At 48.0% G+C, this 236767-nt stretch overlaps 2 protein-coding genes, 1 non-coding gene and 1 pseudogene across 8 annotated transcripts; 3 read left to right on the forward strand and 1 right to left on the reverse strand.

The window, feature by feature from the left end:
* The first annotated feature begins 21769 nt into the window (after nt 1-21769).
* On the forward strand, nt 21770-26699 carry LOC100441501 (protein ILRUN-like; annotated as a pseudogene).
* A 44445-nt stretch (nt 26700-71144) lies between these two features.
* On the forward strand, nt 71145-153339 carry ZNF710 (zinc finger protein 710). 6 transcript variants are annotated; one of them, XM_054531867.1, is made up of 7 exons: nt 73615-73885; nt 74622-74703; nt 131006-131320; nt 138227-139715; nt 144207-144398; nt 145244-145418; nt 150813-153339. In XM_054531867.1, the coding sequence occupies exons 4-7, from the start codon at nt 138255-138257 to the stop codon at nt 150980-150982; spliced, it is 1998 nt and encodes a 665-aa protein (XP_054387842.1). In that variant the 5' UTR covers nt 73615-73885; nt 74622-74703; nt 131006-131320; nt 138227-138254; the 3' UTR covers nt 150983-153339. The 6 variants fall into 6 exon arrangements, with proteins under 6 accessions (XP_024088696.2, XP_054387842.1, XP_054387840.1 ...); XM_054531865.1 differs by lacking the exon at nt 131006-131320; XM_063716305.1 differs by lacking the exons at nt 73615-73885; nt 74622-74703 and adding an exon at nt 145751-145811 and having other exon boundaries at nt 127291-131320; nt 150813-150868.
* On the forward strand, nt 147557-147619 carry LOC112129159 (U7 small nuclear RNA). Its single transcript, XR_002911578.1, has one exon. It is a non-coding gene; the product is annotated as a U7 small nuclear RNA (small nuclear RNA).
* A 1764-nt stretch (nt 153340-155103) lies between the features above and the next one.
* On the reverse strand, nt 155104-173530 carry IDH2 (isocitrate dehydrogenase (NADP(+)) 2). The gene is made up of 11 exons (XM_002825817.6): nt 173273-173530; nt 162598-162689; nt 161533-161698; nt 159647-159807; nt 159418-159561; nt 158553-158689; nt 158226-158377; nt 156401-156513; nt 156127-156224; nt 155942-156034; nt 155104-155479 (listed from the first exon to the last, which is right to left on the reverse strand). The coding sequence occupies exons 1-11, from the start codon at nt 173385-173387 to the stop codon at nt 155392-155394; spliced, it is 1359 nt and encodes a 452-aa protein (XP_002825863.1). The 5' UTR covers nt 173388-173530; the 3' UTR covers nt 155104-155391.
* Nucleotides 173531-236767: the final 63237 nt, after the last annotated feature.

Consider the following 236767-nt stretch of genomic DNA (forward strand, 5'->3'; position numbering starts at 1 on the left):
TGCGGGCCCGGTCAGTCACCCCGATGGCCAAGAAGTTAAGGAACTGCTGCCCTTCGCATGTGAGGTGTGCAATAAGAGGTTTAAGTATCGTGGCAAGCTAGCCATCCACAAGAGATCACACACAGGAAAGAGGCTCTTTCAGTGTAATCTCTGTGGAAAGTGCTTCATGCAGGGGTATAGGCCTGTAATTTCACCAGCAAACCCACACTGGCGAGAGGCCCTACACCTGTGATGTCTGCCAGAAGCAGTTCACCCAGAAGTCCTACTTGAAGTGCCACAAGAGAAGCCACACAGGGGAGAAGCCCTTCGAATGTAAAGACTGCAAGAAAGTTTTCACCTACAAGGCGAATGTGAAGGAGAACCAGCGCATCCACTCCGGAGAGAAATCCTACAAATGTTCCAAGTGTCCAAGAGCCTTCGGTCGGCCGGTGACCTTAAGACGCCACCAGAAAACACATCCAGAAACCACTTCGCAGTGACTTCGTCATCAGGTCTGTGTCTTCTGCACCAAGAAAGTGTGAATGAAGATTTTTCACCGATGTTATCAGATGACGTTTGACACATAAAGGGCGCCTGGCACACAAAGGAGTGCCCTAGATAGGGATTCCCAGGATGTTTGTTTAAATCTTTTTCCTCCCCAGTGAATTTTGGTTTTTGTTTCATTATGTCTATTGTTATAGGTTTATTTTGGCTTGTGTTGCTGTTCTTTCAATAAACATCTTATTAGTTTTCAATATTTTGTGACAACAACAAAAAAAAGGAGTAGCAGGGTGAGCACTTGAGCTCAAAAAGTAGGGCAGTGCTCTGGAAGACCACCAACACGATAAAAACATAAGCTACTTGCTCAACCCACCCAGCAGAGTATCCTATTCCCCTATCAAAATAATTGGATTCAGGATGTAGCAAACAGTCACAGTGTCACACACTGGTCACATTAGTTAGTAATGTTTAGCAAATAATAAGAACTCTGACTAATAATGACTCAAGCAAAAAAGACATTTAATTAAATCACATCACGAGATGTCTAGAGATAGGTGGTTTCAGGTTTAGTGTCTCTGACTCAAGGAAGCTATACGGAAAACAGATTTTCTACCTTTCCACTTCATCATCCTCAGTATACAGCTGCCTTATGGTCACATGATGGCTGCTGCACTTCAGATATAACATTGAGAGGTGAGACCAGCCGGACTTCCTGGGTCGAGTGGGGACTTGGAGAACTTTTCTGCTTTACAAGAGGATTGTAAAATGCACCAATCAGCACTCTGTAGCTAGGACTGTAAAATGCACCAATCAGCACTCTGTAGCTAGGATTGTAAAATACACCAATCAGCACTCTGTAGCTAGCTAGAGGTTTGTAAAATGCACCAATCAGTGCTCTGTAAAAATGCACCAATCGGCGCTCTGTAGCGAGCTAAAGGTTTGTAAAATGGACCAATCAGCACTCTGTAAAATGGACCAATCAGCAGGACATGGGCAGGGACAAATAAAGGAATAAAAGCTCCCCCCTCACTCCCCCCTCCAGCAGGCAGTGGCAACCTGCTCAGGTCCCCTTCCACAGTGTGGAAGCTTTGTTCTTTTGCTCTTCACAATAAATCTTGGCTGCTGCTCACTCTTTGGGTCTGTGCCACCTTTAAGAGCTGTAACACTTACTGCAAACGTCTGCTGCTGCATTCTTCAAGTCAGCCAGACTAGAACCCACCAGAAGGAACCAACTCCGGACACAACATCATGTCAAAGGAAGAAGGGAAAGATGTAGTGTCACTGAGTTTTCACTCATAAAAGTGTCCCTTTTATGATAAAGTAAAAATTTTCCCAGAAATTCCTAAGTAGGCTTCCACTTATATCTCATTGGCCAGAACTTTGTCACACATCAGCCCTGCTGCAAGAGAGGCTGGAAAAAAACAGAATTGGAATTACAACAATTGATTTAGAACAATCATGATTTGTTACCTGAGCTGGCTGAACATGCAATTGCCCAAACTCAATTAACTTTCTGCTCGTTAGGAAGCAAGAAGTGAGAAATACCTATTACTAGCCCATTGTCAAGGTCTTCTGTGAAAGCTAATAAGGATGCTCAAATATAAGAAGACAGTCGCACATCCAGGAATCAAAAAATATTTGAGGAAAAACACAACCTTAAAACAGAGATACCAAACTCAGGAAACAGAGAAATCAAGGAGACTTTAAATTAATTATATATACTACAATACAGTATATATAGATAGATGGCTAGGCTCCGTGGCTCACACGTGTAATCCCAGCCGAGTAGGAGGATTGCTTGAGCTCAGGAGTTCAAGACCACCCTGAGCAACATAATGAGACCTTGTCGCTACTAAAAAAAAAAAAAAAAAAAAAAAATTGCCAGGTGTGATGTCACATGCTTGTGGACCCAGCTACTCAGGAGGCTGAGGTGAGAAGATTGCTTGAGCACAGGATACCACGGCTGCAGTGAGCTATGATCACGCCACTGTACTCTAGCCTGCGTGACAGAGTAAGACCCTGTCTGCCCCACAAAAAAAACCTATGGAGGTTCCTCAAAAATTTAAAAATAGAGCTACCATATGATTTATATATCCCAAAGAAATGAAATCAGTATGTTAAATAGATACCAGCACTCCAATGTTTCCTGTAGCACTATTCATAATAGCCAAGATAGGTCATCAACTTAACTGTCAATAGATGAATGGTTAAAGAAAATGGTGGTATACGCAGGGCGTGGTGGCTCACGCCTATAATCCCAGCACTTTGGGAGGCCAAGGTGGGCGGATCACCTGAGGTTGGGAGATCAAGACCATCCTGGCTAACATGGTGAAACCCCATGTCTACTAAAAATACAAAAAATTGGCTGGGTATGGTGGCATGTGCCTGTAGTCCCAGCTTCTCAGGAGGTTGAGGCAGGAGAATCGCTTGAACCCAGGAGGTGGAGGTTGTAGTGAGCCGAGATCGTGCCACTGCACTCCAACCTGGGTGACAGAACAAGGCTCTGTCTCAAAAAAAAAGAAAAAGAAAAAAAAAAAGAAAATGGTGGTATACATACACAGTGGAATACTATTCAGCCTTTCTTCTTTCTCTCTCTTTCGTTTCTTTTCCTTCCTTCCTTCCTTCCCTTCCTTCGTTCTTTCCTTCTTTCTTTCTTTCTTTCTTATTTTTTATTCTTTTTTGAGATAGGGTCTCACTCTGTCACCCTGGCCTGAGTGCAGTGGCACAAATACAGCTCACTGCAGCCTTGACCTCTCAGGCTCAAGTAGTCCTCCCACCTTAGCCTCCCAGGGAGCTGGGACTACAGGCATGTGCTACCATGCCCAGCTGATTTTTGTATTTTTTTGTAGACACAGGGTTTCACCATGTTGCCCAGGCTGGCCTCAAACTCTTGAGCTCAAGCAATTCGCCCTCCTCGGCCTCCCAAAGTGCTGGGATTACAGGCAGGCACCACTGCACCCGTCAGCCTTTAAAGAGAAGGAAATCCTGTCATTTGCAACAACTAATTAAGAAACGATGTTTTTGTAGAGGTGAAGTCTTTCTATATTGCTATGGATGAACTTGGAGGACATTATGTGAAGTGAAATAAGCCAGACACAGAAAGACAAATACTGAATGATCTCACTTGTACGTGAACTGTAAAAAAGTCAAGCTCATAGAAGCAGAGAATAGAATAGTGTTTGCCAGGGACTAGGGAGATATTGGTCAGAGGATACAAAATTTCAGTTAGACAGAAAATATAAGTTCAAGAGACCTATTGTACAACCTGCCGACTATAGTTGAAAGCAACATACTATATACTCGAAAATTGCTAAGAGAATAGATTTTAAGTGTTCTCAGTACAAATAAGTATGTGAGGTAATGCGTACATTAATTAGCTTGATATAGCTATTCCACAGTGTTTACATATCTGAAAACATCATGTTGCTCACCATATATGTATAATTTTATTTGTCAATTAAAAAAAGAAGAAAAAAAAACAACAAATGAACTGTACCCAGTGACAGTGTGGTGACATCTCACAATATCAGAGATAAAAGATAAGTCTTGGAGTGGGTTGTGGCGGCATGCGCCTGTAATCCAAGCTATTTGGGAGGCTGAGACAGGAAGACCACTTGAGGTCAGGAGTTCAAGACCAGCCTGGGCAACATAGTGAAACACCCATCTCTAAAAATATTTTTTTAAAAGAAATCCTTCCTTAAGAGAGGAAAAACAGATCAACTAAAAAGGGACAAAAAATTGGATTGGCATCAGCTCTTCTTTTGGTAACACTGGATGCAAGAAGATAATGACAAAGTCTGAAGGGGAAAAATGTTTATTTTTATTTTTATTATTATCTTTTTTGAGATGGAGTTTCACTCTTGTTTCCCAGGCTGGAGTGCAATGGTGCAATCACGGCTCACTGCAACCTACACCTCCCGGGTTCAAGCAATTCTTCTGCCTCAGCCTCCTGAGTAGCTGGAATTACAGGCGTCTGCCACCATGCCCAGCTAATTTTTGTATTTTTAGTAGAGACGGGATTTCACCACATTGGCCAGGCTGGTCTTAAACTCCTGACCTCGGGTGATCTGCCCACCTCGGCCTTCCAAGGGGGAAAAGCATTATGAGCCCAGAAATCTATCCCTACATATCATATACTATCCACCAAGTGGGAGAACAAAACAGGTCCATTTCAGACCTTTGAGATCTAAAACTTTTTTTTTTCTTTTTTTTTTGAGGCAGAGTCTCGCTCTTGTTGCCCAGGCTAGAGTGCAGTGGCGTGATCTTGGCTCACTGCAACCTCCACCTCCTGGGTTCAAGTGATTCTCCTACCTCAGCCTCGCAAGTAGCTGGGACTTCAGGCGCACACCACCACACCCGGCTAATTTTGTATTTTTAGTAGAGATGGGTTTCTCCATGTTGGTCAGGCTGGTCTCGAACTCCCAACCTCAGGTGATCCGCCCCCCTCGGCCTCCCAAAGTGCTGGGATTACAGGCATGAGCCACCACCCCCAGCCAAATATTGATAATTTTTAATGCAGCAATAGATAATACAGAATCCAAGAGGGAGAGGGAAATGTGAGATATAAGAAGGAGTGGTGGGTAAAGAAGCCAGTAAAACTTTTTGATGTCCAAGAAGGTGTGGATTAAAAATAAACAAAACAAAACTCTGCGATGGGAATCTCTGATTATTTCAACATGGGAGGTGGGAAGAGGAGAATAAATGAAAGAGGGAAGAAAGAGAGTAAAACATTTCTTGTTTTATTTGAAGGTATGATATAGATTCTTATTAGAATCTAGAGGTTGATATATAAATATAATTCTAAATATTTATTTATTTATTTATTTATTTATTTATTGAGACAGAATCTTGCTCTGTCGCCCAGGCTGGAGTGCAATGGTGCAATCTTGGCTCACTGCAACCTCTGCCTCCCAGGTTCAAGCGATTTTCCTGCCTCAGCCTCCCGAATTGCTGGGATTACAGGCATATGCCACCACGCCCAGCTAATTTTTGTGTATTTGGTAGAGATGGAGTTTCACTGTTTTGGCCAGGCTGGTCTCAAATTTGTGACCTCAAGTGATCCGCCTGCCTCAGCCTCCCAAAGTGCTGAGATTACAGGCATGAGCCACCACACCCAGCCAATTGTAAATATTTATATAAAAATTTCAGGGTAGAGAACTTCCTGAAAAAACAATTAAATTATGGTAAAGTATCATTTAAGAGACATATACCCATAAAGAAGTGGAGAATGGTGGAGAGGACGATAGTAAGACAGTAAATAGATGGACGACTGGTAAATGATGCAGCACACCCAGGAAGACTGAGCCCTAGAGCAGGAGTTGGAGGCAGATATACTGCAAAGAAAGGATTCCATAGAAAAGGAACATTCAGAAATTTTTCAAAAATGAGTTTTTGGAAATTGAAAACATGACAGTAGAAATGAAGAGTTGGAATTGAAGTGGAGGAAATCTCCCAGAAAATAGAGCAAAGAGACAGAGACAAAGAGATGGAAAATAGAAGAGAAAATAGAAAATAAAATAAAGCCTGGCATGGTAGCTCACACCTGTAATCCCAGCACTTTAGGAGGCCAAGGTGGGCAAATCACCTGAGGTCAGGAGTTCGAGACCAGCATGGCCAACATGGTGAAACTCCGTCTCTACTAAAAATACAAAAACTAGCCGGGTGTGGTGGCACATGCCTGTAATCCCAGTTACTCAAGAGGCTGAGGCAGGAGAATCACTTGAACCTGGGAGGTAGAGGTTGCAGTGGGCTGAGATCACCGCTGAGGTCACGCCACTGCACTCCAGCCTGGGCGACAGAGTGAGACTCTATCTCAAAAAAAAAAAAAAAAAAAAAAAAATTAGCCGGCATAATGGCACACGCCTGTAGTCCCAGCTACTTGGAAGGCTGAGGCAGGAGAATCATTTGAACCTGGGAGGCAGAGGCTGCAGTGGGCCGAGATCGTGTCATTGCACTCCAGCCTGGGCGACAGAGCAAGACGTCACCAAAAAAAAAAAAAATCAATACAGGAGGTCCACTGGTCAAATAATAAGCAGTTAAGAAAGAAGAAACAGAAAGTGGAGGTGGGGAAGTTTATTTTCAAAGCAACTTAATTTGATAGAAATTTCCAGAATTTTTATATGATGCACAGCACTGCTGTGAAGTCTGTGTAGTTAAGAACACATTATCATTGTTTAGCTCATGCTTTATCTCTTTCGTTTTGTTTACTTTGATTTGCTTATGTATGCATTTATTCATGTATTTATTTATATAATGAACCCTCATTTGAATCCACAACCCAACTAGCCAATAATATCCATGGACTTCTTGCCTTTCCCATCTCCCAGCCTCCCCCAACTAAAGATAACCACCATCCTAAATTTAGTGTTTCTTCTTCTTCTTTTTTTTTTTTTTAAGTATTTCATTTTATGAGTCAGGGTCTCACTCTGTCACACAGACTGGAATGCAGTGGTGTGATCACAGCTCACTGCAGCCTCCACCTCCTGGGCTTAAGCAATCCTCCCACCTCAGCCTCCAGAGTAGCTGGGACTACAGGTGTGCACCACCACACACAGCTAATTAAAAAAAATTTTTTTTTGGTAGGAAGGAATCTTGCTATATTGCCCAAACTGGTCTTGAACTCATGGCCTTAAGTGAGACACAGCATCAGGCCCTTTTGATTTTTAAAAATAGCTTCATCACACATATGGGGGCCTGAACAATGAATCGTTTCCTTTCACGTGGTTTAGAATGTTACAAAAAGGGTATCACTCTGTGTGGTCACCTGAGACATTCTTTTTCCACTCATTATGATACCATCCAGATTCATACTTGCTGTTCCCTGGTTCTTTAATTCATACACTTTCAAAGCTGTATAATATTCCATTGTGCAAATGTACCAAAATTTATTCATTCATTCTCCTACCAGTTTGGGAGAATTGGGGAGGTGCATGTGTGTGTGTGTATGTGTGTGAATGTGCACCGATAGTGAAAGAGTTCAATCTTCATCCTCTATGGTGGAAAATCAACAGATGATAACTAAAATTAAAAATGATCAAGAAGTAGCAATATATGTGTAATATTTAGAGATAAAGGAGTAAATATGAGAAGAATCATCAGAAGGAATAAGAGGCCTATGCCGGGCGCAGTGGCTCACGCCTGTAATCCCAGCACTTTGGGAGGCCGAGGCAAGTGGATTCCCTGAGCTCAGGAGTTTTAGACCAGCCTGGGCAACATGGTGAAACCCCGTCTCTACTAAAATAGAAAAGATTAGCCAGGCGTAGCAGCGCATGCCTGTAATCCCAGCTACTTGGCAGGCTGAGGCAGGAGAATTGCTGGAACCCGGAGGTGGAGGTTGCATTGAGCCGAGATGGCGCCACTGCACTCCAGCATGGGCGGCAAGAGCAAGACTCTGTCTCAAAAACCAAAAAGAGGCCGCGCACGGTGGCTTACGCCTATAATCTTAGCACTTTGGGAGGCCAAAACGGATGGATCACTGAAGGTCAGGAGGTCGAGACCAGCCTGGCCAACATGGCGAAACCCCATCTCTACTAAAAATACAGAAATTAGCCGGGCGTGGTGGCGGGTGCCTGTAATCCCAACTACTCAAGAGGCTGAGGCAGGAGAATTGCTTGAACCTGGGAGGCAGACGTTGCAGTGCACTGAGATCGTGCCACTGCGCTCCAAGCTGGGTGACAGAGTGAGACTCCATCTCAAAATAAAAAAAAAAGAAAAAAACGAATAAGAGTGATTTCCTCAGGGGAGAAGGAGATGGTAGAGGGAGGATGGAGGAGACTTCTGTTTCTCATAACAAGACTAATTCGATGATTTGGCTGTTCCAGTAAGCACATGCATAACATTGAAAAATTAAGGATAACTAGCAGAATAACATAAGTAGCATATATAACTTGCAAACCACAACTGCAAAAAAAATGGGACAAAGAAAATGTGATAAATTCAGCAGATGATAGGAAAAGAAACAAGAAAAATAATCTTTAAAACAATTATTTTTGGTGGGGCACGGCTGCACATGCTTGTAATCCCAGCACTTTGGGAGGCTGAGGGGGGAGGATCACTTGAGGTCAGGACTTTGAGACCAGCCTGGCCAACATGGTGAAACCCTGTCTCTACTAAAAAACAAAAATTAGCGGGGCGTGGTGGCACGCGCCTATAGTCCCAGCTACTCAGGAGGCTGAGGCGGGAGAATTGCTCAACACTGGGAGGCGGAGGTTGCAGTGAGCTGAGATCGCGTCACTGCACTCCAGCCTGGCGACAGAGCGAGACTCCATCTCAAAAAATAAAATAATAATAAATTAGCTGGGTGTGGTGGCCCATGCCTGTAATCTTAGCTACTCTGGAGGATGAGGCAGGAGGTTTACCTGATCCTTGGGAGGTTGAGGGCCTAGGCAACAGAGACCCTGTCTCAAAAAAAAGCAAAAACAAAAACAAACAACAATAACAAAACTGATTGCATTTAAAAAAATAAGAAAAACCCCACCAAGTATATACATGAAAAACAGAAATTTGAGAACTAGCAGATAAAACAGTCATTACAGTGGGAGAACCTTAGAAATCATCAGATCAAGAAGACAAAAAATGAACATTCTGTGGAAGTTTTTCTCAAGTTCAAGACAACTGTTTCTCCTAACAAACTTCCTGTTTTGGGGGAGGCGTCTTTCTACTTTAACAATTTCCCACTGCCTGTGGCCAAAGGTTGTCACTCAGCAATGCAACAAGTCTTGCAGGGCTACGTAAACTGCTGAATTCAATATTCAAATCCAAACTTTGGGATGTTATAGTTCTAAGGGAAGAAAAGTGTTTTGTTCTTTACCCTCCTAGATTCTCTGGCTGGGACGCTGCAAAACTAGACTGACAGAAGACAGATTCACAAGAGAAAAACAAACAAGTTTATTAACTTGTGCACATCATGTGAAAGAAACCTCGGTGATGAGTAACTCAAATCGGTGGTTACGACTTGGGCTTACACAGCATCTTAGCAAAAAAACAATAAATTTCTAGAGAAGTCACATGACAAAGGAGACAGGTTTTAGGCTTCCCTGGGCAGCAAACTGTGGGAAGGTAAATATATGGGGGAAACTAATGGAATAAGGTTTGTTTGTGCAAGTCCATCTCAGTGCCAATTTCCCCTCTTTCTCGTGGCCATGAAACTTCCCTGGGAGAGGGAATTTATGGCAGTCTTCTTTTCTCAGAAGTTTCTGCTTTTAGTCAGATAAGGAAAGCTCCAGGAAGGCTTCTTTCTGCATCTGTTGATTCTCATTTACCTCCAGCTCAAAATAATCTTTATGCCAAAGTGGCACATTTTGTGCTAGCATATTTTGATTTCCTACACAGTGCAAGTGTCTCCTACTTACGCACAGCACTTCCTGCTCTCTATCCAAACCTGTTCTCTAACCTAAGGCTCCTGAGCACTAGCAATGTTGGTACAATAAAAACCGCCCTTTATCTTCCCCTTTCCAGTAACTTGTGAATAATGCATGAAGCTTGTGGGCAGAGACACATAGACAGCTGATTTATGCTCTTAGATATATAAACCTGAAAGGTGAATGCCAGCTGTCAGGAAAAACTTATTCAGAACTTCCAACCCAAAATAAATGAGGATTTGAATAGTACAATAAGAATGAGCTAAATCTATTTTTTGTTGTTGTTGTTCATTCAGTAAGTATTCACTGAGCACCTACTGTATGCCATGCATTGTTCTAGGTGCTGGGGATACAGCAGTGAAAAAAAGCAACCATTGTACTGGATATTCTAGCTAATTCATTAATATTTTTTAAGTATAAATACTAGAAAAGATGAGATAAAGCTGTCATTATTTGTATCACTCCAAGAAAAACAACTTTAAAATTCTGTAGGTTGGGCATGGTGGCTCACCCCTATAATCCCAGCACTTTGGGAGGCCGGAGCAGGTGGATCACTAGAGCCCAGGAGTTCAAGACCAGCCTGGGCGACATGGCGAAACGCTGTCTCTACAAAAACTACAAAAATTATCCAGGCGTGGTGGCACACACCTGTGGTCTCAGCTACTTGCAAGGCTGAGGTGGCAGGATCACTTGAGTCCGAGAGGTAGAGGCTGCAGTGAGCCATGATCCCGACACTACACTCCAGCCTGGGTGACAAAGTGAGATTTTGTCTCAAACAAAAGAAAAGAAAACAAAACCCTGTAATAAGTAAAACTAGTAATGCAGCTAGATACAGGACAGTATGTAGGTTAAGTATCCCTCATTTGAAATGCCTGGGTTCCACAAGTGTTTTGGATTTTGGTGGGGTTTTTTTGGATTCTGGAATATCGGCATCGGGGATGGGACCCAAGGCCAAACATGAATGTCATTTATGTTTCATATACACTTTATACACATGGCTTAAAGATCATTTCATAGAATATTTTTATTAATTTTGTGCATGAAACAAAGTTTATATATTGAACCATAAAAAGCAAAGGTGTCACTCTCTCAGCCACCCATGTGGATACTGTGGTTGTTTGGCATCACTGCCATTCCTGACGGAATTTTTATGTTACCGATAAGCAGTCTTTTCTTATTCACACAAAAGTACTTAACAGTAAAAAAATATATATATGACACACTATTAATACAATGAAAAAAAATAACATGTTCCCGGTAACTAGGCAGCATCGTAGCATCACCAGAATCTGTATCAGCTGTGAAACAACAGCAACTAACGGTAACATTCAGTCTCCACCTACGATGCTGTGTTTTGATTAAAAGGTTATTGTATGTCGCATTTTATTGTTTTAGATGAGAAGAAACATCAGAAGCAGTTAAGGGACCAGGAAGTGGGTCCTCTAGGGATAAGGAGGCACTCTGTTGGACGGCTTTTTTAAAATGTTTCCTCCGGAGTCATCTGCCTCATTAACAACAGTTCTTTGTCTTAGAAATCTCTCTTTGATTTTACAAACTCACACGATTTTTTGTTCGGTTATGAATGTATGCTGCTCTAGTCGTCCAATAAGCCCATCACATATTTTCACCATGTTGTCTATAGTCATTTTTTTTTTTTTTTTTTGAGATGGAGTTTTGCTCTTGTTGCCCAGGCTGGAATGGAATGGCATGATTTCACCTCACTGCAACCTCCACCTCCCAGCTTCAAGTGATTTTCCTGCCTCAGCCTACCCAATAGCTGGAATTACAGGCACCCGCCACCATGCCTGGCTAATTTTTTGTGTTTTTAGAAGAGACAGGAGTTCACCATGTTGGCCAGGCTGGTCTTGAACTCCTGACCTCAGGTGATCCACCCATCCTGGCCTCCCAAAGTGCTGGGATTACAGGCGTGAGCCACCATGCCTAGCCAATATCATCTTTCTCATCACTACTATCACAATCACCTTGATTCAGAACCACTTCAGCTATTTCACCATCGGTCAATGAATGAACAACGGGAGGTTCATTAGCAGTGTTAAAAATTTCCTTGATATCCACTTTTGTAGGTTACTGACAGACTCTGAAGATATATTTTTGGCATATGTAAGAAGGTCAAACATTATTTTTGTTCTCACCTGACATAAAAAAACATCCTTCAAAGTCACCACTTTGTTCACCATGATCACTGAACATAGTCACAGGCCAGAGATTTTGCCAGGCGTGCACAGCTGTGTCTTTAGTCACTGTTTCAAGTGCTGGCAATAGCATATATGGCATCCTTCCTGCTAAACTCCTTTTGAAAACTTTCCTTCTCCATGCCTCTGTTCACTGCTGCTAGCATACTTTTCAAGAAAGTGTTTTCATAATTACTCTTCATTGATCTAAGGATATCCTGGTCACATGGCTGAATTGATGAAATCACATTTGGGGGAAAGTACATGGCATAAACACTATTTGTGTGTGTGTGTGTGAGTGTGTATTTTTAGTAGAGATGGGTTTCACCATGTTGGCCAGGCTGGTCTCGGACTCCTGACCTCAGGTGATCCACCCACTTCGGCCTCCCAAGGTGCTGGGATTACAAAAAAAATACAAAAAATATTTTTTTCGTATGAGCCACCACGCCCGGCTGATAAACACTATTTTTGGTAAGAGCTTCAGCTGAAGGATGAGCAGAACAGCTGTCAAGGAATAACAAAATATTGCAATCATCATCTAGCACAGCTTCCCTGCAATAAGCACTAGCCATTGGCACAAAATGTTTGTGAAACCAATCACAAAATATGTCTTTGGTGAGCCATGCCTCTTGTCGTTACTGTTTTTTAAGAGAAAGGGTCTCAGTATGTTGCCTACGCTGGATTCGAACTAGGCTCAAGCGATTTTCCCACATCAGCCTCTCAAGTAGCTGAGACTATATGCATGTGCAGCTATGCCTAGCTTTCCATGCCTTTTTGTTAGCATAATAAAGGACTGGTAAGAAATTCACTCCTTTGGCTGGGCGAGGTGGCTCATGCCTGCGATCCCAGCACTCTGGGAGGCCAAACAGGGTGGATCACTTGAGGTCAGGAATTCGAGACCAGCCTGGCCAACATGGTGAAACCCCATCTCTACCAAAAATACACACACACAAAAATTAACCAGGACTGGTGGCGTGTGCCTATAGTCCCAGCTACTAGGGAGGCTGAGATGGGATAATCGCTTGAACTCAAGAGACAGAGGTTGCAGTGAGCTGAGATTGTGCCACTGCACTCCAGCTTGGGTGACAGAGCAAGACCCTGCCTCAAAAAATAAAAAAATAAAATAAAATAAAATTCACTCCTTTAAAACAATGAGGATGCAAGCTTTTGCTTCTCACAGCAAGTTTTCACTTATGCATGCCTGCTGCGTTAGCACATCCCAACACAGCTATTCTGTCCTTGACATCCTTAATTTCTGCAAAGGCTGTCTCATCTGCTGTAGTCATTGTCTTTCTGGTATAATATGCCAAAACAATGATGTTTCATCAGCATTATACATTTGTTGTGGCGTTAGGTTTTCTTTTTTTCTATTTATTTATTTTTTGCAGTCTTGCTCTGTTGCCTAGGCTGGAGAGCAGTGGCACCATCTCAGCTCACTGCTGCAGCCTCAACCTCCCAGGCTCAAGCGATCCACCCACCTCAGCCCCCCCAAGTAGTTGGGACTACAGGCGTGCACCACCATGTCCGGTTAATTTTTTTGTATTTTTTTTAGAGGCAGGGTTTCACCATGTTTGCCAGGCTGGTCTCAAACTCCCGAGCTCAGGCTATCCGCACCCCCCCCACCCCCAGTTTCCCAAAGTGCTGGAATTATAGGCATAAGTCACCGTGCCAGGCACAGATTTTCATCAGTGATTTCCTTGGTGAACTCATCAATAAATTTATCCACTGCTTTGTGATCAGCAAATGCTTTATCATCACAATAAATATATGATGTCGTGTCTTTCCTTAAATTTCTGGAACCAGCCTGTTGAATATGCATAGTTCCCTTCAATTTTCAGTTGATAGTGATAAATCTTTTTTTTTTTTTTTTTTTGAGATGGAGTCTTACTCTGTCACCCAGGCTGGAGTGCAGTGGCAGATCTCAGGTCACTGCAACCTCTGCCTCCTGGGTTCAAGCCATTCTCCTGCCTCAGCCTCCCAAGTAGCTAGGACTACAGGAGTGCACCTGTAGTACCAGCTACATTTTTATATTTTTAGTAGAGATGAGGTTTTTTCGTAGTTTTAGTAGAGATGGGTTTTTTTTGTTTTTTTTTTTAATTTTTGGTAGAGACAGGGTTTCACCATGTTGGCCATGCTAGTCTCAAACTCCTGACCTCAAGTGATCCACCTACCTTGGCCTCCCAAAGTGCTGGGATTACAGGTATGAGCCACCACGCCCAGCCAATCATGATAGATTTTTGCTTATTTATGATCAGCATGTCATGAAATGGCCTGTGTTCACTGTGACAGTGACAGATCCATTCTTTCGATACATGATTCAGATCTTCATTTTTAGCTTTATGCAGTGTTTTTAAAATTTTTCATTAACCTGTGTTCATCACTTTCAGCATAAAACTTCAACAGTTTATCCTTCTGTTTCTTCAGGTCCTATATGGTGGTCATTCCAAGACCACACTCTTCTGGAAGATATTTCACACACACTGCTGTACAGTTCCTCCAACAGCTTGACTTTTTGTGCTATAGATAAACATAAATACATCCTCTTTTTCGTTTCTTTTCTTTTCTTTTTTTTTTTTTTCTTTCTGAGACAGAGTTTCGCTCTTGTTGTCCAGGCTAGAGTGCAATGGCGCAATCTCGGCTCACTGCAACCTCCGCCTCCCGGGTTCAAGTGATTCTCCTGCCTCAGCCTCCCAAGTATCTGGGATTACAGGCACCCGCCAGCACACCCAGCTAATTTTTTATTTTTAGTAGAGACGGGGTTTCACTGTGTTGGCCAGGATGGTCTCAAACTCCTGACCTCAGGTGATCCATCCGCCTCGGCCTCCCAAAGTGCTGGGATTACAGGTGTGAGCCACTGCGCCTGGCCTATCCTCTTTTTCTTCTTACTGTTACCCACAGGGAGATCTGCAAGTCTTTTTGATATTTCTTTTTTTTTTTTTTTTTTTTTTTTGAGATGGAGTCTCACTCTGTCGCCCAGGCTGGAGTGCAGTGGCACGATTTCGGCTCACTGCAACCTCCATCCCCTGGGTTCAAGCAATTCTCCCTAGTAGCTGGGATTACAGGCACCTGCCACCACGCCCAACTAATTTTTGTTTTTTGTTTTTGTTTTTGTTTTGAGACAGAGTCTCGCTCTGTCGCCCAGGCTGGAGTCCAGTGGCCCAATCTCGGCTCACTGCAAGCTCCGCCTCCCAGGTTCTTGCCATTCTCCTCCCTCAGCCTCCCGACTAGCTGGGACTACAGGCGCCTGCCACTACGCCCGGCTAATTTTTTTGTATTTTTAGTAGAGACGGGGTTTCACCGTGTTAGCCAGGATGGTCTCGATCTCCTGACCTTGTGATCCGCCCATCTCGGCCTCCCAAAGTGCTGGGATTACAGGCTTGACCCACCGCGCCCGGCCTAATTTTTGTATTTTTAATAGGGACAGGGTTTCACCATCTTGGCCAGGCTGGTCTTGAACTCCTGACCTTGTGATCTGCCCTCCTCAGTCTCCCAAAGTGCTGGGATTACAGGCGTGAGCCACCGTGCCCAGCCGGTTTGTTCCTCTTTTACTTTGTCTAGTGTATTCTTATCCTTCAAGGCCCATGCCAACTGTTGTTCCATTAATTCATTTTAACATATTTATGAGCATTTAACTGTCCCTTCTCCTAGGTGCTGGAAATACAGCAAGGAATTAGACCAGTTCCCTGCCCTCTGGTATGGGGGGACCATACTGCTACCACACCCAGCTAATTTTTCTATTTTTAGTAGAGATGGGTTTCACTGTATTTGTCAGGCTGGTCTCGAACTCATGACCTCAGGTGATCCACCTGCCTTGGCCTCCCAAAGTGCTGGGATTACAGGCATAAGCCACCGTGCCTGTCCCACTATTCATTTTTAACATGAGTCGAGCATCCCTGATCTGAAAATAAGAAATCTAAAATGCTCCAAAATTTGAAACTTTTTAAGGACCGACATGACACTACAAGTGGAAAATTCCACCCCTGCCCTTCTGTGTGTCACAATCAAAAACGCAGGCACACAACATATTGTTTATTCAGTGTCCCCATGGAAAAAAAAGTCCTCCCAGCCCCCTTCAGCTGTGATATATCTTTTCTCTACATGTCCAGATTCCCCTACCCAAGCAAGGCCACAAAGGACATAAATGGCAAGTGCACAGGCCAGATGCATTAACAGCAGTTTCCCTGCAATGCCTGACATGGGGCCAGGACCTATGCGCATTGCTCATTGTGCTTTCTTGCTTCTTCTCTGCTCTGTGGTATAAATATTTTGTTGAAATATCAAAAAGAGGCCGGACATGGTGGCTCACGCCTGTGATTCCAGCACTTTGGGAGGCCAAGGCCAGAGAATTGCCTGAGCCCAGCAAGACCAGCCTGGGCAACATGGCAAGACCCCTGTCTCTATTAAAAGAAAAAACGAATAGTTTTCTATATACCACCAGCAGCCACCAATAAAATGTAGTAGAAAGAAAAGATACCACTGGGTGAGGTGGCTCACGCCTGTAATCCCAGCACTTTGGGAGGCCGAGGCGGGACGATCACTTGAGATCAGGAGTTTGAGATCAGGAGTTTGAGACCAGCCTGGCCAACATGGTGAAATCCCATCTCTACTAAAAATACCAACATTAGGCCAGGCGCAGTGGCTCACGCCTGTAATCCCAACACTTTGGGAGCCCGAGGCAGGCGGATCACCTGACGTCAAGAGTTCAAGACCAGCCTGACCAATATGGTGAAATCCCGTCTCTGCTAAAAATACAAAAATTAGCCAGCCTGTGGTGGCGCATGCCTATAATACCAGCTACTCAGGAGGCTGAGGCAGGAGAATCACTTGAACACAGGAGTTAGAGGTTGCAGTGAGCCGAGATCATGCCATTGCACTCCAGCCCGGGCCACAGAGGAAGACCCTGTCTCAAATAAATAAATAAATAAATAAATAAAACAAAAATTAGCCAGGCATGGTGGCACACGCCTGTCATCCCAACTACTTGGGTGGCTGAGGCAGGAAAATTGCTTGAATCCAGGAAGTGGAGGTTGCAGTGAGCCAAGATCATGCCACTGCACTCTAGCCTGGGAGACAGAGTGAGACTGCATCTCAAAAAAAAAAAAAAAGAAAAAAAGAAAAGATATCAAAACTAATAATGTGAGTTTGTCAATACCATTGGATACAAGATCAAGATACAAAAATTACTTACTAATTGGAAATAATGAATTTAAAACTATAGTGGAAGAAACTTAACACCCAATCATATCAAACATTGTTTAACAGCCTTCCCCTTTCAGAAAAATTCAGTGCTGACACTTGGACCGGCAGAGCAGGGAGCTCGTGGAGGGGCAGCTTGGCTTGGGGAATCAGAGCCCAAGTGGGCCGAGAGTCCAAAAGAGTGAGGCAGTGTATATGGAAAGTGAGAGCATGAGCAGGGTGAGTAGTTGTACCCACTGGGGACAGCTTGGTGGGGGGCATTGGAGTCTAAACAGGGTGAAGGGACTGCCAAGTACAACCTGGCATGAGGTGAGGGGAGAGGAGAGTTTCATGTGGGGAAGGTGATCCTTCTGCTGGGAGGACAGAGGAAGGCATCCACATGGGGGCGGGGAGGGAGGCGGCAGCAGTCAGAGGCTGGTTACATATAAGGCAATTGATCAAATCATGTAATATGTCAAAGACAACAGAGCCGAGTTTCTCATTGTCAGAGAAGGCAGTTACAAATATGGAAAGGGGAAAGCTACAGTGTACATTGTGGGGTTGGATTGGAACTGGAGGTGTTATGTGAATCATGGTTTTCAATACAGACATAAAAATGAATATAGATATGCACATATAGATATACACTTTATTCCCTAGCTTTACCCACTGAGAGGCCCTGAGAGAAGCAGGCCCTTAAAGCTACGTACATGTGTCGTTTTCAGATATGGAAGGCAGGCAGAGAACCACTATCAGAGAGCTATAAGCCTAACTATCCCGAGGTTCATGAGAGCTCAGGGATGTTTGAGTTCTAGCCATCCAGAGTAGACAGACCTCTTTAAACATCCTGGCATTCTTTGAAAAGTCATTAAAAAACACACATTACCAAAGGGATTGAGAAGAAATAGGCAATCTGAATATTGGTGTACCTGTTAAAGAAATTGAATTTGTGATTTAAAAACAAAAAACAGGCCGGATGCAGTGGCTCACACCTGTAATCCCAGCACTTTGGGAGGGTGAGGTGGGAGGATCGCTTGAGCTCGAGAGTTCAAGACCAGCCTGGGCAACATGGTGAAACCCAATCTCTACAAAAATTAGCCGGTCGTCGTGGTGTGCCCCTGTAGTCCCAGCTACTCAGGAGGTTGAGGTGAAAGGATGCCTTGAGCCCAGGAGGCAGAGGTTATAGTGAGCAGAGTTTGTACCACTGCACTCCTGCCTAGGAAATAGAGCCAGACCTGGTCTCAAAAAAAAAAAAAAAAAAAGAAAAACCCAAAACCAAAAACAACTTATCAAACACACACACACACATACACATGCCCAAGCAAGCATGCACACACACACACGGAGACTAACTATTCTTAGAGGGAAATTCATAGATGTGCAAATATCAGCATTAGAAAAGATGAAATTTTTAAAATTAACTTTCCACCTTAAGTAACTAGAAAAAGAAGGGCAAATTCAACTCAAAGAAAGTAGAGGGGAGGAAATAAGATAAGAGAGGAAATCAATAAAGTAAGAAACAAACAAACATTAGAGAAAAATCAATGATGCCAAAAGCTGGTTCTCTGAAAAGATCAATAAAATTGATAAACCTCTAGATATACTGATCAAGAAAAAAGAAAGACACAAATTACTGATACGTGTTGATTTCAGTTTGTTTTACTCTTATGTTAAACATTCACATAATTCTAGAGTTAAATGTACAAAACAAGGTATACTCCAGGAAGTATAGCTTCTACCCCATTCCGTCCTGTCTCCTTCCTCTCCTATAGGTAATCATTTTATTTATTATTTGTGGTTTCCAAATTCTTCCATTTTTTAGCATAAGAAAAAAATGTATAGTGAATATATTTGCAGTTTTGTTTTAAGGAACATTGTGTCTCAGGGTTCTCAGGGACTGGTTTAAGATTCTTGTGAATATAGTGATTATATTCAAATATAATCAATATATTCAAACAAAACGTTTTAGTGTGCTCAAAACCACATGCAAGAGTATGCTCAATACATCAATTAAACTGGTTATATTTAATAAATATCTGCAGAGAATATCTAAGGGGTTCTGACCCTGCCGAAGGAGGATTCCATCTTTTTGTTGACTGAGCTAAAAAGCATCTGACCATCCAAATTAGGCTCCTGTGAAAGATGTGTTCTGTTTATTTATCGAAATCCTACTTTGTATTCCAAAGGTCCTGCTGATGCAGATCCCCTTTATAATGTGGCCAGTGAAGTTTGTGGCCCTGATACCATCAAAGGACAAATGCATCCCGACTGGGGGATGGAAATCTTTCAAAAGTCTTTTGCTGACAGCATCTAATTGTGTTATCCTTTTGCTTTCATAAAGTCCTTTTATAAAGCCTTAACTGAAACTGTTGATTAAAACTATAGTTACTTGTTTGTTTTATCCTGGAATAAAACATAATATCATCCCTGATAATACAACCGGTGAGTTCATAATGAAATGTAATATTATAGCTGTCCTGGGTAGCCTTCTAATGCATATCTCTACTTGGTGCTAGGTATTTGTAATAATTCCTGATTCTACTGTGGAAACACTTGTGTAGCTTGATCCAAGTGCTTGAGTTTATTTTCAGTTTGAAGGTAATAGAGTTCCAATAACCTACAATTTATACTTGGAAGAGGTTTTTGGCTACTAGTCCTTACTTGGCAGACAAGTTTAGTTGCAAACGTGAAAAAAAAATCTCCTTTACCTATCTCCTTTATGACACGGTGGAAAACATGGGCTATACTGTACAAGAATCATGGATGAGTTTGGATCAGCCTGTCTCTGGTTCAATGCTGGTTAAATGTGCAAGATTCAAACATAAGAATTCTTGTTAGGCTGTGTATTAGTCCGTTCTCACACTGCTGATAAGGACATACCTGGGATTGGGCAATTTATAAAAGAAAGATGTTTAACGGACTTACAGTTCCATGTGGCTGGGGAAGTCTCACAATTATGGCGGAAGGCAAGGAAGTGCAAGTCACGTCTTACGTGGATGGCAGCAGGCAAAGAGAGAGTTTGTGCAGGGAAACTCCCATTTTTAAAACCATCAGATCTCATGAGACCTGTTCACTCTCACAAGAACAACACGGGAAAGACCTGCCCCCATGATTCAATTACCTCCCACCAGATTACTCCCACAATACATAGGAATTGTGGGAGTTACAATTCAAGATGTGATGTGGGTGGGGACACAGCCAAACCATATCAGGCTGGGTGCAGTGGCTCATGCCTGTAATCCCAGCTACTCGGGAGGCAGAGGCAGCAGAATCGCTTGAACCCGGGAGGCGGAGGTTGTAGTGAGCTGAGATTGTGCCACTGCACTCCAGCCTGGGTGACAGAGTGAGACTCCGTCTCAGTTAAAAACAGAATAAACTTTACATTCATCTTTCCCCCACTTCTGAACTATCAGAGCTTTCCTGTTCATTGTTTGTTTGTTGTTTCTTTTTAGTCCTGCTCCACCTATTCCTGTACACCTCTTCTATGTATACACAATCACACATATGTAACATGGGATGTGAAACTTTGTAAATGAATGTGGTTTATGACATAAATTTAAAAATAAAGGGTTCCAAAAATTAGAGTTAGTTCTTTCTAGAGATATAAGACAAACACACATATACACACATATGTATAAGAGAGATTGTTATAGCAAAATATATTAAATTATTATCTTATTTAGATCTTTGAAAACCTTAATTTTAAAACACAATCACACTTTCACATGGCAAAATTATAAGATCCAAACCAATAACACATTAATTATTTTACTAGTAACTAATAACATTTTGAGCTCAAGAAAGAATCAGTGTATTTTACAATTAGACAAAAATAGAGTTAGAGTTCATGTAGGGATTGTGCAGTAGCCATAAATTCTTTTTCCTTTTCTTTTAGGCTCAAATATCTTGGAACTGATTTACAGTGTCTAGGTCTAGATCCTTTTCATTGTTAGCATCATTTAACACAATACTAGTTATTTTAAAAAGAAAAAATAAAAGTCTTAATATACCCTTAGGGAAACATAGGAGAAAATGCCTATTTGTAGATAGAGTTTTATATGAGTAAAACAGGTTGGAGTATATAAAAATATACACTTTTGAGATATGGACAAAATTTTCCCTTTGCTTTTTAGGTTTTATACCTACATATGGATGCATTTTTTAAAAAGTTTAACGTATACATTTAGTTTATCTATGAAACTATTTATTTTTTATCACAGATAATATTCTGTTGAACCTCAATTATTCACAAGTCTTTGGATAAACAGATAAATTTTTAAATTCAGTATTGTTTTTGTTCAAAATCCTCAAAGCATGTGATTGTAAAAAAATAAAATTAAGTAAATATTAAAATATAATACATTAATATTATGATCAATAGTCATTAGAGAAATGTTATTCTTTAAAATCTTACCCAGAAAGTTTAAGTAGAAAATTGTATAGACCTATAATTTTTAATATAAATTTATAATACAATATGAGTTTTACAGAGAGTGTAGAGCTTAAAAAAGCAGTCTTTTAAGGTAAAAGATGACAAGGGCTGGGATAAAACCACAGGAGAAAATGGTTAAAGTGGAAGTGGAGGAAGAAATCCTTGAAAGTAAAAAAGGCAAAGAACTAAGAAGCCAGCATGTTGAATGTTTTATCTACATGGGAAGTGAAATCACCAAGATTAACACTGGAGAAGTGGGAGGGAGAAGGAGAGAGATGGTACAACAGGAGGTGCTAAACATTTCAATGAATAAGGGTACTTTGAGGATGGTAGATGGTAATAAGGAGAGGAAATGAGAAGTTAGCCTGATCTATTCATTTATTTATTTATTTATTTATTTATTTATTTATTTTGAGACGGAATTTCGCTCTGTCACCCAGGCTGGTGTGCAGTGGCACGATCTCAGCTTACTGCAATCTCCGCCTCCTGGGTTCAAGCAATTCTGCTGCCTCAGCCTCCCGAGTAGCTGGGATTACAGGCGCGTGCCACCACGCCTGACTAATTTTGTATTTTTAGTAGAGATGGGGTTTCTCCACATTGGTCAGGCTGGTCTCAAACTCCCGACCTCAGGTGATCCACTCACCTTGGCCTCCCAAAGTGCTGGGATTACAGGTGTGAGCCACCACATCCGGCCTTTTTTTTTTTTTTTTTTTTTTTTTGAGACAGAGTTTCCCTCTTGTCACTCAGGCTGGAGTGCAGTGGCACAATCTCTGCTCACTGCAACCTATGCCTCCTGGGTTCAAGGGATTCTCCTGCCTCAGCCTCCCGAGTAGCTGGGATTACAGGCGTCCACCACCACACCTGGCTAATTTTTGTATTTTTAGTAGAGACAGGGTTTCACCATGTTGGCCAGGCTGGTCTCAAACTCCTGACCTCAGGTGATCAGCCCACCTTGGCCTCCCAAAGTGCTGGGATTACAGGCATGAGCCACTGAGCCCGGCCTTGATCTTATGTGTTTCAGATGAGCAGGGTGTGTGTGTGTGTGTGTGTGTGTGTGTGTGTGTGTGTGTGTGTGTGTGTGCTGGGTGGTGGGGGAGTGGAAGGAACCCTGTGTGGAGGGAAGTAGGGTGTCTAACCCAGTCCTCAGACCAGAGGTACAGGTAGGGACACAGGCAGGGATGTGCCCTTCACAGGGGGCCCCAGAGAGAGGGCCAGAAATCCAGTCCATGTTCCCCTCACTGCCCCTGTGCTTGGGAGTCAGCCAACCAGAAGAGACGCCTTTTCCTAATTTACCTCGAGGTGCTGTAGAGTGCAGTCAGTAGTCCTGGGTTCAAGGGCATGACAGAAAAGGCAGCAGCCATTTGACAGGACTGCCCCAGGAGCAGCGCTCACAGGGAGACTTGGGATTCTTTTAGAGCAAGAAGGTAAAGGTGAAGGGATTATCCAAAGCAAGGGTTAGAGATGCAGGGGAGGGTGCTAATGACAGACCCTGGGGTCCAGAGAATATGAAGAAAGGTTCTGGGGTCAAAATTACTGGGAGAAAATGTAGTCACTTACTATTACAACCTTGGGGGCAGGCAGGATCTCTTAAACAAGATTTTTTAAAAATGCTTAAGGGCATTTTTAAAAAAATCAATAGATTTAAGCATTGAAAACACTCTAGTTCAATAGAGTGCCCCGTAGACAAGGCAAGCAGACTAGTGACAGTCTGGGAGAAACTTGTGCAAAGCCAAGAAGAGAGTCATAGCTGGAACATTCAAGGACTGCTGCAAATAAGCAAGAGAAGAAAAGGAAACCCAACTTTTTTTTTTTTTTCGAGACAGAGTCTCGCTCTGTTGCCCAGGCTGAAGTGCAGTGGCGCAGTCTCAGCTCACTGCAACCTCCATCTCCTGGGTTCAGCAATTCTCCTGCCTCAACCTCTCAAGTAGCTAGGATTACAGGCGCCTGCCACCACGCCCAGCTAATTTTTTGTATTTTTAGTAGAGACAGGGTATCATCATGTTGGCCAGGCTGGTCTCAAACTCCTGACCTCAGATGATCCACCTGCCTCAGCCTCCCAAAGTGCTGGGATTACAGGTATGAGCCACTGCTCCTGGCCAGAAAACCCAATTTTTAAATGGGCAAAGGATTTCATAGACAACTCACTGAAGGGGAAACATACCTGGCTAGTGAGCATTTGAAGGGAGGTTTGATCTCACCAGTAATGAGAACAATGCAAATCAAAACAACAGATACCACTTCACTAAAATCAGAAGTCAGATGGTATCAAGTTCTGGCAAATATGGTGGAGAGCCCTCAGGTCCTGCTGGTGTAAGTGCAAAGTGGCACAGCCGTCTGGAGAGAAGGCTGACAGTACTTAGTGAAATGAAGAGCACATACTCCCCACAACATAACGATCCCTGTGATTGCTATGGATACACCTTCCCTCCCCACCTCCCAAAAAACTGTCTTTCCAAGGCTCATAAGGTTTACAGTAACAGTGTGTGTCCTAATGAGGAGCTGGAAAGAGGCCAGAGCTGTGGCTCATGCTTATAAGCCTAGCACTTTGGGAGGCCAAGACAGGAGGATCACTTGAGGCCAGGAGTTTGAGACCAGCCTGGGCAACATTGAGAGACCCCGACTCTGCGAAAATATATTTAAAAAAAATTAACTGAGTATGGTGGTGCACACCTGTAGTCCCAGCTTCTTGGGAGGCTGGGGTGAGAGGATCACTTGAGCCCAGGAGACTGCAGTGAGCCATGATCATGCCACTGCACTCCAGCCTGGTGACAGAGGGAGACCTTGTCTATAAAATAATATAAAATAAAATAGGCAAATCTGTAGAGCCAGAAAGTAGATTCATGTTTGCCTAGGCCTGGAAGTAATGGGTGGGTCGGGGGTGGGTGATGATTAAGGAGTGTGGGGTTTGTTTTGGGGGTGATGAATACATTCTAAAATTGATCATGGTGATGATCACATAACAGTGAATATACTGGAAGCCACTGAGTTGTATACTTCAACGAGTGAATTGTATGGCATGTGAATGACATCTTAATAAAGCTGTTTTAAAAATGAGTAAGAAAGCAAACCACAGAATAGGAGAAAATATTTGCAACACCTATAATCAAAACATAACTCATATTCAGAAAACATAAAGAACTTCAAGCCTGGGCCACATGGCAAGACCCCGTCTTTACAAAAAATACAAAAATTAGCCAGGCGTGGTGGTGTACATGTGGTACTTTGGAGGCTGAGGTGAGAGAATTGCTTGAACCCAAGAGGTCAAGGCTGGAGTGAGCCATGATCGCACCACTGCACTCCAGACTGGCTGGCAGAGAGAGACCCTATCTCAAAAAACAGTAATAAAAAATAAAAATAAAGAACTTTGTTTATTTATTTATTGAGACGGAGTCTCGCTCTGTCACCCGGGCTGGAGTGCAGTGGCACAGTCTTGGCTCACTGCAACCTCCGCCTCCCAGGTTCAAGCAATCCTCCTGCCTCAGCCTCCAGAGCAGCTGGGATTATAGGCGCCCACACCACACCTGGCTAATTTTCGTATTTTTAGTAGAGATGGGGTTTCACCATATTGGTCAGGCTGGTCTCGAACTCTCAGGTGATCCACCCGCCTCGGCCTCCCAAAGTAATGGGATTACAGGTGTGAGCCACTGTGCCGGGCCAAAAAATAAAGAACTTTAATGTTAGTAAGAAAAAATTAAGACAACCTCATAGAAAAAGAAAAAAAAAAATGGAAGTCTTGAATAAGTGCAATCATCCCTTGGTATCTGCCAGGGATTGGTTCCAGGACCCGTGGATACTAAAATCCATGGATGCTCAAGTCCCTTATATAAAATGATGTAGTATTTGCATATAACTTACACACATCCTCCCACATACATTAAGTTATCTCTAGATTACTTATAATACCTAGTACAATGTAAATGCTGTGTAAATAGTTGTTATACTGTATTGTTTTTTATTTGTATTATTTTTTATTGTTGTATTGTCATTTTTATTGGATTTTTTTTTCTGAATATTTTCGATCTGCAGTTGGTCGGATCTGTGGATTCAGAGCACCGACTGTATTGCAAAAAGAGAATCTCTAAATGGTCAATAAGCATGTGAAAAGTACTCAACATTGACAGTGGTGATGGAAATGTGTACTAAGCCGCATGTGTACTAAAAACCACAATGAGAAGCCAGAGGCTTCGTGGTGGTGCTGGGGAAGCAGAGAGTACGAGCGCGAGTGAGTGGCTGAGTGGGCCTGGACCCAGGGCTGGTGCAGAATTTTGGCTGCCTGGGCACCACCGACAAGGACGTGCTCATCTCTGAGTTCCTGTGGCTGCTTGGCTTCCAGCTCAACCCTGATGACGGCACCTTCTTCCTGGACACGACCAACTGGAACCTAACAGCAATTGGTGCCTATTGTGACTCTGATAGCCCAAACATCAGTGTGCCCTCTATGTCCTTTGTTGAAGATGTCACCAAAGGAGAAGCAGAGTCAATACCTCCTGATACTTAGTTTGTAAAATCATGGTAGATCCAGAATTCTGGGACAGAGGCCTGGCTTCCAGGGGTTCGTCTTAAGTATGTCGGGGGAGACCAATTTGGACGTGTGAATGTGGTGATAGTGAGAGCACTAGAAGCCCCTCAAAATTGCAGATGTCAGCGTCCAGATGTGCAGCTCCAGCAGAGCAGGAATGTATCAGGGACAGTGGTGAATGTGCACCGCTACAGGGCTCTGCTATGGAGCTGTTACCAGGAAGATTCTCAGTGTAAAGGTGGGTGGACTTTTAGGAGTAATGCAGCTGCCGTCATCTTTTGAAACGCAGCTCAATGCACCACTGCATCCCAAGGTAGAAGGAAACTTCAGTCAGTTTGCCTCTTCCCAAAAGAACCAATAATCAGATGAAAACAACTTAAAAGACCCTGGGGCATCCGGGTTCCACCCAATCAGCGAAAACACAAGGGCTCCTGCTCCTGACCCAACAGAACAAGATCAGAATAGACTCACAGAACTCTGTAAATCTGTCCCCCAGTGGTCACGCAAACAGCTTATCAGTAGTAAGCCTCCACAGGCCTTAGTCCTTCAGGCAGCCTTAAACAGGGGCCAAGCCAGGCAAGGTGGCTCATGTTTCTAATCCCAGCACTTTGGGAGGCCAAGGCGGGAGGATCACTTGAGTCCAGGGGTTCGAGACCAGCCTGGGCAACATCAGGAGACCCCATCTGTACGAAAAAAAAAAAAAATTAAACAGGTGTCAGCAACAAGAAAAATTAACAAAAGACAGAAGACCTGGCTCTGGGGTCAGAGGGTAGGAAAGGGGTTCCTCTGGATTGCAGACCACATGGCCCAGGACCCCAGTTCTGAGCCCCCATCCCAAAAGAGGAAGAAGCAGAACAGACTTTTTTTTTTAGACAGAGTCTTAGTCTGTTGCCAGACTGGAGTGCAGTGACGTGATTCTCAGCTCACTGCAACCTCTGCCTCCCAGGTTCAAGTGATTCTCCTGCCTCAGCCTCCCAAGTAGCTGGGGACTACAGGCGTGTGCCACCACTTCCGGTTAATTTTGTTATTTTTAGTACAGACAGGGTTTCACCATGTTGGCCAGGATAGTCTCGATCTCTTGACCTTGTGATCCACCTGCCTTGGCCTCCCAAAGTGCTGGGATTACAGGTGTGAGCCACCATGCCCAGGCCAGACAGACTATTTTTCAATAAACTCATTACACATGTGTGAATGCTGGGTTGCAAGAACGGTATTGAGGCTACCAAGCAGAAATCCACGCAGCCACCTTGGATTTTGTTTATTAGGCATCAGGCTAACAAGTCATTAAGTCATTTGGGAAGGGGAAAAAAAAGTTTAAAATCCGGGGGGGGGGGCATCTTTTTAAACAAAAAGTATTTTGCCTATGCATAAAAAATAAGATAAAACCACAATGAGACATTATCAGAATGACTAAAATTAAAATTCTTGACAATATCAAGAATTAACAACCAGAATTCTCTTACACAGCTGGTAGAAGGATATGATCATTTTAGAAAACTATTTTTGATATCTATGAAAACTGAACATAGGCAAACCTTATAACCTGGCTATTCCACTCTCGGGTACACAACCAATAGAAAGATTTACATATATACACCAAGAGATACAGACAAAGCCGGGTGTGGTGGCTCACACCTGTAATCCTAGCACTTTGGGAGGACAAGGTGGGACAATTGCTTAAGTCCAGGAGTTCAAGATCAGCCTGGGCAACATGGTGAGACCCCCATCTCTACAAAAAATATATATAAATTAGCCAGGTGTGGTGGCGCACACCTGTAGTCCCAGCTACTTGAGAGGCTGAGGTGGGAGGATCACTTGAGCCTGGGAGGTGGAGGCTGCAGTGAGCCACAAGCATGCCACTGCACTCCAGCCTCGATGACAGAGTGAGACCCTGTCTCAAAAAAAAAAAAAAAAAGAAAAAAAAAGAGAGAGAGAGAGCACAGAGCACAGAGGATGGGCTTCCAGGGTGCTGACAATGTTGTACTTCTCGACTTGAGTAGTGGTTACATGGGTGTTCGCTTTGTGATAAATCATTGAGCTAAATGTGTTTATTTTGTGTACTTTATTGTATGCATATCTTACAATTAAGAAGTTTTAAAAAGAAGACTATTTACTGGCAAGGAAGCATATTCCTGAAGTATCATGAAATGAAAAAAGTTTACAAAACCATTTATATGGTGTGATCTCAATTTTACTCTATGAATGTATATATTTATATACATTTATATAAATTAAATGATCTGGGTGATAAACATCCAGGTAAAATGGTAGTAATCCCTGGGTGCAAGCACAAGTGTTTTTGTTTGTCTGTTTTTTAGTGTCTATATATTTCTGATCTTTCTGTAATAAGCCTTTATTGCTTTTCTAATAAGAAATAAAGTCATTTTGTAGTATCGACCCAGGAATAAGCCAACAGATCGATAGAACGGAATAGAAAACTGAGAAAGAGATTCAATAGATATAAGAATTTGATGTGTGATAAAGGGGGGATTTTGAATCAATGGAGAAAAGATAGGTAGTTCGATGTTCGATACATTTTGTTGGTTCAATTGGCTAACAATTTGGAAGAGAAAGTTGAGCTCCATCTCATACCAGATGCTAAGAAAAGCCCCTACATTCCTTAAAAGCAAACAAAAAACTTGTATGTATTTTAAGTAAAAACATGAAAGTTTTAAAAGAAAATATAAGCAAATAGTTCCATAATCTTGGAGTGGAGAAGGCCTTTCTAAGCCTAGTAACAAAGTTGGCAGGCATAAAGTAACAGATTTGACAATATAAAAATATAAATATATGTGCATGCAAAAAGTTTACAATAATAACTGTTGTAAAATACCTAGGATAAATTTAACAAAAACTGTGGCCTGCCTATATGACAAAAACGATACAACTTTACTGAAGGACATAAAAGAAGACCTAGAAATAAGGAGAGCTTTGTCGAGGGTAGGAGGGCTGACTCCCAGCAGCTTCGCTAATATTTTTTAAAGGGCAGGGAAGGGAACTTAAATGTTCATGAGTACGTTAACCCTTCCGACTGAGCGACGTGCAGTAATTTGAAAGAACGCATTACTGGTGCACACTCTTCTACCTGTCAGGAGGGCCTCTCTGCCCCTTCCTTCCACACGCTCTAAGCCTGGAGGAGAAGGAGTTGCTAAGCGTTAATTGGGTCCTATTTGGCAGCAGGTGGGGTCACTGTGTTGGACACACCCCGTGCCCGATGCTCCCTAGGCTGCCTCGCCCTGTTCGCCCTGTTCGCCCTGTTGGCCCTGTTGTTCCAGCAGCTCCCAGGCTGCCTTAGGGCAAGCCTGGCCTTGCCTCACCTGCCTTCACACGGGGAACTGCTGATCAGCTGCAAGTTCCCTTACCATGGGGCTGGCCAGATTTCCAGGCTTAGCCCAGGCTCGGTGCTCCAGTCCAGCTTCTATCCCGATGCCTGGAGGGGAGGCCGTGTTAGACAAGGCCAGGCCTGCAAGCTCAGACTGCCCAGGGTCTCCTGACCCAGAAGAAAAATGAAAATGCATATACTCATGGTCGCAGTGTGACTGCAACAGGCAATGCCCAGTCATCACTTTATGGTAAAAGACACTACAAGCCTGGTGCGGTGGGTGGATCACACCTGTAAACTCAGCACTATGGGAGACCAAGGTGGGGGGACAGCTTGAGGCCAGGAGTTCAAGACCAGCCTGGGCAACATAGCAAGATCCCATTTCTACAAAAAATGCAATAATTAACCAGCCATGGTGGCACATTTCTGTAGTCCCAGCTGCTTGGGAGGTTGAGGTGGGACGATCGCTTGAGCTCCTGTGGTCGAGGCTGTAGTGAGCTGTGATTGTACCTTTGCCCTTCAGCTTAGGTGACAGAGCAAGACCCTGTCTCAAACAACCACAATAACAACAAAAACACAAAGAACAGATTTTAAACTGCCTAGGTTCAAGTCCAGGTTCCACGTTTGCTACTTAGCTGTGTGATCTTTTATCTTTTCAACTTTTTTTAATTTTTAATTTTTGAGACAGGACCTCTTTTATGTTGTCCAGGAAGGAGCACAGTAGCTATGCATAGATGCAATCATAGCACACTACAACCTCAAACTCCTGGCCTCAAGTGATCCTCCCAGCTTAGCCTCTTGAGTAGCTGGGACTACAGAACATGGCTCTGACAAGTTACTTAACCACTCTGTGTTTCCATTTTCTCCTCTGTTAGATACTATTATACTAAAACACTATTATGAAAGTATCTGCCTTCCAGAGCTCTTATGAGTATATCCTAAAGCATACTTAGAACTGTGCCTGGCACATAACTATGTAAGTTAGTTGTTATCAAAGAGTCTCAGAAAACCCCTTCCCAGGCAGAGTTCCACCCCATGGACTGGCGGGCTGCCCTAGCACTTCTATGGAGAACCAGGAAACTGGAGAAACTGCCTTTTTTTTTTTTTTTTTTTTTTTTTTTTGAGACAAGGTCTTGCTCTGTGGCCCAGGCTGCAGGCTGGCGCGCAGTAGTGTGGTACAATCTAGGCTCACTGCAACCTCCTCTGTGCCCCAGACTCAGGTGAGCCTCCTGCCTCAGCCTCCTGAGTAGCTGGGACAATAGGCCCTCCACCACCACACCTGGCAAATTTTTCTATTTTTAGTAGAGAAGGGATTTCTCCATGTCGCCCAGACTGGTCTCAAACTCCATCTGCTTGCCTCGGCCTCCCAAAGTGCTGGGATTACAGGCGTGAGCCACCGCATCCAGCCTAAAGAAACCACTTTCTAACACGCCAGCCTCCTGGCCTCCTGTGTACTAACTGCAGTCAAATGGAACCAAAATGAGATGGAAGTGTCAGGAGGGGGCACATTTTGTGCTGGTTCTCAAATCCAGGCCTCTCTGGTATGAAGCATTTGCTCAGCTAATAATGAAATGAGTTGTGCTTTGATCCTCATCTGGCTGCTGATCCACGTACATGGGCTCCTGTGGGAACCTTTCTGGAGATTGGCAAGGGCAGCCTTCCAAGGTTGCCTGGCTCAGGGCCAAAGCCTCATCCTAGCTGTGGTCCCTTTGAAACCCCACCTCCACCCCACAGAGGGCCAACATGAAAAGATGCTCATCATATAATAAGAAAAAGAAAAAAACAAGAACAACAACAAAAAACCAGAAAGATGCTCATCACCTGTTGTTAAGTGAAAAAGCAAACGCTAGAACAATGTGTCTAATATAATTAGTGTTTAAAACATACATGAAAATGCATTTTTGGTCTAGAAGGATGTATGCTACATACAGTCAGCCGTCCCTCAGAATCCTCGGGGAATTGGTTCAGGACCTCCATGGATACCAAAATCCTCATCCTCAGATACTTAAGTCCCTTATTTGCATATAACCTATGTACAACCTACAGTATACTTTGAATCATCTCTAGATTACTTATATCTAATACAATGTAAATGCTATGTAAATAGTTGTTATACTGTATTTTTACATTTTAAAAATACAGTATTTAAAATTTACATTTTAAATTACATTTTAAAATTACATTTTAAAAATACAGTATTTAAAAATTTTACATTTAAAAATTATATTGTTATTTTTCTTTTTTCTGAAGTACATATATATTTATATATAGTTATATATACTATATAATATATAGTATATATAACTATATAATATATATTATATATACTATATAATATATATCATATATAACTATATAATATATAATATATACTATATAATATATATTATATATACTATATAATATATATTATATATACTATATAATATATACACTATATATAATATATAATATACAATTATATATAACTATATATAACATATATTATATATAACTATATATAACTATATATAACATATATTATATATAACTATATATAACTATATATAACATATATTATATATAACTATATATAATATATGTTATATATAACTATATAGAATATATGTTATATATAACTATATATATAGTTATAGTTATATATATATATAAATATATATATATAACTACATATAACATATAGAATATATAGTTATATATAACTACATATAACATATAGAATATATAGTTATATATAACTATATATAACATAGAATATATAGTTATATATAACTATATATAACATATAGAATATATAGTTATATATAACTATATATAACATAGAATATATAGTTATATATAACATATATAATATATAGTTATATATAACTATATATAACTATATATATATTTATATAGTTTTTTTTTTGAGACAGGATCTCATTCTATCACCCAGGCTGGAGTGCAGTGGCACAATCACAGTTCACCGCAGCCTCAACCTCCCAGAATCAAGCAATCCTCCCACCTCAGCCTCCCAAGTAGATGGGACTACAGGCATGCACCACCATGCCCGGCTAATTTTTTGTATTTTTTTGTGAAGATGGGTTCCCATTTTGTTGCCCAGGTTGGTCTCAAACTCCTGGTCTCGAGCGATCTGCCGCTTTAGCCTCGAAAAGTGCTCTTATCTGAATATTTTTGATCCACCGTTGGCTGGAACCATGGATACAGAATCTGTGGATTTGGAGGACAGACTCCAGTTCATAGCGCTTAGTTACTTTGGGGCTGGTTTTCCCAGGAATGAGGTGTGAGTGTGAAGGAGGAAATACTTTTCCTGTTTGCTGTACACCCACCAGTATTGTTTGAAGTTTCCACAGAAAGCACATGCAACTTTATTTTTAAAAATGAAGTTTTTGGCCAGGTGCGGTGGCTCACGCCTGTAATCCTAGCACCTTGGGAGGCCGAGGGGGATCACGAGGTCAGAAGTTCAAGACCAGCCTGGGCAACATGGTGAAACATGGTATTTTCAGTCTCTACTAAAAATACAAAAAATTAGCTGGGTGTGGTGGTGTGCCCCTGTAATCCCAGCTACTTGGGAGGCTGAGGCAGGAGAATCACATGAGCCCGGGAGGCAGAGGTTGCAGTGAGCTGAGATGGTGCCATTGCAGTCCAGCCCTGGAGACAGTGTGAGATTCTGTCTCAAAATAAATAAATAAGCAAACAAATAAATAAATAAAGTTTTTTTTCTGGCCAGGTGCAGTGGCTCACGCCCGTAATCCCAGCACTTTGGGAGGCTGAGGTGGGCAGATCACTTGAGGTCAGGAGTTCGAGACCAGCCTGGCCAACATGGCGAAACCCTGTCTCTACTACAAATACAAAAGTTAGCCAGGTGTGGTGGCACACACCTGTAGTCCCAGCTACATGGGTGGTTGAGGCACAAGATTCACTTGAACCTGGGAGGCAGAGGTTGAAGTGAGCAGAGATTGTACCATTGCACTCCAGCCTGGGTGACAGAGCAAGACCCTATCTCAAAAACAAACAAACAAACAAACAAACAGTTTTTTTCTACATACATCAAATCACAGAAAACTATTTACAACATATATTGCAGATAAGGTGTTAAAGTGATGTCTGTGTTTATAAGTAGAAAAAAATAGTCAGCTGGGCACAGTGGCTCACGCCTGGAATCCTTGGGAGGCCGAGGCAGGCGGATCACGAGGTCAGGAGGTCGAGACCATCCTGGCTAACACAGTGAAACCCCATCTCTACTAAAAATACAAAAAATTTGCCAGGCGTGGTGGCAGGCACCTGTAGTCCCAGCAACTGGGGAGGGTGAGGCAGGAGAATGTCATGAACCCGGGAGGCGGAGCTTGCAGTGAGCTGAGATCGTGCCACTACATTCCAGCCTGGGTGACAGAGCGAGACTCCAACTCAAAAAAAAAAAAAAAAGAAAAAGAAAAAGAAAAAAATAGTCGAAGAGAATGGAATAAAACAACAGTGGTCGTTTTCCCTATATTTTAATTTTGTTTTTTACCCTTTCCTATATTTTTCAAACATTAGAAATAAAAATAGATTACACTTTTCTAGTCAGAAAAAAATGACTTTTTTTTTTTTGAGACAGGATCTCACTCTGTCATCTAGGCTAGGGTGCAGTGGCAAGATCATGGTTCACTGCAGCCTCACCCTCCTGGGCTCAAGTGACCCTCCTGGGCTCAAGTGACCCTCCTGCCTCAGCCTCCTGAGTAACTGAGACTACAGGCGCATGCCACCATGTCCAACTAATTGATATTTTGTAGAGATGGAATCTAGCTATGTTGCCCAGGCTGGTTTCCAATTCCTGGGCTTGAGTAATCCTTCCACCTCAGCCTCCCAAAGATTATAGGTGTGAGCCACTGCGCCTGGCCAATTTTTTTAATTAAGGGAAAATATAACAATAAAAACAGATAATTAAGGATACGTGAAGGGAAACCAGAAAGCTTGAAAGGTTTGAAAGGATAAATGAGAAAATGAAACGATTTAGCAAGGAAAAATAACTGGGAACAATACAAATCAGAATGATAAGATATACTAAAATAGGCCGGGTGTGGTGGCTCACACCTATAATCCCAGCACTTTGGGAGGCTGAGGCAGGCAGGTCACCCGAGGTCGGGAGTTTGAGACCAGCCTGACCAACATGGAGAAACCCTGTCTCTACTAAAAATACAAAATTAGCCAGGCGTGGTGGCACATGCCTGTAATCCCAGCTACTCAGAAGGATGAGGCAGGAGAATCGCTTGCACCCGGGAGGCAGAGGTTGCAGTGAGCCGAGATTGTGCCATTGCACTCCAGCCTGGGCAACAAGAGCGAAATTCCATCTCAAAAAAAAAAAACAAAAACAAAATAAAAAGAGATACTAAAATAATCTAAAAGAATCAGCTAAGATATTAATAGTCAGGCATGGTGGCTCATGCCTGTAATCCCAGCATGTTTGGGAGGCCAAGGCGGGAGGATTGCTTGAGCCCAGGAGAGTTTGAGACCAGCTTGGGCAATATGGAAAAACCCTGTCTCTACAAAAAATACAAGAATTAGCCGGGCATGGTGGCGTGTGCCTGTAGTCCCAGCTACTCAGGAGGCTGAGGTGGAAGGATCACTTGAGCCCAGGAGGTCAAGGCTGCAATGAGCTATGATCCCGTGCCACTGCACTCCAGCCTGGGCAACAGAGTGAGACCCTGTCTCAATAATAATGAAAAAAAAAGAAACCACTAGAAAGCATACAAGTGGGGAGGTTTACCCAGGCCTTGCAGACAGGAGGCCCTGGCTAAGGCCCAGGAGCATTTTCTTCATCACGGGGCCCTTCACGGGGTTCCTGAGAGGGAGATCACAGCTCTTTGGCAACTTTGTGGGCACCCAGCAGTCAAGGCTTCACCTTCTGAGTTCTTCCACCCTATTTCAGTCACATGGGCATTTGCCTAGCACTCTGAGGACTGCAAACTCTTCAAGGGCCAGTGCTGGGCTGCCACATGCTCAAGTTCCTGCTTTATCTATAACTTCCCCATTGCTTGCCTCTGACCACCTTGAGCCCTTCCAGGCTCCACATCTGGGCATCTTCAAATCAGGCCTGCAGGCCAGGCCCCTGTGCAGCCTGAGCAAGTCACCTCACCCATGTGAGCCTCAGTTGCCATCCCACTTTAGGGAGGTTAGTTACGCAGATCAATCAGATGATGTTTGCCAAGTGCTGGGCACACAGTAGGGCAGTTAACAGATGTCTAGGGAGGAAGTGACTATAACTGGCATTCCATCCTGCAAGTATGGCATGTAAAATGTAGCACAGAAATTCAGGATTCCACCCTGCCGAGGTCCCATGTGCCTACTGCTCTGCCCTCCCACAATGACAGACCTCTCATAGCAGCAACTGCCCTTGGCCTACAGATCAAAGAATGCCATGGACTGGCCCATGCTAACCCCAGGACAGCCAAGGAGACTTCTTGTGCAGGAGAGAATGGGATTCTGCAAACACAGAGGGTACCCTGAGACTGGCAGCGAGCCCTCAGCAGGCCCCCTCCCTACGCACACCCTAGACCCCAGAATATAGGTCCCTGGCTGAGCCTTTAGCGGGCTCTGTTGCGGCCCTGAGTTGTCCATGGGACACGCACTGGTGGTTATCAGTTAATATTAGGGCAATGCTCCTCCCTAAATTACAAATGAGCCCTCAAACTTATAGCTGCGTTCAACCCGGGAACGGCATTGCTGGTAAGATCAACAAAGTTTGTCTGGGAAGGAGAGTACTGTTTCTCAAACTGTAGTATGCACATGATTATGGAGGATCTTGTAAAAATGCAGATTCTAATTTAGTAGGTCTGAGTGAAGCCTGAGATTCACATTTATAACAAGCTCCTGACTGATCCTGCTGCTGCTGCTGCCCCAGGAATCACACCTTGACTGGCAAGCTGCTAGACAATGCCCCCATACCTATGAAATCGCTAGACTGGAAGGGGCTCCAGAGAGCACATTTCCCGCTTCGCATTGAGGACGGTAATTCTCCTGCAGCATTTCTGATGGTGGGACAGGGCCTTGCATGCACCAGGTGCTAAGTAGATGTTAGCTGGCCTGAAATAAAATTATTTCCAGGAACAGGAAGCTCTTCTGGTACAGGCAGCTCTCTCATGGTTAGAAAGCTCCTTCTGTTGAGCCAACACAGGCTCTCTTAAAGTGCCACCCACTGGCCTTGGCACACCCCACACTGCTCCATCCACCAGGCACTGTGGCAAAGTGCCAAGGTCTAACAAAATGTTTGCAACCTAAAAAACAACCAACAAGAAGACAGAAAAGATTGACTCTGAAAAATAAAAATGGCACAATCACAATAAATGTTAACTGTCTGCAAAATGTAACATTTGCCAAATAGGCAATGGCAATGTGACTGTTATGTTGTTAGATATAAATTCTATTTAATTGTGGGTACAGATGCATTTTAATATGCTTCATGTGACCTGGGGTGGGGCTTCCAAAAGTAAATGTGTCTGTGGACCTCAAAGATCTTAAATGACGCTGTACCATCTTCCTCAGACTCTTAGAAGTCAGCAATTGTGAACCCCCCCCAGTCATGCCTCTCCTAAGATAAACCAATTCCACAGGTCTCCAGGCTTGACCCACAGTAAAACACACCTCATAAAGAATTCAGAATGCTTCCAGTTTCTTTTCCCATCAAAAATAACAAGGGAGGGCTGGGCACAGTGGCTCACACCTGAAATCCCAACAGTTTGGGAGGCCAAGGCAGGTGGATCAGTTGAGCCCAGGAATTCACGACCACCACGGACAATATAGGGAGACTCTGTCTCTAAAAAAAAACAAATGACAGAGGACGCTGGCAGCAGTGGTTCATACCTGTAATACCAGCAATTTGGGAGGCTGAGGCAGGAGGATTGCTTGAGTCCAGGAGTTCAAGACCAGCCTGCGCAACATAGCAAGACCCCATCTCTATTTTCTATACATACACACACACACACAGTTTTCCAAACCCATCCCAGACCTAACTGTATCAAAAACTCTAGGAAGGACACCAGATATATGTATTTTGTTTAAAGGGCTCAAGAATAGACCTAAGAAACAGGTTAACACCAGACACCTCTAAGAAGGAGAAATGGTGGCTGGGAGACAGAAATGGAAAGACCTTTTGTATTTTTAAAAGTCTGAGTCAGCCGGATGCAGTGGCTCACACCCGTAATCCCAGCACTTTGGGAGGCCGAGGTGGGTGAATCAAGAAGTCAGGAGTTCGAGACCAGCCTGGCCAACATGGTGAAACCCCATCTCTACTAAAAATACAAAAAATTAGCTGGGCATAGTGGCAGGTGCTACTTGGAAGGCTGAGGCAGGAGAATCGCTTGAACCTCGGAGGCAGAGGTTGCAGTGAGCCAAGATGGCACCACTGCACTCCAGCCCGGGCGACAGAGTGAGACTCCATCTCAAAAAAAAAAAAAAAAGTCTGAGTTATGTCAATGAATTATCTTTGTTTTGTTTTGTTTGATCGTTTGTGTGTTTTGAGACAGTCTCGCTCTGTTGCTCAGGCTGGAGTGCCATGGTGTGATCTTGGCCCACTGCAACCTCTGCCTCCCAGGTTCAAGCGATTCTTGTACCTCAGCCTCCTGAGTAGCTAGGATTACAGGCATGCACCACCACACCTGGCTTTTTTTTTTTTTTTTTTTTTTTTTTTGAGACAGAGTTTTGCTCTGTTGCCCAGGCTGGAGTGCAATGGTGTGATCTTGGCTCACGGCAACCTCTGCCTTCCAGGTTCAAGCAATTCTCCTGCCTCAGCCTCCCGAATAGCTGGGATTTACAGGCATGTGCCACCACACCTGGCTAATTTTGTATTTTTTAGTAGAGACAGGGTTTCTTCATGTTGGCCAGGCTGGTCCCGAACTCCCAACCTCAGGAGATCCGCCCGCCTCAGCCTCCCAAAGTGCTGGGATTACAGGCATGAGCCACAGCGCCTGGCCTTAATTTTTGTATTTTTAGTAGAGATGGGATTTCACCGTGTTGGCCAGGCTGGTCTCAAACTCCTGACCTCAAGTGATCTGAGGATGACTTGGCCCCTCAAAGTGCTGGGATTACAGCCATGAGCCACCGCACCCGGCTGATGTCAGTGTATTATCTTTTAATTTATAGCATAACTTTTTAAAGGAAAAAATAGAACAACCAGATGGAAGATCAATAAGGAAATAATTGATCAAAACTGTAGAGCAATTCAACTTAACTGATTTGTAGAAAACTTCACCCAACAACAGCAGAATATACATTCTTCCCAGGTGCACATGAAACATTCTCCAGGATATGCCGCATGTTAGGCCACAAAACAAGTCTTAATAAATTTTAAAAGATTGAAATCATAGAAAGCATCTGTTCTAATAACAATGCAATGAGGCCGGGAGCAGTGGCTCATGCCTGTAATCCCACACTTTGGGAGGTCGAGGCAGGCAGATCACAAGGTCAGGAATTTGAGACAAGTCTGGCCAATATGGTGAAACCCCGTCTCTACTAAAAATACAAAAAAAAATTAGCCAGGTTTGGTGGTGCATGCCTGTAATCCCAGCTACTCTGGAGGCTGAGGCAGGAGAATTGCTTGAACTCGGGATGGGGAGGTTGCAGTGAGCCGAGATCAAGCCGCTGCACTCCAGCCTGGGCGACAGAGCGAGACTCCGTCTCAAAACAATGGAATGAAACTAGAAATCAAAGGCAGAAGAAAAATTTGAAAAATCCATAAATTGGTGGGAATAAAACAACACACTTTTAAATAACCAAAGGGTCAAATAAGAAATCACAAGGGAAATTAGAAAATATCTTGAGACAAATGAAAACAAAACACAACATACCAAAACTTATCTGATAAGGGAAATTTATTGCTGTAAATGCTTACATTAAAAAAGAAGAGGCTGGGCAAGGTGACTCATGCCTGTAATTCCAGCACTTTGGGAGGCCAAGAGGGATGGATCACCTGAAGTCAGGAGTTTGAGACCAGGCTGGCCAACATGGCGAAACCCCGTCGCTACTAAAAATACAAAAATTAGCTGGACATGGTGACAGGAGCCTATAATCCCAGCTACTCAGGAGGCTGAGGCAGGGAGAATTGCTTGAACCCAGGAGAAGGAGGCAGAGGTTGCAGTGAGCCAAGATCTCACCATTGCACTCCAGCCTGGGCAACAGAGCAAGACTCCGTCTCAAAAAAAAAAGAAAAGGAAAGAAAAAAAGAAAAAGAAGAAGAAGAAGAAAGCGGCCGGCGTGGTGGCTCATGCCTGTAATCCCAGCACTTTGGGAAGCCAAGGTGGGTGGATCACTTGAAGCCAGGAGTTCAAGACCAGCCTGGCCAACATGGTGAAACTCCATTTCTACTAAAAATACAAGAATTAGTACGGTGGTGCACATCTACAATCCCAGTTACTTGGGAGGCTGAGGCACAAAAATCGCCTGAACCCAGGAGGGAGAGGTTGCAATGAGCTGAGAGATTGTGCCATTGCACTCCAGCCTGGGCAATGGAGAGAGACTGTCGCAACAGAAAAAAAGAAGAAGAAGAAGATGATGATGATGATGATGAAGAAAGAAGAGGGAGAGGAAGAGAGAAGAAGGAGGAGGAGGAGGGAGGAGGGGGAGGGGGAGAAGGAGAAGGGAAAGGGGAAGGAGGGGGAGGGGGAGGAGAAGGAGGAGAGGAAGAGGAAGAAAGAAGAAGAGGGAAGAAGAAGAAGAGGAGGAGGAGGAGAAGGGGGAGGAGGAGAAGGGGGAGGAGGAGAAGGGGGGAGGAGGAGAAGGGGGGAGGAGGAGGAGGGGGAGGAGGAGGAGGAGGAGAAGGAGAAGGAGGAGGAGAGGTCGGGTGAGGTGGCTCACACCTGTAATCCCAGCACTTTGGTAGGCTGAGGTGGGAGGATTGCTTGAGGCCAGGAGTTCAAGACCAGCCTGGGCAACATAGTGAGACCTCATCTCCACAAAAAAAAAAAAAAAAAAAAAAAAATGGGCATAGTAAAGCAGGCCTGCAGTTCCAGCTACTTGGGAGGCTGAGGCAGGAGAATCGCTTGGGCCTGGGAAGCTGAGGTTGCAGTGAGCCATGATTGCACCACTGCACTCAGCCTGGGTGACAGAGTGAGACCCTGTCTTAAAATAAATAAATAAATAAATAATAATAGAAGAAGAAAGAGCCAGGCATGGTGGTTTATGCCTTTAATTCCAGCACTTTGAGAGGACGAGGCAGAAGAATTACCTGAGCCCAGGAGTTTGAGACCAGAGCCTGGACAACATGGCAAAACCTTGTCTCTGTTTAAAAAAAAGAAAATGAAAGACATGTGTATAAAAAATGTGTATATATTTTTTAAAAGAAGAAGAAGGATCACAAACCAACAACCTAACTCTACACCTCAAGGAACTAGAAAAAGAAGAACAAAGTAAACACAAAGCTAGCAAAAGGAATGAAATAAAGATCAGAACACAGATCAATGGAATAGAGAATAGAAAAACAATAGAAAAAAAATCAGTTAAACTTAAGAGTTGATTTGTTGAAAAGATCAACAAAATTGACAAACACTTAGCTAGATTAACGAAGAAAAAAGAGAGAAGATTCAAGCAACTAAAATCAGAAATGGCTTAGGTGCAATCTCAGCACTTTGGGAGGCTGAGGTAGGAGGATTGCTTGAGCCCAGGAGTTTGAGACCAGTCTGAGCAACATGGCGAGACCCTGTCTCTATCTAATCTAATAGATAGAGTCTCATCTAATCAGGAGGCTGAGGCAGGAGGATCCCTTGAGCCCAGGAGGTTGAGGCTGCAGTGCGCCATGATATCGCCACTGCACTCCAGCCTGAGCAACAGAGTGAGACCCTATCTCAAAAAATAAAACAAAATAAATAAAATAAAATGAGAAATGAAGACAATAAATGGTGCTGGGAAAACTATTTTCACGTGCAGAAGAACAAAATTGGACCCTTATCATATACCATACATAACAATCAAATCGAAATGGACGAAAGACCTAAATGTAAAACTTGAAACCATAAATCTCCTAGATAAGAACACAGGGGAAAAGCTCCTTGACATTGGTCTTGGCAATTATTTTTTAATATAACACCAAGAGGTCAAGCTATAAAAGCAAAAATAAATAATGGAACTAGATTAAAGAAAAAACCTTTTGCACAGCAAAGAAGACAAAATGGGAAGCAGTCTATGGACTGAGAAAAATATTTGCAAACCACATATCTGATAATGGAATTAGTACCCAAAATATATAAACAACTGTTACAGCTCGGCCTGGCACAGTGGCTCACTCCTGTAATCCCAGCACTTCAGGAGTTTGAGACGAGCCTGGCCAACAGGGTAAAACCAGGTCTCTACAAAAAATACAAAAATTAGCCAGGCGTGGTGGCGGGCACCTATAATCCCAGCTACTCAGAAAGCTGAGGCAGGAGAATCCTTTGAACCCAGCAGGCAGAGGTTGCAGTGAGCCAAGATCGCACCACTGTACTCCAGCCTGGGCGAGAGAGCAAAAACTCCATCTCAAAAAAAAAAAAGGCTGGGCACGGTGGCTCATGCCTGTAATCCCAGCACTTTGGGAGGTCGAGACGAGTGGATCACCTGAGGTCAGGAGTTCGAGACCAGTCTGGCCAACCTTTGTGAAACCCCATCTCTACTAAAAATAGAAAAATTAGCTGGGTGTGGTGGCGGGTGCTTATAATCCCAGCTACTCGGAGGGCTGAGGCAGGAGAATCATTTGAACCCAGGAGGCGGAGGTTGCAGTGAGCCAAGATTGCGCCACTGCACTCCAGGCTGGGTGACAGAGCGAGACTCTGTCTCAAAACAAAACAAAACAACAACAACAACAAACTCTTACAACTCAGTGACAGAAAAACAAGTAACTCGATTTGCCAAAGCACTTGAACAGACATTTCCTCAAGAAAGACATAAAAATGGCCAACAGGTATATAAAAAGGTGCTTACATCACTAATCATCCAGCAAGTGAAAATCAAAACCTCTATGACAGGCCGGGCACGGTGGCTCACACCTGTAATCCCAGCATCCCAGCACTTTGGGAGGCCAAGGCAGATGTATCACCTGAGGTCAGGAGTTCGAGACCAGCCTGGCCAACATGGTGAAACCCCATCTCTACTAAAAATACAAAAATTAGTCAGGCATGATGGTGGGTGCCTGTAATCCCAGCTACTCAGGAGGCTGAGGCAGGAGAATCGCTTGAACCCGGGAGGTAGAGGTTGCAGTGAGCCGACACCATGCCATTGCATTCCAGCCTGGGTGACAAGAGCGAAACTCCGTCCGCAAAAAAAAAAAAAAAAAAAAAAAAAAAAAAAAAAAATTGTTAAGATGGTAAATTTTACATTAAAAATGATTACGATGGTAAAAAAAAATAATTAAAAAATTGTTACCACTAAAAAAATGTTTAACCAAGCAAAAAAAAAAAAAGGAAAGACATTAAAAAAAAAAACCCCAGGTGATTCTGAAGTGCCCCAGGTTTGGAAACACAGTTACATGATGATCCTGGATGACTTCCAAGAGGAAGAGGAGCTTTGAGCTGAGCTGTAAAGGGAAGAAATGTTTTGGTTGGGGGAACGGAAGGGGGAAGTTACAAACGAAGGAATGAGTTCAGTAGCAGCAGCGACATCACAAACATTTAACATACTATAAGTGCCTACTATATGCCAGGCGTGTGGTTCACATGTGTTCTCCTGTTTAAGCCACACGACGGTAACTCTAGGAGGTAGGCACTACTGGTGCCATTTTATGGAATAGAAACTGGGTGGCAGTTTGGGGCAGCCAGAGAGGGAGACCAGCCTGTCTATGTAGAGACGATGCAGATTGGGACAGAGCAGGCAAATTACCAAAGGCCTTGACACCAGTCAGAAAAGTCCATCTGATACCGTGGACATGGGGTCATTACAGGTTCTTGAGCAAAAGAGTGGTGTGATTTGAGAGGTGTTTTCAGCAAGTGAATCTAGCAGCAGTGTGCAGGAAAGTTCTGGTTGAACCCATGTGCCCTATACCAGAGTGGAAGCCCAATCCTTGCAAAATGGGCAACAAACAGATGTGCAAGTTGGCAATCAAAGGAAATCCACTCCTGAAGCAGGTGCCCCATTCTCCCTCTCCCCTACCCAACCCCAACACGCCCAGGTCTGTCCTCTGAGTGGCTCACACCCTGAAGAAGCAGGTCTTCTGGTGCCTGCCCTGCTCTGGCTGAGCAAAACCAGATGGGGCAGGGCTGTGTTCTGCAATTTGGAGGCTGGGACTGTAGGGGCATGGTTGACATGTCCTGTCCCTGTGAGCGCTCTCTGCTGGAGGATCCCGGCCTGGCATGAGTCTGCAGGCTTTGGGCACTGGGCCCAGACAGCTTTCATTTTTTATTAGTGATGGGGTGTCTTTCAGACTCCTGGTGATATTAATTACAGCCTGTTGTATAACAAGCTATGGTTTCACAGAGGACAGAGCTCACTGTCTCAAAGGCCTCTGGCCCCTGAGTTATTGGACTTCAATATGAATTTCTAAAAAAATTTGACTTCCCCTTTTTTTTGAGACAGGGTCTCCGTCTGTTGCCCAGGCTGGATTGCAGTGGCATGATCTGAGCTCACTGCACCCTCTGCCTCCCGGGTTCAAGAAATTCTCATGCCTCAGCCTCCTGAGAGTACCTGGGATTACAGGCATGTGCCACCACACCCGGCTAAGTTGTGTATTTTTAGTAGAGACGGGGTTTCACCATGTTGGCTAGGCTGGTCTTGAACTCCTGGCCTTGAGTGATCCACCCACCTTGGCCTAAAAATGGATTCTCAAGGATGCTGGGCTCCTTCCTTCTTCTGAGGCTCAGCAGGAGCCATCAGTCCCCCAGCTTCCTCAGGAGGGCCCGTGGAGCAGAACCCTGCAGTTCCCGTGGGTTATGCTGGAAGCTGTTCCTTAAGAATGAAGAATTCAGCCAAGTGTGGTGGCTCATGCCTGTAATCCCAACACTTTGGGAGGCTGTGGCAGGAGGAGTACTTGAGCCCAGGAGTTTGAGATCAGCCTGGACAACATAGGAAGACCCCATTTCTACAAAAAAAAAAAAAGTTAAAATAAAAAAGAATGGAGAATTCTAGAAATCAGATCTAGAAGCTGGACACAGATGGCCATAACAGGGCAGTAGATTCCTGTTCCAATAAAGAAAGGTAGTGATGTCTAATGTTTCAGAATTGTTCAAAGAAGGGCCTCAGTCTCATACCAGGAACATCAGAATGGGTTTATGCATTGAACTGTGGGGTTTACAAACTTCTTTCAGGGGCAGATCCCTGGAACTCTGCCCACTGGGCCTTCCTGGCACTGAGGCAGCTCTGCTGAGTCCAGGATTCCTGGGGCCACACTGCAAGCCCTGCCTAATGTCCTTTCCAACCTAGAGAACCCATACTCTGCCATTCTAAGCCAATTAAATATTATTAAATGAAGATAAGTAATTTGAAAATCAGACACTCCCTTAGTGGATCAAATGTTCATTTCTGAATGAACCCAGACTGTATTCAGGTATTCCTGAGTTTCTAATTTGTTTCTCCTATTTAATAATTAAATAAAACTCATGGAGATTGAAAACATGTCCGGGACCATGCTAAGTGCTTTAAACATGTTTCTTTTTAATCCTCACAATAACATTCTCATCCTCAAGGATTAAGGGAGGCTGGAGAGTTTATAAGTGACCTGCCCAAGGTCTCCCAGCTGGAGGCCAGGATTCAGGTTCAGGTCATCTAGGCTGCCTTTCTGCCACCTCACTTCTGCCCATTTAACAGCCCTACCCCAACCACCTCCTCCATCAGGGAGGCCAGCCCATGCCAAATTCTGTGTTGCTACCCTCCCTGCTCTGTTCCTACCGTGTTCATCCTTCAGGGCAGGAAATAGACACAGGAAAAGTACATCGAAAATGTGTCATGTGGCCAGGTGCAGTGGCTCATGCCTGTAATCCTAGCACTTTGGGAGGCTGAGGCTGGAGAATCATTTGAGTCCAGGAGTTTGAGACCAGCCTGGGCAATGCAGTGAGACCCAGTCTTAAATTAAAAATTATTTTAATTATTTTAAATTTTATTTTTAAAAAGGTACAAAACATTTTAAAATTTTAAAAAAGGAAATATGTCATGTATATTGTAAAGTTGCAGGACCCAAACCACAGATCCTTAAGGCTATCTAGGGCCAGAAGAGGATTCTAGACAGTTTTTTGGTTTTTTTGTTTGTTTGTTTTTGTTTGTTTGTTTTTGAGACTGAGTCTTGCTCTTGTTGCCCAGGCTGGAGTACAATGGCACGATCTCGGCTCACTGCAGCTTCTGCCTCCCAGGTTCAAGTGATTCTTCTGCCTCGGTCTCCCGAGTAGCTGGGATTACAGGCATACGCCACCACGCCTGGCTAATTTTTTTTTTGTTTTTGTATTTTTAGTAGAGACAGGGTTTCACCAAGTTGGCCAGGCTGGTCTCAAACTCCTGACCTCAGGTGATCTGTCCACCTTGGCCTCCCAAAGTGCTGGGATTACAGGCATGAGCCACTGCGCCTGGAGATTCTAGACAGTTTTTAAAGTGTTTCCACATTCCATGTTTTATTTAACCTCCACATCCATCCTGGGAAAGATGTAAGTGTTAATAGTTCCACTTTACAAATAGGACACAAGGCTCAGAGAAGCTGTCACAGGTCTGAGGTCACACAGGTAAGGAAAGCAGCTCAGCCAGAACTAAAGGGGCGTGAGTTTCTGGGTGGCCCAGAGTTACTGATGAGAACCCAGCTCTTCTTTTTACTTTTATTTGTGTTTATTTATATATATTTTTGAGACAGAGTTTCATTCTTGTTGCCAAGTCTGGAGTGCAATGGCGCAATCTCGGCTCACTGCAACCTCTGCCTCCCAGGTTCAAATGATTCTCCCAGCCTCCCAGGTAGCTGGGATTACAGGAGCCTGCCACCACGCCCGGCTAATTTTTTGTATTTTTAGTAGAGACAGTTTAGGAGGTCTCGAACTCCTAACCCTAGGTGATCCACTTGCCTTGGCTTCCCAAAGTGCTGTGATTACGGGCACGAGCCACCGCACCTGGCCTATTTTTATTTTTATTTTTATTGGAGACAGGGTCTCGCTTTGTCACCCAGGCTGAAGTGCAGTGGCACGATCTTGGCTCACTGCAACCTCCGCCTCCCAGGGAGAACCCAGCTCTTCTGACACCACTGCCAATGCCCTGCCCTCATATTGCAAGGCTCCCAGAGTGGCAAACCATCTGTGCATAAAGATCTCAAGACAATGTCACTCCACATAGCTCTTCCTCGGTAGCACTGTTGTTTGCTCATTATTCTTCCTCTTTTTTCTTCCTCTTCCTCTTCTCTCACCATAAATTATATCCCTTGCCTAAGGAATACATTAATTCTGCTTAAATAAAGATAACAGCAACCTCACCCCCACACTCAGCTAATTGAGGGCCATCACTTGCACAGCCAGCCATGGACACGCCCAGGGCATACCCACCATTTACTGAGCTTTTTTTTTTTTTTTTTTTGAGACGGAGTCTCACTCTGTCACCCAGGCTGGAGTGCAGTGGCACAATCTTGGCTCACCACAACCTCCGCCTCCCAGGTTCAAGTGATTCTCTTGCCTCAGCCTCCTGAGTAGCTGGGATTACAGGCACCCGTCATCACACCTGGCTAATTTTTCAGTAGAGAAAATACTTTCATTAGAGACGGGGTTTCACCATGTTGGCCAGGCTGATCTTGAACTCCTGACCTCAGGTGATCTGCACGCCTCAGCTTCCCAAAGTGTTGGGATCACAGGCGTGAGCCACCGCAGCCCGCCCACTTACTGAACTTTTAACAACCTGACATTCTCACCACAAGTCTCTGAAGTCAGTTTTCATTTGCCTACTTTACAGATGGAACAGTAGCGGCTCAGAAGGTCTCTCGTGGCTTGTTCAAGGTCACACAACTTATAAGTGACAGCCAGACTTGAACCTAAGTCTACCTGAAGCTAAAGCCCATGTTCTTCATGCCATGGTTCCGACTGAGGGGTACCCAAGCTATAGCTAGCTTTTGCTCTCTCCATTTTAGGATGCTTCCAGTTAACAAGAAGCTTTAGCATGCTTGTAAGTTAGGCCAGGCTTGGAGCTATGGAATGACAATAATATTATTATTTTTTCCCATATTTTGAGCACTTACTGCAGGCATTGTCGCCTCATTATGTCAGTCAGCCCTTGCAAATGCTTTGTGAAGTGGATGCTGCTATCCCCATTTTACAGATGCGATAACTGAGGCCCAGGAGGCTCAGTAACTTGCCACCAGTACCCAGCTTGTGAGTGACGAGTTGAGGATTTAGACCCAGGTCTGGCTGATGCCTATGCCCTTGTCTTTAACCACTTCTCTCCCCACCTTGCCTGCCAGGTTTACAGTTCTTTCAAACATGACATGAATTCTCTGTGCCTCTGGAGATCGGCCAGGAGAGGCAGGTTTGGTCAATTTGGCCATCGGGAGACTCGGAACACCCTGAATTCGCTGTCACTTTGGTTCTACCTGGGGTTGGCTGCATTTCCCCGCAGGAGAACTGCTCTGAGTTTCAGGATGGTGCCAGATGACAGCTAGAGTGTCTGCTAGAACTCTGGGAACATATGTGACTTCCCTATTTGGAGGTACAGAAAAGACTGGAGCTCAGACTGTTTAAAAACAGTTCCTTTTCTTTCAGCAGGACATGTGTGCAGTGCTCATTTTCCAAAGTGGAGGAGAAGAGCAGGGTATTTAGGTCAACAGCAGGGGATCCATGAGTCTGCCATGGGACTCACTAATGCAGGAGTAGAGAGAGAACCAGTGAGAGCTCTTTCGGTTGCAAGTGACGGAAAATCCAACCCAAACTTTTTTGGTTAAAGCAAAAAGTGGACTTATTCGCTCATAAAGCAGACAAGCCTAAGTGTAAAGTCAATCTTCAGGGGCAGCTTCATCAAAGAATCAAGTCTCTGCTTCCCCTCTCTGCTCTACTCCACGCTGGTTTCACTTTCCTGTCATTGTAAGATGGTGGCCATAGCTCCAAACCTTACACTCTCTCAGGAAAAGGGAAAAGGTAAGTACAATAAGTCCAACAACTAATTGAGTTCTACTGTCCCTAGCTGGCCTGACTTGGCTCAAAAGTGACATAAAGAAATGTGATTCATTGATGGGCTGGACCTGGGCCCATGCCACACTTGCGACTGGATCAACACCACCCAACTGCATGGACTGTGAGTAGGCAAGGGATAGTGCCCTCAAACCAAAATTGGGATGCATTATAAGAAGCAAGATGAGGCTGGGCACGATGGCTCATGCCTGTAATTCCAGCACTTTGGGAGGCTGATCACCTGAGGTCAGGAGTTTGAAACCAGCCTGACCAACATGGTGAAACCCCGTCTTTACTAAAAATACAAAAAAATTAGCCAGGCATGGTGGCGCATGCCTGAAAATCCCAGCTACTCAGGAGGCTAAGGCAGGAGAATCACTTGAACCCAGGAGGCAGAGGTTGCGGTGAGCTGAGATCGCACTCCAGCCTGGTCAACAAGAGTGAAACTCTGTCTCAAAAATTAAAAAAAAAAAAAAATGAAGCAAGATGAGCAGATGCTGCATGTGGAAGGAAAGAAGGAAGGAAGGAAGGAAGAAAGGAAGGAAGGGAGGGAGGAAGAGAGGGAGGGAGAGAGGGAGGGAGGGAGGAAGGGAGGGAGGAAGGATAGAAGCAAAGAAAAAGAAAGAGAGGAAAAAACCCCACTTGGGGTAAGCAAATTCACATACAAATACGTGGTTACACACAGATACGCCAAATAGCTTACAGACAGGTTATGGTCCAAAAATTCATTTGTAAATCAGTTTAGAACTTAGCACATTTTTTACCCATGTGGAGAAAAGGGTGGTGGAATTTTCAGTTGTCAAATTCCCAGGCTAAGAGATTTTTATTTAATGTGTAATGTAGTAGAAATGCTGAATTTTTGAAATGAAAAAACAGAAAGCAAGACTTACAACCATGGATGATAAATAAGAAAGATTTGGGATCCAAAAGCCTGTCATCATTTGTTATGAGTGCTGATGCTAGAGAAAAGCACGTTTAATTAATGAGAATGAGCTGGCAGATGGAGGCTCCAGAGGGGATCTGAAGGGGGCTTCTGAGCATGTCCAGGGGCTCAGGGGGTTGACGCGGGTCTCTTTGTAATGCTTAATTTTCCTTCATGTGACACGGTTTTCCTTTTTTTTTTAATAATATAGGTGTATCTAGGAGAATACACCTCTCCTATTTTCTTTTTACAGGTGTACAAAGAAAATGTGAATCTTTGCAACCCCACCATGATTCCAGCCATTTTTTTTTTTTTTACTCACAAATGGACTCCACAGGAGGGAGGGGAGAGCAGGAGGTTGTCTCACAGCATCTGGGCAAGAGGTGGCAAAAGGAAGGCAGGTGAGGGGCTGAGAAGAAGGAGACAAGCATGAAGTGAACTTGAGGGGCTGGGTCTGCAGAGGAATGACCTGCACCTGCTGCAAGGTGTCCCCGCCTTCTTTATCACTGTGATGAGATGTATTCAAACTCACGTTTCCCAGCCAGGTGCAGTAACTTATGCCTGTAATGCCAGCACTTTGGGAGGCGAGGCGGGGGGGGGGGGGGGGGGTCACCTGAAGTCAGGAATTCAAGACCAGCCTGGCCAACATGGTGAAACCCAATCTCTACTAAAAATACAAAACAAAACAAAACAAAACAAAACAAAAACAAGGCCAGCACAGTGGCTCACGCCTGTAATCCCAGCACTTTGGGAGGCTGAGGCGAGTGGATCACCTGAGGTCAGCAGTTCGCCAGCCTGGCTAACATGGTGAAATCCCGTCTTTACTAAACATACAAAAAATTAGCCGGGCGTGGTAGTGGTCGCCTGTAATCCCAGCTACTCGGGAGGCTGAGGCAGGAGAATCGCTTGAACCTGGGAGGCAGAGGTTGCAGTGAGCTGAGATCGTGCCATTGCACTCCAGCTGGGCGACAAAAGCAAAACTTTGTCTCAAAATAAATAAATAAATAAATTTGTTGGGCATGGTGGCCCATGCCTGTAATCCTAGCTACTCTGGAGGCTGAGGCAGGAGAATCGCTTGAACCCAGGAGGCAGAGGTTGCTGTGGGCCAAGATCAAGCCACTGCACTCCAGACTGGGCAACAGAGCAAGACTCTGTCTCAAACAAAAACAACAACAACAAAAAACTCATGCTTCCCAATACTCAGCATTTCCTCTCTCAGACTATCTAGAAGTATGGGGCAGCCACCAAGTTATTCCTAGGAGTAGCTGCCCCCTCTGCCACATTGGTCGCTAAGGACAATTCTCTGACATACCTGTATGCAGTTTCCACTCCCATGAAGCAAGTAGATTTTTTTTTTTTTTGAGACGGAGTCTCGCTCTGTGGTCCAGGCTGGAGTGGCAATCTCGGCTCATTGAAACCTCCCCCTCCTAGGTTCAAGCGATTCTCCTGCCTCAACCTCCCAAGTAGCTAGCACCACCAGGCCTACTAATTTTTGTATTTTTAGTAGAGATGGGGTTTCAATATGTTGGCCAGGCTGGTCTCAAATCCCTGACCTCAGGTGATCCACCCGCCTCAGCCTCCCAAAGTGCTAGGATTACAGGCGTGAGCCACCATGCCCAGCTGAAGAAAGCAGATTGTATATCTGCCTCCTTCTCCTTTTCCTTGTGCTTCTTCTTCCACCCACAATAAGGCCACATTTCTTTGCCTAAATCAGAAATCTTTTTTGTTGTTGTTTTGTTTTTTTGAGACAGAGTCTCAATCTGTTGCCCAGGCTAGAGTGCAGTGGCATGATCTCAGCTCACTGCAACCTCTGCCTCCCAGGTTCAAGTGATTCTCCTGCCTCAGCCTCCCAAGTAGCTGGGACTACAGGCATGTGCCACCACGCCTGGCTAGTTTTTGTATTTTTAGTAGAGACAGGGTTTCACCATGTTCAGGCTGGTCTCGAACTCCTGACCTCAAGTGATCCACCCACCTCAGTCTTCCAAAGTGCTGGGATTACAGGCGTGAGGCAACGCGCCTGGCCTGCACTTTCATTTCTCTATGTTTTTGTTTAGATTATTCTTCCACCCTTCCCTTTTCCAGCAAATGAAACAGCTTTTCCCAGGAGCTCCGTCTATATGGTTATTGCATTAATTGTATGGGTTTTTGTTTTGTTTTGTTTTGTTTTGAGACAGGATCTTGCTCTGTAGCCCAAGCTGGAGTACAGTGGCTTGATCTCGGCTCACTGCAAACTTCGCCTCCCAGACTCAAGCGACTCTCCTGCCTCAGCCTCGTGACTAGCTGGGATTACAGGTGCCCGCCACCATGTCCAGCTAACTTTTGTATTTTTAGTATAGACGGGGTTTCACCATTGATATGGTTAAACTTTGTGTCCCAACTCAAATCTTATTTTGAATTGTAGTTCCCATAATCCCCAGGTGTCATGGGAGGGACCCATTAAGAGGTAATTTCATCATGGCGGCGGTTACCCTCATGCTTTTCTTGTGACAGTGAGTGAATTCTCATGAGATCCAATGGCTTTATAAGGGGCTTTTCTCCCTTTTGCTTGGCACTTCTCCTTGTTGCTGCCATGTGAAGAAGGACATGTTTGCTTCCCCTTCCGCCATAATTGCAGTTTTTCTGAGGCCTCCCCAGCCATGCTGGACTGTGAGTCAATTAAACCTCTTTCCTTTATAAATTCCCCAGTCTTGGGTATGTCTTTATTAGCAGCGTGTGAATGGACTAATACAGCCATGTTGGCCAGGCTGGTCTCGAACTCCTGGCCTCAGGTGATTCACCTGCCTCAGCCTCCCAAAGTGCTGGGATTACAGGTGTGAGCCACCACACCTGGCCTATTGCATTAATTTTAATGACTGACATTTACCAAGCACTTACTACCTGCCACCGTCAGCTTTCTCCACTTAAGCACCCCAGCCTCAGAGCGCGAGCAAGACACCAACAATGAATCTGGTGCTTGCTACACTCTGATACTCCCTTCCACTTGTCCCCCACAGCCCCTGTATCAATGAATCCCTGCTTCCTCAAACATCTTCTTTGGGCTTGAATATCCAATGAAATCCCACCCCTACCAGTTCCTTCATTATTAGAAAACAACTTTGCAGTCTCTATTTGACTGGGTGATTGAAGCCTGCACGTCTGTTTATTCATTCATTTTACAAGTATTGATTGAGCACTGGGACTCGGAGGCTTGAAGGAAGACATGGTCCCTATCCTTTTGGAACAACAAGCCAGGATGAGAGGGGCAGGACACACAGTGTTATAAACAATAAAATAGTTACTAGTGCACAAAATGCTGCCACGAAGTTTGGGGAGCTATGGTAGCGGCTTACCAGTGAGAAAAAGAAAAATAGCTCAGAGCAGTCCGAGCTATGTGAGGTATGCAAAATTTATCAGGCCCAGAGAGACAGGACTATGGGACTTCAGTCCTGCATCCCATGCCCATGGGATGGGGTCATCCATGCCCAGCGGCAATTGTTCAATGACATTTTGTTCTTTCTTTTCTTCCTTGTAATTTCCTGACTAGCCGCCTCACCCATTATCTTCATGTTCCTGAAATTTGTGATACAAAGAGCAATGTATAGCCAATTAATAGCTGTGTTCTTCTTTTCTTTTTTCTTTTTTTTTTTTTTTTTCTCTTGAGACAGAGTCTCACTCTGTTGCCCAGGCCGGAGTACAGCGGCGCCATCCTCGGCTCACTGCAACTTCCACCTCCCAGGTTCAAGCAGTTCTCCTGTCTCAGCCTCCCGAGTAGCTGGGACCACAGATATGTGCCACCATACCCGGCTAATTTTTGTATTTTTAGTAGAGACAGGGTTTTACCATGTTGCCAAGGCTGCTTTTGAACTCCTGGCCTCTTGTAATCCACCCTCCTCGGCCTCCCAAGGTGCTGGGATTACAGGTGTGAACCACCGGCACAGGGCTGCCATTATTTTCATGCAAATTCTTGGTAAACAATTTAGGAACTGCCTCTTTATTTTTCATTTAAAATCCCACTCATTGCTATAACCACTGAGTACTAAAACAAACACACAATAACAACAACAAATCCCACCTGTAACTTCTATTAATCAGAGTGTATATTCAGGGCAACTTGAATCTATGCTCCCAAGTTGCAGTTTCCAAATTAGCCCCAAATAAATTCTCTACTTGTATTAATTTGCCTCAGTTTCTTTCTGTAGGTTAACGTATCTGGCACAGATCCACAGGATTCAGAGTGACCGCCACTGACTACCCAGTATTCCCTCTGAGACTCAGTGCTGGGTGCCAGCCTCACTCTATTGTGTTCCTTTGACTCCAGTAATTTCAAACCCTCTCTTTCATTTAAGAATCAGGGCTTTGGTCTCTGTCTCTACACAGAGGATTCAGGAAAAGAGCTCTGCTGAGGACTTCTGCCTTCTCCAACTCTACCTCAGGGCAAAAGGATCCAGTTATCGGCTGTCAGGTGCTGGTGGTTTCACCTCTCTTGGCAGAAAATAATGTAGCATTGCTTTTAAAATTGCAGCCCTCCTATTGATTGTAATTCAGACTTGTCTTTGAATTTTTGACTAATTCCCATTCCAAACTGAAAGTGCATGAAGGTAAGTTGTCTTTGTGGGTTTATTTATTTATTTGAGACGGAGTCTCGCTCTGTCGCCCAGCTGGAGTGTGATGGTGTGATGTCGACTCACTGCAACCTCTGCCTCCCCAGTTCCGGTGTCCTCCTACCTCAGCCTCCCAAGTAGCTGGGATTATAGGCACCTGCCACCACACCTGGCTAATTTTTGTATTTTTGATAGAGATGGGGTTTCACCATGTTGGCCAGGCTGGTCTGGAACTCCTGACCCCAGGTGATCTACCCACTTCGGCCTCCCATAGTGCTGGGATTACAGGCGTGAGCCACCACACCTGGCTTTGGCATCCATTTTTAATCTTCTTCTAACACACCCAAACTCCGTGAAGATGTTTAAATTCTCTCTGTGCGTTGAGATGCAAGTTTGCTACTCTGTTTTCTCAAAAACTTGATAAGGGCTTCAATAAGCTTTAACTTACTCCATTTACCGAGGCACAATTTAATCCAACTGTCCTTTTAAACTAGTGAGTTTTACCAGTTTTATGGCTCAAATTTTTAAGTAAAAGCATTAACATCATTATTTTTGTGTCTGTGTAGGTTTTTTTTGTTTGTTTGTTTTGGGTGTTTTGTTTGTTGGTTTTTTGAGACAAAGTCTCACTGTGTCACCCAGGCTGGAGTGCCTTGACTTTCTGGGCTCAGGCAATCCTCCCACCCTAGCCTCCCAAGTAGCTGGGACAATAGATGAGCACCACCCACACCCAGCTAATATTTTTAAAAATTATTTTTGTAGAGATGGGATCTCCTTATGTTGGCCAGGCTGGCCTCAGATTTTGGGCTCAAGTGATCCTCCAGCCCCAGCCTCCCAAAGTGCTGCGATTACAAGCATGAGCCACCCACCTGGTCTGTCTGTATTTTTTATGTATACAGCATACATGTCTTTGTTTGTATACTGTCTACATGATTCCAAGTTGACTTGTAATAAATGAGTGTTCATAAATTAAATAAGTAAACCCAAATGCCTTTCTTTCTCTCCCTTTCTTTCTTTCTCTTTCTTTCTTTCTTTCTTGCTCTTCTTCCTTCCTTCTTTCCTTCTTTCTTTCTTTTGTTCTTTCTTTTTTTGAGACAGTGTCTCACTCTGTCACGCAGGCTGGTATGCAGTGATGTGATCATAGCTTGCTGCATCTTTGAACATCTAGGCTCAAGTGATCCTCCTGCTTCAGCCTCCTGAGTAGCTAGGACTATAGGTGCATGCCACCATGCCTGGCTACCAAATGCTTTTTAAGTTCATGTGACTTTAGTCATCTTTTATAAATAAAACTAGTTTTAAAATCATTGGTAATATGAAATTAGGATGTTTTCAGAATTGTCGATATTAAATATAATTAAGACATTTTTGCCTGGGTCTATGGGTTGGACGGGTTTTACTGTCTTTGCTAGATATTTTAAGGTCATAAAGCTATTGCTTCTGTAATTTTTTTATACTTTCTTGATTTATTTGTTCAGGCCGCTGCGCTTCCCTGAAGCATTGCACACATCTTACTGTGAGCTTACATCTTTGGTTTTGCGCCTTTAGATTCTGGATTCTACACAGGTGGCCATAGAAAGCCCTCAAGACATATGTATGTCTACAGCACCTAAGCCACCAGTGACAGGGCAGGGAGAAACCCAGTATGTCCTCCCTGGTCCAGTTGTGTTTCCTACGCACGTGGGAAAGGGTCAGATCCTCCAGGCGTTGTCTTCACAGCTCCGTCCTAAACTCTACACCTGGCATGTAAATTCAGGATCGAGATGGGCTCTGCCCTTCATTGCCGTCCTTGGTGCCACATGGGTACTTGGGACCCAAGATGACTGAGGAAGACATTGGGGAGGGTACTTGTATATTATAAGTCATCTTATCCTTTTTTTTTTTTTTTTTTTTTGAGGCGGAGTCTTGCTCTTTCACCAAGGCTGGAGTGCAGTGGCGCGATCTCGGCTCACTGCAGGCTCCGCCCCCCGGGGTTCACGCCATTCTCCTGTCTCAGCCTCCCGTGTAGCTGGGACTACAGGCGCCCGCCACCTCGCCTGGCTAATTTTTTGTATTTTTAGCAGAGACGGGGTTTCACCGTGTTAGCCAGGATGGTCTCGATTTCCTGACCTCGTGATCCGCCCGCCTCGGCCTCCCAAGGTGCTGGGATTACAGGTGTGAGCCACCGCGCCTGGCCCATCTTATCTTAAATTAAGGAATACGTAATCATAAAATGTCTAAGTCATTTCTAAGTAAGTTAAAATACTGAAATATTAAACATAAGCTTATGTACTTGGGCATCTTATTTCTTTCTTTTCTTCTCTTTTTTTTTAGACAGAGTCTTGCTCTGTCACCCAGGCTGGAGTGCAGTGGCACAATCTCAACTCACTGCAACCTCCACTTCCCCAGCTGAAGCGCTCCTCCCACCTCAGCCTTGCAAGTAGCTGAGACCACAAGCTCGCACCACCATGTCCAGCTAATTTTTTAAATTTTTTGTAGAGATGAGATTTCACTATGTTGCCCAGGCTGGTCTTGAACTCCTGAGTTCAAGTGATCCATCTGCCTCAGCCTCCCAAAGTGCTAGGATTACAGGCCTGAGCCACACCATGCCTGGCCAGCACCTCATTTTCATATGGTATAGAAAAGCTAAAATACATTTAGATCTGTTAATAAACAAAAGAAAATGAGGAAACATCTTCCTAAAAAGTTATGAAATGGTTTTCATCTATAAATACTGATATAAAATAGTTCAAAATCACTTCTAGGTTTTTCACTAGAAACTAAGGTTACTAAGAGTTAAAATTGTAGTTAATATGTGGAATTAAAACTACTAGTTCTAAGAAAAGCAATTATTTATACAGAACATATCAGAAAAATAGGATGTGTTTTTGGCAAAGAAGGTTGTAAAGAAGGCATGACAGTGTGGTTTTTGTTCAAGGAAAAGTAATTTTGTCTAGAATTTTTTTCTTTTTTTTTTTCAGGGACAGGATCTTGCTTTGTCACCCAGGCTGGAGTGCAGTGGCACCATCAATAGCTCACTGCAGCCTCAAACTCCTGGGCTCAAATAACCATCCTGCCTCAGCCTCCTGAGCAGCTAGGACTACAGGCATGTGCCACTGCACTCAGCTATTTTTTTTTTTTTTTTTTTTTTTTTTGTAGAGATAGGGTCTCACTGTGTTGCCTAGGCTGGTCTCAAACTCCTGGCCTCAAGCAATCCTCCCATCTCAGCCTCCCAAAATGCTGGAATTACAAGTGGGAGGCACCACACCAGCCTTGTCTAGAGGTTTTTAAATGTTGTTTTAAATAGAAGATTTTTTTTAAAAAGAACGACATATAAAACTGATTGGATATAGAAACTTGGGGAAAGAGATAATGCAGGAAACTTGTGACATTATAAAAGGTTTATGGAAATTCTTATCTTGTGTGGACAAAGCTGACTGAGATTGGATTGATCAGCATTTCCATTGTGTATACCACCCTCAGTCTATTAAACTTCTGAAACACACATGATAAAAAATCAATTGGCAGGTTGGGCATGGTGGCTCATGCCTGTAATCCCAGCACTTTGGGAGGCAGAGGGGTAAGAGATCACTTGACTCAGGAGTTTGGGACCAGCCTGGGCAACATGGTGAGACCGCATCTCTACCAAAAAAAAAAAACAAAAAAAATTAACCGGGTATGGTGGTGCGTGCCTATAGTCCCAGCTACTTGGGAGGCTGAGGAGGGAGAATCGCTTGAGCCTGGAAGTTTCAGGCAGCAGTTAGCAGAGATTGCAGGGTGATGGAGAAAGTCACCGTCTCAAAAAAAAAAAAAAAAAAAAAAAAAAGACCAAAAAAACCCACAACAATCAATTGGCAAAGTTTACAGAAACCTTTAACCTTCCCTGGCCTAAGGCTCCTCCATTTGCTTAACTTATATTCTACTCTGGAAAACTTCAGCTTTCTTCCTTTGAAATAAAAACAGGAAGTCCATGCTACTAACCAGCTTTCCTTAAAGGTGATTATTTTTCTTCATTGCCAAGGCCTTATAAGCTTTTCATTAAAAATTCTAAATTAATGAAGGATTCTTGTAACAGCAAGCTCCTGGGAGATGAAGACATCAAACATTATGGTCTCCAACCTGGAAATTTTGTTTATTAGAAAACAACATCAAATAAAGAACTTCCATCCACACTGGAAGGCACTGTATCAGGCAGCTGAACCTGAGTAGACATCTTCATCACTGGAGGTCTTTAATGCCTTGTTCTTCAGACCAGGACAAGAAGTAGATGAAATATTTATTTGGTTACCTTCAGGAATAGGAACATTACTCAAATCTGGATTTCAAATTGTTTTGTTAATAATTGTCCTTATTTGCATCATATTTTTTACTCTTAAATTGACAATGCTTTGTATTTCTAGATATCTAAAGTCAACAATGAAAACAACTAGTCATGATATCATGATAGCTAGACACTTAGAAATGATTCAGCTGTGCCACTAGCACACGCCTGCAATCCCAGAACTTTGGAAGGCTGAGGTGGGAGATGGCTTGGGCCCAGGAGTCTGAGACCAGCCTGGGCAACATAGTGGGACCCCCATCTCTACAAAAAATTTAAAAATAAGCCAGGCATGGTGGCATGACCCTGTAGTGCCAGCTACTTGGGAAGCTGAGACAGGGGGATCACTTGAGCCCAGGTCAAGGTGGCAGTGACCTATGATCGCACTTTGCACTCCAGCCTGGGTGACAGAGCAAGACCCTGTCTCAGGAAAAAAAAAAAAGAAAGAAAGAAAAAAGAAATGATCCAGCCAACATGCCTTGGGTCCCTTGTAGGTGGAGGGTGACTGGCCTGAGAGCTCATTGCTATGTCCCTTTGTGCTGCTAATCAATTAGGCCTTGAGAATTCACTAAATTCTTTTTTTCTTTTCTTTTTATTTTTTGAGATGGAGTTTCATTCTTGTTGCCCAGGCTGGTGCGATCTCGGCTCACCGCAACTTCCACCTCCCAGGTTCAAGCGATTCTCCTGCCTCAGCCTCCTAAGTAGCTGGGATTACAGGTATGCACCACCACACCCGGCTAAGTTTGTATTTTTAGTAGAAACGGGGTTTCTCCATGTTGGTCAGGCTGGTCTCGAACTCCCGATCTCAGGTGATCCACCTGCCTCGGCCTCCCAAAGTGTTGGGATTGCAGGCGTGAGCCACCGCGCCTGGCCCAAGAATTCACTAAATTCTTAAACAATAGTATCTCTCCTTTTTCCCTCCTATGTGGGACAATATTACCTAGGAATGAGCCTTCCCAACAATGTGGGACAAACTTAAACCTACAATGTTGATCCTCAATGCCTTTGGGAAGAGAAAGACATCTACCAAAAGGGAGAAATGAGAGAAGAAAAACAGCTTAGAGCAGTCTGGCATTTTGTTATTTCTTTTCTTCCCTATAGTTTCCTGAATACCTGCCTTAACCATCATTTCTATGTTGCTGGAATGTGTGATAAAAAAAAATGAACAGCCAATCAACAGTTAATGTTATTTTAGTGTAAATTCTTGGTAAACAACTTAGGAACTGTCTCATATTTTCCTTTAAAAATCCACTTGTTGGTTGGGCACAGTGGCTCACACCTGTAATCCCAGCACTTTGGGAGGCTGCGGAGTAGCGGGGATCACCTAAGATCAGGAGTTCAAGACCAGCCTGGCCAACATGGCGAAACTCCGTCTCTACTAAAAATGGAAAAATTAGCTGGGTGTGGTGGGTATGCCTATAATCCCACCTACTTGGGAGGTTGAGGCAGAAGAATCGATTGAACCTGGGAAGTGGAGGTTGCAGTGAGCTGAGATCATGCCATTGCACTCCAGCCTGGGTGACAGAGCGATACTCTGTCTCAGAACGAAACACTTGCTGGGCCACGTCTTTAATCCCAGCACTTTGAGAAGCCAAGGTGAGAGGCTTACTTGAGCTCAGGAGTTTGAGACCAATCTGGGCAACAGAGCAAGACCTTATCTCTAAACAATAATAATTAATAAATTAATTAATTAACTTGTCGATGGTCCCAGGAAGCTGGAAGTGATAGTATCTACCTAATAGGATAGTGAGGTAAAGCAGGTAATGAGCTTGAGGCTGCAAGTGAGCTCCAATCTCATCACCGCCTGAGCCACAGAGCCTGAGCCACAGAGCAAGACCTGTCTCCTAAAAAAAAAAAAAAGAACCAGCTGAAAGACATATGTGTGAATTCTGTTTTTCTATTTTTTAATTTATTCATGTCCTCCTTCCTCATCTTTACTTAGGATTTTGTTTTTTAATATTTTTAGATTTAATATTTTAGATTGTTACATGAATGATTATTTTGTTTATTTAACTTTTTCTGGGTTTAATAATACAATTATTTTAAAATCTAAATACTTTTTTTTAAATTGAGGTGAAGTCCCACTCTGTTGCTTAGCCTGGAGTGCAGTGGCGCGTCTCGGCTCACTGCAATCTCTGCCTCCAGGGTTCAAGTGATTCTCCTGTCTCAACCTCCCGAGTAGCTGGGACTACAGGCACATGACACCTCGCCCGGCCAATTTTTGTATTTTTAGTAGAAACGGGGTTTCACCATATTGGCCAGGCTGGTCTTGAACTCCTGGCCTCAAGTGATCCGCCTGCCTCTTCCTCCCAAAGTGTTGGGATTACAGGCGTGAGCCACTGCACCCGGCTAAATGTATTTTTGAGTAAAGTTTTGCATGTATACTTTTGGTTTTCATGGGTGAAATTCTTTTTTTTTTTTTTTTTTGAGACGGAGTCTCGCTCTGTCGCCCAGGCTGGAGTGCAGTGGCAAGATCTCAGCTCACTGCAAGCTCCGCCTCCCGGGTTCACGCCATTCTCCTGCCTCAGCCTCCCAAGTAGCTGGGACTGACTACAGGTGCCTGCCACCATGCCTGGCTAATTTTTTGTATTTTTAGTAGAGACGGGGTTTCACCGTGTTAGCCAGGATGGTCTCTATCTCCTGACCTCTCCACCCGTCTCGGCCTCCCAAAGTGCTGGGATTACAGGTGTGAGCCACTGTGCCTGGCCGGGTGCAATTCTTTTTTAAAAAAATTCTTTATTTTTAATTTATTTGAACATTCTTATCTGTATTTATACAATTTGCAACATTCCCAATAATTATTCAATAGGGCCATATTTTACTTTTTCTTGTTTTATTTTTTTTGAGATGAAGTCTCACTCTGTCGCACAGGCTGAAGGGCAGTCGCTTAATCTTGGCTCATTGCAACCTGTTCTTCTTGGGTTCAAGCAATTCTTGTGCCTCAGCCTCCCAAGTAGCTGGGATTACAGGCGTGCACCACCACACCTGGCTAATTTTTGTATTTTTAGTAGAGGCGGGGTTTCACCATGTTGCCCAGCCTAGTTTAAAACTCCTGGGCTCAAGTGATCCTCCCGCCTTGACTTCCCAAACTGCTGAATTACAGGCATGAGCCACTGCACCCAGCCCAGTCCTTCTTTTTATTGTCAACGATATTCCATTCACAGGTACAATTCTTGTTTGTGTTATTTTCTCTTTTTTGTTGTTGTTGAGATGGGGTCTTGCTAAGTTGGCCAGGCTAGTCTGGAACTCCTGACCTCACACAGTCTTCCCATCTTGGCCTCTCAAAGTGCTGGGATTACAGGCATGAGCCAGTGTGCCCAGCCTGTGTTATTTTCTAAATTAACACTTTATTGGCCGGGCACGGTGGCTCACGCCTGTAATCCCAGCACTTTGGGAGGCTGAGGCAGGCAGATCACTAGGTCAGGAGATCCAGACCATCCTGGCTAGCATGGTGAAACCTTGTCTCTACTAAAAATACAAAAAAAAAATAGCCAGGCATGGTGGCGGGCGCCTGTAGTCCCAGCTACTCAGGAGGCTGAGGCAGGAGAATGGTGTGAACCCGGGAGGTGGAGATTGCAGTAAGCCCAGATTGTGCCGCTGCACTCCAGCTTGGGCAACAGAGCGAGACTCTGTCTCCAAAACAAAAACAAAAACACAAAAACAAAAACAAAAAACACTTTATTCTTGATTTCTTACTTTATCCAAAAGCAATTTTGGAGATTTTTTAAATTTTTTTGAGACAGGGACTCACTCTATCACCCAGGCTGAAGTGCAGCGGTACGATCTCAGCTCACTGTGCAACCTCCCAGGCTCAAGCCATGCTCCCACCTCAGCCTCCCGAGTAGCTGGGACTACAGGTGTGCACCACCACACCCAGCTAATTTTTGTATTTTTGTTTTTTATAGAGATGGGGGGTCTCACCACGTTGCCCAGGCTGGTCTCAAACTCCTGGACTCAAGCGATCCACTCGCCTCGGCCTCCCAAAATGTTGGGATTACACGTGTGAGCCACCGTGCCTGGTCTGGAGAATTTTTAATAGCTGATTTCTAAAGTTAATTATTTTTATTTTTTAATTGTTTTCACTGCCACAAATTTCACAGTCACAAATTTCACACAGACTCTAACATTAATTTCTAATTTTAGCATATGTGAACAGGGAATGTGATCTATATGACACCTGTATTTTCAAATTTATTGGGATTTTCTTTGTGATAGAAAATATGATAGGTGTTTTAAATTATTTTCCAGATCTTGGAAAATCATCTGAGTAACTTTAAGGGCCCAAGCCAACAGTCAAGATATCTAGAGGAACTGGGGAAAACAACAAAATGTGAATGGAAAGTAAACTTCAAAGAGGAACTGATTTTGATACTGAAGGGACAAAGAACTGACTTCTTCAGTACCTACTATCAGCCAGGCCCCGTGCTAGGTACCTTGCATATATTATCTCATTCAGTGGTGAGGTAGGATTCTTCAGAGCACGAAATGGGGGCTCAGAGAGGTTACATGTTTCCAAAATCCATTCCCCCTGCTCCACATCTTGTCCTTATTGCTTTGCTGAGCAGCCTCCCACTTTTCTTTCAAGACTCGGTTTAAACATCACCTCTTTTTTTATTTTTATTTTTTGAGACAGAGTGATGGAGTCTCACTCTGTCACAGCCGGTGACAGGCTGGAGTGCAGTGGCGCGATCTCAGTTCACTGCAACCTCCACCTCCCAGGTTCAAGCGATTCTCCTGCCTCAGCCTCCTGAGTAGCTGGGATTACAGGTGTGCCACCACACCAGGCTAATTTTTTGTATTTTTAGTAGAGACGGGGTTTCACCATGTTGGTGAGGCTGGTCTCGAACTCCTGATCTCGTGATCCGCCCACCTTGGCCTCCCAGAGTGTTGGGATTACAGGCGTGAGCCACCGTGCCCGCCCTAAACATCACCTCTTACAGGAAGGCCTCCTTCCTACAGAGAAGAGCTGAGAGGATACACCTCTTCTGCTATTGTATAAGTCAGTGTACATCTGTCATCCTGGGTTGCCTGGGAGACCCTTGATGGTGGCCAGTACATCGTCAGGTCACAACAAATGTTTGTTGATTGAATGAAGAATAAAAGCAAAGGAGAGGGACAAAAAGAGAATTCATGTCTGAAGATTCAACATAGCAAAACCCTCACCCTACGGCATTCCTCTCCACCCTCTGCCCAGATGGTGCTGCTGCTGCATAGCCAGGCATTCTATACCTCCATTTCTCACTTAAGAAAATATCTCCAGCCTGGGCAACATAGTGAGATCCTGTCTCTGCAAAAAATAAAAAATTAGCTGGGCGTGCACCTATAGTCCCAACTACTGGGGAGTCTGATATGGCAGGATGGCTTGAGCCCAGGAGGTCGAGACTGCAATGAGCCATGATTGCACCACTGCACTTCAGCCTGGGAGACAGAGCGAGACCATGTCCCCCCAAAAAAGGCTAAATTCCCCTCCTGCCTTGCCCATCATCACAGCTTCACAGTCTTTCAGACTGTTTTATTAATGCCTTAAAAGAAATTCATGGGAGTGATCCCTGATGTTACATGTTCATTCATTCATGCATTCTTTTTTTTTTTTTTTTAAACAGAGTCTCGCTCTATCCTCCAGGCTGGAGTGCAGTGGCGCGATCTCAGTTCACTGCAACCTCCGCTTCCTGAGTTCAAGCGATTCTCCTGCCTCAGCCTCCTGAGTAGCTGGGATTACAGACGCGTGCCACCACGCCTGGCTAATTTTTGTATTTTTAGTGGAGACGGGGTTTCACGATGTTGGTCAGGCTGGTCTCGAACTCCTGACCTCGTTGGCCGCCTCGGCCTCCCAAAGTGCTGGGATCACAGGCATGAGCCACTGCGCCCAGCCTTTATTCATGTATCATGTGTTCTTTTTTTTTTTTTTTTTTTTTTTTTTTCAGATGAAGTCTCGCTACATTGCCCAGGCTGGAGTGCAGTTGCGCGTTCTCGGCTCACTGCAAGCTCCGCCTCCCAGGTTCACGCCATTCTCCTGCCTCAGCCTCCCGAGTAGCTGGGACTACAGGTGCCCGCCACTATGCCTGGCTAATTTTTTATATTTTTAGCAGAGACGAGGTTTCACCATGTCAGCCAGGATGGTCTCGATCTCCGGACCTCGTGATCCACCCGCCTCGGCCTCCCAAAGCCCTGGGATCACAGGTGTGAACCACATTCATGTATTCTTAAGAGCAATAAACATTTATTGAACTCCTGTCATGAATGTGATGCCAGCTACCAGGCTGGCCCTGGACACCAAGACCCATGTGCAGCATGGGGAGGACAACTTGGAGGGACTTTAGGGCAGCCCTGAAATCCACCCACAGGATAAGTGCTTCCAGGCCTCTCAGGGATCTGCCTGGCCCTGCCCCCTCCTTCCCCATCCTCCTCATTCCCACCCTACACCCTCTTTATCTCCCTTCACAAAAAGCTCTATTCTCTTTTTGCACAATACACTTTCACAATAGATAGTCTATTCAACCCAGAGCCCAAATCATCAGCAACCAAAACGCTGGTTCCTCTTTCCTCCTAGGTTTCAAACATTTCCAAGGGAGGAGAAATAATTGCACTCTGAAGCATCAACTTCTGCTTGTATGGCTGTTTCTCCTGAAGATTGGAAGCTCCTTGAAGGCCTGGCCTGGGTCTTCTCACCATTGACTATGAAGTGAACCATAAGCCTAGACTTTGTTTCCTAAATATATAATTTATTGTTCAAAATTAATATAATCATTCTTACCACAGAAACAAACAATCAAACAAACAAAACAAACAACAAAGGGGTTCAAGGAAACTTTTGGAGGTGATAGATATACTGACTGTGGTGATTGTCACAGGAATATATACATACATCCAAACTCACCAATTGTATATATTAATTATGTGTATTTTTTGTATGCCAAGTATACCTTAATAATCCAGGAGAGGAAAAAAAGAAAAATAAATACACCTTGCTCAAGAAAGAGAAAAAATACATAATAATTATAGAAATTTGGCAAATAGGGCCAGCCGTGATGGCTCATGCCTATAATCCCAGCACTTTGGGAGGCCAAGGCAGGAGGACTGCTGGAACCCAGGAGTTCAAGGCTGCAGTGAGCCAGGATTGTGTCACTGCACTACAGCCGGGTGACAGAGAGATACCCTGTCTCTAAAAACTAAAGAAAGAAAAAAAGGAAGGAAGGAAGGAGAGAGAAAAGAAAGAAAAAGAAGGAAGGAAAGAAGGAAGGAAGGAAGAAAAAGAAACAAAAAAGAAGTTGGGCAAGTACACTAAGCGATAAAGAAGAAAATTAACATCACCTATAATTTCAACAAACAGAAATAACTTTTTTTTTTTTTAGATAGAGTCTCACTCTGTCACCCAGGCTGGAGTGTAATGGCGCGATCTCGACTCACCACAGCCTCTGCCTCCCAGGTTCAAGTGATTCTCCTGCCTCAGCCTTCTGAGTAGCTGGGATAACAGGCATGCACCACCACACCTGGCTAATTTTTTGTATTTTTAGTAGAGATGAGGTTTCACCATGTTGGTCAGGCTGGTTTCAAACTCCTGACCTCAAGTGATCTGCCCACCTTGGCATCCCAAAGTGCTGGGATTACAGGTGTAAGCCACTGCGCCCAGCCAGAAATAACTTTTTAACTTGTATATTTTCTTCCAGGCATTTTACATGTATTTTTCCGGATAAGTATACATGTATATACCAAATTTTAAATATATATAATTCTGATGCATATGCAATTTTATATTTCACTCAGCATATTACAAACACTTCCCAAGTCATTATTCTTCAAAAACATGATTTTTAATAGCTTATATAGTATTACATCAAATGTGCATGCCATAACTTCTTTAAACATTTCCATCATTTTTGGATATTTAGATTATTTCCTTCTTTCTTTCCTTCTTTTTTCCTATTTTTAACTTTTGCCAATATAAATAATACTTTCATAAACATGCTTAACACATCTTTGTTCACATTGCTGATTATTTCTCTCAAAAACAGATTTCTAGAATTCAAGTTACTGAATCAAAGGGTATAAATTTTTAAGCTTCTCTTGATCTTTAATATCCAATTATTTTCCAGGCTTTGTACCAATTTGCCCTCCTGTAGCCATAAGTATCATCACTGTGCCTTTTAAACTTAATTTATTTTTAACTCTTCGGTGAAGCTGATAATTGTAATGACCTATGTTTCTTTTGGCATATTTTTATTCTTAAATTTATGTGTATAGGATTAATTAACTAATTGGTTCAAGCCATGCTGGGAATAAAGCCATGTAACTGTGCACCCTCAATCACAAGGGGAGGTCAGAGGAGGTGGATTATTTCACGCACCCTTTCATTACTCCTGGACTCATAATTTGTAAGTCACATGTTCATCCCATCTATCCACACAAACTTATGCTTTCTTTGGGTTTTCCCCAAAAACCCTGAGTATCCCTAAATTGTTACTATATTTCTGAGGATTTTGTTTTTATATTGTTTATTTTTTAATTTTAATTTTAATTTAATTTTTTTTTTAAGACGATCTTGCTTTGTCACCCAGGCTGGAGTGCAGTGGCGCGATCTCGGCTCACTTCAACCTCTGCCTCCCAGGCTCAAGCATTTCTCCTGCCTCAGCCTCCCGAGTAGCTGGGACTATAGGCGCATGCCACCACACTCAGCTAATTTTTGTATCTTTAGTAGAGACAGGGTTTCACCATGTTGGCCAGGCTGGTCTTGAACTCCTGACCTGAAGTGATCCGCCCACCTCACCCTCCCAAAGTGCTGGGATTACAAGCGTGAACCACTGCACCCGGTCCTTCTGAGGATTTTGAATTGCTGCCCAGTGCATCTTCTGTGGGCACTTAGAGCTTAGCTCTCAGTGACACTCTACCAGTTCCCAACCCCCATGCCATTTCCACTAAGACCAGCCTTTTAGGAGCCCTAGGTCCACCTCTGCTTTCTGCAGCGCCTGTCTAGTTGAACCCTGGGGTCCTCACCTTTCATTGGCTGGATTCCTGTTGGGAGTCTTGATATTAAAAGTCGAATATTAGATATTGCAAAGCCAATAATATCTTTTAAAATGTTTGTTTGGTTCTGGCAATGAAAGAAGCAGATATTAATAATCACCTGCTAATCTCCCAGCAAATTACTCTAGTGAACATGTCGACTGAAACATTGAAGAGCTGTGTTTCATCCCTTTTCTCAGCTTACAAGATTCCTGGGATTTTCAGAGATGGCTAGAACATCCTGGAAAAGGTTTGCAGCAGGAATGTATCCTCCATCAGGGAAATCAGGATTAATAAACCTTATAATTATAAACCTACCTTTGAATTTCAGCTCTAGGGAGGCAGCTTTGGGGCTTCTGAAATGCCCAGGGGAGGCCTCCATTTACTGCTTTTGTATCAGAAAAGCTGATTTCTTTCTCTCCGGTGTGAATCTGGAGGATTCCTTGCTGGGTTTGGGCAAGTCAGGAGATTTGGCTAAATAGTGATGTCTGCAAGCTCAGGGCCTCACAGGGACCTTCTAACATTCACACAGGCTTTGAAATTTACAAAATACAGTATCATACATTACACATCATATATTATCGGCTTCCACTCCTCCCAACAACCCTAGAAGGTGGGCATTATTTAAGTTAAAAAGGTGTCACAAAAGGAAGTGGGTCACCTGTCCAGACAGGTTCTCACAGGGAGGTAATCTGTAAGAGAGGAAATTGGTAGGGAAAGTGGAGGAGACTCTAAAGAGGGGAAAACAGATGCTGAAAGAGAATTCCCAAAGGGAAACCCTATCTACACATTCTGGCTCAGATGCCCCATGGTAGTGACCTTAGGAAGTTTTTAAGCTTTTCTGTGCCTCAGCCTCTTCATCTGTAAAATGAAAATGACACATACCTCAAACAAAGTGCTTAGCCCAGCCTAGCACTAAGGTGGCTGTACAGGTACGTTTATCAAAGCAGGTTCATAAAAGCAAAAAACCTGCAAACATCCCATGAGTCTAACAATTTGTTTAAACAAATTAAGATACACACATACCATGGAATAATATCATTCACTAAGAATGAGAATGTGGGCTGGGTGAGGTGGCTTACACCGGTAATCCCCACACTTTGGGAGGCTGAGGCAGGAGGATTGCTTGAACCTAGGAGTTCGAGACCAGCCTGGGCAACATAGCGAGACCCAGTCTGTACCAAAAAATAAAAATAAAAAATACAGCCGAGCATGGTGGCACATAAATGTAACCCTAGTTACTTGGGAGGCTGAGGTGGGAGGATGGCTTGAGCCCAGAAGTTCGAGGCTGCAGTGAGCTATGATCATGCCACTGTAATCCAACCTGGGTGACAGAGCAAGACCCTGTATCCAAAGAAGAATGTGGATGTTTACAGACCAGAAGATAATTTATGACATATACCGGGTGAAAGTAGTTGCAATTCAGTAGGTGTAGTGTTATGCCATTTTTGTTAATTTTGTAAAAATAACATGCTTATACATAGTCACCATTTGTTTAATGATATTGACTTTGTACAGTTTTATTATTGTGTGCACTTAAATGTAGCTACTAGGATATAAAATGTCCAAGGATATACACCAAAATATGTCTCTAGATAGGGTTCGTTTTCGAATTCTTTCACAATGAACTTGGGTTGTAAAGAAATAATAGAGGGCCGGGCGCAGTGGCTCATGCCTGTAATCCTAGCACTTTGGGAGGCCAAGGCAGGCAGATCCCCTGAGGTCAGGAGTTTGAGACCAGCCTGGTCAACAGGGCAAAACCCTGTCTCTACTAAAAATAAAAAAAATTAGCTGGGTGTGGTGGCACATGCCTGTAATCCCAGCTACTTGAGAGGCTGAGGCAAGAGAATCGCTTGAACCCAGGAGGCGGAGGTTGCAGTGAGCCAAGATCGTGCCACTGCACTCCAGCATGGGTGACAGAGCGAGACTCCCACTCACAAAAGAAATAATAGAAGTGTAAAATGTTTACAAAGCAGGAACTGGAGCTGTGGTATCTGCCTGGATCCTTGAGGGCATTTGGCTGGTGCCAAGTTCATGTGCAGGTCACTTGGAGAACCAATAATCCAACCAAAGGACTAAGAGGTTTGGGGAGCTTTAAATCACGTTGTGGAGAAGTCAATAATCACCCCCTATCCCTCCCCTGCTCCTCCAGTGCAAACTTCTGTGATTACTTCTCTCTCCTGAGCAAACATAGCCAGGTGCCTGCTCCCAGGGGCCTTCCTGGATTTCATGAGGCCCATCCTCTCCTGATTCCTATTTGTTCCTCAAGCAGGCTACAACTCTGCTGATCAGGCTGGGCCTTGGTAACCAGTCATCAAGCTCTGGTCATGTTCCTGAGAAGCCACCTGGCCATCTTGATCGGATGTGGTGTTCACCAATCCCAGCCACCCACTGGGACACTGGTCATCTTTGAAGGAATGCTTCCCCCTCAGCCAGCTCATCGTGTTTCTGGTGTGGTGAGTCACTCTAGTTTCAGCCCTGAACGTAATCTTATTTCCAGGTCATTGGGGCACTACCCAGTCACTCCCTGATTTGTAGTAATAGTAAATAAAAGCTACCAGGGATTGGTGCTTATGTACCGGACACCATGCTAGGTGTGGGGTTTGAGCCTCACAACAAACTGTGAAGCAGGCATTTTTATCCCTATTTTACACAAAAGTTAGAGAGGTTGACTTGCCCAGGAACATGCAGCAGGTAAGCCTGGGCCCTTAAACTAAGACACTGTCTCTGCAATCCACAGGTCTTCTTACCTGCATTTTATATGTCCCGAAATTAAGTCTAAGTTATTCACTGAAGTTATGTTATTCATTTACATTCATGAAGTTAGCAAGTGGGAGGGGCTAAAATCTGAACATTTCCCTGACACCCTCCCCTTTTTCCCACTTGTGCTCTATCCTCACTCTCCCCCCACCCACTTGTATCCTAAGCTGCAGTAAACACTTCAACTCTTGACAGTTCTAAGAACCTGTAATAATGTGCTGTCTTGCCCTGGGGCCTTTGGACAGACTGTTCTCTGCCATGCATTTGGCTAGCACAGCCTAATCTAGACACAACCTCCTCCAGGAAGCCATACCTGACCACCTTAGTCCAAGCACCCTCTTAGGAGCTTTCTTGGTTCACAAGATCTTGCCTGTATCGCATGGCACTGAGGTTGCCTGTCTTCTTTTCTTGCTCCTTCGCCTGCAAAGCCAAAGGCCAAAGCAAGGACTGCGTCTTGCTGATGATTCGGTCCTTAGCAGCCAGCACCTTAGCCGGCACAGGGTAGGTACTCAGTAAGCATTTGTTAAATGAATGCTTGGCTCTAAGAGCTGCATTCTGCTTTTTTGGAGGATACAGCTTGGGTGTACTAAGTGGGAGGGTGCAAGTGATGACGGAAATGTGGCTTCCCGCAGGACCTGGGCAAAGCCTCTAGGGTCATTGGGGGCTCAGGGTGCTGATGTTAAAAAACCATGGTGTCCTTCTTGTTGAACCAAACTCTCAGGCTACTGTTTTCTCACTCCTAGTCAGAGACAAATGTGTTCTGAGTGACTGGAGTCATAGCTCGGAGCACCAGGAGCTGGTTTAGGGTGGGGCGAGGGGCCGTGGCCTTGGGGCTCTCGTTTCTAAAGGCCCAGGGCTCAGGGCTGGGGGGAGGGGTGAGGAGTGGCAGGTCCTGTCCCCGGGAGGCTGCAGTCACTGGGGGAGAGACAATGGGGCTCAGCATCTGCTCCTCCCTGGGAGAAGGGACCCTTCAGTGAAAAGCCAGGGAGAGCAGGGAAGTGTGGGAGGAATTGATGAGGAGAAGGGGTGGAGCCAAGGAGATGCAGCCGGGAGGAAGGAAGGGAAGGGAAGGAAGGGAAGAGGGAGGGGAGAGGATCCAGGCTTTCCTTCCTCCCGGTGACCTGGTCCTGAGCCGCAGCTTCCCCTGCATTGTTCCCTGCGTTTGCTCTCGGGGCCCACCGAGACCTCACGTTTCTCCTCCTGGCTGCAGCCCCAGTCCGAGGGCCCGGCATCCAGCAGGTGCTCAATACTTACTTGGGAAAATGAGAAATGTGACCAACTTTGCTCTGGGAACTTTCCCCCGTCTTCTCCCCACTCCTCCGGAGAACCCGAGGACAGAGCAGGTCTTGGGAGCACGCCCGGGCGCCCCATGAATAATTGACCTTTCCTGGCGGCACTGCCCGGCTCTGTCCGAGGGCTCCGGACCCGCCCTGCGTTGGAGTCGAGAAACGGCTCGGAGTGGCGGGTGTCCTGGAGGTTGGAGGCCTGCTGTCCGGCCTGCGCCGGAGCTGGAGCTGGAGGGCGGCGAGGCTGTGCCAAACCCCGCGGCGCCTCAGGGAGCCGAGAGGGACCTGACGGCCGCGCTGCCAGCGACCACGCCTCGGCGCCCCCCAGCAGTGCGCCCCGGGGCCAAGGACCAGGCCCTGGGCTCGGGGACCCCGCCAGCCCGCCGATCCCAGCAGCTGCCCTGAGCCCCTTCTCCACTCGGGCCCTGGCGCTCGGAGCCCGCGCCGCTCCCTCGAGTCAGGCCGTCCAGGGCTCTGCTAACAGCTGTTTAAAGGCTTTTGCTGTTCAGTGCTCTGCGGGGATGTTTGTTCCAAGCCCATCTGCCTACTTTAAAAATACATAAGTGAAGCACACACACCCAGCTTGCCACCTCTGGCTGGGGAGGGGGCGGGCTCGGCGGCCCTCGCTCGCACTTCGGAAGGAACCGGCACCCAGGAGCCGCACCCGTGCCCCCACACCCCCACCGGCTCTCCCCTCCAGAGGACGCCCCTGGCTTCCCTTGAGGGGGGCGGGGCGCAGGGCCCCCGGGCCCCCTTTGTACCGGACAGGGCCGGGCCCCCCATTTCCAAGCGATGTCTGCCTCTCCCCTCTCCCCCGCTTCAGTTAATCTTTGTTCCCCTTTTCTGCTGAGAGGAGAAAAAAAGAGAGAGAAAGAAAGAAAAGAAGGAAAAAAGGCGTGACTTGATTTTCAAACGAAACTCCCACAGCAAACAAAACCCTTTTAGAGAAATAAGAAAGGAGGAAGAAGGAAGAAAAGAGGGAAGAAAAAAACAGGAGAAAGAAAACCCTTCAGGCTTTCAATTCGAGTGGGAGAGTTGAACCGAAAGAAAGAGAAAGAAAGGAAGAAAAATCCTCTGCGGTAGAAAGAGAAAAGAAAACTTGGGCTGACAAGAGGGGGGTGTTGGGGGTGGAAGGAAGTGAGAAAACAAAAGAGAGATAAAAGGGCTGCTTTTCTGTCTCTCTCTTCCTCTGCGAGCTGGCTTAGGAGGAGCTGTTTTGCATCCCTTCACGTCAGCCCTGCCTCATTCCCTTCTTCCAGGGAGGGAGAGAGCGCGAGCGAGAGAGCGAGCGAGAGGAGGGGGGAGAGAGAGAGAGAAAGAGAGGAGCCGGAGGGAGGGCGGCAGGAGCAGGCGGCGGGCGCGCGTGGAGGCGGGCGGCGGGCGCACAGCAGCAGCCCGGGCGGTGGGCAGCCAGGAGCCCCCGGCCCGGCCCGGCCCGGCCCGCCGAGGGCCCCAGCGCAGGAGCCGCGCCCGGACCCAGGGTGAGTGTCCCGCGCGGCCCCCCGCCCCAGCCCCAGCCCCGCAGCCCCGCGCTGCCGGCCGGCGGGGGCGCGGGGGGCGCGGGGGTGGGTCGCTGCGGCCGCGGCCGACCCGCCCCCCGCCTCTCCCTGGGGACGGCCGCGCGCAGGCCCGCGCCGCGCTGCAAACATGTCGTCTTTTCCTTTCACTTCCACATTCCCTCATGCCGGAGAGCTGGAGGGAGAGAGGGAGAGCCGGGGAAAGAGGGAGAGATGGCGTCTGGGGGTGGGGGGGAGGGAGAGGAGGGGGAGGGGGAAGGGAGAGGGAGGGAGCGAGCGAAAGAGGGCGAGAGGGAGGAGAGCGCGCGAATGAGAGAGAGAGAGAGGCAAAAATGAAAGGAAAGCGTCGCGGCGGCGGCGGCGGCGGCGCGGGAGGCCCGGGAGGCGACGGTGCCGGAGGCTCTCGGGCCCGCACGTGGGTGTCCCGGTGCTGGGTGCGCTCCCCCCACACCCGGCCCGGGACTCAAAGTTTCACCCCCTCGCCGCCCCGCCCCTACGGCTGCCCACAAACTTTATTCTCGGAGCGGGTGGGGTTGCTGCGCGTCCCAGCCGGCCGGGGGTGGGGGAAAGCTGAGCGCGCCGCTGGCGGGGCTGGGGGCGTCCCTGAGGGCCACTGGCCGCCGCACGCTGGGCGCCGCGGGACCTCCGCCCGGACAGCGTCGGGGCGCCGCGGGCCGGGGACCCAGGACCGGCGCTCGCTGGCTGGGGCCGTGGGGGTGGGGGTGGGGGTGGCGGGCGGGGTCCCTACGGCCCGTCTTGAGCCTCCCGCGGCTCAGCCCCCCTTCCTCCTTGTCGCCCTCTCTCCGTCTTCTCGCGGTCATTTTCCTAATTGGATGGAGCTGTGGGGCGTGATCACCGGCGTCAGATCGGGGCCCTCAGGCTACCAGGTGGGCGCGCGGGCTCGGGGACCGACGGGGCAGCCCCAGCCTCCCCACCCTAGGCGCGCAGATCCCGCAGATCCGGCCCTTGGGCCACCGCCCCCTTCACCGCGGACTTGCTAACTAGTGCGTATCGGGTTTTTTTTTTCCAACTTGCCTTTTAAGATGACTTTTATGGGCGCTGCAACTGCTTCCCTCCAGTCTAAGCTGTAGTTTGGAAAGATTTAAGAGGCCAGGGAGGTGCTTGTGTGGATTTTAACCAACCTGAAAGGGTCATTCATGTATCTAGGCTTTGCGAGACGGTTAGGGCAAGGCGTAGCAGTATCCTGGGTGCCTTTTCTTTTTTCTTTTTTTTTTTCTTTTTTTTTTTTTGATATGGAGTCTTGCTTTGTCGCCCAGACTGGAGTGCAGTGGCGCGATCTCGGCTCACTGCAGCCTCCGCCTCCCGGGTTCAAGCGATTCTCCTGCCTCAGCCTCCCCAGTAGCTGGGACTACAGGCGCACGCACCACGCCCGTTTAATTTTTAATTATTTTTAGGAGAGACGGGGTTTCACCATATTGGCCAGGCTGGTCTCAAACTCCTGACCTCGTGATCCGCCCGCCCCGGCCTCCCTAAGTGCTGGGATCACAAGGACTCTTCGATGTACTCGTCCAGCCGGGTCTGAGAGAGGCCTGGCGGGCAATCCAGTAAGGGACCAACGTCATGGCCCACCCTGGAGCTGCAGGCCGAGTGCCCACCTGCAAAGGGCACCCTGAGCACCTTTCTTGCTGTGCAAAATGGAAACTCCCGGCCGGTATCGACCTGCAGGGTACATAACTAGTCCCTGTGGGCATCTGGGAAATTCACAAAACTCCCCCACAGGTGTGCGGAGAAGGACTTTGTGCTCTTGGGGGTCACTCAGCCAGCTTTGAAACTGCCCTCTCAGTCCTGCATTTGTACACGTGTAAGTAAAACCAGTCAAAGTTCATTTCTGCCAAGTAGAGGGCTGGGGGTCTGTGTCCCTATTGCATCTTCACCAGGGGGCCTAGAGAACCAATGGGGCCACGTGGGAAAAGGGAAGAAGAAAACCGTTCTTAACTCATTAGATAAGAGAGAATGTATTCCTAATGTGATCAAAGCCGATGGGGCGATCTGGTTTTGACTTCTGAAAACCTAGAGTGGCCATTCCTTTCTCATTTGTTTTAAAGAGAATGTTATTTTCTATACTTTCTCAGTGGTTTTATCAGCTGACCCTCAGGCCTGGGTAACTGTGCTGGGTACCTGCCAGTCTCGGAGCAGAACCTCTGATCGGTCATCTGTAGTTCCAGAGAGGTGTCCACCTGGTGCCCCAGTGACCTTCTGGAGCTGGCTTTCCTGCATGAGGGCCATGGGGATAGAGCTGCTTTCTTTTGGGTAGGGGGACTTGGATGTTTGGGTCACATTTTCTTTCTCCAGCCTGGCCTGGTTGCCTGTGTCTTGGTGGAGGGGGCTGCAGTGAGTTGAAGTGGGACCCAGGCTCACTTGCTTGTCTTCTCAGAGCTGATACCTGGGTGAGTCCTCAGCCCACGGTGTGTGGTCAGCGGGCCATTTTTTCAGGGCTTGGGTCATTTCCATTCCAACCAGGCATTTCCTACCAGGGAGACTTATTTTAGGCTCACTGTCTAGAGACAAGGAGACAGACAAGGTCTGGAATGGTTTTTGAGTTGGAGGAAGGGAGACTAATGGGACCACCAGAGATTTTGCACTTCTATTTTAGGTTTGCCTTGTGGCCCAGAGATATTTCTAGCAGAGTTGTGTTTGGAAAGAAGCACAACTTCTTTCTAGAAGGGAGTAAATAAATAAATAAAGGAGGAGTCCAGCGCATCTTGGAGAAGACAAGTGAAGTCAGCTCCCTGGCCCCACCAGTGCTGATGCTTGGCGCAGGCTCATCATCTGGCTTGCTGACCCCTCCCATACCCCTGTTCCTCAGGCCTAGCCAGGGCCTAGCCTAGGGCAGGACTCATTGTGTTGAAATAAGGAATCTGTGAATGTGCTGGGTCTGCTGTTAATGGTGGTTGCTCCGAGCCCTTTGACTTCAAAGCTGGACAAAGGCCTTAGAGATTGTCTGAAAGCAACTGAGGCAGGAAGAAAGCTCTGTACCCAGGATTACCCAGTAAGTGGCAGAGCCAGCACTCAAACCTGAGCTTTCAGAGCCTGTTCCCAGTGCCGTTTCTACAAGGCCACTATCTCTGCTGCTGCTGGGGATCCCGAATCAAGCTCACTTCAAAGAATGTAGCTATGAGAGCATGAAACCGTGGGCTCACGCTGCACACGAGATGGGTAAATGGAGCGCCTCATTTTCCAGATGTGTTACACAAACTATGCTGGAGGATGTGACTGGCCAGTGAGACAACTAGGGGGAACTGGGTGATTCAGGCTGTTTCAACATTGACTTCTTCAAAGTCCAACAATCAGAGAAGCAGTTTAGTCATCGGGATTTTCTCACATCACACCATTTTTTGATCTGGAATGCTTTCTTCGTACTTTGACTTGCATGTGATTTATTTAGGATTGGTCAGGAGAGAAGAAAAGGAATGTAAGGACCCAAGACCTGAACTGATCTCCATCTGTGGGTTAAATGTACTAGAACGTTTGTGAGGGTAGACGTCTTTGCTTTGTTCGTTGCGGAGCCCCTGTGCCTAGAATAGGGTCTGATCTATAGTGGGCCCTCAGTAGATACTTGCTGAATGAATGTACTGGACATTAGGGAAAGGATTTGCCTCCCAGAAGGAACCCATGAATGACACAGGCAGGGACAGGGAGATGATTGATGGGAGCTGCAGAGTTGTGCTTTGAGTCATTGCTTCAAAAAAGCTCCAGACAGGTGAGGCAGGAGGGGGCTGGGAAGAGAGGATCCTGAATGGGGTGGAGCCCCTGGGTGGAGACTTGTGCAAAACAATAGGTTTTTTTAGACTTTTTTTTTTTTTCTTTTTTTGAGATGGAGTCTTGCTCTTTCACCAGGCTGGAGTGCAGTGGCGCGATCTCAGCTCACTGCAACCTTCGCCTCCTGGCTTCAAGTGATTCTCCTGCCTCAGCCTCCTGAGTAGCTGGGACTACAGGCGTGCGCCACTACACCCAGCCTAATTTTTATATTTTTAGTAGAGACGGGGTTTCACCGGGTTGGCCAGGATGGTCTCGATCTCTTGACCTCATGATCCGCCCGCCTCGGCCTCCCAAAGTGCTGGGATTACAGGTGTGAGCCACTGCACCCGGACTAAAACAATAGGTTTTTAATTGGACTCAGGATATAGGGAGAATAATAATAATGTGTCTTAGGCCAGAATTATGCTACGTGCTTTGTGTATTTGTCTCTCTTAGTCCTTGCAGGTGCTGGCTCTTGCATTCTTATCCTCATTTGGCAGAGGAGTTAAATAACTTGTGCAAGGGCACAGAGCTGGTATCTAAACCCAGGCTGTCTAACTTCAAACTTTGCCTCCCAGGAACGATGATGTGGTCATATATCTCTGCCCATGCCAAAGAGTTGGGCGTTCAGCACTTTGGGGTTCCTTGGAAGGACAGCAGCAGAAAAACTAAAGAAGAAATTGTGGGTCTGCAGCAGAGGGAGGCTGGTCAGGGAATGTGCCTGAAGAGGGTTCACCCAGTGAGGCCTATAAGGGAATGCTTATTTTAGGGGCCTAACTGTTCCTCAAGCAGAGTGGCTATTGTGAGGTCAGGGCTGTTTTGCACTTGATAAAGATGTAGGAGATCTTTTTATGGGCAAAGATTGCTTTTCAGCTTAAAGTTTAGTTGGCATATATTTGAAACTAGTGGGAATTTTAAAGCTAAGAAATGTCCTTGTTGGCCTTGATACCACCAGAGGCTGTTTCCCACATGAGTAAACATTACCTGCCTGCTCCAGGATGCTGGCCCAGCCTGTTCCAGACCACAGCAGCTCCTCGTTCATTGGCAGTCTGTGATGTGCTAGACACTGTGCAGGTCCCGTCCTCGTGAAGCTTGCAGTCTCCCTGGGAGGCAGGCATTAAACTAATAATTACACAAATACTCTTTAATTACAGTTGTTATAAATGCTTCAAAGGAAAAAGTACAGAGGCATAGAAGCCAGTAATCATGGAGAGGGGGAGGGGAGGCTTTCCTGAAAAAAGGACATTTAAATAGCCACCTGCAGTGTGGATGAAGAGACTTTAACCAGGGTGGTACAGTTCATTAACCTTGATGTGAACCTTGCGACTCCATATGTGGTCCATGGACCAGCATCAGCGTTACCTGGTAGTGAGTTAGAGATGCAGAGCCCTGGGCTCCTCAGCAAACCTACTGGATCTGCATTTTAATTCACATGCATGGTAATGTCTGTAAAGCACTGATGGACTCAAAAGTACTGAAATGAGAGGTTCTCAGCTTTGCTGGTAGCTCATTGGGTGACGCTGGGAAAGTCACCCGGGGTGACTTCTCTGATCTTTGGCTTTTTCCAGTTTGTGCTGTCTCCCCGCTTGTTGAGGGTGACCCACCCCTGTGTTGCTGTTGATGGAGACCCTGCAGACACTAGTCCATGCTCTGGTCTGACTTCCGTAAGCACTGAAGATGGGCTGAGCCATCAGAGTTTTTGATAAGGATCAGCATAATTCCCTAAAAGCGTGTGGAGCTGCACACAGAGATTGTCTTAAGGTGACCCTGGGAGGATTTGGCCTGAAGCAAGAGAAAAACTGGCAAGGGTCAAAAGGGCTTTGGGGAAGAAAGGTGTAATGTTTCTGCCAAAAGCGGAACCTAAAACGGGGAGAGAGAGGCACCTGCTCAGTAGTTCCATGCATGGGAACATAATACTTTTAAGAATTGCCTCAGAGTTTTATCCCTGAGACCTTCACATCACTATAGAGAATACCAGACGGTTGAAATCGGGGGTCCTGGACTCTAGTAGTGTGTGGGTGGGCTTCGAGGGTCGGGGTACTTGAAACTGTGCAGAAGGTTACATGTGTGCACTTTTCTGGGAAGAGGACCCATAGCTTTCACTGGCCTCAAGGGAGATTGCGGCTCTAAGAATTTATCAAATGCCTTACTGGACTAACCTCACCCAACTCTCTTGTTACACAGCACATACAATATGCCAGGCATAGTTGTAAGCACTTTATACATACTGTTAGCTCATTTAGGTTGAGTACCTTTCTGGAGGTCACAGATCTAGTAAGCCTCAGAGCCAGGATTAGAACCCAGGCACTGGGGTCCCAGAGTCGCTGGTTGCAAAGCCTACCCTAGTAACAGGGCAAGCAGGACTAGGGACGAGCTCTTTTTGGTAGCACAGATGAAGAGGCTTACCCCCACCCCCACTTTATAAGTAAACATCTCCCCAGTTGTTCATGTAAAACATAGAAAGGATTTTCCCAAGGAAGCACCTTGTGAATAGCTCCAGGTTGCCAGGCTAGCCCGTGAAAGCCTGTATCACTATTGGGCCTAACTCATGCTTATTTGCAAAGAAAATAATTAGAAAACAAAACTGCTGCCACACCAAAGGCTAAATTAAAAATTCTAGAATTGGAAAGAAGACACTTGAAGAATTGCACCCTTAAATCAGGGAGGTAAGGTGGCAACAGGAAATTGGGGTAGATTCTGAAAGGGAGGGATTAAAGGATGTTACAGCCAAAGCACAGCCAAATATATGTTGAATCAGCAGCTTCAAAAGGTAAAACAACTGTTTTTTATTACCTACTAATTAATGTGTATAGCTCACAGACCTGACCCTTCCCCCATCCCTAGTGCCTACCCCAAGTACAGAGGCCTTTTGTCTTTTCTCTCATTCATTTTGTGTTATTTGAATTTTTATCCAGTATGTATTATCTTTATTTTATATATATATATATATATATATGAAGTAAAAGAACTATTAGAAGTGGGTTGGAGGCCGGGCACAGTGGCTCATGCCTGTAATCACAGGACTTTGGGAGGCCCAGGCAGGAGGATCGCTTGAGCCCAGGAGTTTGAGAACAGCCTGGGCAACATAGTGAGACCAAGTTTTGTAAATCAGTCAGTGGCATGTGTAGCTGTAGTCCCAGCTACTTAAGAGACTGAGGTGGGAGGATCACTTGAGCCTAGGAGGTTGAGGCTGCAGTGAGCTGTGATGGCGTCAGTGTACTCCAGCCTGAAAACCCTGTCTCAAAAAAAAAAGAAAAGAAGTGGGTTGGTCTCTTTCGCAATCACCATTGTAAAGGATTTTCTGATATTAAATACATATGCTCTATTGTGTGTTTATTTCTGGGAGAACTAAGAAATCTGTTGGAAATGTGAGGATTTTTAGTGTAGTCGGAAGCTGAGAATAAGTGATCATATTGTGACCCAACTATTTTCCTTTTCTTCTTTCCCTGCCCCCAGCATGTTATGTATATGGAATTGAAATGAAGTTAGAATGGTCACTACAGAAAGCAGGAATGTCCGCCCTCCGCATTTAAATGGGAAACTATAACTTTTGTGATAACTCTTGGTTATGTGTGGTTTTGTCTTCTGGATGGTTCCTGAAATGCCATCCTGGACCCCATCCCATTCTCAGTGGGACAGCAAGGATATGGGCTTCCAGACTGGGAAGGCTGTCCTGCACGTGTTTGGTAAAAGACAATGGCTAAACTTGGGGCACATCAGAATGTCCTCACAAGGACCAAGTCCAAGCTGGCCCCTTGAGAAGCATCAGGTACCCTTTGGAAGCTGGTAGTGCTGGTCAGTTTAATCTCACTCTGTGATGTCTGATACTCGGGCCCTGGGCTCACAAGCCATCACTTCCCATCATGGCTGCATTCTCTAGCTGCAAATCACAAGACCGTTTGTAGACTTGCCATTACCCAGAAGCAGGTCATCTCTGAAACTCAGAACTCTGCCTGTCCTCCCACTACACAGCACTCCTTGAAGCAGCCCTGCCCACCCCTTCCCCAACCTGGGAAATCTGTGCCCACTTCCCTGGTCCATTCCCCATGTGCCCACCATCAGCCCCACTGCTTGTTCCTCTGTGTCCTGCCCTGGCTTCCTCCCTAGGTCTGGGCACCCCACATCTTCCTGTGCCTTAATTCTCTACAGCTAAAGTCACACCTCTCTCTCCCTCCCCAACCCCAACCTGTGTCACTTCTCTTTACCCTAGGATTTCACAAAGAAGAGTCCACTCTGTCCTGACTTCCTCTCTCCCCCTCTTCTCCTTGCCAGCTCAACAACAGTGGAGCGTTTCACCCCAGCCCACTCTCACTCCAGCTGGCTCTCCTAGAGGTCCCTGGCCACCTACTCATGCCCAGTGGCCCATCTTATGTGACTTCCTCTTACCTGACTTCTCCATAGCAGTTATTGTCATGAATAGTCTCCTCCACCTTGGGTCTGGCTTATCACTCTGGGTCCTTTCGCTACCTCTCTCATCTGTTTTTTTGTACCATTCTTTCCTCTTGCTATGCCTTGGTGCCTTGGCCACAGTTCATTGCTACTTGCTTACCTACCATGGCTGTGGTTTCAGCCTGTATAGGACTCTTGGCCTATGATCCCTGTCCTCATGTCTCCTGTAGACAGCCTGGGGCTGGATTTCCTTTTGTTTTTAATCTAGTCTGATATCTCTGCTCTTTAACCAGAGAGTTCAAGCCATTTGCATTTGTTATGGTTTTGGAAATAGATGGATTTCTTTTTTTTGAGACAGGGTCTCACTCTGTCACCCAGGCTGGAGTGCAGTGGCGGATCTCAGCTCACTGCAACCTCTGCCTCCTAGGCTCAAGTGATCCTCCCACCTCAGCCTCCCAAGTAGCTGGGACCACAGGCATGCACCACCACAGCTGGCTAATTTTTATTTTTTTTATTTTTTGTAGAGATGGGGTTTTTCCATGTTGCCTAGGCTGGTCTTGAACCCTGAGCTCAGGCTATCCACCTGCCTCGGCCTCCCAAAGTGCTGGGATTACAGTGTGAGCCACCGCACCTGGCCAAAACAGGACACAGATTTCTTTCTACCATCGTATTTGGTGTTTTCTAGGTGTTCTTTTTCTGATTCTTCTGTTCATTCTTTTGAATTGATTGAAAGATTTTTTTCTTTCCTTCAGTCCGTTTTTTCTCTCCTTCAGTCCGTTTTTTCTCTACTGCTTTGAAACTCATATACTCTTTAAAATTTTTTTTATTTTTAGAGAAAGGATCTTGCTCTGTCACCCAGGTGGGAGTGTAGTGGCAGGATCATAGCTTACTGTAACCTTGATTTACTGGGCTCAAGTAATTCTCTTTCCTCAGCCTCCTGAGTAGTTGGTCTTGAATTTGAACTTCTGTTTTTTATTGTTGTTGTTGTTGTTTTTTTTTTGAGACGGAGTCTCACTCTGTTGCCCAGGCTGGAGTGCAATGGTGCAATCTCGACTCACTGCAACCTCTGCCTCCCGGGTTCAAGTGATTCTCCTGCCTCGGCCTCCCAAATAGCTGGGATTACAGGCATGTGCCACCATGCCTGGCTAATCTTTGTATTTTAGTAGAGACAGGGTTTCACCATGTTGCCCAGGCTGGTCTTGAACTCCTGACCTCACATGATCCACCCGCCTCGGCCTCCCAAAGTGCTGGTATTACAGGCATGAGCCACTGTGCCCAGCCTAGCCTCCTGAGTAGTTGGGACTACAGGCACGGAACCACCACTCCTGGCTGGTTTTATTTTTTAGAGGCAGGTTCTGTTTATGTTGCCCAGGCTGGTCTCAAACTCCTGGCCTCAAGCCCTGCTCCTGCCACGGCCTCCCAGAGTGTTGGGATTACAGGTGTGAGCCACCATGCCCGGCCTGAAACGCAGACTGTGTAATGTTCAGTTGGTGTCTATATTTTTTTCAAACAATGTAAAGACCTTAGAATGCTTTATATAAAGTCACCACTGTCCCTCCCCACATTCCATTGTCATACAATGGTTTATGTTTCTGTCTTTAATCCCACAAATTGGACTCTAATTTTAATGTTATATACATTTAATCTTTTGTTTTTATTTTCCACATATTTACCTTTTACTCACATTTTCCCTTTCATCTCAGGTCTTCTTTCTGGGATCAGAACATCATGTGGCAAAGGTCTTTTAGTCATAAGCTTTCAGTGTCCGTTTGGCTGAAATCTTATTTCATCCTTATTCTTTTTTTTTCTTCATCTTTTTTTTAGCCTAGAATATGTATAATAATGGCTTCATCCTTACTCTTAAAAGATAGTTTTGCTGGGTATAAAACATTAGCCTGACCATTATTTTCTCAGTATTTACAGGCATCATTCCACTGTCTTCAGGCTTTCATTGTTGATGTTAAGAAGCTGGGGGCTGGGCGTGGTGGCTCATGCCTGTAACCCCAGCACTTTGGGAGGCCGAGGCAGGTGGATCATGAGGTCAAGAGATTGCAACCATCCTGGCCAACATGGTGAAACCCTGTTTCTACTAAAAATACAAAAATGAGCTGAGTGTGGTGGCGTGTGCCTGTAGTCCCAGCTACTCAGGAGGCTGAGGCAGGAGAATCGCTTGAACCCGGGAGGTGGAGGTTGCAGTGAGCCGAGATGGTGCTACTGCATTCCAGCCTGGCAACAGAGGGAGACTCCGTCTCAAAAAAAAAGAAAAAAAGAAAAAAGTTGGTAGCCCAAGTATTGTTCCCTTAGGTAAATTCTTCTCTGTGGGTGTTTTGTGTGTGCATTTTTTTTTTTCTTTTTTTTGTAGTCTTGCTCTGTCTCCCAGGCTGGAGTGCAGTGGCACAATCTCGGCTCACTGCAAGCTCTGCCCCCCGGGTTCATGCCATTCCCCTGGACTACAGGCACCCGCCACCACACCCAGCTGATTTTTTGTATTTTTAGTAGAGACGGGGTTTCACTGTGTTAGCCAGGATAGTCTCGATCCCCCGACCTCGTGATCCACCTGCCTCGGCCTCCCAAAGTGCTGGGATTACAGGCATGAGCCTCCATGCCTGGCCAACTTTTTCATTTTTAATCTTTTTTTATTCCGGGTGTTTTCAGGGTAATTTTTTTTCCATGAACAGAGCAATGAAGGGGTAATTTCTTGTTTTCTAGTTCACTAATTCTCTCTTTAGTTGTCTTTAATCCCTGTTTAGCCCTTCACTGAGGTATTTTTAATATCAATATTAGCTCGTAGATTTAATATACCTAATGTGTTTTACTCCATTGCAGTTGTTATTTTTGATGCTCATCCACTGAGCTTGTAATTTGAATGATTATTTTTTTTATTTCTGGGTTTCTATTTTATTATTTTTCAAATGTGCTCGGTCTTTTAAAAAACAATCTCTTACTCCTTGTGTTTTTTAATTCCTCACTTTATTTCTTTAATAATATTAAACACGTTTATTTTGTATTCTGTATCCAATAAATCTAGTATCTAAGGTATTTGCAATTATAGTTGTATTGTTTGATGCTTCTGCTCACTTCCACTCGTGAGGGCGTGTTCCTTAGGTGTTCCGTGATTTTTGCTTTTTGTTTGTTTATTTATTTATTTATTCATTTGAGATGGAGTTTCATTCTTGTTGCCCAGGCTGGAGTGCAGTGGCACAATCTCGGCTCACTGCAACCTCCGCCTCCCGGGTTCAAGTGATTCTCCTGACTCAGCCTCCCGAGGAGCTGGGATTACAGATGTCCACCACCGTGCCTGGCTAAGTTTTGTATTTGTAGTAGAGATGGGGTTTCACCATGTTGGCCAGGCTGGTCTCGGACTTCTGACCTCAAGTGATCTGCCCGCCTTGGCCTCCAGAAGTGCTTGTATTACAGGTGTGACTGCTGTGCCTGGCCAGGTGTTGTGTAATTTTTTTATTGCAAGCTTATGTTTATTAGGATTCTATCTGTGAGAATTCTTTGAGGTATAGGATGAGAGTACCTTCTTTCAGGGAGGATGTGTGTTTCCTTCTGCTAGGTACCTGAAGGACCTACAGATGGATTCATTTCTCTATAATTCTTAGCTTGCAGTTTTGACAACCAGAACCTAAACCCACATAAGAGCCTGCCAATGACCACAGATTCTCAGAGGAACCTTTTTTTTTAAAACTCCACCCACAGCTAACACTAAGATTACTTCCTTCCTGAATATATATCACCAGACACTCTCTTTTGTCCCATTGTCGCTTTATTGCCAAATGCCTTCTCTCAATTTTTGGTCAAAGTCCTAATCATTTCAGGCCCAATTTAAAACTCGGTATCTCCTGAGCCTTCCCCACACCATATGTTGCAAAATTATCTGGTCTTTCCACATTCACAGGCCACTGTTGCATTACCTATTAGTCTGAGTATACGCGTTCGGACCCCACACTGGATTCTGAGCTTTTTGAAAGCACAGAGCTGTATCATTTATTTCTGGAGCCCCAGTCCCTGGCTCACTGTTACACAGAATAGTTGTTTCATAGATATTTATTGATCAAATAGAATTTATGGCAAAACCAATACTTCTCTTCTTTTTAAATAGTAACAGAAAAAAAAATCACAAGCCCAAGCACCCCCTGGTCTTGGACAAAGCCAATTTACCTCTTTGGATCTCAGTATCCTTAGCTGTAAAATGAAAGGATGCTCTGAGGTCTCTACTTGTTCTAAGACACTGAGATCCAATGCAGCTGTGTGGCTGTCAGTCACAATACCATGGATCAACTCTTGACTCACAAATTGAATGAAGGGATGGGAGGGCTGTGGTGAGAAAGAGTGTAAGAATTCTGAGGTAACTGGGCATGAGTTGGAAGAGAGGAAGGAGAAGGGACTTCAAGATAGGTTAATATAAAATAAAGATGGCAGAACCAGGCATGATGGTGTGTCCCTATAATCCCAGCTACGCTGGAGGCTGAGATGGGAGGATCAGTTGTACCCGGGAGTTTGAATCCAGGCTGGGAAACATAGTGAGACCCTATCTCTTAAAAAAAAAAAAAAAAAAAGATGGCATTTAAAAAATTATGACCTGGTTTAACTAGATGGCCATCTAAAAAATGAACACATTAAAACAAAATAAATTTCAGTTGGGTTAAAGATGGTAAATATTTTAAAAAATGAACTTGGAGGAAGTACTTTCTAAGAATGACTTGAAACCCAGAAGTCATAAGAGAAAAAATTAATATATTTGACCCTATGCAAGTAAAAAATTTCTTTGTGGCAGAATCCATCATAAAATCAAAGGAGTCTCCCAGTTCTCAAAATTGGGAAAGCATTTTTGCAACACATATCATGGAGCTCATTTCCTTAATATCTAAAGAGTTCCTACAAATCATTAAGAAAAAGACCATCAACCGAATTTTTTTTTTTTTTTTTGAGATGGAGTTTTGCTCTTGTTGCCCAGGCTGAGGTACAATGGCGCGATCTTGCCTCACCGCAGCCTCTGTCTCCCAGGTTCAGGCGATTCTCCTGAGTAGCTGGAATTACAGGCATGCGCCACTACCCCAGCTAATTTTGTATTTTTAGTAGAGATGGGGTTTCTCCATGTTGGTCAAGCTGGTCTTGAACTCTCGACCTCAGGTGATCCACCTGCCTCAGCCTCCCAAAGTGCTGGGATTACAGGCGTGAGCCACCGCGCCCGGTCCATCCACCAAATTTTTAAAGCAGGCTAAAAACACGGACAGTTCACAGAAAAGGTTCTGAACCATCTGAGAATGTGAGAGCCCACTAGCAATGAGAGAAACACAAGTTTTCTGTGGAGATGTGATGGTGGGGAACAGATGCTCTCATAGTTGTTGATAGAAGTGTAAATCAGTGCAACTTTTATGGAGGAAATTCTGGGAATATTTATTAAAATTAAAAGTGCACGAGCAATTCCACTTTTGGAAATTTCTCTTAACAGATAAATTGTACACGTGTGAAATGATGCATTTTTCAAGATAGTTAATTGCATCATTGCTTGTAAAAGGAAAAGAGAAAGGGAACAGCCAGAATGTCCGTCACTAGAGAACTGGTAAATAAATTATCCTGCCACCATACAATGCAATTCTTTTTTTGTTTTTTTTGAGACGGGGTCTTGCTCTTGTCATCCAGGCTGGAGTACAGTGGCACAGTCACAGCCCACTGCAGCCTCGACCTCCCAGGCTTAAGCGATCCTCCCACCTCAGCTTCCCAGGTAGCTGGGAACACAGGCGCATGCCCGTAAATACTGAGAAAACCCACCCAGCTAATTTTTAAATTTTTTGTAGAGACAAGGTCTCACTATATTGCCCAGGCTGGTCTCGAACTCCTGGACTCAAGCAATCCTCCCGCTTCAGCCTCTGAAAGTGTTGGGATTACAGGTGTGAGTCACCACGCCCAATGCCATAGGATGCAATTCTGTGCAGTTGTAATAAAGAATGGACACGCCCTAGGTACCAATGTACACTATGTACCAACTAAGACATTTTAAGTGAGAAAGAGAGGGATAGAATGCCTGCTTATGCAGTAGCTCTGCAAGGATATCTAGGAGGCTGGTAACAGTGGTTTCCCACAGTCAGGGCAGACTTTTCATGGTGTATCTTTTTCTGTATTTTGAATCTTGTACCTTGTGCACATACTACCTAATAATTTTTTTAAAGAAGGAAAAAGGATGGGTAGAAAGAAAGGAGGGTAGGCGGAGGTGGGGAAGAAGGCTTTCACCTTTGCCCTGCATTTTCACATAGATGATTTCAGTTAATACTCTCCAGAAGCTGGTGCAAGGTTATCATTTTTAGACCAAGAAACTGAAGCTCAGAAGTCTGAAATGACTTGCCCAAGTTCATGGAGAGAATTAGCCTTGGAACCTGGCATTGAATTCAGTCCTGACTCCGAGCCATTGGGCTCATCTCTGTCAGTTTTCTTTTCTTGCTCTCTTATATTTATTTTATTTTTTTGAGACAGAGTCTCACTCTGTCACCCACGCTAGAATGCAGTGGTACAATCATAGCTCACTGCAGCCTCAAACTCCTGGGCTCAAGTGATCCTCCTGCCTCGGCCTCCCAAGTAGCTGGGACTTGGCATGTACCATCATACCTGGCTCATTTTTAAATTTTTTGTAGAGGTGGGGTCTGTGCTGGTCTCAAACTAATGGCCTCAGTGATTCTTCCACCTTGGCTTCCCAACGTGCTGGGATTACAGGCGTGAGCCACTGTGCCTGGCCTCTTGTTTTTTTTGACCAACATTTCATTGGTCAAGGACAAATGGCCGTACACCATAGCCTAGACCCATCTCTGCAAAGGGAGTGACTGTAAAGAAACTTCCACTCCTGTCTCTGCAGCTGGCTTTTGCCTACGGGGCAAAAGCTCAGGCAGTAGGTGGTGAAGGCAAGCCCAGAGCCCAGCCAGCCACATCAGACACTTCGAGGAGGATTACGGATTGGCTCTGCAGTCCTGCCTTTGAAGTTCCCAGCTTTTATCAGAATGTCTGAACCTTAGCGTTATTTCAAGGGAGCTTTTCTTTCTGTATGTAAACTGGCCTCAGGTAGGTGCCAGCTGCTGCCAGGTGCCGAGGGAGCATTTCCTGGCCCCCTAAGCTGGTGCGTTCACTTTGTTTTATGGCAGGGAACTTTTTAGGGGTAAAGGCACTTGGTACTTGGAAGATTCTGGGAGAATAACTTTTTAAATATATTTTTTCTATTCAGAAGTGCCATTGGATGGCATCTCTTTCATTAAAGGGAGGGAGAGGTGCATTTTTATTATTTGTTTCCCAGAACTACCTGTGCTGTTTTTCAAAGTAGGGTATTGACTGCTTCCTCCTTGCTGATGAGAAATGCTGTATGGAGAACAAAGCTGAAAGTGTTCGCCATATATAATACGAGGCTGTAATTTACAGCCTATAGCTTCACCAGGGGAAGAATTTGATGTCTTTAAGAGATACAAAATCATCCAGCTCCAGCTGTCCTTGTGTGTGGTGACATATTTATTTTCTAACTTGGAGTCATCATTCTTTAAGAAAGAGGCAGGGTCCTTTTGTGTTGAGGAGTGCTCTCGGGGGTAGGAAGTTTTCGGGATCTGTGGACCTGAGCGGGCATGTCCAACATCCTGTCACTATACTGCTTGCCATCTTACAAGGGATGCATCCTAATGACCCACCCTGTCCACTTTTGTTTGGTTACTTGGTAGGAGTGTCTTGAACAGCATGGTGCTGTTCCTGTGTAAAGTTTATACTCATCAGTGCCCAGTTGTTTGCAGAATTCGAGAATGGATGGGAAGCACCCAGGAAACGGTTCCCAAATGGACGCATTTTGATATTTGAAATAGACTTTAAAGCTTTTGGCTTTTGATCATAAAGGGACGGGCAACATTGAGACACCTCCCCACTGCTCCTCAGGTTTTCCTGGTGCTTGAATAATTAAGGCCATGCCCTATGGAATCTCCTTCCTTGGGCTCCAGGGCATCTCTCTTAGCAAAGGCTAGCTTCTCACTCACAGTGTGCTGTGAGTGCTCTGGACATCCTACCCAGCATTCTGCTCCATCATCTTCTTGTGTTCTGTCTCCCCCTCCAGAAAAATTTCTGTGTAACATCAGCTGTGTTCTTTTGCTTCAATTACAGAGCTTGTTAGAATTTCTCTTCCAAATCCCTGTTTTGGGACTTTTCTTTTCTTTTCTTTTTTATGAAATGGAGTCTTGCTCTGTTACCCAGACTGGAGGATAGTGGCGTGATCTTGACTCACTGCAACCTCCGCCTCCCAGGTTCAAGCGGTTCGCCTGCCTCAGCCTCCCGAATAGCTGGGATCACAGGCGTGTGCCACCACAGCCAGCTACTTTTTGTATTTTTAGTAGAGCCGGGGTTTCACCATGTTGGCAGGCTGGTCTTGAACTCCTGACTTCAGGTGATCCGCCCACCGTGGCCTCCCAAAGTGCTGAGATTACAGGCGTGAGCCAGAGCGCCCAGCTGGGGTTTTTCTACTGTGGTTGTAAAAATTCATTTCTTGTCGCCATCTAGATTAACAAATCTCAGGTTAGGAACTGGCCTTTTTTCCCCTCCTCTTTGAATTCACTGTCTAAAGAAACGGCCATTGCCCTTTCCCTAAACCAGGACAGAGGTCATGTCTGCTTTGCCTTTTTGCACCTTGGCCCCTGCCTGCCCCTCACCTCCCCACTCCAGCTACAGTGACTGGAAGGGCCCACACAAGAAAGCTGGGCCCTGGATCTTCATGGACGTTGCTGGAGGATGTGTCTCCCTGCTGGTGGCTCTCATTCTTCCTGTGCTCAGTAGGGCCTTCTGGAGGATTCTAATTTCCCTGTCCTGGAAGCCACCTTGAAAATATTCTTAAATATTCTTAGGTGGATTTAAGATGTCTCTGTCTAGTGTTTTTTTGTTTTTGTTTTTGTTTTTGTTTTTTAATCCAGCTCAGATTTGAATGCCCAAGGAATGAACAGTCTCTTGGATCTTGTATCTCTTCCTTTTGTTTTTTAGAAAATAGCTTTTATTGATTTTTTTTCTTGCTACAAAGAGGTTGATGATTATTGCAGAAAATTTAGGGACTATAAGTAGGCAAAAAAGATAAAAACCACCTATAATTATTAATATTTTAGTATATTGTACAGCCCCCCCCAGAATATTTTTCAATTTAAAAAGATGAGATCATACTGTTCGTACCATCTTATTACTTTTTTCTTTCTTTTTTTTTTTTGCTTTTACTTTACAACATGTGATTAAAATTTCCATCAGGTTAAGCAGCCTCCGTCAAGTCACTTTAAAGGGTTGTATAGTTCTTTTGAACAGATGGACTATCATTTATTTAACCAATCTCCTACATTTAGCTTGTTTCCTCTGTTTCTGTCTTGTAAAGAATGCTGTGGTAAACATCCTTGGGTATATTTGCCCACAGACTTGGTTATTTCCTTGGGATACATCTCCAGAAGAGAATCACTGGGCCAAGGACACATTCTAAAGGCTGTTCGTCTAGATGGGTAAATTGCCCCCAGACACATTGTATCTGGGCAGATAGAGAATTTGGATTCTGTATCTGGGCAGATACAGAATTTGGATTCTAACAGAATCCAAACAGAATTTGGATTCTGTTTAGCCAAATACTAACTCCCATTCTTTTAAACATGGTTGTGAGTCTTTCAGACCTCTGTTTCCTAATGTTTCTCACAGGTCATACAGGTTGGCTGAGAGTAAATGGCAAGGAAGGGCCTGACAGACTCCGGGCACAGCTGACCTAGGAAAGGGAGTCTGTCATCCTGGCCCCTCGCTTTACAATGGGAGTGCGAGGGCTGGGCCCAGAGACCCTGTCTTGCCTCCCGTGACCCCAGGAAGCTGCAGGCCTGTGGCTCCCCAGGGTAACCTTCTCTGGTACCAGCCTCTAGGGTGCCCAGGGCAAAGAGCTGGCTTTGAGGATTCCAGAGTCTGTCAGAGAACTTAGGCTGGTCTTTCTTCCAAGAGAATGCTCCTAAACAAACATCCTGCCCTAATCCAGAGACTAGGTTGGTGCTTATGGGGGGCGGTGAGTGGGGGAGCTGAGGATTTCCTGTGCAGGCCTCAGACTGGCCCAGGAGTCCAGGCCAAAGAAGTGCCTCTGCCCAGACTTTCAGCCCCTTGAAGCCCAGTTCTTCGTCATCACTTGGTGGGGGGAACAGAGGGAAGTTTGATGGAATTACTGAGGAAGTAGCATTTACGTGGTCTAAATCGGACCTTCCTGTTCCCACTGCTGACCGGCTCTTCCTCCTTTTCCGCTGTCTTCCTCCTGCGTGACAGCGCATTTTTCATGGGGCCTCTGGGGCCCTTCCTGTGGGCTGAGCTTCTTTCTTCCCTTTTCTCTCCTGCCAGGACCTAGACTGGTGCCCACCTTCAGGACTGGGCACATCCAGGCACCTCACTGCTCCTTCCCTCCTCCAGCTCTGCTCCCAACCCCCAGGCCGGGCTGTCCCAGCTGAGGCCCAAGCCCAGCCCACCCTTTCTTCTCAGTTTTGCCAAGAAGGCCATGGGGGCTGGTGGAGGCCCGAGCTGCCTCCCCCCCGGGAGACACAGCATGCCAGCTGCTGCCCGGATGGGTTACAAAAAACAAAAACACAAACCCCAGCCCCTTGAGATGAGGGACGTTTCGGTTTCTGTGAACCTGACGACTCATGTGTGTTGGAAATGAGAGGCGCAGGTTGGGAGAAGGAGGCTGCATGTTTCCCCTGGGGTGGGCTTTGTTTAAATTTTAATATGCTCTTCCTTTTTCTCAAAGTGCCAGCAACGGCTCCCAGCTCCTTTGTCATTTTAGCCCCGTTATCTGTCTGGGGATGAGATCTCTTATCTGCCCAGTCTTCCCTCTCCTCCCTGAATGGCGGGTCCCCCACCCGCCTCCCCGCAACTTGTGACAGTGTTACAGATCTCGTTCTGCAACCTTAAATTCAGACGAAACTTGTCACTTTGCTTCTTTAATCGATTAAGATTTGGGGAAAGCAGGGGTCCATTCGTGATAGTGTTGGACCCACCAAGGGCATGAGTAGTGGGCAACTTTGGACTCCTGTGAGAGAGGGTGTGGCACCCCACCCTTAGCAGCCTGGGGGACGTCAGCTGCAAGGGTGAGGGTTTCAGCTCTGGGTTCCTTGCCACGGAGTCAAACGTTTTCTCCAGTGTGTGTTCAGACTTCTGACCTGGCCCCGCCTTAGCCTTGGGGAGCTCTCTCAACTGCGTCCTTTGTTGGATGGAAACTGCATTAGACACAGAAACACAGAGTTGCTCTTTTCCCCACAGGCAGGTGCAGATCTGAAAGAGCCCCACTGAAGCAGCTCAGAGGCAAGGGGAGGACCTCATCCTTAAGTCACAGGACTCAGGATTAGAGGACCCATGGCTTTCAGCCTCGGCTCGCCATCTCCTAGACCTGATGACCCACAGCCTCCCCGAGCCTTGGTTTCACAGCCTGTGAAATGGGTTCATGAGCCCACTTTTCATAGCTATGCTGTGTGTTTGTATATAACCCATGGTTATCACTATTACCTGTGGACCGTGGTGCCATGAAGTCAGGAGAGAGGCCTGCACCATCCTGAATCCTCTGTTCTCTGAAAAATCTCCCTTTGTTCTCTCTTACTTCCTTCATTCAATCAGCAAACATTTACCAACTACCTACCATGTGCTAAACTCTGTCATATTAAGGTGAATGGCATGGTCTCTCTCCCCAGTGAGCCCCCAGTCCAGAAGGGGTACTAGATATTGCGTATAGACACAAAAGCACAGGAAGTTAGCTCTTCGAATGTGCTGGGGGAAGGGGGCTGCAGGGAAGACTGCTTGGTGGAGGTGGTGTCTAGCTGAGTCCTAGCAGACAAAGGAGGCATGGGGGACCAAGCGTGGTGGCTCACACCTGTAATCCCAGCACTTTGGGAGGCCGAGGCAGGCAGATCACCTGAGGTCAGAAGTTCAAGACCAGGTGAACATAGCAAAACCCGTCTCTACTAAAAATACAAAAATTAGCTGGGCATGGTGGCGCATGCCTGTAAGTCCCAGCTACTTGGGAGGCTGAGGCAGGAGAATCGCTTGAACCAGGGAGGCGGAGGTTGCAGTGAGCCGAGATGGAGCCACTGTACTTCAGGCTGGGTTACAGAGCGAGACTCTGTCTCAAAAAACAAAACAAGGCTGGGTGCAGTGGCTCACGCCTGTAATCCCAGAACTTTGGGAGTCCGAGGCGGGAGAATCACGAGGTCAGGAGTTCAACACCAGCCTGACCAATATGGTGAAACACCATCTCTACTAAAAATACAAAAATTAGCCAGGTGTGGTGGTGCATGCCTGTAATCCCAGCTACTCGGGAGGCCGAGGAAAGAGAATCGCTTGAACCTGGGAGGCGGAGGTTGCAGTGAGCCAAGATTGCGCCACTGCACTCCAGCCTGGGGGACAGAGTGAGACTCCGTCTCAAAAAAACAAAACTAAACTAAAAGGAGGCATGGGGGACTCAAACATGCAAAGGCAGCAAGGGACACACTTGAGGAGTCTGAGGGGGATTGTGGATGAGTGGCAGAAGATGAGCCTGCAGGTATAGGTGGGGACCAACTGAGAATGTGTCAAAAGGCTCGGGCTTCATCCTGAGGCCTGGGAGGCCACTAGTGGGTTCTGAGCAAAGAAACAATATGGCGGATCACTCTGGCATAAGCTGGGAGACTTGGGGCTTGTGTTGTTAAATCCCTATGGGGAAATCCCTTTGGAGAGGTTGACCTGAGAGATGAGAAACCCCTCAGAGGAATACATATGGCACTTTTACTTGAATTCCTTTTCATTTTGCCTAGAATTTCTGCTTTGCACCAGCTGTTTACATATAATTTACAAAAGTACATTAATGGGCTTGGTTGTGTTTCTGAAAACTCACTGAGAAGTAACCCCAAGTAAAATTTTTCCACTGGGGCATGTTCTTCATACATATTTATAGTTACTGAATCCATTTAAGAATGTAGAAAGCTCTTTTGGAATGTTGCAGGAGTACACGACATCTTCAGGTTGGGTTTTCCCCAGTTCTGGCAAGGGGAAGAGAAGGAGAATTAATGTCTGTCAAGTAGCTGCTATAGGCCAGACACTGATCTAGATTCTTTGAATTCAGTGACCCACTGAGAAATAGCATTCCTCTCCCCATTTTACAGACAGGGAAACTGAGGCTTATGAAAGTGGCTGCTTTCCCAAGGCCTCACACCTATAAGGAGTGGTAGTGGGTTTTGAACCCAGATGCGACGAGTCCAAAGCTCACATTCCATGCATTGAATCACTCTGCCACCCAGCTCCTAAGACCTGCTAGAAAATTAAAGCAGGAGCTACAGAGGTGGGTGAGCCACTGGAGAGCCTGGCGGCTTCTAGATAAAAATCAGAGCTAAAACACCGGCTCATTTCCATTCTCCCTGCACAAGTTCTTCTGCTGGCTGACAAACTGGAAGCCAGCCCTTCTTTGGGTAGCACTCTTCCAGAGTGATAGCTGCAAGCTCTTGGCTACATTCTGAGTTGGAGGTTCAGCCCACTGCATGGAGCAGCAGGTAGGAAGTTGGTGCCTGTAGGTGGCATCAAATTGAACATAAACATATTTGCAGGTGAACCAGGCGTGGTGGCTCATGCCTGTAATCCCTGTGACTCAGGTGGCTGAGGCAGGAAGATCCCTTAAGCCCAAGAGTTCAAGGCTGCAGTGAACCATGATCACACCACTGCACACCAGCCTGGGTGACAGAGTGAGACCCCAACTCTATTAAAAGCAAAATAAAACAAAACAATGCTTGGCCAGGCATGGTGGCTCACACCTGTAATCCCAGCACTTTGGGAGGCCAAGGCAGGTGTATCATTGAGCTCAGAAGTTCGAGACCAGTCTAGGCAACATGGCAAAACCCAGTCTCTACCAAAAATACAAAAAAAATTAGCTGGACATGCTGGCATACACCTGTAGTCCCAGCTACTTGGGAGGCTAAGATAGGCGGATCACTTGAGCCTGGGAGGTGGAGGTTGCAGTGAGCCGAGATCATGCCACTGCACTGCAGTCTGGGTGACAGAGTGAGACCTTCAAAAAAAAAGCATGCTTGCAGGTGACAACCCAGAACACCCAGCCATGGAGTAGGGAGGGGGCAAGGGCCACGTTTATAGAGGAAGGTTGTCTGTGGCTCTTTTGCCACACAATGCAACCCTCCTTCCCACCCCTTATCTAAGCCATGCCCAGGCGGCAAGCATTCCCAGAAAACAAGATGCTCCACTGGGGCACTGGGCATCCCAGTATCTCTGCCCATCACTGCAGTTCTTTTGGCCCATGCCGTATTTCATTGGCCATCTTAACACATTCCCCCCAGAAAAGGGCACCCCGGTCAGGATGCTCTTCCCCTGACTTTCTAAGAGTGTCTTCCTCCCTCTGACTCCTATGGACCCAGACCCCACCAGACTATGTTGGGGGTGGGAGGATCATTGGATGCCAGTTGAGAGAGCTGATGGCCCCCCACCTGTGCTGCTTCCTCCCGTCTGGTCCAGAGGATTCAGATCCATGAGAATGGGCAGCAGAGAAACAGAGGAGGAAGACCCCAGTGCAAGATGACTCCCAGTAATGGCAGTAGATGTGTGGGAAAGGGAGTGCAGGTGGCTGCAAGGCCGTGGCGCCTGGGCAGTGCGTTCGCCCGTTGCCTGCTGGTGAAATGATGGTTCCCTCAGGAACTACTCTGTCGGTGGCTTCCTTGCCATGCCCCCTCTTCCTCTCATACTTTATCATCTCTGCTGCCTCTCCCTCCACCTCCATCCTTGCTTTCTTCTGAGGGTGGGCAGGTGGCTCTCCCTGCTAGATCAGGCTGCTCCATCTCCCTGGAGTTTTTGGCCACCTCCTCTCCAGAGCTGCCGGTGTTGGGGTGGGTGGCAGGAACCAATAGAACATCCAAGGTGAACATCGGCCACCCTTTCCATTAGCAAAGGCCCGCACCGGGGATTTGGCCAGAGTTCCTCTGAATTCACTTTGTCTCTGGCAGTTGACCTTGGGTTGAAAATGCAGTTTTTTGAGTGGGCTTTAGAGATCATGCTGAGGAAGAATGAAAATAGCCTGCATGGTTGTGTTGCTGTGGTTGGATTTCACTGGCTGTTTTTCATATACCTGTCTTTTCCCTGTGAGAGAAAACTCAGCCATGACAGTAAGCGGGGGAAGCTCATTTGGGAGAAGGGGATGTGGAGGGATGAGGGCAGTTCTCCGGGGCACCCCTGAGAATGAATTTCCTCCTCCAGAGCCAGGGTGACTGGGTCCCTCACAGGGCCAACGTCTTCAGGCATCAACACTCTTTTGGGTCTAAATCCAGTTATTCCTCAAGTTCTTCTTGGTGGCTTCCTTCACTCTCTTGCCAGGGGGAGCTTTGCAGAAATACTGTTCCAACAGCAGAGCATGTCTGTGACCATACCTTGGGCAAATACATATTTAAAGAAATCTTATTATTAAAATAGTCAACCTTATGGTTTATGTAGAAAATCTGATAAACACAGACAAGGGTAAAGACAGTACAAATTGCTCCATAATCTCACAAGCTGGAAATTACCAACACCATTTACTACTTTTGTGTATTTCCTCACAGCCTTTTTCATTGCATATATGTAAATACACTGTATTTTAAACATGGTTACAAGCACATTGAACTTTATATCATTTTTCTTTTTCATTTGACATAACATTATGGCAAACAAAAACTTTAAAAAAGCACATGGGCTTTACAAGTGAGCATATGCTTTGCAAACATTTCTGTCAGCTACCAGTAACCAACTGCAAAAACTCATATTCTACCCAAAACAGAAATTGTGCCAGTCGGGGAGTCCTTTGATCACCATGCAGTAAACCTCGCCAAAATATTGTAAATTTAAACAAACTAAAACCCAACCACTTGAAAAAATTTAAAGCACTTAAACTGCTATTGGTTCAAGGAAGAAATAATGTACTGACAAATATTTAGAAAGCATTGAAAACTAGAATGCCACATACCCAAACCTATGGGAGACAACTGGCACTATTCTCATAGCCTTAAATGCTTTTATTATTAAAAAGGGAGAGAGAAAAGGCAAATAAACTAAGCATTCAGCCTGAGTGCGTAGGAAAAAAAAAGAATAAAAACAGCTCCTAAGGAAAATGAGAGGGGAAAAAATAGTAAAGATAAAGGCGGAAATAAATGAATTAAGAAACAGAAACACAGAGAAATTAGCAAACATATCCAAGAGCTGATTCTGTTTTTAAACAAACAGTAAAGTAGACTAACCCCTGGCAATTCTATTTGAGAAATAAAAGGGAGAAATGAAAAAAAAAACAACAAAAAAACAAAAACAACAACAACAACAAAAACAAGAGAATGAGAAAGGGGACATTGCAATAGATACAGAGGAGATTTTAAAATAATAGAAATTTATGCACAATCATAGGCATAATTTCAAAATCTCAATTAAATGCATGCTTTTCTGAAAAGATATATGTTGCTAATTGAGAAAAAATTTTCAATCCTTATCGAAGCATTGCCCCCCTACCCACCAAAGACACTGGTCCCAAGTGTTTTTGCTAGTTAATTATTTTGAATTTGATAATACTGATAATGCTAAGCTGTTCCATAGCTTAGCAAAAGATGGAGAGCTCTCCAATTCATTCTACAAAGCAAAATAAACCTGATATTAAACATGGCAAAGAGACTATTTTGAAGCATGAAAATGCTGGGTAGGAAATAGAATTCAATAATATATTAAACAAGTCATCCACCATAACCCAGTGGGGCAGGAGGAAAGAATAGTCAATATTAGGAAAGCTTAATATAGTAACTACGTCATGCTAATGCATTAAAGAAGTAAAACCGTATTGTTTCCAATATGTGCTGGGGAAAAATGATTAAATTGAACAACCATGTCTACCTAATCAATACAGCAAAAAAAGGAACACAGCGTGCATTCTTAGCATAATAAAAAATATCTATATCAAACCAATAACCAATTCTATAATTAACTTAAACACTAGAGGCATTCTTGTGGAAACCAGTAACAAAATAAGGAGGTCTGCCATCACCATCACTATTTAACATTGCTTTTAACACTCTAGGCAACATGATAATACTGAAACAGAAACATATAAATATTATAAAGAAGGAGTAAAAGTATTAAATAACAGGAAGTACAATTTACCCTCTGCCAAATCTTAGGCTAGGGGTTGATTTCCAAAGTTTAGAACCAATAGCAAAAGTCATCAAAAAATTCAACAGATTTGACTACCTTAAAAAATTGTAACTTCTTTTTCTTCTTCTTCTTCTTTTTTTTTTTTTTTTGGAGACAGAGTCTTGCTCTGTTGCCCAGGCTAGAGTACAGTGGCGAGATCTCAGCTCACTGCAACATCCACCTCCTGTGTTCAAGCGATTCTCCTGCCTCAGCCTCCCCAAGTAGCTGCGATCACAGGCATGCGCCACCAACCCAGCTAATTCTTGTATTTTTAGTAGAGACGGGGTTTCACCATGTTGGTCAGGCTCGTCTCAATCTCCTGACCTTAAATGATCCACCTGCCTCGGCCTCCCAAAGTGCTGGGATTATAGACATGAGCCATGTGCCCAGCCATTGATATTTTAATTCTACCAAGATCCTATATAGATTAGTTTTTAAAAATCAAGATTTAAACTTGAAGGCCTTGCTCATGCCTGTAATACTAGCACTTTGGGAGGCCAAGGCAGGCTGATCATTTGAAGCCAGGAGTTCAAAACCAGCCTGGCCAACATGGCAAAACCCTGTCTCTACTAAAAATACAAAAATTAGCTGGATGTGGTGATGCATGCCAATAGTCCCACCTGCTCGGGAGGCTGAGGCATGAGAAGCACTTGAACCTGGGAGGTTGCAGTTAGCCAAGATTGTGCCACTGTACTCTAGCCTTGGTGACGGAGTGAGACACTGTCTCGGAAAAAAAAAAAAAAAAAAAGATTTAAACCTGAAGACAATATACACAGACAATATAATTAGCAAACAAATGCCCGGCCTAAAGAAAACGCCGAATGGTAAGCTCCATGAGGCTAGGAACCAGGTCAGTTCTGCCTAACAGATACTATATTGAGTTAATATTTGTTGACTCTATTGAATTAATATTTGTTGAAGAAATTAATGAATGCAGTACAAGTTTTGAAAGTATACCATTTTTAACTTTTTAAATTAGAAGAGTTTTAAAAAGATTTTATTATGAAAGAATTTCAACTATTGAGAAAAATTAAAAGAATATAACAGTAAATACCCATACACCAATGGCTGAGATATAATAGATGTTAACATTTGCCATATTTGCTTCATCTGCACAGGTATATATATTTTTTCCTGAACCATTTTGAAGAAAGTTACAGAGCACACATCATTTCTCCCTTCAATACTTCCGCATACAAATCCTCAGTCACCCAGAACTTAGCAATCTGAATGCAGGGTATGGGAAGCTGCTGCACTGGGCTCCAAGAGTGTCTCTGCAGATTGTCCCAGTCCTTGAGAAGGTATTTAGGAGTCACCGACATGACCTTCTGATATGTATGAGAAAAGAAAACATGCATTTATTGTGTATCATGCCCTGTGCTGAGAGTTTACCAATGGCCTCCTGTTTAAATCCTTTTTACAATTCTGCCCATATTACGGGAAATTGAGGTTCAGAGAGGTTAAGTAACTTGCCCCAGTTGACACAGTGTCATTATTCACCAAGTCCCTTCTGACACCATCAGATTACATAACATTTGCCTCTTCCCTTTATCTTCTCTGTGCATGAATGCATGGAGGTGATTTGTTGGGCAGTGTGGACAGACTGGAAGCAATCTCAATGTCCTCCAGTGCAAGAATTGGCAGGCAAATGGGGATCTGTGTGAATGGTGTGACTATGAACATGGGTGATCGATTACGGACATGCAAAAGGAAAATTGCTTGTGGCATCCAGGTAAGGGAAAACAAGTAGGACACCAGACTGTAGACACTGTGATCGAAACCATATGAAAAACACATGCATGAAGAGGACCGGGAAGAAATACACAAGAAGTGGTTGCATTAGGGTGAGAAGGAGTATTCATGTTTTTCTCATCCATCTTTTTCAAACCTTTTGTAATGGGTGGTTTTATTAATTTTATAATGGAAAATGTTAATTTTAAAGCAATTTATTTACAGTTTAGTACGCTCATGGCAGGGAAAGGCTGTGCTCTGTTTATTACTGTTACTTTTTCCCAACGCCTGTTCCCATGCCTGGCAATTATAGAGATAATAAATGTGGGTGTGGAACGAGTGCCCACTGGGAAACCTCTCAGAGGACTTTGACCCGGGAACATATTTGCACAGGGTTTCCCTCAGCTGGGGAAGGTTTCTCTGGGAGAGCACCAGCCAGGTGTGTGTCATGGGATATATTTACAGGGTGGTGAGCTCTCCTGGTCCAACCAAAAAGGCCCCAGCAAGGTGTAGGGGCCATTCTGGCCATTTGACATCACCAGGGCAGTTAGTGCTGATACAAACCACAAAGAATGAACAAACTCCAACTCAAACGGGAATGGATTTTATGTCATTCTGGGACTTTCAAACTTGATAATAGACCAAGCATGGTGGCTCACACATGGAATCCCAGCACTTTGGGAAACCAAGGTGGGAGGATCGCTTGCGGCCAGGAGATTGAGACCAGCCTGGGAAAGGTAGCAAGACCTAGTCTCTACAAAAAAATGTTTTGTTTTGTTTTGTTTTTGAGACAGAGTCTCAACTCTGTCATCTAGGCTGGAGTGCAGTGGTGTGATCTTGGCTCACTGCAACCTCTACCTCCTGGGTTCCAGTGATTCTCCTGCCTCAGCCTCCCGAGTAGCTGGGATTACAGGCACACGCCACCATGCCCGGCTAATTTTTTTATTTTTAGTAGAGATGGGGTTTCACCATGTTGGCCAGGCTGGTCTCAAACTCCTGACCTTAGGTGATCCACCCACCTCGGCCTCCCAAAGTGCTGGGATTACAGGCGTGACCCACCGTGCCTGGCCAAAAAACTTTTTAGTAATTAAAAAGATTGAGCTTGATAATCACAATCATATGAGCAGTTATTAAGTGCCAGCCTAAGTGCATTTACAGACATTCTTATTTAGTTTTCACAACAGCCATTAGCATTAGCTATCAGCCAGGCACAGTGGCTCACACCTGCAATCCCAACACTGGGAGGCTGAGGCGGATGGATCGCCTGAGGTCAGGAGTTCGAGACCAGCCGGGCCAACATGGTGAAACCCCGTCTCTACTAAAAATACAAAATTAGCCGGATGTGGTGGTGCACACCTGTGATCCCAGCTATTTGGGAGGCTGAGGCAGGAAAATCGCTGGAACCTGGGAGGCAGAGGTTGCAGTGAGCCAATATCACGCCATTGCATTCCAGCCTGGGCAACAAGAGCAAAACTCCATCTCAAAAAAAAAGAAAGAAAGAAAGAAAGAATTAGGTATCAGCTCCATTTTATAGATGAGGAAACTGAGGCACAGAGGAAGGAGGGATGGGTTTCAGGGCCGGTCTTGGTTTTGCCAAGAACTTGACTTTCAGCAAATCGTAAGCCTTCTGGGCTTTCATTTCCTTGTCTCTGAATTATACAGCTGGCAGGAGTTGAGTGCTTATCATGTGCCAGGCCCTGGCCAAACACTCTGAACATGTGCACACAGAGTGTGTGTTAACCAGTGGGGGAGGAGGCACCAAGCAGGCCCATCTGGGTGGGAATATGAAGCCACCTTCCCAACGGGGCAGTCACATATGCCCAGCAGGAAAGGGCTGTATCAGTGCTGCAAAGAGGGTCATTTCAGATTTAAAAAAAAAAAAAATTGGCTGGGCGCAGTGGCTCATGCCTGTAATCTCAGCACTTTGGGAGGCCGAGGCAGGCGGATCTTGAGGTCAGGAGTTTGAGACCATCCTGGCTAACACGGTGAAACCCCGTCTCTACTAAAAAAAAATACAAAAAATTAGCCGGGCCTGGTGGCAGGCGCCTGTAGTCCCACCTACTCAGGAGGCTGAGGCAGGAGAATGGTGTGAACCCAGGAGGTGGAGCTTGCAGTGATCCGAGATCGCACCACTGCACTCCAGCCTGGGTGACAGAGCGAGACTCCGTCTCAAAAACAAAAACAAAAATTGCTTAATGGATTCTTTGGTAACAAATGGTTACCAACAAACACAAAATGGCCTTTTCTTTTTCTTTCTTTAAATAAACATTTGAATTGGAGGCTTAGGCTCATCTCAAGAGGTTGTGGACCCGACAGTTGGTGGTGATGGGTTTTGTTTATAAATGAGAATGATAGTTGTGAGTTTAATCCAACACATTGATTGAAGTGAATGAAAAAGAACACATAAGCTGTGTGAATATAGTGACTAATCATAGACTCTAGGGATTGAAATGTACGCTGGGGGGATCCAGGATGCAGCATCACCCGGGAGCTTATTATTAATAGAAACAAAGTATCTCTCACAGCATCCTAGACCTGCTGAACCAGAATCTGCATTTTAGCAAGATCCCCGGATGATTCCTCAGCACATTTGAGAAGCAGTGCTCTCATTTGTCCTGTCTCCTTTGAGGAAATCAGAAGACTAGAGAGGTTAAGTGAGGACACACAGGAAGTTCTAAAAAACTGTAACTCTGGTCTCTCAACACCAGGTCTTTGCACAGCCCCTGCCCCATGGGAGAAACCCAGTTGGTTTTGTTTTTGCTTGTTTTGCATTCCCAAGACCAAATCTCGTGAGCCACTGGTCATAGCCCATCTCTCTTGTTTTCATGCAGCGGGGGTATCTTCAGTGGCCACGTCATCTCTTACTCTCTGTTGGGGAGCTTGTTAAAATGCAGTTGCCTGGGTCCAGCCCCAAATCCACTGGATCTGGGTAGGTGAGAACCAAGTGCCTGCACCTTAAAATACCCTCAGGTATTCCTAGGTGCCAGTGTTGTTACGGCCAGCTTGGGCCAACTATGAACTGTTACCGTGGCCTTTTATTCTAAAATTAAACCTGCAGATGCTTGGGCTAGTATAAACTAAAGCCCATTTTCATCTGAAGGAAGCCATCTAGCTACTAACATTATATTGTGTACTGAGTATTGACTGTGAATTTCTGTTTTTTTGAGACGGAGTCTCGCTCTGTCACCCAGGCTGGAGTGCAGTGGCGCGATCTCAGCTCACTGCAACCTCTGGCTCCTGGGTTGAAGCAATTCTCTTGCCCTCAGCCTCCCGAGTAGTTGGGATTACAGGCGCCTGCCATCACGCCTAGCTAATTTTTGTATTTTCAGTAGAGACAGAGTTTTGCCATATTGGCCAGGCTGGTCTCGAGCTCCCAACCTCAGGTGATCCTCCCACCTCGGCCTCCCAAAGGGCTGTGATTATAGGCGTGAGCCACTGGGTCCAGCCACTGTGAATTTCTCATTAACAGAACATTCTCTTTAAACCTTAGCTCCATGGAACTCAGCAGATCACATGTGGTTGAATGTAAATTCCAGGACATTTAAATGTATTATTTTCTATTTTTAAGAGAGAGGAGAGGCAGACTGGATGAACTTGGAAAATTAAATGGCCCCCAAAAAGTAACAATTAAGAATGTGTGTTTGGGGCCAGGCACGGTGGCTCATGCCTGCAATCCCAGCACTTTGGGAGGCCTAGGCAGGAGGATCACTTGAGGTCAGGAGTTCGAGACCAGCCTGGCCAACATGGCAAAACCCCATCTCTACTAAAAATACAAAAATTAGTCGGACATGGTGGTGGGCACCTGTAATCCCAGGTACTTGGGAAGCTGAGGCAGGAGAATTGCTTGAACCCAGGAGGCAGAAGTTGCAGTGAGCTGAGATTGTGCTACTGCACTCCAGCCTGGGCAAGAGTGAGATTCCATCTCAAAAAAAAAAAAAAAAAGAATATGTGTTTGGCCTGTATAGTCTTAGCTATTTGGGAGGCTAAAGCAAGAGGATTCCTTGAGTCCAGGAGTTCAAGGCCAGCGTGGACAACATAGCAAGAACTTGTCTCTAAAAAAAGAAAAAAAAAAGTGAGTGTTTGAAATTTGAGGCTCTGTGACTAGAATTTTCACTTAAGAGGAAATATATTTCTGCATTTAAAATTCTTTAATTTATGAACATTCTTGTGTATTCTTAGGCTAGTGCCCCACAAAAGTATGGGCCATGCACCAGTGCTGTTCTGCACAATGTTAACCAACCAAGAGGAGGAGCTAAACATAGAAAATGGGATTGGTGTTTAGAAACTTCTGTAGTTTGACATTGGCAGGATGACATCCAAATGGGCGATTGGTGGCTTCATCTCGAACAATGTGTGGGCCAGGGTGGGCACCGTTGACCCCACGTGGCAGGACTCAGGACTAAACTGCCTGTTGATGTTAGATCTGAGGGGGATTAAGGATTAAGATGAATCAAACTGACCTTTCACTACAGAGTTTGAGAAGCACTGGGGATGTTAAAGGTGGGAAAAGTTTGCAGCGGGAGGTGTGCTTTTAAGCTTAGGAAGTGGAAAGCAGGAGAAGAGTTGGACAGGCAGAAGTCTTCTCGCTCCCACTTCACCCTCGAGATCCCAACAGGCCAGTTCAGGCAGAAAGGGGTTGGTTCCTAGGCTAGCCGGCTACTCCACGTTGAGCCTTCTGCCTTGTCCCATATGTTCCTTTTTCCTGTTTTTTTAGAGACAGGTTCTCACTCTGTTGCCCAGGCTGGAGTGCAGTGTCTGTTCACAGGCATGATCATAGCTCACTGCAGCCTTGACCTCCTGGGCCCGAGCGATCCTCCCAACTCAGCCTCCCAAGTAGCTGGGACCATAGGCATTCGCTACCATGCCCAGCTTGTCCCGTAGACTTGGTTTGACTCTGGTCACAGAGCCTGTGGAGAAATTCCTTGATTCAAGGCAGAGCAATGTGGTTTAAGAGATGGCCTTCTGAGTCCTGCCTGGCCTGGGTATGGAAACATGGGCGCTACCAGCTGTGCAAGCTTGGCCCACTGACTTTCTTTCTTTGCCCCTCAGAGTTTTAGAAAATGGGAATGGCTGGATGCGGTGGCTCATGCCTGTAATCCCAGCACTTTTGGAGGCCGAGGCAGGCAGATCACTTGAGGTCAGGAGTTCAAGACCAGCTTGGCCAACATGGTGAAACCCTGTCTTTACTAAAAGTACAAAAATTAGCTGGGCATGGTAGCACCTGTAGTCCTAGCTACTCAGGAGGCTGAGGTGGGAGAATCGCTTGAACCCAGGAGGCGGAGGTTGCAGTGAGCTGAGATTGCACCATTGTACTCCAGCCTGGGTGACAGAGTGAGACTCTGTCTCAAAAAAAGAAAACAGGTGAATGACAGTCACTCCTGGAGGGGTTCTTCTGCCAGATATAAACAAGATATCACATGCAAGAGGGTCCACACACGGTCTGCACTCAGGAAAGGGAGGAATTCTTTGTGTTGTTTTGTCTATGTTATTTGAAAAAGTGGATTGCATTGTGGGTCCCCAGGAAGTTGCCAGCTGTCCTTCATGTTTCCACATTCGTGTGTGTGTGTGTGTGTGTGTGTGTGTGTGTGTGTGTGTGTGTGTGTGTGTGTGTGTGTGTGTGTGTGTGTGTGTGTGTGTTCTGTGCCTGTGGTGGTGGTGGCCATGGTGTCGGCAGCAGCAGGGTTGTCAGGAAACAACCATCGGTTTCCTGCTGATTAACTCAGTTCCTGGAGGGCCCTCCCTAGCAGCGGGGGAAGCCTGGCAGCTTGGCTGGGCCTCCTCCGGCCTCTGCCTCACCCGCCTGCTCTTCTCACCCCTTCTGAGAGGCCCGCCTGCCCTCCTGCTACCCTAGGGCCCAGGACACCCTTGCAGGCCTTCTGAGCCTTCTTTGTTCTGGCCATGGGTGGGGCACCCAGCTCCACCTGCCTCAGGTTTTGCCTGCAGGTGCATTTCCTTTGCACACCTGGCACCTGTTGGGGACTTAGACCTCTTCCACATCGCCCCAAGGTCGGCCGAAGAGATTTGGATCTTTTGAGTTGCAAGCCCTTAGAAACTATGCTGTCAGGGCCCTCTGTTCACTCAGAGAAAGAGGCTTGATGGCAGGGACCCCAGGGCTTCCCTGCTGGTAGTAAGGGTGTCTGGAGGGCCTCTGCCTTCCGTCATCAGAAGGAGGTTCTAGCAAGGGAAAGAGGCCCGTATAGTACTGGGATTTTGGATCCCTTGAGTGAAGGACCAGGCAGAGAAGGGGAGCACTGCTGGAGGATATGGGGGGCTGGGCCAGGGTGGGCACAGGCACATGGCCATGGTGATTGGCTGCATCTGCCTCATCACTTCACGTGGGGACTTGGCAACCACACAGTGTCCCTGGAGCATGGTGTGGGGGCTGAGACATGAGGCGGTGGTCTTGGTCTCAAACACCTCAGCTTCCGGCTGCTGGGTGTCAGTGACTCTCTGTGGCTTCCTGCCCTGGCTCAGCATTGGCCGTCCGGCCCCTGCAGCAGTGACATCTCCACTCTGGACCCATGAGCCCATCAGCTCTTGGGTGTGGACAGGTTTGCACAGTTGCCCCTGCTGCCTCTGCAGTGAGCTGGCTGCGGAAGGCAGGACTCCCAGGGCTAGGAGGGTATTAGCAGGCTGGCTTTCGGGCCTCAGCACCATCGTGCTTCTTATGTGCTGGGACAGGATCAGGACCATGTTGTGCCTAACATCCGGCAGACCCTGCTAGCTTCTTAAATGATGACACTTGCCAGCACTCACATATCTCATCTGAGTTAGGCCGGGCTCTCTAGCTGGGGTGGGAAGCCCCGCACTTCCTAATACCTGGTGGCTGAGTCAACAACACGGGGACGTGTATTTGGATAGTAAATAGCGATCAGCAGCGGAGCCAGCTCACTGCCTTCCTGCACCCGCCTTCTAGCAAAAATGTCCTCTGGAAAGGTCAGCCAGGACTGGCTACATAATTTTGAGGGCCAGGTGTAAAATGAAAATGCAGGCCCGTTTAAAAATTAGTAAAATTTAAAGAACAGCAGAGCACGAAACCAAATGTGAGCCGTGAGGCCCCGGACAGTGGCACCATTGCATGCCCCCAAGGCAGCCTGGAGTCAGCATTTCCCAGCCTTGTGAAGTCCTGATGCTTCCAAGGGTGGCGGGATTAGGTCCTCTTTGGTAGAAGAGCTGCTTGGCATCCTGAGACACACTCGCCCCATCCAGCCCCACAAGCAGCTTTCTCAAGAGCTGGAGTGAGTTCCACTTCGAAGCGCAAGCACTTCGCCTTCTCCTTTTTGTTCTTCTCTACCCTGTTTGCTTCTTTCTTTGTGAACTCAGAAAGCTTTGAGACTCCCCTCCCATTCCTCCTTCCTTCCCCTCCACTCTTGCCGCCCGCCCCCCACCCCCTCCACCTCTGTTTCTCTCTCCCTCTTTTCCTTGCTTTTATCTGAGGGAACCCCTTCACAGGTTTGCTGTATAACATTTCTCTTCCATTCACTTGGCGCCGTTCAATTTTAATGTTCCTTTGAATGACACCAGGCGAGTGCTCCTTGGGTTTCCGAAGCCTCTCTCTGAAGTGGCTGGAGCCAGCGTCTTCCCCACCGAGGGACGTCCCTTCAGTGGCCTCTGGCTCTGTCCAGATGGTCTCTCCCCATTGGGAGCCTGGAATGAATTCTCATTGTGAGCATTCATCACTCACCACCTCCTCCCCACATTCAGCTGTCAGTCCTACTGGCCGCAGTGGAAAGAAAGCCTGCTCCATTATTTCTAGTGACAGACCTGGCCATCATTCCCAAGGTCTGTGGCTCCCATGCAGGCCTCGAGCTGGGGGTGGGGCGGGGCATGGGAAAGGGTTAAATAGATAAGCCCAAGACACAGTCCTGGCCCCCCTCGTCCTCTTCACACAGGAACCAGAAGGGTCTTCAGCAGCATGCACGGGATCATGTTACTTCCTGTCTTCCCATGCCTGAGAATGGCATCCAGACGTGGCCTTCAAGGCTCTGTCTGCCTCGGTGACCCCATCTCCAGCCACTGTTCCCAGTTCACGTCAGGGAATTCTCTGGCCCTCCTGGAGAGGCAGCCCAGGTTGCTAAAGAGGCACTTCAAGCACATTTCAAAGAACGCAAGAATTCTGGAGAGGTGGAGAGCAGGAGAATAGCACAAGCAGGAGCCAGCTCCAGGGTCAGGCTGGAGATGGGAGGTCGGGCATGGTGGGGAGGACGGGAAGCGGGGCTGGGTTCAAAGCCTGGCTCAGCTTGGAGGACCTGGCAGGGGCTCGGGGTGGGGGTGGAGTGTCTCAATCCTGGTGCACACTGGAGGCATTCGAAGGGCTTTTAAAAATTATCAGAGTTGTTCCAGGTTCATTCCCCGGGTGGCCCACACACTGTTTTTAAGTTTAGCTCTCCAACCCTTCTTCGTGGTCCTCCCCTCCCCTTGGAAGAAAGTCCCTGGTCCAGCCTGGGTGTTGGCATTGGCATTTGCCCTCCCAGGGCCACTGGGACTGGGAATCCCCAGGAGGGCTTTAGAAAGTGTCAGGAACCACTCCGTGCACTGGGGCTTTTCTACACTGATGGGAAGGCTGCCTTGCTCAGTCAGCCCCAGGCCCCTGGACAGAAGGAACTAGGGGAGCACTAAGCACAGGTGTCCCTAGAGAGTCAGCTGGAAGGGACCTAGTTCAGAAGAGGAAACTGAGTCTCAGTCACCAGCAAATACCACCACCGGTGGTACTCAGAGCTTGGGTAGTAGAGCTTGGGCTTTTCAGCCTTGGACACCACTGGCTAGGGTGGAGTGAGGGCTGAGCTGGAACGCTTCTGAGGAAATGATCTCTGACCCGAGCATGCCACAATTATGAGAGCATCTTCAGCACTCATAAGCATCGCAGGCTGGATCCCTTTCTCTGACCTTTGGATGTGGGGTGCCAGAATCTGTGCTTGGGAGGCCGGGCTTCTGCCCTCAAAGAACTCCGGATCTCGAGGGAGCAGTGGGTCTAAGCATAGAGTATTCTAATATGGTCGCTAGGCTTCCAGAGCTGTAAGAAACAGGCTTGAGCAGGGAGAGACGAATTCCCCGAGGGAGGCCTTGATAAGGAGGTGAAGAGGCAAGTGAGGGTCTGGTGTCTACTCCCCTTTAACCACAGGCCTGGACTTCCAGCCAGGGTGCTGTACCAAAGTGAGTGCTGGGGCCGATAAGTGGTGCCCAGGTACTGATTTCCCCTCGACCCTCAGTCGGCTGGGCTGGGTGGGTCTGTGGATGGTTTGGACCAGCCTTGCCCGATGACCCCAGTGTATGGTCCAAATATGATTTTCTATGTGTGCCATGCAGATCAGGAGCACTGTAGCAGGCTCCTCTCTCTATCACCAGTGCATCACTTTTATCATGGAGCAGGTTGGGAAACAAGCCAAAGGCTGGCCCCACAGACACAAAGAATAAGTCACAACTCACCCACGTGGTGTTTTTCCTCCTAACTCTTTAGTTTGAAATTTTCAAACTTGACAGAAAAGTTAAGAACCGTCTTCCAGATTCACTCATTGTTGCCATTTTGCCACGTTTTCTTTATCTCACTCTCACATGGTTTTGCTGAGTCATTTGAAAGTGAGTTGCAGACAGCCCACCGTTGAGTACGTCAGCAGGTATCTTTCAGGAGTGTGGACTTCCCCATTTGCAATCACGGTGCCATCATCACACCTAAGAAATTACCACTGTCCAATAATATCCAATCTACAACCCATTCATATTTCCCCAGTTGAACTCCAAAAATGTTTTTGTATGGCTGTTTTCCTGATCCAAAAATCTTCATGCATTACATTTGGGTGTTACGTTTCTTTACCTTCTTTTAATCTAGAACAGCCCCCCTGCTCTGTGTGTGTGTGTGTGTGTGTGTGTGTGTGTGTGTGTGTGACATTGGCTTTGAAGAGTCCAGGAAGGCCAGCTCTGTTACACAATAGATTTGTGTAATCGAATATGTTCAGGTTAAGTTTGCATAGTTTCAAAGCTCACCTGATAATTGCTTCATTGTGTCCAGGAAAGTCCTAAGGCAGAGAGGCTATCTCTTTGGCTGTCTGTCCCTGTGTGAGTTGTGGGGTATCTTGTCCAGCCACCCAGAAAAAGCAATGGCTTTGGTAACATGACATGTTATGTATAAAATACTTCCTGCCAAGGGAGGTGGCTCACGCCTAGAATCTCAGCACTTTGGGAGGCCAAGGGGGGTGGATCACTTGAGGCCAGGAGTTCAAGACCAGCCTGGCCAACATAGTGAAACCCCATCTCTACTAAAAATACAAAAATTAGCCAGGTGTGGTGGCAGGCGTCTGTAACCCCAGCTCCTCGGGAGGCTGAGGCAGGAGAATCGCTTGAACCCAGGAGGTGGAGGTTGCAGTGAGCTGAGATCCTGCCACTGCACTCCAGCCTGGGTGGCAGAGCGAGACTGTCTCAAAAAAAAAAGAAAAGTGCTTCGGATGTGTAAAGATGATTTCACCTGATGACTTCACTGGCAGGGCAGATGTTCTCTTCATTTTGTGGGTGGGATTCTGAGAGGTTGAGGCCACGCCCAGGTCCACTATCTTAGGCAAAAATGGACCAGAGCCCTGCCTTGTGACCCACCATGGGGCTCTCTGCAGTGACAGCTGGGAGTCTTGCCCCACGATTGGATGACAGGTGGTCTCACCTCATTTCACTCCTGGATCCAACACATGCTTGGCTGAGTGCTCAACCAAGTATTGAATGTAATCTAATACAGTCCAATCCATCTTGATGACTGCAAGTCATGATTGGGAGCCCTTGGTGCTGAGCTGAGGTATGGAGGTGTCCAAGCTGCTTGCCCCACCCCTAATGGCCCCAAACTGTCACTGGGTCATTTTCAGCCTGCACCCTAGCCAGCCACCATCGTAGCCTCCAGCAGCGAGTGGCACCTCTTTCACGTCCTTGGGTTTCCTCTGCATCTGCCGTGGTCTGGGAAACTGGATAACCACGCTTGTTAGAACTGAGTCCAAAGCCTCCAAGCAAGGGGCACTGTCCCATAGAGAGAAAAGTGCCTGGGACACCAAAGTCCCCTCTTCGAGTCACCCACATCTGTTTCATTCTGGACTCTCAACTTTTTGATATGCTCTGCAATTCTCTAGTCTTTTGGGGGAAATTTGAGGTGGCCAGAGAAGAGATCTCTGGACAAGTGTAATCTTGCTGTCACATATTAGGAAAGACCATAATGTACAGCAGAGGTGCCTGGGGAGGAAACAGTCAGCTCGCGGGTGAGAGCCAGAGCCCGGGGGCACTTTGTGCATGGTGGCCATACTGCTGGATGACCGTGCCAGCTTGGGCTGTGGTTTGGTGAGGTCACCCAGGCCTCAGGCCTGTGCACTGTGGCCACTGCCTCCTCTGCACGTAGATCATGCCGCCTTTGTTGGGGAAGTCGTGTCTGAGGATCTGGTACCCAGATCCCCCAGTCTCCAGGGAGGTGTCTTTAGTGCTCCGGATGGGGTTGTTAACGCCACATGTGAACACTCCGCAGATTTTCCCTGCAAGGTACAAGCCCTCCAGCCTCTTCCACCCAAATGTGTCACCTTGGGCAGCAGCTCCCTGAATTCTGTTCTTTCTTGAAGGAATTTCTGTTCTCATCAATTCATAAGCCCAGTGCCCCTCTGTTTCTTGGCTCAATGCTCTGGGGAGTTCACAGTGATCCCGATTTGACTTAACAGTGACTCCTTTACCAAGCCTTTTTTGCTTGTTTGCTTGCTTTTAATTTTGTTTTTTTATCAGAGTAATATATGCATCTTTTTTTACATCAAACAATACTGATGGGCTTCTAGTGCTAAAGCAGCAGGCCCCGCCCCACCTCGCTCCCCAACTCCAGCCCTCCAGCTAGTTAACCATTTGCAAACTGCTTACTTCCTCCTTCCTGTTATTTACCTCCATGTTCTGAAATAATATGTTACTCTGATGATTTCTTGATTTATCAATTTTGGACATTATCTTTTGCCTCCATATTGTTGCAAGTAAGGACTCATCTCTCCACCACCCTATCATTCCTCCTCCTCCTCTCTTAGTATTATCATTAGGTCGCAATTTTGGGTTAAGCCCACAGTATAAATACTATTCACTGCTAAACATGGCACTGAACTACGATTACTTCTTTAAAAAAAGAGTTCATTATTGTTTCTGTTGTTCTCACTGCATTACTTTTCTCTGTGCTTCTGATTCCTCCTAATACACCAACAGATTAGGAAAACATCTATTGGATGTTTATCTATTGATTCACTCATCAATTCTATTTTTTTTCTAGACACCTAGGTATCTTGCCAGTTAAATTCTGTTCTTTTCTTTTTGTTTGTTTGTCTGTTTGGTTGGTTTTTAGAGATAGGGTCTCACTCTGTCACCCAAGCTAGAATGCAGCAGCATGATCACAGCTCCAACATCTGCGCTCAAGTGATCTTCCCACCTCAGCCTCCAGAGCAGCTAAGACTACCAGCATGCACCACCATGCTTGGCTATTTTTTTTATTTTTCGTAGAGGTAGGGTCTCACTATATTGCTTAGGCTAGTGTCAAACTCCCAGGCTCAAGCGATCCTCCTCCCTTGGGCTCTCAAAAGTGCTGGGATTATAGGTGTGAGCCACTGGGCCTGGCCACCAGTGAAATTCTTTATATCTTTTTCAAAACAAATGAAAATTTTGTTCACTGTAATATATTAAAATAACTCCATGCCACCTCCTCTGAAAGAACTTCCCTGAACCTCCAGCCTCTCTAAGGCTGCCCCTCCTCTGTTCTTGTTCTAACGCAGCCTTTACACACCAAATTAAAATTGCCTGTTTTCTTGCCTGTTGCTCTCACAACACCATAAGTTCTTAAGGGCAGGACCGAGTCTTGTGCACTGCTATCTCCCTAGGAATGCACAGGAGCTGGCTGGCACATGGTAGGTGCTCAACAAATATTTGTGGGATTTGCCTTTGTCAAATGGAAGCACAACGGTGATTTTCTAGGCTGCTGGTGGCTAGGTTAAATATCTGCCACGTCTCTTTTTTTTTATTTTTTATTTTTATTTTTATTTTTTTTTGAGATAGAGTTTTGCTCTGTTGCCCAGGCTTGAGTGCAGTGGCATGATCTCAGCTCACTGCAATCACTGCATCCCAGGTTCAAGTGATTCTCCTGCCTCAGCCTCCCAGGTAGCTGGGATTACAGGCGCCCACTACCACGTCTGGCTTATTTTTGTATTTTAGTAGAGACAGGGTTTCATCATATTGGCCAGGCTGGCTCGAACTCCTGACCTCAGGTGATCCAGCCGCCTCAGCCTTCCAAAGTGCTGGGATTACAGGCGAGAGCCACCGCGCCCGGCCCCTGTGCCTCTTTGTATTTGCCATGCCCTCCCTTCTCTCCAGCCTCCTTGCTGGGTTCGGAGGCCCTCCTGGGGCCTGTTCCAGCGAAATAACAGCCTTTTCCAGTTTAAGATGGAAAGGAAGAGTTTTCTTTCCCTGATCCATTGTGTCTCCCCCCTACCCCCTCCAGGCAGCATTAGGTTGGCCCCAAGCACCTCAGGGCTCCGGACTGGTCCTTGTCGCTTTATAATCCCAGCCCACACCACTGAGCTCCACACAGACTGAGCGCTCAATAGATGAGTAAGGTTGAGACTCGCTCAATCAATCAATCAATAAACCAGTCTTCCTCCACTCAGCCTCTCTGCTCCCAGGCGTTTCTCATTATCTAGCGTTTGGATGATCAGAAGGTAAAAGGAGCCACTGCGTAAAGGTGACCCCATTTCAGGTTTCGTCATGACTCGCTAGGTACTGAGAGATAGCAGGAGAAGGGAAGACAAAGAAGGGGGACGGGGAACACTCACCTGTGATCGCAGAGGGACATTTTGGGAGACACTCGGTCACTAGACTGAGGGCTGTGTGTGGGCATTTGCCGGCACGATCTGGTGTGTAACTGAGGCCCAACCAGGAAGGACAGGAAATCTAAATCCAGGTTAGGGCACGTATATTGCGTGCAGTCTTTGGGTCTTGGCTAACTCAGGAAGATGCTGGTCTGCAGTGACCCGTGATGTGAGAACGCGCCTCAACGTCCAAAGAGGCCCTCCCTCGTGAGTGACATAGACCCAACAGCTAGTAGCCTGTAAAAAGAGCCAACCCACCCGCTCACCGTCCTGGAGTGAGGGCCCAGCCTGAGCAGGCGGCAGGCTTCCTTGGAGCAGTCCCTCGAGGGGACAGCCCATCCCAGGGCTGACTCAGAATGCCCTTCACCCCACACATCCACCGGGGACCGAGCACCTCCCATGTGCAGGCAGCCGGAGAACCGGGTGGACACGGCCCAGGCAGAGTGAGTCGCCACGGCTTTCACCTCCAGCCAGAGCAGCTGCCTCACTGAGAACCCCCTCATCTGCCCCGCTACCTGGTTAAGGGCCCGAGGGCTCTCATAGAGACCTGCGGGCACCCAGAGGTCCGAGCTGCCTTTGGAGACCGAGCCTTGTGCGCAGCATCACAGGCCAGGGCTGTCTCCCTTGGCTCACCCAGGACCGTATGGGAGGAGGCCACAGCCAGGTGGCCAGGGCAGGGAGCAGCCGACCCTGTAATAAAGCTGATGGCTGCCGGCCTGTGGCGCCCCTGGAGAGGGAGCAACTCCCCTTGGGGGTGTAGCCTGTTTTGGGGAAGCCTTTACAGCAGCTCTTTGATGTTTCTCCAGTGGAACTGAATTTATTTTTTGTACTTTTAGGAATTAACTTGCAGTGCTCAGCCTCTCCCTCCCCAGAAAGGAGAGAAGGAGAAAAGAAGAAAGGGTTTGCATTGTCACCGTGATTGGCACCGCCTGTGAATGAGGGGTCACTGCTTCAGGCTGCTCCTTTTCAAGCAGGCCTTTCTCCCCTGCACGCTGCATTCATGCTAGAACATTCTTTCTTTCAAAGCTTCTGTCTTTCTCTCCCCCGCCCTTTGTGTCTCTGCCTTCCTTCCCTTCACTTTTGCCTTTCATTCCGAGCCCTCACCACCTCCCTCGGGCTTCACTCTCTTCTCCCTCTCTTTTTTCCCCTTTTTCTTCTTCTATTCAGTTCCTTTTTTTTCCCTCTTGCCTCTCTCTCTCTCTTTTAAATTTTTTTCTTCTTTTTTCCTTTTGAATAGTGCTTCTGTTTTCAAGGGAAGAGACCAGTAGAGAAGTGGGTTTATTTGAGGAAGGGAGAATATGTTTTTTCTCCATTGCTCTAAATGTGTAAAACAACAACAACAACAACAACAAAAAACCTGTTGAAGACACTGTTTTCTTTTAGGCTCCTGCTTTAAAGAGGGAAGAATGTTTGGGGGTCTCCACCAGCCGTAGGGACCTGTTCGTCACACAAGAGGAGTCCTGAGTGGGTCAGCAGGGATAGGTGACTGAAGGCCTGGGGTGGGACTGGCAGGATCTAGACATGGCCTTGGGATCCTTCCTTTCTGCCTGGCCCAATATGGGGCTCGAGATGAGGGTGAAGGCAGAGGTGGATGTGGTCCCACGGGCCTCCCCACTCTGGTGGAGCCTGGTGTCGCCATTCCCTGCCAAGGCGGGGCTAGGTGGTGTCCGTGTGAACATGACGCAGGGGCTGAGTGTGAGGAAGGGGGCCGGTCCACACGACACAAGCTGGACCAGTGGCTGAGCTGGATAGCCCTCACCAAATAAGGGGCCTGCCACCTTGGGTTTGGCAGCCTGTGTTGACACATCCTTTGTGACAGGGACGCATGTGTCCCACGCATCAGAGGGATTTTAAAATGTCACCTGGGAGCTATAGAGAATTTTCACTCTGGTTTTCCTAAATTATCCAAACAGAACAGTTTGGTTCTTTCCCTGTAGGCCTCTTTATTTTTCTTTAAACCTGTGGAAACGAACCTCCTCTGAGAGCCGACATACGCTTGTCAATCAGGCATGTGTGTGTGCCTGGTTAGCACATTTACTTTACCTGTTAAGCAGTGGCTCCTCTCCTGTGTGCGTGGGTCAGTGGATAGCACCGCAGCAAGGCCAGCACTTTCTACATCCCCAGGGGCCACCAGTCGCTGTGGTCTGAGGAGTAAAGGTGGCCCTGCCTACTCTTGAGGTGTGTTTATACCTGTGTAGGCCAAACCCCTGCACTGTGTCACACCTCCACATTACAATCACTGCTCCCTCCTCCAGAGTGCCTTTCTTCTGTTAGTCCGCCTGCTGAACTCCTACACAACCTACAAAACCTTGCTCAGGTGTCACCTCCCCCTTTGACTCCCCCATATAAGACTTAATCACATCTCCCTTTATCCACCTTCTGGGAGTTGTATGTCATAGCTATCAACTCACTAAGGTAATCATCCATTTACTGTGGCTGCTGGAGGGTGGAGACTGTTGTCTTCATCTCTCTAGCTCCTAGGAGAATGGTGTGCTGTCCATGTTTGCCAGGCAGAAAAGCCTTGCAAAACCTCAGTCACTCTACAGTGACCTCAGAGCTTGAGCCTGGTCAACTGGAACAGCAGAAAGAAGCTGGAAATGGCGGATGGCTTCAAGGACGTGAGCCGTGGAGAGGTTAGACAGTGATGGCTGACAGGTTTGCCGTAGGAACCGTTGCGGACCTGGGTAAGGGTGCAGCTCTAGTGAGGTCAACACTGAGGTGAGTGCAGAAGCCATGAGAGATGGTTTCTCTGAGGGAGCCCACTCAGGCCATGGCCTGAGCCCAGGGGCCGCTGGGATGCAGGAGGCCAGGGAGTGGTGGTGGTGCGTGGCCTGTGAGCCCAGAGAGGGTTGTGTGGCTGCTGCCAGATGAGAAGGAGGCCCAGCTCAAAGCTCCTGTGTTTGGCAAAGGGCTGCCACCTTCCAGAGGACAGTTGAGCTCTGGTGGAGGGGAGAGATATGATAGAGTAGAGCTTGAGGAGGTGATGGAGGACATAGATCTGGCCCCAGTTTAGGGGGTGGAGAGAAAACAAGAAATTGGACATTGCCAGGGTTGCAGCGGGCCGTGGTGCAGGCAGGGAAACTAAGCGTGCATGAAAGCTTTGAGCTGGAGGCCAGAGAGGGAAGAGACGCGAGGGAGCAGGGGCCAGGTCTCTTCAGGAGGACCTACTGCATGTCTGGGCACATTTCTGCCCTGCAGAAGGGGCACGTCGGGCAGCGGGCCTGGAAGACCCTGGATACCTCCTCAGAGCACAGAAGAAGTGACCTGGTCACACTCTGGGTCCCCCAGGGCCACAGAGAAAGCTTGTGGGGCTCCCGTCCAGCCAGGGTTCCCAGGGGCCCCAGGAAAAGCCATGGTCTCTGGGGGGACACAGGGCTCTCTGCAGGAGGAAGCTGCCTCTGGGAAGGAGCCCTGCGATGTCAGTGGCCTGGGCTATGTGAGATGAGGGCTCCAGGCCCAGGTGTGCTGGCACAAGCCATCAGGCCTGGAGGTGTGGCCGGCAGGACCCTCCCAAGGCAGAACCCTGTGTGCCCTTCCTCCTGCGCACCCAGCTCAGTGCCCGGCCCATAGTAGGCACTTCATGAATGTTTGCTGAAGTGTGAATTGCATGTGTCGTTAGCAGATGTAGAGTGGAAACAGTACAGCTCACAGCCAAGTGCTGTGTGAATTGTAAGGCCTCATGCAAAGGGGAGTCCTATCCCTGCCCCGCAGAGCACAGGGCCTCAGGGAAGGGGCCATATCCTCCCCAAGAAGACTAGAGGAGGGTGGAGGAGGGCGGAGGGACAAGTCAGTGCCAGGTATGGTGGGCAGCAGGAGAAGGAAGGGCTAGTGACCAAGCCAGACACCCAGACGGGTGGGGACAATGAGCCCATTCATCAGTAGTGACCAGACCCAGGTAGAGGAAGAGTGTCAGTTGGATGTGGAAATGAGGGAGGTGGATCTGAAGCCCCGTGATATGGTGCTGAGCCCCTACTACGTGCAAGTTGGGTGCTAACACCCACTTCCCAGTAGGAGGGTCTGGGGCTCCAAAAGGGTTGGGAAAAAGGCTGTCCTCGCTCTGAGTCTGGGTGACCAAGACAAGATGAGCTGTGGGAAAAGGTAGCAGGGAGTCTGCTTATCTAGGGACATTTGGGATTTATGCTCCAGGAAAGGGATCAAAATGGCTTTGGGGCAGGCACCACAGAGATCTGAGCCTGGGCCCAGGGGAGGAGGCCACCATTGCTCTTCCTGGCCCCACCTGCTTCTCAGGATACTGCTGGCAACCCGGAAGCTGCCAGGGCAGGCCTGCAAGGCCATCAGGTTTTTCTGGTTTGGGCAAGAACATCTCCTTACACCCATTAAGATGCCCACCCACAGCCACGCTGGCCTAGAGATGAAAGAGGTTTTGGGGGCGGGTGGGGACAGGACGAGGGTCCGAGTTTGTGAACAGGCTTTAGAGGCAGGCATGTTTCTGGGGCCCCAGTTTCCCAGGTGGCAGGGGACCTAGCAGTCAATTCTCCCCTAAGAACTGGCATCAAGGAGTCCAGCTCCTCCAGTAACTACTGTGTGGCCCCAGGCGAGCTGCTGAATGCTAATAATAGCAGCAAACACCACAGGCGTGCCAGGTTCTGCTTTCAGCACTTTACATACTTTAACTGGTAAGGCAGGTGCTCTTGGTACCACCCCACTTTAGTAAGGAGAAAGAGTCATGCCGTTGGGAAGTAGCAGAGGATGCAAACTCAGGCCTTCAACTCTAGAGTCTGGATCTAAACCAGTGCTTCGAAACCTGGTGGGGTTTTTTTAAAGTCCATTTCTAAGCTTCACAGACTAATACTTTATCAACCTGGCTCAGATGTCACAGCGTTGTCACATTGCTATACAAGTTTCTTTTCTTTTTCTTTTTCTTCTTTCTTTTTTTTTTTGAGACAGAGTCTTGCTCTGTCTCCAGGCTGGGGTGTAGTGGTGCCATCTCAGCTCACTGCAACCTCCAACTCCCGGGTTCAAATGATTCTCCTGCCTCAGCCTCCAAGTAGCTGGGACTACAGGCATGCACCACCGTGTCCGGCTAATTTTTGTATTTTTTCTAGTAGAGGCGCCATTTCACTATGTTGACCAGGCTGGTCTTGTACTCCTGACCTCAAATGATCCACCCATTTCAGCCTCCCAAAATGCTGGGATTACAGGCATGAGCCACTGTGCCCAGCCAAGTTTCTAAGGCTACACTTATCTATTTGGAAGCAGTCCCAGAGCTCGAGGGTCGTGCTGTAAGGAGCAATGTTCTAAAGCTATTAACCATTCTGTGCCTCAGTTTCCATATTTGTAAAACAGGGTGATGGCACCAGTACCAACCATAGGCTGCAGTCAGCATTAAATGACACACTGTGCTGAAAGTTGGCCCAGGTTGTCACTGTCACTCTCAGGGCAGCCAGCCAGTCTGTGAACATCGGGTTTTGCCATTGGGAATAAGAGCCCACAAAGGTGCTGCCCATTCAGATGCCAGTGCAGAACCTGGCAGGGAGCACCCCATGACTTCATGCCTGGGAAGGGCTTTGTAAACTGTAGAGGGCTGTGGCTGTGTGAGCAGGCCTGCTCATTCTCTTGCCCAGCCTGTCTTTCTGAGTCCCAGAAGATCTTGTGTTTCCTTCTTCACTTTGGCACCCAGAGCTGGGTGCTTGGAGGACAGAACCCACCAAGGCTCCCAGGGTCAGGCCCTGAGTGCTTCAGAGCCAGGACGCAGCCCAGCCCGTCCTTGTGTCAGCACAGGGAGGAGGGTGACTTGCCTCCTGGCTGTGCACGTGTGAGTGTGTGTGGGCTTCACACAAGAAGCTTCTGGGCATTTTGGTTTCAGGTGTCGGGGCCAGCACGGGGCAGGGTGGGGGTCCCATTCTTGGACCTGGCCCTTCCCTCTGACCCATCTGAGCTGCATTTGTTTGCTGAGGCATGGGTCATTCCAGCTGGCAGGAGTGTGATCTCAGAAAGAGATTATCTACACTCTGGTGAGGAGAGTTGGATCTTGTACTTCATTTAGGAATGTGGTCTTCTGAGCTACCTGGATGAGTTGTAAAATTTCAGAAAAGAGGTAGCATCTGTGACGAGACTTCTAGAGGCCCACAGAAGATGACTTCCCGCCTCTCCAGGGTCCTCCTCAGATCCTGGGGCCCAAGGGACCCTCACAGCCCCACAGGCACTGGGGTTGAGACTGCCCATTTCCGGGCAACCCAGGGGCTCCCATGTGGACCAAGGACTTGAGCTGGAACCTTCCTTGGGACCGGGTCCATTCCCAGCATCTCTGTCCTTCTTTACACCTGATTTCATTACTTTTTCCAAGGGTTCGTCCTCTCCCCACTCTTTCATGGGATTTAGATATTTTTAGTGGTAGTGAGAACATGTCAAATATGTAGGGGCCCTGGGTGACTCATATTGTATGTGTACGTGTATTGTGGTGTAAAGGCTAAAACTGACCATTTATCAGAAGCCAGCCCCCAGTTCCAGGTATATCCCTTTGCATTACCTTATTGAATCTTCTCCACCATCCTGTGGGGAAGGCAGCTGTTATCCCCATTTTGCAGTTGAGAAAACAGAGGCCCTGAGAGATGAAGCAACTTGCCCAACACAGTACAGGGAGGAGGTGATCAGGCCAATTCTAGAGCTTCCCATTGCTGAGGGGCCCCACCCTGCCTCCATGGCCTGGCGGGAGGGGCCTCAACCCCACAGGCACTCGCACCGCAGGCAGAGGGAGCGGAAACCCTCACACCACTAGTCACGGCCAGCCATTCGCTTGTTTTATAATCATCCCCTCTACGAAAGTCACTTTCGCCCTTGGGTCACACACATGCATTTGAATTCCAGCATCTGGGACACACAGCCCAGAGCCTACCACCCTGCGGACAGGGCTTCCAAGCTCCTACAGGTCATCCTCTGTGATCCAGATCCAAGAGGAAACTAGTTCCTGCTCTGGGCTGAGCTGACCACTTTGGGTGCCCTCCCCTCTGACATCCATGGTCCTGCCCTCGAGACCCTCTTCCATCTCTCCTTCCCAGGCCCCACTGCCCTCTGGTTCTCCTCCCGCCTCTCCTCTACCCAGCAGCCAACAGGCCACCTTGGCCTCCTCCTTTGTGAGCTCCTAGTAATGTGGAGACCCAGGAGCTCCGGGCTGGGATGCCCATCATGTGGCTCCCGCCTTCTCTGAACCTCTTATCTGAGGCGTGCATCTCCCTCCGCAGCGCGACTGCAGGGTCAAGTGTGGGTACCCGGGCTTCCACCCCTTGCATAGGTCCTACCCCTCAGCTCACTGCATGAAAGTATCATTGTTGGGTGACTGAGGAAGGCATGGCTTTGCGCGCTGCTCCTGCCTGCCTCTGATGATAGCCTGTGTGGACGGCCGCATGTGTCTGATGTCTGCGTGTGTACACTATCAGCTGATATGTTGCACCAGCTGTCCCTCCCCCCAGGAGATACACGAAGGCATTACATGAATGAGAGAGGCATTCTTTACTCCTCCTGGCATAAATCCGTACTCGAGCTGGGTGTGTGGGTGACTGCAAAATAAATGTTGATTACAGTAGTGGCTTCGGGAGACAGCTGCTGCCAGGGGCTCTGCTGGCATGGAGGCCCAGGGAGGAGTCATAACACTGCCATGAGAACGGAGAGGGCTTGTGCCCAGGCCATACTCTTCACCTGCCCTCAGACCTCAGCACCTTCCCTACCTCCTGTGCTTCTGTCCGCTTTCCCTTCCCTTCTCCATCCCATGCTTCCAGCCTGGGCAGGCCCTCCTCTCTGGCTGGGTCTACGGGGGAAGGGGTCTTCCTAACCAGCTTCTCCCTTCTCTAGGCCTCCCCGGACCCCTCCAGCCAGCCTTTGGGTAATAAACACCACAGATCATCCTCATTTGTCTAACGGGCTCAGTTAAACCCCCTAACAACTCCAGGAAGTGAGAACCATTATCTCATGCCACAGATGAGGAGACTGAGGCACACACAGACCAAGGTGTGAGTGATGGGGCCAGACTGCAGTCTGACCCTGCGGCCCATGCCCTGAGTTTATCGCCTCCCAAAGTGCCCATTTATATGGAAGAACATTCCTGATCCCTTGTTTGTTTTTTTTTTAAGCACATTTATTTACTGCTTATTTCCTATCTGATATTTCCCACTACTGTTTTGTGGTTCTTAATCTTGTCTCTAGCCAAATTGTGAGGTCCTGAGACCGGTGATGTTTGTGCCTCACCAGCACCCAGCATCAGCCTGGCCGGATGATAGGAACAATAATAATAGCAATTGCACAGGCCGGGGCGCTGTGGCTGACGCCTGTAATCCCAGCACTTTGGGAGGCCGAGGTGGGCGGATCACTTGAGGTCAAGAGTTGGAGACCAACCTGGCCAACATGGTGAAACCCCATCTCTACTAAAAATACAAAAATTAGCCGGGTGTGGTGACACATGCCTGTAGTCCCAGCTACTTGGGAGGCTGAGGCAGGAGAATCTCTTGAACCCGGGAGGCGGAGGTTGCAGTGAGCCAAGATCTCGCCACTGCACTCCAGCCTGGGTGACACAGCCAGACTCCGTCTCAAAAAAAAAAAAAATTAGCAGTCACTCCCAGTAACTGGGTCCTTACTATGCATCAGCCCTTATGAAACACATCATTTCCCTTATCTCCTTTATCTTAAAAGCACAGGCAGACGAGGTGCAGTGGTTCACGCCTGTAATCCCAGCACTTTGGGAGGCCGAGGTGGGCAGATCACCTGAGGTCAGGAGTTCAAGACCAGCCTGGCCAACATGGCAAAACCCCACCACTACTAAAAATACAAAAATTAGCTGGGTGTGGTGGTGGGTGCCTGTAATCCCAATTATTTGGGAGGCCGAGGCAGGAGAATCGCTTGAACCGAGGAGGCAGAGGTTGCAGTGAGCTGAGATGGCGCCACTACACTCCAGCCTTGGTGACAGAGTGAGACTTCATCTCAAAATAATAACAATAATAATAATAATAATTAATTAATTAATAAAAGCAGAGGCATTTAAGTTAGACCCACCTCCACTTATTCTCTGGTGTACCTGGTGACAATGGGCAAATCGCTCAACTCCTATGCCTTGGTTTCCTCCTCTGTAAATAGGTTTTGTTGTCAAGATTCTGTGCTGTATAAAAATGATCTCAACAGGCACAACTCCAGGCTGAAAGGAAGGGCGCAGTGATTAGACCCTTCTCCTGTCACTATACAGACAAGGAAACCAAATCCCAGGGAGGTTGAGACACTTGCCTGAGGGTGTACAGCTCCTAAGTGGCAGAGCTGGGGGTGGAGGACAGGTCTGCTGGACTGAGAACCATGTATCCCTCCCTTCTACCACCTGCAGAGGAAGGGGCTGTCCTTCCCCGTTTCCTCCCCACCTCTGCTGCTTCTCATCTCCCCCTCCTCGGACCTTGCTCCTGTGGCCCAGGAGGTGCTGAGCCAGCCTTTTAGTGAAGGACTACCAATACCATGTCCTCCTCCCTGGCCCGATCCCTGGCGAAGCAACACTTCTCACCCGCAGCCAGACACTCACACAGCTCGAGGGCTCCTGAAGACCTAGGGCCCCTTTCTTCATCCCCATGTGACTTTTTTTTTTCCGCAGGGGACTTGATCCCATTTTCCACCAGTGCATCTCTTCCCTTGGTCACTTTGGGATGCCACAGCCATCATCGGTTTGCTTCATTTTCTGCAGTCAATCTCCATTCCCAGATCTTTGTTTCTCCTGTCATTTCTGATCACTCGAGATTAAAAACAGCAGTGGAGAAGCCAGGAGGAGGCTGAGCTAAGGAGGACTTGGAGTGATGTGCCCTCACTCCTCCCAGGAACACAGGAAGAAGAGGAGTAAATGGGGAAGAATGTGATTATAATCGGCTCCAATCCTGCCTTTATCCCTTACCTGCTCTGTGACGTAGACAAATCACAGCTTCTCTAAGCCTCAGTTTGCTCATCTGTAAGAAGAAAATTAAAACGTCTATCTTGGGCCGGGTTCGGTGGCTCACGCCTGTAATCCCAGCACTTTGGGAGGCCGAGGTGAGCAGATCATCTGAAGTCAGGAGTTCGAGACCAGCCTGGCCAACATGGTGAAACCCCATTTCTACTAAAAATACAAAAAAAACTAGCCGGGCATGTTGGCGCATGCCTGTAATTCCAGCTACTCAGGAGGCTGAGGCAGGGGAATCGCTTGAACTGGGGAGGCGGAGGTTGCGGTGAGCTGAGATGGCGCCACTGCACTCCAGCCTGGGCGACAGAGAGAGACTCTGCCTCAAAAAATAATAATCATTAAAATAAAATAAAATAAAATGTCTATCTCCCTGGGACAGCCTGCCCCTGTGCCTGGTCCATAATATGAGCTCAGTAAATGATGGCTGAAAAGAAATTAGAAAGAGCTGGCAACCTTTCATTCTGCCTTAAACTCGGGGCACAGAGACACGGGTGGGAAAGCCCATGAATTTTGCTTCCTTTACTCGGAGGCAATTTAGAAACATAGAAGAGTGAATTTTGGAGAATTGGTGAATCTCACCATCCTGTTTGGAGTGAGGGAGCTGGGCACCCTGAGCATTGCTGGGTGCCTCAGCCTGGGACCAGGCCCTGTGTCTCATTTGCACAAGGCAAGGTAGGGCCTGAAGAGGCAGCATGGGGCGGTGAATGGTTGGGTTTCCCTGGACAGCAGTGAATTCCTTTTTTTTTTTTTTTGAGACACGGTCTCACTCTGCCACCCGGGCTGGAGTGCAGTGGTGTGATCACAGCTCACTGCAACCTTGACCTCCCAGACTCAAGCCATCCTCCCACTCAGCCCCCTGAGTAGCTGGTACTACAGGCACGTACCATCATGGCCTGTTAATATTTTGTAGAAATGGGGTTTCACAGTGTTGCCCAGGGTGGTCTCAAACTCCTGAGGTCAAATGATCCTCCCTCCTTGGCCTCCCAAAGTGCTGGGATTATAGGTGTGAGCCACCGCGCCAGTCAGCAGTGAATTCCTGCCTGGGGCTGGTCATGGGGGATTTCTGCACTGGCTTACCCCCTGCTCTAGGTCCTGCCCTTGCTTCATCCTGAGGGGGTCGCCGGCTTCTCCCCTACCCTCACCTCAGGGAAGCAGGGCCAGGCTATCTGGGATGCCTCCTCCCAGGGAGCACCCCCAACACACACTTCCCACCCATGTGTTTTCTTCCGCCCTTCCCTAGGTGAGGTCAGTAGAGAAGCTTCCCTGTGGCAGTCAGGGGTCCACTCTGGGGTTTGTCTCCTCCCTCGTAGCCCCTGTGGGGAGTCTGACTCTTAGAGATGACCCGAGAGAGAGGAGGCCGGGACTGATATGGAGAAGCCCTGGCTGATGGAATGGGGTTTCTTTTTCCCTCCTGTCTTCCTTCTTTTCTTTTGTATTTTTAAGCAAGAGATAAATAAATGTCACCCTGAGATGACAAGAGAACATTGAAGGAGATAAAAGGAGAGTAAAAGGGAGCGAGAGAGCAGAGGCAAAGGACAGAGGGGGATTTGGACTGTACACTGAGATGAGGGGAGAGATGAAAGAGGGAAGAAAGAGATGAGATGGGAAGGCAGGACCAAGTGGCAGAGCGGAGGATGGGGTTGCCACGGAAACCGAAGGAGGGGAGGAATGGAGGGAGAGGAAGACGGGATGGAGAAGGCGGAGGGCTTGGTGCAGGAGGGGTCTGAGGCGAGGCTTGGTGAGGAGGAAGGGAAGCCATGAGGGGCTCCTAGGTGTGAATTAGGCCCTGGTGTGGGAAAACAGGTTGGCAGGGGAGGAAGACAAGACCCAGAAAGCCCATCCCTGAGATCTGAGGTGAAGAGGGCTGGGTCTCGGCCCTGGGCCCACCCAGCTGGGGCCTGCTCTATCCTGCCTGCAGGGGACTGCCTCAGTTTGCACGTCTGTATAATGGAAATGGTACGCCCCATCCCAGAGGACTGCCCCAATGGCTAGAAATGGTGTGCTTTCATCCCAGGCCCTGATGAAGTTCAAGCACAGTGAATGGTCCTATTGTTACTTCCTTTGATTCTTATCTTTGTCCCCTTGAACTTGTGAGCTGAAGTTTTGTCTGTTTTTCCCATTACATGAAGCTGGTGATCTCTGGGTCCAGGATAGTGTACTTGTTTGGGGGACAGATGTACTTCTTTGCTTCTGGACTTGGAGGAAAGATGTGGAGCCCTCTGGAAACATGAGGCCTGCTGTCCCTCCCCCTCGGAACAGGAACTGGCCCTAAAGCTCAGGGAAAAGAGGCAGGCAGGGTCTATCTGGCTGCTGTCCAAAGCTGGGCTCGGCAAGGGGCCTCTTTTTTCTTTGCCCTTGAATATGGGTATTCTCAAAAGGGCAACAATTTATTCTATCTGTGTACTCTGCTAGGGATGCAGTGGTGAGCAAACAGGCAAGGTCTCTGCCCTTGGAGAATGTAATCTAACTGGGATGCCAGAATCTAACTGGGATGGTAGCTATTAGGCAAGTAATTCTATAAATAAATAAATAATTAACAAATCATTTAAAGTTACAATAAGGTCCAGGAAGGAAAAGTATGAAATTTGAGATTGCACAGGACCTGGGGTCTAGACCTGGTCAGGGTGGGGCAGGGGGTCAGGAAAAGCTTCCTGAGGAAATGATACCTAGGCTGAAAGCTGAAGGGAGAGGAATGAGGAAGAGCATTCCAGGTAGGGGACAGCATGTGTGAAGAGGCCGTGTGCAGGCGAGGTCTATTAAAGAACATCAATGAAGTGCATGTGGCTTCACATGGAGGGAGGGGACAGCAGCACGCTGTGGACTTGTCATGGAGGCAGGGACCAACCAGGCAAGTTCTGGAGGCCCTTGGTGAGATGTTTGGGCTTGATTGCAAGAGCAATGGGAGGTGACTGGGATGTGGAGCAGGTGGGATGTCATGACCGATTGGTACAAGCATAAGGCTTGCTTCAGTCTTCTCTCTTTTGACTGACTATTAGCATCCTAGGACAAGGGACAGCTACGTGGCAGAACTCTTGAGAGCTCAAAACATTTCCTGCAGGTGGGGTGAATGGTGGAAATTCCTTGCCCCATACGATCTCCTGTGCACACCTTCACGGCCCCCAGACAGTAGAAGGCAAACACCCTGGTGGGAGAGCCTGAGTTGTGGGGTGACCCCCATGTTTGACATGGATGGAAGGAAACACGAGGAGTCAAGAGCTGCACAGGGACGGTGGCTCGTGCCTGTAATCCCAGCACTTTGGGAGGCCGAGGCAGGCGGATCACCTGAGGTCAGGAGTTCAAGACCAGCCTGGGAAACATGGTGAAACCCCGTGTCTACTAAAAAAATACAAAAATTAGCCAGGCATGGTGGTGCACACCTGTAATCCTAGCTATTTGGGAGGCTGAGGCAGGAGAATCGCTTGAACCAGGAGGTGGAGGTTGCAGTGGGCCAAGATCACACCACTACATTCCAGCCTGGGCGACAGAGCAAGACTCCATCTTAAAAAAAAAAAAAAAAAAAAAAAAAAAAAAAAAAAAAAAGGCCAGGTGCAGTGGCTCACACCTATAATCCCAGCACTTTGGGAGGCCGAGGCGGGTGGATCACCTGAGGTCGGGAGTTCAAGACCAGCCTGACCAACATGGAGAAACCCCGTCTCTACTAAAAATACAAAGAAAATTAGCTGGGCCGTGGTGGCGCATGCCTGCAATCCCAGCTATCTGGAGGCTGAGGCAGGAGAATCGATTGAATCCGGAAGGCGGAGGTTGCGGTGAGCCAAGATCACACCATTGCACTCCAGCCTAGGCAACAAGAGCGAAACTCCGTCTCAAAAAAAAAAAAAAAAGAGCTCCAGATTAGTCCTCACTGAGGGGTAGGGGCCTTGGGGTCTTGGTTTCCATATCTGTAAAATTATGGCATTGGACAGGAGGGTCCCCAAAGTTCCTTTCAGCCCTGCCGGTGAAGATTCCAAGACCCACAGCCAAAGTGGCTGAAGCAAAGGGTCTTCAGCAAGGCCACCATCCTGCCATGGGAGAGCCAAGCGTCCCTCCTTTGCAGTAAAGAAGCACGCGTGCGTTTACTGGGCATGTGAGCTGCGAGGCGGGAGGATCAGGCCCATGGCTTCTGGGATCCTGGTGTCTTCAGATCATAGGCGGCGCATTACTCCTGTACTTAGCATCAAAGAGAAGCTACCATGTGCTTTTTATGCAGCTCTGCAGGCAGCTCAGCATTTGCCCATAGTAATTTGTGCAGCAGACGCCCTGTTAGTTTAGGCAGGCTCATTTCTATAAGACCCAGAGGCCCACCCAACTCACCTCAGGGATAAGGGGGGTTGATTGGCAGCGAGGGTCCCCCAGGCTAGGGGCAGGGGCCGGGCACCATCCAGAATCCCGCTGCCTTCTGGGATCAGCGTTCCCTTGGGCTCTCCTCAGACACCCACCCTGCCACCCCCACTTGCCCAAGCTCTCTGCCCCTTCATGTTCTGGCCTCAGTCTACCCCATGGCGCTCCTTTGTGTGTTCTTTGCACATCTGCTCCTGTGGCTGATGGACTGAGGCTCAATGCAGAGCCATGTTTTCAAGAGAGGAAACTTTGGCCCAAGTTCTTTCAGGGGATGGGGAGGGCCAGGCCATAGGTCTGGGCCCAGCTTCTGTATGAACTGCCCTAGATGGTGGGAGTATGCTATGCTTGGAGGCCCAGGGCTGGAAGTGGGGCAGCTGCCATTAACGGAAGGCAAGGAAGAAGGCACCTGGGGTGGGGAGGGGCCTCCCGCTTGATTCACCAGGCAAGACCAGGTCACCGAGAGTATGCGTCAACTGTTGCTAATTAACTTCGAGAGGCCGGGCATGGTGGCTCACACCTGTAATCCCAGCACTTTGGGAGGCCAAGCTGGGTGGATCACTTGAGCCCAGGAGTTTGAGACCAGCCTGGGTAACATGGTGAAACATCATGTCTACTAAAAAATCCAAAAATGAGCCAGGTGTGGTGGTACGCTCCTGTAGTCCCAGCTACTCGGGAGACTGAGGCACGAGAATCGCTTGAACCCAGAAGGTGGAGGTTGCAGTGAGCTGAGATCGTGCCACTGCACTCCAGCCTGGGTGACAGAGCAAGACTAAATAATAATAATAATAATAATAATAATAATAATTTGGAGAATCAGAATCACTTGAGAAGCCTCTAGAAAATCCCATGTCCAGGCCCTGAACCCAGAGATTCTGGTTTAACTGGTCTAGAATGAGACCCCGGTATTGGCATTCTAATCAAACGATACCAGTTCTGGAACTCTGTGGACCCAGGGTCTCTGTCTTCACAAGAGTTTGTGTCTGAAAAGTCACATCAAAATAGTTCATGCCTCACCATGGGGGCTTCACCCCTCATTTCCTTGGGTTTTAGGGTACTGTGACCTCTTAGAAGAGGGAGATCCTCACACAGGGGCCACCCTGTGGCAGTCAGGCCCACCTCAGCCCTCAGCTTATAGAAGCAGAGGCGTGGCTCCCAGGTCAGGTGTAGGTGCAGCTGGGCCTGGGGGATGGATCAAGAGAGCAAGGGTTGTCAGAGCAGGCCCTGTGGGAGGGGCTTTCTCACCTGGGAGGGCGTCAGGTGAAAAAGCACTCAGAGCTCCTGGGCCTGAGCTCCTGGGGACTCTGCCATTAGGGGAAGGCAAGGAAGAAGGCACCTGGGGTGGGGAGGGCCCTCTGGCTTGATTCACCGGACAAGGTCAGGTCACTGAGAGTGTGCATCTGCTCTTGCTAACTAATTTGGAGAGGCCCTTCCCTATGCTGACTGGAGACCATCCCAGTGAGGAGGCAGGACTGTCCTGGGAGTGAGGTGCTCAGAGAAGAGCAAAGCCTTGGTAGAACTCTCAGGCAAGAGCTTCCCTCTCCATCTCACCACATTCAGTCTTGGTCCCTTGGTGACTGTCAGCTTCCTTCTCTTCCCTTTTCTGTACCCTGGTGTCTTTCTCTAGAGACACTCCCCTGCTGAGCCCCCTCTGTTCCTCTGCAGTCACTGTCCTGTGGGTGGCCTGGCTGTGGGGGGAGATGATCCACAGTGTGATTGTATCAGTCAGGGTTCTAGAGAGAAATAGAACCAGTAGGAGACACTATATATATATATATACACACACACACACACACACACACACACACACACACACACACACACACAAACACGCACACACGTACACAGAGAGGTCTCTTTTAAGGAATTGGCTCCTGTGATTGTGGAGGCTGGCAAGTCCAAAATCTGCAGGGCAGACCCGGGGGCTGGAAACTCAGGCAAGATTCATATGTTACAGTCTCAAGGCAGAATTCTTTCTCTGGGAAACCTCAATGTTTACCCTTAAGGCCTTCAACTGATTGTTTGATGCCCACTCACATTATGGAGGGTCATCTGCTTTTCTTAAAGTCAACCGATTGTAAATGTGAGTCACATCTGTAAGATACCTTCATATCAACATCTAGCTTAGCCAGGCACACAGCTGGGCACCATAGCTTAGCCAAGATGACGCATAAGATTTACCATCACAGTGATGGTCTCGGGCTGGGAGAGGGTCCTCATCCTGCCCTCATGTACTTCAAGGGAGGCAGTGCCTGCGCTAAATCCTCAAAGATGATGGGAAATTCACCCAGTTCGAGGGAAGGGCAGTCCTTGCAGGGGAATCAGCCTGTGCAGAGGCCCCGAGGTAGGAAACATCGGTGAGTGGGGGGCAGACGGGCAGTGGAGCCTGCCTGGGGGCCATCTTGGGCAGCAAATGAAGGCATGGGCAGTGCATCCCACCTACCAAAAGGCTGTGGGGGCCGCGGGGCTGGAGACCTGCATTCTAGTCCTTGCTCCCCCACCGTCTCACTGTGTGACCTTGGACCATTCCCTTCCCCTCCCTGGGCCTCAGTTTCCTTATCTGTTAACAGGGCCGGGTACGGTGCGCATCACGGTGGTTTGTGGGTTGGTGGCCCTGTGTCAGGGGCCCAGCCACTCTGACTCCCAGAGGTGGGGCTCAGTGAATCTGTCCACAGAGAAAGGGGAAGGAAGGCAGAGACAGGATCCCAGGAGGAAGAGACTCTCGAGCTTCCCCTGCCCCTCCCCCGTGCCGGCGGCAGCTCCCTGGGCCTCTGGCTCCTGAGGCCTGTGGGCTGGGCAGAAGTGAGACTGTGGCAAGGGGCCCCGAGGCACAGGCCTCCCAGCTCTCGCTTCCTCTTCCCTTCTGCGCATGTGAGCAGAGTTTCCCTTGAAGCCTCCTGTGAGGAGGACAACAGGGGAAACCAAGAGGCTGGTTTCCTTAGGCGGTGAAATCCCATGCATGTTTTTCACAGCGGTGTACAGGCCTGGAACTTCCTCTTCTCCTCCTGCCTGGTTACCTGTCCCGCCCACTCCAGCTTCAGCCTCTCCAGTCCCAGGGCCCTGGACTCCGAGGGGCAAAAGGCCCAGAGCCACATCCTGGAGGGCTTGAATGCCAGACCCAGGGTCAGGAGCCCCCTCCCCGCTCTTGCTCTGTTGGGTCCTGAACTGCCTCCACGGAACCCAGTCCTCAGTCCTGTCCCCACCCCGCCTCCATACTACAGCCCCCGCCTCCCAGAGATCCTGGTGCTTCGTGTGGACTGAGCTTAACGCAAGTCAACTCCCCAAGGGTGAGAACTTTAATTTGCCCCTTCTATCTACCCACAAGCAAGCACCTAATAGGTGCTTAGTAAATATGCATTAAATCAGTGGCTGAAGCCTGGCACAGTGGCTTAGGCCTGTCATCCCAGCACTTTGGGGGGCCAAGGTGAGATCGCTTGACCCCAGAAGTTCAAGACCAGCCTGGGCAACTTAGCAAGACTCCACCTCTACAAAAACAATGTAAAATTAGACAGGTATGGTGGCACATGCCTTTAGTCCCACCTACTTGGGAGGCTGAGGCAGGAGGATCGCCTGAGCCCAGGAGTTTGAGGCTGCAGTGAACTATGATGGCACCACTGCACTCCAGCCTGGACAACAGAGGAAGACCCATCTCTTAAAAAAATAAAAAGTCAGGCCAGGCGCAGTAGCTCATGCCTGTAATCCCAGCTCTTTGGGAGGCCAAGGTGGGTGGATCACCTGAGGTCAGGAGTTCGAGACCAGCCTGGCCAACATGGTGAACACCTTGTCTCTACTAAAAATATAAAAAATTAGCCGAGCATGGTGGTGGGCGCCTGTAATCCCAGCTACTTTGGAGGCTAGGCAGGAGAATTGCTTGAACCCAGGAGGCAGAGGTTGCAGTGATCCAGTATCGCTCCACTGCACTGCAGCCTGAGCAACAGAGTGAGACTCTGTCTCAAAAAATAAATAAATCAATAAAAAGTCAGAGGTTCAGCTGCAGGACTGGAGACTGCAGTCTCTGAGCAACCTGGTGATTGAAGGCCAAGATGAGGGAGCCAACAGGCAAGCCTGCCTTCCAGGATAAGTTCGAGGCACTGCTGAGGCTGTGTCAGGGAGTACGGGTTCACGGGACCCTCAGGAAATAGTCATCAAATTACATTGATCACGGGTGCTTGGTGATGTCCCAAGCCTGGCCTGGCAGAAGCCCCAGACCTCTGTCTATTGGTTGTTTTTGTTTGTTTGTTTGCTTGCTTTTTCTTTATTTCTATACTTTTTTTTGTTTTGTTTTTTGAGACAGGGTTTCACTCCTGTCACCCAGGCTAGAGTGCAGTGGCGTGATCTCAGCTCACTGCAACTTCCGCCTCCCGGGCTCAAGCGATTCTCCTGCCTCAGCCTCCCAAATATCTGGGGCTACAGGCACGCCACCACACTTAGCTAATTTTTGCATTTTTTTGCAGAGACGAGAGCTCATCACGTTACCCAGGCTGGTCACAAACTCCTGAGCTCGTGATCCACCTGCCTCGGCCTCCCAAGGTGCTGGGATTACAGGTGTGAGCCACCGCGCCCACCCTTCAGTTGGTGTTTGAGATCCCCCTGGTGGTGGGAATTAGTCAAAGAGTGTCCAGGTGGCCACAAGGTCCTGTTGGCTCTTCCTTCAGAAAATGGCTCCTGTCGTGCCAGACCAGGTTTTGGGTGTCTTCACCCACTCTCTGCCCTGAGATCTGTGTCCCAGGGGACACCAGCCACCCTGATCCCACCCGACCCTCCTCTGCTCCTAGAGTGATGGGGTCCCCATGAGAGGAAAGGAGCACTGTTGTGAGCAGTGTGGGATGAGAGGAGGTACTGTCACAGCTTGGGGAAGGGACCCTGGTAACCGGCAGGTAGGTCAATAGTTCGCCCGCCTCCGCATTCCAAGTAGGCTCTTGTGCCCATTTTACAGATCAGGAAATGGAGACAGGTGGAGGAGCCAGGTGACTTGCCCAGCCTTTACAGGACCCATGGGGCAAAGCCATAGGTGAAGTCACAGTGACAGATTCCAGAGCTCTGAGGAGACTGCGTCCCCCGCTTGGGTGGGGAAGGTCCCCTGCCGGCCCCCAGACGATGAGTCTTTGTTCCCTCCCCAGGGGCTGGCCTGGCCCTCAGGCCTGGGAGGTTGAGGTGCCGAGCCCTGGGAAATAGGGCAGTCCTGGGCTTCCGGTGTCACTGCACGCCCCTCCCCCTCCCGCCTTTGTTTCTTGGCCTCCACAGCCTCATTCTCTCTCCCTCCCCCTCACTCAGGCTCCTCCTCTGCCCCCCCTTCCCTGTCTCTTCATTTCTTCTCTCCCTCTCCCTTTCTCTCTCTCTGATATGTCCTCCCTTCCCCCACTCCCAGCACAACTACAATCAGGCAGCTCATCTGTGTCTCTATTTCCCCGCCTTTCACATTGACTTTCTCCCCACCCTGGGGACCGAGGGCATCCTGGTGGGAGGCCACGCCACATGCCAGCCGGTGGACGCCCCTCATCTTGCCAGCCTGGGGCAGTCTGAGCTCCCCTTTCTCCTGGACATGGGGGGAGCTTTTGTTCTGAGTCCTCAGCACAAGTGGTGGGAGAGGCCCTGCTCTAAGAAGGGAGGGGCCACAGTGGGGCCCCAGCCGGATGACAGAGGGGCCTTGGGTTGGGTGGGGAGGCAGCCCTGGCACACAGGTGACACACACCTGGCAGGCTCTCTTCCTGCCCTGGACGGCCCTGTGCCAGGACATAAACAGAAGGGTTTAGCCTGGGAGATGGAACCAGAGCGGGTGAGGAGACACGAGCCACAATGCTGGCCCAGGAGGAGGGAGAACAGAGTGATACCGGGCCTCCCCACTCCTCATTTCCGTGTGTGATAGGCAGGCAGAACACACATGCGAAACGCAGGTAAATTAGATTCCCTCCTCAGCAGAGCCCCTTCTGCATACACACACGCACGCATGCACACACACACAGCCTGCCTGGCTGCCCCAGCGAACAAGACAACATGGACACAGGGCCTGCCCCCATAAGCCCCGCAAAGACAGCATTATAGGGTGGTGTGTGTTCTACTCAGCCAAGTCTCCAGGCCAATGTAAAAGAAAGCATGGGGCCAACTGCCCAGGTGGGCGGTGGCTCAATGAAGACTTCTAGTAGGAGGAGAGACCCCAGTTCCCCCAGCTGGCTGGGGCCCTGGACCAGCCAGCCAGGAAGCAGCCCGAGGCTTCATGTTGCAGTTTGCCTAGGTCTTGCCTATGTGCCCCTGCTGGCCTGTGGTGACCCAGGACAGCTCCTGAGAACTGAGGAGCCCGGCTCGGGTGTGACCTCCGCGGGTGCATAGCTGCAGGAGCACAGAAGGGACCCAGCTGTGGGGCCACACGGGCCTGGCTGCAGACCCAGCTCCCCCTTCACTGATGGGGCATGAGATGGGGAGCGCATTACCCCACCCCTGCCCACCGGGTTGTTCCATGTATTAAATGGCTCACTGGGGACCTCGTGAGTCTCTGTAATGAGAAGCTGTTGGTCTTCCGTGGTGTTTGTCGTCAGTTGTTGGCAGCTCTCTGTGCCCCTGCCCTGCCCCGACTTAGGCACAAACCCTCAGGAACAAGGACTCTGGGTTAGTCCCTTTCTACAGCCAAGCACAGGCTCCTGACACAGACGCACCTTCTCAAGTCCAAACTACCTGTTCATATGGGAAGGGGTTTGCTTCTGGTGTCCTGGTGTGACTATAAGGAGTGGCCCCTTGTAGAAGGGGGCCCGGTGTGGACGGTCAGCTCCATGGTTACCCTTGCTGTAGGGAACCACACTTCAGCTCCCACGGGCAGTTCGTTGGCTGACGTTTTTGCCCTCTCCTCACCTCTAAAGCAGTGTTAACTGTTTCCTTAAGCCCGCACCCTTGAGGTTGGCGGGAGGGGGCTGATTCCTGGTATTAGGCTGCAGGGGAAAGGAGAGGGAAGGGAACTAACGACACTGACATCCTCATCTCACTGTCCCATGAGTCAGGAGCCTTTTCCCCCCCATAGAGATGAGAATCACCTGATGTCATATGGCTAGTAGACGGCAGGGCCTGGAATTGAACTCAGCATCCAGGGCCAAGGGGGAAGCACTGGCTTGGCCATTGACGCTTAGTTCCTCCTTCTTGCTGGTCCTGCCTTTGGGGAAGTTTACAAAAACTGCTGAACACATCATTTGCCCAAACCCCACAACAGACAGGAGGGTTGCCACTGGGGGCTGTGTCAGACGGACTGTCGCGACAGGAGGCAGCCATGCTCCTCAGCGTGCTCTGCAAACCTGACAGTGGCTGGAGGGCACTGGGGGTGGCTGTGGTGGGCCCCAAGGGTCAGGACCCCTGCCTCATTCACCTTGCTGTCTCCAAGCACAAGCCCTAACCCATAGCAGGGATTTAGTGGCTATTTATTGTACAAATGAATGAATGAGTTCTCAGTCTCTAGTGGTTGTCCTCAGAATCACTTAAGCTTTGCTGAATTTGGGGCCCAAGAATGGAAACATCTCTTGGCTCTGTGGCTTTTTTCAGAAAAGCCTTCTCCCAGAGATCTGGGCAGATAATAATGGTTCTTTTTTTCTTCCTTTGAGACAGAGTCTCACTGTGACACCCAGGCTGGAATGCAATGGCGCAATCTCTGCTCACTGCAACTTCTGCCTCCCGGGTTCAAGTGATTCTCCTGCCTCAGACTCCCAAGCAGCTGGGATTACAGGCACCCACCACCACGCCCGGCTAATTTTTGTATTTTTAGTAGAGATGAGGGTTCACCATATTGGCCAGGCTGGTCTCGAACTCCTCACCTCAAGTGATCCACCCGCCTCAGCCTCGCAAAGTGCTGGGATTACAGGTGTGAGCCACCATGCCCCCGCCAACAGTGATTCTTTACAGTTGGTTAGGGCCTTATAATGAACCAAGCTGCTTCACCTGTGTTAGGACCCTGGGCTCTCACAACCCTTCCATGGGTGAGTGTTTTCATCCCCGTTTTTCAGATAGGGAAACTGAGCCACTGGCATGACTTTGCTTAGTCACTTGCAAGTGACTGAGCTGGCACTCGAGGTCCTCGCTGACTGCATTTCCCAGCAGCTGGACATTGGGGTGGGGTGTGGTGGTTTGGAAGCAGGTTTAGCCCCTCCAGCCTATTCCAGATGCACCCTGACCCCCAGGCCGAGGTTTCCTTCTATCTGATCCCTTCCATGAGAGCCTCACTCTAAGCTTAATAGCTTAATCTTTGGTGTCCGTTTCAAGGAGGCTAAATTCCTGTCTGGGGTATTTTTAGCCGTCCTCAGGAAGGGGAAGCTCCGCTGGCCGCTGGGGGGAGGGGGACGCCTTGCCCGGAGCCGGTTTCCTGAGGAAGGGCCGCCGACCGTGTACCTGACCGTGGCCCTGGGAGAGGCTGGTAGTTGGTCCGTTGGGAGCCCTGGGAGCAGAGCAGGCGAGAGTCGCCCCAGTAATGCCATCCCCCCTCCTCTGATGTGCCAGGTGTTGAACCAGGGCAAGGGGTATAGGCCCAGGAGGAGGTCGCCACCCCCTACGGGCACACTGCCTGGCGTGCTGCAGTCCTTGGAAGCCTGGAGAGGGCACGAGGGCAGGCCGGGAGAGCTGGGAAGGCCCCAGGAGCAGGTGGACCTCGAGCCACGCCTCAGAGGCTGGTTGGCGGAGCAGGGGTCAGCGGGGTTGGGAAAAGGCCGCCCCGGGTGGGAAGACCCATGGGTTCAAAGACCGGCCTCCACAGAGGGCTCACGGAGCAGGTGCCTCCATATGTGGCTGGAGCCCCCAGCGAGGGAAGAGGCCGCTGTGCTGGGGGATTGTACCTGGGCACGTGGGCACATTGGCACTATTTAGAAGATCATGTTAGGGGCAGGTTCAGTGGCTCATGTCTATAATCCTAGCATTTCGGGGGGCTGAGGCAGGAGGATCACTTCAGTGCTGGAGGTTGAGGCTGCAATGAGCCATGATTGTGTCACAGTAGCCTGGGTAACAGAGCAAGACCCTATCTCTAATCAAAAAGAAAAAAAAAACCTGTTAGATGAGAGGCTATGAATGTGAACTTGGGAGCCTGTTTGAGCATTCAATTCGGATAGTGGTCTCAAACATGTTAGCTGTCAAGGAGCCCTTCTTTCAAATCAGATCTGACATGGAACTCCAATGTATAAAATCAGATAAAAGTGATATTTTTATCAGTATAAATTTAGATATTTAAATGTATAACATTTAGCTAATCAAGAAAAACAACAACCGGTTGTGATAGATTGCAGATGTTTAGCATCGGGGCTGACAAGTGATAGCCAGTGTTTGAGATTGGCCTCAGCACCTAATTTATTTTTTTATGTTGTGTTTTTTTGCCATACGTTCTCATTCATACAGCGGCGTCATTACAAATAATGACAGTTAACACCTCACCGCACAGTCCCAAGGTCTGTGCAAATTAATTACTTTGGCAACAAAGCCAGTGGGGCTACTGAATGTGTTAGAATGTGGCACATATTACATTTGAGTAGGTGGGCCTTTTAAAATCAGTTTTTAAATAGTGGAATCTTTATTTTTTGCATTTTTGAATCCGATTTTTAAGGATTTTTTTTTTTTTTTTTTTTTCTGAGACAGAGTCTGACTTTGCTGCCCAGGCTGGAGTGCAGTGGCGCGATCTCGGCTCACTGCAACCTCCGCCTCCCAGGTTCAAGCGATTCTCCTGCCTCAGCCTCCTACAGCTGGGATTACAGGTGCCGGCCACCACGCCCAGCTAATTTTGTATTTTTTGTAGAGACAGGATTTCACCATGTTGGCCAGGCTGGTCTCAAACTCCTGACCTCAGGTGATCTGCCCATCTTGGCCTCCCAAAGTGCTGGGATTACAGATGTGAGCCACCATGCCCAGCCTTTTTAAGGAATTCTTGAAGGACCTGTAGAACACAATTTGAGAACCACTGAGGAAATCCCACCTCCCTGTTGTACAGATGGGAAGACTGAGGCCAGCAAGGGGGCAGAGCTTACCCAGGATCCCCCAGGGACATGGAGGAGATGGTCAGATACACAGCGGGAATCACTGCTTCCTATAATAACAAGTGTGCCCTGTTCCCAAGGCAGGAGCAGAAAAGACATCAGGGCCACACACCCCCAAAATCAGCCAAGCCCTTGTCCGTGCTGTGTCTGTTGTCTGTCTGTGCAGCAGTGAGCCAGCAATATTAACCTTCCCTTCTCCACCCACAGTGATGCCCTCCTAGCTAGCCGTCACGGGATGGAGGGCTTCATGGACTCAGGGACACAGACGGACGCCGTGGTGGTACTGTCCTTGGCTCAGGCCGCCGTGCTTGGCCTGGTCTCCGAAAATGAGCTCTTTGGAGCTACCATAAGCGCCGAGGCCTTCTACCCAGACCTGGGGCCCGAGCTTTCAGGGACAGCCATGGGAGAGCCTGGGCCACCAGGCCCTGACGTCTACCAACTGGCCTGCAACGGGAGGGCCTTGGAGGAGCCGGCAGAGGAGGAGGTGCTGGAGGTGGAGGCAGCCTTTGAGAAGCACACCCGGCGGAAGACACGGCCACCTGTGCGGCTGGTGCCCAAGGTCAAGTTCGAGAAGGTGGAGGAGGAGGAGGACCAGGAGGTCTATGAGGTTTCCGTGCCGGGTGACGACAAGGACGCAGGGCCAGCAGAAGCCCCCGCCGAGGCGGCCAGTGGTGGCTGCGACGCCCTGGTGCAGAGCAGCGCCGTCAAGATGATCGACCTCAGCGCCTTCAGCCGCAAGCCCCGAACGCTCCGGCATCTGCCCCGAACCCCGAGGCCAGAGCTGGACGTGGCCCCATATGACCCTCACTTCCCAGCCCCGGCCCGGGATGGCTTCCCCGAGCCCAGCATGGCGCTGCCTGGGCCAGAGGCCTTGCCCACAGAGTGTGGGTTCGAGCCACCCCACCTGGCCCCCCTGAGTGACCCTGAGGCCCCCAGCATGGAGTCCCCAGAGCCTGTCAAGCCGGAACAGGGCTTCGTGTGGCAGGAGGCCAGCGAGTTCGAGGCTGACACGGCGGGTTCGACCGTGGAACGCCACAAGAAGGCCCAGCTGGATCGGCTGGACATCAACGTGCAGATCGATGACTCCTATCTGGTGGAGGCGGGCGACCGCCAGAAGCGCTGGCAGTGCCGCATGTGCGAGAAGTCCTACACGTCCAAGTACAACCTGGTGACTCACATCCTGGGCCACAACGGCATCAAGCCACACTCGTGCCCACACTGCAGCAAGCTCTTCAAGCAGCCCAGCCACCTGCAGACGCACCTGCTGACACACCAGGGCACCCGGCCCCACAAGTGCCAGGTATGCCACAAGGCCTTCACGCAGACCAGCCACCTCAAGCGCCACATGCTGCTGCACTCGGAGGTCAAGCCCTACAGCTGCCACTTCTGCGGCCGTGGCTTCGCCTACCCCAGCGAGCTCAAGGCCCACGAAGTGAAGCATGAGAGTGGCCGCTGCCATGTCTGCGTCGAGTGCGGCCTGGACTTCTCCACCCTGACCCAGCTCAAGCGCCACCTGGCCTCCCACCAGGGCCCCACCCTCTACCAGTGCCTCGAGTGTGACAAGTCCTTCCACTACCGCAGCCAGTTGCAGAACCACATGCTCAAGCACCAGAACGTGCGACCCTTCGTGTGCACTGAATGCGGCATGGAGTTCAGCCAGATCCACCACCTCAAGCAGCACTCCCTCACCCACAAGGTAAGGCCGTTCCCAGGGCCTGGAGATCTGCCTGCCCCTCCTGCCACTTTTTCATCCAGTACTTTCCAAAGTCCCAGATGGGACCATTTAGGTGGTCTCCTAGTTTTATCATTACATACTTATTTTGATGAGTATTAGAAATCAGTTAGTATTAGAAACTAATTGAAATTAGTTTTTTAAGTAGTAAAGCTTTACGCATTCAAAAACATGTATTTAGCCGGACACAATGGCTCATGCCTGTAATCCCAGCACTTTGGGAGGCCAAGACAGGCAGATTGCTTGAGTGCTAGAGTTTGAGACCAGCCTGGGCAAAATAATGAGACCCCATCGCTACAAAAAAATTTAAACATGGCCAGGCGTGATGGCTCATGCCTGTAATCCCAGCACTTTGGGAGGCCAAGGTGGGCAGATCACCTGAGGTCAGGAGTTCAAGACCAGCCTCGCCAATGTGGTGAAACCCTGTCTCTACTAAAAATACAAAAATTAGCCGGGTGTAGTGGCGGATGCCTGTAGTCCCAGCTACTTGGGAGGCTGAGGCAAGAGAACCGCTTGAACCCAGAAGGTGGAGGTTGCTGTCAGCCAAGACCACACCATTGCACTCCAGCCTGGGCAACAGGAGCGAAACTCCGTCTCAAAAAAAAAAAAAAAAAAAAAAATTTAAACATTAGTTGGGTGTGGTGGCACACACCTGTAGTCCCAGCTACTTGGAAGGCTAAGGTGGGAGGAACACCTGAGCCTGAGAGGCTGAGGTTGCAGTGAGCTGAAATCACGATACTGCACTTCAGCCTGGGCAACCAGACTGAGACCCTGTCTCCAAAAAAAAAAAAAAAAAAAAAAAAAACAACAAAAATCATTTTTAGAACCCCTGCAAGACCCAAGGAACACAGTTTGAGCATCACTGAAGCAGCTTACCCTCTCTATTTTCTAGATGGGAGGCCAGAGGCCAGGATGCAACAGGGAGGCATCCTGGCTCAGTGGTCAGAAGTACAGAGGGTGTCCTTTGTTCCTTGTCATTACAAAAGCGAATCAAAACCTGTGACTTCCCTTTAAGAACAGGCTAAATATATTTAATTTTCAAAGCAGAGAAGATGTAAGGAAAAATATTTGTTATGGAAAAGTACAGGTAGTTCTAGAATATGGCTAAACTAGGCACAGTGGCTGGGGAAGGCAGAAATTGAGCAGCACTTTCTAATCTACCATGTCCCTAAACCCAGCCTTGACCCTTACTCCCCTGCCATCCATGCCCTGCCTTCAGCCACTAGCCTCCCCGCTTTTCAGCCAACATCACCTCCTCTGAGAAGTCCTCATATCCGGGTAGGTGGAATGAGGCCCCTCGGGTCCCACAATCCCACTCTGGTACTTGGCTGCCCCATGGTTTCCACCGAAATCCCACCAACTTTACCCTTCAAAGCTGAATGTACATAGAGCTTCCTCTCCCCATAACGGTGGCCTATGAGTGACTCCAGGTCAAACTTGTGACCCTGTCTCTCACAGTAGACACTATAGGGAGTTGGGGAGCTGTTAACACCCTGCCAGGCCTAGAAACCAGCAATTTGTAGGTTTCATTGCAGAGGCTCCTCCAGTCAACTGCTAGTAGCTGCCTAAAATGTAATGTCAAGAAAGAGTCTAGCCAGGCATGGCGCTGCACACCTGTAGTCCCAGCTACTCAGGAGGCTGAGGTGGGAAGTTTGCTCGAACCCGGGAGTTTGAGGCTATGATTGCTCCTATTAATAGCCACTGCACTCTAGCCTGGGCAACACAGCAAGACTTTTTTTTTTTTTTTTAAGAAAAAAAAAGGAAGAATTCTGGGCTGGATGCAATGGCTCACACCTGTAATCCCAACACTTTGGGAGGCTGAGGCAGGAGAATCACTTGAGCCCAGGAGTTTGAGACCAGCTTGGCCAACATAGTGAAACCCTGGCTCTACTAAAAATATTTTTTAAAAATAGCTGAGTGTGGCGGTGTGCACCTGTAGTCCCAGCTTGAACCCAGGAGGCAGAGATTCCAGTGAGCCGAGATCACACCACCGTGCTCCAGCCCAGGTGACAGAGCAAGGCTCTATCTCAAAAAAAAGAAAAAAATCAAAAAATTAGCCAGGCATGGTGGTACACACCTGTGGTCCAGCTACACCTGAGACTGAAGTAGGAGGATCACTTGAGCCCAGGAGGTCAAGGCTGCAGTGAGCTGTGATTGCACCTCTGCACTCCAGCCTGGGCAACAGAGCAAGACTCTGTCTCCAAAAAGAGAAAAGGATTCTGAAACTGAATCTAGGCTTGGCAGTAAAACCCTATGATTGATTGTTAATGTCTGCAAGGAGTGACTGTGCAGGGTGACAGCACATATGCTATATATTTTCCATCTTTCTCCTCTACTAGGGGACTTAAAAATCCCAAGTCCAGGGCCCGGCACAGTGGCTCACACCTGTAATCCCAGCACTTTAGGAGGCCGAGGCAGGCAGATCACAAGGTCAGGAGTTCGAGGCCAGCCTGGCCAACATGGCAAAACCCCGTCTCTACTAAAAATACAAAAATTAGTTGGGCGTGGTGGTGGGCGCCTGTAGTCCCAGCTACTCGGGAGGCTGAGGCAGGAGAATTGCTTGAACCCGGGAGGCAGAGGTTGCAGTGAGCCAAGATCGTGCCGCTATACTCTAGCCTGGGCAACAAAAGCAAGACTCCGTCTCAAAAAAAAAAAAAAAATCCCAAGTCCACAGAGTGTTAATACTGTGAAGAAAAGCTGAAAGCAAAAACCAAAGGCTAATAAAACTGAAAATGTCCCTATTATTAGCCTAAATTTGTAAAATGTGCACATCATGTGTTTATAAAATAAACTCCTGAATGGCAGGGCCCCCTGGTGGTCATACACATCTGTGATGTGTCAAGAGGGGGTATACAACACAAGACACAGTCCCTGCTGCTAAGAGACATAGACACGGGAATCATTAAGTTATAATACAAAGTTTTTATACCAAACAAGCAGTTAAGACAGCAGCTGTGACCACAGACACATGTCCCATTGGGTTCCTACTAAATTACTAAGTCATCAAAAAGAAAACAGCTCCCAATTTAAAAAAAAACTCTTTTATTTATTTATTTTTACTTTTTTTTTTTTTTTTGAGATGGAGTCTTACTCTGTCACCCAAGCTGGAGTGCAGTGGCGTGATCTCGGCTCACTGCAACCTCCGCCTCCTGGGTTTAAGCAATTCTCCTGCCTCAGCCTCCTGAGTAGCTGGGATTACAGGCGCATACCACGCTCAGCTAATTTTTGTATTTTTAGTAGAGATAGGGTTTCATCATGTTGTCCAGCCTGGTCTCAAACTCCTGACCTTGTGATCTGCCCACCTTAGCCTCCCAAAGTGCTGGGATTACAGGCATGAGCCACCGTGCCTGGCCTTTTTCAAATTTTATAGATAGGGTCTTGCTATGTTGTCCACACTAGTCTTGAATTCCTGGTCTCAGGTGATCCTCTTGCCTCAGCCTCCCAAAATGCTGGGATTACAGGTGTGAGCCACTGCGCCCAGCCCAGCTCCCAGCTTTTATCCTAATTTTCCTCCATGGATAATAAATTGGACCCCTTTGCACACAACACCCTGTCCTGCTCTGGGAGTGACCTCCAAACCGTAGAAAAGAAAGTTCACAGTCCAAACCAGTGGGTTTTCTCCTGGAATCCACGTCTCCTGGGGGTGAACAGCCCGAAGTCCATCAATGATAAGAATCATCTGGGGGCCCTGTTGAGAATAAAAATTCCTGGGTCCATCCCAGGCCCCATGAATTAGACCCTCCAGGGAGCGGCCTGCAAGGCTGTATGTTGGATAAGAACTACAGGTGGCTATTATCACCAGGGAAGTTAGGAAAACACTTTCAAGAGGTCAGTGGATAGGCTCCGGGAGTTTGAGACCCTTCGAAATTCTACATAGACCTAAGTGCCATTTTGGGAGGGGTGTCCATAGCTTTAATCATATTATCAAAAGGGTCTGTGAACCAAAAAGGCCACCAAGAGACAGCACGGAGGATAAAAACACATACGCGTGGCCTTGATCTGATGAAACGGTCCACAGACAGCGTGCAGACCCTGTGTCTTCTTGACCCCAGGCCCCTGCCGCCTAGTGTGGTACTGGCTTGGAGCAGGTGCCCGGTAAATGGTTGTTGAATGAATGAATGAATGAGCACACGTTTGCCTTCGTGCACTAGTACAGACCTTATGTACACATCCACCCTGGGGGCAGGAGACAGAAGTATCTGGATCGTTACAGTAAGGCACAGCCTATTTCTATCTATTACTGAAAGGCTTCCTGGAGTAAGTGGCTCTGCCCCAGCATTCTTCGGTGGTTTTAAACAAGTGTTACCTATTTTGGAATACCCTCAAAAAGAGACATTTCCCAGAAAGTGTGCCTTTGTGATGCTATGGCCCTGCACCTACCCAGCTCCCCACCAAGGGTCACTGCCAGAGGCTGTGCCCATTGTGTGGCCCTGACCATCACCCCCCACCCCACAGGGCGTGAAGGAGTTCAAGTGCGAGGTGTGTGGCCGGGAGTTCACCCTACAAGCGAACATGAAGCGGCACATGCTGATCCACACCAGCGTCCGGCCCTACCAGTGCCACATCTGCTTCAAGACCTTTGTGCAGAAGCAGACCCTCAAGACCCACATGATTGTACACTCGCCCGTGAAGCCATTCAAATGCAAGGTACCAGGCCGTCAGGCCTCGGGGCTGGGACCTCCCCAAGGGTGGCCTGGAATCAGCATGCCTGTAGCAGCTGTGGCCCACCAAGCGCCGGCCTGGCCAGTGCGGGCAAGAGGAGCCCCGGCTGGGTGAAACTTAGCCTGGGCTTTGGGGCTTGGGAGGGCAGGTGGGGATTCAGATCCTGAAAGCTGCTGAAGTTGGGTTTTTCTGAGAGCTGGGGAGGGAGTGAAGGGCACGGTGCAGCCACAGAGAAAGGACCCCAGCCTGAGGGCTTAGTGCAGCTAGAGATCCAAGCCCTGGGTTTCTGATAACTCCGGCTCAGAGAAAGTGGGGCAGACCCACAGGAGCAGTGACCCGCAATGGATGGCTTGTGTCCCTGTCTCTCGGGTGTCTGGGGTCACACGGAAAAGCATAAAGAGAGAACTGTCCATAAAGAACAGGATTCTGGGCCAGGCATGGTGGTGCATGCCTGTAATCCCAGCATTTTGGGAGGCTGAGGTGGGTGGATCATTTGTGGTAAGGAGTTCGAGACCAGCCTAGCCAATGTGGTGAAACCTCTTCTCTACTAAACATACAAAAAATTAGCCGGGCGTGGTGGCACGTGCCTGTAGTCCCAGCTACTCGGGAGACTAAGGCAGGAGAATCGCTTGAACCCAGGAGGCAGAAATTGCAGTGAGCCGAGATCACGCCACTGCACTCCAGCCTGGGCGACAGAGTGAGAGTCTGTCTCAATTAAAAAAAAAAAAAAAAGAATAGGATTCTGGCACAGCCATAGAGGTGGGACTGGGCTGGGGTCCGGGGAAAGCAGGTTCTGCACAGGCTCAGGACACCGGGTTGATGTGTTCTAGGTGTGCGGGAAGTCCTTCAACCGCATGTACAACCTGCTGGGCCACATGCACCTGCATGCGGGCAGCAAGCCCTTCAAGTGCCCCTACTGCTCCAGCAAGTTTAATCTCAAGGGCAACCTGAGCCGGCACATGAAGGTCAAGCATGGCGTCATGGACATCGGCCTGGACAGCCAAGGTGGGTGGGCCAAGCGCAATGGACAGAGCAGGAATGATACCAACATGGCGCACTCAGGAGCCTCCTGCCCAGTTAGAGGAGTGGGGAGGCTGGCCAAGGCTGAGACTTCACTGGGGTGGGCTCAGGTCTGGAGAGGGGCGGACCCTGGAGGGCCATGATGACAATAACAATGGGATATTTATGTCTTCTTCAAAGGACTTAAATGAGCTCACGTAAACAATATAATAAAAATCATAACTAACATTTATTGAGTGCTAACTGTGTGCCAGGCCTTTATTAACTCATGTGATCCTCAAAGTGAGGTTGGCTCTGTTATTATCATCGTTTTACAGATGCAGAAACTGAAGAACAGAGAAGTTAGGTAGCTCATGCAAGATGACAACACAGCAGGAGGTGACAGACACTTTATTTCGTTACCGTGAGATAATATTTCAAATAAGCGGATGGGAAAGAAAGTTAAAAAGGGGAAAAAATGGCAGCTAGAAAGATAAGGGAGAGCCAGGGTGAGGTCCCAACTCCAAGTACACCATGGGAGGTCTTAGGGAAGGGACATGCAGAGGGGAGATCTGAGCTTCCCAGCAACCAAGGCAAAAAAGTGTCAATCAGTCACACTCTTCACAAGTGCCTGCCAGAGACTATAACCCACATACTCATGAAAGGGCCAGATGGGCCTGACGTTAAGATCTGGGAGAAATTTTAGGAGAGGATCCTACACCTCAGCAGTTCGTAGAAGTTTCAGAGGCTGTCAGAAAACATCCCAAGCGTTAGCGGTAGCCTTTCCCTCCAGCAGTGGTCAGTACTTAAAGCATTTCTGTTGGGTGACAGCAAAGCTGTTAGCCTCTCTGGCCTCATGGTGGGGAGGGACTGCTGTGGAGACTCCACAGGAAGGAGGGAGCCGACAGCGCTACAGGGAGGCTCCTTCTACAGTTTGGAGCTATTTCTGGTGCTCTCTGGCTGGGCATGAGGGCTCACCCCTATAATCCTGGCATTTTGGGAGGCCGAGGCAGGAGGATCACTTAAGGCCAGGAGTTTGATACCAAACCAGGCAACATAGTGAGACCTGGTCTCTAAAAAAATATTTTTCAATTAGCTGGGTGTGGTGGCGTGTGCCTATAGTCTCAGCTACTTGGGAGGCTAAGGCAGGAAGATCACTTGAGCCCAGGAGTTCAAGGCTGCAGTGAACTGTGATCGGACCACGGCACTCCAGCCTGGGTGGCAAAGCAAGACCCTATCGCCAAATAATAATAATAATAAAGAAATTCTGGTGTGCCTCTGAGTCATACCAGCTGGGAACATGCTTTGGCAGTAACCAGGTGAGCTGACTTGCCACGTGGGATTATTTACTGGAATGCAGTCAGGCACGCAGGAACAGCTGCGGTAGCCTTAACTCTGATTTTGGAACAGCTGACCAGTGAATGGCCTGGGTTTTCTGGCAGAAACAGGTATCTCCATTGTTTTGTTTTGTTTTTCAGTTGTCTATTAAGGTTGCTTCCAGTAGATGAGAATGAAACCCCGTCGGCTGCTCTTGGTAGCTCCTTGCTACTCAAAATGTGGTAGAAGGATGAGCAGCGTCGGCCCCACCTGGGATCTTGCTGGCCTCTCAGCTCCACCCACACCTGCTGAGTCAGACTCTACACTTCAAAAAGGTCTCTGGGCCATTTGTTGCACAGTCAAGTTTGAGACCCACTGGACCAGACTAGTGCCTCAGAGTCTCCTGGAGGGCTTGTTGAAACAAAGTTCTGGCCCTACTCCCAGAGTTTCTGATTCAGTAGATCTGGGGTGGGGTCTGAGACGCTGCCTCTCCCACAAGTTCCCAGTTCTTAGCAAAGGGGCTGCTGGTTCAGGGACCTCATGTTGAGAACCTTTGATCCAGACTGCAGAGGGCTGGCTGGCACATCAGCTGCATGCTGGGAGTCACCTGAGGAATGTTTTAAATGCTGTTGCCTGAGTTTGGACCTGAGGTTCAAATGTAAGTGATCTGGAATGTGGCCTGGGATCAGGATTTTTGTAAAGCACTTGGGGTGTGCAGTAGATTTTGAGAGCTGTATTCTAGTGGATCTGCCCTGTTGCTAACCCACCAGAAGGAACCAGAGCAGAACATGCCCTTTAGGAAATAACTGGGACCATGAAGAGACTGTCAATGTTACAGCTCTTTTAGAATTTGTTAGGCTGGGTGTACTGGCTCACGCCTATAATCCCAACACTTTGGGAGGCAAATCCCAAGGTGGGCAGATCACCTGAGGTTGGGAGTTCGAGACCAGCCTGGCTAACATGATGAAACCCCGTCTCTACTAAAAATACAAAAATTAGCTGGGCGTGTTGGCACATGCGTGTAATCCCAGCTACTCGGGAGGCTGAGGCAGGAGAATCACTTGAACCTGGGAGGCAGAGGTTGCAGTGAGCCGAGATCGTGTCACTGCACTCCAGCCTGGGTGACAGAGTGAGACTTTGACTCAAAAAAAAAAAAAAAAAAGAATTTGTTTAGCAGGTTTTCCGGTTTTTACCAGAAATCGCCCCACCCCCACCCCACCACCCAAACAAGATTTTTTAAAAAGACTGTCTCTGTACAGCTTGTTCCTAGGGGTGGTTAAGGCACAACCTCTTTCTATATGAGCTCAGTCACCAGGGATGCTTAGAATTGCTCTATTCCTGGCCGTACCAGATGACAGAATGAAGCGATTGGCCCTGGAACGACTGGGCTCCAGGTTCCCACCTCCCGCATACAGCCTTGGTCTGGGAAGCCCAGGCTTGATGCGTATGCAGAAGGAAGGCAGCATACATTCTAGACAACGATCTAGTAACTATGGGGCTGTCATTTGGGGAGGTGGATCAATGTCCTTATAAAAAATGCTACAGACTATTCTCTGGGGCCCACAGGACAGGACCAATAGACTTGATAAACAAAATGGGGACAGTGTACAGAGATCCACAAGTAGAAATTTTCCCAAGGTGCTTTATTTTATTTATTTATTTATTTTTTTGAGACGGAGTCTTGCTCTGTCGCCCAGGCTGGAGTGCAGTGGCGCAATCTCGGCTCACTGCAAGCTCCACCTCCTGGGTTCACGCCATTCTCCTGCCTCAGCCTCCCAAGTAGCAGGGACTACAGGCACCCGCCACCATGCCTGGCTAATTTTTTTGTATTTTTAGTAGAGATGGGGTTTCACCGTGTTAGCCAGGATGGTCTTGATCTCCTGACCTCATGGTCCCCCCGCCTTGGCCTCCCAAAGTGCTGGGATTACAGGCGTGAGCCACTGCGCCCGGCCCCCAAAGTGCTTTATTTAGCTTGTTTTTAAAAGCAGCTGTGTAACGTAAGGATGTGGCACTAGGACTGAGGGAAGAAACAGCCCAAATCTATAAGATATGGGTCAAGTGACCTTGTTTTATAAAGTCCGGAAGACTCACAGTGTGTTAGATGCTACAGGCACAAGTAACAGATACCCATTCAGACTGGCCTAAACAATAAGGAAATCGATTAAGAAATGGCTCAAGGCCGGGTGTGGTAGTGCACACCTATCATCCCAGCTACTCGGGAGGCTGAGTTGGGAGGATCGCTTTGAGTTTGAGGCTGCAGTGAGCCATGATTGCACCACTGCACTCCAGCCTTGGCAATAGAGCAAGACCTTGTCAAAAAAAGAAAGAAAAGAAATGGGGCCAGGCGCAGTGGCTCACACCTGTAATCTCAGCACTTTGAGAGGCCGAGGCAGGCAGATCACCTGAGATTGGGAGTTCGAGACCAGCCTGACCAACATGGAGAAACCCCGTCTCTACTAAAAATACAAAAAAAATTAGCCGGGTATGGTGGCGCATGCCTGTAATCTCAGCTACTTGGGAGGCTGAGGCAGGAGAATTGCTTGACCCCGGGAGGCGGAGGTTGCGATGAGCCAAGATTGCGCCATTGCCCTCCAGCCTGGGCAACAAGAGCGAAACTCGGTCTCAAAAAAAAAAAAAAAAGAAAAGAAATGGTTCAAAGTCTAGGCCCTCTTCAGAGCTGGCTGATTCAGCTTGCCAACAGTGACATCAGGGTGAGGCTTCCTCTGTCCACAGCATTAGCTGCGAATATCCTCATGGTCACAAGATGGCTGCCAGTGGCCGTCAGGGTGTGTGCTTCCTTGTTCACATCCAATGGAAGAGTGACAGCCTGCTCCCCTTAGCTCTCTGACACCAATGAGAAGGTGCTAAGAACTTACTAGCAGGCCTTTCCTCATGACCCACTCAACAGGATTGGGTCACATGCCTATTCCTGAACCACTAATTGGGAAGGGATGGGATTACTCTTAGACCAGTGGTTCTCAACTGAGCGTGATTTTGTCTTCCAGGTGACATTTGGCCACATTTAGAGACATTTATGGTTGTCACAACTGGGGTGATGCTACTGGCCTCTCATGGGTAGAGGCCAGGGATGCTGTTAAACATCCTACAATGCACAGGACAGCCGCACAGCAAAGAATTATGGCCCTAAGTGCCAAGGTTGAGAAAGCCTGCCTTAGACCTGTCAGGGCTGCCCCCAGCCTGGGGTCTGTTTCCCCCAAAACACACACATCTCAGCAGACAGGGCCAGAATGCACTTTGCGGGGCAGCCACAGCCCCTGCCAGCCTCCCAGGTCCCCCAGATCCTACCCTGGGCTTCCCCTGTAAGAGCTTTATAATGAGATTTCAATTTTATAAAATTACAAGGGGCCTCTTAAGAGTTTTTGCCTGACATATCTTTATGAACCTACCGTGAGTGTTTGTCTGTCCCTAGAGAGCCAGGCCCAAGGATACCAATGGCTAGAACCAATAGAAAAGCACAGATGCTGGCAGGAGGCCAGAGGAGGAACAGCCTCCTCCAGCAGTTTAAGGCAGAGCAGCACAGTGGCTCAGAATAACAGCATGTGCTGGGTGACCTTTGGCAGTTGATTGACCTCTCTAAACCTCAGCCTTTTGAGCTGCTAAATGGCGTTGTTGTGACTGTTGGATGAGGCGAGGCCTGTGAAGTGGCTGGCATGCAGCAGGTACTAATAAGTGTTGCAAAGGTGATGTCATGCAGGCAGCTTCCCGTGGCCAACGAGAAACATTGCAGAGAAGGAATAAGTAGGGCTTAGTGACTTTGACGGGTCAATGAAGGAATGGCCCAAAGAAGACTTCAAGGCCAGGCCTGCAGTTCTCCACCACAAGGGCCCTCACTGATAGCATCCACTCCCCCACACTCAGCTTTGGGGCCTAGGTCTGGTGACCCAGCTAGAAGCCACAGGACCCTGAGGCGTCCGAGGGTGGGAAAGCTGAGAGGCAGCTGAGACTCCTGGAGGCCGTGACTGGGAAGCCCTCTCTTTAGAAAGGCCATCAGCTTCCTGCGTGGGGGTGACTGGCTCCTCCCGAGAGACGGCAGCCAGGTCTGACTGTGCCCCTCTCTTACAGACCCCATGATGGAGCTGACAGGCACTGACCCTTCAGAGCTCGACGGCCAGCAGGAGATGGAGGACTTTGAGGAGAATGCCTACAGCTATGCGAGCGTGGACAGCAGCGCCGAGGCCAGTGTCCTCACTGAACAGGCCATGAAAGAGATGGCCTACTACAACGTGCTATAGCGCAAGCTGGGCCACCCCTAACGGGGGCCAGGGGGCCAGGGCATGGGGGTGAGACCCATGGGCTGCAGGCTGCACCTCCTGCAGCCGAGAAACAAGCTACTGCCCCACTGTTCTGAGCCCTCCCTCCCCGAGTCATTTGCACCACTAGGGACCTTTAGACCAAATGGAGACTGTACTACTGGCCCCGGCTGTGAGCCAGCACAGGCCCAGGCATCCCAGCAAGGGAAGGAGAACACACGAGGCCCAGATCTGGGTCTCCCTGGCCTGCTTCCGTGGGGAGTGGGAGACGTGGGGCCACTGGGGACAGGTCACAAGGGCACTGGCCCTCGGGGTCTCTCCAGGCCCAGCAGAGCTCTTCAGGGGTCCTGACACTGGAAAAAGAGACCACTTGAGCCATGTCTTTTTCGTGGCCAACTCCTGCCTCTAAGGATGTCTGAGCTCCCCTCTGGCCAGTACTGCCCACCCCTACCTTGTCCAGGCCCCCTTCCCTGCCCTGTCGACGGACCGCCAGGCAGGGCACTCTGCCTTCTACCTCCCGGGGTCTCCCATGCGCTCCTCAAGCCAGGTGTGCATGTGGCCCTGGCCCTGGCCTGCAGGACAGCTGGGGGGCGCCCAGCCTGCAGAAGACCCCTGTCCTACATCTCTTTCTGGAAGTAGGTGTCCCTAAAGTGGATTGCAACACATGTCATCCACTTCGACCCTAGCTGGAGCGCCTCACCAGGGGGCCCCCACTAGGAACAAAGCCAGGACAGGCCCCGCGTCAGGCACACACTAACAAAACAAGAAGCATGGGGCAGGGCAGGGCGGAGTGAGGGCATCACGGGGGACCAAGAAGCGCTGTTCTTGGGGGAGGCCCAGGACCACCTGTCGGGGAGGGGGACCGCAGTCATTTCTTATTCCTCAGTGTCCACCTTGCGACGGGGATAGCCACGAGTCAGCAGCTTCCCGGAAAGAGCAACGTATTTTAAAAAGGAAAGTAAAGCCCACAGAGGGAAATCAAGGGTTTTTTTGAGCAAAGGGGGTCTTCTGAAGGTAATTTATTATTTTTTTCTTTCCAACTGTGTGTCACCTATGACCTTTTCTGATGGAGATGCATTTTCTTTTTCCAAGCGTAAGCTTCCTCGTGTGCTGTGCGTGCTTCCTACCCACCCACCCCGAGCAGCCTGGCCAGGCAGGACTGGGGCTCCATGGGGACTGTCACCCTGGCCCTGGAGGTGCAGCCGCTGGCAGCAGCCTCAGCAGGCTGGGGTGGGAGGCAGGAGAAGGCAGAGCTGGGAAGCCCTCCACCCCTGCCTGGCTCCTGCAATCGCTGACTTGCTCCGTCCCATGTCCCATCTTCGGCTGTCAGGGCTGCTGACTCTGCTCAGCCAACAGCTAGCTCCCTCGCTCGCCTGCTCTCTTCCCCTCTGTTCCCACGCCAGCTCCTGCCCCTGGAACCAGAGACGACAGGCCCAGGGCAGTGAAATAGCACATTCAGGAACTCTAGGGCACCCGGACCCCCGCCCACTTGCCTCCTGAGGCCTCAGTGGGGAGGGGCAAGCAGGGGTCTTCCCCAAAGGCACAGATGAAGCCACTAGCTTCAGCCTAGAAACCCGGAGAAGGGAACAGCCTGGGGTGGGAGGAACCAATCTGCAGCGCAGCCACCCCCAAGGCTGGATCCTTAAGTGAAGGACCAAGCCAGGCCTCAGGGTGACTGTGATCAGGACTGGGGTGGACAAGGTGGCCCAAGTATGGCTTCCAGACCCCGAAGCCCCACGACCTCCCAGGTGCCCGCCATGATGACCCTCAGGTGGCAGTGACCCCGTCACTGTATAAGACATTTTCTCCTGCTGAGCAGAAGGCATCATCCCCTGCAACTACCTCTTCCCACGTCTTTCTCCCCTGGTACCAAAAAGAACCCTGTACCTCCTCCTCCCTCCTGCCAGTGCAGTGGCCTTGGTCTTGGACACTGAAGGGAGAAGGTCTGGCCCCCAGGGTGGGGCTCTCCTTTCCCTCCCCCAGCCCCGCCGTCAGCACTGGCCCTCCGTGAGGTTCGATACTTGAACGCCCCCTGCCCTGTGCCTTGGACCTGGGCAAAGCTAGGAGGAGGAAACAGCACAACTCACAGTTTGAGCTGGGGGGTGGTCTCGGCAAAGGCTCCTGTCTGTACCCCTCCCTAACCTTCTCAAAAGAGGTGCACAGCCTCTCGGGTGACTTGGAAACTCCTGGACAAATTCCATTCTAACTTATTTTGACATGTATACAAACCAACTGTTTAGAGATTCCACTTGTGCAAAGCCCTACTGTGTTTTTATGTTCCTGTTTAAAAGAGAAGTTTACTTAGCAATAATTATAAATAAATGAATATTCTTTAGTGAGGTGACTGCAAATGCTTCTTTCCCCAGCTCTTGGGGACCTGGCCCTCACTCCCAGCAGGAACTCCCAGCAAAACTTCCCAGCCCCACACAGCAGGGCTGCACTCTCCAGGGCCCGGGGGAGGCTGAGACCATCCTCTGCACTAAAATGGCCCCCTGCAGAGCCAGGCGCCTACAGCCAGCTGCCCCGGGCCCAAGAGAGTGGTGTGGGCCACGGCCCCTGTATTCCCACCACTTGCAGAGAAAAGCTGCTTCCCCTCCCTACCCACCCACACGGTTTCAGGAAAGAAGCCAGCTCCCGATGCCAGGCTGGGCTTCCGAGGCTGCATTCTGCAGAGCTGCCAGCCCTGTGCTGGTGACAGGCAAGAAGAGGCAGGAAGCCTTGAGCTTCCTCCCAGGGGCTGGGCCTGCTGGAGCCAGCAGTCCACATTTCTTCTTATAGCTCTGAGAGTTTCAGGGCATTACTCAGGAAAAGGAAGCAGGGGGTCACCAGTGTGGATGGAGGGCTACACCCTTCCAAAGCCACTCAGTCTACCGCAATGGTCGGGTTTCAGGAGCCATAGGATTCCCCCCAGTATTCAGGAAAGGGATTTTGTAAGACGGGGTTTTGAGAGATGGGGTCTCACTCTGTTACTCAGGCTGGAGTACAGTGGTACAATCATAGCTCACTACAGTTTCAAACTCCCAGGCCCAAGTGATCCTCCCACCTTGGCCTCCCAAAGTGCTGGGACCGTAGGCAGGAGCCACCACACCTGGCGAGGACTTTATGAAGATGCTACAACTCTTCTCCAGGACATTTTAACACGAAAAAGTAGAAGCTTTGCAGAACTTACTATGCAGAGGACAGTTCTTTTGATTATATGTAGCTTTAGAGCAACTTTTATTTTTACTTTTTACATGGGGCTAAAGAACTTGCATAGAGCAATTTTTTTTTTTTTTTGAGACAGAGTCTTGCTCTGTCACCCAGGCTGGAGTGTAGTGGTACAATCTCGGCTCACTGCAACCTCCGCCTCCCAGGTTCAAGCCATTTTCCTGCCTCAGCCTCCCGAGTAGCTGGGACTACAGGTGCGCATCACCACGCCTGGCTAATTTTTGTATTTTGAGTAGAGATGGGGTTTCACCATGTTGGCCAGGCTGGTCTCGAACTCCTGGCCTCAAGTGATCCACCCACCTCAGCCTCCCAAAGTACGGGGATTACAGGCGTGTGCCACTGTGCCCGGCCAAGAACAATTTTTCACAAGCTTACTTTTCTAGTTTTGCCAATGCATGGTGAAAGTGAACCCACGCCTGGGAACCGCAGGCCTAGACAATGCGGGGCTCTCGTTCACACACACCCAAGCGCCGCCAAACTCAGGCAGCCTTGGAAAGGAGAAGTGTGAGGCAGGTGTGGGTAGGACCTGTTTTTAGTACCTAGAAAAAGGCTAAGAAAGTGGTCTGGCGATGTTTAGAAGGTTAAAACCAACGAAGAAAAAAATCAATGACAACCTATCAGCAACTGATTGACTCTCAGAATGGAGAACTGGACACAGAAACTGGATCATGCTAGAAAATTCCAGGGAACCCACAGGCCTGTGCCCTGAGTGTCCAAGAGCTCCGCAGTGGGACCCTGTGGAATGCGGGATCCCAGGGCTGCCTGGTCCCTTCCCCGCGGTGGCAGCCCCTTCCTGAGGTACTCTGGTCTGCCCCATGGGAACCTGCCAGCTCTAGCAGGGCCTCTGCCTCAGGGTCCCACTACCTCCTCCCCTCAGGGACAAACACAGCAGACAGTTTTGTGAAGAGCTTTTTAGTAGCTAAATATGGCACCATGTGTTCCAAGGGCAATATAAATTACAGTATGCAAAACATACTGACTGGCTGAGGTAAAACACACTGCTCCTGCCTCACGTCACCATGAGGGGAAACACACATATGCTTTTAAAAACATCTCGCTTATAAAAAAACATCCCCTAGAAAGGCCTCCAGAGAGGGGCTGTGAGGCTCACCCTCTGCCGCGCTCAGGAGGACCCGCCGGCTCGGCCCTGGCCCATCCACTGCAGCCATGGGTGGCGCCTCCCCCTACTGCCTGCCCAGGGCTCTGTCCAGGTTGCTCTTGATGGTGTCGAGGAAGTCCGTGGTGTTCAGGAAGTGCTCGTTCAGCTTCACACTGCAGAGAGAGCACCACTCACATCAGGGGCGGCTCTAGGCCTTGCCAAGGCCATCAGCCAGGCCCTTCCAGGGAACGGCCTGAGCTTGGGCATCAGAACAGCCATCTCCTGCCACCCAGGCTACAGGCCAGAGGCCAGCTATAGCCTCCTACCATGAGGCCACCGAGATTCGGCAGGCACCCGCAGCGTCTGTCTTTCCAGGTAACTGCTCTCCTGAGAGAAGCTGGGAGAGGGGTGTGGGCAGGGTCGGAAGGAGCTCTGAGTAGCCAGCCTCAGGGATGAGGAGGAACTCACTAGACCTGGTCTGCAGAGGCTGGCCTGAGCAGTCTCTCAGGGCTGTGGACATGTCCTGCCCCAGGCCCCCTGGCAGCTAAGCTGACTCATGAGGGGGACTTTAGGAGGGGTCCCCTGGCTTCCTCCCATGTGGCCCCAGGGTCTGCCTACCACCCCAGGCCACGCACTTGCTGAGGCCGTGAATGCAGCCCGCCAGGTCCTTGGTCATGGCTCCACTCTCCACCGTTTCCACGCACACTTTCTCCAGCGTCTGGGCAAACCTACGGGGATGGGGCAGAATGAGACCCCATCTGTGCAAGGGCAGGATCCAGAGCCTGTCCTGGGCAGCTCTGGCCTCTCCCTCCGTGCTCACCTGATGAGGTCTTGGTTCCCATCCAGCTTCCCCCGGTGCTCCAGGCCGCGTGTCCAGGCAAAGATGCTGGCGATGGGGTTGGTGCTGGTGGGCCGGCCCTGGGGACGGGGGTTGCAGGGGGATCAAGAGCCGAGCCAGCTAGCGAGGAGGCTGCCCAGATACAGCTGCCCGCCCCTGGACTCGTGGATCAGGCTCATCCTTCCAGCCCTCAGCCCAGTGGGCTTCGGGCCCCTGGGGTAGAGGGGCATTGTGAGGCCCCATGCCCTGCACTCACCTTCTGGTGCTCCCGATAGTGGCGGGTGACGGTCCCATGAGCGGCCTCAGCCTCAATTGTCTTCCCATCAGGGCAGACCAGGACGGACGTCATCAGGCCAAGGGAGCCAAAGCCTGGAGGGTAGAAAGCCTTTCTCTCAGGGCCTCGCCTCTGCTGGGGCCACCCAGCTGAGCCCTGCTGCCCTCTACAACCCAATATTGTAGCTGTCATAGTTTGTGGCTCTACTCAGCCTCCCCCAGTTGCAACTGGGAGGACAGGGACCATTCCAGGCCTCTTCACCCTGCTGTGGGTCTCCAGGGCCCAGCACAGGGCTGGAGGGCACTGGAGGGTGGCTATCACCAGCACATTAACATCCATCTGTGTCACCAGCTCCGGGCGCCCCACAGCCTGTGGCCCACAGGGCCCAAGACCCCACAGAGTCCTGTGGTCCCCCACAGCCTGCCACCCAGCCTGGCTCATGACCCAGAGGCACATTCAAGGAAAACAATAAAGCTGTGGTCAGCTACTTCCCAACAATCACTTTTGCAGCTGCTCTCTTAGGACACTTTCAAGTTTTTTGATTAATTTCTGAATGTTCCCAAATCCACATGTCAACTCCAGCAAACTTTTCTATTGTCAAGGACTCCAGGGCTTCAAAGGCACCCCCATGACACCAAAATAAGGATTGAAGAAAGAAAACGTGGACAACATCTACAGGAAAATGCTTTGTCTACGAATTCTAAGAATTTTGGCTGTGAGCAATCCCTTCTCCATTTTACCTGCACCTTCACACCATTCCTTAGACACTTAAGGTTAATTTTCATGCCTCTGCCTCATCTGCTATGGCGTTTCATCCTTCTATCCTAGATAGGAATTGTTCTGGTGAGAGGATCCCCACTGAACTTTCCAAAGTAAACCCAAAGATTTACACAAAGTAACAAGACTCTGCTTTTCATCAGAACCTGTCCTGGGCTTCCCTTTTCCCCGTACCAGGAGCTGCCCTGGTAAGCTTAGGTTTCTCTTTCACTCTCTATGTCCTGCCTGTTTCCCACGCCTACCACCTTTCCTGCCCTTGTTCCCAACACAATTGGCCCATTTCTCGCTGTTCTTCTTTAATGGTCTCACCTATTTTTTTTTTTTTTTTTCGGAGATGGAGTTTCACCCTTGTTGCCCAGGCTGGAGTGCAATGGCGCAATCTCGGCTCACTGCAACCTACACCTCCTGGGTTCAAGAGATTCTCCTGCCTCAGCCTCTCGAGTAGCTGGGATTACAGGTGCCCACCACCGCGCCCGCCTCCACGCCCGGCTAATTTTTTTTGCGTTTTTAGTAGAGACGGGGTTTCACCATGTTGGCCAAGCTGGTCTCAAACTCCTGACCTCATCACCTATACTTTTTACTGCAATCTGATGTCTTTTAGGACACCCTAGGGCTTGGAGGTTTGCAGGCTTCTCTGACATTCTCTTCCATCCATTAGGTTCACTATGCAAAATGCATTTGCTGTAGTTTAAAGAACCTCCAGTCTTGCTTGATCCCATTTTCCTACTGGAACCAAAGAGTCATGAGGCTCCATCATGGACTGGAGCAACCTTAGGGCTCACAACCTAGCCCTGGAGTTCCTGTACCCTCCTCTCTCTCTAAGAGCAGCCTCAGTCATACATCAGTCCAAACCTAATTTGTGATCCTCTCTAACTCAGATGCCAGGGAGCTCCTGCCCCCTGCTGTCCACAGAGGACCCTGCAATGAGTCCTGCTCCACTAGAGTTTTCTGCCAAAAAGGTCTGAAAATCCCTCCAGCCAGAGAAGACCAACAGTCCACCCCCACAGGGAGCAGCGTCCTCCCGGCGTACCCTGGGCCAGGATGTCTGACTGCACATCTCCGTCATAGTTCTTGCAGGCCCACACAAAGCCGCCCGAAGACTTCAGGACCTGAGCCACCATGTCGTCAATGAGCCGGTGCTCATACCAGATCTTATTCTTGTCGAAGTCGGTCTTATAGTGCCTGGGAGTAAAAAGGTCTGTTATGGGGAGAGGGCAGAAGGCTGACAGGTTGGGGATCCGTCCCTGAGCCTCGGAGCTGAGCCAAATGCACTCTAATAGCGACCTTCCCAGGGTAGGATGGGAACAGCATGGGGGGAAGGGAAGAAAGGCCACAGAGTACATGGATGAGGCTTTACTTGTCAAAGATCTCCTGGAAGATGTCCTTGAAACGCCCATCGTAGGCTTTCAGTATGGTGTTCTTGGTGCTCATGTACAGCGGCCATTTCTTCTGGATGGCATACTGGAAGCAGCTGTGCGCAAAACCCGAGATGGACTGCAGGGGGAAGAGACAGGGCCCTGGCGTGGTGCCCTAGCCTGGCGATTGCCGACAACCTCCCACCTCCCAGGGCAAGGCCCAGATCTCCAGGAACGGTACCCCGCCGCCCACGCGACTGTTTAACACCAGCCTCCGTGCAGTGAACACGATGTTTCTGCTGGCCCACCTCTCCCTCTCAACTTCCCAGGGGCAAGGGGCCCCTCAATTTTGCTTTGGAAAGCACCGCCTTTTCCCCAGTTCTTAGACTATGTGGCTGGGGCAGGGCTAATTCCCAGGCCTAGCGCTGGGGTTGACAGTGTGTCCCTGGCTTATCCCCAGGGCCTCTGTGATTGGCTTAGAGGTGGTCATGTGACTCAGCCTGGCATTGGCGCTGGAACCTTCTGAGGCATTCTCTTCTGATAGGGTAGCCAAGCAGGCAGGAGGACGCCTGGAGCTGTTCGTGGCCATTTCTTTTCTTTTCTTTTTTTTTTTTTTTTTTTTTTTTTCAAGAGATGGGGTCTCACTGTTGCCCAGGCTGGTCTCAAACTTCTGGTTTTAAGCAATCCTGCCTTGGCCTCCCAAAGTGCTGGATTACAAGTGTGAGCCACCATGCCCAGCCCTGGTGGCCATTTCTGCCTCTTTGCGGCCTAAGAATGAGGCCATTACAGAAGAAAGGAAAGCCACGAGACAGAGATGAAGAGACAAGCTGGGAGAGGAGGGGCCCAGGATGCCCGAGCCAGCCTCACCTCGTCGGTGTTGTACATGCCCACGCCCACGCCGCCTGCGGGGAAGTTGTACACTTCCCACTCCTTCACACCGCTGCCGTCTTTTGGGGTGAAGACCATTTTGAACGTGCCGGCCCGGTCTGCCACAAAGTCTGTGGCCTTGTACTGCAGAGACAAGAGGATGGCTAGGCCAGGAGCTGCGGTCGGAGGGTGCCCAGGTCAGTGGATCCCCTCTCCCACCCTGGCGTACCTGGTCGCCATGGGCGTGCCTGCCTATGGTGATGGGCTTGGTCCAGCCAGGGACTAGGCGTGGGATGTTTTTGCAGATGATGGGCTCCCGGAAGACAGTCCCCCCCAGGATGTTCCGGATAGTTCCATTGGGACTTTTCCACATCTTCTTCAGCTTGAACTCTGTGAGGACAGAGATAATAGTGGTCCCACTGCAGCCGCCACCTTTCAACCAGAATTTGAACCCCAAGCAACAACACAGCCAGACGGGGGTCCTAAAATTCTTCATGAGGAAGGCAGTAGAGTCTAGAGTGCAAATGTGTGTGGGCTCTGGAGTCTGCCAATTTTTTTTTTTTTTTTTTTTGAGACGGAGTTTTGCTCCTATTGCCCAGGCTGGAGTGCAATGGCGCGATCTCGGCTCACTACAACCTCTGCCTCCCGGGTTCAAGTGGTTCTCCTGCCTCAGCCTCCCGAGCAGCTGGAATTACAGGTATGTGACACCACACCCAGCTAATTTTGTATTTTTAGGAGAGATGGGGTTTCTCCATGTTGGTTAGGCTGGTCTCGACCTCCCAACCTCAGGTGATCCGCCCGCCTCAGCCTCCCAAAGTGCTGGGATTACAGGTGTGAGCCACCACGCCCGGCAAGTCTGCCAGTTTTAACGGTGAGGCTTACAAAAGTGGCTCAACCAAAGCTGTAAAAAAAAATTACTGGAAAAATAACTAGCCTAAGTGTTGTCGTGAGGACTAAATGAGCTCGTGTGTAAAGGGCCTAGAACGGTGCCCAGTCCATGCTAAGTGCTCTGTTGGCCATTATGATTCCCACATCACACATGGAGGGAGTACAGCCCAGGGGAAGGGCTTGTCTGATGAAGCCTGACAACACACTGCCCACTCCACATGCTCCGGTCCTGGCCCCAATGCCGCCCCAGTTCCTAAGGCTGTGACCCTCTCCTGCCTTGTCCATAAATGGGGATACACAACTCCCAAGGTTCAGGTGAAACGAAGAGCTCAGCACTCAAATGATCCCAGTGCTGTGGGCCAGGCATGACCTGCAGGACAGGGGCAGGCCTGGGGAGTTTGCAGATGTATCTCGAGTACTTTCCGCCAGCTCCCTCCAACTGTGGAAAGTAGGAAGAGAGAGCTCAGAAAACTCCTCAACCATCCTTTCTCGAATTATCCAAACCTGGCTCCTCTGCACACACACTGCTGTCACTTCATGGAACCCTCGAGAGCGGCCCCAATAGCCAAGGACCAGAAGCCAGTCCAGGCCTGGTGGGGGCACCTCTCAGTGACCCTGCATGACCGTGGGGACAGAGGCAGACCTGCAAGTCCAAACCAGTGGCAGGAGGGCAACAGCGATGTTCCCCAGAGGCTGCTGAGGCTCTGAAGGACACAGGCCTTACACACAGCACTCCTCTGCACAATCTCTCTGCACACCTGCCTGCAAGACTGTCCACACCAGAAAGGACTACTGCCCAAAGAAGCCATCCTTACTGTGACCACATCAGCATTACCTTCCTCCTCCTCCTCCTCAGCCGTGTCACCGATGACACCTACCACTGTCAGAGCCAGAGTGCAGCAGAAACACCACTGGCCTGGGAGATGGAAGACGTGGATTCTGTTCTCAGCTCTGCTGTGCCCTAACCGTGGAACCTGAGGCCAGCCCCTTACCCACGCCTGCCCCAGCCTCATCAAAGGTGACCTCTGAGGCCCCACTGTCCACTAGGCACACACAGGGAGACTGGCCTCAGGTGCAGTTGGCCTCAGGAAAGCCCCAGCTCTGGAGCCTCCCAACCTCCCAGTCCTGAAATGAGTGACATGGCCAACTGCCCCACCCCAAGTCTGGAGAGGCCGGTGGGAGAAGCCTGTGACCCTCCCTGGCCCGCCCACCTCCACACCCTCGCACCTTCCACACGGGCCTCATCAGGGGTGATGGTGGCACACTTGACAGCCACACTGTACTTCTGGGTGGCCAGTGCAGAATCAATGGTGACCTGGTCATCGGTCTGGTCACGGTTTGGGAGCCCGAGGTCAAAATACTTTAGCTGGATGTCCACGTGGGGCAGGATGAGCTGGGGACAGAGGGCCAGAGCAAGGCGTCACCCCAGTGACTCAGGGATATGACAACAAAGGGCAGGATGAGAAGTCTGCAGGCCATGGCAGGGGACAGTCAGTCAGAACAGGGACGAGTGAAGGCCAGTGGAGGGGCGCAGCAGAAAGCTGGAGTCAGCCATTTCTCAGTAGGGCCTGGCCAGAGCTGGCAGAGGCTGGGGCTCTGGAGAGAGGTTGGCAGGCCAGGCCACAGCCTTTCGGAGGGTTCTTCCCCCATTGTGCCTATCTGCCCCCCTCACATGGCCCATCAACTCAGCCAAACCCCAACCCCAAGTACATCTAGATTTCTCTATACAACTGGTTTCCTCTACTCCTCAAGTGCTTTGACATCTTACAGTCGGAAGTGACAGTTCTCAACCTTTGTCCCATGAACGCACACACAGTGTGAGGCCTTCCCAAAGACTACATGCTCTCCTGGACATACATAGACCACGGCAACTTTGGAGAAGCCAAGCAGCCACTCTGGGACCCCTTTGCCATGGTGGCTCGTCACAGCTGCAGGCTGGGTCACTGCCCTGCACACCAGCCCTGTTCCCCTTTCACTCCTTTTCAAGAAGTGAGGCAGAATGTAGGGGATCAAGATGGAAATGATACAGGATTAACCTTGAAGCTGCTCAAAGTTGACAGAACGTGTGGGATTTGGCACCAGCACAACACAGACTGCTGGGGACAGGCCCCCGCCTGATGACTTCTGAACAATTAGCGGACCAGATGTGAAAGAAGGGTAGACAGATGGGGAGAAACAGAGCTGCTGCTGCCCACCAGGACAACAGGGGGTCCTAGAGACCTGCAGTCCAGAAGACCCTGTGGGACAGAACACTCCCACCTGGAGAGCCGCCCACTTCGGGAGGGGCACTACCTTCTCCTTGATGAACTGCCAGATGATACGGGTCATCTCATCACCATCCATCTCCACCACGGGCTTCGCCACCTTGATCCTTCTGTCGGCATCTAGAAGCAGGGACACACAGCGCATCATGCCCCTGGGGAGGCTGGAGGGGGGCCCTCTCCTCCCGGCCAGGCCCGCCCTTCACCAGGAGATGGTGGCAGAAAGCCAGGGCTCCAGCTGCCCGGTGTCCACTCCCCCGTCTGCAAATCAGCTCCCTCACTGCTTAGAGTAGCGGTCCCCAACTCCCAGGCCGTGGACTAGTACTGTGGGCTCTGGAGAGAGGTCAGCAGACCAGGCCACAGCCTTTAGTGCAGGTCCATGGACTGTTAGGAACTGGGCCACACAGCAGGAGGAGAGCTGCAGGGGAGTGAGCACTACCACCTGAGCTCATGCCTGGGAACTGTGCACACGAGGGATCTAAGTTGCGTGCTCCTTATGAGAATCTAATGCCTGATGATCTGTCACTGTCTCCCAGCACCTCCAGATGGGGCTGTCTAGTTGCAGGAAAACAAGCTCAGGCCCACCCCCTCAGATTGTACATTATGGTGAGCTATATAATTTTTTCATTATATATTACAATGTAATAATAATAGAAATAAAGTGCACAATAAATGTAATGCACTTGACTCATCCCAAAACCATCCCTGCTGCCCACCACCCTGCCACCCGTGGAAAAATTGTCTTCCATGAAACTGGCCCCTGGTACCAAAAAGTTTGGGAACTGCTGGTTTAGAGCACCTGGATCCATCCATCCTTACTTACTTCCTTTCCTTTCTTTCCTTCCTTCCCTTCCTTCCTCCCTTTCTCTCTCTCTCTCTTTCTCTCTCTTTCTTGGCAGGGTCCTGCTCCGTTGGTCAGGCTGAAATGCACTGATGCCATCATAGTTTACTGCAGCATTGACCTCCTGGTCTCAAGTGATCCTCTGACCTCAGCCTCCCACGTAGCTGGGACTACAGGCGCATGCCACCACACCCAGCTATTTTTAATTTTTTTTTTCTGAGACGAAGTTTCGCTATTGTCCCCCAGGGTGGAGTGCAATGGCATGATCTCAGCCCACTGCAACCTCCACCTCCCGAGTTCAAGTGGTTCTCGGGCCTCAGCCTCCCAAGTAGCTGGGATTTCAGGTGTGCACCACCACACCTGGCTAATTTTTTGTATTTTTAGTAGAGACAGGGTTTCACCATGTTGGCCAGGCTGGTCTCAAACTCCTGACCTCAAGTGATCCACCTGCCTCGACTCCCACAAAGTGCTGGGATTACAGGCATGAGCCACTGCACCAGCCTAATTTTTAAATTTTTTTGTAGAGATGGAGTCCCACCCTGTTGCCCAAGCAGGCTGGACTCCCCACCCCACCCCCACTTTAATCTGGCTAGGTAGAACTACCCAAAAACATGCCCAGCCCACCAGTGGCCAAGAGGGTGGGGGCCAGTCTGGCCGGTAAGACCCTCTCCCCCGGAGTATGAAGGCAAAGGAGATCAACACAAAGAACGCCGGCTAGCTGCAGCTGCCTCATCCAGCACCAAATCAGCAGGTGGTTGTCCAGGGGCTCCTGCCATCCAGTTCCTAAGGAGGGCCCCGGTCCTCTTTTATGTATTTATTTATTGTTTAGAGTCAGGGTCTCTTTATCTATGTTGCCCAGGCCAGGCTCAGACTCCGGGGCTCAAGCAATCCTTGCACCTCAGCCTCCTTAGTAGCTGGGGCTACAGGCCCATGCCTAGATACTTCTTTTGTCCAAGACTTAGTTGTTTACAGTTTTCCCTGCAATTCTATAAGCTACCCTGTGTAGCTCATAATAAAATCCTCTCCAAGTTAACCAGTCACTAACTTTGTCTGTTGCTTGCGACCCAAGAGCCCTTAACTAACTTGCGGTGATAACGGAAATAGTATAAATAGGTATTGAGTGCCCACTATGTGCCTCACAGTGTACCAGTGCTGTACAATGTGACTCCATTTAATCCCAAAAACAACCCCAAGGAGGTATCATTACCTCCATTTTATTTATTTATTTATTTTATTTATTTACTTATTTATTTTTTTAGACAGAGTCTTTGGTCTGTCACCCAGGTTGGAATGCAATGGCGTGATCTCGGCTCACTGCAACCTCCGCCTTCCAGGTTCAAGCGATTCTGCTGTCTCAGCTTCCCGAGTAGCTGGGATTACAGGCACACGCCACCAGGCCCAGCTAATTTTTGCATTTTTAGTAGAGACGGGGTTTTGCCATGTTGGCCAGGCTGGTCTCGAACTCCTAACCTCAGGTGACCCACCCACCTTGGCCTCCCAAAGTGCTGGGATTACAGGCGTGAGCCACCACGCCTGACAATTATCTCCATTTTAAATGTGGAAAACTGAGGCTCAGAGAGGTTAACGGCTTACTGCCCAAGGTTACAGAGCTTGAAAACAGCAGAGCCACGAGGACTCTGACCCTATTCAACAGGAAGGACAGGCTTACAGCACCTGCGAATGGAACTCAGAACCCTTGATCCCAGCCGACGCAGGTCGGTCAGTCCTATCAGAGAAGCATCAAAGGACTCAATGAGGGGCTGATCAGAGGTCCAGGGAGACAATGGAGGGTAGGGGCAGGGGATGCTACTGAAGGAGAGTCTGACTCACAGGAAAACCCAACAGTCTGGGAAGTGAATTTCAAAGAAAACTCAGAACTGGCCACCTAACAATGAATCAGTACAGCTGCCTTGGACAAGGCTTGTTGAACCTCAGCCTGCAGCAGACAGGGGCACTGGGGCACCAGCCTGTTCCTCTGCCCACAGCCTGGGAAGAAGCAGCAACTGCAGAGCAGGGAACAAGATCTAATAAAACTTCAGTCACAGGGAAATCTCACCAGCTCAGCTGAGAGCTGTGCCCTTCCCCCAAAGCAGCACTCCTCAGCCTCACTTACAGCCCAATTACTCTTGTGTTACACACAGTCCTTAGAGAGGGAGTGATCTGTCTTCAGCTCCACTCTAGATTAGACACAGCAAATCAGGTGAAGGGAAGAGAATGTTTATTTGAAAACACTGGGTTGGGGCTGGGTGTAATGGCTCACGCCTGTAATCCTAGCACTTTGGGAGGCTGAGGCAGGTGGATCACTCAAGGTAAGGAGTTCAAGACCAGCCTGGCCAACATGGTGAAACCCCATGTCTACTAAAAATAGAAAAATTAGTCGGGCGTGGTGGCATGTGCCTGTAATCCCAGCTACCGAGGAGGCTGAGGCAGGAGAATCGCTTGAACCCGGGAGGTGGAGGTTGTAGTGAGCTAAGATCACACCACTGCACTCCAGCCTGGGCAACAGAGCGAGACTCCATCTCAAAAAAAAAAAAAAAAAAAAAACTGGGTCGGAAGAACTAGCAAGGGACAGAATACCTGTGAAAAGCAGGCCTAGAAACCACCTCGGCACATTTAAAACAAAAGTGATTAAAGCCTAACAGACCTCAAACAACTCATTTTCCAAAGATATGCAAAGAGTTTGTTTTTTTTTAAATCTAAAAATAATCTTAGAGATCATTTAGGGGGAATAATGAGACTCAGAGAGTGTGGTCTGCATCAGAGGCAAGATAGAACCCAGGTCCCTGACCCAAATGCAGTCTCTGGAAGACCCGTGGGTCAGATGTACAGAAGCAGAACACAAACACAGCCTTGGACTATTCCATTCCCTAGAGAACAAAAGGTGGCTGGCTGCTGGCTCTACTGCCTTTCCCAAGACGCGATGGGGATTTTGAACCCAATCTACAATATTCCTTCACTTTTCTCTGAAGCTTGAGTGGAAAGAGCTGCAGAACCTGCAGAAAGTCTGTTGAGCTGTTGCAGAGCTAGTTTAGTTCTGGGGAGCATCTCCTATGAGTTAATTTGAGGACAGCTAATCAAATTTGTTAAAAAAAAAAATGAACTATCATAATCAGGAGCCCTAAGGAGAGACTCACTTGGGGCCAGTTCTACAGGTTTCAGCCTCAGCCTGGGCTGCACGGTTGAGCTTCAGGCAGGCATGGCTAGGAGAGTTCAAGGTCAAGATCAAAGACCTGGTGTATCAAACCCTCAGAGACCACGGGACCTGCTTATTTACTCACCAGCAAGTGCTAACTAAGCACTTACCCAGTACCCCACTGGGATACTGAAATGCCTAAAACACAACAGTGCCTGCCCTGAGGCAGTGAATGTGGAAGGGGAAACCTACAGGTAACAGAGAGAGAGCAAGCAGGGCTGTCACCAAAGTCAGGAGTGCCCAGGCCTCCCTGGAAGCAAACATCCCAGGGGAGCTGAGAACAGCAACATGAGCCAAGACCAGCAGAGACTTGTTCTGCTTGTTCCAGGTAGTGGTTCTTAAAAAAATCTTAATCGGTGACCAAGTTTTAAAAATCAGTAAATCTCAACAATAAAACAAATAACTCAATGTTAAAATGGACAGAAGACTGGCTGGGCACCGTGGCTCACGCCTGTAATCCCAGCACTTTGGGAGGCTGAGGAGGGCAGATCACTTGAGGTCAGGAGTTCGAGACCAGCCTGGCCACAATGGTGAAACTCTGTCTCTACTAAAAATAGAGAAAAAATTAGCCTGGTGTGGCGACACACACCTGTAGTCCCAGCTATTTGGGAGGCTGAGGCAGGAGAATTGCTTGAACCCAGGAGGTGGAGGCTGCAGTGAGCAGAGATCACACCACTGCACTCCAGCCTGGGTAACAGGAAGACTCCATCTCAAAAGAAATAAATAAATATAATGGACAAAAAAATACACATTTCAAGTCCAAAGATGATATACAAATGGCCAACAAGCACATGAAAAGATGCTCAACATCACTAATCATCAGGGAAATGCAAATCAAAACCATAATGAGATATCACCCCACTATCCCCTCACAACCACTAAGATAGCTACTATCAGGAAAAAAAAAAAAACAGAAAATAAAGTGCTAGCAAGGATGTGGAGAAACTGGAACTCTTGTGCCCTGTTGCTGGGAATGTGAAATGGTGGAGCTGCTGTGGAAAACAGTATGGGTGTTCCTCAGCTAAAAGAAAAAGAATCACTGCCGGGCGCGGTGGCTCGCGCCTGTAATCCCAGCACTTTGGGAGGCTGAGGCGGGTAGATCACGAAGTCAGAAGATCGAGACCATCCTGGCTAACACAGTGAAACTCCGACTCTACTAAAAATACAAAAAATTAGCCAGGCATGGTGGCAGGCGCCTGTAGTCCCAGCTACTCGGGAGGCTGAGGCAGGAGAATGGCATGAACCCGGGAGGCAGAGCTTGCAGTGAGCCGAGATCGCGCCACTGCACTCCAGCCTGGGCGACAGAGAGCAAGACTCTGTCTCAAAAAAAAAAGAAAAGAAAAAAAAAGAAAAAGATTTACTATATGATCCAGCAATTCTGCTTCTGGATATACATCCAAAAATATTGAAAGCGGGGTCTGAAAGAGATATATGTATGCCCACATTCATAGCAGCAATGTTCACAATAGCAAAAAGTAGAAGCAACCCACGTGTCCATCACAGATGAATGGATAAAGACAATGTGATACAGTCCCCCCTTATCCAAGGTTTTATTTCCATGACGTCAGTTACCTGTGGTGTCAGTTACCCACAGTCAACCATAGTCTGAAAATAGGTGAGTACAGTACAGTAAGATGTTTTAAGAGATCACATTCATGTAACTTTCATTACAGTATATTGCTATAATTGTTCTATTTATTACTAGTTATTATTGCTAATCTCTTACTGTTCCTAATTCATAAATTAAACTTTATCATAGATCTGTATGTACAGGAAAAAACAGTATCTACAGGCCTTGCAGTTTCAGGTATTCACTGGGGGTCTTGAAATGCATCCTCCAAGGATAAGGGGGACTACTGTATCTACATACAATATGATTCAGCCTTGAAAAGGAGGGAAATTCTGACACCTGCTACAAAGTGGATGAACCTGGGGAGCATTATGGTAAGTGAAATAAACCAGTCACAAAAGACAAATACTATATGCTTCTACTTACATGAGGTACCTAGAATAGTCAAATTCATAGAAACAGAAAGTAAAAACGTGGTTGCCAGGGACGGGGGACGGGAAATGGGGAGGTATTGTTTAATGGGTAGAGAGTTTCAGTTTTGCCTTTTTTTTTGTTTTTTTGAGAGTTTCAGTTTTGCAAGGTGACAAACTTCTGGTGATGGATGGTGGTAATGTTTGCACAACAGTGTGAATGTACTTAACAATACTGTACACTGAAAAATGACTAAGATGGTAAGTTTTATACATTTTTTACCAAAATAATAAAAATTTAAACCAGTCAAAAAAAAATCAGGAGATTTTATATAAAAATCTAGAAATGCAGCAGGCACTCACTCATGGCAAGGATGGGCTGGGCTGAGGGCGGCCTCTCCCTTCATTCCATGACAGCCAAGTGCCCTCCAGTGTGGCCCAGGGCACTGGAGTTTGAGACCCCTGTCTGCTGTTCAGCCTGTGTGGCGGAGATACAGCCATGGTCTGCCCTTCTCTGGGAGATAAGTGGTGACAAGCTACCTGAAATACACAGAGCAGCAGCTAGGCCTCCCTGAAAACCTCCGAAGTGACAGCCACCACGAATCTTCAGCTGATGCATTGCACAAACACTGTCCTCTTGGCGAGAGTGCAGGATGGAATTACACCAGTCACCAGAGGCACGTTAGGCCGACTCTCCTCCCTGTCTGGGGCTCCTAGCACCCAATACCAAGTAAGGATTTCAAAACACATCCCTGGCTTCTTGCTGCTCCCAGCAGGAGGCTAGAGGTCCAGCCACATGCAGCCAGCCCCAGGTATAACTTGCTCCCTCCACATTCCTACCCATGCTCTCAGCAGAGGCTGCTCAGTCAGCATGTCCCAGCAAAGGATCAGAGAGTGGGGAAAGGTTCCAATTCCTGGGGGCTCAAGATGGCAGGACAGCAATTTTGTATATTTTATGTATGTATGTATTTATTGAGACAGAGTCTCACTCTGTCGCCCACACTGGAGGGCAGTGGCATGATCTCGGCTCACTGCAAGCTCCACCTCCTGGGTTCAAGCAATTCTCCTGCCTCAGCCTCCTGAGTAGCTGGGACTACAGGCGCCTGCCACCACACCCAGCTAATTTTTGTATTTTTAGTAGCGACCGGGTTTCACCATGGTGGCCAGGCAGGTCTCGAACTCCTGGCCCCAAGTGATCTGCCCGCTTCGGCCTCCCAAAGTCCTGGGAGCCACCGCACCCGGCCAGAACAGCCATTTTGGAACAAACTCTAGTAGTTTCCTTGGTGTCATCCTTCATTCCTTCCCTTCTCTCACATCCACATCCAAACCACCAAAACCAGAAGCCACCCTCAGACAAGCCCATCCTTGCCATGAGTGAGTGCCTGCTGCGTATCTAGATTTTTATGTAAAATCCCCTGAATTGGAAGCTTTCCCCACTACTGGCTCTTCCTTCAAAATATATCCAGAATCCAACCACTTCTTCACCATCCCCAGCGCCACCATCCAGGTCCAAGCCATCATCCTCTCTTGCCAGGTCCCTGAAGCTAGAATGCTCCTGATAAGATGGAAATCAGATAATGACACTCCTCTCAAAACCCTGCGAAGTAAAAGCCAAAGCTCTCAAAAATGGCCTGTGAGCCCTCTACAGACCCCACTGCCGAACCTCATCCCGTCACTCCACCTGGTGCCTGCTGAGCCAGCCTTCGCATCATCCTCTCTGCTCTTCCATCATGCCCTTGGCACCTGCAAGTCCCTCTTCCCCAATACCGAAAATGGCCTGCTTCCTCCCCTCCTCAGCGATTCCTTCAGTGAGGACTTTTCTGGCTGCCCTATACAAACTTTTGTGCACACACCTTTCTTGCCTGTTTCTCCTTAGCTCTTCTCTTTTTCTGGGGGGAAGGGGGAGGCAGGGTCTTGCTTTGTCACCCAGGCTAGAGTGCAGTGGCACAATCATACCTCACTGCAGCCTTGACCTCCTGGGCTCAAGTGATCCTCCTGAGTAGCTAAGATTACAGACATGCACCATTGTGCCTGGCTAATTTTATTTTTTATTTTTGTAGAGACGGGGTCTCACTATATTGCCCAGGCTGGTCTGGAGCTCCCAGCCTCAAGCAATCCTCCCACCTCAGCCCCCCAAAGTGCTGGGATTACAGGTGTGAGCCACAGTGCCTGGCCTTCCTTAGCTCTTGTACCCATATATCACACTAGTCAACGTCTATCTTGCTTACTGTCTGCCCCCTCCCACATCAGAATTTGAGCTCCTAAGGGTTTTGAAAGAGTCTGCTGGTTTTATTCCCAGCTCTATCCCCAGCACCCGGCATGGTGTCTGGCACAAAGTAGGAGTATACTACTTCTGTCAAAGACATAAATAAAGGTCAAGTTGAAGTCAACTCCATCTGTGGTCAGGGCTGCCCTGCCCTCACCTTCTGTTTCACTGAATGTGCTTCCTCCCCTCTCACCCATCTGGTATGCATTGCCACACAGGGGCCAGTGAGTTCTTACCAGCAGCCTGCACCAGATGTACACGGGTGGCATCTCTCCCCAGCAATGGGCCCCATGCCCTGAAGAAGCTTACAACCTACAGTGTACTAATATTTGCAATCTGCTGGTATTTTTAACATGGGTTTACAGAGTATAAACCCCAGGGAAGGCCACAGACCATGGCTTCCAGTAATCCGAGAGCAGTTTCCAGCACCTCATACCCTGAATGGAACCAGCCCAAGGGCCCTCAACTTCACACAGAAGATCTGGGAGCAGGCCTCAGCCACTCCAAAGAGGCTTTTCCTCAGTACCTACTAGGCCTAAACACAATCACCCAAATCAGCTCTGGCAGGGCAGCTAGGGCCTTATCTGACGTGGCAGAAAGATCTGCACACTTAAGGGGCAAGAATTAAGAAGTTTCTGGGTTAGGAGTGGAGTAAAGGAAGGCTAGATAAGTAATTCTCCCACTGAACCGTTCATAGAACTGGTCCCCACTGCCCCAAGCTCTAACTTACCAGAAACATCACCAGCAGTCGCTGGAAGCCTACAGCGTTGCAAAATAGGAAAAGATGCGTGCAGGAATTACCAGGCAGCAAAGACACGGGGCTCTTTTAGCCCAAAAATATTCTTTCCTTGTCATCAAGGGGAATGCCAAGTATTCTGTCTCCAGCTGCGTTGCCAGGTAACAAGCTGGCAGAGTCGCAACTGTATAGTCTGATGTCCAACTCAAACACCAAGCAATTTCCCCATTCATAACCAACCCACATGGGGCCTTCTAGAAGGACCCGCAACTGACTGCTTTTTCTGTATCCAAATTCAGGACCCTCAAAAGGGGCTTTGTGTTCCTGTTTGTGTGTGTTTTTCAGGTTGTTTGTTTTTCTTTTTTTTTTACCATCAAGGCAGAAAAAAGGGAGAATTAAAGAATGTAGCTAACTTCCGCCATATTTTTGCTGAAGCTGGTGTGCTATATGGGAATCTTTGGGTCCTGGGGCACTTGGAACCTGCGAGTTGTTGGGCAGATCCCTGAGGCAGATTCCCAGAGGTACAAAAGCAGACATGCCCCTTTCTCCTTGGCAGGGGAGGTAGGACTGGGGCCCAAGCCTCCCTACCCCCCAGCTCTAGTCAGCTGCTCCCACAATCCGGTTAACCATTACCTCCTCTGGCCAGGTCAGGGCCGGCGGGCCCCATCCCCTCTTCCTCACTCTCCTGGCTCACTGCTAGGTGCTCCTGGCCAGATTAGGATAGGGGTTTCCATGGCAACAGGCATTAGACAGGGCCAAGGGACCTACATTGTTCCCTGCCTTTTGTAGCTGTGTTGGGTAGCCAGGGTGAGGGGGCAGGCCGATGCCCACACGCCAGGCGAGGCAGCCTGTGTTGGTAACTGAGGCTTGGGCTAAGTCTTGCTTACTACGACCCGACTACTGTCTTCTCTCCTAAGCAGGGAGCTAAGGGTACCCAGAAGCCGTGGGAACGATTCCGCAAAGTGACATTTTGCGCGGGCTGCCAGGTCTCTGCGGCGAGTGAGCCAGGCAGGGAGGGCATGTGCCTGCCAAGGCAGGTCAAGTCAAGGAGAGGCCCCAGGATGGAGCCTCAAGTGCAGCGATGAAGGCGAAGGGGTGGGGGTGGGGGCGGCCAAACAAAAGGGGAAAATTAAAAAGGACGCTCCTCCAGCTGTCGTGTAAAAGGCTCCAAAAATAGCTGACGTGGGCCTGGTATCAGCGCGCGCCTGGCTGAAAAGGAAGGGGAAGTGCATGTCTCCCGCCTCCCAGCCTTTGTCTGAGCAGGGGCCGCGCCACGACCCTCCCTCTCGCCAGGAGAGCGCGCGGGGTGCTCCAGCCCCCCACGGGTGCTCGTCTCGTTCCAGGGGCGCAGGGCGGGCAGGCCACCCTTCGGGTCCGGGACACTCTCAGGACCCCCTCCCGAAATACCTAGGGGCGCGCGGCAGCCCCGAGCCCCCGCCCGCGCAGAACTGGCCGTCGCCCGGGCCACCAGTTGCCACCGTCCCTCAAATCCCCACCCCAGCGCCTGGCACGGCCGGGAAGCGCCGGGCGGGGAAGCGCGGAGCGAAGCTGTCCCCCGGCCCTTTGTGCGCCTGACCCCGCCGTCCCCGGGCTGCGGGCTGGCGGAACTTGCTCCCCGGCCCCAGCCTGGGAAGCCGCCACGTCGCATCTGGGGGCGCGCGCCTGCCTGGACCCTCCGCGCGGCACTCACAGTGGCGCCGCGGCTGCTCTTGCGAGGTGGGGGCTGTCAGGGCCGCCGGCGCCCAGGCCGGCCGCGAGCCTGAGGCTCTGCAGAGCGAGCGCACGACCCGCAGGTAGCCGGCCATCCCAAGCAGGAGAGCGAACAAGCAGGGCGGGAGAGGTCCGAGCGCGCGCCGCTCCTCCCGGCTGCCTGACCGCGGGCTAACGCTGGGCCTGGCGGGCGCGGGCCGCGCGGACACCACCGGGGCGGGGCTGCCGGGCCCGCCGCCCCATTGGGCCTTGCCGGGGAGGAGGCGGGGCCAGGGTCGCCGACGCGTCCAGCGTCCCGCGGGAGTAGGGACCCGGCGGCCAGGCCCGGCTGGTTCTTCTCTGGGCGCCGCTGAAATCCCGGCTCCGCAGGAGCTACAGGCGTGAGACCCACCGGGACCCGCGAGCGGGATCAGGGCTGGGGGATTAGCAGAGCCGCTTGCGAGGCTGACCCTCTCCAGCATGCCCCATGTAAACCTGGATGTCAGTTTCTGACGCTTTAGCTTAAACTCAAAGGCCAATCTGAGCGAACTCTTGCTTCCCTCGCCTGCCGGGCTGAACCCCAAGGCGCATTAGCCCAGTGCGACTGCTTCATTCTTGAGCTAAGACCACCGGCGGCGTCTGCGCCTCCACGAGTCCGCTGTAAGGTCCAGCTGGTGTAGAGAGAGTTGAAATCTCACTTTGGGCCGGGCGCGGTGGCTCACGCCTGTAATCCTAGAACTTTTGGGAGGTCGAGGCAGGCGGATCACTTGAAGTCAGGAGTTCGAGACCAGCCTGGCTAACATAATGAAACCCCTGTCTCTAGTAAAAATACAAAAATTAGCCGGGCATGGTGGTGCGCGCCTGTAATCCCAGCTATTCAGGAGGCTGAGGCGGGAGAATCACTTGAACCTGAGAGGCAGAGATTGCAGTGAGCTGAGATCATGCCACTGTACTCCAGCCTGGGCAACAGGCGAGACTCCGTCTCAAAAAAAAAAAAAAAAAAAAACCACGAAAAAAGAAATATGATTGGACCAGAAGGCCAATAACCTGAGTGGGGAAACCCAGCAAGTCCTGTCCGTGTAGATTCTTCTTGGCCTCTCTCTGCAGCATTCCTTCCTTCTGAGTACGGGGCAGGACTCTCTCTGGGATGGAGGGGTCTTAGGACCTGCAAGCAAACAAGGTATGTCAGATAATTTATGGCCAGTTTTTACCCAGAAATGTGTGGAAGAAAGTTAGAGTAATATTTTTGGGTTCGATGTCTGGCTTTGGGGAAGAAGGGCTCTGGTTTCTATGACCTGCCTTGAGGAAGAAGGATTCCAGTTTCTATGGCTGGCCTCGGAGGAGAGTGAGGGGCCAAAGACGGGAGGGAGGGAGAGGGTCAGAGAGAGCTGCTCCTGAGGACTGCATTTTGGGGTATTGTTTTCTGAGACCCTAGAGTAGTCAAACAGTCACAGTAGAAACAGTTCCATTTTTGCCTGTTTGCATACAAAAGATGGGTTGGTTGGTTTGTTTGTTTTAATTAAAAATAGAGATGGGGGGATCTCACTATGTTGCCCAGGCTGGTCTCCAGCTCCTAAGCTTAAATGATCCTCCCGCTCGGCCTCCCAAAGCACTGGGATTACAGGTGTGAGCCACTGCACCTGGCCACAAAAGACAGTTGTAATTGATTCTGCCACAAACAAAGTTTCTCTCTTCATCTGTTTTCTTAAACTAAGACACCAGCTGAGGGCTGGGTTTTATTTGGAAAAACATGACCTCTTTCCCTTCTCTGCTTTCCCAGTCACGCTAATTCACTCCAAATAGGAGCAACCTTTCTCTTCTGTGTTCTCAGCCCTCCCCTCCACTGCCTCACAGTCAACATTGCCAGGTGGAGCTGGGCCAGGAAGGTGACCTTCAACTAGTGACTTCAAAGCTCCCCTCACCAAGTCCTAGCCGGCAGAGCTACTACTCTGGCCCTGGGATTCAGAAGGCTGAGCCCAAGGGAGGGCTGCTTTTGGGCCCCCCAGAGTCTGAGGCCTCTGTCAAAGGCCTGGTCTTGGGCCAGCTTGTGCCAGAAAGATCCCTTATCCCTTGGACTCTGTTCAGAATTCTGTTGCTCCAGACACAAGTAGAGACCATGGAAGCCTCTGGCATTTGGCTTTCCTGCCAACCTGGTATTATTAGGTGCCTGGATCTCAATGTCCACACCTGTAAACTGGAAGACTGGACCCCTGAAGATCCTTCTGGTCCAAACAATCAGACTTATGTATGTCAACCACCCACACCGCCACCTCTGAAATGGTGGTAATGAAATTGCTGCCTCCCTACCCCCACCAAGGACTTGCCCCTTCCTCTGCATGTTGGACTCGTATCTCAGAGGCCTGGCCAGAGGCAGCACTGTAGGTGTGTTCCAGAGTCTGGTCTTTGCCTGCTGAGGGATCAGAGGGGGAGCACTTGTGTTCCTTGTAAGCACAGCAGCAGCTGGAGGCAATTGAGGCAAAATCTTTAAACTGCTTCTAACTGCCTGCCTCCCAGGGCCCCAGCTCCATGCCAGCCTTTGCCATATATCCCTGTTTGGTGAGGCAGCTGATGCCAGCTCCATTTGGCTCGTAGAGGTTACCACACTTGCTCAATGTCACACTACTGGGAAGTAGTAAAACTCCAGTTCAAATCAACATACCTGGCCCATATTCCATTACTGTTTTTTTGTTTTTTCCAAGACAGGGTCTCACTCTTGCCCAGGCTGGAGTGCAATGGTATGATCACGGCTCCCTGAACCCTCGACCTCCCGGGCTCAAGTGATCCTCCCACCTTAGCCTCCTCAGTAGCTTGGACAACAAGAACATGCCACCATACCTGGCCAATTTTTTTTCTATTACTTTTTTAAGGAGAAAGAGGGAGAAACCACAGCCCCTATTTATTGCGCTGGTCTGGAATTCCTGGTGATGGTAACTATTAGCCCTGAAAGCTGCTGCAGAGAAAGATGGTGTTTAAAGGAAAGGGGCTCAGATCCTCCCATTTGGGGTCAGTGGAATTGAAAATTTCCACCCCTCCACGTTTTCAATCAAACCCCAATTTGTCATTGAATTTAGGTCACGTGCAAGTTCCCTGTGGATGCACAAAAATTTGTATCACTCCATCCCCACCCTCTGGGAGCCAGACACACATGTATACAATCACCATAAACCCAGGCACAAGAGGAAAGTGTCTGCTGGGCGTGGTGGCTCACATCTGTAATCCCAGCACTTTGGGAGGCCAAGGCAAACTCCTTGAGCTCAGGAGTTTGAGACCAGCTTGGGCAGCAGAGTGAGACCTTAATCTCTATTTAAAAAGAAAGAAAGTGTCCCAAGAGGAGTGTAGATGACTCTTGAAGCATCTGGCAAGCACAAAAGCACCTCGGATGCAGGGGCCCCTGGAGAGCCTGGGGGAGGAGCATCCATCTAGCTGCCTCTTCAAAGAGCTCTAAGGTCTGGGGGGAGGCCGGACAGGACAGCTGGGAGGGGTCAGGGACTCACATTTCTTTTTCTTTTTTCTTTGGAGACAGAGTCTTGCTCTGTTGCCCAGGCTGGTGTGTAGTGGCAGGACTCAGCTCACTGCAACCTCTGCCTCCCAGGTTCAAGCAATTCTCCTGTCTCAGCCTCTCAGGTAGCTGGGATTACAGGTACGCGCCACCATGCCCAGCTACTTTTTGTATTTTGAGTAGAGATGGGGGTTTCACCATGTTGGCCAGGCTGGTCTTGAACTCCTGACTTCAGGTGATCAGCCCGCCTCGGCCTCCCAAAGTGCTGGGATTATAGGCATGAGCCACTGCGCCCAGCCTCCTTTTTTTTTTTTTGAGATGGAGTCTTGCTCTGTTGCCCAGGCTGGAATGCAGCAGTGTGATCTCGGCTCAGTGCAACCTCTGCCTCCCAGGCTCAAGTGATTCTCTTGCTTCAGTCTCCCAAGTAGCTGGAATTACAGGCACAAGCCACCGTGCCAGCCTTTTTCTTTCTTTCTTTTTTTTTTTTTTTTTTGAGACAGGGTCTCACTCTGTTGCCCAGGTTGGAGTGCAATGGTGCAGTGGTGCAATCTCGGCTCACTGCAGCCTCGACCTCCCGGGCCCAAGCAATCCTCCCGCCTCAGCTTCCCGAGTAGCTGGGACTACAGGTGCATGCCTGGCTAATTTTTGTATTTTTTGTAGAGACAGGGTTTCAGCATGTTTCCCAGGCTGTTCTGGAACTCCTGGGCTCAAGTGATCCTCCCACCTTGGTCTCCCAAAGTGCTGGCATTACAGGAGTGAATCCTATGGGGACTCACATTTCATCCAGCCAACATTCCAGGGCATTCGTTTTGTGGTGTGCAATAGGCAGACAGTAACATTTGGCAACAGTGGTGAGAGGGTATTGGGATAGAGCCTGGGGAAGGGAGACAAGAGTTCCGGAGCTAGGCCTGACACAGGGTGCTGGCGGAACCCCCAAGAGAGGCAGGACTCCAGAGATGGTGTAGAGGAGATAGAATCAGCAGGAATTGTAGCTGGTTTGACATGGGGCATGGCCGAGGGAGGAGTCAGAGTGACTCAGACTTCCATCCCTGGGGCTGGAAGAATGGCACAGCCATTATTAGAAATCGGAGAATAGGAGGAGGAGAGAGTTGTGGGAGAGGCGTTGACAGCAGAGCTATTTATGGTCATCTCCAAACTTATTTCCCTGCCAGCTGTCTGTGCCCCCTCCCCCACCCAATCTGCCCTACCTGCTGCTTCCAGCACCGTCCTCCTAAAGCCCAGTCCTGAGCAGCTACTCCACAGCTCAGATACCCACAGGAGCTTCCCACGCCATACACAATCAACTCTGAGCAGCTTCTAACAGTCCATGGCCTCCACCTCCCTCTCCTCTCTTCTCTTCTGCTATTTCCCCCTCCCCAGGATCCCTAAATGTAGCATTCTCCTGAATTGTCACTGCCTCGGTGCCCTTGCGTTGTCCCCTCCCTCCACCAAACAGGTTCTCTACTGCCCACAGCCGGACCCAGCTCACACTTGGTGGCTGCTATGGACTGAATGTTTTTTTGTTTTGTTTTTTTCTCTCTTTTTTTTTTTGAGATGGAGTCTCACTTTGTCGCCCAGTCTGGAGTGCAGTGGCATGATCTCAGTTCACTATGACCTCCACCTCCCAGGTTCAAGCAATTCTCCTGCCTCAGCCTCCTGAGTAGCTGAGATTACAGGTCTGCGCCATCATGCCCAGGTAGTTTTTATTTTTATTTATTTATTTATTTATTTTGAGATGGACTCTTGCTCTGTTGCCAGGCTGGAGTGCAGTGGTGCCATCTCGGCTCACTGCAACCTCTGCCTCCTGGGTTCAAGCGATTCTCCTGCCTCAGCCTCCCGAGTAGCTGGGACTATAGGCACCCGCCACCACACCTGGCTTTTGTATTTTTAGTGGAGATGGGGTTTCACCATGTTGGCCAGGATGGTCTCGATCTCTTGACCTTGTGATCCACCTGCCTCGGCCTCCCAAAGTGCTGGGATTACAGGCTTGAGGCACTGCGCCCAGCCTTAGTTTTTGTATTTTTAATTCTCAAGGTTTCACCATGTTGGCCAGGTTGGTCTTGAACTCCTGACCTCAAGCGATCCTCCCACCTCGGCCTCCCAAAGTGCTGGGATTACAGGCGTGAGCCACCGTGCCTGGCCTGGACTGAATGTTTGTGTCCTCCAAAATTCATATGCTGAAGCCCTAAGCCAGTGTGATGGTGTTTGGAGGCAGGGTCTCTGGGAGGTAATTACGTCATACCTTCATGAATGGGATTAGTGCCCTTGTAAAAAGAGACAGGTGAGAGACGATCTCTCTCTGCCATGTGAGGTCATAATCAGGAAGAGGGCCGTCACCAGGAACCGAATCAACCAGCACCTTGATCTTGGACTTTTTAGACTCCAGAACCAACAGAAAAAAAAATCTGTTGTTTACTTTATATGTTATGTTATGTTATGTTATGTTATTTTTTTGAGACGGAGTCTCATTCTGTCGTCCAGGCTGGAGTGCAGTGGCACAATCTCGACTCACTGCAACCTCCGCCTACTGGGTTCAAGTGATTCTCCTATCTCAGCCTCCTGAGTAGCTGGGATTACAGGTGCACACCACCACGCCTGGCTAATTTTTGTATTTTTAGTAGAGACGGGGTTTCACCATATTGATCAGGCTGGTTTCAAACTCCTGACCTCAGGTGATCCGCCCACCTCGGCCTCCCAAAGTGCTGAGATTACAGGCATGAGCCACCGTGCCCAACCAATTATGTTGTTTAAACCACCCAATCTGTGATATTTTTGTTGTAGCATCCTGAACTAAGACAGTGGCCAAGTCCAAGCCCACCTTCACAAGCCTGCACCAAGGGTAGGGGGCTGCAGGGACAACAGCATTCATTTACCTGAGTCATCATATAGGGTATCCAACCCCCCAGACCCCTCCAATAAAAGAGCACAAAATCTATTCTGATTTTAGCTTTGGAAAATGGACATCAATGGGGTTCAGAAGCAAATTTGAAAGATTTTGAAATACTATTTAATTTCTTGAAATTTTATCTCATCACTTAAGTTAATCCTAAGAATTCCTAATATTAATAAAACTAGAGAGCCAAGAGCCATTCTCAGTGGCACACACCTGTAATCCCAGCTACTTGGGAGGCTGAGGCAGGAGGATTGCTTGAGCCCAGGAGTTTGAGGCCAGCCTGGGCAACATAGCTTAATCCAAGTAAAAACCAGAGAGCCCGAGTTGGGGCCACGGGAAATGATTAAAAGTCATTAAAAAGAACCAGGTGCTGGCCAGGAGGGGTGGCTCACACCTGTAATCCCAGCACTTTGGGAGGCCAAGGCGGGTGGATCACAAGGTCAAGAGATCAAGACCATCCTGGCCAACATGGTAAAACCCATCTCTAGTAAAACAAAACAAAACAAAAAAAAAACTAGCCAGGTGTGGTGGTGAGTGCCTGTAGTCCCAGCTACTTGGGAGGCTAAGGCAGGAGAATAACTTGAACCTGGGAGGCAGAGGTTGCAGTGAGCCGAGATTGCTCCATTGCACTCCAGCCTGTTGACAGAGCAAGACTCCATCTCGAAAAAAAAAAAAAATAATAACCAGTTGCATCATTATCATGTTGCAGCAGATTCCTAGAGTATACAGATTTCATCCAATTTGCAGAAATAATTTATATGATTCAAGGTCTCATTGCCTGGGCAAGTCAGTTAACCTCTCTGAGCCTCAGTTTCCTCATCTGCAAAATGTGGATAATAACAGCACCTACTCCTAGGGTAATTCTGAGAATTAAATGAACTCATGCAGATAAAATGCTTAGAATGGTGCCTGGCACACACTGAGGGGATCTGCTGCTAGTGATGTTAATATTATCAGATCATTCACATCTACAATGCAACAGTTTTTTGTTGGTGGTGGTGGTTTTGTTTTGTTTTGTTTTGTTTTATTTTGTTTTGAGACAGAGTCTTGCTCTGTCACCCAGGCTGGAGTGCAATGGCATGCTTTCAGCTCACTGCAACCTCCACCTCCCAGGTTCAACCAATTCTCCTGTCTCAGCCTCCCGAGTAGCTGGGATTACAGGCATGCACCACTATGCCAGGCTAATTTTTTGTATTTTTTTATGGGGTCTGGCCATGTTGGCCAGGCTGCTCTCGAACTCCTGACCTCAAGTGATCTGCCCACCTTGGCCTCCCACAGTGCTGAGATTACAGGTGTGAGCCACTGCACCTGGCCTACATGGCACCAGTTTACTGAGCCCCTATGACATGCCAGTCCTGACCCGGGAATGGACAAGAGGGCATATTCCTTTCCTGAGAGGACCTCAATCCACTGAGAAACATGGGGAAATGAATGTGTCAACAGATATTTCAAAACAGTGGATTGGCCAGGCACGATGGCTCATGCCTGTAATCCCAGCATTAAAGGAGGTCAAGAAGGAAGGACCGTTTGAGGCCAGGAGGTTGATACTGCAGCCAAATTTGTGTCACCACACTCCAGCCTAGGTGACAAAGTAAGGCCCTGTCTCAAAAAAGAAGAAGAAAAGAAAGAATGAAAGAGAGAGAGAGGGAGGGAGGGAGGGAGGGAGGAAGGAAGGAAGGAAAAGGGGAAGAGGAAGGAAATGTAATGGTAGTTACATGTTATTACATTGTCAAAACCCCTAGAACTGTACAACACAATGAATGAACCTTAATGTAAACTATGGACTATAGTTAATAATAATATATCAATATTTTTTCATCGATTGTAATAAGTATAACAAGGGTAAAATATTAATAGGAGAGACTATGAAGGATGGGCTAGGGTAGTAGGATGGGTATATAGAACCCTAGGTATTACTTTGCTCAATTAGTCTGTAAATCTAAAACTGTACCATTAATAAAAAACAAAGTATTAATTATTTTTCATACTTTTTTTCAAAAGGCATTAACAATAATCTAATGATGCAGGGCATTCCTTTTGAGCAAGGAAAGAAGAAGGTAAAATGATTTAAATAGTTACCCCTGTGAGATTTTGATTTGTGGTATGTTTCTGAAGTGTTGGACAAGGGGTGAGGGTGTTGGATTTGAGACATAGAATGATGCCAGGCATGGTGGCTCTCACACCTGAAATCCCAGCACTTTGGGAGGACAAGGTGGGAGGATTGGTTGAGGCCAGGTGTTTGAGACCAGCCTGGACAACGCAGCAAGATCCTGTCTCTAAAAAAAATAATACTTTAATTTAATTCAACATAAAAAAATAAAAAGAATGGGCAGAGTGCAGTGGCTCATGCCTGTAATCCCAGCACTTTGGGAGGCTGAGGCAGGCGGATCACATGAGGTCAGGAGTTCGAGACCAGCCTGGCCAACATGGCGAAACCCCATCTCTACTAAAAGTACAAAAATTAGCTGGGTGTGGTGGCGGGCAACTGTAATCCCAGCTACTCGGGAGGCTGAGGCAGGAGAATCGCTTGAACCTGGGAGGCAGAGGTTGCAGTGAGCCAAGATCGCACAACTGCCCTCCAGCCTGGGCAAAAGAGTGAAACTCTGTCTCAAAACATAATAATAGGCCGGGCGTGGTGGCTCACGCCTGTAATCCCAGCACTTTGGGAGGCCAAGGTGGGCAGATCACGAGGTCAGGAGATCGAGACCATCCTGGCTAATACGGTGAAACCCCGTCTCTACAAAAAATACAAAAAATTAGCCGGGCGTGGTGGTGGATGCCTGTAGTCCTAGCTACTTGGGAGGCTGAGGCAGGAGAATGGCATGAGCCCGGGAGGTGGTGCTTGCAGTGAGCCGAGATTGCGACACTGCACTCCAGCCTGGGCGACAGAGCGAGACTCCGTCTCAAAAAAAAAATAATAATAATAATAACACGAAATAAAAATAAATTAATTAAAAGAATGGAATAAAACATAAGGAAGACATCAAAAAAAAAAAAAAGAATAAGATAGGTCAATATTTGCTGACATCAAAAGATGTTCTGTGTGCCAGGTGTGATAGCTCACGCCTGTAATCCCAGCACTTTGGGAGGCCGAGGAGGGTAGATTGCTTGAGTCCAGGAGTTTGAGACCAGCCTGGGCAAAATGGTGAAATCTAGTCTCTACAAAAAATACAGAAATTAGCTGGGCATGGTGGAATGCACCTGTGGTCCCAGCTACTCGGGAGACTGAGGTGAGAGGATCACTTGAACCCAGAGACAGAGGTAATAGTGAGCTGAGATCGCACCATTGCACTACAGCCTGGGCGACAGAGTGAGAGAGTGAGACCCTGTCTCAAAAAAACAAACAAAAAAAAGTTACGTGATAAAATAAATAAAAGGAGAAAATTGCAGAGAAGTAACCATATGTACACACACACACATACATGAAAAATTGAAGGCACTTAAGCCAAAGAGTATGAGGGAGGGGTGGGATTATGCAAGACTCTCATTTCTACTTTATACAATTCTGTGGGGTTTGAATGGCATGTAACAAGCATCTATTACCTTTATAACCAGAAAAAAAACAATTGATATATTGTTTATTTTAAAAACAAACAGACACAGCCAGTCTCAGTAGCACATGCCTGTAATTCCAGCTACTCGGGAGGTGGGAGGATCACCTGAGCCTGGGAGGCAGAGGTTGCAGTGAGCCGAGATCATACCACTGCACTCCAGCCTGGGCAACAGAGTGAGACCCTGTCTAAAAAAAAAAAAAAGAATGGATTTAAATGTAATACAGTACAAAATACTCATTGTTTCAAATTCTATCTTGCAAGTAACTTTTAAGAGACTATCACTTGTGCATTTTGTTACAGAAAATGAGTGCAGTCAGTTCTCTGTATCCAAAGGGGTCTGCATCCACGGATTCAACTAACCATGGATGAAGAATATTCAGACAAAAGATTGCTTCTGTATCAAACATGTACAGACTCTTTTTCCTTATCATTATTTCCTAAACAATACAGTATAACAACTATACATCTATTTACATTGTATTACATATTATAAATAATCTAGAGATGATTTAAAGTATACAGACAGGGCTGGGTGAGGTGGCTGATGCCTGTAATCCCAGCACTTTGGGAGGCCGAGGTGGGCGGATCACCTGAGGTCAGGAGTTTAACACCAGCCTGGCCAACATGGTGAAACCCCGTCTCTACAAAAATACAAAAACTAGCCAGGCATGATGGTGGGTGCCTGTAATTCCAGCTACTTGGGAGGCTGAGGTGGGAGAATCACTTGAGCCCAGGAGGCGGAGGTTGCAGTGAGCTGAGATCCTGCCACTGCACTCCAGCCTGGGCGACAGAGCAAGACTCTGTCTCTAAATAAATAAATAAATAAAGTATACAGACAGATATTTGTTGGTCATATGTAAGTACTACACTATTTTATATCAGGGACTTGAGCATCCTGAGATTTTGGTATCCACAGGAAGTTTTGGAACAATCCTCTGTGGATACCAAGGGATGGTTATATTCTCAATATCTGAAAAAAACTATGAAATACTCACCCCCCTCCCTTCCTTTTGCAGCTGTGTGAGGCTGGGTTTTCTTCATACACTTCAACCCAAACAGCATAATAGCAACACGAATGCAGAAGCAGCTATGAGAATCCAGCTACTTTCATTAAGTCAGATATTGAGAGAATTGCAAAAATGTAAACAATGCAATTCTTCTCATGAAGTTTTTTTTGGAAACTGTAGTTATTTTTAAATAAATAAATATTTCTTTTCTTTTTTTTTTTTTTTTTTTGAGATGCAGTCTCCCTCTGTCGCCAGGCTGGAGTGCAATGGCGCGATTTCGGCTCACTGCAACCTCTGCCTCCCAGGTTCAAGCGATTCTGCTGCCTCAGCCTCCCAAGTAGCTGGGACTACAGGCGTGTCCCACCATGTCCAGCTAATTTTTATACTTTTAGTAGAGACGGGATTTCACCATGTTGGCCAGGATGGTCTCAATCTTTTGACCTCGTGATCCGCCCATCTCGGCCTCCCAAAGTGCTGGGATTACAGGCATGAGCCACCGCATCCGGCCTAAATAAATATTTGTAAAACATATTCATTTCTAACTTTTAACTCAGTAAATATGGTTATATATAACCCATAAATGCAAAACCTCTTTGGAATCCTCAGAAACAATGTATGTAAAAGAATGCCAATAAAACCACCTCTGCAAAAATTGTAACAGTGAGAGAAATATAATATAACTGACTTCATCTTGCTTCTAACCTCACAAGCTAACTGCCCTTGCTCATTCCTGGGCATAGGCCAAGCTAAGTATGGGAAGAATTTTGTTTATAGTTTAACCTTAAAGCAAAGATTAGCCTAGCGCAGTGGCTCATGCCTGTAATCTAAGTACTTTGGGAGGCTGAGGCTGGAGGATCACTTGAAGCCAGGGGTTTGAGACTAGCCTGGGCAACAGAGTGAGACCCTGTTTCTACAAAAAAAAAAAAAAGAGAGAGAGAGAGAGAGAAAAGAAAGAAAAGAAAAGAAGGATGATAATAATCCTTTCCCAAAACTAACCCCCATCATGTCTGGGACTGAAACTGCCTTTGTAAAGCTAATGAAAGACCTCGAATTTAGAATCATGGGAGGGGTCTGAATTATGCTAACCTGTAAGCATACTTGCTCTTCTATAATCACTTACTGCTCAGCAGCCATATAGATTTGTAACTGCTGGAGGTCACAAGATTTGCAACTTCCCGAGTTGTTCCTGTAGATAACATCACTATTGTAAACCTAAGGCTGGTCTGAGATATTTTCACACTTTTGCATTCTGGCGAACCAACTGACTTCACTCAGACCCATGACCCACACCAAGGGACTGACTCCACCAGTCTTGTGACCCCACCCAGAAACTGACTCAGCACACCAAACAGTTTAAACATTCCTATTATTTCATACCCAGCCAATCAGCAGCATCAATTCCTTAGTTCCCTGACTGTCAAATTGTCCTTAAAAGCCCTAGCCTCTGAGTTCTTGATGAGATGGATTTGAGAAACACTCTGGTCCTCTTTGCTCAGCACCCTATGATTATTAAACTCTTTCTCTACTGCAACACCTTCTGTTTCAACATATTGGCTTTTTCTGTGTGGCAAGGAAGAAGAACCTGTTGGGTGGTAACACCGAAATAAAAACATTTGAGAATAATTATACTAGAAGAGAGTAATTGCATCTCAACAAAAATGGAGGCCGCATTATCACACACAAGATATTTAATATTTATACATGTCAAAAGACAAAATTACAATAAATTTATAATAAAGATCTCAATTGCCTTTATGTGTGATTCTAGAATCAGGCAACACTTTATTCCATAAAACAGAATAAGTGTTATAGTGAGCTGAGCAGAGAAGGTTGGCTTTTTTTTTCTTGAGACAGGGTCTCTGTCACCCAGGCTGGCGTGCAGTGACACAATCACAGCTCACTGAAACCTCAATCTCCTGGGATCAAGTGATCCTCCCACCTCAGCCTCCCCAGTAGCTGGGACCACAGGCATGCAATACCATGCCTGGATGATTTTTTTGTTCTTGTTAGAGATGAGGTCTTACTATGTTGCACAGGCTGGTCTTGAACTCCTGAGCTTAGGCAATCCTCCTGCCTCAGCCTCCCAAAGTGCTGGAATTACAGGCATGAGCCACCACACCTGGCCATGGAGATTGGCCCTATAGACAGAGAAGGGCTGAAGAAAGCAGAAACAAAGAACAAGGAGTGCATTACAGTTGAACCTTCAACAACACAGGTTTGGACTGTGCACTTCATTTATTTGTAGATATTCTTCTTTTTTTTTTTCTTTTTCTTTTATTTTGAGACTGAATCTCGCCCAGGCTGGAGTGCAGTGGTGCAATCTCAGCTCACTGCAACCTCCGCCTCCCACGTTCAAGTGAATCTTGAACTAATTCAAGAGAATCACTTGAACCTGGGAGGTGGAGGTTGCAGTGAGCTGAGATTGCACCATTGCACTCCAGCCTGGGCGACAGAGCAAGACTCCATCTCTAAATAAATAAATTCATTAAAATAAAATCAAATTACTGTTTCTTGTAAGGCAGGGAAAGGAAGACAGAACAAAATAAAAATGACTGATTAGTTAACAGCAGATTATTTTAGGCTGCTTTTTTTGTGTAAGGACTTTATTATATCAATTAAAGATTTAAACAGGTCTGTTTGGGAAATCCGCTATCTCTTCCTTCTGATTTTTTCAAAGGTCAACCAACAACTTAGTGTGGGTGTGGTGAAAATGGAACTGTAGCATGGGTGACTCCATTTTGATTTTCAGTCTGGTCTGTTAGGGCCTAGCACAGGAACTTTGTCCAGAATAATGGGCTCCTATAATTTTTATTTAATATACTGTATAATATATAGTCCATGTTAAGTTTTCCCAAATTGTCCCAATAATTAATGTAAGCATATTTTTAAATTACAAATACATAGGATTTAGGAGCTCTCTTTTTGATAGTGATTTTATATTTTATTGCACTAGGTCTTGCTAAAGAAAAAATGATTCATGATGCTTGTTAAAGATGGCAAGGCAGGTTTTATCCAAGGTGAGCTATGGTGATAGGTATAGGGACCACTGTGATGGGGTCTTGTAGTGGGGGAGAGAGTGGACTCAACTCCAATTCCAACAAGGACAAGTGGGGATCTATAACCAAGGAGTGGGGGGTTGGGTGTCAGTGGATGGAAAACTACTAAAAAGAAACATCGAGGATAAAAGGGCTTCTGTTCTGGCTAAACTAACTGATAGCATTATAGCTGAAGGCAGGCCAGGGTGATCAGATATCAAGGGGGGTCAGATACCAAGGTTGGGGCCTGCCTTCCTGCCTGCCTGCCTTCCTGCCTTCCTTCTTCCTTTCCTTTCCTTTCTTTTCCTTTTCTTTCTCTCTCTCTTTCTCTCTTTCTCCTTCTTTCCTTCCTTCCTTCCTTCCTTCTTTCTTTCTTTCTCTTTCTCTCTTTCTCTTTCTTTCTTTCTTTCTTTTTTATTGAGACAGGGTCTCACTCTATCACCCAGACACGTTCTCGGCTCACTGCAGCCTCGACCACCTGGACTCAGGCGATCCTCCTGCCTCAGCCTCCGAGTTGCTGGGACCACAGGCATGCGTCCTAATTTTTTTGTATTTCTTGTAGAGATGGGTTTTCGCCATGTTGCCCAGGCTGATCCACCCACCTTGGCCTCCCAAAGTGCTAGGATTACAGGCGCAAGCCACCGTGCCTGGCCTACATTTTGTTAAACTGACTTAGCTGGTCATTTGCTCAAACTGGATTCTACAAAGATAGAGAGGGAAGCCCGAGGTCAGGCCTATGGAGGCGGAGGACTCAGAGGACGCTGACTGAAGTTTTGGCCAAAGGGAAGTCTTTGTTAGTTTATAATTTGTCCTCTTTGACATGTATTGACTCTTCTTTGGTGGTCCAACGTGTGGTCAAATGTGTAAGTTCCAGGTGTTTTTGTTTTGTTGTTGTTTGACATAAGGTCTCACTCTATCACCCAGGCTGGAGTGCGGTGGCATGATCTCGGCTCACTGCAGCCTCGACCACCTGGATCCAGGCGATCCTCCCACCTCAGCCTCCCAAAGTGCTGGGATTACAGGCATGAGCCACTGCACCTGGCCTTTGTTTGTGTTTTAAGAGATAGAGCCTTGCTATGTTGCCCAGGCTGGACTTGAATTCCTGGGCTCAATTAATCTTCCTGCCTCAGCCTCCCAAGTGGCTGGGACTACAGGTTCATACCACCACACCCAGTCCTAGGTATTCTTTTATTTATTTTTTATTTTATTTTATTATTATTATTTTTTTTTTTTTCTGAGATGGAGTCTCACTCTGTCACCGAGGCTAGAGTGCAGTGGCGCGATCTCGGCTCACTGCAACCTCTGCCTCCCAGGTTAAAGTGATTCTCCTGCCTCAGTCTCTGAGTAGCTGGGATTACAGGCATGTGCCACCATGCCTGGCTAATTTTTGTATTTTTACTAGAGACGGGGTTTGGCTACTTTGGCCAGGCTAGTCTCGAACTGATGACCTCAGGTGATCTGCCCATCTCAGCCTCCCGAAGTGCTGGGATTACAGGCGTGAGCCACCGCGTCCGGCCCTAGGTATTCTTTTTGTTGTTGTTATTGATTTGTTTTGTTTTTTAGCAGAGACAAGGTCTTGCTATGTTGTCCAGGCTGGTCTTGAACTCTTGGACTCAAGCAATCCTCCCACTTCAGCCTCCCAAAGTGTTAGGATTACAGGTGTGAGCCACTACACCCAATCTTTTCTGATTTTTTTTTTTTTTTTTTTTGGCGGGGGGAGATGCATTAGAGTGCAGTGATATGATCACAGCTCATCGCAGCCTTGACCTCCTGGGCTCAAGCAATCCTTCCACCTCAGCCTCCCAAGTAGCGCCACTGAAATCTATGTTCTTATAAGTTTTTATAAGCTATTTGTTTCTAAGAGAGGTGTTAAGGCTGTCCAGTGTGATTGTGGATGTGTTCATTTCTCTTGGTAATTCCATCAATTTGTGCTATATATATTTTGAAGTTTTCTTAAGTGTTATGCTCATACCTGTTATATTTTTCTAGTAAATTACTCCTTTTATCATTAAATAATGATTCTCTTTATACCTAATCTTGCTTTTTGCCTTAAAATTTATTTTGAACTATTGTATATTGCTACACCAGCTTTACTTTGGTTCGTATTTGCCTGATACAACTTTTTTCATGCCTTTTACTTTTAATTTTTTATGTTACATATTTTATGTGTATCCACACATAGCTGAGTTTTGGTTTTGTAACATACTTTGAAAGTTTCTGTCTTTTTTTTTTTTTTTTTTTTTTTGAGACAGAGTGTTGCTCTGTTGCCCAGGCTGGAGTGCAGTGGCACAAACTCGGCTCACTGCAACCTCCGCCTCCCAGGTTCAAGTCATTCTCCTGCCTCAGCCTCCCCAGTAGCTGAGATTACAGGTACGAACCACTAGGCCCAGCTAATTTTTGTAGTTTTAGTAGAGATGGGGTTTCACTTTGTTGGCCAGGCTAGCCTCAAACTCCTGACTTCGTGATCTGCCTACCTCGGCCTCCCAAAGTGCTGGGATTATAGGCGTGAACCACCGTGCCCAGCTGAAAGTCTTTGTCTTTTCTAAACATATTTACACTGTTCACATTTATGGAGATTGCTGAATATTTTTTACATTTCTATCACTTTATTTTGCACTTTCTATTTGCCATGCTTTTCTTTTGCTTATCTATGTATTTATTTATTTTAGAGACAAGGTCTCACTCTGTTGGCCAGGTTGGAGTGCAGTGGTGTGACCATAGCTCATTGCAACTTCAAGCTTCTAGGTCAAGGGAATCCTCCCACCTCAGGCTCCCAAGTAGTTGGGACTATTTGCCCATGTTACCACGCCTGGCCTTCTTTTGCTTCTTTTCACATCCTTTTAAGGTTTCTATAGGATCAGTCAAGATTTCTTTATTCTCCTCTACCTCCCTTACTGGTATGGAAATGATATGTTCTATTTCTACCTGTTTAGAAATTAAATTCAGACGTGGGAACCCACATCTATAATCTCAGCACTTTGGGAAACTGAGGCAGGAGGATCACTTGAAGCCAGGAGTTTGAGATCAGCCTGGGCAACATAGCAAGACCCTGTCTCTACCAAAATTGAAAAACAACTAGCCAGATGTGATGGCACACACCTGTAGCTACTCAGGAGGCTGAGGCAGGGGGATCCCTTGAGCTCAGGTCAAGGCGGAGTAAACCATGATCACACCACTGCACTCTAGCCTGTGTGGCAGAGCAAGACCCTGTATCAGAAAGAAAAAAAGAAAAAGAAAGAGAGAGAGAAGGAAAGAAGGAAAGAAAAGGAAAGAAAGAAAGAGAGAAAGAGGGAGGGAGGGAGGAAAGGAAAGAAGGAAAGAAGGAAGGGAAGGAGAAAGAAAAGAAAAAGGGAAAGGGAAGGGAAGGAAAAATTAAATTCTTGACTTTACAAAGTTTAAAACTCATCATTTTATTTATCCTTCTTAAAAATGAGAAACTTAGATTATTTCTCTCCAATTCTCCCATCTTTCATGTTATTAGTCCATAATATTTTAGTTCCAGTGGGAGTTCTAAGCCTCCTCATTTTTTTTTTCAAGTAGATTTATAAACATGTTTGCACCTTTCTTTCTTTTGTCATAGAGACAGGGGTCTTCCTATGTTGCCCAGGCTGGTCTCGAACTCCTGGGTTCAAGGGATCTTCCCACCTCAGCTTCCCAAAAGTGCTGGGATTACAGGTGTGAGCCACCCAGCCATGCCAGTTTCTTTACTCAGCATTGTGTCTTGAATTTCACTCCTGCCTCCTGGATTCAATTTCCTAATAACTGAAAGGTGTCATTCAACAGGTCTTTTAACAAAATTCTGTGAGTAATTAAGCTTCTCTGTTTCAACTTGTTTTATTTTATTCTCACTGCTAAGGTCTAAATGTCTCACAGAATTCATGTATTAAAATTTAATGGCTGGGCCAGGCGTGGTGGCTCATGCCTGTAATCCCAGCACTTTGGGAGGCCGAGGCAGGCAGATTATTTGAGGTCAGGAGTTCAAGACCAGCCTGGCCAACATGGCAAAACCCTGTTTCTACTAAAGATACAAAAAAAATTAGCCAGGAGTCATGGTGTGCACCTGTAATCTCAGGTACTCTGGAAGCTAAGGCAGGAGAATCACTTGAACCCGCGAGGCGGAGGTTGCAGTGAGCCGAGATCCTGCCACTGCACTCTAGCCTGGTCAACAGAGCAAGACTCCATCTCAAAAAAAAAAAAAAAAAATCAGTGGCCAATGAGATGGTATTAAGAGGTGAGGCCCTAAAGGCTGAGACAGGAGAATCGCTTGAACCTGGGAGGCAGAGGTTGCAGTGAGCCAAGATCATGCCACTGTACTCCAGGCTGGGCAACAGAGCAAGACTCCATCTCAAAAAAAAAAAGAAAACATAACTTTACCTGCACGCCAGAAACCGTCCTTAAGTGCTGTCTTAGACATTATTTTTCCACATTCCCCAAAGTTCACTACTACTATCCTAACTTCTACTAAAATGACTGATTTTGCTCATTTTTATTTTTATGTAAATAAAATCACACAGTATATACTCTGTTGTGTCTTTCTCAACATTACATTGTAAAATTCATTCATGTTTTTGCATGTAGCTGTAATTTACTAATTCCGTTGCTATCTAAAATTGCATTTTATGAACCTGCCATAATTTATTTCTACTATTTGCATTCTACTATTGATGAACATCAGGTGTTTACAGTTTGGGGCTATTACTAATGATGCTTCTATGAATGTTCTTACACTTCTGTACATATATACAAAATTCTGCGGAATAATACTTGGGAGTGAATTACTGGGTCATGGGACATACACATACATATATAAAGTGTTCAGCTTTAATAGACACTGCCAACTTTTCAAATTGATTGTCCAATTTATATTTCTACCAGCAAAGTATGAGAGTTTCAGTTTCTCTACAGCACTGATAACAGCATTGTCATTCTGTGTCCAGAATTGGTGGGTTCTTGGTCTCACTGACTTCAAGAATGAAGCCGTGGACCCTCACCGTGAGTGTTACAGCTCTTAAGGCGGCGCGTCTGGAGTTTGGTTTCTTCTGATGTTTGGATGTGTTCGGAGTTTCTTCTTTCTGGGGGGTTCATGGTCTCGCTGGCCCAGGAGTGAAGCTGCAGACCTTCGCGGTGACTGTTACAGCTCTTAAGACGGTGCGTCTGGAGTTGTTCGTTCCTCCCGGTGGGCGCCTGGTCTCGCTGGCTTCAGGAGTGAAGCTGCAGACTTTCGCGTTGAGTGTTACAGCTGGACCCGAAGAGTGAGCAGCAACAAGATTTATTGCAAAGAGTGAAAGCACAAAGCTTCCACAGTGTGGAAGGGCACCCCAGCATGTTGCCACCGCTGGCTTGGGCAGCCTGCTTTTATTCTCTTATCTGGCCCCACCCACATCCTGCTGATTGGGTAGAGCCCAGTGGTCTGTTTTGACAGGGTGCTGATTGGTGCATTTACAATCCATGAGCTAGACACAAAGGTTTTCCACCTCCCCAGTAGATTAACTAGAAACAGAGTATGGACACAAAGGTTCTCCAAGGCCCCACCAGAGCAGCTAGATACAGAGTGTTGACTGGTGCACTCACAAACCCTGAGCTAAACACAGGGTGCGGATTGGTGTATTTACAATCTCTGAGCTAGACGTAAAGGTTCTCCAAGGCCCCACCAGAGTAGCTAGATACAGAGTGTCAATTGGTGCATTCACAAACCCTGAGCTAGACACAGGGTGCTGATTGGTGTGTTTACAAACCTTAAGCTAGATACAGAGTGCTGATTGGTGTATTTGCAATCCCTGAGCTAGATATAAAGGTTCTCCACGTCCCCACCAGACTCAGGAGCCCAGCTGGCTTCACCCAGTGGATCCCACACTGGGGTTGCAGGTGGAGCTGCCTGCCAGTCCCGCGCCATGCGCTCCCACTCCTCAGCCCTTGGGTGGTCAATGAGACTGGGCGCCCTGGAGCAGGGGGCGGCGCTCGTCGGGGAGGCTCCGGCTGCATGGGAGCCCACGGGGGCGGGAGAAAGCTCAGACATGGCGGGCTGCAGTCCCGAGGCCTGCCCCGCGGGAAGGCAGCTAAGGCTCGGCAAGAAATCAAGCGCAGCGCCGGTGGGCTGGCACTGCTGGGGGACCCAGTACACCCTCCGCAGCCGCTGGCCCGGGTGCTAAGTCCCTCATTGCCCGGGGCCGGCAGGGCCTGCCGGCTGCTCCGAGTGCGGGGCCCGCCAAGCCCACGCCCACCCGGAACTCCAGCTGGCAAGCAAGCGCCGCACACAGCCCCGGTTCCTGCTCGCGCCTCTCCCTCCACACCTCCCTGCAAGCTGGGGGAGTGGGCTCCGGTCTTGGCCAGCCCAGAAAGGGGCTCCCACAGTGCAGCGGTGGGCTGAAGGGCTCCTCAAGTGCCGCCAAAGTGGGAGCCCAGGCAGAGGAGGCGCCGAGAGCGAGCGAGGGCTGTGAGGACTGCCAGCATGCTGTCACCTCTCAATTCTTTTCAGCTTTAGTTATTCTGGTGGGTATAGTGGGAGCTCAGTGCGATTTTTAAATTGCATTTCCCTAGGGACTAATGAGATTGAGATCCTTTTCATATGCTTATTAGCCATTTGGATATTCTCTTGTGAAGCGTCTGTTTCAAATCTTTTGCCTATTTTTCCATTGGCTTTTCTGCTTGTTTGTGATTTGTAGGAGTTCAATATATGTTTTTTTTCTTTTTCTTTTTTTGAAGGAGTCTCGCTCTGTTACCTAGGCTGGAGTGCAGTGGTGCGATCTCGGCTCACTGCAACCTCTGCCTCTCAGGTTCAAGCAATTCTCTCGCCTCAGCCTCCCGAGTAGCTGGGATTACAGATGTGCACCACCACCGCCAGCTAGTTTTTGTATTTTTAATAGAGACGGGGTTTTGCCATGTCGGCCAGGCTGGTTTTGAACTCCTGACCTCAGGTAATCTGCCTGCCTCGGCCTCCCGAGTGCTGGGATTACAGGCATAAGCCTGTAATAAGTGCTGGGATTACAGGCGTAAGCCACCATGTCCAGCCTTGATATACATTTTGATATGAGTCTCCTTATTTATTTATTTATTTTGAGACAGAGTCTTGCTCTGTCACCCAGGCTGGAGTACAGTGGCGTAATCTCAGTTCACTGCAACCTCCATCTCTTGGGTTCAAGTAATTCTCCTGCCTCAGCCTCCCAAGTAGTTGGAATTACAGGCACACACAACCATACCCAGCTAATTTTTTTTTTTTTTTTTTTTTTGGTAGAGATAGGGTTTCACCATGTTGGTCAGGCTGGTCTCGAACTCCTAACCTCAAGTGACCCACCTGCCTTGGCCTCCCAAAGTGCTGGGATTACAGGTGGAGCCACCACGCCCAGAGTCTCCTTTTTGGATGTATGTGTTGCAAATGTCCTCTTACTCAATGGCTTGCTTTATTTTTTTAACACATCTTTCGATGCACAAAAACTCTTAATTTTAAGGTAGTCCAACTTACTGTCCTGAGAAAAGAAAAATAGCTCAGAACAGTCTGAGTATGTGAGGTATACAAAATAGATCAGGCCCAGAGAGACTTGAGTATGGGACTTCAGTCACAGCTCCCCAGGCCCTCCCACATTCATGCCTGGGGCAACTGTTTAAAGGCTTTTTTTTCTTTTTTTCCTTATCTGTTATCTTCATGTCCTGGAATTTCTGATACAAAAAAACAATGGATAGCCAATCAATAGCTTACATTATTTTAATGTAAATTCTTGGTAGACCATTTAGGGACTGCTTCTCCTTTTTTCCTTTAAAAACCCATCTGTAACTACTGCTAATTGGAGCATTTATTCAGGGCAACTTGAATCTGTACTCCCAGGTTGCAGTCCTCAACTTGGCCCAAATAAACTCTCTATTTGTATAAATGATTTTCCCTCAGTTTCTTCCTCTAGGTCAACATATCTTTTGTTTGTTTGTTTGTTTGTTTGTTTGTTTTTTGAGATGGAGTCTTACTCTGTTGCCCAGGCTGGAGTGCAGTGGCATGATCTCAGCTCACTGCAACCTCTGCCTCCCAGGTTCAAGTGATTCTCCTGTCTCAGCCTCCAGAATAGCTGGAATTACAGGCATTTGTCACCACACCCAGCTAATTTTTATATTTTTAGTAGAGACAGGGTTTCACCATGTTGGCCAGGCTGGTCTCAAACTCCTGACCTCAGGCGATCCACCTGTCTTGGCCTCCCAAAGTGCTGGGAATACAGGTGTGAGCCACCACGCTCCGTCAACATATCTTTTATGTTTATTATTTCTATGTCCTATGTAATAAATCTTTTCCTATCCCAAGATTGTGAAAGTATTCTCCTATAGTATCTTCTAGAAGACTTATGCCTTTTTCAAAACTCCTATAGGCCAGGCACGGTGGCTCACACCTGTAATCCCAACACTTTGGAAGGCCAAGGCGGGCGGATCACGAGGTCAGGAGATCGAGACCATCCTAGCTAACACAGTGGAACCCCATCTGTACTAAAAACACAAAAAATTAGCCAGGCATGGTGGCATGCACCTGAAGTCCCAGCTACTTGGGAGGCTGAGGCAGGAGAATCGCTTGAACCCGGGAGGTGGAGCTTGCAGTGAGCCAAGATTTCACCATTGCACTCCAGCCTGGGTGACAGAGTGAGACTCTGTCTCAAAACAAACGAACAAACAAACAAAAAACTCCTATAGTATGTTCCTAAAGTACAGAAGCTTTAGGCTTTTTTAAAGCTTTTACAATGATACCTATAATTAATCTAGAATTGATTTTTATCCACCCTGATTTCAGGTATGTTTAAATGTGAAAAACAATGTGTTCTCAAGAATTGATAAAATAGTTATTTTTTTAGCCCTCATTTGTTACTTAATACTTTAGGGCATTTTTCTCTGCCGTTAAATATTCTTCTACAACATATTTTAAATTGTAAATTGGCAAATTACCATTGTATATGCTTATGGGTTACAAAGTGATGTTATGGGCTGGGCACCAGTAACTTCAGCACTTTGGGAGGCCAAGGTAGGAGGACTGCTTGAGTTCAGGAGTTCAAGACTAGCCTGGGCAATATTGTGAAACCCCCATCTCTTAAAAAAAAAAACAAAAACCAAAGTGATGTTATGATTTATGAATACAATGTAGAAAAATTAAATCAAGCTAATTAACACATCTGTTACCTCAAATTCTTATAATTTTTGTAGTGAGAACATTTGAAATTTACACTTAGTGACTTTGAAATGTATAGCACATTATTATTTACTGTATTCACCATGCTGTGCAATATATCTCAAAGAAAAAACTTACTCCTCCGGTCTAATTGAGGATTTGTACCCTTTGACTATCATTTCTCCCAAGGTTTTTTTTTTTTTTTTACTAGCAGCCTAATAGTCCATCATATTCCTCTCCCTGGAGCAGGGGCTCTGGAATCAGTCAGGTTAATATTCTGTCCTCACCTCTTAGGAACTATGTAACTTTTACCTTTTTTTTTTTTTGAGACGGAGTTTCACTCTCGTTGCCCAGGCTGGAGTGCAATGGCGTGATCTTGGCTCACCACAACCTCCGCCTCCCAGGTTCAAATGATTTCCTGCCTCAGCCTCCTGAGTAGCTGGGATTACAGGCATGCACCACCACGCTTGGCTAATTTTGTATTTTTAGGAGAGACGAGGTTTCTCCATGTTGGTCAGGCTGGTCTCGAACTCTTGACCTCAGGTGATCTGCCCGCCTCGGCCTCCCAAAGTGCTGGGATTACAGGCATGAGCCACCGCACCTGGCTGAACTATGTAACTTTTGACAAGAATTTTACTCTCTAGGCTTTAGCTCTTATGGGAGATGGCCAGTTCTTGAACTGAGTTAGTTTCATAGTTGGATCTCAACCCCTAATTGATTGAGTTAGAAGCCCTACATCAACTGAAATAGTGGATCATTAACTCTAGAACAGTCTTATTTACTCATAAAAGTCTCCTAAAGACCTAGGATAGGCCACATTTTGAGAGTCCACAGTTTTATTGTCTGTGACTAAGAACAATAAAACTACATGAAGCAATGCCCTGTGGTGTTTGAAAGCTGTAGTCAGGGTTGGCAGCATGGAGTGGCAACTGAATCACTTAATTAAATGCCCTTATCAGATGATCAGATTATTGTTTATCAGTAGAGCTAGTGGTTGAGGCCTCCAACCTTGTCCTAGCTGCTTGCCTTGGGAGAGTTTCCAGACTTCTCTGTGGCTCACTTTATCATCATCTGTAAAATGGGTAGAGTAACAGCTTAGTACCAACCTCACAGTAATGTACTGGTTAAAATATACTCAGCTGGCTGGGTGCGGTGGCTCACACCTATAATCCCAGCACTTTGGGAGGCCAAGACGGGTAGATCACCTGAGGTCAGTAGTTCGAGACCAGCATGGCCAACATGGTGAAACCCCGTCTCTACTAAAAATACAAAAATTAGCCAAGCGTAGTGATGCACACCTGTGATCCCAGCTACTCAGGAGGCTGAGGCAGAAGAATCGCTTGAACCCAGGAGGTGGAGGTTGCGGTGAGCTGAGATAGCACCATTGCACTCCAGCCTGGGCAACAAGAGCGAAACTCCGTCTCAAAAAATAATAATAATAAATAAATAATACTCAGCTGGCCAGGTGTGGTGGCTCATGCCTATAATCCCAGCACTTTGGGAGGCCAAGGAGGGTGGATCACTTGAGCTCGGCAGTTCAAGACCAGCCTGGCCAACATGGTGAAACCTCTTCTCTACTAAAAATATTAAAATTAGCCTGGCATGGTGCCATGTGCCTATAATCGCAGCTACTAGGGAGGCTGAGGCAGGGAAATTGCTTGAACTTGGGAGGTGGAGGTTGCAGTGAGCTGAGATCGCACGACTGCACTGCAGTCCAGCCTGGGCGGCAGAATACAACTATGTCTCAAAAAAAAAAAAAAAAAAAAAAAAAAAAAAACCTCAGCTGAAGATGGACGCAACATGTGATAAGTGATGAAGAATGGCCACCATCATTCTCTTCTCTGGCCGGCGTAGGACTAGTGAGATCGGGGCGTGTAAGGTAGCTCACTCAGATATTGGATTAGGGAGACCAAAAAAACTGCAGTGGAACTCAGGCCCTGTTCATCTGGGGCAGATGGCTAATACTGAAACTCACAGGAAATGGCTAACAACAAACTTCCTAGAAATCAGTTTGTTTGGGCCGGGTGCATTGGCTCATGTCTGTAATCCCAGCACTTTGCAAGGCCAGGGTTGGTGGATCACATGCAGTCAGGAGTTCAAGACCAGCTTGGCCAACATGCTGAAACCCCATCTGTATTAAAAAATACAAAAATTAGCCAGGGATGGTGGCACGTGCCTGTAATCCCAGCTACTTGGTGGGCTAAGGCAGGAGAATCACTTGAACCCAGGAGGCGGAGGTTGCAGTGAGCCAAAACAGCTCCACTGCCCTCCAGCCTGGGTGACAGAGCAAGATTCCGTCTCAGGGGGAAAAAAAAGAAAGAAATCAGTTTGTCCAATGAGGTGCTGGTAAATGTTTAACAACCAGCTCCAGTGGGGTGTGTGCGTGCGTGCGTGTGTGTGTGTGTGTGTGTGTTTGCTGACTTGTAGCATTTGCTGATTTCGGTAGTGTAAATATTTCCACCATGGCCAATTTCAAACTACCAACACAGCATCACTGAACAGAGTTGCATATTTCCATCTATAATATTTCCACCATATAGATGCAACAGACACAAATGTCCTCCAATGCATAGATACTAGTAAAATATAGTAAAATAATTAGAAAGTGATGAGTTTGAGTCTTTTAGTATAATCATAAGTTTATATAACTTAATTTTTAATAATGGCGGTGTGTAACAACTGGCTTGCAAAATTCTTGAGAATTTAACAGTTGGCTCTCATGAGCCTATACAAGCTGGCTCCAGACACCACTCCAGCCACCCCACATCTCCTTTTGGATCTTGTGGAGTATAGCCCAGGACGTGGCAACTGCACAAGTGCTCAGGGGAGTTTCAATATCCTTCTTAGGGACTCCTTCCTCTAGCAATTGTGTCCCACTCCCGGAGGACACAGCCCCGGAGGTGACCTTTTCCCTTCCAGGCTCCAAGCTGTTTAACATTCTTATCCACCAGCACCTCCCCCCACTGCAGGGTGGCTATTTCAGGAATGCCGGGACACGCACGTAGGGCATCCTGGCCAGCCACTTGCTGGCCAGCCACTTGCCGAATGCACCCTGTCAGATGCTCACAAGGTCATCCAGATGGCTAGAAAGAGAGCAGCAGCCTTACGAAGGGGCTGCCTGCTCCTAGGCTCACAGCCCCTTGATACCTGCATTCCCGAATTAGGAATGCCTTGGCAAACAGACCCTAGAAGTCCACTGTCCTTGTGTATTTCAAAACCTGGATACAAACTACCATTTCTTAGTTTAATCTCACTTCTGCCCATTGCTTCTCTACCCCTGCAAGTGACAACAGACAGTCATAAATAATGTTGGCAACTTAACGCATGGAGTGCTTGCTCTAGAATTATCCTACTTAATCCTCATAACAACCCTATGAAGTAGGTACTATTTTTATCCCAGTTCTGTAGATGAGAAGTCCAAGACTTGGGGTGGTATATTAACTTGCCCACAGTCATATAGAAGGACTGTCTGGGGAACCCAAGTGTCTTAATCAGTGTTTTTTCTTTTTCTTTTTCTTTTTCTTTTTTTTTTTTTTTTTGATACGGAGTTTTGCTCTTGTTGCCCAGGCTGGAGTGCAATGGTGCAATCTTAGCTCACTGCAACCTCCACCTCCCAGATTCAAGTGATTCTCCAGCCTCAGCCTCTCAAGTAGCTGGAATTATAGGTACCCGCTACCATGCCCAGCTAATTTTTGTATTTTTATTTTATATTACTTTATTTTATTTTATGTTATTTTATTTTGAGACAGAGTCTCACTCTGTTGCCCAGGCTGGAGTGCAGTGGCGTGATCTTGGCCCACTGCAAGCTCCACCTCCCAGGTTCACGCCATTCTCCTGCCTCAGCCTCCCAAGTAGCTGGGACTACAGGCGCCCGCCACCACACCTGGCTAATTTTTCGTATTTTTAGTAGAGATGGGATTTCACCGAGTTAGCCAGGATGGTCTTGATCTCCAGACCTCGTGATCTGCCTGCCTCGGCCTCCCAAAGTGCTGGGATTACAGATGAGCCACCGCGCCCGGCCAAATTTTTGTATTTTTAGTAGAGACAGAGTTTCACCATGTTGGCCAGGCTGGTCTCAAACTCCTGACCTCAACCTCAGGTGATCTACCTACCTCAGCCTCCCAAAGTGTTGGGATTACAGGCATGAGCCACCGTGCCTGGCCTTTTTTTTTTTTTTTTAGATGGAGTTTTCGCTCTTGTTGCCCAGGCTGGAGTGCAGCGTCGCGATCTTGGCTCACTGCAATCTCTGCCTCCCAGGTTCAAGCGGTTCTCCTGCCTCAGCCTCCTAAGTGGCTGGGATTACAGGCACACGCCACCGCACCTGGCTATTTTTTTTGTATTTTTAGTAGAGATGGGGTTTCACCATGTTGGCCAGGCTGGTCTCAAACTCCTGACCTTGTGATCCGCCCACCTCAGACCCCCAAAGTACTGGGATTACAGGTGGGAGCCTCTGCGCCCGGCCTATCAAGTGTTTTTTCTTTTTCCCTCAACTGTCTTCCTTTACACAGTATCCTTGTTTCACACGTGATTATTTTGCATCTTTGACATGTTGCTTATTACTAAACGTTCTCAGCACAGAGGCAGTGGTAGAAGCCATGAGTCTCATAAGTTTGCTGAAGGAGAGAGTGTGCTATGAGGAGGGATCATTGACAAGACCCTGGAGGACACAAGGACCTAAGAGCCCCTAAGAGGAGACAGAGAAGGTGCTGTCCCACAAAGTGTGAGATGTCCCAGGAGAGAGGTGTCCAGGGGATGACTGTGAGGGGGCAGCTCCAAAGTGGACAAGTAAATGAGCACTGGACGGTGTCCCAGGGATCTGGCAATCAAGAGGCCATCAGTGACCCAGGCAGGGTCTGTTTCTTCATTTCTTTGCCAATGGTTGAGGAGGCTGTAGCAGGGAAGGCAGGAGACCCAATAGGTGGGTGGAGGAAAGGCAGGGAGGTCGCAAAGTAGGGCCAGCCAGTGTAGACTTCCCTTCCAAGAAGGAGAAAGAGGGAGAGAGACACTAGGTGGAAGGAGGGCTTTTGGGATTTGGGTTTTAGTTTTAGTTTTTTGTTTTTGTTTTTGTTTTTTAAAAAACACAGTTTCGGCCGGGCGCGGTGGCTCATGCCTGTAATCCCAACACTTTGGGACGCCAAGGCGGGCAGATCACGAGGTCAGGAGATCAAGACTACCCTGGCCAACATGGTGAAACCCCGTCTCTACTAAAATAAAATAAAAAAAATTAGCCAGGAGTGGTGGCGCACGCCTGTAGTCCCAGCTACTCGGGAAACTGAGGCAGGGGAATTGTTTGAACCCAGGAGGTAGAGGTTGCAGTGAGCCGGTATCCCGCCACTGCACTCCAGCCTGGCAACAGAGCGAGACTCCATCTCAAAACAAAAACAAAAACAAAACAAACATAAACACAGTTTCACTCTGTCGCCCAGGCTGGGGTGTAGTGGCACCATCTTGGCTCACTGCAACCTCCACCTCCCAGATTCAAGCAATTCTTGTACCTCAGCCTCCCAAGTAGCTGGGATTACAGGCACATGCCACCATGCCTGGCTATTTTTTGTATTAGTAGAGACAGGGTTTCACCATGTTGGCCAGGCTGGTCTCAAACTCCTGACCTCAAACGATCCACCTGCCTCAGCCTCCCACAGTGTTGGGATTACAGGCATGAGCCACGGCGCCCTGCCGAAACTGTGTTTTTTTAAAAACTAAACTAAGGCGCCAGGCCTTAGTTTTAGTTTAGTTTTGTTTTAAGCTGGGAATGCCCTTAGCAAATTTCTATGCTGAGGAAAGGGAGCTAGTAGAGGTGAGGCTGAAGATGCCAGCAAGAGGACAGTGATGGCTGACACCATAGATGTAGGGGGATCCAAGTCCCAGACCAGAGAACACTCCCCTGCCCTCCTGGTTTGGTGGGAGCTAGATGGCTCCTGCCTGGCGGCCTGTATTTTCTCCAAGGAGGAGGCAGAGGGTGAGGGGATGAGTAGTTGGGGGACTGAGGATAGTGGAGGAGGCGTGTAACAGCCAGTCTGAGAGGACAAGAGAAGGGGTTGCCAAGAGAAACAACTGAAATAGGAAGTAATGCAGATGCTTCTCGATTTGCAAGGGGCTACAGCCCCATAAACCCGTTGTATGTGGAAAATACATTTAATGTGGGCAGCACAGCAAATAGTCCCCTGACTGATAATGGTTTGATTTCAGATGTTTCGACTTTATGATGGTGTGAAAGCATTACACTTTCAGTAGAAACCACAACCCCATCGTAAGACATAAGGAGTTCTTTGACTTAGGTTAGGGCTACATCCTAATAAACCAATCATAAAGTTGAAAAATCCAGAATGGAAGCCTTGGAAATCGGAAACCATCTGTACAGGTGCAGTGGGACCATCTCTGCAGGTGTCAGGGCCCCAGCAGCTGAGACTAGAGTTGGCAGATGCTGATTATGAGTTCTGTCTGCAGCCCATAACCTTGTCCATTTTCTCCTTTTTCACTGCTTTTGCCACCAGAGAAAGACACTCTCCCTCCAGGTTCTGGGAACCGCTCACCATGGCCCCTCATTTAAAACTCCATGAGGCTGGGCACAATGGCGCACGCCTGTAGTCCTAGCTACACAAGAGGCTCAAGCAGGAGGATGGCTTGAGCCCAGGAGTTCTGGGCTGTAGTGCACTGTGCCAACCGGGTGTCCACACTATATTCAGCATTAATATGGTGACCTCCCAGGAGCGGGGGACCACCAGGTTGCTTAAAGAGGGGTGAACCGACCCAGGTCAGAAATGGAGCAGGTCAAAACTCCTGTGCTGATCAGTAGTGGGATCCTGCCTATGAATAGTCACTACACTCCAGCCTGGGCAACATAGTGAGACCCTGCGGACAACATAGTGGTTTGCCAGGGGCTCCCCAGCCTTTGGCCACAGACTGAAGGCTGCGCTGTCAGGTTCCCTACTTTTGCAGTTCTGGGGACTGAGCCTCTACTGGCTTCTTTGCTCCTCAGCTTGCAGGCAGCCTATCATGGGACTTCACTTAGTGATGGTGTGAGTCAATTCTCCTTAATAAACTCCCTTTCGGCCGCGCACAGTGGCTCAAGCCTGTAATCCCAGCACTTTGGGAAGCAGAGGCAGGCGGATCACCTGAGGTCAAGGGTTCAAGACCAGCCTGGCCAACATGGTGAAACCCTGTCTCTACAGAAATACAGAAATCAGCTGGGCATGATGGTGGGTGCCTGTAATCCCAGCTACTTGGAAGGCTGAGGTGGGAGAATCACTTGAACCCAGGAGGTGGAGGTTGCAGTGAGCTGAGATTGCGCCATTGCATTCCAGCCTAGGTGACAGAGTGAGACTCAGTCTCAGAAAAATAAAAAAATAAAACTCTGTTTCATACATACATCTATCCTGTTAGTTCTGTCCCTCTAGAGAACCCTCACTAATCCACTCACTTTCTTAAGATCACTTAACATGCATAGTAACCCCCCATACAGAATAAGGAAGTTAGTCATTTTGCCCAGAACAGAGCAGGACTTCCAGTTCCAGGTCAGTGATTATCCCATTTTGTCACAAGATGTACCACAAGATCTCCTGAGGCTTCCCCTTATTTGATCAAATAGAAAATACACTCTTAGAGGCTGGGCGCAGTGGCTCACGCCTGTAATCCAGCACTTTGGGAGGCAGAAGTGGGTGGGTCACGAGGTCAGGAGTTTGAGACCAGCCTGGCCAACATGGTGAAACCTCATCTCTACTAAAAATATAAAAATTAGCTGGGCATGGTGGTAGGCACCTGTAATCCCAGCCACATGGGAGGCTGAGACAGGAGAATGGCTTGAACCCGGGAGGCAGAGGTTTCAGTGAGCCAAGATCATGCCATTGCACTCCAGCCCGGGTGACAATGCAAGACTCTGTCTCAAAAAACAAAAAAAGAAAATACATTCTTAGAATTGACCTCCCTGTAGTCAACATAGATGGAATTTATTGCAAGCATTGGTCCCTTTCCCTTGAAAAATATTTGTCTGTTCAATAATTTAGATCTGAGTTTCATTAGGAGGGAAATAGGTTTCCATTCTGATCTATCAGTAGTGGTTGCATAGGAGCCCACCTGGAAAGAGTTCTGCGATCAACTAGTCAGGCCTGCCAAGGGCCAGGCAGTGGGAGAGTTAAAGCTTGTGTGCTAAACATTGTGCAGTCAGCCCTCAGTATCTGTGGGGGATTGGTTCCAGGACCTTCCTTAGGTGCCAAAATCCATACATGCTCAAGTCCCTGATATAAAATGACATAGTATTTGCATATAACTTACCCGCATCTTCCCATATACTTTAAATCTCTAGATTTTACACATAATACATAATACAATCTAAATGCTATGTAAATAGTTGTTATGCTGTATTGTTTGGGAGAGAATGACAAGGAAAAGGATACGTGTTCAGTACAGCACAATGATTTTTTCCATTTTTTTTTTTTTTTCTGGAGACAGAGTCTCACTCTGTCGCCCAGCCTGGAGTGCAGTGGCACCAACAATAGTTCACTGCAGCCTTGAACTCCTGAGTTGCACCCATTCTCTTACCTCAGCCTGCCAAGTTGTTGAGACTACAGGAATGCACCACCATGCCTGGCTTTTTTTTTTTTTTTTTTTTTTTGGTAGAGATGGGGTCTTGCTATGTTGCCCAGATGGGGTCTTGCTATGTTGCCCAAGCTGGTCTCAAACTCCGGGTCTTAAGCGATCCTCCTGCCTCAGCTTCCTAAAGTGCTGACATTACAGGTGTGAGCCACCGTGCATGACCCTTCAAATATGATTTTTCTGTGCTTGGTTGAGTCCATGGATGCAGAATCCACAGATACGGCACCCACAGATACTTCAGGCCTCTGAGCCCAAGTGAAGCCATCATATCCCTTCTGACCTGCATATATACATCCAGATGGCCTAAAGCAACTGAAGATCCACAAAAGAAGTGAAAATAGCCTTACCTGATGACATTCCACCATTGTGATTTGTTCCTGCCTCACCCTAACTGATACAACGTATTCTCCCCCGCCCTTAAGAAGGTACTTTGTGGCCAGGCGTGGTGGCTCAAGCCTGTAATCCCAGCACTTCGGGAGGCCGAGGCAGGTGGATCACAAGGTCAGGAGATCCAGACCATCCTGGCTAACATGGTGAAACCCTGTCTCTACTAAAAATACAAAAAATTAGCCGGGCGTGGTGGCGGGCACCTGTAGTCCCAGCTACTTGGGAGGCTGAGGCAGGAGAATGGCGTGAACCCACGAGGCGGAGCTTGCTGTGTGCCGATATTGCACCACTGCACTCCAGCCTCGGCAACAGAGCAAGACTCTGTCTAAAAAAAAAAAAAAAAAAAAAAAAAATTGGGTGAGCAGATCTAGCACCTAAATCTTGGTTTACTTTTTTCTTTTTTATTGAGAGAGGGTCTCACTCTGTCACCCAGGCTGGAGTACAGTGGCAAGATCTCAGCTCACTGCAACCTCCACCTCTCAGGCTCAAGCAATCCTTCCACCTGAGCCTCCTGAGTAGCTGGGACTACAGGCATGCGCCACCATGCCAAGCTAATTTTTGTATTTTTAGTATTTTATAGAAACAGAGAGCAGGATAGTGGTTGCCAGGGCAGAGGGAAGAGGAGGGGAGGATGTTGTTTAACAGGCACAGAGTTTCCATTTTGCAAAATGAAATGAGTTCCATGGATGGATGGTGGTGATGGTTGTACAACAATGTGAATGGGCCAGGCATGGTGGCTCACGCCTATAATCCCAACGCTTTGGGAGGCCAAGGCGGGTGGATCACTTGAGGCCAGGAGTTCAAGACCAGCCTGGTCAACATGGTGAAATTCTGTCTCTACTAAAAATACAAAAATTAACCGGGCATGGTGACGTGAGAATATAATCCCAGCTATATTGGGAAGCTGAGGCATAAGAATTGCTTGAACCCAGGAGGCGGAGCTTGCAGTGAGCTGTCTCCCAGGCTGGGGTGTAGTGGCATCATCTTGGCTCACTGCAACCTCCACCTCCCAGATTCAAGCAATTCTTGTACCTCAGCCTCCCAAGTAGCTGGGATTACAGGCACATGCCACCAGGCCACCACACTCCAGCCTGGGCGACAGAGCAAGACTCCGTCTCAAAAAAAAAAAAAAAAGAAGGTACTTTGTAATATTCTCCCCCGCCCTTAAGAATGTACTTTGTACGCCTATCCCAAACCTATAAGAACTAATGATAATCCCACCACCCTTTGCTAACTCTTTTTTCGGACTCAGCCCGCCTGCACTGAGGTGAAATAAACAGCTTTATTGCTCACACAAAGCCTGTTGCTGGACTCTCTTCACATGGATGCGTGTGACATTTGGTGCTGTGACTTGGATTGGGGGACCTCCCTTGGGAGATCAATCTCCTGTCCTCCTGCTCTTTGCTCCGGGAGAAAGATCCACCTATGACCTTTGGTCCTCAGGCCAACCGGCCCAAGGAACATCTCACCGATTTTAAATCTGGTAAGCAGCCTCTTTTTACTCTCTTCTCCAACCTCTCTCACTATCCCTCAACCTCTTTCCCCTTTCAATCTTGGCGCCATCCTTCAATCTCTCCCTTCTGTTAATTTCAGTTCCTTCCCTTTTCTGGTAGAGACAGAGGAGACACATTTTATCCGTGAACCCAAAACTCCGGCGCCAGTCATTGACTTGGGAAGAGTCTTCCCTTGGTGTTTAATCACTGTGGGGATGCCTGCTTGATTATTCACCCACGTTTCAGAGGTGTCTGATCACCGTGGGGATGCCTGCCTTGATCCTTCACCCTTAGTGACAAGCACCACTTTCCTGGGGGGCAAGCACTCCCCACCCCTTCTCTCCGTGTCTCTACCCTCTCTTTTCTCTGGGCTTGCCTCCTTCACTATGGGCAACGTTCCACCCTCCATTCCTCCTTCTTCTCCCTTAGCCTGGCAAGAACTTAAAACCTCTTCAACTCACACCTGACCTAAAACTTAAACCCCTTATTTTCTTCTGCAATGCCGCTTAACCCCAACACAAACTCGACAATGGTTCCAAATAGCCAGAAAATGGCACTTTTGATTTCTCCATCCTACAAGATCTAGATAATTCTTGTCATAAAATGGGCAAATGGTCTGAGGTGCCTGATGTCCAGGCATTCTTTTGCACATCGGTCCCTCCCTAGTCTCTGTTTCCAATGCTACCCATCCCAAGTCCTCCTTCTTTCCCTCCCACCTGTCCCCTCAGTCCCAACCCCAAGCGTCACTGAGTCTTTTCAATCTGCCTTTTCTACCGACCCATCTGACCTCTCCCTTCCTCCCCAGACTGCTCCTCCTCAGGTCTTTCCCTGCCAGGCTGAATCAGGCTCCAGTTCTTCCTCAGCCTCCGCTCTCCCATCCTATAATCCTTCTATCACCTCCCCTCCTCACACCCAGTCCAGCTTACAGTTTCGTTCCACAACAAGCCCTCCCCCACCTGCCCAACAATTTCCTCTTAAAGAGGTGGCTGGAGCTAAAGGCACAGTCAAGGTTAATGCTCCTTTTTTCTTTATCTGACCTCTCCCAAATCAGTTAGCATTTAGGCTCTTTTTCATCAAATATAAAAACCCAGCCCAGTTCATGGCTTGTTTGGCAGCAACCCTGAGACGCTTTACAGCCCTAGACCCTGAAGGGTCAGAAAGCCGTCTTATTCTCAATATACATTTTATTACCCAATCTGCTCCCGACATAAAATAAAGCTCCAAAAGTTAGATTCTGGCCCTCAAATTCCACAACAGGACTCAATTAACCTCACCTTCAAGGTGTACAATAATAGAGTAGAGGCAGCCAAGTAGCGACATATTTCTGAGTTGCAATTCCTTGCCTCCACTGTGAGAGAAACCCCAGCCACATCTCCAGCACACAAGAACTTCAAAATGCCTAAGCCGCACATGCCTAAGCTGCAGCGGTCAAGCATTCCTACATGTCCTCCTCCATCAGGACCTTGCTTCAAGTGCCAGAAATCTGGCCACTGGGCCAAGGAATGCCAGCAGCCCGGGATTCCTCCCAAGCCGTGTCCCATCTGTGCAGGGACCCACTGGAAATCAGACTGCCCAGCTTGCCCGGCAGCCACTCTTAGAGCCCCGAAAGCTCTGACCCAAGGCTCTCTGACTGACTCCTTCCCAGATCTTCTCGGCTTAGCTGCTGAAGACTGACACTGCTCAATCACCTCAGAAGCCTTCTGGACCATCACAGACGCTTTGGGTAACTCTTAAAGTGGAGGGTAAGTCAGTCCCCTTTTTAGTCAATATGAAGGCTACACACTCCACTTTGCCTTCTTTTCAAGGGCCTGTTTCCCTTGCCTCCATAACTGTTGTGGGTATTGACAGCCAGGCTTCAAAATCCCTTAAAATTCCCCCATTCTGGTGCCAACTTGGACAACATTCTTTTACGCACTCCTTTTGTTATCCCCACCTGCCCAGTTCCCTTATTAGGCCAAGACACTTTAAATTATCTGCTTCCCTGACTATTCCTAGGCTACAGCCACACCTCATTGCCACCCTTTTCCCCAATTCAAAGCCTCCTTCGCATCCTCCCCTTGTATCTCCCCACCTTAATCCACAAGTATAGGACACCTCTACTCCCTCCTTAGTGACCGATCATGCACCCCTTACCATCCCATTAAAACCTGATCACCGTTACCCCGCTCAATGCCAATATCCCATCCCACAGCATGCTTTAAAAGGATTAAAGCCTGTTATCACTCACCTGTTACAACATGGCCTTTTAAAGCCTATAAACTCTCCTTACAATTCCCCTATTTTATCTGTCCAAAAATCGGACAAGTCTTACAAGTTAGTTCAGGATCTGCGCCTTATCAACCAAATTGTTTTGCCTATCCACCCCGTGGTGACAAACTCATATACTCTCCTCCTCGATACCTTCCTCCACAACCCCTCCACAAGCCATTATTCTGTTCTGGATCTCAAACATGCTTTCTTTACTATTCCTTTGCACCCCATCACAGCCTCTCTTCGCTTTCACTTGGACAGACCCTGACACCCATCAGGCTTAGCAAATTTCCTGGGCTGTACTGCCTCAAGTCTTCATAGACAGACCCCATTACTTTAGTCAAACCCAAATTTCTTCCTCATCCATTACCTATCTCAGCATAATTCTTCATGAAACCACACATGCTCTCCCTGCTAATCGTGTCCGGCTAAATCTATCCTCAAGGAAATCACTTCTCGGTGTTCCGTCTGCTATTCTCCTACTCCTCAGGGATTGTTCAGGCCCCTTCCTCTTCCCTACACATCAAGCTCAGGGATTTGCCCCTGCCAAGGACTGGCAAATTGACTTTACTCACATGCCCCGAGTCAGGAAACTAAAATACCTCTTGGTCTGGGTAGACACTTTCACCACATGGGTAGAGGCCTTTCCCACAGGATCTGAGAAGGCCACCACGCTCATTTCTTCCCTTCTGTCAGACATAATTCCTCGGTTTGGCCTTCCCATTGCTATACAGTCCGATACCGGACTGGCCTTTATTAGTCAAATCACCAAGCAGTTTCTCAGGCTCTTGGTATTCAGTAGTAAAACCTTCATACCCCTTACCGTCCTCAATCTTCAGGAAAGGTAAAACGGACTAATAGTCTTTTAAAGACATACCTCACCAAGCTCAGCCTCCAACTTAAAAACGACTGGACAGTACTTTTACCTCTTGCCCTTCTCAGAATTAGAGCCTGTCCTCACGGTGCTAGTAAAGCCCATTTAAGCTCCTGTATGGACAGTCCTTTTTATTAGGCCCCAGTCTCATTCCAGACACCATCCCAACTTGAACTGCACCCCAAAAACTTGTCATCCCTACTATCTTCTATCTAGTCATACTCCTATTCATTATTCTCAACTACTTGTAAATACCCTGCCCTTGTTTACACTGCCAGTTTACACTTTTCCTCCAAACCATCATAACTGATATCTCCTGGTTTTACCTCAGACCGGCACCATTAAGTCTCTTTTAAAGTGGATAAATAATCTTTGCTGACAGGGTACACTCCAGTACTTTCACCCTGATGAAGTCCTATTCTTTACTTTTATACTCACTCTTATTCTTGTTCCCATTCTTATGCCACCCTCTACCTCTCCCCAGCTATCTCCACCACACTATCAATCTCACTCACTCTCTCCTAGCCGTTTCTAACCCTTCTTTAACAAACAATTGCTGGCTTTGCATTTCTCTTTCCTCCAAAATCTCTGAGGCCTCAACTTACTCAATGCTTAAAAAAAAAAAAAAAAAAAAAAGACTCCATATATTTTTAAATAAAGAGTGTATTTTTTTGTTTGTTTTTTGTTTTTTTTTTACCTAAATCAATCTGGCCTGGTATGACAACATTAAAAAACTCAAGGATAGAGCCCAAAAACTCGCCAACCAAGCAAATAATTATGCTGAACCCCCTGGGGCACTCTCTGATTGGATGTCCTGGGTCCTCCCAATTCTTAGTCCTTTAATACCTGTTTTTCTCCTTCTCTTATTCGGACCTTGTGTCTTCTGTTTAGTTTCTCAATTCATAAAAAACCGCATCCAGGCCATCACCAATCATTCTATATGACGAATGCTCCTTCTAACAACCCCACAATATCACCCCTTACCCCAAAATCTTTCTTCAGTTTAATCTCTCCCACTCTGGATTCCCATGCTGCCCCTAATCCTGCTCGAAGCAGCCCTGAGAAACATCTTCCATTATCTCTCCATACCACCCCGAAAAATTTTCGCCACCCCAACACTTCACCACTATTTTGTTTTGTTTTTCTTATTAATATAAGAAGACAGGCCGGGCGTGGTGGCTCATGCCTGTAATCCCAGCACTTTGGGAGGCCGAGGCGGGTGGATCACGATGTCAGGAGATCGAGACCATCCTGGCTAACACAGTGAAACCCCGTCTCTACTGCAAATACAAAAAAATTAGCCGGGCATGTTGGCGCGCGCCTGTAGTCCCAGCTACTTGGGAGGCTGAGGCAGGAGAATGGCGTGAACCCAGGAGGCAGAGGTTGCAGTGAGCCGAGATCGTGCCACTGCACTCCAGCCTGGGTGACAGAGCGAGACTCTGTCTCAAAAAAAAAAAAAAGAAGACGTGAATGTCAGGCCTCTGAGCCCAAGCGAAGCCATCATATCCCCTGTGACCTGCACGTATACATCCAGATGGCCTGAAGCAACTGAAGATCCACAAAGGAAGTGAAAATAGCCTTAACTGATGACATTCCACCATTGTGATTTGTTCCTGCCCCACCCTAACTGATATGATATGTTCTCCCCCGCCCTTAAGAAGGTACTTTGTAATATTCTCCCCCACCCTTAAGAATGTACTTTGTACACCTATCCCAAACCTATAAGAACTAATGATAATCCCACCATCCTTTGCTGACTCCTTTTTCGGACTCAGCCCGCCTGCACTCAGGTGAAAGAAACGCCTTGTTGTTCACACAAAGCCTATTGGTGGACTCTCTTCACACGGACGCGTGTGACAGATACGGCACCCAGAGATACAGAGGGCCAACTGTATTTTCCCAGGCTGGTAAGAGGTGGGGTAGGGGATAGAGGTAAGCGTTAGCTTTGCAGATTGGAAAGGAAAGAGATTCTGCAGAAGTCTTACTGGTTTTTCAGCCTCTTTTCTGAGTAGTTTAGAGTGGTGTGGTTGCTGATTGAGAAGGTTTATGTCTGTTTGGCAGAGTCAAGGCGGAAGGTATCCAGAAGACAGAAGTACACACGGCAGCTCTTGGAGTTTTGACACCCCCTCCCCACCAATCCAGGGCACTGTTAGCAGGGCAGTTACGAAGACTCTTGGGCCAGGCTGCCTCTTGGCACTCAGGCCTGAAGAGGTGGGGAGAGCAATGGCCTGTAGAAGTGGCCTGGCAGGAGGAATGCTGAGTTTGTCTTTTTGCCAGAGGCAGGCACAGGATTTACTAATTGCAGCCTGGTCCTCTGCTCTAGGTACAAATGGATTTAGATTTTATGGAGTCTGAAGCTTTTAGTTGGACTGGCAGGACAAGGGAGTCCTTTTTAAGAAAGTAATACAGAATTAGGTACTGACCCTCGGAAGGGGCCTATGCAGGTGAAGGGGCCCTGGAACTCAAGCTTCAGAAAAGGATACATACAAGAAGAAAATAAAACAGCATAGCTGGGCGCGGTGGCTCACACCTATAATCCTAGCACTTTGGGAGGCTGAAGCAGGAGGACTGTCTGAGCTCAGGAGTTCCAGACCAGCCTGGGCAACATGGCAAAACCATGTCTCTACTAACAATACAAAAAATTAGCCGGGTGTAGTGGCACACACCAGCTACTCAAGAGGCTGAAGCACAAGAGTCGCTTGACCCTGGGAGGTGGAGGTTGCAGTGAGCAGAGATCACACCACTGTACTCCAGCTTGAGCGACAGGGCAAGACCCTGTCTCAAAAAAAAAAAGAAAAACATATTTGGTACAGCCAATGATGTAATCAATCATGACTAGGAATCACCCACAAAACCCAAAAGGACAGTGTTCAGAGAGCTTCCAGGTGGGTGAACAAGAAGACTTCCATCCACTGGGAGGGTGGTGCACCCCAACTCCACAGAGATGGAAGCTCCTGTGCTGAGACCAGCTCGGTCGGGGAGACCCTAATCCAGCGGCATTAGAGGAATGAAAGACACACACACAGAAATATAGAGTGCAGACTGGGAAATCAGGGGTCTCACAGCCTTCGGAGCTGAGAGCCCCGAACAGAAATTTACCCACGTATTTATTGACAGCAAGCCAGTGATAAGCATTATTTCTGTAGATTATAGATTAACTAAAAGTATTCCTTATGGGAAACAAAGAGATGGGCGGAAACAAACGGATGGCTCTGGCTAGTTATCTGCAGCAGGAGCATGTTCTTAAGGCACAGATTGCTCACGCTGTTGTTTGTGGTTTAGGAACGTCTTTAAGTGGTTTTCCGCCCTGGGTGGGCCAGGTGTTCCTTGCCCTCATTCCAGTAAACCCACAACCTTCAGCGTGGGCGTCGTGGCTGTCACGAACATGTCACAGTGCTGCAGAGATTTTCTTTATGGCGTTTTGGGGCCAGTTTATGGCCAGATTTTGGGGGCCTATTCCCAACACTCCTGTGCTCAGGACCCTTCCAGAGCTCACCCCCTGTATCTCCGGGTAGATCATGTCAGAATCGAATTGAATTATAGGAATCCCAACTGGTGTCTGCTGCAGAATCACTTGCTGTATGGAGAAAAAAAGCCCAAACATTTGGCATTAGAAGTGTGTTGGCTAGGTGTGGTGACTCACGCCTGTAGTCCCAAAACTTTGGGAGGCTGAAGCAGGAGAATCACTTGAGCCTAGGGGTTCGAGACCAGCCTAGGCAACATAACAAGACCCCATCTCTACAATAAATAAAAAATTAACCGGCATGGTGCACAGCCGTAGTCCTAGCTACTCAGGAGACTGAGGTAGGAGGATCACTTGAGCCCAGGAGTTCAAGGCTGCAGTGAGTCGAGATCGTGCCACTGCACTCCAGCTTGGGCAACAGAGTGAGATCCCATCTCAAAAACAAAACAACAACAATAAAAAACTTTATCTGAAGAATGCAAGTCCCAGGCCGGGCACGGTGGCTCACGCCTGTAATACCAGCACTTTGGGAGGCCAAGGCGGGCGGATCACAAGGTCAGGAGTTCAAAACCAGCCTGGCCAACATAATGAAACCCGTCTCTACTAAAAATACAAAAAATTAGCCAGGCATGGTGGCGGGTGCCTGTAATCCCAGCTACTCAGGAGGCTGAGGCAAGAGAATGGCTTGAACCCAGGAGGCGGAGGTTGCAGTGAGCCGAGATCACACCATTGCACTCCAGCCTGGGTGACAGAACAAGACTCCATCTCAAAAAAAAAAAAAAAAAAAAAAGAATGCAAGTCCCCCTTTCGTTATCAGGCCCAGAGAAGCTTTGAAATGCAATAGCGGGTTGGGCGCAGTGGCTCACACCTGTAATCCCAGCATTTTGGGAGGCCAGGTGGGCAGATCACAAGGTCAGGAGTTTGAGACCAGCCTGGCCAACATGGTGAAACCTCGTCTCTACTAAAAATACAAAAAATTAGCTGCGCATGGTTTACCTGTAATCCCAGCTACTTGGGAGGCTGAGGCAGGAGAATCACTTGAACCCAGGAGGCAGAGGTTGCAGTGAGCCGAGATCAAGCCACTGCACTCCAGGCTGGGTGACAGAGTGAGAGAGCGACTCTGTCTCAAAAAAAAAAAAAAAAATTAGCTGGGCGTACTGGTGCACATGCCTGTAATCCCAACTACTCAGGAGGCTGAGGCAGGAGAATCACTTGAGCCAAGATTGCACCACTGCACTCCAGCCTGGGCAACAGAGTAAGACTCTGTCTCAAAAAATAAATGCAACAGCATATGACAGCAGTCACATCTCACCCGCCCCCGACCACCAAGCTAAATAATTACCTCTTGAAGCCACTTGCTATATGGGCTCTAGACTAACTGACACCACATAGCCATAAAATGCCATATTCCAGACACTATAATTCATACCCCATAGCTCAACAATGCATAGCCAATCACAAGCCAATGTTATTTCTGCAGACTAATAAGAACATTGTTGAATCACCCACTCCTTGTCCCGTTTTGCCTTTAAAGGCCTGCTTGTAACAAAAACCGAACAAGAGCATACCCCAAGGCAACTTGAAGTGTGTCCCCAATGGCTGTCCTCACTCTTGGCCCAAATTAACCCTGTATATTGATTTTGCCTCAGCTTCTTTCTCTGGGTCAACACTAGAATGTCCAACAGCCAGTTTGGGGTGGATGGGAGGGCGAGCCCTCTGAGCACCTGCCCTGTTCATGGTCTGAGTGGGTCTCAGCGGCCGGACGGCTTGCTCTCCCCTCGGGCTGTGAAGTCCTCAGTCTCCCAAAGTCTGGCCTCCTTGGAAATCTTTGAGGTCCTCCAGACTCCAGCAGGAAGCTTGTGGCAGGGGCGGCGGGGGGATGAAGGAACTGGATTGTGGGAAGTGCCTAATGAGTCAGCCAACTCTGTGGAGGGGAGGGAAGGAAACATGCCGTGTTAAGAGGATCTGCAAGCCAGGGACGAGTGGGGAGTGGAGCCCATGGGGGATGGACAGCTGGTCCATGTGAGTTTCCACTGTCTCGGGGGGAACGTGTCACCTGGAGGTCTCTCCAGCAGTCTCCCCACCCTCACCCCTGCAGATTCCACAAGGACCAAGGGCTTCCCTGGACAAGGGCCTGGTCCTTGGGGTCTAAGGCAAGACTCCAATCTCCACAGTTGCCCGAGCTCTCTTCCCTGTTTGGGACTTGGGAATGGGAAGATTTGGGAGGTGAAGAGCTGGGACTCCCTTTGGTGGAGAAAGCTTGGGTTTCAGCACTGACTTGGAGAGACCAAAACAAAGGGTTTTTGGCCAGGCTAGAGTGAGACAAACCCCTTGATAAACTCAAGAAGCTGGTTACGGGGATCCCAGCAAACCTGCCGGCGCAGAGCACAGTAGTGGAGAGGCCCAGGGAATCCCAGCAAAAAACACCCCACCGCCCGGGTGCGGTGGCTCGCACTTGTAATCCCTGCACTTTGGGAGGCCGAGGTGGGCAGATCACGAGGTCAAGAGTTCTAAACCAGTCTGGCCAACATGGTGAAACTCAGTCTCTACTAAAAATATAAAAATTAGCCGAGTGTGGTGGTGGGTGCCTGTAATCCCAGCTACTTGGGAGACTGAGGCAGGAGAATCGCTTGAACCCGGGAGCAGAGGTTGCAGTGAGCTGAGATCACACCATTGCACTCCAGCCTGGGTGACAGAGCAAGACTCCGTCTCAAAAAAAAAAGACAAAAAGAAAAACACCCCACCAACCAGCAAACAAGCCAACAAAAACCAAGGAGGAACAACCAGGAACAGTGTCTGCAGCCTCAGATGCCTTCATACCAGTGACGGTGACACCCCACAGTGGGGCCCTGCCCCCAATCAACTGAAAAATGAGGCAGTGACAGTTGTGGGAAGCCATCAGTGGGAGGAGACCAAAAGACTAAGGTGGTTTTTTTCTGCTTTGTTGAAATACAATTGACGAAATTATATATATTAAAAGCATACAATGTGATGATTTGGTATATGGACACGTGAAATGATTATCACAATCAAGTTAATTAACACATTCATCACCTTCCATAGTTACCCTTGTTACCTTTTTTTTTTAAAAAAATGAGAACCTTTAAGAGGTACTCTCAAAAGATTGTTTTTTAAAGTTGTTTTTAAAGGTTAGGATCACCCAGACTCTAATTCAAGTGACCTTATGGGAGCCCAGGAAGACAGGATTGTAAGCAGGTAAAGGAAACCTCCATAATTCTGTTTATTGGTGAGGAAAAAGCGTGTCTTGAAGGAGGTGCGGAGGCAGCAGGGGCTGGCAGCCAGTTGACGAAGAGCCAGAAGGTGGCAGTGTCTACCTGGGAAGGGGCAGTGGGCTGAGCCCCTGGCTGGGGCGAGTCCTTTATCACACCACCGCCAGGGCCACCCTGTGTGCAGCCCCAGATTGCTCCTTGACAAGACTCAGTCCTGCCAGGCCCTCCCTGCAGGCCTGTTTTTTACGCTGGTCTGGCCATGAGGTAAGGCTGAATAGGGACAAAGTGCCCGAGCATGACAGCTGCTCAGGCTGGGCGCAGTTGCACAGCTTGGGTGGCCCTAGCCTTCGAGCTCTAAGTCAAGTCTCCTCCTACTCCTATCCCATGGCAGTCGGGCCCCTGACATTCTCCCCACTGCTTCCAGGATTCTAGAGGGCTTTCAAGTCCCCCTGGCCCCAGTCCTGCAGTGTTGACCTCCTGAGTCCCTGCATGTCACTTCCCAGTGACGTCCCTCTGCTCTGTGCCCATCCTAGAAAAAAAAAAAAAAAGCCCTCTTTCTGTGCTTTCTTTTTTTCCTTCTTCTTTCTTTTCTTTCTTTCTTTTTTTTTTTTTTAATGAGACAGAGTCTTGTTCTATCATCCAGACTGGAGTGCAGTGACGTGATTTCAGCTCACTGTAACCTCCGCCTCCCGGGTTCAAGCGATTCTCCTGTCTCAGCCTCCTGAGTAGCTGGGACTACAGGCACCCGCCACCACGCCCCGCTAATTTTTGTATTTCTAGTAGACACAGGGTTTCACCATGTTGATCAGGCTGGTCTCAAACTTTTGACCTCACGATCTGCCCACCTTGGCCTCCCAAAGTGCTGGGATTACAGGCGTGAGCCACTGCGCCTGGCTTTTTTGTATTTTTAATGAAGATGGAGTTTCACCATGTTGGCCAGGCTGGTCTCAAACTCCTGACCTCAGGTGATCTGCCCATCTCAGCCTCCCAAAGTGGCTCACAGGCGTGAGCCACCACACCCGGCCTCAAAGGACTTTTAAGAACAGCATCTGTACTATTCTTTTTGAAATGGTTTGTTTTCCTACTAAGTACACCCCTCTATTGCCCAAGCCTTCAGTGAAAGCTGTATCTCATGTGACAAGAAAGCATAGAAAGGCCGGGCACGGTGGCTCACACCTGTAATCCCAGCTACTCAGGAGGCTGAGGCAGGAGAATCACTTGAACCCAGAGGCGGAGGTTGCAGTGAGCTGAGATCACGCCGTTGCACTCCAGCCTGGGCAACAAGAGTCTCAAAAAATAAAAAAAATAAAAATAAAAAGCCCTTTGGTGTCCCCGCCACTGTGAAATTCTCACTGGACACATACCTCCCAGGCTCTGACCTTGCCATTTTGTTTTCTCCCTCACTCCTCCCTCCTTCATTTCTATGACCATCCTTCCATCTCTTCTCTTCTGGGGTCCCTCACCCCCAAGTTCCGGTGAACATTCTCTGTAAAGCAGTTTGATTCCTTCTGTGTTTAAACATCTTCCTTCAACCATGTCCTTAGCACCTCTCCTTCCTCAACAAAAGTGGCTGATCAAGATATTTTCCTAAACAAAAACTGGTCTCACCCTGCTAAATGCATTGAAAACTTTCCACCTGGTGTATATATTGGCCTCCTGAGGAATTGATTAGTCTGAGTCCACAGCTGGGACCTGGCTCTCCGCTCCACCAGCTGCCAGGCTGAGGGCAGACCTAGGGCCCCAGGGGTGAATTTGTCAGGGCAAAGGCCTCTGTGGGCAGCCTCTTGGCAGCCTGCCAGTAGACCCTCTAGGCAGCGTCCCATCTCTCCCAGCATCACAGATCAAGCCTCAGAAGTGCAGGGCCTAAGGAGAAAACCCGAGAGTGACGATGGCAAAGAGTGATCACCACACCCCAGGTGGGTGGACTCTGGGGGAACCCAGAGGTACTCGGGCCCAGAGCTGGTGGGAGAGGGGAGGTGATGGGAAACTGGACACTCAGAAAGTCCCACCAGCATGGAAATCCACTGGGGGGCTGGGCACCCCTGGAGAGGCACTGGGAGTTGGGAGGATAAAAGGAAAGACAGGGCTCTCACTGCCAGTGAATAGGACAAGCTGGGAAGGAAACAGACAATGCTTTCCAGGTTAGATTGCCAAGGCAGAGAGGCAAGAGAGTGGATGGAGAGAAGTCTTCAAAACTGCCATTCAAGGCCAGACACAGTGGCTCTCACCTGTAATCCCAACACCTTGGGAAGTTGAGGCAGGAGGATTGCTTGAGCCCAGGAGTTTGCGACCAGCCTGGGCAACATAGCAAGACCCCATCTCTAAAAAAGTAAAAAAATTAGCAGGGCGTGGTGGTGTACACCTATAGTCAGAGCTATTCAGAAGGCTGAGGTGAGAGGATTGTGTGAGCCCAGGACATCTAGGCTGCAGTGAGCTGACATCACACCGCTATACTCATTCAGCCTGGACGACAAAGTGAGACCCTGTCACAAAAAAGAAAAAACAACAGACCAGGCATTGTGGCTCATGCTCATAATCCTAGCACTTTGGGAGTTTGAGGCAGGCAGATTGCCTGAGTTCAGTACTTTGAGACCAGCCTGGCCAACATGGTGAAACCCGGTCTCTACTAAAAACACAAAAATTAGCCAGGCATGGTGGAGAGCACCTGTAATCCCAGCTACTCAGGAGGCTGAGGCATGAGAATCACTTGAACCTGGGAGGCGGAGGTTACAGTGAGCTGAGCTCGCACCACCGCACTCCAGCCTGGGTGACAGAACTAGATTCCATTTCAAAACAAAACAAAAACCAAAAAACTGCTGTTCAATAAGCCCTTACCATGTGTCAGGCACTGAACACTGACAGCAGCTAACAATTACACTGACTTACTCCATACCAGGCTTGTTCTAAGCAGCTGCTGTCCAATAAACACATAATGCAAGCCACATAGGTAGTTTTGTTGTTGTTGTTGTTGTTGTTGTTAATGTTTGTTTTTGGGATTTTTTTTTTGAGACAGAGTTTCACTCTTGTTGCCCAGGCTGGAGTGCAATAGTGTGATCTTGGCTCACCGCAACCTCCACCTCCCGGGTTCAAGTGACTCTCCTGCCTCAGCCTCCCGAGTAGCTGGGATTATAGGCATGTGCCACCATGCCCAGCTAATTGTGTATTTTTAGTAGAGTTGGGCTTTCTCCATGTTGGTCAGGCTGGTCTCAAACTCCCGATCTCAGGTGATCCGCCCGCCTCGGCCTCCCAAAGTGCTAGGATTATAGGCGTGAGCCACCGCATCCGGTCTTTTGTTTTGTTTTGTTTTGTTTTGTTTTTGAGATGGAGTCTCTCTCTGTCATCTAGGCTGGAGTGCAGTGGTAAGATATTGGCTCACTACAACCTCCACCTCCCAGGTTCAAGCAAGTCTCCTGCCTCAGCCTCAGGAGTAGCTGAGATCACAGGCGCACACCACCACGCCTAGCTAATTTTTGTATTTTTAGTAGAGACGGGGTTTCACCATGTTGGTCAGGCTGGTCTCGAACTCCTGACCTCAGATGATCTGCCCGCCATGGCCTCCCAAAGTGCTGAGATTACAGGCATGAGCCACTGCGCCTGGCTTAGTAGTTGTTTTTTAATTTATTAATTTACTTTTCACCATGTCAGAAAAGAGCATAGTTTTAAAAACTCTAGTAGCTGCATTTTTAAAAGTAAAAAGAAAAAACCTACTGGTGAAATTAATTGTAATAATATATTCTATTTAGACTGAGTGTGGTGGCTTACTCCTGTCCTCCCAGCAGTTCGGGAGACTGAGGCAGGCAGATCACTTATGGTCAGAAGTTCAAGACCAGCCTAGCCAATATGGGGAAACCCCATCTCTACTAAAAATACAAAAATTAGCCAGGCGTGATGGCACATACCTGTTATCCCAGCTACTCAGGAGGCTGAGGCAGAAGAACCACTTGAACCCAGGAGGCAGAGGTTGCAGTGAGCCAAGATGGTGCCACTACGCTCCAGCCTGGGCAACAGAGTGAGACTCCATCTCAAAAACAAACAAATAATATATTCTATGTAACCCAATATAATCAATAATTAGTGAGTTATTTTACTTTTTTTTGAGACAGGGTCTCACTCTGTTGCCTAGGCTGGAGTGCAGTGGGACGATCACAACTGACTACATCCTTGACCTCCCCTGGGCTCAGTTGATCCTTCCACCTCAGCCTCCCGAGTAGTTGGGACTATAGGCGCGTACCACCACACCCTGATAATGTTTTGTATTTTTTGTAAAGATGGGGTTTCACGATGTTGCCCAGGCTGGTCTCAAACTCCTGGGCTCAAACAATCCACCCACCTCAGCCTCCCAAAGTGCTGGGATTACAGGTATGAGCTATTGCACGTGGTCTTTTTTGTATGAAGTCTTCAAAATCCAATGTGAATTTATGCATACATCACATTTCAGGGTTTTTTTGTTTGGTTTGTTTTTTTGAGACAGGGTCTCACTCTGTCACCCTGGCTGGAGTGCAGTGGCACAATCATGGCTCACTGCAGCATTGACCTTCTAAACTCAAGCAATCCTCCTGCCTCAGCCTCCCGAGTAGCTGGGACTACAGGCACATGCCACCACACCAGGCTAATTTTTAATATATATATATATATTTTTTTTTTGGTAGACACAGGGTCTCACCATGTTGCCCAGGCTGGTCACAAACTCCTGGGCTCAAGCAATCCTCCCGCCTCAGCTTCTCAAAGTGTTGGGATTACAGGTGTGAGCCACTGTGCCTGGCCTCCCGACTCAGCCTCCCAAAGTGTTAGGATTACAGGCGTGAGCACCACGCAGGGCACATCTCAGTTTAGACAAACCTGAGATTTTCTTTTTCTTTTTCTTTTTTTTTTTGAGATGGAGTCTCGCATTGTTGCGATCTCAGCTCATTGCAACCTCCGCCTCCCAGGTTCAAGCAATTCTCCTTGCCTTAGCCTCCCAAGTAGCTGGGATAGACAAGCCACATTTCAAGTGCTCAGTAGGTACTGTGGCTGATGGCTACACTATTGGATGCAGCTGTCTAAGTGCTTTAGCTGTGTTAGTCCTCACAACCATGCTTTTGTTATCCTCATTTTACAGAAGAGAAAATTTACACAGAAAGTGCTTCAGCACTTTGCCCATTGCCACCCAGAAAGAAAATGGCTGAGCTGGAATCTGAGCCACCAAGGTCAGCCAACTGAGGGTCCACAGTCCGGTGTCCTAACAACAGTGCTATGCTGTCAGCTTCACAAATCTCATCTCCCACAGGAGGTCATCAAAAAGCTGCTTGCAGCTGGGTGCAGTGGCTCACACCTGTAATCCCAGCACTTTGGGAGGCCGAGGCAGGTAGACCACTTGAGGTCAGGAGTTCAAGACCAGCCTGGCCAACATGGTGAAACCCCATCTCTACTAAAAATACAAAAATTAGCCTGGTGTGGTGGCACATGCCTGTAATCCCATCTACTCAGGAGGTTCAGGCAGGAGAATTGCTTGAACCCTGGAGGCAGAGGTTGCAGTGAGCCGAGATCGCACCACTGCACTCCAGCCTGGGCAACCAAGTGAGACTCTGTCTCAGAAAGAAAAAAAAAAAAAAAAGCTTTTTGTTATGCTGTTTTACAGAGGAGGGACTGAAGGTAAGAGAGACTAAAAGATCTTGCCCAGTAGGTGCCACAGATGGGATTTGAACTTATGTGGAGTGAAAACTTGGAAGACAGCAACCACGTCACCTCACATCTTCAGGGAGGCCAGGCATGGTGTCTCATGCCTGTAACCCCAATGCTTTAGGAGGCCGAGGCGGGAAGATCTCTTGAGCTGCAGTGAGCCATGATCACACACTGCACTCCAGCTGCATGACAGAGCAAGATTCTGTCTCTAAAAAAAATAAATAAAGCACCAGGGAGGGAGAGGCTGGGCATGGCCACCCACATCTCATGCTTAAGGAAGGTGACTTTGAAAAGATCAAAGAAAAAATGACCCTGTGGCTTGAGACCAGGGGAGGGAAGAAGATGTCTGTCTGCATCATGTTCTGCACTATCATTTTAGATGGCTAAGTCTGTCAAACAATTTACTGACCAGGCATGGTGGCCCACATCATGCGGTGGTGCACATCCATAGTCCTAGCTACCCCAGAAGCTGAGGCAGAAGGATCACTTGATGCTAGGAGTTCAAGGCTGCAGTGAGCCATGATTGCGCCACTGTGCTCCAGTCTGGGCAACAGAGCAAGAACCTGCCTCACAACAAACAAACAAAAACCCACACACAAACAGAGCACCATAATTGATTTAAGCCATCTCTTATTTGGGAGCAATTTTTCACTGGTATAAATAGGCCTGCAATGAACTTTTTTTTTTTTTTTGCCCAGTCTGGTCTCAAACTCCTGGGTTCAAGCAATCCTCTTGCCTCGGCCTCCAAAGGCCTCTAAAGTTCTGGGATTACAGGCATGATTACGGGGCAACTGTGCCTGGGCAACATTCTCGTAAATTATTTTTTCCAATAATCCAATGTAAGGCTGGGCATGGTGGCTCATGCCTATAATCCCAGCACTTTGGGAGGCCGAGGCAGGTGGATTACCTTTGGTCAGGAGTTCGAGACCAGCCTGACCAACATGGTGAAACCCTGTCTCTACTAAAAAAATATATATATATATTAGCTGGGTGTGCTGGCACACGCCTGTAATCCCAGCTACTTGGGAAGCCAAGGCAGGAGAATCGCTTGAACTAGGGAGGCAGAGGTTGCAGTGAGCTGAGACTGTGCTACTGCACTCCAGCCTGGGCCACACAAGGAGACTCTGTCTCAAAAAAAAAAAAAAAACAGCGGTTCACACCTGTAATCCCAGCACTTTGGGAGGCTGAGGCGGGTGGATCACAAGGTCAGGAGATCAAGACCAGCCTGACTAATATGGTGAAACCCCATCTCTACTAAAAATACAAAAATTAGCCAGGTGTGGTAGTGCGTGCTTGTAGTCTCAGCTACTCGGGAGGCTGAAGCAGGAGAATCTGCTTGAACCCTGGAGGCGGAGGTTGCAGTGAGCCAAGATGCGCCACTGCACTCCAGCCTGGGTGACAGAGCAAGACTCTGTCTAGGAAAGAAAGAGAAAGAGAGAGAGAGAAGGAAGGAAGGAAGGAAGGAAAGAAAGAGAGAAAGAGAAAGAAAGAAAGAGAGAAAGAGAAAGAAAGAAAGAAAGAAAGAAAGAAAGAAAGAAAGAAAGAAAGAAAGAAAGAAAAAGGAAAGAAAGAAAGAAAAAGAAAGAAAGAAAGGGAGAGCGAGAGAGAGGGAGGGAGGAAGGAAGGAAGGAAGAAAGAAAGAAAGAAAACAGTAATCCAATATATAGGCAAGAGCCCTTACTTCTCTACTGCTTATAGTCTGGTGTTCAGAGAGTGTAGGAGTGAGCCCAGAGAGCTCCCCGAGCCTACCATGTCGTCACTGCCTACAAGTGTCCCTGAAGATGGCCACACAAAACCCTGGGGCTTACTCATACATGTTCACAGTTTCTTTTCTGTTCTCTGATAAGCTTCAGCTCAAGGGGAAACATTTCTGGGGCCACAGGTTCTGTTGCCTGCCTCTGCAATGAGCACATTATGCAAAACAGATGTTCTGTGCCCCATTCAGTCTCTGCTGTCAGGAAAGCTGTGTTCAGAACCACATGGAGCCTGCAGCCTCCTGCTTTGCGGGAATGTTTGTGTAAAGGTTCCTGGCTTTCTCTTTGTTTACATCTGACTGTTTACCTTTCAGTCCCATCTTGTCTCCTGCTCAGTGAACAGTTTTTGCACTGGCAGGAGCCAGGTCAAACAGTTCCATAAACTGCTTTTTTATAGTTCTCACTAGAGCAGAGGTTTGAAATTAGGGAGCCTGAATGTTGGCTCAAGGAGGACACAAACTCCCTGAATTAGTGTGCAAAATCTGTGTGTGTGTGTCTTTCTAGGGAGTGGTTCCTTATTTTCATTGGATTTCCAAAGGGGTCTGGAACCCACAGCAGGGTCAGAACACCTGGGTATATGGTGGGCCCCGTGAGACCACCAAATGGAACGTTCTGCCGTCTGCTCTTTGGAATATTCTTCTGGCCAAGAGCCACCACTTCCCTGACTCCGGCCTTTCTCTTCCCCACTGTCACCAACAGGGGATATAGGCTTTCCACTGGGCACCACCCCTCACTGAGAACTGCTCTTAGGGCTTTCTGAGCCTGTTGGTGTGACCGCGGTGGTGGCAGCTTGCAGGAGAAACACCTCACTCTTTGCTTTGTGGGATCCTCTGCTTGGTCCCTGACCCACAGGCTGAGGCTCAAATTCTAGCCACACATAAAAAAGTGACCTATAGCTGGGCGCGGTGGCTCACGCCTGTAATCCCAGCACTTTGGGAGGCCGAGGCGGGCATTTCACCATGTTGGCCAGGCTGGTCCCAAACTCCTGACCATTACATTTGTTTGCAATGTAATTTGCAAACAAATTTGGTAGGCTGCCATAACAAAGTACCACAGACTGGGTGGCTTAAACCAGACATTTAGCTTCTTACAATTCTAGAGTCCAGAAGTTCACAATCAAGGTGTCTGCAGGGCTGATTTATTCTGAAGTGTCTCTGTTTGGCTTGCAGATGGCCATTTTCTCCCTGTGTCCTCACATTTTTCCCTCTTGCCTGTCTGTGTCCTAATCTTCTCTTCTCTTTTATTTTTTTGAGGCAGAGTTTTGCTCTTGTTGCCTAGGCTGGAGTGCATTGGTGTGATCTCGGCACACTGCAACCTCTGCCTCCTGGGTTCAAGTGATTCTCCTCCCTTAGCCTCCCAAGTAGCTGGGATTACAGGCATGCACCACTACACCCGGCTAATTTTGAATTTTTAGTAGAGATGGGGTTTCACCAGGTTGGTCAATCTGGTCTCAACTCCTGACCTCAAGTGATCTGCCTGCCTCAGCCTCCCAAAGTGCTGGGATTACAGGCATTAGCCACTGTGCCTGGCCCTACCTGATCTTCTCTTCTTATAAGGACAGCAGACCTACTGGATTAGGGCCCACCCTAAGGACCTCTTTTTAACTTAATTACCTCGTTAAAGACTTTACTTACAAATACATATGAAGCTAGAACTTCTTGATGAACATAATTCAGTCCACACTACTATCTTACATTTCTGTGATTACAAAAGCAACATATGCTCCCTGCAGAAAATATGGGAACATCAGAAATGGAAAAACTAAGAAAAGAATCTCTGCAAAAATCTTGGTTTTTTGTTTTTATTTATATTTATTTATTATGATTATTTTTGTTTTGAGACAAGACCTACTCTGCCACCCAGGGTGGAGTGCAGTGGCACAATCACAGCTCATGGAAGCCTTAAGCTCCTGGGCTCAGACAATCCCTTGGCCTCAGCCTCCAAGTACCTGGACTACAGGTGTGTGCCACCATGCACCATGCCTAGCTAATTTGTAAAATTTTTCTGTAGAGACAGAGTCTCACTATGTTTCCCAGGCTGGTCTTGAGGTCCTGAGCTCAAGCAGGCCTCCCACCTCGGCCTCCCAATGTGCTGGGATTACAGGCATGAGCCACCGCACCTGGCCCTGGTTTGTTGGTTTGTTTGTTTGTTTTTTAAGTGTATAAAGTAAAAGTGAAAATATACCCTTCATTCCTCATTTCTACCTTCTTCCCCAAAGAACACTGCTGTGATAGTGAAGGACCTTTTCTGGGTTTGTCCAAACTGCTTCCAGTAACATCCTTGCCCTGCAGCTACACCTGTTCCTGCTGGTGCCCTGGAGAACAGGCACCTGCAGGTGCCAGGGTTGCTGGTGGATCAAATCTTTGTGCAGTCACAGTGATTCTGTAGAAGTGGAATTGTTTTGTCAAAGGGTATATAAAATGTTCATAATTAGAGCTCAGATTTAAAAGAATTTTTTTTTTTTTTTTGAGACAGAGTCTCACTCTATCACCCAGGCTGGAGTGTAGTGGCGTGATCTCGGCTCACTGCAAGCTCCGCCTCCCGGGTTCATGCCTTTCTCCTGCCTCAGCCTCCGAGTGGCTGGGACTACAGCCGTGTGCCACCGCGCCTGGATAATTTTTTGTATTTTTAGTAGAGATGGGGTTTCACCATGTTAGCCAGGATGGTCTCGATCTCCTGACCTCGTGATTCACCCTCCTCAGCCTCCCAAAGTGCTGAAATTACAGGCGTGAGCCACCGCGCCCTGCCTAAAAGGAAATTTTAAAAGAAGGCATGTAAAGATACAGGAGACCTGGCCAGGCACGGTGGCTCATGCCTGTAATCCCAGCACTTTGGGAGGCCGAGGGGGGCGGATCACAAGGTCAGGAGTTTGAGAACAACCTGGCCAAAATGGCAAAACCCCATCTCTACTAAAAATACAAAAATTAGCCGGGCATGGTGGCGGACGCCTGTAATCCCAGCTACTCCAGAGGCTGAGGCAGGAGAAGCGCTTGAACCCAGGAGGCGGAGGTTGCAGTGAGCCGAGATCGTGCCATTGCACTCCAACCTGGGTGGCAAGAGCAAGACTCCGTCTCAAAAAAAAAAAAAAAAAAAGATACATGAGCCTGTTAGGATAGCTTCCCTACGGTACTGAAATGTTAACTGTGCTTGATCTTAGGTAATGGGGCAGGAAGTTGTTTTTCCTTCCTTTATCTTGCTACCTAGCTGGATTTTCTACATTTTCTTTCATGAGCTTGTGCTACTTTTTGTAATGGAGGAAATAAACAACTGTAATAGAATGCTGCCAGAGAAGACAATTGAAAGGAACTTTTGGTTCTGTTCAGAAAGGGCAGGCCTGCTGCTAGGAGCTGCAGGGGACAGACAGCAGATGGGGCAGGGGGATTTCTGGCAGAGGCTGAAATGGTAGGTGGGACCTGTGGCCAGTGTGGTGGGGGCGGGGCAGTCTCTGCCTTTCAGACCTGGGAGGGAACTGTGTGCATGAGCTTTGCCAGGGAGGGAGGTAGCTCTTAGCTGGTCCAAGATAGGCTGAAGAGTTTGTAAACAAGTGCCTGGCTACTCAAAATAAGTTTAGGACCTTTGGCCCGGACTAATTCTATCCCAGGCTACTGAGAAAATGGATGCTGAGTCCCTGCCACTGGTCTTTGAAAAATGACAATGGAAGATGCGCTGGAAGATTGGAGAGGGTCAAAACGCCATTCCTTTTCCTGAAAGGAAGGCAACAGAAACTTCAAACACTGGGGCAGAGGGCTAAGCAAGATTAAAGGGGTGACTCGGGACCTCGTAGAAAAGGATGTGACAATTCATAGGAGCTAGAACGGGTCATCAACTGCAGCCCCAGACCAACCTCAGCTTGTGATGTGAGGCACAGAGATCCTAGATTCAGCAGGTCTCCTAAAAGACTTCTTATTGTTTGCAGCCAAGATGGAGAAATATGGAGTAGATACTAGAACGGTCAGGTCAAATGACAGCCCCCAAATCAGTGGGCTGATGCCAAGGTGAGGCAGGTCATGTCAAAAGGCTGTGTTCGCCTTGTTGCCCAGGTTGGAGTGCAGTGGCATGGTAACTGCTCACTGCAGCCTCAGCCTCTGGGTTCAAGGGATCCTCCCACTTCACCCTCCTGAGTAGCTGGGACTACAGGCACCATCACACCTAATTTTTTTTTTTTTTTTTTAAGACGGAGTCTCGCTCTGTCCCCCAGGCTGGAGTGCAGTGGCGCGATCTCAGCTCACTGCAACCTCCGCCTCCCAGGTTCACGCCGTTCTCCTGCCTCAGCCTCTCAAGTAGCTGGGACTACAGGCACTCGCCACCACGCCCAGCTAATTTTGTTGTATTTTTAGTAGAGACGGGGTTTCACCGTGTTAGCCAGGATGGTCTCGATCTCCTGACCTCGTGATCCGCCTGCCTCAGCCTCCCAAAGTGCTGGGATTATAGGCGTGAGCCACCACGCCTGGCCACACCTGACTAATTTTTAAATTTTTTTTAGAGATGGAGTCTCACTGTGTGCCCAGGCTGGTCTGGAATGCCTGGGCTCAGACAATTCTCCCGCCTTGACTTCCTAACCCACAGGGATTACAGGCATGTACCATTATGCCTGTTTAGTTTGTTTCTTTTTTGTTTTTGTTTTTGTTTTTGTAGAGACAGGGTCTTGCCATGTTGCCTAGGCCTCAAACTCCTGATCTCAAGTGATCCTCCTGCCTTGGCCCCCCAGAGCGCTGGGCTTACAGGCGTGAACTACCCTACCTGGCCCTAGTTGTTCTGTTTAGAAGCCAGATTACAGAATCTAAATGGGTCATCCAGTTTGGATCCAGTTTGGCTAGTTTGGATTACTAGCCAAATCCAAACAGGTACAAGTCCAAAAGCTGAGATCATCGCTGACAGCAGAATCTCCCCCAGAGAACTGGTGGTGAGCCATTCCGGAGGCAGTGGGTGGGCAACTGCCCAGGGCTATATTCAGTCCTCATGGCCATGGCAGGGGGCTGCATCCTGAGTGTTTAAAAGTCCTGATGGAATCCAGATGTAAGGATGAATGATGCTAAGGAGTTGGAACTTGGCATAGTAACATGGCTGCCTTGTGCTTTCTTGACCTGATGTCTTTAGCTATTTGGTCCATCTGATTGTCTTTAGTTGAGTTTCTTATTCACTGAACAGCTTTGTAGGTCCTTTGAGTATTTCCAAATTGTGTGCCAATTGCATTTTCCACTGTAAACGAATCAACTGTCCTTCTGTTTGTGTTTTGAAAAATTGCAAGTAACGACTGGACAGGCCCAGTGGAATCCCTCAATCTCCCCCAGGCAACATTCCTCACTAATGACCTTCCTGGTCTGAGAGCTGGTTAAAAATAGTTGCCTCCTGCCCTCAAGCTACACTGCTTCAGGCATTGCACTTCATAATCCATGCCCTCTATACTGAACCTCGTGACCAGGACAAGCTTCCAGGGCAGCCACAGTCAGAGTGGACAGCTGTCACCTGTAGTTGGCCACAGCCCTATCAATGAGTAGGGCCTGCACCAACCGTGCTCAAGTGTTCTCTGCAGAGAGTGAGCAGCAATACCTGGCTTCATGAGTTGGGAACCCTTGTGGCTCTGGGGATCCAAAGGACTTGGTTTCTCCCTTGGAAGATAGAGGCATGGGTAGGACCAGGGCATAAGCAGTTGTGCTAGTGAGGTGTACTCTGATGCCCCCCTGGTACAGTCTGAAGTCTGCAGGAGTTGAAAGAGGTGTGCAGGTGGGCCAGGTATCCCTAGCAGTGGTTTCTATTTGTGACAGCCAAATGGTGAGAGCAAGAAGGTGGAGAGGACTGCGGAAACTTTGCAAAGGCAAACCAGCAAGAATAAGGGCCAGGTAGGCCACAGTGCCTTGGGGGACGTAATGGTTGTATCTCCAGAGATAAGTAGATGCTGGCTTCCTATTTAACATCAGTCCAGTCCCCCAAACGCCTCCGTCGGTGGGCGTGGCATTCTTCCAGGCTCCCCTCAAACCATGTTTCCAGCAAGCGCCCTGCCATCAGCCTTACTCTCACGCTGATTACTGGCTCTCAGCGCATGTATGTCTCGTTTACACTGTGCTGCTGTTTTGTAATTGTTTGCAAGTTGTGTCATATGTGTATGTTGTGTCTAAAGTGGATAGAGGCCTCTGAGATCAGGATCTAGTTTTCTTGAATCATCGTCCTCCTCCACAACCACCACCACCACCAATAACTGGCACCGAACACAGGGCATTACGTAATGCGGACAAAAATGCTTGTAAATGAGTTCATGTCACAGACACTCAGAAGTTTGCCCCCACTGTAAACAAACACTGTAGAGGTGAAAGGCTTTGTTTCCAAGGCTCAGGAACATGGAGAGAGGAGCCCTCTACCTTTGCAGTTCATTCAACAGACTAGGGATCTACTTGCCCTCACAGGGCTCTTAGAATAAGGAAAAAAAAGCAGAAGGCATGTTCCGCAACCTCACAGAACATATTCAGCTGGGAAGATTCTTCATGGAGTTGGCAAATCATTTTTTTTTTTTTTAGACAGATTCTCACTCTGTCGCCCAGGCTGGAGTGCAATGGCACGATCTTGGCTCACTGCAACCTCCGCCTCCCGGGTTCAAGCAAGCAATTCTCCTGTCTCAGCTGGGACTACAGACCACACCAACACTCCTGGCTAATTTTTGTATTTTTAGTAGAGATGGGGTTTCACCATGTTAGCCAGACTAATCTCAAACTCCTGACCTCAGGTGATCCACCCGCCTCGGCCTCCCAAACTGCTGGGATTACAGGCATGAGCCACCGCGCCTGGCCGGAGCTGGCAAATAATTAAAACAATTTTCAGACATCCCATCCTCCCAACTTCACAGTTAAGTGTTAAAAGAAATTAGGTTGGCCGGGCGCGGTGGCTCACGCCTGTAATTCCAGCACTTTGGGAGTCCGAGGCGGGCGGATCACAAGGTCAGGAGATCGAGACCATCCTGGCTAACACAGTGAAACCCCGTCTCTACTAAAAATACAAAAAAATTAGCCAGGCGTGGTGGAGGGCGCCTGTAGTCCCAGCTACTCTGGAGGCTGAGGCAGGAGAATGGCGTGAACCTGGGAGGCGGAGCGTGCAGTGAGCCAAGATCGCGCCACTGCACTCCAGCCTGGGCGACAGAGCAAGACTCCGTCTCCAAAAAAAAAAGAAAAGAAAAGAAAAGAAATTAGGCCAGGCCAGGCGCAGTGGCTCATGCCTGTAATGCAAGCACTTTGGGAGGCTGAGGTGGGCAAATCACGAGGTCAGGAGTTCAAGACCAGCCTGGCCAACATAGTGAAACCCCATCTCTACTAAAAATACAAAAATTAGCCGGGCATGGTAGCGCACTCCTGTAGTCCCAGCTACTTGGGAGGCTGAGGCAGAAGAATCGCTTGAACCTGGGAGGCAGAGGTTACGGTGAGCTGAGATTGCACCACTGCACTCCAGCCTGGACAACAGAGGAAGAATCCATCTCAAAAAAAAGAAAAGAAAAAAAAAAGAAATTAAGCCGGGTGCGGTGGCTCATGCCTGTAATTCCAGCATTTTGGGAGGCTGAGGCAGGTGGATCACCTGAGGTCAGGCGTTCGAGAGCAGCCTGGCCAACATGGTGAAACCCTATCTCTACTAAAAATACAAAAAATTAGCTGGGCATGGTGGCAGGTGCCTGTAGTCCCAGCTATTCGGGAGACTGAGGCAGAAGAATCACTTGAACCGGGGAGATGGAGGTTGCAGTGAGCCAAAATTGTGCCCATTGCACTCAGGTCTGGGTGACAGAGCAAAACTCTGTCTCAAAAAGGAAGGAAGGAAGGAAAGAAGGAAGGAAGGGAGGAAGGAAGGGAAGGAAGGAAGGAAGGGAAGGAAGGAAGGAGGGAGGGAGGGAGGGAGGGAAAAGAAAAAAAGAGAAGAAGAGAAGAGGAAAGGAAAGGAGAGGAAAGGAAAGGAGAGAAGAGGAGAGAAATTAGAGGCGGGACGTGGTGGCTCTTGCCTGTAATCCCAGCACTTTGGGAGGCCTAGGTGAGAGGATCAGTTGAGGTCAGGAGTTTGAGACCAGCCTGGCCAACATGGTGAAACCCCATCTCTACTAAAAATACAAAAATTAGCCAGGTGTGTGCACGCCTGTAGTCCTAGCTACTCGGGAGACTGAGGTAGGAGAATCGCTTGAACTCAGGAGGCAGAGGTTGCAGTGAGCCAAGATTGTGCCATTGCGCTCCAGCCTGGGCAATAAGAGTGAAACTCTGTCTCAAAAAATAAATAAATAAAAATAAAAGAAATTAGAGTCAGAAACATTTGCTTCGGTTTTGGCAAATCCAAAACAGCTTTTTCTTTTTATTTCTTTCCTTTTTGTTTTTTTTTTTTTTTTTTGAGATGGAGTCTCACTCTATCACCCAGGCTGGATTGCAGTGGCACGATCTCGGCTCACTGCAACCACTGCCACCCGGGTTCAAGCAATTCTCCTGTCTCAGCCTTCTGAGTAGCTGGGATTACAGGCACCTGCCACCGTGCCTGGCTAATGTTTGTATTTTTAGTGGTCTCGAACTCCCGACCTCGTGGCCAGGCTGGTCTTGAACTCCTGACCTCATGATCCACCCACCTCAACCTGCCAAAGTGTTGGGATTACAGGCGTGAGCCACCGTACCCGGCCCAAAACAGCTTTTTCAAAAATTCGTTACTATGAGATTCTTTGAGATATCAACCTGTATAACTTAAATGACCTATTGATATTCTCGGCTTTTCAGAAATGTATTTTCTTGAAAGAAGGAAGGAAGGAGCGAAGGAGGGAAGGAGAAAGAAGAAAGAAAGAGAGAGAGTGAGAAAGAAAGACAAAGAAAGAAAGAAAGAGAAAGAAAGAAAGAAAGAAAGAAAGAAAGAAAGAAAGAAAGAAAGAAAGAAAGAAAGAAAGAAAGAAAGAAAGAAAGAAAAGAAAAGAAAAAATGAATGGTGCAAATTCTCCAAAAAGGCCAACATGCTGCGTGGCTCCTGGCCACGAGGGGGCATGGTCTCCCTAGTCCTAGGCTAAGGAACCAACGATGGGGACCCCAGCTGTGTCCAGCCTCAGCCTAGTGGAGCTGGGAGGAATGCCCTCTTGGCCAAGATCCAGGAGTTCCAGGAGACTCCAGACCTCTTTTCCTGTACTAGCAACTCCCCGCAGCAGAGTGTATGTCTGGGGTGTAGAAAGCCATGAGCGCTCTAGGCTGAAGAGGACTTCATGTTTAAATTACAGACTGAGCAGGAGTGCTGTGCTGGCAGCTTCACCCAGGAGCCAGCAGGGCGGGCGGTGTCTGGGGCATGACCTTGGGTGGCTGTGTTGCTGGTTAGGGTGCCGGGTGGAGCCTGGCTGGCGAGGCTGGAGAGCATGGGCGTGGCAGCCACAACACAGATGGGGCCACACAGAGCCTGTGGGAGCCGCTCTGACTGGCCAGCTGCTCCCAGCCCTGCCAGCGTTGGGATTGTGTGGTGTAGTCAAGGCAAAGACCATGCTTTTCCGCAAGGTTGTCTGCAGTCTGGCTTCAATCTCCCTCCCTCTGCATTACCTTTTCCAAAAGGACCTCTTCTCCAGCCCAGCTGAATGACCTGCTCTTCCCGAAAATGACTTAAACTTTGCTTCATTGATTCATTTTTGCACTTACTTCGACACACAGCGAACACTTATTGAGCGCGTATGGTAGCCAGGCACTGTGGAAATACAGGACCTTGTCTGTGACTTCATAGACACTATAGTTTTTGTTTGTTTGTTTGTTTGTTTAACAGAGTCTCGCTCTGTTGCCCGGGCTAGGGTGCAGTGGCGCGATCTCCGCTCACTGCAGCCTCCACCTCTCTGGCTTTTCTGCCTCAGCCTCTCAAGTAGCTGGGACTACAGGCACGCACCACCATGCCAGGCTAATTTTTGTATCTTTAGTGGAGATGGGGATTCACCATGTTTGCCGGACTGGTTTTGAACTCCCGACCTCAAGTGATCCGCCCGCCTCGGCCTCCCAAATTGCTGGGATTACAGGCATGAGCCACCGCACCCGGCCCATAGGCACTACAGTTTTATGCCTTTGAATCTTTATTCATGTTTTTCTATTTGTGGAAAATTCTCCTCATCCCTCTCTGCCTGGCCAGATTTTACCATCTTTCAAGTGACCTCCTCAGGCCCCACCAACTCCAGGATCCCCCTCTGATTACTCCAAAGTGAGAAAAGGGACCAGGCCCTTCTCATTCACTGTTACATCCTGAGTGACTAACAGGTGCCTGGTACAAGCAGGCACTCAAAAATATTGACAGAATGAATGAGGCAGTCTTGTGCATCTCTGACTTCACAGCCCTATTGCCCAGAACTTTCACTTCCAGTCCTGCCCACGACATTTCTCCTACTGAACTCTTGCGTTTATTGCTACTCAGTGCTGGGTGGTTGGGTTAGGCAGTGCTCTGGATTTGCTAGGAACAGAAAGGAATTTATTGGTTCATTGAACCACACCATGGGGGGGGCAGCAGGAACCATAGGGGTCTGGGAATACAACGTCAGGACACTCTGCCACTCACACTGGCTTCTTTCATTGATGTCTTCATCCCCTACTACTGCAGAAAGCCTTTTGCCACCCAGAAAATGGCTATCAGCTGGTCAGGATTCACATCCTACCAGCTTAGCAATCCAAGAAGAATAGTATTTCCCCTCCAATTACTTTTTTTTTTTTTTTTTTTTGTCTTTTTGAGACAAGTCTCACCCTGTTGCCCAGGCTGGAGTGCAGTGGCACAATTATAGCTTACTGCAGCCTCGACCTCCCAGGCTCAAGTGATCCTTCTACCTCAGCCTCCCAAGTAGCTGGAACTACAGGTGTGTGCCACCATGCCTGGCTAATTTTTTTAATTTTTTGTAGGGACGGGCGGTGGGGGTCTCATTATGTTACCCAGGCTGGTCTCGAACTCCTAACCTCAGGCAATCTGCCCACCTTGGCCTCCCAAAGTGTGAGATTACAGGTGTGAGACACTACACCGGGCCTATTTTATTTATTGTTTGTTTTTTTTGGCGGGGGGTGGGGAGGCGGTGGGCGGTGGTTTGAGACAGCATCTCACTCTGTCGCCCAGGCTGGAGTGCAGTTGCATGATCTTGGCTCACGGCAACCTCCACCTCCCAGGTTCAAGCGATTCTCCTGCCTCAGCCTCCTGAGTAGCTGGGATTACAGGCACCCACCACCACACCTCGCTAATTTTCATATTTTTAGTACAGACGGGGTTTCGACATGTTGGCCAGGCTGGTCTCAAACTCCTGACCTCAAGTGATCCACCTACCTCGGCCTCCCAAAGTGCTGGGATTACAGGCATGAGCCACCACACCTGGCCTTTCCCTAGACTTTACAGGAGACTACAACAGTCCATCTTGTCCTCTTGTCACCACTGCTGTGGGTGGGGTCATTTGTCCTGTCTGAGGGTGTGGAAATAGAATCCTGGTAACCATGTTATGACTTGAGCGGTCACTCAAACCAGAGTTTTTCTTCTGAGAAAATCTTCTGAGCCCAGCTGTATGAGTAATATTGGCTTTTTGTCTCAAATGGGAAATGGCTCTAAGACCGGTTTTTCTATTTGTGTTTCTTTGTTTATTTTGGTAGAAAGCAAAGAGGGCGATACGTAAAACGGCATCTTCCTTGGATGGTCTCAGGATCACAGCCTTCTCTAAAGAAGTATTCCTCTCCAAAGAGCTGCAGGCCTTCAACAGCCTTATTAGGTAATCTTATCACACCTGTTTACTTGAGGAAACTGATTCTCAGTGGTAGTAACAAGCCGAAGGTCACAGAAATATGGTGGCAGGGAGGGATGAAGACAAGACCTGTGGATTCAGATCCTGGTGCCAGAGGCTTTGCTTACATCCAGTCATTCAATCCGCACTGCAGTCTTCTAGGGTCAGAATCAGACGACAGGTTCTATGAAATGTATATATCTTGCCCAAGGTCACAGAGGAAAACAGGGTTGGGATTTGCTGATTCCAAAGCCCATACTATTTTCACTTCAGGTCACCTTACCTCTCTGTGCTTGCATTTCCTAATCGTGAAATGGGAATAATAATAATAGTACATGCCTCTGGGTTTGTTGTGGGAGTTAAATGGAGTGATACACCTGGCCCGTAGTGAGCTCCGTAAGTGGACGCTATTGTTGTTATCGTTCTAATGTTATCACGAGGCCTCCTTCTGGTCAGGAGTTGGCCACTCCCTGTTGCAGGAGAACCAGATCCCGCGGGAGCCCCTTCGTGGCCCAGGTGCTCCTGAGGCTCAGTGCAGGTGCTGGGAAAGTTTGCAACAGGAGTAAAGGGAACAAAGGCTCCAGGTGCCTGTCGATGCTTTGTCTGGCTGGAGGCCAGCTTCCTGCTGGATCAGGTTGCTCTTGGCTGTCTGAGTTCATGGAGCTGACCCGTCCTCCCTGTCCCTGCCAACTGAGGGCTGAGGGCTAAGTCTGGTGACACCAAACAGGGCCCAGCATGGGCAACGTACTTCCTTTCTGGAACCCAGTGCTGGGATCTCACTGACTAAACCAGGAAACCTTGGGGCACTGAGAGAGACCTATTCTGGGTCCTCATTCCACAGTGTGGCCTCAGTGAGCCCCCTCCCAACCTCTCCTGGAGGGGTAGTCTTGGGTGTAGAGGCGGCACCTGGGATCTGAGATCTGGGTTTGAATGCCAGCCCAGGATGAGGCACTGGAGTGACCTTAGGCAAGCC

This window comes from Pongo abelii, chromosome 16, assembly GCF_028885655.2.
Source record: "Pongo abelii isolate AG06213 chromosome 16, NHGRI_mPonAbe1-v2.0_pri, whole genome shotgun sequence".
In the NCBI taxonomy this organism is placed as follows: domain Eukaryota; kingdom Metazoa; phylum Chordata; class Mammalia; order Primates; family Hominidae; genus Pongo; species Pongo abelii.

Bases quoted from the DNA above. Each gene is read 5' to 3' on its own strand.
- ZNF710 (XM_024232928.3), top strand. From the start codon at position 138,255: ATGGAGGGCTTCATGGACTCAGGGACACAGACGGACGCCGTGGTGGTA. The intron at 139,716-144,206 runs GTAAGGCCGTTC...CCCACCCCACAG, and splicing joins AGCACTCCCTCACCCACAAG to GGCGTGAAGGAGTTCAAGTG. The intron at 145,419-150,812 runs GTGGGTGGGCCA...CCTCTCTTACAG, and splicing joins CATCGGCCTGGACAGCCAAG to ACCCCATGATGGAGCTGACA.
- IDH2 (XM_002825817.6), bottom strand. From the start codon at position 173,387: ATGGCCGGCTACCTGCGGGTCGTGCGCTCGCTCTGCAGAGCCTCAGGC. The intron at 158,378-158,552 runs GTAAAGCCTCAT...TTTTACTCCCAG, and splicing joins TTCCAGGAGATCTTTGACAA to GCACTATAAGACCGACTTCG. The intron at 156,514-158,225 runs GTACGCCGGGAG...TCTACCCTCCAG, and splicing joins GTCAGACATCCTGGCCCAGG to GCTTTGGCTCCCTTGGCCTG.